At 41.0% G+C, this 264,395-nt stretch overlaps 11 protein-coding genes and 1 long non-coding RNA gene across 16 annotated transcripts in view; 8 read left to right on the plus strand and 4 right to left on the minus strand.

The window, feature by feature from the left end:
• rsrc1 (arginine/serine-rich coiled-coil 1) overlaps nucleotides 1-14,316 on the minus strand; it is a 110,787-nt gene extending 96,471 nt beyond the window's left edge. The window contains exons 1-3 of one of the 2 annotated variants that reach the window (XM_029447199.1): nucleotides 14,186-14,316; nucleotides 13,465-13,665; nucleotides 10,140-10,262 (exon numbers count right to left, since the gene is read on the minus strand). In XM_029447199.1, coding sequence (XP_029303059.1) covers nucleotides 10,140-10,262; nucleotides 13,465-13,649 — 308 coding nt within the window. In that variant the 5' untranslated portion in view covers nucleotides 13,650-13,665; nucleotides 14,186-14,316. Of the gene's footprint in view, nucleotides 1-10,139; nucleotides 10,263-13,464; nucleotides 13,666-13,773; nucleotides 13,965-14,185 lie in introns of those variants that run through there. The other variant, XM_029447200.1, reaches the window with a different exon arrangement.
• A 2,387-nt stretch (nucleotides 14,317-16,703) lies between these two features.
• On the plus strand, nucleotides 16,704-24,524 carry shox2 (shox homeobox 2). Of its 2 annotated transcripts, none has more exons than XM_029445612.1 (5): nucleotides 16,704-17,256; nucleotides 18,978-19,186; nucleotides 21,552-21,609; nucleotides 21,924-22,012; nucleotides 22,975-24,524. In XM_029445612.1, exons 1-5 carry the CDS (start codon nucleotides 17,001-17,003, stop codon nucleotides 23,230-23,232), a joined length of 870 nt encoding a protein of 289 aa, XP_029301472.1. In that variant the 5' UTR covers nucleotides 16,704-17,000; the 3' UTR covers nucleotides 23,233-24,524. The 2 variants fall into 2 exon arrangements, with proteins under 2 accessions (XP_029301472.1, XP_029301470.1); XM_029445610.1 differs by having other exon boundaries at nucleotides 16,706-17,256; nucleotides 22,939-24,524.
• Nucleotides 24,525-122,363: 97,839 nt separating this feature from the next.
• Nucleotides 122,364-164,617, plus strand: dock10 (dedicator of cytokinesis 10). Its single transcript, XM_029445732.1, is given in 57 exon segments — nucleotides 122,364-122,522; nucleotides 130,189-130,308; nucleotides 133,023-133,112; nucleotides 134,152-134,234; nucleotides 135,742-135,814; nucleotides 136,095-136,229; nucleotides 136,549-136,683; nucleotides 137,619-137,805; nucleotides 138,737-138,825; nucleotides 139,351-139,434; nucleotides 139,581-139,739; nucleotides 139,909-140,157; nucleotides 140,256-140,378; nucleotides 140,871-140,953; nucleotides 141,054-141,176; nucleotides 141,266-141,320; nucleotides 141,322-141,346; nucleotides 141,490-141,677; nucleotides 141,819-141,884; nucleotides 142,020-142,112; nucleotides 142,270-142,393; nucleotides 142,520-142,641; nucleotides 142,797-142,880; nucleotides 143,956-144,048; nucleotides 144,263-144,381; nucleotides 144,625-144,694; nucleotides 146,268-146,381; nucleotides 146,580-146,651; nucleotides 146,798-146,944; nucleotides 147,178-147,261; nucleotides 147,355-147,451; nucleotides 147,607-147,639; nucleotides 147,909-148,087; nucleotides 148,646-148,762; nucleotides 149,895-150,012; nucleotides 150,119-150,234; nucleotides 151,279-151,393; nucleotides 151,745-151,811; nucleotides 152,409-152,456; nucleotides 154,895-155,005; nucleotides 155,538-155,650; nucleotides 155,817-155,932; nucleotides 156,519-156,656; nucleotides 156,747-156,929; nucleotides 157,027-157,137; nucleotides 157,237-157,452; nucleotides 157,556-157,613; nucleotides 158,298-158,399; nucleotides 158,933-159,039; nucleotides 159,186-159,308; nucleotides 159,395-159,508; nucleotides 160,862-161,008; nucleotides 161,400-161,610; nucleotides 161,704-161,894; nucleotides 161,973-162,073; nucleotides 163,075-163,213; nucleotides 163,684-164,617. Coding segments are annotated over 57 exon segments (6,567 nt in total). The 3' UTR covers nucleotides 163,732-164,617.
• A 3,023-nt stretch (nucleotides 164,618-167,640) lies between these two features.
• LOC115017712 (uncharacterized) lies at nucleotides 167,641-170,178 on the plus strand. Its single transcript, XM_029446392.1, has 3 exons — nucleotides 167,641-168,351; nucleotides 168,898-169,120; nucleotides 169,319-170,178. The coding sequence occupies exons 1-3, from the start codon at nucleotides 168,024-168,026 to the stop codon at nucleotides 169,446-169,448; spliced, it is 681 nt and encodes a 226-aa protein (XP_029302252.1). The 5' UTR covers nucleotides 167,641-168,023; the 3' UTR covers nucleotides 169,449-170,178.
• Nucleotides 170,179-170,539: 361 nt separating this feature from the next.
• cep57 (centrosomal protein 57) lies at nucleotides 170,540-179,414 on the minus strand. Its single transcript, XM_029446391.1, has 12 exons — nucleotides 179,345-179,414; nucleotides 177,751-177,832; nucleotides 177,140-177,326; nucleotides 176,628-176,828; nucleotides 175,960-176,081; nucleotides 175,655-175,783; nucleotides 174,905-174,982; nucleotides 174,575-174,670; nucleotides 174,055-174,135; nucleotides 173,665-173,894; nucleotides 173,441-173,585; nucleotides 170,540-173,357 (listed from the first exon to the last, which is right to left on the minus strand). Exons 2-12 carry the CDS (start codon nucleotides 177,796-177,798, stop codon nucleotides 173,172-173,174), a joined length of 1,503 nt encoding a protein of 500 aa, XP_029302251.1. The 5' UTR covers nucleotides 177,799-177,832; nucleotides 179,345-179,414; the 3' UTR covers nucleotides 170,540-173,171.
• Nucleotides 178,229-184,435, plus strand: mre11a (MRE11 homolog A, double strand break repair nuclease). Of its 2 annotated transcripts, none has more exons than XM_029446389.1 (20): nucleotides 178,229-178,301; nucleotides 178,866-178,942; nucleotides 179,120-179,252; nucleotides 179,396-179,556; nucleotides 179,646-179,733; nucleotides 179,875-180,016; nucleotides 180,145-180,259; nucleotides 180,589-180,774; nucleotides 180,891-181,062; nucleotides 181,164-181,244; nucleotides 181,329-181,458; nucleotides 181,564-181,664; nucleotides 181,763-181,933; nucleotides 182,020-182,079; nucleotides 182,163-182,334; nucleotides 183,037-183,123; nucleotides 183,340-183,401; nucleotides 183,484-183,545; nucleotides 183,718-183,805; nucleotides 183,972-184,435. In XM_029446389.1, exons 2-20 carry the CDS (start codon nucleotides 178,923-178,925, stop codon nucleotides 184,008-184,010), a joined length of 2,070 nt encoding a protein of 689 aa, XP_029302249.1. In that variant the 5' UTR covers nucleotides 178,229-178,301; nucleotides 178,866-178,922; the 3' UTR covers nucleotides 184,011-184,435. The 2 variants fall into 2 exon arrangements, with proteins under 2 accessions (XP_029302249.1, XP_029302250.1); XM_029446390.1 differs by lacking the exon at nucleotides 178,229-178,301 and adding an exon at nucleotides 178,350-178,459.
• Nucleotides 184,436-185,371: 936 nt separating this feature from the next.
• On the minus strand, nucleotides 185,372-191,966 carry tmprss4a (transmembrane serine protease 4a). Of its 2 annotated transcripts, none has more exons than XM_029447035.1 (13): nucleotides 191,704-191,966; nucleotides 190,468-190,522; nucleotides 190,132-190,275; nucleotides 189,746-189,898; nucleotides 189,514-189,640; nucleotides 189,291-189,410; nucleotides 188,596-188,639; nucleotides 188,150-188,312; nucleotides 187,871-188,037; nucleotides 187,464-187,559; nucleotides 187,198-187,340; nucleotides 186,885-187,037; nucleotides 185,372-186,771 (listed from the first exon to the last, which is right to left on the minus strand). In XM_029447035.1, exons 3-13 carry the CDS (start codon nucleotides 190,241-190,243, stop codon nucleotides 186,760-186,762), a joined length of 1,290 nt encoding a protein of 429 aa, XP_029302895.1. In that variant the 5' UTR covers nucleotides 190,244-190,275; nucleotides 190,468-190,522; nucleotides 191,704-191,966; the 3' UTR covers nucleotides 185,372-186,759. The 2 variants fall into 2 exon arrangements, with proteins under 2 accessions (XP_029302895.1, XP_029302896.1); XM_029447036.1 differs by lacking the exon at nucleotides 191,704-191,966 and adding an exon at nucleotides 191,416-191,604.
• LOC115018174 (uncharacterized) lies at nucleotides 191,517-209,944 on the plus strand. The gene is made up of 4 exons (XR_003833330.1): nucleotides 191,517-191,684; nucleotides 208,213-208,316; nucleotides 209,021-209,158; nucleotides 209,482-209,944. It is a non-coding gene; the product is annotated as an uncharacterized LOC115018174 (long non-coding RNA).
• il10ra (interleukin 10 receptor, alpha) lies at nucleotides 206,695-211,001 on the minus strand. The gene is made up of 7 exons (XM_029447034.1): nucleotides 210,709-211,001; nucleotides 210,077-210,197; nucleotides 209,724-209,899; nucleotides 209,455-209,600; nucleotides 209,008-209,173; nucleotides 208,508-208,626; nucleotides 206,695-208,290 (listed from the first exon to the last, which is right to left on the minus strand). Exons 1-7 carry the CDS (start codon nucleotides 210,797-210,799, stop codon nucleotides 207,397-207,399), a joined length of 1,713 nt encoding a protein of 570 aa, XP_029302894.1. The 5' UTR covers nucleotides 210,800-211,001; the 3' UTR covers nucleotides 206,695-207,396.
• A 1,835-nt stretch (nucleotides 211,002-212,836) lies between these two features.
• tmprss13a (transmembrane serine protease 13a) lies at nucleotides 212,837-223,124 on the plus strand. The gene is made up of 14 exons (XM_029446476.1): nucleotides 212,837-212,960; nucleotides 213,120-213,157; nucleotides 216,127-216,301; nucleotides 216,426-216,536; nucleotides 217,166-217,324; nucleotides 217,852-217,978; nucleotides 218,441-218,536; nucleotides 218,773-218,816; nucleotides 219,637-219,799; nucleotides 220,084-220,259; nucleotides 220,745-220,843; nucleotides 222,490-222,632; nucleotides 222,741-222,893; nucleotides 223,023-223,124. Exons 1-14 carry the CDS (start codon nucleotides 212,837-212,839, stop codon nucleotides 223,035-223,037), a joined length of 1,623 nt encoding a protein of 540 aa, XP_029302336.1. The 3' UTR covers nucleotides 223,038-223,124.
• Nucleotides 223,125-223,933: 809 nt separating this feature from the next.
• fxyd6 (FXYD domain containing ion transport regulator 6) lies at nucleotides 223,934-234,729 on the plus strand. The gene is made up of 8 exons (XM_029447193.1): nucleotides 223,934-224,181; nucleotides 230,495-230,548; nucleotides 231,065-231,088; nucleotides 232,275-232,310; nucleotides 232,452-232,526; nucleotides 232,762-232,798; nucleotides 232,902-232,951; nucleotides 233,404-234,729. Exons 2-8 carry the CDS (start codon nucleotides 230,500-230,502, stop codon nucleotides 233,439-233,441), a joined length of 309 nt encoding a protein of 102 aa, XP_029303053.1. The 5' UTR covers nucleotides 223,934-224,181; nucleotides 230,495-230,499; the 3' UTR covers nucleotides 233,442-234,729.
• A 12,064-nt stretch (nucleotides 234,730-246,793) lies between these two features.
• dscaml1 (Down syndrome cell adhesion molecule like 1) overlaps nucleotides 246,794-264,395 on the plus strand; it is a 95,861-nt gene continuing 78,259 nt past the window's right edge. Inside the window, 2 exon segments of the mRNA XM_029446284.1 lie at nucleotides 246,794-246,950; nucleotides 257,285-257,605. Of these exon segments, the coding sequence (XP_029302144.1) occupies nucleotides 246,908-246,950; nucleotides 257,285-257,605 (364 nt within the window). The 5' untranslated portion in view covers nucleotides 246,794-246,907.

A 264,395-nucleotide genomic window follows, 5' to 3' on the forward strand; every position in this document is an offset into this window, starting at 1 on the left:
GGGAATATAAAGCCTCTCCCCTCCACTACATCTGTCGCTTCTCATGGTCTACATGTCCCATGCACAGAGACAGAAGTAGCGGATTTTACCTCCTTTTACTAATCACGTTAGGGATATTTGTGAAGCATAGCAACAGCTGACACAACGACCCGTTTTGTAAACAATAAATACAGAAACGTATAGTTCTTTTCTGCCAACCAATCTCTGAACAATGTCAGAATAAACTCTGCATGAATGAGTTACATTTCACGGGATGACGTTAAATTGGAAGCTGCATAAATCTTTTACAACATCGCAAGTTATTGCTGATGCAGGTCAAGTTCAATATAATTAAAATAATAAAATAAATAATTATAATAATAAAAAACAATTAAAATACATTTCTATTTTATATCTGTATAAACACTTTTAATCTTTAGTAGGAATGGCAACCGTTTGATTTGCTCTGCGCTGCTGTGAGCAGGATTCAAATGATGCCACATGTTCCAGTGATGGCATTAATGTCACTACACATCTGCACAAGCACACGAGAGACAGGGGGCACACTTTGTTATCCCTCTTTTTCCCGAGTGTCAATATCCCACAGAGTTTACAGAGAAATCTGGCAAAATTCCACTTTAACAAAACTGTTGACTGCATTTAAAATAATTACATTTTTCCTGCTTTGATTTCGAGCCAAATTCTCGACGTGGAGTTCTCTGTTCAACCAGTCACAGAAGTGTTCTGCTCTTTGTTCAGCCAATCATACGACAGTTGGCCACGTATCCTTTGGGCGATCCATCTATCTCCACTTCCTCCTCATGTCCTCGACTCTGCCAAAACCCGGATGGATAGACAGAACCAAAAAGGAAGACAAATTTCAAATAGAAAAACTCATGCGCATGCTGAGAAAGTGTTTCATTACTTTCAAAAAGATTGTCAAGGTTTCAGTCAAGGCGGCACATGATCCTCGTTTCATTTCTCTACCATTCTCTCTCATTTTTCTATTCTTTTTCCACAAATAAATTACTAAACGTGAGTGAAACCACATGCTTGTGTGTGTACGTCAGTGTGTGTGTGTGTTTGTGCGGTTCTTTTGCTTGTCCAAAGTGAACTGACAAGTGCAGGCAGTGGTTCCATTAGCTGGCAATTTGCTCTCAAGTTGTCCGGGAGGGAGAGGAGGAATGAAGGAGTGTTTTTTGGCAGGACAACGCACATGGCTCTGCTTAGGACGAGTTAAGAGAGGTGCTCACACACATAATCCTATAGGCCATCATTCAAACACTCTCGTAACACATACACTCTCAAACATGCAAGGTCTTACATGTGAATATGACACGGCCCAAATGGAGATCAATGCCTCAAATAATGAAAATGTAAATCTATTGTAAACATGCAAATATTTACATTGATAAGTGTGTGCTTAAAATGCAACACTAAGTATCAGTCTGAATATGACTGTGCCAGCATATAGTAAAGACCAACTATATAGTCCCAGAGAAGGATGGTGTCCATATGGTTTGAGCCTGAGCATAAGTAGAGTACAAGGTAAACACGCCTGACTGAGGTTTGTCCATGCATGCTCTCTTAGCAAGGGTCTCTACGGACTGGCTCAAAAGCTGGCCACTAAATCACACACAGCACATAAACATACCTCCCTCTCTCTCTGTGTGTGTGTGTGTGTGTGTGTGTGTGTGTGTGTGTGTGTGTGTGTGTGTGTAGCATGTCTAAGAGTGAAAAGAAGAACTGTGGACAGACGGTGGCGTTTATCTGTGCATAAATTAAGAGCAGAAGCTCTTAATTAAAAGGGGGGAAAATAAGCATAGATGAAATAAAACTTTGCTAATCGGCTACTTGGCAAGGTGACCTCCGAGTGCACCAGGCGCCATTCTAGGACCCGAAGTCCTGCTGGGCGAGTGGCACAAGGGGCAATGTGCAGGTCCGGCTATGAGCAGCAGGCAACTGGTAGAGCGCCCCTCCTCTTCACTCTCTCTCTCTTACTCTATGTATCACTGTCTCTCTATCTCTCTCTCTCTCTTCCCCTCCTTCTCCACCCAGAGCGTTATTAGACCCAGGGCTCCGCTGCGGCTCCAAACAGCTCAATGACAACACACAGGGCCTGCCAATTAGAAATAATTAGACAGTCATTTCAGTGGCAAGTCTTTTTAAGTGCATATATAACGATGCAATGATGCTTATTAGCCGGCCTGAGCCGGCGAGGACCAGGGCCTCAAACGCTTTGGTGCTGGAGAAAATAATTATGCCAGTGATCACAAAGCGAGCTGCACATCTCTGTACTTCACCTCCACGCGTTTCAAAAATCCACTTCATTAGCTCCCGTAATTAATCCTCCATTAATTGCAGGAAAAGCCCAGTTTACCTCCCTTCGTTTCTAATTATCATCTTATAAATAGTTATGGTTCTAATTAATGTGTTCATTAGGCAGGATATTTCTCTCAAAGCCTCGCTTGGAGCCAAAGGTCCGGCTCAGCTCTCTCTGAAGCCTAACCAGCCAGAAGGTGAGGCCATCCTGCCTGCATTTGCTTTTATTTTACTACATTCAACCTCCTAATTGGCATTTAAAACCCAATTTGGAAGAACTTCAAGAAGCTTAAATAGGAGAGAGAGACAGAGAGAAGGCAGGAAGGGAAGAGAGAGAGATATATTTGGTGTTCATTTTCCTATGCCAGAGCTAAAAACGTTTCTGTCTCCGTCTTTCTCTTGGTCTGGCCAGACGGATGAGGCTTTTCACTGATATAAAGTGAACACAATGAGGGCTGATTGCATGTATTAGTCTTTGGCATTATTGAGGTTTTATTTGCAAAACATTGCATGTGTGTCTCTAAAGAAATAACAGTGGGAGTGTCATACTTGTACTGAGTTTCAATCATCAAACAGACAAATTTTGTCTTTCGTACATATAAAGTAACTAGTCTGCTCTCTATGATGCTTAAATTAAATCACAAAGATTTGCGTCCATTCAAACGGCTTTCAAAAAAGAAAATTACCCAGAGCTCTCAATGATTAGAGCTGTAAACATCTTTTAAATTCCAAAATTATAATAACGTGAATAATGTATACTGTAATAATAATTTAGTTAGTTAGTTAGTTCATTTATGAAGTTATTTTGGGAACACTGAATCATACATCTTCAAATATTTATGTGCTAATTATTGAAAAATAAGGCAAATTAAATTTGCAAATTGTAATTATTTTGCAAATACACATCTCATTATCTGGTACATTCATTTTTATTTATGAGTCAGAACATTAAATACTACTTTTGCTACTTATGTCCATCTCTCTTGGGCACTACGAGTGGCCATCTGATAAAACATGTTATGAAGAACAAGAAACAAAACAAAAATGACACCACAGTTTAAGGTCCCTCTGAAAGAAAACGTGTTTCATCTTCACCTCCATACTTAAATATGACAAACAACAGAAAGGAAAGATACAAATAGCTAGAAAAGAAAAGCTGTTACCTTTCATTAAACCATATTCAGATTACCTGGGGGACTAAGAGCTTCACTATGTGCATTTAACACCTATCAATTTAACCAGTTACTTTTTCTGGATGGTAGGAAAATATGCACAGGTGACTTTGCACGCCTTTGATCTTTGCATGTATCCTGTGTAATGTAACTAAATAGTAATGAGGGTTTCCATATATTACCAGAATGACTTTTCTTTACGCCATAATAATGAGATTGATGAACTCTTGAGTGTGAATGGTCTTTCCTATTTTTCTCATTTTACCACAAATCAGTGTGCTTAAGTGATTTCTGACGCACTGATCAGGCAGCTGATGCCCGACACATTTCTCCTTCACATAATGTCTAAAAGCACAACAACTACCTTTCCAGTCAAGGCCATATAACATAACAGGCTCTTTATTTGTCATTACTCTCAGTTTGTTTAACAGATGGATAGAAAGAGAAAGGGGACAACCCTTTGATGTTAAACTAGTCTTTGTTTGGGACCATTGGACGAACTCCCTCATTTGATCGTCTATGTGAAAGGACTGGTGTGATGCCTTTTGTGAGGTGAATTTTGTGTGTGTGTGTTACACAGTGCAGATTCTACAGCTAGGTTGCTACCCAGGGGAGTGGACTAGTGTGTTGTGAGCCTGCAGGATGGAGGGGTGCGGTGGGGGGGGGGGGGGGGTTTGGCTTGGCAGAAGTGAGGGGTGAGGGGGGTGGGGGGGTTTTCCTCTGGCAGAAGAGGGGAACACTGCTTGCGGCGAGGCGCGGATGAAAGAGGCTGTCTGTGTCAGTCACTTATTCCTCCCTTTGGTAAATAAAGGTTTCTGACAACAAAGCCGAGCAGCGCTTGACTGGCCTTTACAGGAGATAAATAAAAAAAGACAACACAGAGAAAGAGAGTAAGACAGAGAGAGAAAGAGAGAGATACACAACAACAAACGCGTTCAGATCTCACGACTGGAAGCATGTTGATTTTTATGGAGTAGAGAAGACGCAGCCGAACTAAACCAGGTCATCTATCAGTTTAAATCAACACTTTGCAAGTCCGGTAATAGGGGAAGAAGGAAGAAAGGGCTGAATGTCATCCTGTGAAAGGGAGAGAAGAAAAGATGTTGAGAGTCCATGGGATAACAGACAGACGGTGGAAAAACAGCCAGGAGCCTGCTCTGAAATTCCAGTATTGTCTACTCTCGACTACCTGAGACCACTATAAAACTGTGAGAACACTAAGTGAGATGCTGCAACTTAAAGAAGAAAAAGGATTTAGGGTTTGTTCGCATTCATCCGCATCTTATTTCCTATCCATCAGCACCACCATTCGGGCCTTATGGTTCTCTCATAATGGCAAGAGCTCAGCGGTTTGTTGAGGAAACCAGATTTCACTTGTCATGTCCTCAAAACACACTCAGGGCCGTTTCCCTTATGAAGCCAGTGACACCCAAAGCCACCTGCTACATCACACAGCCTAAAAACTGTGTGAATAAATATATGTTGGACGCAAATACTCAGAACAATTTCCACCCTATCACCTGACAGGGGAATTGCTGATCCAGATGCAATGAAAAGAAAGCTGGGAGGCCACTCTGCTCACCCACAATAAAGTTCCTGATTTTCCTCCACCTCTGTGTTTTTGCACTCGACTGCCCTACCTTCGCTTTCCTCCCCCTCTAAGACCTTTCCACTCCTCCCTTCAGTTCCTCACCTCCGCCCTCCCGGTTCCCAAGTCGCCTGGATGACCTTGCGCGCGCTCTATGTCGGTGCTACGCAGGAAAAGCTATCTAGCAGATGTACGACACCTCATCTCATACAAGGGAAAATTGCTGTGTGAAATAAATACCAGGCCATCGCTCAACCCTGGCACGCACACATGCGCACACACACGAGCACGTGTACGCGCACACACACACACACACACACACACACACACACACACACACACACACCTGGAGTCCTTCTGTGATCTCCAGTGCAGAAAGCTTACCTCATGTCATGAAACTAAAACATCTAGATTACCTCGTTCTAGAAGCGGCAGGACAGGGTGGCCTAGCGGTTGTCTCATAACCAGAAGACCAAGGCAATGATACTAGCTAGCTCTGGGTGCTGCTCTTTAATCAACCCTGACCCCTGACCTCTCTGAAGGAGGACAGCAGAATGTGCCTAATAATTATTATTATTATTATTATTACATCCTATGTTTCTTGTCAGCCTTAATGCAGGAGACCAGATTTAAGACCTAATCAGAAACTCTAGGAGATAAACCTGGAGGCGCCAGGAATAATAACTATTGATTTTTACACCAATAGAAAGCGTTATGTCACAACTCCAGCTTGGACTTACAGTAACCATAGAAAGCCATATGTTTTTACTTTTAAAATGCTGCCCCTGTGGGCGCCAGGGTAGCTCACCTGGTAGAGCGGGCGCCCCATGTAAGGCCGACCCGTAGCCCTTTGCTGCAAGTTGTCCCCTCTCTCTCTCTCCCTTTCATGTCTATTTTTGGCTGCAATATCAAATGACTAAAGAAAGTCAGAAAAATAACCTTACATTTTTTTTTACAAAAATGCTGCCCAAAGTCTTGGCCCGACCCGTGTCCGACCCACAGTCCTTTCCCCTTGCTCTAACTAAGCACCAGTTCTAAACTCATCCCGGACTCTGTGGCTCCAGGGTGGCTGAGATAATCTTGACTCTGGTCTGCTATATTCAAGCATGGTGGGTGGTGCGTTTAGCTCGCTATCTATCTCCTCTAGGGGAGAGACAGATAATTAGAGGTCTCACTCTCTCTTTAGTCATGACAGCAGCTCAGTGATGAAGCCGCTCCAGTGTTAGTGGGGCTAAATCCTGACGCTAGCACTCTGCCCTGCTAACTCAACACACCCATGAAATATTAATGAGAAAACTGTAACCATTTGTGTGCGTGTGTGCCCTGCAGTATATGCTCACCTATGCGAGTGCATGCACACGTGTGACTATCCACCAATGAATGAAATGTTCAGCTTCTCTTTGATGGGTCAAGTGGTAGATTTGTCACACCTGCCATTCCACCATGTCTTCTAACCGAGCATCTACAGCGAAGCGTTAAGTGAATGAAGAACTGACAGAATGACTGACTGAGCCACACACATTTAACCCCTGCTGTGGACGGCCATAAAAGCGCAGCGCTACACCGCTCCGCCGAGCTCACCTAAAGACGTGCCTGTGATCCGACTGTGATGAGAGGCTGCGTCGGCTTTGTTGGACTTGGTACACATCAGATCACTGTACGCTGCTGCTGCCATGCTCCACTCTGCTCTCCCCCAGTGGACTAGGGGTGTGCATTCACGCAAATCTGCACATACATGCATACGCTCAATCAACCTCACACATGCTGACTGACTGACTGACTGACTCTCTCTCACACACACACACACACACACACACACACACACACACACACACACACACACACACACACACACACACACACACACACACACACACACACACACACACACACACACACACACACACACACACACACACACACACACACACACAGAGATATGCCTGCTCACATCAAAGAGAATAAACATTAATGGCAAATAGGTAATCTGCTCCTCTTGTCTGTTTTACATTTCAGGGCAAGATTGACTGCCTCTGGGGGACCTGGCCCTTCTCTGATTGAGGGCAGGAACAAAAAACAAAAAAAGGAGAAAGTGAGCGAGAGGAGAGAAGGAGGAAGCAACAATAGATGGTAAACACATGATAGAGCATTATTCTTATATCATGCATCTCTTTATTTTTTATTTATACATGAGAGATTGAAAAGAAGGTAATAATATCCCCTCCCTTCAACCCACGACGGCCTCACTATGGTCCTAATCTTCTCCCCTGCAATATTCTGATGCAGACGTTATTATTCTCATTTCTTCTGAATAATATCCCTCTCTCGGGCCTATCCGTTCTCCCTACTGATGCTCGCTTTTGTCTCTCCTGTTCATTTTCATCCTTCAGGATCTTCTCCGCTCTCTCCCTCTCCTGCACTAACAACCTATTCTCTGCACACTTTTCCATTCTCTTCTAACTTCTCGTCTCTCCAGTCGGTGCACTCGGCCTCTTCTTGCTTCTCTCTTTCATATTCTGAAGGTGGTGCCGGGTTGGCGTGGCTGGGGTGGGGGTGGCGGGCGGCACCTCATATCCTATCTGCGTATCAATCATGAGGTCCTGTCCACACAATCCTCCTCTGATCCATCAGCCAACCTCTCAGCCAGCCTCATCCAGACACACATACACCACTGACTAATGGCAGGGCACCTGTGCACACCAACCTGCTTTCATTCCACAACCACAGTGGATGCAGAATGCGCAGTGTCCCACATCTGAGCTGTACAGGATTATAATATTACAGTCGCTCCTAATAATGCAAGAAATACTCACGTGAATATGCACATGTCAAATACCCCTCTCGATTGTTTTCTCATTAATCATTTGGCCTAGAAAATGTCAGAAAAGAGCGAAAAAAAGTCCAAATGTACCTCTTGAAAAAAGCTTATTGTTACAAATAATACTCTAAAACCCAAAGAGATTCAGTTTACTCTCAAACAACAGAAAGAAAAGCACCATATCCTCACATCTGAGGAGCTGAAACTGCAAAAACTCATTTGTTTTTGCTTTTGAAACAATTATCAAAAATTGTTGCTGATAATTTGTTTGTCGTTCGACAAATTAATTAGTCAACTATTCATTTCAGCTTTAGTCCCATTAATTACATGATGCACCAAACTGTCCACTGGATTGTTTAAAGATAAAAACAAGAGCACACATGTGGCTGCCAATGGCAAAGTTTCACAGACACAAATTGCAGCTGCCATCACATAACTGCATTAATTCATCATCAATGCCATCATTCTGCACATCCCCACCTCCAACACCGCCTCCACCTCGTAAAACCCCACCACACACTCCCACCAACACCAGCCCAACCCACCTGCTCCTCGCTCACCGCTAAGCCGATTACACAACGCAACCCTCCTAATCACAGTACAGCGTTTGTAAACACCGATGTCATCGACTGTAGTTCTAAATCTCCCAAATCCCTTCCACCCTTCATCTCGCACCACACCAGTAATGCCATTTTCGACTGATGTTTTAATCACCAGAGCCTCTGTGAGTGACTGCCACTGTACCACAGAGAGAATGGAGACAATGTGTGAAAACAAATTCTCTCCATAAATGGTTTCAGTTCGCAGTGCAACACAGGAATTTGTTGCTTGTTCTAAAGCCACAAAATGTTCTGCGAGCATTAGGTTGGAGAGTTGAAGTGTGGTATCTTTTTACGGCGCCATCAACCACTCTTATGTCAAAACGTCTCTGTTGCATCATCCATTCATGCTGACACCTCAGTAATGAAGATATTAAAACTCTTTTTCCTTTGTGATTAAAATGATCTCTGCTCTCCCCCACAGCCATACACAAGTAAACAAAGGGCCTTGCTGGCGCATATATTATGACAACCTTTTCTTCAATTGCGCGTCTGTGCATGTTTTTATGTGTGTGACAATGTGTGTGTCCCTGTGTGTGTGAGGGATTTAAAAACAGCACAGTTTACTGGTTCATTAGCACCAGATTAGCTATGCTAATGACATGGAGCACCACACACAGAGACGTTTCCTTTATGTTTCTGAAAGGGATACACGATTGACTATGACTGTGTCTGTGCGTCTGTGTGTGTGTGTGTGTGTGTGTGTGTGTGTGTGTGTGTGTGTGTGTGTGTGGTGCAGGTGTGTACACATTTGTCTTGCATGAATAAGTTAGTGTAGTCCGCTCCACCAATAATAATTCAACAAAATTATGTATTAGGTAATGATGTTTTAATTGCATTAATGAGTGAAAAGAGAGCTGCTGCCAGAAGAGATTCGTGAAGGATTGAACTGGTGTTGCATTATGACCTGATGTCTCCGTTTCATTAATATACACACAGTAAGACAGATAGTCAGGGCAAACTGGGACACGAGTACATGCACACGCAGCAAACTAATCCAGACCAAAGGCACAAGTTTCCATGTGGCTCCATCTGATGACATAAGACATAAATATGAAACGATGTGTTTGTTTACACTGAAGTAAACTTCCAAAAGTCTTATTGCTTTTTTAATAAGAAAAGTCTGCAATGGCTATCCACATACTGATTGGTAATACAAACACCCAAAGAGCACTTCAAGACAAACTTTTTTTTTTTGTGACTCCTGAAGGATGTCGCCATCACTCAACACTCCTTCTCTTCAGGTATTATATACTTCGTCTTATAACATAAAACATATTGCATTATTTTTTAGCTTATTTTTAACTTCTATTTAGTTTTGTTTTACTATTTTTTAAATCATATGTGAGTATCACATACAGTATGCAAGTCTTTTAATCTTGGCCTTTGTCTTTTTTAAAGCAATTTGAATTCATTTGTTAAATACAAATAATATTGCCGTGCCTTGTTAAAAATATTGTTAAATAAATCAGGATTAATCTTAACAAGATTGCGAGTAAAATGACAAACTTTAGGTTCTATAGTCGGACTTAGCAAATGTGTGTGTGTGTGTGTGTGTGTGTGTGTGTGTGTGTGTGTGTGTGTGTGTGTGTGTGTGTGTGTGTGTGTGTGTGTGTGTGTGTGTGTGTGTGTGTGTGTGTGTGTGTGTGTGTGTGAGTGACCTCTTGTCCTGGCTGCGTGACCTGTGTGAGCGGTGGCTCCTCCCTTTGTCTCTCTCTGCGCTGCGACTCCGCCTCTTGCGAGATGAACTGTGGGACGAACTGCTGCTTGATCGTCTTCTTCTCCTGGAAGACCGAAAACATACAAATTCAATCAATTATGGGCAGAATCCTTCAACCGAAACATCAATCAGACAGCAGACAGCAGGGTTGTGGACAATTAATAATTGGGGGATTTTGTCAGCAACAGTGGATTTTAAAAGAGCACCATGTGAATTTGTTCTGAATGTCCAAATGTGGTTCATGGAGAAAAAATAAATCTCGATTTTTTATTAATAATTAGATTTTTTATTACCATGGTGATTCAGCTTCAGTGTATAGTAGGGCTGCAAAATATATTGTTTTTGTTATTGTCATCTTGCGCAATAAACACATTGCAAAAGCCTCCGAGTTACTGAGTTACATTTTAAAGTGCAGTTTTCTACTGATACTCTCTTTCAACTTACTCACAGAATGTTTTTATTTTATTTTTTTATCAGTCTTTGTGCTCAGTTCAAAGTTCAATAAAACATGTTTATAGATCAAATTTACTTTCATTTATTTTTATCTACAAAAAACTTTAGCAGTATACTGAAAGTAGCAGAAAGGCAGAACCGAATAAACTGAGATCCTTTTATTTATCGCAAGTATTATCGTTATCGCGACAAAAAGCTAAATCTAACACTTCACATGATCTCCCTCCTCACTTCATCCTGATGTTCCACCCTGCCACAACAAGCACCATTGCTTTTGTTCCGTTCACCATCATCTGAAATTATTCCTCCTCCTGCACAAGTGAATACTGTATTCCTAGTTTGTTTCGCTGTTTATTTCAAGAGCAAATATGTCCAAGTGTCCAAGACAACCTCACCTACTATGAGCAGCACTGACGGCTACTTTGCATTAATGAACAAACACGCTCGTCTACGGCCGAGAGCAGCAGAGCCATGCAGGCTGCCCTACAGTTCCTCCACAGGGGCCCTTTGGTGCTCTGCTGCTCTTTAATGTGGCTGCAACAGTGTGTGTAGCGTCTATTTTCCAAACACCACTCACACCGCGTTCCTATTGATATCATGTAGCAGGAGACATTTATGGGGAGAATGTAAATGCAGGAATCCCTCTCTTCTACTGCGCAAACAGTTTGAGCAAAATTCATTATTTAAAATCTTTTTCTTTTTTCACCAAAGCCAAAAATACCCAAATCTTTTTAGCGCACACAGAAAAAACACATACACGGTCCTATGGGAGCTCTACAAGATAGAGGAGAAGAGAAGGGAAAGGAAAGCAATTCAAATAACACAGAGTCTGAACTATCAAACTGGATTTGTACCACTTAGAGCAGTGCAGGAAAGATCCATTAGTATTCCAAAGGCTGGATCCCATGAGCGGGGCATTATGAAATAACTTCCACAGCCCTCGTACAACCACTTCACACATTACACAGAAGAAACACACAGTAGTCAGCGGAGGGGTTTTGGAAGGTGGCGTAAGCTCTTAGAAGCCTGCGCGAATGTAACGTATTAAAAACATAATGGCTCAAACACATGGGAGTGGGAAGCAGCGGTTAACAACACAGAAACCTTTCACATGAATACAACACCTAGCAAGTTGGATTTCATGTCTCTTGTTCACTCACACTTTTTCCCAGTCTTGCTCACGCTTTGCATCTCACACACACATAGCCATGGACACAGTTACTGTCTTTGCGCAGACATGTTAATTATGTGGTCATGATGTCACCAGCTAAGAGCATAAGCACTCTTCTGTTTTACCACATGTGAGGTCTCTTTACACTGTTTGTATGTATGCAGGTTAAAAGTGCCACAGAATGTGTGTCCTCTTTCATATGAGCCTATTTAAGGAACTACTTTCACACAGACGCACACACAAGGTCTTGGTTAATTGATCAAAGCATATGGCTAATAGATGAGGGACTGTGGCCCCTGGGTTTACACTGCCCACCCAGCCCCATCCCGTACAGACAGGCAATGACTTCCAATCAGCAGTAATGGACCTTGACCAAGCCTCATAAATAATTACTATCAACTGGCCTTGTCTGAACAGCCACACACAGCCAGTGGCAGCTGGGGATGGATGGAGGAGGCCAGGTCCAGCCACTTGTAAAGATATCTGATTATTGCTGAACCTCCCCCTTCCTCTGAAACAGCCAAATAACAAAGTGTAGTATTTTAGAAACATGAGGAGAAGCTTATAAAACAGGTATAAGCTAGTAACCTTCATATGTTGTTTATTTTCTGAGACTAGACGCCATTTTTAAACAGCCACGTCTAATCGAAACGTTTTGCCGTTTCATCTAATAAATGACATATAGACAAAACACAAAATTAAAAGTATTAAAAGTAATATTTGCACTTTTTAAACTAGTGATCGTTCACATTTACACAGTTGGAATTCCAACTAAAATTGGACTGTTGCATTTCATATGTGGGTCATTTTAGCAGAGTCCTAATCTGGCATCACTGTCCACAGTCTCATGTGAATCCTTACAGAGACATCCAGAAAGGTATCTTCAACTATCCAGAGCAAGGACCAAAACTAACAATATTAGACAGCCTCTGATTCTGAAAGCAGCATTTGTTTAAATTGATGGTAAATGAGGTTAACATGCCAACAACAAAGCAAACTTTTCTGGTATTTAACATTTGTTCTGTGATCTCCGTTTAAAATTAAGTTCCTGCATGTTGAGGAAAACACTGAATTATAAAAGAAATCCAAACTACTGAGTATGCGAGTTATTTCTTAGTAAAGGCATCTCTCCCTTTACCCACATGGGTTTACCATAGGAATGCACACATGTGTTTGGAAGCCATAACAACAAATTAACCATTATCTTCTCATCGAGACAGTCACATACATGCGTGTGACACAAAATGACTTTTTCATATCACAGTAGAATAAAGCACAGGTGTAAATGAAAAGAAATGATGGTTGAATTCCATTTAGCGGCTTCAGTTTGAGGATCCTGTTATTGTGCACCTGTCCCACAGTCACACTTTCACAGGCTTACTTTAATAGAACATGCCCATCGTTAATGTTATTAGTAACACCTGTGCTTCACTTCTGCAACCACAGAGAAGATGAGCCATTTAAATCAGGAGCTGGGCTGCTGGGAAACTTAGGATGTGCTAAAGCTTTGCACAAGAGCAGTGCCCCTGCAGATGAAACGCAGTCTGTCATGCTTAAAGACACTTCAGCAGGACCGTCACCTACCCAGTCCTCACCCCTTCTACCTCTAACTACAGAAGAAAAGCTTGTTATACACTCTCACCTCCTGTCTTTGTCTTTGTCTCTTGAACGAGAACGACTCTGGCGAGTGGACCTTCGACTCCGGCTGCTGACCACTTTGCTGTTGGAGGATGAAGACGAGGAGGAAGAGGAAGATGACCGGCGACGCTGTTTTCTCTTCCTCCTGCTCCGGTTGTCATCCTCACTATCAGACGAGCGCCGACCCATGCTGGCTGACTGTCAGCTGGAATAACACACACGAGTGGTGTTACTTGCTGATGAGCTATCTCTCATTTTTTAGCAAGACGTTTATTAAAATCACAACACACAGTATTGACGTGCACACACTTACAGTACATTTCTCTACACATCTTATACAACATGTTGTATTAATGTATCCACGAAGGTCTAGTAAGGGATTTGGCTGTGTAGCTAGATGCATAGATAGATGTAGCTTAGCTTATCAAAACCACGGAGGGACGTAACAGCTTTGTAATATAAACCACCGTTAGAGCTTTAACAACACTGTTGTCACACATGCCGTAAATATAAAAGTGATAGAATAAAAATATGTTTTCTGTGGAGGTTAGCTAGCAGGCTAGCTGTGCTAACTCCACTAACTGCGAGTACTTGTTTTGGTTGAAGGCTTCGAGCCGCTTAACAGTAACCATGTCTTACACTGTAGTCAGTGGACGTTACACTAAAGACAAAAGAGTAGCAAAATAAACAATAAGTTACATTGAAATGAAAATCCCGCTCCTCACCTTTAAATCGTTTGTGAAGCTCCACAACTCAGCCATGCACTGCTCAGGAGACTCTACTCGTCAAACCGGAAAGCATCGATCAAATCCAGGCAGAAGAATCAAACGCAGAGCAATCGACTGAAGGATTCTGGTATCATCATGGGTTTGAATTAGGGGGTTAAAGATTTGCTCTAAATTATATATTCAGCCTTACATGTTACTGCAGCATGGTTTGTTGTTGCTACTGTAAGTAGCCTATAGTCTAATGCAATTCACAATTAATATTAATATAAGTCAACATTAACATAGCTTGATTGTATTTATTTAACGGTGCATCTTGATTTAGGGAGCCTACAGGTAAAGACGTATATTTCCGTTATTGCATGACTGACGTAGTCTATGTGAGGGCAAATAAAAGGAATACAATGTGAATTAACATTTTTGGATGTTTGCTTATTCCAGCAGGGCCACTTTTGATACTCTTCATAAATCTAGAAATATGAGTTCAATTAATGCTTATCAGCAACATATCTCCTTCACTTTTAATCGTTATAATGTACCACTATCTGCCTTTTTTTATTAAGTCTGCAGTTAATTGAACATGTTCAAAATGAATATGGCTATAAAGTTTATTTATGTGGGCTATATCAACAGTCTTGGCTTCATGATCCGTTTTGATCTGACAATATCCACACAAGCACACAACAAATTAGAACATAAGAAAATGCATGTATGCGTTGAAGGTCTGTGAATGATCATTTGTATGAGGTCATCATCTCAGATAATAAGGTTTTACGTCAGCATATAGACAGAGAGCCGCAAGGGCAGACAGAGCACACAAATAATTTCCATTAGCCTAAAGTTGAACAATGAATTATTTCATGAAATTCAGAAAAACACATAACAGCACTGAAGGTGAAACGACCACTCTCTCACTGACACTATGAATGAATCAATAGCACAATAATATAGGAATGGCTGATAGAAACGAGTCAATGGGGTTTTCGATGCAAATAGATACAAGAGGCTGCTTATCTGCGATTAGGAATTCACCCTGCTTTCAGATGCAGCAGGAATAATAGTAATTAATGCCTAAGGTTCAAGATGAAGCATTGTTAATATTTAATTAGGGGAATTGTTAGAGCCCTTGTGTGGAAATAAAGGGCTTTGTATAGATTATCAATAAACACGCTTAATTTTGCACCAAATACATCCGGACGTTTTCAAAATCCCGCTGTATCCTGTTTCTTGTATGCCTCTCTGTTTCCTCCTCTTCTCACTTAATTGCTCTCTCTCCGCGGCGCTTCACTTACATTCACTGCAAGTCAACCATTGTTTATTTATTTTTGCAAATATAGGCAATCATTTCAGCGGGAAAAAGCGAGTTGAAAACGTTAATTAGTGAGCCCAATGGCAACGCATCGCGAGAGGCATTATAATTAAACGTTTAGCTGCTATTTAACATCCTAATGGCTTAAAAAGTCCACTGAGAATGAATATTAGGCGATATAGTCTCACTAATGATGACAATTTAAAATACATAATTGCTGTTTAGAAACATAAAGCAACGCTGTACATTAAATGATTTGTCTTACAGGGTCCACAAACTTTCATGTCAGGCTTATAATCACACATTTTAACAATCTATACTTTCATGCATGGGCAATAACATTAATACAATATGATAATAATAGTAATACTAATAATATTAATAATACATGTGGTTATTATTAATAATATTATTAATAATAATTTCGTTCATGATTATTGTTAGAATATCAAATTAGGCCTCTAACCACCTCATTTATCATATTATAACACTTTGTACATTTTTAAAATCGTATTTCAATTTTTTCCTTGGCTGTGAATTTCTGTTTTATTAAAAGCGACAACGTGGAATTATAAAAACACGTCGAAAATGTCTGGATAAATGTGCCAGGCCTAAAGCCAACTGTATGCAACTGGGGGTTGAAGCCAAATATGTTCACTTGAGCTTCCTCTAAAAGCTCCTTGTATTAAGTCGTCGTTGCTGCTCCTCTCGGCATCCCAGCTGGTCTGCTTTTTTTCCTTTATCTCTTTTCTCTCCGTGTCACCGTTGTGACTTATTTTTCCCCCAGATCACAGAGATATACTGAGGAAGGACTCCTCATCTATGTGCTTCCCCCTCTCGCTCTCTCTCTCTTGTCATTTTCAGATTTTTTTAAGCCACACCCCTGCAGAGAGAGAGAGCGAGTGAGAGAGAGAGAGCGAGAGAGAGAGAGCGCGAGAGAGAGAGAGAGAGCGAGAGAGAGAGAGAGAGAGAGAGAGAGAGATCCATGACCATCTCCCGGGTGTTTAAAAACTAACTCAGGACAATAGCAGCGAATGAGCGCTTAATTAAATTAATTAGTCCTTCTTGTCAATCTCGGATTAATGGCCAATAGCGACGGTGCTGCTTAATGTTTTTTTTTTTAACTCTTCTTCTCTGTCTCTCTCCCTCTCCCATATCAGTGAAGGGGAAGGGGGGGCTCATCCCGGCATCCTGAGGGGAGGTAATTTGCACGGATCAAGGGGGCAAGGCGCCGCAAAGTATAAATACTGTGACTTCAATAGAGGATCACCAGCAGGTTCCCAACTCCGCTACCAAAGGAGGGAGGAATTGGCTGAGAAGATATATTCTTTATATATTTTTTACCTTCTTCCAGAGTTGGCAGCATCATCTCGTAGGCTATCATTTTCAAGGGGTCGACTTTAAAACGAGCCACACCATTGATGTCTTAAGCTGTCGTGGAGCAAAGGGAGAGAGAGTGTGAGTGTGTGTGGTGATTTTTTTTTTAAAAGAGGAGTAAAGGCAGTGATGGAAGAGCTCACCGCTTTCGTGTCTAAGTCTTTCGATCAGAAAGTGAAGGAGAAGAAGGAAGTGATAACCTACAGGGAGGTGTTGGAGACCGGGTCGACGCGAGCAGGGAGCAGGGAGTCTTTAACCGCGGAGCCAGGGAGCCGAGAGGAGGCTGCAGCCGTCACCCGGAACGGTGCGCTCTCGCCGGGCAGGGAAACGGACATGCTCGGCCCGGAAAGAATCAGGGACGCCGGGAGCCCCAAACTCATAGACGGTAGGACCTCTATGGTGTACTGTAGGCTGCACAGTCTGTATCTATGGGATGTCTAGAGGATTTATAGACTTATAGAGAAGTATTCTAGTCTAGAGAGGCGAATCCAAAAGCGAACAATGATCATAACCACGTTATTATTTGATAAATACAATTCAAACATATGTTTAGAATCATGATTATGTTCCAAGCTGATTTTAGCTTAATAGCCGGTGTAAGTTACAGGATGATCGAGATCTATAAGAAGGGAAACCATTCACTGGTGCTTTCTGAAAGTATATTTTATGCTTCTTCATGTTAGTCGTTTGTTGTATGCACCATTATTGCTAATAATATATTGCATCCTAATATGATGCTTGCAGATTAATAATGTCTTGCTGTGGTACAGTTTTAAAAAGTTTCATTATTCATTATAAAAGGCCTATACCCGAACTTATATTAAACAACAAGGCCTCCTGTGGGACACTTATATTCTATTATAATATGACATGACTTAAGCCCGATGTCCTGCTTTTATTTTCACAAGTTTATGAAAGTACCATAGGTGCATTGTAGTCCTTGATTTGCCTTAAGTTTTCAAAAACGCCAACTTCAGATAGAATCCTTGTAACAATAGGTTATATTAATTAATTAATTACATAAGCGTCATTGATTGTCAGTTATGTCAGAGCTCCTTAGATATATTTTATATATAACAGCAATGTTTCAAATAAAAGAAGGCACATCAAACACCTGACATGCAGACATCACTGCACATGAAAGGTGGCAATCAAGTCCTGTCATATCTGCAGTCACTCGGTGCACAGATGTCTGTTTTCAGGTGTGAAAGCACATCAGGTGCGATAGTAGATAGCTTGAATACATATGTGATTATCGCATATTAAAAAATATTAAATAAATAGTAGGTGTAGGAATTATTTTTTGTGGTTGTCCTCAATGTTTTTTATTTATTTTATATAATTGCAAAACGAAAATAATAGCAAATAAAAAAATCGGGGATTTAAGACAGCATCAAATTCTACTTGGCAAAAACGTAATTAAATATAAAGAATTGCTTTTGTGTTAAATGCTTCCAAATCGACGAATTCCAATTGTGTTAAAATCATTTATATTTGTACATTTTTAAGAAAAAGTGAAGCAGCTGTTCACTGTGTCTTCTATGAGACCTGGACAAAATGATACAACACACAGGACAGGATATTTTAGAGTTGGGTGGCTTGTAAAAATGACATCTGTTCGTCATGGGCAGCGTGGTTAAAAGCGGAACTGCGACAAGCATGTATCAGACATCCAACAGTGGGCACAGCGTTGCATATTTATAAGTAATTAATAATTAAAGAGCTTTATGTAGCCCTACAAAACATCCGAGGTCTGATAGCTCTGTGATATTTGAGGGCTGGAAGGGCATGTCTTTCTTTCTTTCTTATCATCTAGGTTTTATTTCAATTGGTGTAGGTCGATAGTCTTCTCTGTACGCGATTTCATTTGTTCTACCCTTTTAATATGGGGTACAGTTTGCACACCCGTTATTGTGGCTCTTTATATTACTATATGAAAGACTATCAGTATATGTTATAAGTTACGTGATTTCTAAGAGAATGAAGCTTACTAAACGATTTCATAAATAATGTGAGGATGAAGGCCAATGATGAGCACACATTGGAGGTCACAGTGCAGCTCCGTGATGATGATGTCTCCCTCTCTTCTCGTCTGCACCAACACAGGCAACACGGACGTGAAAGAAAGGAAAGAGGACTCGAAACCTTTAGAGGACGAGGCACAGACTAAAATCAAACAGAGGAGAAGTCGGACTAACTTCACATTAGAGCAGCTCAACGAGCTGGAGCGGCTCTTCGACGAGACCCACTACCCGGACGCCTTCATGCGGGAGGAGCTTAGCCAGCGACTGGGACTGTCGGAGGCCCGAGTACAGGTAGGAAAAGTCCTTTTAATTATAATAATATTGAAGCACTATTAAGACGTATTTGGTTAGAAAAAGTGACACGTTGATGGGCCTTAAAATGTAAGAAAATTATCTTTTAACAAAAGGAGGAAAATTAAATATTGTTATTATCATTAACAACATAACCATAGCAGTGTGCGTATATGTGTATGCTACATGTGTCAATACAATGGTCGAATAAGTGACCATCATGCTTAAACTGAAATAATAATTTCAATAATATATAAAAAGAAAAAACTAATAATAATATTCATAAAAATAATAATAACAATGATCATAATAATAGCTTAACAATAACAACAACAGCAATAGAAGAAGAAATCAATAATAAGAAAAGCACATATTTTTCACATATTCTCTCTTTTTCCAGGAGGGATTTTAATAATATCTTCACTTTAATTTGTGTTATGGTAAGCTTGATATCACGCATAAACAGCAGAGCATGATAACATTTTGTTTTATGGAGCTTCTAAATGTAGAAGATGCACATGCACAGACAAACACTTACTACAGTAGGCCTGAATGTGTGAAACCTGCAAAGACCCCCATGGGGCTGAGTTTAACAAGATTTTAAAGAAGGAAGAAACAGAGTTCACCATCAAAATGTCATTTCCCCCCCCCCCCCCCATAATTTTCTGATTCGATTTTTTTTCACTCAGCTTGTTTTGATTATTTAATGTGTGTTAATTGTCTCAATTAGGCAGTTGTTTGTATCACGAGAGTCGTTTTAATCTTTATTGTCCAAATCCAGTGAGACAAATAAGCCTACAAATATTTGCCTTCAGTTTCTGGGTGTATGTTACCAAGACCTTGTTTGTCAGAGATGCTGTCGTTTTTCATGGGGACAGACCATCTGCGCAGAAACCCAGTAAGGCTTCAGCCAGTCATGGGGAGGGGGGGGCTCACCCATGCCTTGTGTAACGGGAGCAGGGGGACAATGAACATATAGACAACTCCTTTCATCTGATTTATCAAAACCCTATAATATCTTATTCCAGACTCTATTATCCCGTATACCCCGGCTCAGGGGAGGACTGGGCATTTGTCTCCATATTGAATATGGCGGTCGCAGTGGAAAAAATAAATCATAAAACGGGCCCAAAAGACCCCCATCCCAAACTCACCCTTCACCCCCCCCCCCCCCAAAAAAAAAGTTAAAGCCAGCTTTTTGCAGTGCTCTCCCGGCCTGAACTGGAATCTCACCAATAAGGCGTATTGTATCCCGAACAAGGAGCACAGCTCGGGGATTTGCATAAATTATGTATTATTTTCTACCCAAATCAAGAGCAGCTCTCTCCCTCTTTCTCTCGGTTAGACTATTATATCTTTCTTTTCTTTCTTTTTTTTTACCAGTTGCGTACACAGACCACACATTTATTTAGATTTGAAAAAAACATATGCCTCAATCAATACCAGCAGAGCATTTGCTTTCATCATAGCGATAAATTATAGCTGAAATGTGCACAGAAGGACTTCCGATTGACATATACTGTGGTCAATAAATGAAGCCAGCTGACATCCAAATCAATATGATATTTCAATCATGCTTTCACTGTGTGTATATGAACCTAATGTAAGGGAGATTTCAGATTGACATATTGTATTGTGGTCTAATTTAGCCAGAGTTTTGTTCAGATTCAAAGCAGATTATCATAGAAATAAAGCGTTTAATCTGTGTTCCAAGGCGTTTCTCTGAAATTGACGCTTGTGGATTTCGACAGAAGGAAACAGAGAAGTAAGCTGTCTTTGAAGCGGGTTTATTTTGTGCAAGTGTGTGTTATGGCGGTGATTAGACAAAACTGCGAGGCATTTAAGCGTTTCTCTGACATGGATTCTCTGCAGATAAGGGTAATTAATTTCAGCGGTCATTTAATGAGAGGGAGATGGAAAGAGAAAGAGGGAGATGCTCTCAGATCGCCTTGCTCTGATGTCCAAAACCGTAATAGCATGGCTGCTATTCGATATCTGAGAGTCCATTGAACTCTTCGGGGACACTAATCTATAGAAAGATGAAACCACCGCTGACAAGGCTTATTTATTATAGTCCAATAGTGCTGCACATTTCCAACAAGGGTGTTTCTATTCTCCTAATAAGGTTCTGCTGTCCCTCTTTTCGTAGGTTTACTAGTATCCATTTTCAGCTCCAACCCCCCACTCTCCCTTGTTGTAGACTAAATGTAATAATTCAAATTTGGGGTTAAGCAGTGCCATTAATATTTCAGTGCTCCTCGGGGATATTGTTTTTCTACGGTTGTTGTCACTTTGAGAAGAATTACACATGGCCTCACAAGCAGCTGCCAATCAGTAGGTCTCTAATTAATTTCTGTCCCTGCAGGTTTGGTTCCAGAATAGAAGAGCCAAATGCAGAAAGCAGGAGAACCAGTTACATAAAGGTACGCTTTTATCCTGCATGCTCACACAAAACTATATTTCTATTATTTTCTATTGTATTCTATTGTATTCTAGGGCAACTGCACACTCAAATGCATGCAGCATCTTTAATCTTTACGCACTGTTACTCTTTGGGACGTGGTTTCATATTCACTTAATTAAGCCATCAAAAGCACTGTGATTTCTTTAGTGTTTGTTTATTTTGGACGTTATTAAAGTTATTTCGACTACTGCTCGTTATTCAGTCCTACAGTTTACTTCTTTGTGGTTTTTGAATATTCTCCTTACAATTAGGCTATCATCTGTGCTTTTGCAGGAGTCCTGATTGGAGCAGCGAATCAGTTTGAAGCTTGTCGTGTAGCGCCATATGTCAACGTGGGGGCTTTACGGATGCCATTCCAACAGGCAAGTTACTTTGAAGCGTCTCGTCTTAAAACAAGACCAATCCCCGGACTGCTGTCTTGGCACAGGCTTTACCCAAGTGCTATGCAGAGACTCCAGTTCCAATGTAGGGGGTAACTAAACTCTTATTACCACACTGACAAAAAATCTGTGCCAACACAGCGTAGCCTGTACAACCATAATTGGAAAATGTCCTCTATTGTTTTAATACTCATTTTATATTCCTATTTTACTGGAGCAAGCAAATATATTAGTAGACTTAGTACTTCAGAGTGTACAATAGACCGCCACCAAGGCCAGGATTTCAGAACTTTTTTATACCTCACACAAAAGTACAATTTACATTTATAGTACATGGTTGGATTTGTTTGTTTGATTTAAAACTGTGCATATGTGTCTGTTGAACAGTATAGTGGTGAAAGTCTGGACAGATTAGAAAAATGATGTACATCATTTATATTACATTACATTTCAGTGTTATGTAACATTACAGTCCAGTCCTCACTTTGAGCACTGCTGGTCAGCTCTGGGTTTATTCTCTTGTACGCAAAGGCCCAATATTCCCAAAGGCAATAACAGTTTGATTTTATATTAGATTTCATGCTATTGATGTCCAAATAAAAAGTCAAATTTTATCTTTGATACACAAGGGTTGCAGTAGTCAATAATGTCGCTAGAACTATTTGGCATTCAGTGATATTGCTCAATGGCACTTCGGGAGAAAAGCTCGGGAGATTTAACCCTGAAGTCCAGTTGAATGATGACTTATTTAACCACTAGTTCACCCTGCCTCCTTTGAGTACTATACCGTTATTAGTTGAACCACATTTACAACAATGACACTAGTGAAATGACCCTTCTCACAACCCACTGCAAAGTTAACGCATGTTCTCCCCCTTCTCTCCCCATCCGTGCGTCTCGTCCCGTAGGATAGTCATTGCAACGTGCCGCCCTTCTCCTTTCAGGTGCAGGCGCAACTGCAGCTGGACAGCGCCGTAGCTCACGCTCAGCACCACCTGCACTCTCACCTGGCAGCGCACGCACCCTACATGATGTTCCCCGCGCCGCCGTTCGGGCTGCCCCTGGCGACGCTCGCGGCCGAGTCTGCCTCCGCAGCCTCCGTTGTGGCTGCCGCTGCCGCCGCCAAGAACACCAGCAAGAACTCCAGCATCGCCGACCTGAGACTGAAGGCCAAAAAGCACACGGCCGCACTGGGACTGTGACGCCAGGGAGACTGGTGGACACGAGGCGCTCACGCGCCATCTGCCACGTCCTCGCGACTGAGAGACACTGAATTTAAACGCTTACAAAGTGAATTAATCCAAGAACAAAGTGAGAAAAAATTATCCAAGGACGATATTTATGTTTTGTTTTTTAAATGAAGGACGGCGAGTGTAACTATAAAAATATAGGCTATTTATGAGACAAAGAAAAGACAATTAAAAAAGAGACTGTGACGTGGATAGCCTACACAGATGTGATAATTGGACGCCGAATAAAGTGGCGGATGGGATGGATAGCAAGGCTACGCAGGGCCCTTCTCTGCAGCCACATGGCTGAGGAGGGCGGCGGGACACCCCGAGGAGGAGGAGGAGGATGCAGCTGGGATGGTCGATACTTTGTCAAACAAGGCGGACCATTCTGCAGTTGTTCTGTTTTAATATTATATTATTATTGTTATGATTTCATTTTGAACCTAGAGGCTGGCCTCGTTATAAAACACTTTCTCTGTAAAAGGACAGAGCGGGGATTCTTTGACAAAACAGAGACAAAAAAATGACAATTTTCGAAGTGTTTCTCCCTCTTCTGTTTCTTGTCCAAAATTCAAAATGCCCAAGCAGTGTTTGCATGAGTTTGTCTTCACGGATGACGTGATGTGAGCCATCTCTCCTCCCTACTTTCTCTCTCTCTCTCTCTCCCTCTTTCCTCCCCACTCTGAGGAAGGGTAATTCTCACTTGAATGTTTGGCCTATATTTGACCTTGTTTGGACCTCCTCTGGTAAAGGTGAAACTATAGGCAACACACCAGAAATGTGAGATTATAATATATGTGTAGGCTATGCTGAACTTTTTGTCAGGATAACCCGATCTAGTGTCCATATAAGGTGGTGATTTGTCCCCTTTTTAAAGGAGCATTATGTCATCTTATAACACAGTGAACACACGAACAAATGACAGTTACACAAGGACTGTATGCGAATCGGTACGGGCACGTGTAAAATATGTTTATACACAAGAAACATGCATTATTTTTATTATTTAGTGGCTTTATGAATGCCTTGTGGGGAATTTGATCATTTTGTATTTTACTTTATTTCCGTGTATTAAAAAAATCATGTGCTTTCTGTATGTAATTTTGATGTTTTTATAACAGTGAAAGTGAACTTACCTGAGGCACAGGTTTCTAAAAAAAAGAATACTCATGAAATTGTTTTACTTTTTCCATCACATGTGAAACGTGAATCCACCTAAACAAAATGTTTTTCGTTCCTATAATAAATTAACTAAAGTTTCTTTAATGAGTTGACATTATTTTTACATTCTTAATTGGCCTTTAGCTAAATTATTATTATTGTTATTATTATTGCTGCCGCTAGACCTTTGAGGGCAATAGATCTTTAATAATTCATGCCTGTAGCTATAGGTCTTTTGATAACGTCACAGTTGTGACAGGCCCGTTTAGTCAGGAACATGGGTGTCTGTTGCTGCTCCTATGCCAAACTGATGCATTATTCATAATTTGGTTATGGAGCGTTTGGAGAGGAGGACTGGCAATTTCCAGTACAAGCTAGAAAAACTGGCAGATAAAGGATAAAGAGAAAGGGGCCGATCAGTGGCTGAAAGATAAAGTTTTGCAGCACTTGAAATGCACACAATTATATAAAATAACAGGGTGCTCATTTAGATTCTTGCAATAGTTAAATAAACTAACCCCAACAGCCTATTAATTATATAAAGAAAAAATGCATTTAAATGTAATTATATCCGCAGTGTGTTTGTTGTATCAGTTTGCACATAGAAGCCTAATTGTCTAAATTATATCCAAGTTTTTTTTTCACAAGCAACATTTCAGATATTGTGAGTAATACACATGCTTTTGCATAAAATAATATAGGTTAATGTTATTCGATGTAATTCCAATTGCGAATCCCCGTGATCCGTCTTGAATCTGGCCTCTTGCCCATCTTCACTGAATTAAAATGTTGCCGGTTTATGTGTCATGACCTTAAGTTTGGGATTATGCATAAAAAACACAGGCAGCTCACACAAAAAAACAAAGCCAAAGTCTTTGTAAAAATCATTTATTACCGCCTGCCTCACTTGACTTACAAATTTGCCTGATTCATTTCCTGACATCTTAACCGCCTCTTATTGAACATTTAATAAACACCTGACACGGGAGCCTATAATTATAGGAATCCGGATCGCATTACCCCTTCCGATATTTCCACACAAAACACAATGTCTTTAGCTATTAATTAATACTGATCTCACAGAGTCTGCACTACAGTCTGGAGTGTTTGTGTATCTCGCCGTTTGGGGCAGGATTTAGACGCCAAAACTATTGAATTATTGATTCTGAGCCTCGCCAGTAATGGAGGAGACGGAACTGGGAAACTGCTGAGCCGGGAGCGTGCACTGCGATGGAACAGAAACACCGGGGTCGGGGGCGCGCATGTCCTGAGACTATAGTAGTGTGTGACCGGCTGTGTTTTTACTTGTAAGTGAGGTCAAGTTCATCAGAGTGGTTATGTCACATTAATTACATATTTCAGACATTATTTACTACACAGTCAGTCATTTCATGTAGAGGAAAATTGGGCCTAAGGAATCTCATTTTGTTTCAATGCATTAAAAATCTTCCTTCGGAAAATAAAAAACGGTGATTTAAAGCTTGAAGAATTATTTTCTAATCTCATATACTATGATTATAGAAATATGAGATTAAAAAGTGCCATAAACTTCAAGTGTCACTAGTCATTACCGAGTACACCACAAGGACATTCCTGTATGAAAATAATGAAAACTACAGCAGTGATTTTATGAAGGGATAATTAATTTCCAGTAATATTTAGCATCACCTGAAGGATTTATCTACCCGCATGAGGTCTGCTTTTACTACCATTTCAATTTTACCACAACAGATAAAAATGTTCTGTACATTTCTTCTCGACTACAATCCAAAGTCTTGATTCCTGCCCTTGTGGTTTGGACCAGCAGCTATCAGCATGTCCTGAGGTGTAGTGGTGGAGTGGAGGGCCTCCGCCCTGAGGGGCCCAGGAGACAATGAGACGGGGACACACAAGTGTTCTCCTGATTAGACATGGAGACGACCAGCGCTCTCACTCTCCTCTCAACACACTCTTAAGACACACACCCCCACGCAGCCAGCCGGGAGCCGGCCATGCGGGCTCTCTCTCTCTCTCTCTCTCTCTCTCTCTCTCTCTCTCTCTCTCTCTCTCTCTCTGGCTTCTTCTCACTGTCTTTCCCTCCCGTTCACTCCATGCTCTCCCCTGGTCTCTCCCTCCCTCCTCAACTCACACACACACACACACACACACACACACACACACACACACACACTCTCTCTCTCTCTCTCTCTCTCTCTCTCTCTCTCTCTCTCTCTCTCTCTCTCTCTCTCTCTGCTGTAATGGATTATCGTACACCATGTTGGAGGAGTCAAGAGTGGGCCAATTCTATTCAAGTTCATCAAATTAATGAAAACAACACTGGACATAAATCCAAATGCATGTAAGCAAACACACACACACACACACACGCACACACACACACACACACACACACACACACACACACACACACACACACACACACACACACACGCACACACACACACACACACAGATCATCATCAGCCTGGTGAGTCACACCAGCACTCCACACCATGGAATCCTTCATATCAACTGGTGCTGTCTTGTTGCTATATTTACCCCACTACAACCCCAGAGACAAATACACTACTCTCTCATTTCCCGCACTTGGCCCTTTATCAAATTAGGGCACGTTAAATAATCACACAGGGCAGTTTTTACTGACAGCCGAGGCACTTTTTTTGCATGTGAATGGCTGTGGCTAAATGTGTTTGTATATACTGTTTGTAACCACGCTTATGTGTGTATGAATTTATGTGAGAAAGTATGTGAGAGAGTTCCCTTTCTCTTATTTTCTCTCTAAGGGCTTGCCTTTGTTACATGTTAGGAGTGCTCAAAGAGCAGGGCGCACACAGCACGGCACCAAAGACAACAGCCATCAGGAGCAACGGCAGATAAAAGACCAACTTCAAAGACATCAAATGGAGCGAAAGTGAAAAAGAAACCTGCTGAAAACTCCCTTCAATAGCACTCAGGCCAGCAATTAGGACGCCATATCGCTGCCTGTTATCACATGCGTGCACCGTATAGGCCTGGGTGGCTAACCGCAGCACTTTGTGTGGGTTGCAGTCAGAGGAGAATTATAACATTCATAGAGCTCGACTGTAACACTGTATTTCATTTCACTGTAGGATGAAAAGTGGGTGTTCGCACAGATTTGACCCCTGCTATGACCAGGGAGGCTTAGCCATGGTGATTACAGACGGAGGAAAACAACAGTCTCTATCTCCAGCTTCTTTCTATTCAGCAGCTAAGTAGAACAAAACAAAACAGAGGTCAGAACAAAACAAGAAGTCTAATTGTTTCACTGTTTCCTGTTTAGGTGCCCCAGGGCAATCTACACATTTTTATGTACTGGGTGCATTTTATTTGTTATTAATTCATTTCCAGTTGCAGCTGGTTTGCAGATTAGGGAGATAACATAATGTATAACTCCCTGCCCTGGGAAGAAGACATAACAAGGGTGTATGTGTTGAGACCTGTGGGCATTAGTAGCTCTGAGGGGATTTTATTGTTTCCATCAAAAAAAAAAGGTGACATGTGGTGCATTTTTGTGTGTGTTTGTGGTCTCAGAGAAGAAGAGAACACAATGAAATCCAAGGGGGGAGAGGGAGAGAGAGAGAGAGAGGGGGGGGGGAGAGAGAGAGAGAGAGAGAGCAGACAGAGAGAGAGAGACAGAGAGAGAGAGGGGGGGGAGAGAGGGAGAGAGAGAGAGGGGGGGGGGAGAGAGAGATAAGAATAGAGACATAGAAGATATTTTTCTTTTTTGTTTATATATATCTAATTTATTTCTTTCTCTATCTATCTCTTGTTTCATTCTCTCTCTTATATTTCTCTTTCTTCTCTCTCTCTCTCGCTCCTCCTCTGCTCCCGCTCTCTCCTTTCTCTCCGTTCTCTCTCTCCTCTCCCGTCTCCATCTCCCCTCACTATATCATATATATCTTTTATAGTAAATCGACATATAACATAATAATTTTTTTCTTTTTTTCGTTTCCTCGCGAGAATCTAGATATAACATCATATATTGTTATCGATATCTCATCCCTCTCTCCTCTCCCTCCCTCCGTTCTCTATATCTCTCTCTCTCCTCCTCTCCTATCTCTATTCTATATCTCTCTCTACTCTCTAGCACCTCTTTCCCCGCTCGCCTATTGCTCTCTATCTATCTCTCCTATCCCTAATCACCTCTTTCATCTCCCATCTATATTACTATCATCCACTCCCTCTTTCTATTATATATCTTACTATATAGGAATAGCGAGTTTAGGGGCACACAGTCCATGTTAGACATTTGGCCCATGCTGCTCTATATTTACATGTTGGTAAGATCCAATCATCTGTGTGTGAGTATAATCGAGAGTACTTGCTTTTCAATCATCAGATGTTTGTACACAGACTCTTAAATTACAATAAGCCTCTTGGAAACGCAGGCCTTACTCATCTCATATTGATTATATTCACGTTGTCTGAAGTTTACAAAATGTCATTTTATAATGTCACGAAATGACAAAAAATGCAGACAAATCACTCAATATTTGTATCAGGATGCTCATGTGTCTTTTTATTGTGGCTAAATCCGGGGAGGTCCAGGATCATTCATTCTGGGATTAAACACTTTTTTCAACATCCTGTCCAGGGAAGCATTTATGACCATTTATATATCTGTCAACTACATTCCAATGCTCTCTGAACTGGTGACAGACGTGTGTGTGGTTAAGGAAAAGTTTAGATGTGATGGAAAATAGCCCCTAGTTTTTAGTAGAAGCATCAATCACCTGTGTACTGTAAATGTTATACTCATAAAGCTGTTAGTTGTTTTCACATAACCATAAATCTGAGTATGTGCAGTACAAAAATCAATACATCTAACTGATGTTAGAAAACATACAACTCTATGATGGATACGCTGGCTGCAATTTACATACACTTTTTCATTTGGTAGTTGCATTCAAACACATCATAACTTTATGAGAAATGCATTGTGATTTCGTCAGAATGAGACCAAAGGAATCTGTAAACATTATAAATAAATGAAACAATATGTTATATTTCTTTTATGAAATTGCCCTGAACGTTTGGCAAACCTCTTAGCAAGCAAAGTTTATTATTGGGCACTTTTATCGTGATGATGTAAAGTTGATGATTTATATATATTTTTTAAACTTAAGATTTGGACTCCTATGACTCATAACTACTCTGTAGTACCCATATGTTCAAGTTAGTTTGGGATATATAGGTTAATTATTTCTTTAAGATCCGACAACTTAAAACTGTTATTGATTATTTTCAAGTACAATGTTTATGCTGTCTGAAACTAGTTATTGCTGAAAAATAAATAAATAGAAAGTGTGCACATCATCCCCCATCTGTCTCCTCCTGTTTCCTGTCCTAAAAGTATTATACTGCAAATAAAACACTCCAGTATGTAGGTATTATTAGCAAAACGTCCTTAAAGTATTAAAAGTACTCACAATGCATGCCACTGTGACTGTTATTCGATTATAATTTACATTACTGGATTATTACAACTGATGCAATAATGTGTACGTAGCATTTTACTTTTGTACTTGGTTGAGACGTAGGTAATTCTAACAGTTTTAATATACTTTGGCTAGTATGTATTTATAGTATTATATAATTAAAATGTAATATCGGGTTGTCACAGTGGCATAAGGGCTAAGATGCCTCTTTGAGTTTAGCCGGGGACCCCTCTTTATCTTGCTACATTTCCTGTTTGTTATTCAACTAAATAAATGAAAGGCAAAATGCATCAAAAACCTTATACTGTTGGATAAATGCCGTTTTTTAATTTCCACAAAAGTAGGTCTTTATAGTGTCATGTGATATTGTAGCAATCATTATAACAGAGGACTGAGTCATTATGCGATCACTTACTCTATTTAATTTATTGTTAAAGCATTATCCATGAAAATTAAAGTCCTGAGTCCTGTATATTAATAAGTCTTTGGAGCAAGAGGTCAAGTGCTTTAGCAGTAATAGAATTTTAAAGCAGGAAAGCGTCTGTCATCTAGGGCATCTTATTCAGATGTTTACATTGATCCTACCACTTGTGTCCCCTCATTGATACAGCAGTATTGACAGCTGTATTGCTATGGTAATTTACTCCTCAGGCAAGTGCATGTACGTCTCCATTCCCGGGCTGGAAGATAAAGACGTACGAGAACCACACACAAGCATGCGCACACATGTACACATGCCATATTACAGGCTAATAAGATGAGCATGAAAGGTAATGCATAATGGTGGGGGACCATGTCAAGTTCAACTGGGAGAAGTAGGTAGAGTGGGCTTTGTGTGTGTGTGTGTGTTTGGGTGAGTCACTGGTGGGAAGAATGCATCTTGTTTCAATGCAGGCTAATGTGAATTGATGTCACAAGACGAGAGAAGGGCAGACAAAACGCGAAGAGCTGACTGAGCTGCATTATGGGGCCAAGGAGGCATCGGAGGAGGCAGGAGTGGTGCGACGTTCTATTGGATTACAGTGTTGGCTCAACAATCTGCCAACGTCTAATTAAATAGGCCTGCATTAGCTTCCTCCACAGCGGGAGGTGTGAGAGAAGGACACTATCTCATTGTGAAATGGGATGTAAAAATAGATCTCGCAACTTGGCCCTCACTCGCGCTCCCTCCCTCTTGTCATATCGCTACTTCTCAGTGTGTGACAGCCTCTCCCCGTCTCTTTGAGTTTCTCATACTCTTGTTTTTTTCAGACCCTTTGTAGCATTCCTTTACATATAAACCAAACAAAGTAAGTGGCTGTAAGAATTTGTCAGTGTAACTATTGGTATTACACACAATTTAATGCATAATGGTGTTTACTCAGTGGCTTCCTCGATTACTACTTGCGAAGCAGACACTGGGCAGAATGGGAAACTTTTGCTTCGACAAAAGTGAGTCTTTAAAAAGTTTACCACTGGATTGCGGTGTGTTCAGCGAACAAAACTTTTCCTCCCTTCAAGGAAGTAACACAGGTATTGAGAATGAATATCCTATGCATCCTAAAATAGCTGACACTTGCCGTGGCAGATAACTGGTTGTGCTGTAGAGAGGAAGGAAGCAAGATGATGAAAAACAACTATATCTCTCAACCGGCAGCAACATTCATAAACTAGATTAAAGTTGTGAACTGATTCCTTTTTGAAAAGGTCGTTCAGCTGACTGACATTGAATTTGGACTTTGGAGTATGGAATGTGGAGGGGGGACAGACATGAAGTGAGTCCCACAGAAAGTTAAGAGGACAAGGGCAGTGATATGCACGAAAGAGATAGAGAGAAGAGTATGTAGGAGAAAGTAGACAGGGGTGCAAAAGACATGAGTGTGCCAAAGAGGAAGCACTTTGTTGAGCTAAAGCATGTTTGAGAGACTGCCTCTTATCTTAATGATGACAGGGACCCTTTTAAAGGGTCACATGTAACACACTGTGTGCTGGAAGGGCTCTTGTAGGACCACCTAAGAGACGCTGGGGACAGGAGCTGGTTTAAGTTAAATACATGGCAGCAAATCTTAAGCTTGAAATGGCATGACTCAGAGACCTACAAGGGTTCATGACAACTACGTCTATAAGTCATGACTCAAAAAGTCCACAACCCGGTTTTCTTTGCTATAGACAAAGTAACAGCAGCGTAATAAATATATCTCTTTATAAATCTCTCTGGAAGCTTTCAATGTTTAACTGTTGATGAGACTGCACTAGTTTGTTGTCTTGTTGTGTTATATCGTTAGATGACATTTAACAGTTTGTCCACCATTTGACATACAATGGAAGGTATAGGTCGAGGAACAGCAATACTGTGAAAGAGATAGGTCAACTTTTCGGAAAATATTCATATTTATTTTCTGGCGAAGATGAGAAGATCGATACCACTATCTACAGACACTATCACTATGTCTGTACAATAAATATAAGGCTATTTCCCCCGAAGCTGGTTAGCTTAGCTTAACTCCGGCCACATTTAATAAAAATCCACCTACTGGCACCTCAAAAGCTCAATAAAAAGAATGAGTTCACATTAAACCGTACAAAAATGGAAGCATAAAGCAACAATTCACTGGGCTCTAGGCAGTTGCCGTACACTATAGGAAGTCACTGCACCCGGCGAAGAAATAGTCAAGCACATACCTTTCCGAAAATTGTAAAATGTCCCTTTTACAGTGAGCTTTACAGGTGTTGGTAGGTGTAGTTTGTTCTCGTTTGGACTGAGCCAAGTTAGCTGCTAAACAATAAACAATATAACACTTTATTGGTCCATATGTGGTGGTAGGTTATATGGAAGAACATCAGCAATATGATATTCTGGGCCTGCAGAGCGCCGCATATACAGACCTGCACCACTGCTAATAAAAGCATTACTGTAATCTTTTTTGTGGTAACTTGATTTGAGACTTGTTTAACATGTTATATGTGCAAAATTGAAAATTCTAAATGACAAATATCATATTGAGATTGTTTTTCTGCTGAGCCTTGCATGTTCATAAAAAACACAAATGCATTCACAGAAGCCTTTTCAGTAACATCCAGCATTTTTCACTCATAGCAGCCTTTACGAGGTATAATTGTGTGCTCTGCGCTGCTGCTAACGTCAACACTTTTTCATATTAGTCACGTTTGTTTACTTTATTCCCTAAAAGCCATTTTTCTTTTGTGAGTGGGTTAGATAAATATAGCGCTGCCTCTCTGAGAGAGCTTTTAGAAGCTTGTGATGAAGCAAATGTAATGTATCTTTATAATATTTCCTTTAGGTGATACAATACAACACTCATATCACAGTGATTTCCTCTAAATACTATTAGAAATAATTTGGGGAAACAGCAACATGCTGGAGTAACTGAACTTCTCATAACTGCTCTCTCAATTGGCTCTATGACCAACATATGAAATGAAAACCTGAGTTGCGAGCCTGCAGAACGCAGAGCGATAGTGTAGTGTGGTCCGGAGGGGGTGTGTGGACACAGAAGAGATCCGAGCACTGTAAAAACACATCCCTCCGGCACCATTATATAAGCATACATATGGGACAGTAAAAATGGAAGACGACACTTTAAATGACATTATTATAAAATGCAATACTCCTGGAATGATCCCTTATTAAATTAGGCCCTATGATCCAAGATGAATTTCCCGCTTCCCTAATCCATCAAGAGGGGAATATTAAAAGATAGGCCTCAACTGGCATTAGAAGCTCACTCCGTCTTGACTTTCATTATTCTGCATTAGGGTGCTGCTGGGGGAGAGCCTCTTAATGAGAATTACAATGATTCACTGGCCCCGGCCCCACTTCTGACAAGTCAAATATTAACTCCTCAGTCACAGCTGTCGGAATTAAAATACTTTGTAGCCGTGGACGTGCTAAATTAAATTGGCCTTTTATGTTCCTTACATGGCTGACCCCCGTGGGGCTCCACCGCCTCAGTCGCCACTGAGACGGCTGTGACAGAGCAAGAGGAAGAGACTGAGTGTGTGTACACACAGTAGCGTGTTTGCTGCACACACAGGCAGGCTCACACACAAAAACAAACACGTCTGTCCCCCGTGTGTCATTCTGTCATCTTCTCTCGATATCGCTCTATTCTCCCCCTTCTCCTTCATTCTGTGTTTCTCACCAGAGGCTGTTTCCTTGGCAGACATCTTCTCTGTGCCGTTTGGTTGATAGCCAGTGTCAGCTACTGTCGACTACTGTCTGTGTTTCGCTACGCTCTCTCTCTCTCTATTTGCAGGGCCACAGACATATAAAGGCTCCTCACCTGTTGCTTGCCCTTCATGTTTAACAGCCAAAACAGATTAACATAACGGAGCAGCCTCTTCAAAGAGCAGGCAGACTTTGCTCTAATGTTATTAACGTTTATATGTAGACAACAAATCTAATTTATATTGACCTTTAAAAGTTTTATTTCAGTTAATTTGCACTCACTTAAGAAGAGGGCCAGGGCTTGCAGACCCGCACTCCACTCTGCCTTGCTAATTCCTCTGTGTATGCACCAACGCATGCTGGGCGCTTCCTCCGCCCGCTCGCTCGCTCTGGCCTCAAGGTCATGTGCACTGACGGTGAGAGTGGGGAGGTTTTCTGACTTTTGCCTGCGTCTTTCCCCAGCAGCATTTTTGCTCTGCTGAATCCTTCTCCCGCTCTGTTTGAGCTCCCTACAAACAAACGATCGATTTCATAGAGAGAGAGAGAGAGAGAGAGATAGAGAGATAGAGAAAGAGAGAGTGGGAAAATATAACTGCCAGTGACCCTGCAGTCTGCAAATGTTACACTTGAAATCACTGGATTTATTTTTTAAAAGCACATACATGCCCCGGGACATGTCACCTCTCCCCTTTCAAAAGTCAAGTGAATGAATAAAGAAATGGATGGAGCTGATAAAGAAAACAAAAAACAGCCAAATGGAAGAGAGTGGAGGATTAATTCAGTGGGCAGATGGGTCTTGGTGTCAATTTGAGCTATTCTGATCCACTGAATTGAAACCAGAGCTTCAACCAAGCCCCAAACAAGTCACCTTTGACCCTCATGACAGACATAATACTGGTATTCTATATTCATTCACTTCCTCTGCACGCTTTGTTTTGACTAAAACCACTTTTCCTTTTACTGTTCTGTCCTTATTTTAAAACTCTAACCTTAGGTCAAATGATTAGCATACAGTTGTATACAATGGGCAGTAATAGACAGCTTGCCCACTGCTGGCTATAAGGTACAGTGGATCTATAGTGGAGGAGCTTTGTACGACTTTGTAACACTTTAAATAACTTTTAACTTCTAAATTAAAAGTATCAATGCATTCTTGACCCAGGGTTACCATTAAGGTTATTAATTACCACCCAGAAAGTAATTACTTCTTGTTGAAAGCATATTTATTTTAGTATTGGGTTTCTTGGTGCCTTTGGGAAAAAAGTATCCCTTGTTATGTACGCTATTACAATTAAAAACGGTTCTGACCTTAAGATTGAATATCGAACATTTTCACAGTTCTCATTATCTAATTATAATTAGCTTCAAGTGGTAGTAGTGGCATTCGCATGTAAGCAGTGGCTTGTATTAAAATCCTCCAAATCAATGTTTCCTTAAGAGATGTGCATAAATGGCTCCATTACGGTGTTTAGAGGCTTCAGTGGGGAGTGATTTAGACGACACTCCTACAGTGGACCATCAGTCACTCTTTTAGAGTTAAATAAGCCATGTGAAGGACTGTTATCCTTACTGGCTTAAGCTCACATTAATCAGTCCACTTCACCTGTCAATACAGCCACTGGCTTCCAATCAAACAGCCATTACAGCAGAGAGCATCCCAATAAAGGAGATCTTTGTTTCTTATTGAGTTAATCACCCAGCGTACACAACACACACACACTTACACACACACACTCGTCAGACTGTATATTTCTCTCCTCGTGCGTGGAGGAGTGCAGGGGTCAGGCTCTACACACATTGTGACATGGAATGTGGAGGAGGCGTAGGATGAAATTATATTAAGAAATCACTTTGCAATTACAACCGTGTGGAGACGGATCACTGTTTGAGATTGCCCTCTGAAGGTGTAGCAGTGATCAATGCAAATTGATAGCCAAAGAAAGTAATACCTGCTCATTGTGAGTGTCGTAATCGCTAAAGTTATGATTTATGCTAACAGTGGTGAACGAGGCAGAGGTGGAGGATTGGGCCGCAGCGGCTTGATGGACTGATGTGTCATCCGCAGCCTGAGTTGGAGGATATAGCTCTGAGCAGGTGGGAGTGAACGACCCTCTGACAGCCTTTTTCAAAATGACAAAATCCATCCTTTCGTATTGATCAGTTATTCTTCTGTTTTCCGCGTGCATCTTCAGATCCTCCCTTACTCTCTTCATCCCACTCCAACCTGCCCAGCCGCTCCCTATTGATCCTCGCCGGTGATTGGTTGAGCTGTAATTTGAGATAGACATTGACGGATGAGTGCAAACTGTTTTTCTTTCCCTTTCTTCCTCTCCTCTCGAGGGTGATGAAGTCATAATGCTAGTGACAGAGCCAGACAGGGACCAATTGCAATGTAGTACTGGCCTGAATAACCTTTAGAGCCAGCCAGTGCAGGATGTCTCCCTGTCTGTCGCACATGGCCCCTGGGTGCTCCGTGGTCACAGGACTCATAAATGCTCATATACAGGCAGCCAAAGCGGAGGGAATGGATGAAGAGAAGAGAGGCTGTACATTAGCTGCACAGTAGAGAATATCTGGAGTTAAAGGGAAGCAACAGCATCTAAAACATGAGAAGTATCATCTTGCAGAATGTAAAACTATTTTATAACAATTTATATCATTTTGATGCGAATACAAAGTGTATTGCCAGACAAAAACATTTACATTCTGCAAAAACCTCGGAATACGTTCAATGAGAGATTTTTTTTTTATATCCACGCAAACATTTTTTAAAATTCTTGTTATCAACTGTATCTGAGCATTGCTATGGAATACTGTAGTTAAAGTAGTTATAATCAATATCTTTCAGAGTAACAATGTATCAAAAAAGCCTTACAGAGTTTTATAGAGAGTTTCAGCTCATTGTTTGGCTTTCCGGTTCGCAACTTTACTGTTTCGGGTCACTCTCACTGCTCTTATAGTGTTGTGTTTTTTTAGCCGCAGAAGGCAGCTGAATATCTAAAAACCCATTGTACACTACCGCTCAGCACCAAAGAGCAGACAAAGTTAGCGACTAGCTGGTGAAAATAGTGGAGCATTTAACAGCTAAAGAGACAGATGTTTCACTCAGGAGCTGGTAGAGACCAAAAGTGGGTGAATAATGGATTTACATTCGCCAGGTGGAAAGAAACATGACTCTAAATGAATGATAAGGTTGCTCGGACACTGGATGTGTGAGGTGAGGATTTGCCCAACATGGGCATAATACATAAGGAGACTCAGGCAATGATTGGACCCAAACAACCAAGACAATGGGATGTTTTGACCCAGTGTGATTTATATATATATATATATATATATATATATATATATATATATATATATATACACAAAAAACTAAATAGCACGGTTGCAAATTGCTATAATCTCCTCTAGCACTTTTTGAAAGGTACATGCCCATATGTGTTTCTGATCATTAGTCATTGGTCTTCAGTTTTGAACGTCACATTGTTTTGTACTACTGATAATATGTTTGTGTCATTTTTCAGGTAAACCTTGAGCTTGTTGTTGCTGTTGGGTCAAAATAACTATATTTTGGTACAGTAATAAAAAGATAAAGTAACACTAATACTGGGTCACCGCCAGTACTGGGTAAAGTATACCCGGAGTCTAAAGTTTAGTTGTGACCCTGTCAAGAAGATACGAGAGCCTCGACCAGCTCTCTCTTGAAAGAAAAGGTTGACTGTCAAACTATCGATTAAATAACTGACTATTATATTATTATTTACTATGAACTAACTAACCAACTAACCAACTAACTCACTATTAATTACAATTAACTTAGTAATTAGTATTCACTAATTATTATCTAATTAAGAACTTACTATTTACTATGAAACAAACTGACTATTAAATAGCTATTTACTAACTAACTGACTAGTAATTACTATTAAATAATTATTAACTAACTAACTATTGCAGACACACAGAATCATGGCAAAGGCAAGATTTCAGAGAGCAGCAGAGACACCGAGATGCAGGAATAACTTTGAGAAATGACAAAGATCAAGAAGATAAAGACAAATAACAAATGAAGCAGTCAGTATCTGCTTACCACAGTACAGCCTCTGCTTTTTAAACCTTGAAACTAATTTTAGTTTTATTGTCCTAAACTGTTTATTGCTATTTGTGAATAAAATAAGTATCCAAAATGCTTCATACATGCCATTTGAACAAATATTTTAAAGTGGCATGTCTTAAAATGGCCTTCTCTGTCTGTGATTACAGCCAGCCGTCCCGTTTCAACAGCATCCCTGTCTCTGTAATTGCATGCATATTGGATTTTAATAACGGTGTAGAATATTATCAGACAGTGAACACGCTGATAACGAGCCTTGTGCTTTGACTGTTTGACAACTCAATCTTTCACTGCCGTTTACTCTGCCTAATGCCATTACACACACGGAAGGAGGAGGAGGAGTGATAGCTACATTTAGAAAAGAAATCATTGTTTGACTGCATGTTATACCCTCTGTTTCTTCTTTCCTTCATTTTTCAGCAGCCTTTTTCATTTCATTCAACCTGCAACACCATGTGACCACATTGTAGAAGAGCAATCATTCTTCTATAAAGAATTGCTTGTGCCACTGGTTAAACAGGAGACATTTTGATTAATATTTTCCATTTGTTTAGCAAGCTTTGAGCTAAAATTAGATGGCCACCTCAACAGGACAGCAGTGACTTTGGTTTCCCCGCCAGGCCAGTCCAACACGCACACACACACACACACACACACACACACACACACACACACACACACACACACACACACACACACACACACACACACACACCAGTTCTAGGGAGGAGAAGGAGGGAGGGATGGAGCGGGAGTAATTTCAGAGGATTGTGAGCGGACAGTAGCTCCGCTGGGAGAGCTGGCAATCATGGGGGAAACAATGTTTACATCGATCAGCTGTCAGGAAGATTTATGGCCTCATTTTGCTGTAATGGAGAATTAGTGAGGAGATTATCAGCGACTCAACACCACCGCTTGTTACCCGTGTCCAGGCCTGGCAATTTGTCTCTCCCCAGGAGCAGCCCAAACACTTGTGACAGCACCAGCACTTGCCCTAATTCAATCAAGAGAAAATGTTGGAATTAATTTGTTACTAGAAAATTTAAATATGTTCCAGTTGAGCAGTGGCCTATAGCCACTTGAAAAAGCAAAGGGGAAAAGAGAGAAGGGGAGAGAAAGCATCTGATTTATTGTGCTGGGCAAGATATCGATCCAGTTCGATCCTGGCCTGCGCGCAGAGGGTTTAATGTGTAATAATTTCCAATTTAAAGCTCCTTCTCAAGATCATGGCTGTAAGGAGAGGAGAGGAGAAGGCAGGCCGGGGCTGCGCAGCCAGCCCGCTGATTAAGGAGCCTGTAGCTAAGGCTTTGTCAAAAGCTCTGTTTGAATGTAAATGTGGGGTTATCTGTCCCGGCATCTCCCATGTGCCTAACACCGACTTTATTTATCTGACATGCAGACGGGCACGAACACAGGGTGGATGCTCTGGCTGTCCGATAGGGGTCATGTAATAACACACGAGTAGGAACAATTCAAGGTGTGTCTAGTAATTTACTCGGAGGGTGATGTGCAAACTGACCAGGGATAAACAAAATATGTCTGTGTTCCATTAGTTTGCCTGTATACTATACATCATGGTGATGGTGTGAATGATGAGAATGAAATTAGAGCAGAAATGAAGAATCTGACATCCTGAGAGCAATGAGTACTGGGGTGGTTGGGGTGAGGGTCATCTGTTAAGTAAGTGTTTTGTGGGTTTTGTTCATCCTTGCTTAGGTGCTTCTGGTGTCTGCGGGTTACATGATCACCCTTAACTACCCCCCTCCCTCAACCCACCCAGTCTCTCCCTCTACCGGGCCCCTGAGGACTGCTGTCAGCACGCTGACCTATTGATCAAGCTGTCGGTACGCTGCTAAGAGTCCTCAATGTGTGCAGGCTGAGGTTAACAGAACACAGCAAGATAACCATCATATATATCAGCAGACGACACGGTGCATGTTACTCGATGCGGAATGTTGGATTTTATTTCACGAAACAATTTCGTTCTGGCCTGAGCTGTGCTTTATTGTTCCGTCCTATTCTGGATATTTTTAGCATCTACAAAGGAATGAGACAGAGAGATGTAATAGTGTATTCAAGTGTTTGATGACACTCACCAGCGTAGGTGTTTTAAATATTTGTTTATATGAAGTTTGTTAAAAGAATGCATGAAGTGGTTAATGTAAACTCTTTATTAATCTCCCTCATATACTGTATATATGCCATGTATGCATGTATATTATGCAGGTTACGTGATCCCTTGAGTTTTGTCTTGAAACCAGATAACCAGTGTTCTTTGCTGTCGAAGCGGCTAGTCCACTATTAATACAAGAGCTGTAGGAAACCTCCTGGCAAAAGAGAGTGCCGAGACAGCGGGCTCAAAACACAAACACACACACACACAGACACACACACACACACACACACACACACACACACACACACACACACACACACACACACACACACACACACACACACACACACACTTTCTCTGAACTCTACCTTGGGGGTTCCGTGCTGAACCAGCAGCCTGTTAAGAGCGAAGCAACAAATAAACGCCTCACTTCCCTTACCTCTCCCTCCATCTCACTTTCTCACTCCCTCCATCTTTCTATGAATGTGTGTGCGTGTGCGTGCGTGTAGCTTGCAGGCCATTCCAGGCCAGGGACACAGTTAAATGAAGAGGAGAAGCAAGCTCCAGTGCGGTGACCTCTGCAGGCCACATTCTCCTCCTCCTCCAGCCTTGTTTATTAACATCTCAAGGCTTTTCTCCATTCCACTCTGATTTCATATTTTTCTCTGTGTATGAGAAAATAGCCTACAAGACACTGTCTGTTCCCGACTGTTGACGTTTCTGTGAAACAGTTTTTACAAATTAGTTAACAGGCGGGCTCTTAAAAAAATTCAATGCATACACATTAGCATGAGTTAAATGATGCCTAATTAATTTCTGCTGCCATGCATAAATTTGGGCTGCCTTCCCTCGCTGCCACAGGAGACCAAGACAAGGGCGATGATTTCCAGGCATCCCATAAATAAATGAATAAACATCGAGAAGGGCCAGAGAGAGGCTGGTCTCGCAGAGTAGCCAGGTGTGCAAGGTTAAAGACCAACTATGTGGGCGTACACACACACACACACACACACACACACACACACACACACACACACACACACACACACAGCACAGCAGGAGCAGGTGCAAATACAAATGATCTTTGAAACTCACTGGAGGTGCCAGGCTAAAGCGCTAAGTGCACAGCGCAGCAACACATACACAATGTTAACAGCATCCTCTCTGAACATCACTCCTCCAGAAATACAAAATGCACGTCACTGTCACGTTTTTTTTGTTTTTTGTGTACCTCGTTATTTATTCTAACAGAGTATGCCGCTACATCCAAATCCCACAGAACTGTTGAGAAGAGCGTGCGGAGTGGATGATAGCAGTGGCCTCTCTCTCGCCTAATTTGTAGTAATTGGTAGCTCATTAGGTGAAGCAGGTCAGTGTCACAGGGAGCAGGCTGTCAGGGCATGAGGTTAATAACAGAGAGGAGACAGACAGATAGATTAAAAACTCTGCCTGCCATGCCTCTCCGCTGCTCTGCTGGCTTGTTTCTACTGTAGCTGAAGGTCCAGCTGTCCACCATATGCAGAGGTCTGAATACATCTATCCCAGCACTCAGTGGAAACTTCACTGCAAACAGTCTCATTTACGATGAGATGATAGTATTGCTTATCACATTGTTCTTTGAGAGATAGAGCTTCTTACATTTGAGTTATTCGATATCATCTTTAGTCGACTGGAAACAACAAATGGAAGTCCTGTTCAGGTAGCCACTTACAGTTTACTTTTGCGATGGGACCGTTGAAATGTTTATCTGTGACTTGGTAACAGTGGCACAAGCAGAGTCGTAGAGCAAGTTACACAGTTAAATAGTTCTGCCACATACACGTCATATCATACGGACTTTAATTCCATGTGGCTGCATGTAAAAAAACAAACATTGATGTCCTTCTGGTTGTAATTCAATGAGGTATATTGGGATCTAACGCTTGCTAAAAATAAATACTAACCTTGACAACAAACTGGTGGCAGATTTGCTGTAAAGCCATCGATGCGTTGTAGTTACACGTTAATAAAATAAAGTATCAACACATACAATACAAATGGTTTAGGAGTTATGTGCTTGTGTTGTTGTTTGTACCTGGTTCGTATCTGGAGCAGTTCATTCCTGGAGTCTCCATTGGTTGCCTGGCAACTGCTCCCGTCAAAGAAATAGTCCGGACCATAACCCCCTACAAAACAGTGACGTAATTGTTTTTACACTTTGTTTTTGTACAGATTAAAACTAATAATCATAACGTGTTTTCAGTGAGCTTTAGAGGTGCTGGTAGGTGTTTCGTTTAATTACTGTTGGACAGGAGCAGGCTAGCTGTTTTCACTCTAGCTAAGCTAAGCTAACCGGCTCCAGCTACATATTTACCATACAGACATGAGGGTGGTATCGATATTCTCATCCAATGCAAGAAAGCAAATAGGCATAATTCCAAATATGTCTAACTATTTCTTTGAAGAACTGCTTCAAATATGCAATATGATGTAAGGCAGGTCATTTAGGCCATTTACCACTTAGGCTATTTGGTGTGACTAAAAGACCAGCAAGCAGGGCGACCATCTTGGAATAATGTGCGAATGCTCCCAAGTTGAAATAATAGAATGTTTTTAATACTTTTTCTTTATTTTCTTTATTCTACCGAAAAGGTGAGAATGCTGTATTAGCTTAATATTAGCTACCATAAGCTATTGGTCATAACAGACCAAGTAAGGCTGTTGCCGCAAAAGTATTATAGTTCACTTATAAGAATGTTTCAAAAGACTTACTTTAGGTTCAGTGACAGGAAGAATGATGTCACATTGAGCCACCGCACTCATGGTGTCTGCATGCTCATGTTTGAGTCTGTGAGACATTAGGAGTGGGTTTGGGCTGCTATTTATTTCTCCAGAAATGACCACAGGATGCATTAAGATTTTAGCTATATTAGGACAAGGCAGCTTTAACCTGATAGTGAGAGGACAGTAACATATACAGACCTGAGGCTGCATTTAGCGTGTGGCATGAGAGGACAGCGAACGGCACTTTCACATCCAGGTGGTTTTAACATGAGAGTCCTGTCAGTCCTACTGCAGTGTGTGTGTATGTGTGTGTGTGTGTGTGTGTGTGTGTGTGTGTGTGTGTGTGTGTGTGTGTGTGTGTGTGGTCACTCTGTGGAGAAAACTGTTCCTAATGGATCACATTAAGAGAGTAACTGTGTAACTTAAGAGTGACGGCTAAATGAATGAAACTGAGCTTGTAAGAGCTCTTATGGTTATGTAAATCTAGCTCAAGAATCTTTTTCATTTATCCACCTTACATAGGCCTTTTCCCATCATAACTTGGAATGGATTACTGTACCTAATTTAGATTGTGTTTCATCAATTTTCTTTTGCAAAGATTCAAACCTCTGGCATGAATTGTGGGTAATTATCCGTTGCCAGTTTCCCCAGACATAATCGGGTACTTTTGACAGGTGAGTTATTAAATTGTCCTCTGTACCTGATAAACATATTAATTTATTTCAAGATAGATAATTTCATCAATGCAGGAGTCATATCATATATGGGGTAGACGGTACCCTCTCCCTTTTAATTATACAAATATCACAGTCGTCAAAATGACAGATTTCTAGACATTTAGATTCTTCAATGCCTATTCTCCTCAGTGAAGGTTTGATTAAAATACATTGCTCACACAGTAGTGTTGGTTCACAGAATCATCTTCAAGCTTTTTTGTTGTATTTGCCTGTGTATTTTATTCTAAATATCCAACAGCTATTCACAAAGAAAATTGTCCTAAATCAGATCTCAGCCAACATGATGGATGAATAATTAAGCCTTCAGCCAGCCCTCACTTCCACCAGCTCTTATACGATAATCAATAGTGCCCTCAAACATGATTCTAGTCTGCATCAATTTGACTTAAAGTTATTGTGTTCTGGTAATAAAATGACTTATGATGTTTAAAGATTCAAGCATAAGAATGTACCCACTAAAAAACACATTTATGCAAACATAAATGTCACATGCAAGAGATAATAGATGGCTGAGAAGCCTTTTTGAAGTCGTAATCCACCAACACATTTAGCGTAGCATGTTCCCTACATGAAATTATTGCTACCATTATTAACTTCCCTTCAAATAAGTTGCTAATGTTGTTGGTCTGCAGATGATTAGTGACACAAGCTCTTCTTGACACTGATATTGTATCTGTGACAGAGGTGAGAGATGTATCAATGATGGAATATATCTGGGCTCAAGCTCACGGCACAGCTTTGATATGCTTAGTTTTCTTGCTAATTGACGGGTTACAAGGTATGAAACAATTTGGACAAAGTCAAAAAATGCCTTATCAAGCTAAAGAAAGGCCCACTTTTATATCCTATTTGAAATCCACTGTAAAAGATTTTCACCTGGCAGTGAAACCCTGTGTGTGTGTGTAAAGTAGTGACAGTACAGAGTTTAGAGATGTGCGTACAGTTATCTCCATTAGGTTAGCTCTAATAGAGTATCTGTTCAGGGAGAGAAAGCACGAGCTTCAGTGAGAGAAAAGACAATTCCCTTGGAATTTAACTGAACCACATTGTAAAACAGCCAGCCCTTCACAGCAGTATGTATACGTGTGTGTTTGGTTGTGTCCTTCCAGCACAGCACACAAGCATATTAGAAACATACAGCCTTTGTACATCCAACCCACAGTGTGCATCGCTATTCTCCGCTCAGAACTCACAATCACAGATGGCCTGCTTTACATCCAGGATTTTGCATTATGCAGCATGGCAATCAGTGCTGACATACACACATTACAACATACTGCTTGCATCTCATCGAGAGAAGAACAAGACAACAGCACCCGTTCACTGAACTGTGCTTAGTTTGTACAGAACGTTGACAAAATGAGAAAAGAAGTCAATCCAAAAACAGTAGGAACATTAACATTTCCCTGGTCTGGAGCTGCTGTCTTCCTGTTGTAAAGTGTCTCTGGCGACTCTAAGCTGTGTTTTGAGTGTGATGACCCTGTATAGATGGACCTCGGTGTGTGTGTACACACAGCTGTGTAGCCTCTGTGCAGGCATTGTCCTACAAATTCAAATGTTGCTCCTGGACAAAAAGATATCTGGGATCAGCTCAGATGTTTATACAGCTCATCAGCTGTGTTAGTTTTACTAGACATCCAGGCGCGCAAACGCACATGCAGCAGTGGGTCACGTCCAAAAAGACTGTCAGCCAAATGACTGCAGGACTAGTTCGATATTTTCGGAAATAGGCTTATTTGCTTTCTGGGGGACAGTTAGATGAGAACGTTGACTCTCACATCCGTCCGTTAAGTATAAGGCTACAGCCGGCCGCTGCTTAGCGTAGCATAAAGACTGGAAATAGTGGGGCATTGCTAGCATGGCATTGTCCGAATGGTAACAAAATTGACCTACCAGCACGTCTAAAGCTGACTAATTAACACGTTATATCTAATTTGTTCAATCTGTACAAAAAACTAATAGTAAAATCAACAATTTAATGTTTTAAGATGGGTTTAGTGTGCTGGACTGTCTAATTGCTCCGAGCAATTGACCGACAAACGTCAATTTACACTTCTGTTTTTGTACGAATTCAAGTAAATTAGCATATTTCACAAAATGTCAAATTCTTCCACTACAGAGTCAGTATCACAGTAATAGTGACATATGATTTAACATGCTTAGGCCTTTAGTTAGTTCTATAATTCACTATAAACGGCAACATTTTACAGAGTAGTTGTTCGCATTTTGAAATGATTTCCTTTTTCCATTCCAGAGACGCGAGACTACAATGTGTTAATATTGTTTTGATTGTTTGATCAGATTTCAGATATTGTCGGCCAACAAACCGGTGTGTCATTTGTCTGGGGAGTATCCTTGAGCCAAGATAAATGAATAGTTTCATTGAATAATTTGTAACTTTGTCGGTTAACACAATGCAGTGCTTGGACAAATTCTTATGTTGGGTCCTCTACATCCAAAAGTGTTTCCAATTTGGAGGTCTGGGGGTTTGGGATTCCCTGCTTAAGATGACCCCAGCCGACCAGGCCTTGGCCCGGAGCAGTGTGATTGACAGGTAGGGCTGACCTCATCTGTGGAGGTGGGTCCCTGAAGACTGATCACTATCACACAACATGGGACAGATGGGATGAAACCCTTGCTAACAACACCACTGATGGGACGCGGCAACGCCTCAAGGGTTCCTCTTTCTCTCTCTTTGACTTTCTATTTCTCATCGCTCCTTTTCTTTCTCTTTGGTTTTCTAAAATTCTTTCTGGGTAACTCTTACGTTGTTTATCTTGCTCAGCCGATTGTTTCTTCTCTTCCTAATGTAATTTCCACAGGCCTTTACATGCTGATGCAAGGCAAAACACCTTTTCGTATCATACATCTGAGACCTTTACATACTGATATAAGGCGAAATACCTCACATCACACATCTAATGGCTGCATAAAAGTATTCACTGGAAGACTTCATGTCACTTTTTGCTGCAAACACGCAGAAGTTGCAGGTAATAACTTGATAATAAATTGTCAAGTTTGAAATGAAAGTAGAACATAAGGTCCGTGCTGATCATTAGGTCTCAATTAATCACTCAATTATCTTAATGGTTCAGTGTGTGCGTTGACGCAGACAGGATCTAAGACAGCAACATCAGTTAAAACAGTCTAATGAACTGAGCTGAATTCATCATGAAACACCAAATAATTAGCAACTGTGTCTTCGGGGAATACTTCAAAAGGAACCTCAAAGTGGTTCGGCTTAGTGAAGCCTTCCCTTCAAAAGCAGAACATAAATACACCGCTTAAGACTACACAGGCAGGAAAAGCTGTCCCCCATGCCTTTCATTTATAGCAATAAATAATGATTCATCACCAAAAAAGTTTAGAGAGGGAGGATTTGTTTGCATCAGAAGACGGTGACCTTTGTGGTGCTTTCTCGGAGATTAAAGTGACGCAGCAGCCAAACATGCTCAGAATCAACAAATTAACATTAACCCCCGGCCTGCTATAGCGTTGGTTGACAGGAAAGAGAGTTCAGTTTGTTGGTTTTTGTAAAGCTCTGCTGGGACGCCGGGTGCAGTAGCAGGCATGGCAGCAGAGCTAAGAGACTGAAGGATCACTGGTGGCTCCACTGCTGGGGACCACAACGTAATTAAAATGACACAAACAAAGTGAATCTAATTAGGAATCCCTCCGCTCTAGCTCGTTAGCGCCCGACACTGCTAAATTATTTTCCTCCATGGAAATAAATGAGGCCACTTGTCTTTGCAGATTTGGGGGCCGTGAGGTGCTCAGGGATGGAGCACACGCTGAAAGTAATTATTGAAGTGTAACCAGAACAGCCGAGTGCCTCCACGCAAAGTCTTATGCACTCACATATGCTGACATCTACATTGGTCAGCGTAGGCACACGTCGGTACAAGCACACACACACACACACACACCTGAAAACATGTGTTTTGCTGGCGGGTCGTCCGCTTCATGTGAGCTTGGCGAGATGGTGGCTGTGAGAATGTAAAACTTCCAGCTCTCCCATCCACCACCTGCATGTCATTACACAGAAAACACACAGCTCATCAGAAACAGTTGGACCTCCTCTGTGATTCTGTCTGTCTGTCTGTGGTCTGGCTTTCTGTCTCACACCTACACTCATTCGCACACACACACGCACGCTTTTGTTGCAGTATGCCACGTCCACACCATTCAGACCCCCCACACACACCCTGGTTGGTGTAGTGAGGTAAGTGAATCCAGTGGCTGATAGTTTTGAGGGAGCCAGGGGAGCCATTGAGAGCCCATTAGGAGGTTAAGTAGAGGAAGCTCTCCATTGTTCTGCTGTTTGATTCCTGCCCTGTGACCCACACTCTCCTGGCCAGAGCCTGGGAAACCCTGTTAGTGATGATGAGGGGGGATAAAAAGACTATCACACAAACACACACACACACACACACTTGTACCACTCATACACACAGCCGACATACACAAGACTGGAACAGTGCACAGCACTGACAGTTGGATGACTCTCTGTGGACCTCTGGCTGTCTGTAAGGGCGGAGAGGTTTCCGGCCAGGCGACAGTAGCGATGTATAAGGCCAACAAAAGGGCAAACTCACCGTTTACACAAAGGGTTTATAAGTTGTTTATTAATTGTTTAACCATTTACAAATGCTTACTAGATCAGTTATAAGCCAATAAATAAGACCAACCTTTGGGTTGGTAAGGTTGTGGACAATCTGTTTGACCAGGTGACTTTTCTCTTCCAGTACGACAGATGAGTTTTCTTTTTAGCTCCGTTAGTGCATCAGCCATGCTTAAATGCTTACATGCTTACAGTGACAGTGCTCATGTTTATCAGGTATAATGTTTACCATGTTATCCATCTTAGTTTAGCATGTTAGCAGTAAAAGGAAAGTACAGCTGAGGCTGTTTGGAATGTCAGTAGTTTTGCAGGTCATAAACCAAAGTATTGAAATATTTGACCTGGTGAACTTTGGCCCTAAATGAAAAGTTAAAGGATTACCAAAGTTATGTCAACTCATCCTCTATGGAGCTTGAATATCTTTAGCAAATATCACAGCAATTCACCCAATAGTAGTCAAAATATGAAATCAAGCAACCTCATGGTGGAGCTCGACCAAAAGTCACAGGATTATCAAAATCCTTAAAATACATCCTCTGGAAACCATGAATGTCTGACAAACTAAGAAAATACTCATGGGTTTCTTATTTTGCTTTCTAAGTCCAACAAATCTGCAGTAATAAATATTAAGGGTCTAAGTGATCTAGAGCTAGATAAAAGACAAAGCGAGTGCCATGCTGGAGTAGGAAAAACACAAGACACAGAATTCTTTCAAAAACCTGGCAAGCGTTTCTTATTAATCACTTATAACTGTTCTTTCAACCTCTCACAGTTGTGAGGTGGATCATCTTTAGGGTAAGGTAGTGGAGGTGTAGCTCAGCAGGAGGAGGTGATGTGTAGCCACAGGGTGGAGGAACACAGGAGGTGGAGGTTGTGTTTGTGAATGGGAAGAGAGAAGGCAACAGCTGAGAAAGAAGAGGACCGGAGGGTAATGTGAAAGATGGCAGCGGAGTGGGTGGAGGCGAGAGGAGGGAGGGAGAAAGGGGGAGGAGGCGAAGCTGGATGTCTTGTTTGGCTGATAGTAATCTGACAGCTATTAGAGAGGGGAGAGTTAGAGACCTGCTGGCTTGGGGTGGCGGCTGGTGGCGCTGGTGTTTCGGGGGGGGGGGGGGGGGGGGGGGGTGTAATGGTGCTGCTGGGGTGATGTGATATATGCTCCCCTTCACACTGAAACCAGCCTGAGAGTGTGTGTGTGTGTGTGTGTGTGTGTGTGTGTGTGTGTGTGTGTGTGTGTGTGTGTGTAGGTGTGTGTGTGTGTGTGTGTGTGTGTGTGTGTGTGTGTGTGTGTGTGTGTCTATATTACTTCATTCTTCTACATTCAATTCTCTCTTAGCCTCAATGGCCTCTCTCTCATCTCCCCCCCCCCCCCATCTCTCGCTCTCTCTTTCCTCCCTACATCTCCATCTCCTCCCCCAATCTTCCGTTTCCTCTGGTGTAGCGGGTGCCACTGTACATTTCAGTTTCTCGCCGCGTTACAAGGCTTGCCCTTAATTTGACAGTGTCACAGGGATCCATCTTCATTCTCTAACTCTTTTCATAATCTGATCCTCTTCCTCTAGCATGCAATTAGTGCCCCTCCCCTTTTTCCCCTCCACCCATCGCTCCGTCCTCGGTCCCCTCGCGGCCCCCGAGCAGCGTGCCGCTGCCCCCGCCGAGTGGCCTGGATGATTGCTACAGCTTTCCCTGTGCAATCCATTTAGAGCCGGGGCCCTGTAATGAATATGTACATTGAGAGGGACCTCGGCAGGGGGAGGGTCACGAGCAATCAACCTTGAATTCAATTATGCCAGTGAAGGTTAATGACTGTGCTCAGTGGTCAGAGGCACGCGCCACATCGCCCATTAAAGCAGCTCGTCAGAACTGACAACTTGGGGGCAGGGATGCACTGGCTTGGAGGGAGAGTGTGGGTGGGTAAGAGAGCTGAGAGAATGATAGAGAGGGAGGGTGGGGGGTGTGAGGAAGTAGAGAAAACAAGCGAAAGGAAGGGATGAGAAAGAGTTTGCAGGGTGGATGTGCGCTGAAGAGGTGGAGAGGCAGCGAGAGCAAGTGAGCAGGGGTGGAGTCATGTGACGCACGCAGCCCGATAGATGGACAGATAGATAAAACGGTGTCAGTCGGGGGTGCTAGATTACATTGAGTTCTCCCGGACAAATCCGATTGTAAAGTTCTTCAACCTCCACCGCCGCTGCCTCTCTCTCCCCCTCTTCCACTGTCTCCCCCGAGGTGAAGCTGAGCGCGCTGGCTGTAATATGATTAGTCTACATAAAGACGTGTCTGGAGTGTAATTCACTGCTCACTAATGAGGCCCTGTCTGAACCCAGGACAGATGAATCCCCCTGGTGGCACACGCTCACCTGCTGCCTGACTCACCCCCTCCCAACCTGTCTCAGTCAGACCCTTCAGTCTCCTGTATGCCTGCTTCCTCACCCTTACTTCTCCCAGTGTCTCACCTTCACCTCACCCACAAAATTCCACCCAAGTTACGCATTGTGTCGCACAGTGTCTCGTACATCACCTACTGCCTTTGCTCTAACTTGTGTACCGTCTCATGTGGCTATCTCTTACTGATCATCTTGTCAGAGATGTTTTGAAGTCTTTTTGGGGAAGTCCATATTAAGCTTTTACATAGCTGAGGTCCATTCAATGCATAAGCCTAATCATTGACTTGAGATGAAGAAACCTGCCTGTTGCTGTCCAATGTCGTTTTCTTTTTACTATGCATTTGGCCTACATTGCTATATGACTCAGCAACTTTTCACATCCTCATCCAGTGTACTACGAAGACTCCTTCCAAAGGCAGTTTTTTCCCACTAAAATATAATTAAATTTTTTTTCAAAATAAGTAAGCAATAGAAAAACAGAAAAGCTGCAATAAAACATAATGAAAGAGCCTATTTGGATGGATTTCATGAATAGACTTTCAGAAGTGACACAATGCCTCATGCTGATTTAAACTAGACTTAACTTATTTTTCAGAGTTCAGAAGGTCTGACAGTGAAACCCCGCTGATCTTTTGTCTTAAGCCTAGAATTGGGAGCAGCCAAGAGATCCCTGCACTAGAAGAGGTATAGCTGAGCTCTGGCTCATAAGGGGTTAAAATGTCAGAGGTAGCCAGGAGCAGGGCCTTGATAACCCTCGAAAGTTTGCATTCAAACCCTAAAATCAATTTCAAACCTGACAACCAAGTGTTAAGTTGCCAAACTGAGTGCAGCGTGGTCCCTTCACCTTCTCTTAGTGCTGGTCAAAGTCTTCCGCAGCATCTCACCCAGTCTGGAAACATGCCACGGCTTGTTGGCAACTCTGTATCTCTGACAGACAATCAAATTTCCTCAACATTTTATAGTGGGTTAAATAACTACAGTGCATACAAAAGCTCCACACAGTGTGAGCATCTGACAAATACAGTGCCAGTTGTTGGTGAAACAGTACGGTTCTGCTCTACTATTTTCCACCTTCTTCGCACTGGGCTGCTAGACTTTTATTATCAACATCTAACCAGTCACGCTTAAAGTGGCTATCATCTAATGTGCTACTACATAGATGTAATTCTCATCACACATTGTATGCGTACTATGCCCAATCATCATTCATCAGAGACAACATAAAGAAATGATGTGCACCGCATGAAGACACTGCAAACAGATTGAACATAAGATTGCTTTTTGTTTTTACAAATGCTTCACACAATCTACTGTATGTTTGGATCATTTCCTTTTAATAAGTGATTTGAAAGATGGCGCCGCCTTCAATCCAATGAGAATTGCTCATCTGGCGTAGATGCCAATAAAGTTTTCTAGCTTCCGCCTTTACTTACTGGTTTTGCAGACCACTTAATATGCGCAGTAGAGTTTCTCCCGCTTACGTAACAGATTTTCGAAGCTTTTCTCAGCTAAAAAAAGCCTTCATTGATCTAATATTCATAATAGACAGAGTCGTAATTGACCTTGTTTGCAGTTCAAGGTATCCTGTCAACAGTTTTAAAGATGTCTCTTTTACAATGGTGGTCTATGGGGAAAACGATTACTGGGCCGCAGGGGGGTTATTTTCTGCAATATTACGAGTGGCCACTGGGAAAAATTGGAAACAAGGCCGAGCAGTGGCGCCTATCCAGGTCTTATTATAGCTTGGTTTGGCTTATTTATAGCTAATAGTTGAATTTGTATTGTATTGTTTCTGTATGTTGCACTTATGTTGCTGCACTTCAAACTGGCTCATTTGAAGACAGTGTTCACTTATATGATTGTACCTATTTGAAGCTATTGTACTTACAAGATTCTTGCTGTTCGGAGTTGTATCTCCGTGATTGTTTGCACTGAACTGTAATGTAATGTAATTATACATCCATGATTTACACATCCCGCAAACACAGAGCAACATTAGCCTTCATTTGGAGTTTACAAACCTAATGTTGACTTTGCTTGTAGCTCTGTTTTGGTTCCCCCCATATCCTAAAGAAGATATCTCTTTGGCTGCTACACGCTCCACCATGTTTACCAGCTAGTTGCTAACTTTGTCCTTCCGTTGTTTAATTCTGGGCAGAGAGTGCACAGTGCGTTTATCAGAGCTTTCTCGTTAAAAAAAGCTGTATAACAAACAAATCAAAACAATGAGCTAAAAGATGCTAAAATGCTCCGTAGAGCTATATGCTCCTGTAGAGTTTAGAGATTGGATTTAGAGATTAGTGCAGCTTCAACCATGACCACAATCTTTCCAAAACTTTCCTCAAGCTATACATTTAAAGTACACACAGTAAACATCAATCTGGCCAGTAAGACATCTGTGTTATGGCCATCGACTGCAGCGCGTTTCATTTTATGCCAACGGTTAAGTAGGTCAAACAGAAAACTCAGCACTTGAGAGACAAACGGGATTTATCAGTACCATTTAATAAATACATTGGTTAGTCTTTGACAAGAGTTAGACCTGACAGCCAAAAGTAAATGATTTATGAATGGAACATCCAGGGTCGTGGATGTTGTGATAAAACTTACTCTTATCTGTGGTGTGTGTGAGTGAGTGTGTGTGTGTGTGTGTGTGTGTGTGGCCCATGCTACTCATGGCTGTCCAATATGTGAATCTCTCCTACGCTGAGCGTATCCATCACGAGACAATCACCAAAAGCAAATTTAAGGACGGGGAGGAAAAGTTTGCCACACCAGCATCCTCTTTAAATAGTTTATGTTGTTCACTGATGAAGAAAATATCAAATCCCAGATGAAAATGTATGGAAATTAGATCAATGCTATTACGGCGGCGACTTTTTAAAGCAATATATTCTTTGCAGCGACAGTCTATATGCGGATGATAAATAGAAGGTAGTCAGAGACAGTTGCGAGGGTCTTTCCTCCTGTGGAGCGGACCTACGAATCTGTTATTGCATTTCATCCTAACAGGATCAACATGCATACTAAAAAGTGCAGCTTCCCGAGAAAAACCCCCATCCCAACATTCCCGTCATTCTCTACCTCTCTTCCTCACTCTCTTTATTTGTCATGAAGAATCTAATACCATTTTCTAATACCATTGGAGTGTCAGGTTATTGTAAATAAGATGAGATTTTCCTGGAGTGTGTGTGTGTGTGTGTGTGTGTGTGTGTGTGTGTGTGTGTGTGTGTGTGTGTTCACAAAAAGGAGACAGTAAAGCTTTATAATGTTGATTTATCAGCTTGTCAGAATCAAGTATCTTTTAGACACTAATGCGTCTGTGTGTGTGTATGTGTTTGCTTGAGTGACAGCACCTCATACGCACGTCTTGTGCACTTGCTCTGATCCTGTCACAGTCCCACAACCTATACTGTGTTGATGGTTGGTTTAGTGGCATCAAACCAGCTTTATTTCTGATCATTTATTGGCTGCTCTCTCATCTGTCCGGTTAGTCGGCCTTCTGAGTGGTATTGGCTTTCCAATCAATGTGCTGATTGTTATATTTATTCATAACTGAATGCTTTGTCGGTCTTTACAACCTCCTTTAAAAGGCGCATTACATTGATTTTGTATTCCTCACAAGCAGCTGTTAAGTTTCCTCTTTCACAAACAACCAGCCGTTTAGGTAAAAACAATAATATCATCGGAAGTGAGGTCTTTATTCTACGATTGTATTACCTCTTATGGTTTGTGGGATATTGTGTACTTTTCTGTAGCTACAATGTGGAAATCATTATGTAACCCAAGTGTTGGAAAATAGATAAAGAAAGGAATATTTACAGAGATGTTAGAACTGGTGTGTGTGTGTGTGTGTGTGTGTGTGTGTGTGTGTGTGTGTGTGTGTGTGTGTGTGTGTGTGTGTGTGAGAGAACCACCTTAGGTTGATTGCACAGCTGGCTGAGAAACAGATCAGGACTTGAACCTTGCATCACAGTGTAGCTCTTTCTTTTCTGGTTCTAAATAATTCATTTAGATAACCGTAAACCTTTTAATGATGAGTTGTGCGGTGCGTTACAGTTTAACATTTAAAACTAATTTGTAATCCACCTTTCTGTCTTTCTTTCTTCTTTTTTACTAGTGTGTTAAATGATTAATGTGTCCGTTTGTTTATTGAAGCAGTTCTCTTTCTCCCTTTGTGATTTTCGTTCTTAAGAAATGGATGTGATAATTGATTTTTTCCCCAAGAAATAAGGATCTATGATAACCAACACATGTTCCATTGTTATTACCAACATCACCACAATTAACAACACGTGACAAACAACAAGGAGTTTATGTTGCATTTAAAACATAACTAGCAGATTTGTTTTAAGTATCCTTACTATATTTAAGGGTTAAGTGGTCCTTTTGTTTTATAATATACTTCTGTGGGACATTCCTGATTAAAGGGTTTCTCTTTCTTCGTAACTCTATTTTTCTCTCTTCTTCTGTCTACACAACATCTCTGTCCAACATGAAAGCTTTTTATTTAATTATTTAACAGCTTTATAATGTTTATAAAAATTCAAACAATTGTAACCAATATGAATTTAAGCTGTGTGACAAACCTACCGCACAAACATGTAACCTTAAGTGTATAAAAGCATAGTATCTACAATTGAATGACCAAACTGACGAGAATACGTCACCAGCAGTTGCCTGCCGGCTAGCTGCCCGGGACAATGAGGTCCTCAAATGAATGCAGGGAAGTGTGATAATTACTGCTATTCTGAGAAGCAGACGCAGAAGGCAGGAGAAGGAGGGAATTATTGTTCTGGAGCTAGGGAGGGGAAATACATGTTTCCTTTCCTGGACCTAAATATTTACCTTCTTCTACGGCGAGCTGACTCATGCTCAGACGACAGCGCACACAGACCCGGAAACGCCCCTCGCCGGGTCAAATTGATGCCTAAAACTCTGCCTCCTAAAACATGACTGCTATTAGTGCTCCGTTGAGTTTACCTCACACACACACATGCTTTCCCTCTCTTAGACACACACACCCAACTTCCTGATCTGATTAGTGGACTGCGGTGCCCTGTTAGCCTGATGATAGCCCATTTCCCATTTCCCCATCAGGCTACTGTCGTGCCCTCGTCCTGCATGGGACATTTGTTGCAGTAGGTGACAAAAGATTGCAGGAAGTGAGACAACGTGTGTGTGTGTGTGTGTGTGTGTGTGTGTGTGTGTGTGTGTGTGTGTGTGTGTGTGTGTGTGTGCGCCATGTGCATTATGAACTGCTTGTTTCAAATATGTAGATGAGCAACACAGCAGGAATTCTAATGCTTGTGTATTGTTTCAATTTGTATTTCTTGTCAAACAGTGAAGAGATAAAACAAACTGTTCAGGACCAGGTTTTTTCTTAGCCAACTTGTAATTCAATGCAAGTTTGAGAAAAGTTTACACATTATACACTCCTGTACAGCACCCTGCTAACCTTTCAATCAGACAATCCAGGGAACAGCTGGTCAGATATTTTCTTCACAGTGTGAAGCAACCTTATGGAGAATTTGTATTGTAATATTAGTAGGAGGTGAATGAATTAAACAATAAAAAAGGGGCTTTGTGAGCAGGCCTTCGTGCTGACCGTAGTGACCTTCTGTCACCTATACTTGGGTTTATTCATGTTGTTTTTCTTGGTTCTCTCCCCCGTGTGTGGTCAATCTGTCTTCATGACCCCAACACACACGCGCACGCACGAGAACTTGACAGGAAAAACAACATTTATGCACTAAATTAAATTAATTCAGCCTTATAATAATAATAAGTGAGTGAAAAGGAATCTTAAATATACCATATGGCTCTAGGCTCTTTGTTCACTGTGATTATAACCATTCTTAATGAAGATTCCAGATGAAAATGAGGTGTAGGCCAACATGTGTATTGGGAGTTCATGTAATGTGATTGATTCTCAGCAGTAGTAGTAACACTAACAGTATTTTGTTGTGAGTTGTGAGTGAAACCTGGATCTGAGCAATAGATGATATTTTTCACATATCTATTGTTTTATTATTTAAACGTTTTTTCACATCTGAATAAAAGGTGCAACATTATTTGTGATCTGACATACCACAAATATCACCAGCCAGAGAGAGAGAGAGAGACAGAGAGAGAGAGAGAGAGAGAGAGAGAGAGAGAGAGAGACAGAGAGACAGAGAGAGAGAGAGACAGAAAGAAAGAAAGAAAGAGAGAGAGAGAGAGAGAGAGAGAGAGAGAAAGAAAGAGAGAGAGAGAGAGAGAGAAAGACAGAGAGAGAGAGAGAGAGAGAGAGAGAGAGAGAGAGAGACAGAGACAGAGAGAGAGAGAAAGAAAGAGAGAGAGAGAGAGACAGAAAGAAAGAAAGAGAGAGACAGAGAGACAGAGAGAAAGAGAGAGAGACAAAGAGAAAGAGAGAGAGACAGAGAGAGAACGAAAGAGAGAGAGAGAGAGACACACACAAAGAAAGAAAGAAAGAAAGTTTCATCACCATTAAAGCAGAAATAAGGAAACACAAAACACTCAGGTTGTAGACACACATGTGTTTTCTTTAACCTTCTCCACCTCTGCACTTCTCCTTTTCATTCATTCATTGCATCAAACTCAGTAAAGACATAGTACAACATGATAACTGTGTCGTTGCTAAATCGGTCTAATTTTGGCTAATCTTCAATATGTGGTGGAGATGCAAACATGACTTTTTAGTTCCCAGTACAGATTCTGAGTTTTGATCTATAAAAGACTTCCAGTTTACACTGAGAGCACAGCATGTTTGTCTTGTTTGAAGTGGAGGAGAAAATCTTGGTTTGAGAAACGTGCAGCAGAGCTTCATCACCTGCTGAAAACACGTCTTCGACTAAATTCCAGTTCTCCCCTAAAGACGCTACCTCTGTTACTGTCTGTGTTGTGTATGTGAGAAAGAGAAGGAGAAATATAAAACATGTCCTGTGTATCGATCACTTTATCTTCTTCAACTGACCAGCTGAACCTCAGTGCATCAGAGCGTTTGTCTTTTTCAACAACAGTAACACCCTCACTTTAAAGAGCGTCCACTCTGAAGGTTCATGGCAGAGCTAACGCTAACTGCTTTGTTCACTGCTACAATCCAGAGTGAAAACAAAAGAGACAATAAATAATAAATGGTGCTCTTTAAGCTGTGTTCCTAACATCAAAAAGTAATGGCTCTAATATGCATCTAATATCCCACATTTTGTCCTCAGTGGAATCTAATGAATAACAGAGCTATACCAATTAGGTGCAGGAAGTTACCGTTAATTACATTTCTAAGTTCTATTATGTAGTTAGCATGCATTAATCACAATGTTATTTTTCCAAATGCTATTTGTGGTTAAAGCAGAGTCATTTGGTGTATTTGGAGTGTATTTGGAGTGTATTTGGAGTGTATTTGCGATTCAACTTCTGGATGTAAAGTTCTCAGATAAACTGCAATGGACCGTGACAGATTAGATGTTATCAGACAAGAAAAAACACATTCTGAGAGCCGCATAATTCAATAATATGCATTCAGGTTCATATTGTTACAGTTTAAATATGGAATTATTAAAGCAAAGACCAGACGAGACAAAGTCCATTATAATTAGGGAGAGAATAAAGTAGTGCGTGTATGTAAATGTACAAGATATCCAGTAGCGTAAAGCTACGCTTGCTACTCCATCAGGTTGTACTTATGAGCTAAATGCAATGCAAATTTGACCATTATGGTGTTAGCAGGTATAATGTTTACCATCTTAGTTTAGGGGAGACTTAATGTTTAAAACTAATGTTATAGTAGTCCACCCAACATTTGTTGAAATATTTCACTCAAAAACACAAAGTGTAATAACAGCCTTATTGTGGCACAAGAGGAAATATCAGGGGATCACCAAAGTCATCAAAGTCAGAGGGATTCATCTAAAGATTTCTGGGCAATCCATCCAATAGTCTACCTACCTTAGTCTGGACCAAATTGGTGGATTGACTTTTCCATCCATAGAGCCGCTGCTGGCAAGGAAAGGCAATCATGTAATACTAACTATGTAAAAACAATTACAAAATTGGCCACGCTGAGGAAAGTGACATGTGGACGAGGGCTGGATGGAGACAATAATTGTTTTCCTGAGGTCAATGAGAGAGTGTATAGAGACACACTTCCTTCTACTCAAATCCAGTACAACAGTCTGCAGTTTCCTCCTCTCTACTCTGCAGAAGAAGGAAATGCATAGCTAAACAGGAAATGTCAGATTATAAAACCAGGAAGTAAGAGTTAGATGATCAAATCTCAGAGGAAGAGAAAGTTGAAAAACTATGAGATAATCAGAATCTTTAGTCCTGCACACCCAAGTCCTGCTTAGGTTCAGATTCTAGTGTTTTTGTTTTAAACAATGCAGACTATTCATCCATCCATCCATTAACGTTCACCCCTCTCTGAAGAGCTTGTCTCAGTCTGTGTAGTTAAACTCAAACAAATGCAGGCAGAAAAAAAACAACAAACAACGTGCATTTGTCAATACAAATCATGGGAACAATAAGGAACTCGTGATGCACAATACAGTCAACATTTAGACTATTTCTAGCCAGGAAGTCCCCATAAATAGACAAAAGCATTATTAAGAGGAAGAGGTGAATTAGGAGCAGGAAACAGTGGAAGAAGAGGAGGACTGCATAAGTGCAGCCATCTCCTCTGACCCTAATCCTCTATTCAAGAACCAAGACAACCTATTGGCATCCATTAATCCTGAATTGGCTTACAATCAACGGGCTCCTCAATAACTCCTTATTCATTCATTCATCAATACCTAAAGACTACTCGTCGTCCCCACTTGTCACATGCTTGTCCGTGCTCCCCAAGTGCCACCTCTTTGTTTCCATCTTCTTTTCAGCCATATTGACAATATTGGTAGATTGCTTGGTCCAAACATAGAGCAAAATATATTAACTGGATGAATTGTAATGAGATTTTGTACAGACACACAAATACCTGCAAACTAATCACATTCACAGCCTCAGCTGAACTTTGTGTGTAGCGCTAATTAACAACTATCAGCAAGCTAACACTATATGAACAAGTGTAATATTACACCTGCTAAAGATTGGTGTGTTAGCAGTCAGTATTAGGGCCGTACAGAGCTGCTGGCTGCAGACTCTTAGTCTTGTTCAAATAAATTGGCAGTTAAGAGAATTTCATTATTTCATATTTTAAGATTTTCTGTCATTTGTGCTAAAAAAGAAACTGTGATGGCTTTGAAATCCCCCAGCTGATGCCACATTTGTGATTGTGTGCGTGTGTGTGTGTGTGTGTGTGTGTGTGTGCGTGTGTGTGTGTGTGTGTGTGCGTGTGTGCGTGTTAGACAGGAAAGGGATCCCAGCGCGTGACACTGACACTTGGTGATCACATGCGCGTGTGCATGGGCGTGTCATTGTGCACAAAGTAAATCAATTAAGCAGAGGGAATCTCAAGGGAGAGAGAGAGAGGTGCTGCTTCATGTCCTCAACTCCCCAAAGACCCTTAAAATACACATAATTTAAAATGTAATCTGTGTTTCCATCACAAAGCCCATCGCAGCCCCATAATACCGCAGAAAAATGCGCTCTGATCATATTTCATTGCTCCATCTTAAACTTCAGCATCAAACCAATGCTGCTTAATCAACTCCATCTTTAATGAAATTAGGTTATGATGAACCATAAAGTCTAATCCAGTTTCGTGGTACATCAGCTGTTTGAGTCAGATAAAAAACATGTATTTATTTAACGAGGCTGAAGATACAGGGCATGAAAGCTACTATTCCATGTTGGATTCTGGTTATATATGTACATCCCAAATTATTGTAAACAATGACAAATATTTCACTTCACGCTGAAACCACTGCATTGTAGAGGTTGAAAAGCTAAAACCCAGCACTCAAAGGTTGAATTGTCCCTGAGGGGAGTGGGGAGGGGTTATGGCGGGTGATGGGAGGGTGCATGTGGTGTGAACGGGGTGGGGCGAGCATCTAGGGTACGCTTAGCCTCTGCAAGAGGAAAACCCAAATCCTGAACCCTGGCCCTAAGAGGGAGGTCCTCAGGGACAGACTTAGGAGCTAAATTCATTCATGAATTTCTAGTCTGTGTTCAACCTGTGTGTGCATGATAAACGCATGAAAATGCAATAAATAGGTGCACTTTTAAAAGCAAGAGATTCTGATCGGTTCTTCATTTCTGGGCTACTACAATTCAGATTGATCAAAACATCCTGGAGCAGTCTACCCCTCACCCCCTCGCTCTCCCACCTCCATTCTCACCCTGAACTTTCCCCTTAACTCCCTGAGAGGCAGAGGTAGTGCAGGAGGGGGGACAAAGGCAAAGGATGAGTGCAAGTAAAAAGGAGCAGCGTTTTAATTGACACCCTTGAAGTTATCCGCGAGATAATTATGGCCAACAGCTGTAGACGGTGCAACACGCAACAATGGGACTTATTTGCATTCTGGTGGAGGTTTGTCAGCGAGTGCCAACCCACATGAATGACACTTAAACAATGTTGATATGTATATGCACACACAAATGTGTACACATTAATACACAGTGAAAATATTCACATATACAAGCATGTATTGACACACAGAAAGCCTCACGTAGCTTGTGAAAGAGTGAAGAGTTGAAAAGAAGCCGCAGCTGATGACTTTTGTTATTTTATTACATCGAGGGGTCATAGCTCTTTAAAATCCACACTCTGTACTCTGCCTCAAAGCAACAGCGGAACCCACTGAGCTTAAGAATATGTGCGGCTCATTTTAGTCCTAATGTGGGAATTAATTATGAATTAATTATCATTACACTTAGGAGCGGCTACTTTTACTTTTGTCTTTTTTTCTCTCTCTTTCTGTGTAGTCAGGAATAATAGGAGCCGGAGCTGGAGAGAGACAAAGAGGAGGGATCGAGATATGGATGCGTTGTATGTGTAAGACTATCTCCGGGTTATGAATTAGGGAATGTGTGTTTGTTTCTTCTGGCGAGCCATTAAATATTTCATGGAGGGGGATAAATACTGGGAGAATACCGCCTCCTCCCAACCTGATCCACACTGCAATTAGAGGCCCATTATCCCTCTCTCAACCCTCACACTCAGTACAAACTGGGCCTCAAAAGCAGCAATAAAGAGCCCTGTGATGAGATATGATAACAGAAATGATGAGCAGAATACTTATCTTTAGGATTTATAATGAAATTACACAGTCTTACTAACCCGTGTATTTGTATAGGTCATTTCTCGCTAAACATCATGAAAAAAAAGGAAGAGGAAACCCTCCAGCTTCACACTATTGGGTTTCATTCATTTCATTTGATTTGACATATCATGCTTCTGTGCCTTGGCAATAAGGACACAACATTGCAGCATATTGGCAAGCTCATTTGCTTTTCATAGTGAGCGTTGTGTCCAAAAAAAAGTGCCCCCTGGGATAAACACGTGTACGGGGACTGCGGGCTCGCCGCCCCAGCAGCAGGTGGCCCATTGCTGCCTAATGAACACCACAATCTGTTACTATCGCAGCGGTGCTTTTCACCAGACAATTAGGCGACTAAGCATGTCATTATTCCAGGCCAACAAGAAGAGCCTCTTCTCTAATTTCATCTTTTCATTCCTGTTTACTCACCCACACTCCCCTCATTAACGAGAGATTTTCCAGTCCATGCTAATTGGTTTCAATAACATTCATTTTAGTTGAAAGGAAACGATTCTGTTAATTGAGGAGCGCAGAGAGAGGAGAGAGGGAGCGAGGGGGGGAGGGGGGGAAGGAGGGGGGGGGGGGGGGGGGGGGGGGAAGAGGCTTCTTTTCATTTTCAAGTGCGTCCATGAGATGACGCTTTTGAAAAAGCGCTCTACAGGTTCAGAGCTAATGAAATTAAGTGATGCCGGCCGTGGTAAAAAGGAAAGCCCAAATTAAAAGCAATTTATTTTCATTGAGGCATGTGGCACTGTTCGGGCACAATTAATGGGCTGAGCATAGACACGGAGATATATAGAGAGAGAGAACAAAAAAGAGACAAAGATACAAAGAAATGACTGGTGGCACGGATGAGTCAAGAGAGAGCAAAGTCTAGACCTGGACAGATTGTAAACTGTAATGATTAACTATTATTGCATCTGTATTTCTTTTTTCTATTTCGCTAAATTTGAACAGGAAATACTGGCACTGGCTGTTTAAATATTTAAAATAATATAATCTCAAATGCTGTAGATGTTTATCTAACGTTTGGCACAGAATAACACCAGGCTATGTGTGGCTTGCCACCAGAATAACTACAATCAGGACTAATTCATTTTACAAAAGAAATTGTTTGCCTGCAGAGATAATGATATCAACTTCTTATAAAAATTTTAATTTCATGTTTGCTTGAAAAATGTTTATGCGACCAATTGCCCTTTTCCCCACTGAGTTATTTCTTTCTTGATTTATGTCAATTTCCCAGTAATGATGTCGCTATCATATGATCTTCATCAGAAGATGGATATGCACAGTTTTCCTGGAATTATAGAATTTCCATTTTTTTTTGCAATTAACGTAATCATTCATTACATTTATTGAGATTAAATTCTATATTTGACTCGTTTAATTTGATTAATTTTCAATTAATTTCTATTGTTATTGTAACACCCAAAATTCAATGACAACTGGGCAAACGCCATCTGCTGATGATGATTGTGTGATATGATTAAAAGCTGTAGAAGAGATACTAAATTGACTTTGTGGTGTGTATGTTTTGGAAACTTAAGAGTTATGTTAAACATACTAATAATTGAGTTAAAATTAAACAAAAATTAATTGAATTATAACTTCACTTTTAATGAATCAAACAAATCAAAATGCTTCATCTGCTGACGAAGTTCATGTGCAAAAGCTCCAGAACAGCTAATAGACGGGTCGTGTGGAGTTTTCTCATTTGCCAAAGTCAAGAATGAACTTCATGACTCTCTTTAATGTCAGAAACTAATATGACCAAGTTTATTAACACACAACACTGTCTATCCTTAATAAAACAAATCTTTACAACTAATATACATGAAGTTATATCTTAACACCACCACATGCTTTTCTATTCTTCTCAAACAATGTGTGTTTTGCCTGTACTTTCTGCACAGTACAAGCTACAATATCAAATGCAATTTTGTAGGCCTTCCAGGTAGTGTCACCAAAGGCTGAGAAATGAGTCTGAAATTCTTCTAACGTCACTGCCAGAGCCACAGTTAAAGCCATAACCCCTCCAACATCATTCAGATACGGTCAGTCAGCTGCCTAACCAGCCGCTGTATGGCTGTTTAGTGACGGCAGACTGAGTGTGTTAATGGCCTGTCTAAACAGTCTCAACTGGGGGCCGAAGTAAAGGGGAGGAGGGGGGGCGGGGCTGTCAGCCCTCTGGTTGCTCTGCAGGCTGGAGGTGTGGCCGGGTGTAGCCTGTAAAGGCATCTGGAGACCACAGGAAGAAGAGACAGAAGGGATGACTTAAGCAGCTATAATCACTACTGATCGACATGTTGACAAGCAGAGATAAAAGGGAGGAGGGAGCTTGAGATGGAAAACAATTAAAATAATTATTTGCAGGCTTCTATGATGTCTGTTTCCTTACTGAATCATCCGTATATCTGTCTCTGCCTGTGTTTCAGCCAATGAGAAACCAAACTAGTATAAAGTATGACTAAATGCCCTGCTCGTCTCCGAGGAGCTGAGTGCAGAGCTAGCGGGAGATCAGTGCAGTTAATTTACATAGCATTTGCATTATGTCAGGACATGAGCTACAAATAGGTATGAGTGTGTGGCTTAATTAGAAATGAGCCAGGCTTTTCAAAAACACCCTTTTGCATCATAATTGAGTCAGCTCAGCGCCGGAGTAAACGGCAGTGAGTGGGGGAAAAGATGTCTGTTTCTGAACACGCTCAGAGATGATTGGTAATTATGGTACACCTACCTGGGCTCAGAGCAACTTGTATTGTTTTTACACAAAACAATTGTGTGCTTTGAACAACAGCAGAAGAAACTGCCCTATAATATCTGGGTCAAAACAATTAAATACATGATAAATACTGTATATTAATGCTTTGTATCCAGGGGGGAGGCGGTTTGTGACTTGAAGGTTGCCAGTGTTTCTATATGTGGGTGGTTTTTGATCAAGGACATGCAGAGGTGTGTGTAAGACTTTTTTAAACCATGAAGGACCACTGCTAACAGAATAAGTGCCACAGACTACAGTGTAAATACAGTGGGATTCTTTAAGCAATGTCCACACCTTGCTTTCTGCAAATACATTTAAATACAGTGATAGATTATTACATAATACGACAAAGTTTACGCAAGGCCTTGTTCGATTTATACTGTTGAAAGGTTATTCAGGTGAAAAGGGAAGCTATACAGCTTTAGCTACATACTAAGCTTTTCTTTTTATTAAATGGAGCATATTAGTTTCTAAAAACAGTGGTGACCTTGGGGGGTTCAACCCTTGTTAGTGTTATGCTATGATTTGTTTTGGGATAGGTAATAAAAATCCAACACAAATGTATCCTCATGTCTATTTTCCCTTTTTTATTAGATTTATTTTTATAGACCTTTCAGATTGGAGGTTCCTTAATGTGAAAAGGCAAAACTATTCCGTCGCTGAGCAGACCATCACTTTACATGTGGGCCATCCTCATTTATTAAGGATAAGGCTGCTGTTGCTGTATATTTATTATTTCTTGGTTGCCAACAAATCCCATGAGTTCCTATCAATACTGTGTTTCAGACAATAATGGAGTTCTATGGCAAAAAGGATATAACTTATATCAGGCTTTAGCGAAACAAAACAATAATGTAATACTTAATTTGGGATAATATTAGGGTGTCAAGGTGATGGTTATAGGATGAAACAGAAATCTGGGTCGGCACCAAGGTTGAGAAATTACATTTCAAACTCTAGTGTCGTCAAATTACACCAGAGGATGCCATTGACACAAACTGTTCCTATTGGTCAACATTTTTTACCGACACGCCCTCGACCAAAGCCACAGAAACCCCACATGACCATCTGAAGCTCACCTGTGTCCAAGGGGTCATAACCTCTGTCCCACCTGCATATCGCCCCCACATCCATCCATCTCTTCGTGCATTTAATGGCCTCTACGACTCTCAGTAACTACGTCTTTATTGCCATACTCTTTGCTCATGCGTTGGCAGTTGTTTGTTTGCATGCACACATGCATGTCTGAACAGCCGGCTGTAATTGTGCGACGTACAATAGCTTATGTTTTGTGATTACAGTGTGTTTTAGTATTTGAACTTTCTAAGTGATGTGCCAAAAATGGGCATGTGTTGGGGAGCCGGGGTGTTCAAAGTACCTGGGGTTACCAAGGTTACCAAATTGAATCGTCCCCTCAGACATGGCTGATCTACATAATTTGGTGGTATCATTCACAGTGTCTCTCGGCCAGGGTGATGAATGGCACCCGCAGAAGATAATATTTCTGCTTGGATGTAATAAATCTTATGTAAAGTGCTCCACCGCTTATATGGCAGAGACTCCTTCTTTTTTACTCTTCCTCCATTTCCTATTTTCCATCCTCACTGTCTTTCAACTCAAGTCGCTCCCATGAACAACAGGAAGTCCAAGTTGAATCTCCAAAAATGTAGTTATTATCAGCAATATTACTCCATAATCCTGAAGGTTACACTACGAGGTTTATGCATGACAGAAATCACTCAAGTTGTTGCATGTTTCATTGTATACAATAAATGTACTTTCTGATAAGGCTGATCTCCTGAGAGACTTGTGCTTTCTGCTTCCCGCTGCTCCTGTACCTGTTGTATTGATCGCAGCCCCAGCCAGCCTCTCACAGACAGCCCGCAGTGTCCTGCTATTACTAAAACAGCCCCAGGGTCAGTGGACTTGTGACCCCCTCTCCTGCTTAGTGATGCTCAGTGAGGGGGCTTGACCCCCACAAGGGGCTAGGAGGCCTTATTCATAGCTCCACGATCGTCATGTTTTTGCATGCGTTTATCATGCATTAACACTCATTAAAAACACAATAAAAGAGTGAGAACAGCTTTGTAATAGAGATCCAGACAAAGCTTGCAGCAAAGATAAATAGATGCGGAGTGATTTGTATAGATACGGACCTCTGAGTTAAGTTTGTCAGTGTAGAAACAGGAGCATATGCAAATCAAATGCAAACTGTGTGTGTTACTTGTAGTTTAATTTGATACATGATAACACTGCTAAAAGTCAAAGTCAGAAAATGGCTATTTATTCCAAGGGTTACTAATGACAATTGTTTACTAATTAAGTTTTTCGATCTCCTTCTTCCTATTATGCCTGTTTTTAATAAGCTGAGAGTCAGGTGTACTTGACAGTAATGAATGACTGATTCTAGCAGATCGTTATTGCTGCACTCCTCTCGCTTGCGGTGCACTGTGTGTATGTGTGTGTGTGTGTGCGCAAGTGTGTTTGTGTGTAGTGTGTGTGCGCGCGCGTTCTGTTGCCGCCTAATAAAAGAGATAATTGTTCCATCTTTGCTTGTAGACACATAAAGCAGTGTGTATTGACTGCTTGACAGGCTGGGATTCCAGTCAAGCTAATGGCTTTCTCAATTCTCCTGCTCCATCCATCAGGCCCCGAGAGCACCCCGTCATGTTTTCAATTAATGAAGAGAAAATCATAAAAAGTTAAAAGGCAGCGTGACACAGTGGACGACAGCGTGTACACGCACTCAGATAAGGGCACACACACACACACACACATTTGTATTCACCGATATGAAATATAAAAAACACACTGTTGTGGTTTGAAAAAACAAACTTGAGACTTGAAAGCTCTCCCATCTTTTCTTTTACTGTGACATACACACACAGCCAGACAATCCTCTCTGTTGTTTTCTGTGGATTTGAAGCTGTGTCTCACACCCTTAGCTTGTAATCATAATGTATATGTATTCTGGTGTTTGGCCTGTTTAGTTTGGTTGCAGCGTGCTGGCTTTATGTAGGAGATAAAGGGAAACTTCCGATCTGCCTGGGTGAGCGATAGTAAAGCCCTCCAATTCAGGCAGGAAATTATGGAGTAAGTGGCTTTGTGGCTGATAGTCAAATGAAGCCAGGGCGGCTGGATGCCTGCTCTAATTAACCGGCTGGCAGGTTTCAGCGATATCAGGAATCCTACCGGCTAAAGGGTTACACACAGGCCTGAAATATGCAGGATAATGCACACACACAGACGCACAAATGATCATATCAACTTAGCTCTCACAGTATATATATACTTTGCTAAATCAAACTCACTGAAAACTATATTTCAGACCTTTGACCTTGCATTGTTTGTGCTTTAGAAAATGTAAAGACCAACACGTTCAATATTCTTCCTCATTATCTTTTTCCAAGTAAGATCATAAAACAAACTCAATATTTTTGCAGTCAGCAGAAGAAATCATTTTCCATACACTTCTCCCTGCGTTGCCTAATGACGGCTCATGTCTGTAGATCAGCAATCTAACAATCACATCATCAGACGCTTTACAGAATTAATTTTAAATGATTGACAGTCAGTTATATGCATATCACTAATCTCTGTAGTTCTCCATTACCTTATTGAACGGAAAGAGGGAAAGAAAATTGGGAAAACAATGTTAGCTGAACAATCAGCTGAGACAAATACAAAAAAAGTCAAAATAAAAAAAAAGAAAAGTGTATCTAAGGGGCCTGCAGCAATATCTAATCCTCAGACTCAGGTCAATTAACCTGCGACTGACTACAGTGTATACAGCTACAATACTGGGAAAAATGAGACTATAAAAACTGTGGGAGAAGGTGTATTTTATATTGCAAGGAAGAGATTTATGCTTCTTCTTCTTCTTCTTCTTGTGTTTCATTTGTTGGTCTAAATCACCAGTGATGTGATGTGAAAGTAAGCTAAAAAAAAAAAAATGTCACAGTGACAAGAGTGCCTGCTGGGAAATGTTCAACATGACTGCCATATTCCTGAAGTCTGCTGGCAGTGTTTACTCCACATAGACATATAAAACATTTATCTCCACTGCTGGTTTCACTGAAATTAATCAGGAGAAAATACTTACAGAGGAGACTCGGCACACTGTCAGCACATCATTGACTAAAATGAAATATTTCTAGTTTTGTCTTACACATATATGTTTGACATTCTCCTACTACCAGAGCCTGCATGTGTGTTTCCGACTTCACACCCTAGGTCAATCTGTTTCCTGACCAGTAATAAAACTAATAAGATGAACACTTAAAAGCGGGGGAAAAGCGAAGTTAACTTGAGAATGACTTCATAGAAATCACATAAGCGTCTTGTGCTGTGCCTGCACGCCTCTTCACTTTAACCAAACATTGCTGAAGGTGAGAGAGCTACTGGAGGATAGATGAAGACGGCATAATCATGCGTGGGAGTGAGATATAACCAATGCTTGTCAATCATCATCAAGCGCCCTTCTTGATGCTCGCGGTTTGACTTTCCTAATCGTTCAGGATAAGTTCCAACTCGACACACTGGAGGATTTTTGATTTTGATGTAGTTATTTTTCACTTTGCTTGTGCATGTTGAATGTGACACATAGTGTCTCACTAATATGCATTTTCACAACCACGTTTTTTTCAGCAGGGCGAGAGAAAGGAGGAATGGCAGCTGAGGATAAATGCATTTTTCCTTATTATAGATTCTCTCCACTTCTCCGCTGGCAGCGAGAGCAACCTCTGCTTAAACATCTCCTCTCTGCCCCTCGGCGCTTACCCGCGCTTGGACGCCGGCCAAGCAGAAAGTAATTTAAACATTACAGGAAATTAAATCTCACATTTCCAATTTTTACCTTAAAGTTTAAGTACAATGAAAATGTCACCCATGAATTATGGAATCAAGCTGAATTTCTCCTGCAACTTTAAACTGTGAATGTAAATGCCCTTGACAACAAGGTGGGCACTCAGAGGGTCCGCCGCTCCCTCCCCCTGATGTGGTGCTCGAGCCAATCAGAAGCAGATAAAGGAGAAGAGAGGATGATACCATTTTGCTGGGCTGCGTTTATCTGCTTGATAAATGAAAAAAGTGAGATGCAGAGATCACTATCGGTCATCATATGATTTGTATTTTTCTAGCAATGGTGAGAACCTAGTAATTTACATTGTGGTTCAACATATATTTTCAGGGCAAACTGTTGAATCTCTAGCAAAGACATCTGTTTAACATCATCTCTCACAGTATCTAATATTATATCTCATATTAAGACATTACAGCAGTCTCCAGCGTTCAGTTATCCTAAGATCCCCTGTTAAAACATGTCTTTGTGGTATTTTATTTTCTAAGCACAGTATTGCTGCAAAGATAATACATCCACTTGATATGTCTCACACCCAGACCCAATTATATTTACTGCTAAATCACATTTTTGATGGCGCTGCGTTATTAGAAAATTGCATGTTGTGCGTTTGATTTATGTCCCAGCATATCGAGAGGAAAAAAAGAAAAATCCACCCTCCCACGCTTGCAGGTGAGATGAGTTCCTGCAGATTGCCGTTAGTGTCATCCTCCGGGCTAAGTGTTGTATATTAAAGAGACATCGTAGTGGATTGTCACCCCGGCGCCCCACCACCTAGAAATGGGCCATCTTTAATTATGGTCCAACGGAGGTGAATGCATCAGAAAAGGCCTGACAGAGCGGCCAGTGTGTAGATTATTTTAATTTGCGCCCCGCCCCTAGGTGAGCGATGCGGCCGGCCTTGACCCTCCTCTGACTGCATGGATTAATGCCTGGTAATGACTGCTGAGGCTATCATTGCGGCGGGCATCATTAATTATCCTTATTGATTGTTGCTCTCAGAGATAAAGCGTTCTGCTGACTGGAAAATACCCTCCACGTGCAAGGTCAAGGTAAAAAAAAGAAAGAAGAGGAACTTAGATAATCGCATAAGGGCCACCACACCTACAATAGAAGATGAATATGGCTGCCGCAAGCAGCATCCACTACCACTAATGTGTCATTCTCTCCGTCCTGTCCTTCGCTCCTGTCCCGTCTCCTCCTCTCCCTTAATCTGTCTGTCTCACCATTTCCTGCCCTCCTGTCATTTTCTCCCAACGGGGACTGTGAGAGAGTCCAACAGGAAACCTAAGCAGTTTGTGCACATGTGTGCATCGACTAATGATATGACGGAACTGATGCAAAGCTGGTGAGAAATGAGGGAGTGTAAGTGAAGGAAGATGCTGAGAGAGAGAGAGGAAACAGTTGGAGGGTGGCAGGAAAGACACGACGGGGAGTAAAGGGAGACAGTAGTGAGGTAGGCTGGCAGGCAGCTGTAGTGCTCAGGCGGATTAAGTTTCCGCGGCTGCCATAATGGAGGAGACAGCAGAAAGTCAGGGTTTTATATTTACACTACTCTACATCACCCTGCACTCATATACATGAAAACAGGCACACACAAAAAAACTTGGGCAAGAAGCCCCAGTCAAACCGCAACTCGTCGTTTTTACACTTTGTGTACAGAATAAACAAATGGGATATAACGTGTTAATTAGTGAGCTTTTACATGTGCTGATTTATTTCACCTTTGAACAGAACTAGGGCACCTGTTTCCTCCTGTTGTTTACTCTCTGTGCAAAGCTAATGTAACTAGCTTCTGGCAGTAGCTTCACATTTACCGTACAGACATGAGAGCTGTATTGATATTCTCATCAAACTCTCAAAATAAGCAAATAAGCGTATTTCCTGACATATCTAGCTCTTCCTTTAAGGTTAGATAAAGACTATGGTTTGGGCAAACAAACTATGGTTAAGGTGAGGTTAAGGTTAGGCATCTTACATTCCTTCTTGCTACACGTAAAGCACTCTACTACCTGTAACTCCTTGAGATACTCGGCTGCATCATCACAGTATGAGAGTAGGCTCGTTTTAAGCCTACAACCTTCACGAGACTCCTGGTGCGTGTATCCGCGCGTCTGTGCCTGTGTGTGTCTCCTCTTCCCGACTCAAACAGGCTGATACGGCAGACGGGAAGTGAGTGTGACAGAAATGTATTCTCTTTTCAAACAGTGGTTGGAGAGGCTGCCGTAGCACCTCTCTTGTCCTCTCTCTTCTCTGCCTTCTCCAAGCCTGTGATTGGCATGTCTTCATATGTGGATCCTGTTCTTCCTGCGACTCGCTCCTTTGTACGACTAGCCAGTGTCAAACAACAAATAAGTGAAAATAAATCCAGCTGGGGACAGGAAGAGAGGGAGTGCCTCACTAAAGAGGTAGAATATGCATTTATAAACGTTGTTGTAGTCCTTTAAAATAACATTCAGGCTTTCATGTTCTTAAAATTGATATGGAGGGCTACATTTAGAGGCTTACTGCTGGTTTTGGTGGTCTTGATCCATAAATGCACTTTGTCTGGGTTTCATGAGGCGATAGAGACGCAGACGGTGGAGGTGGAGGTAGGGCAAGATGAAGGAGTAGTCTGTCTTTTTTTGTTAGTACCTGTTTGAAGTGTATCAGAAGGAGCTTTCCAAGGTCTGGAAATTCATTACTGGTCAGCAGCTTTGAAAAAGGTCTGTTGGATGTATTTGTGTGTGTGTGTGTGTGTGTGTGTGTGTGTGTGTGTGTGTGTGTGTGTGTGTGTGTGTGTGTGTGTGTGTGTGTGTGTGTGTGTGTGTGTGTGTTTGTGTGAGCCTGCAGCCCATTGTATTCAGAGTGGAATTGCTAAGCAGTAGCCCGAGGCCATGTTCAGGCAGCTATGGCCAGGTATGGCTAGCCATTACTGCAGGGCATCAGACTCTATCAGACTCTCTGGAGAAAAGATCACACGGGCCATACACATCCATATAGGAAGTGCGTGTCTATTTGGATGTGTGTGCATGCATTTGTGCGACAAAGACAGACAGAAGAAACACACGATCTCTGACTACATTGTAAAGCTTTTATAGGATCCGGAGCTTTTGAACTTGGATTGTGATCTTATTCAGAGTTAAAATGACGTGTTTGATCAGCATCACACGACCCTGCTTTGTGTGTGTTTATATGTGTGTGTGTGTGTGTGTGTGTGTGTGTACTCAAGCATATGACACAGAAGCGGAGAGAAAACCGAGAAAGAGAAGTAAGACTGTGTTGTTGTACAATAGTCGGCAAATCAATACACGACCACAACACTGACAGGAGAACCCAATCATTGGCCAAAGGCTGGCGGTACGGCTCCGACGCTTACAGTGCAAACACGCACGTTTACACCGAGACGCACAGCAAACTGCTGAGGTGTCGTGTTTCTTCTTCTCTTTCTCTTCTCATAACTTTGACCAAACATTCGATTACAGCTGAGGGTGCCTTTAGTTTTCATCAGGAAAGGAGATCCTTGGGGCAAACAGACAGACCCTCCTTCAGGACAAAGATCATTTAGACGAGCTCGACAGATACCCGACTCCCAGTGTGCATCAATCGTCCAGGCCGGCCTGGGAGAAAATGTCTTCATCTTTGGTATTGCTATATGCAATCTTGGTATGTGACAAGTACTAATGCTGCATTATATAGTATGTGTATGATGCTTGCTTCAGATACTGCGATGTAATATGATGTGCTCATTCTATAAGCAAAAAAACACCAAGTTTTTGATGATATGATATACACTTTTTCTTTCTTTTGTGCACTATTTAAAGCAAATTTAACTTTCAAAATGTTTTGGATTCATATATGTGTTGTGTGAGTACCCACATGTATGGAAAAAACACACACACACACACACACACACACACACACACACACACACACACACACACACACACACACACACACACACATGCAAAACAATTTGAGGGGTGCAGGCGGGGCTTGGGGTGCAGTAGCATGATGCCCATCTATCTTTCTGACATCTCCTAACCCAATCCCACTGGGGCTAACTGAATTCAATCCTCAACATTAGATAAGCACATACCCCCCTCCCCTCTACACGTGTGTGTATGTGTGTGTGTCTATGAACATATCACACACATAGCAGCAGGTTTAGATTGTTTCTACAGTCAAGTGTTAGTGTGCAGGTCACATAGCAAGAGGGGGAATGAGGCAGAAATCAAGAGAAAAAAAAGCCAACAAGCCCAGTAGACAAAGAGACAGAGGAAGAGAAAGACCCTCACCCTTTCTCCCCCCTCTTTCTCCCTCCCTCACTACCCCCTGCATTGCACACACCACCCCTCCAGTTCCCCCCTCTCAGCAGCTCTCTGCTGATTGTTTGGGCTTCTTGGTGCCCATCAGGCCCATCGCTCTATGTTTCCATCAAACACAGCATTTATCTTATCATTGCCTTGACAACTGCCTATTAGTCCAAAAGAGTCTGCAGGCTCTGTGTTCCCATGGCGATGACATGGTGACATTGCCAGGCAGCTCTGAACCGCCTGCTGAGATAGTGGACCCTCGTCCTCTTTGCCCATCGCTATGCTTCTCCTTTGCTCCACCTTTGGCAGTAAGCACCATCCCCGGAGCTTACACCTCTTTGAGGGTGTGTGCACGTGCACGAGTGTGTGAACGTGCGTGTTTATGCACGACAGATGGGAGATTCACCTGCTCAGTGTGCCTACAGGTCTGTTTGCCAGTCTGTGTGTAGTGTGTTGTCTTACTGTCACCAACAACGGGAGAATAGAGGCTGCAGAAATGTTCAACAAACACCTGGTGGGGACATCTACATCAGCGTTCAGGATGGTTTATGACCTCATTAGTGACGGTCTGGGGACTGTGAAACATCCGATTTAAACTTTCTCTACTGGAAAAGAGATTCTGCAATCATATAAAGACGAATCAAAAACGACGAGGAATGATTCATCCAAAGTAACGTCTGCTGCACGACCCTGTCCCGGAGCTGCCGGTGCTCACCACCTCTGTCGCAGCAGGTGTGTGATTGCCGGGAAACACATTAATAACAACCACAGCAGTCTCAACAGCAGACACGGCGAAAAAATACAAAAGAATACCGTTGTATTTTTAGAAAAAGAAACTATATTTAGTATTGACCTCAAGCCGCTAATCTTATCTATGTTCATGTTCACTGCTGACACAGAGATGAGACATAATAGAGTAGTGTTTAGACAGCGTTGGAACATGCATTGGGCTGACTAAACCCTTTTCCTCGCTCCTCTTTACGTCCTCTTTTCCTGTTACTGATCTCCGAAGAGTGTTATTATGAGTGTTTAACGGCAGCTTATGGGGTTAACATGCACACAGGGTCACCTTGTCTGCTGCTATTTCTGCACACTCACAAATGGTGTGTTATGAGGGGCAGTATTACAGAATTACATCATGTAATCTGCCGTTTTAATTTGTGCTTCTTAAAAGTACAGGAGCGATGAAGACGCATAGACACGGTGACGCACACGCACTTATGCAAACACTATAATTTTACCTCTTATCAGCATGCTATCGGTGATTCAGTGCATTAGCTGTGATCTGTGCTCTGCCTCTCCTGCTGGATCTGGATGAGAGAGGAAGGGGTCTCCGAGGGCAGCTCAGAGGGGCCCAGCTCTAATAATAGAGTGTAAATCTCAGTCATTACTGCTTTGACAGGACACTGTGTCATCATTGTCTGGCGCACAACTCCTCTCGAGTGGAGAGGCTTCAAGTTAACTACTGTTTTTATTGTGGGCAGCCCAGAAACCCTTGTAGTTTGGTAAATGATAGAGTGTGAGGGGAGCTATGAGTGCATCTCAGCCACCACAGGATGTTGGATTCAGGCTGCAACAACAGATATTATGATTTGATACTGAACTTTAACTTGCTGCCTATTGATCCAGACAACCACCATGAGACCAAATAACTTTTGCACTATTGAAATACTTCTTGGATACAAATGTCAAGAGGAGTTATCCCTACAAATTTAAAAACTACTGTTACTACCAGTTCTTTATAAGACCGCTTTCCGCATTTGAAACAGCACACCGGTGGGACTGACATTCCATATCCTGTTAAGCAGGAAATCATCATTGGTCTCAATAACGGCGGGCTATAAAATCACATTTCAGCATCCATCGATTTTTATTTCATAGTAAATGGCAGGTAACAAACCGCGGGGCCGCCGAGCGGTGCAGTGTAAATGCGCCTCTGATAAACAGTTAAAGAAGTTCATCCACTCTGTTGAACTGCGGCTTGGCGGCAGAAAAATCAACACTAATCTGATGAGAGGCAGCAAAACAAATTCTACTGTTGTGCTCTCAACAGGAGAGGAGAGGAGAGGAGAGGAGAAGAGCAGAGGAGAGGAGAGGAGAGGAGATGAGAGGAGAGGAGAGGAGAGGAGAGGAGAGGAGATGAGAGGAGAGGAGAGGAGAGGAGAGGAGAGGAGAGCAGAGGAGAGGAGAGGAGATGAGAGGAGAGGAGAGGAGAGCAGAGCAGAGGAGAGGAGAGGAGATGAGAGGAGAGGAGAGGAGAGGAGATGAGAGGAGAGGAGAGGAGAGGAGAGGAGAGGAGAGGAGAGGAGAGGAGAGGAGAGGAGAGGAGAGCAGAGGAGAGGAGAGGAGAGGAGAGGAGAAAAGGGGAGAAATCAAGACAAGAAAGAGGGGGAGATGAGACATATTAGGAAGAAGAGAAACAGGTGAAAAAAGACAAATAAAAAGGACAAAAGATAAAAGTCCAAAAGCAGTCTCTTGGAAACTGTTGCCTGTCAAATTTCTGAGATTTGATTCATTTTTAAACATTTTAATGCATGAATCAACCATCTTAACACGATCCATTTCGCAACATCCATGTTTAATCACAGGTTTGGACTGTTCAAGGACATACTGTACTGTAGCTCGTGAAAGAAGTGCCAACAGCCAACTCTCTAAACTTGGATATTTGAACACTTCATTACCATGTGATGATGATATCATTTTTGAAATGCCAGCATCATGTACATTTAATGTGATGGATTACCTATTTTAAGTAGATTTTAAGTTGATATTTTGACTCCACTGGCATGAAGTCAAACTAACGGCTGCCTACGAGGTCGGAAATCAATCCAAAATCTAACGGTTTACAGACTTCAGTATGCAGGTTGTGGATTTCAGTGTAAAACACCATTTTAAAGATGCAAAAAACCAAAAAAGATCTAGTGTGTTCTTTTAACCTGTTTCCTTCCTGCCTTCCCTTTCACCACTCTCTCTTCCCTCTCCCTCCGTTTTTTTCTTTTCTCTTTTAGTCTCTGTTGTTTCTTGTGCTCTTTTTGGAGGAAAATGCCAGATCAACAGAAACGTCACATCCAGGATGAGGGGCTTACTTTTGTATCTTCTAATTGAAGTGCCTTCCTACCTTAGTGTCTGACAGCTCCTTTTGACAAGTGATGTGTTTTTTGAAAGTGAATCAGCTTTCTTTGGCTCTGAGTGCTATAGACAGCAGAGATCAGTGAGGGTCAAGCTGAATGCTGGTTTCTATACCGACTTGCTGCTGCCTCCTGCCATCACAAAGCTTGTCATTCATCTCATCGTTAATCCTGCCTTCTTCTTTCAGCAGATACATTCTCTTCATGAGTTTTTTTTTCTACTGTACCAAACAAGTCAATGCAGTTCAGAGGCCCAGGCTGTTAAATGTTTAAAGCTTATCAAATATGTTATATTAACAATGAATCAAATGACCACGTGTAATGTGAGAGTAGTAGTAATAAAGTGATCTATGCAGCTCCTCTCGTTTTAGCATCTTTTAGGTTTTGGTTTCATGGTCCCCAACTTTAATATTTTGATCCACTTTCACAGCTCTCATGGTTTTCAGTAGCAGCAAGCCGATGTTTTCTGTGAAAGAAGTTCAGTAAAACGGCTTTATCTACCCAGGCGCAGTTAGCGGCTAGCTGGTTAGCATAATGTAGCATTGGGGGTGGAGACCAAAATGGGAGGAATGGGGGATTTATTTTCACAACACGACACCAAATGAATGCTGACACTGCTCTTTTCTGACATGTTCTCCACAATTATTTTATATGGTGAAGAATACATCTTATGTTGTGTTGCAGTATGTTTTGCTGCCCACAAGTGGCTTAAAAATGAATTATTACTGCTTTAAAACATAAGATGTTTGTCTGACAAACAACCTCTTGTGGTAGTGCCAACACCTCTGAGAAGCAAGGACATGATTATAGTGCTATAAAACCTCTGCAGAGGGGATTTCTGGATGAATAGTTGGGTCAATAATGCACGAGACATTGACATCAGAGGTCACAATTTGCATCGTGTCTCCTACCAACCGTAAGCTTTCTTTTAACCGAGACCACAATCTTCCCCAACCATAACCAAGTAGTTTTAGTTGCCTCAACACAAGCAAACCTTAACCACAGATCAGATAAATCAAACACCTTTGGAATAGTCATATATATCAGAACTGACTAAATGTATTTTTTTTGCCATTTAGTGCTCATTTAGGAATGGAGATTTAAAAACAGGTGGCAAGAATCATCTTTTTTCTGCCCTGTGCTGAATTTTAAAGACCCACCTTTGCATAAAATACTACTGTGAATGGTTGTGGATGGTACTTTCAGTTTTACCAGATCATGCCATGATCTTTGTGAGTTTTTATTTAGGAACATGATGTCTCAGGCATTCATACTTCTTTGGTCTATGTGTGGGTTCTGGTGGTGCAGAACAAAACTCATCCATACCCTGCAGCTTCTGTATGTATAATCTTATCTTTGCCTGTACTGTTTAGCATCGCTCCATCAACAGCCAGAGAGTGAACCTTCAATTATATCTTTGACCAACACACACAGCCAGTGCTCATCATTGGAAGCCAGCCACGTCCACATGGAATGGAAATATGGTAAAAATCAAGTCTTTTTGTCTGGAAAATTTCCTAAATTTTACTCCCTCTGCCTCTCCTTGGCGTCTTCCCACTTTCCCACTCCAGCTCTGTGTGTGTGATATTATGAAGAACAGATTTTCCAGAAAGGAAATGAAAGGGCTTGTTAGCAGAGGAGAGAGAGGGAGAGAGAGGGAGAGAAAGAGAGAGATCAGAGGGCCAGTGTTGAGGCTGACAACAACCCAGTCTCCCGGCACCATCAACCGACCCACCCAGCAGCTAGCCAGCCTTCACAGGGCCGCATAAATCCACATGCAGGTCACATTACTGCTCGCCTTCATCAATGTTTACTGGCATGTTAAAGATTGAAATAACATCGGTCAGGGCAGAGATTTTTAATTTAGATGTTTTTTTTAAGGGTTTGTAACCCAGCTGTGGCGAGGGGAGAAATAGTCAGAAAGAGACATATGCTGGCACAGAGGAAGAGAGGTGTAACCACATTTGGATTGAGATGAGAACGATGCCTGCAAGGTCACGCTCCATAAACACTCTTCAAATCAGGATGCTAGACTTTTGTTATACATACTGCGTTCAGTCAACAATTTGTGCATGTCTTCATGTTTTCAGTGGTCATTTGAGGTAAAATAATAAGAGCGGTTTGAGTCATGACAGTAAACATTCAGCTACAGCAGGAAAATAAACCACAAAAAACAACCGTGCACAGGCACAATCAGAAATTCCCCTTTCTACAATCCCAAACATTTCTCTGCCTCTCTCTCTCTCGTGCTTTAACTTCTGTGTAAAGACTTGAAGCTGAAACATGGTTTGTCAGTGTATTTTCTTTGGGTAGCGGGCCGTAGCTCTGCTTAACTTAAGATATATTGGATTTTGATCAAATACTTGAAAAGTGGCACAAGGACTCCGTGCTTATTTAAACTGTAATGATGAATACACAAATCAGACTGGGCTCTGTGATGAGGCACACACCCCCGTACACACACACACACACTTGCACATTCCCCTCTGCCCTATAGATTGTTGCTGGGCTGAAGAGTCTTGCCTTTTTCAAGGTTGTACACCCACTGTTCTGTTCCAGTGAGCTGTGTAACCATAACACTTTAATGACATGCTATTACAGGGCTATCACACTTACAGCATCATGTTAACACCACAACCACGGCTTCACAGACATGGGCTAGGATAAGATTTAGGCCATAATCCTACTCATTTGGCCCATTGTTTTGTACTTTCACACGGATTTCTTTCATCCTTTTCCTCCTTTTTCATTTGTCTTTTCTTTCTTTTCGGTTTTTAATTCCCGCTTCACAATGCTGAAAAATAACTACATGTGTACATTTGCTGAAGTACGGTACTTAAGTAGAATTCTGAGGTAGCACTATACATGAAAATTATTATTTTTTGCTATACATTATACCAAAAATAGCTTTCTCTTTTACTCTACTAACATGTATTTGACAATTTAAGTTACTTCATTTTCAGATAAATATTTAAAGTCACCATATAAATGCATTGTTTTACACTGTAACACATTAAAGTGCCCAGCAGTATATAAAAGAGTCAAAATGTATTACACCTCGATACACACTCGCTTTCACATTAATAATCCAACATGTATAATAATCCAATAATATAAAGATATAATCATATAATACTGACGGGGGCCATTTTGCATAATGAGTCCTTTTACATTTGTTACTTTTACTACAATTTGGTGATAATAATGCTGGACAAGTAAAACTACTTGTAATACTTGGAGTATTTGTACATTGTGGTATGACTACTTATACACAAGTAAAGTAACTGAATACTCTTCATCATTCAGACACAGCACATCGCCATCAAAACAGCCGAAGACGAAGTATTCCTTGTGTAGTCTGGTGTGCACAACAAACAAAGCTGGTCTGACTTGTTTATTTTGATGCGTTAAACCTGACCCTCAAAATCGGCCACAACAGCAAAGCCATGCCAACCCTTGAAGCGGAGCTAGTCACTTATGATTTATTTCATATTTCCATTTGATTGGGCGCTGTTTGGGGGTAATCAAGCTCTGACAGTGGGCCCTGTGCTGTGGCTGAGCTGTTTACATAGCTCTACTGGAGACATGTTGACACTGAGGAGGGCTGAGACGAAGAGCGGAGCGGCTCTCAAGGTCTGGACAATATTTGGATGTCAGTTGGTCTTTTGTGGGGAAGGACAGGTCAACCAGGGCGTAGAAAGGGGGTGAAACAGGTTGGACAAAAGGACAGGAAGAATGAGGAAATTAGAGTGAAGTGGAGTATAGTGTTAAAAGGAAGAATCCACCCTAATCCAATCACCCTGCTTTGTATTTCCTGGCCCATTTTGTGGTTTCTCTTCGCACTAATAAGTAGGTAGTGTTTGATTACAGAACCCAGTTTAATCATGTTAAAACATCCACAAACAGTCATGCAGGGAAAATGGCATCAAAAAGAAGTCCAAGTATCAATTTCTTCACTGACAATATACTCAAAAGATCAGAGAGCCTCACACATTTCTGACTTTGAAATGTTATCCACCAATCAACAAGCTCACTTGCTAAATGTTCTTTTGTTTTAGGCCGCTGTACCCTCATCCCTCCTCACAGATTGTTATAAAGTTATACTTGAGTGAAGCAGGAGACAAGGCAGGTTTAATGACAACAAAAGTAAGTGAAGTAAAATACGGAGCAACGAGAGCTGAACGAGGACTGAAACCAAAACGGGGAATAAACATCTTACTTTAATTAATCTCACTTGCAGGATTCATTTCTGAAATTGCAAATGATGGAGCGCCTTGATAGCCGAGCAATGTCCCGGGTTTCACTCCGGCCCTGGGACCTTTGCTGCATCTCTCTCTCTCATTTCTACACGGTCCTCTGTCAAAAAAATGCGAAAATGCTAAAAATATTAAATGAAATTATGCTAAATGTACGCTTGCAACAAGTTTCGAAAAGTTAAATGGAGAGTGCATAGAACAAACAGCTGGAGCTGTCACACAAGCTGAACAGTATCTCCTCTTTCCCTCATCAGTAACAGACCCCAGAAGAAAAAGTTAACAGCCCCCTCTGCACCTGCTCCTGCAGAAGGCCCCGGGTCATTGACGGGAGAAAAAAGGAGACAAAAAGACATGTTTGTGAACTTTTCAGCGTGAGCGAGAGAAATATTGAACTTTTCACATTGAGTTGCATCAAAAACCTGAAAAGTTTGGAGAGCCTAATCAATTTACCAAAAGGTTTTTGTTTGACTGTAGAGCAAGAGTCAAATCTTTGAAAAGCAGAGGCTGACATCCTTGAAAAAAAAGAACCAGGCATGCACTGAACCCACGCCTTTGTGTTCTTTTGGTCTTTGTTTGTAGAAGGTTCGTACATGGAGGAGGAGGTAGTTGGCTCAGAGTATCAACCTCAAGTAATATCTCACACACACACGCACACATGCACACACATGCACACACACACACACACACACACACACACACACACACACACATTTGTTCAGTCTTTAAAAGAAATGTATAATGCTGTTAGATATTATTTTAAGTCGAGGTACTGATTTAAATGCCAAATGTCAAATCAGATGTAGATGACTAGGAGGGTTTTTTATGCTAATAAGGTGGTTAATATTCTGATGATATGTCTACATGAAGCCTGAGTGTGTTTTAATATCCCAGAGAAGGTGCGTGTGTGTGTCTACCTCCACATAAAGACGGGGATGGTGCACCCAGGGGCGAGCCAACGCACTAGCTAGCCTGTGTCGGCTCGACTGGAGCGCCTTGCTGTTTTACCGCAGGAAGTAACACAAAAGAGCAGCAGGAATGTTTATGAACACCTCGAATCCCCGAGGACCTGCGGGCTGACCTGATTATCGCCTGTCTGTAATTCCACAGTCTGCAAGGTGCTGCTACTCCTGGAGGGCTTTGAAGGGTGCGAGTGTGTGTTAATGTATGTGTGTGTGTATTCCATCAGCGATAGGTATCATTAAACATCATTAGAGGGTTGGAAGAGTCTCATGCTGCTTTGGTTTTTGTGTGGAAGACTGTTTCTGTCAGACGCACTCTAGGAAGATCACTAACAGCGCAGCCCTGAAGACACACACACACACACACACACACACACACACACACTCACACACACACACACACACACACGAAAAAAAGGGTATTTATCAGTCAAGCTTGTTTTGTTATTGCATGCATTCTTTTGACATGAGCTCTGACTGTGGCCTTTGTAAAAGAGGAAATCAAATAACAGGGCCAAAAGGAGCAGAGCTACAACCCCCTCCAGCATATACAAACAGAAATAAACCTCGGCTGTCTATATCTAACAATAGGACAACAACTTTTACTTCAAGGCTATTGCGAAGTTTGAGCAGTCATTTAAAAGGTTTGTGTATATTTGTCTACTTGTGTATTCCGAGACGGCTGGCATCTTCTTATTCATTTCCCAAGACAGCTATTTGTTAAGTTATGTTTAGTATTCACTGCCAGGATGTGTCATGAGTGATTCTGTTGATCAACTGTTGAATCCTGGGCCGATCCCGGAACGCCGCGGTTAACTGGTTCAGCATGTTTAAATGTAGAGAGCAGCGGTGAGGACCAGGCCCCCAATCAGCCCAGTGACCTACACTCTGTAGCGAGTGCAGCCACGAAACATCTCTATCCATCATTGGACACAGCATATCCATGAACAGACCGGTGGACACAAAAGAGATCAGAGGAGGCCAAAGCATAGCATAGCTGGGTGCTGCCATCTTCTGGCCAGGCGCCACATAGGTGACCACAAATGTATCTAGTGAAAAGTATCATACATGTTTTATACACTAAACTCCATACTTTTTTTTGCAGCGTAAACAATCATGGATCACTAGAGGTGAAGTACGTGTTACAACACTTTCAGCCATTCGACATTTGCCATTGAAACTTATATTTGTTGCAGCTTAAAAACTCATTTAAATTTACTTTGAGACTTCTTTCCCTTCCTGCCTCAAACAGAAAACACCTTCCTAATGCGAGCAGAATGTAATTCGCACACTTTAATCTTTGCGTAGCAAGCGATCCATGATGAGCAACTTATAAAAACTTCAAAGCTTCAATAAGCTGCATTTCTTTACAGCAGAATAAGCTGTATCTCCTCAGGTGATTGTATAGTACTACAGAGCGGCTGGGAAAAGCTCTCGGCTACCTCTCTCCACCCCGGCTGAGCACGTCAAGCTAATACGTGGTGACGCGTGGTGAGTTATTGCACTGAGTACCAGGCCGCTGGTTCTGCTCACAGGCCTGGTTTGATCTTTTATTTACACTCCTTTTTGCTCAGGATTTCAGGACAATTTTCCCAGCTCTTTATAGTCAACAAACTACAAAGCAAGGCCCCTGTCTCTGGGAGGCATGTTGAATAGAGAAAAAGACCGCTGTTTTGGCTGCTTGCTTCAGAAACAAAAAACTACATCGGTTCAGCCACTTTGGACTCCGTGTTGTCCTGGCAAACAGGTTGATCTGAGCGTGACAGCTCGGGAGAGAAAGGCGGGTAGATGGATGGATGGAAGGATGGAGTTGTGAAAGAAGTTTGCATACAGACAAACGGGCCCACAGCCTGAGAGACAGACGCATACTGCAGACAGACCATTACATCAAGGTGGAGGACAAACCATTTTGACTGCGAGTACAGTTGCATATTTACTCAAGTGGCTGTCTGCATCAAAGAAATAGAGCCAGTACCTAAAACTATTATTCTGCCATTAGTTTTCTGCAGGTCACGATTGTGGCATAATGCAATAGCATTCATCTATTTCATTCATTTTAGTTCTTAGAGAGCGACACGCAATTTAATTACCCATCCTCCTCTTTGGCTGTGGGAGCGGGAGCAAGCGCCTCGCCCCCCTCCCTCCGCTCACTCACTTCTCGTAAAGGATCGAGGGTGCCGAAACAATGATGGATAGAGTCTGAAAAGTGCATTATTTCTGATGCATTTTTGATTATTTCTACCCTTTCTCTTTTTTTCAGGTAATGCAATAAGCCTGATACGGCCTGAGTTCTGTCAGAGACATGGATATTGCAACAGCTCAGGCATCGCTTTCTATCGGCAGGAAAGTCATTGTTTCTGAAACAAGGAGTTCTGTTTTTTTTTATAGCTCTTTTACTCTTTTTCTCCCTTTTTTCATTTTTTTTTTTGGTCTGTGTCTGTCTGTCTTTTTTTTCACAGCCTTTGTGAGTTTGTCTGTCTATCTGTCTCCAGCTTGGAGACATTCTCATTTGGACTGGTGCCTTGGATGCCCCAATAGACTGCCACAATAGTTCCTCATCGAAACAATTTCAAGGACCTCTTCAAAGTGAATGAATCAATAGTGCTCATATGTGGGGTTAAAGCAGAGGTTACGCTGATATTGTTCAACTCCAGACACTCCCTTAGCCCCAACATGCTAGCCAGAGCCGGTGACCTCGTGTTTGGTTAATATAATTCATTCTGTAAATAGAGAATATCAATCTCTCTAAATATAACCCCACTTTGCCCTAAACAAATAAATATATATTTAAAAAACACAAAGCACAGCGCGAACCTCAGGGCTAATACTCTTATGTCTAAACTTGGTTTATCCACAATCAAACAATGCAAATGTTTCTGATGTCTGAAATGTAGGTGCTGCCAGCCAGAATTGATCCCATTGTCCTCAGAGCTATTCTCAAACAAACCAATTGAGAGTGCAGTTCTCTTTATACAGAGTACTTTAACAATATTTTCCTCCCTACACTTTCCTCATGGTGATTCCATTATTCGTTAGGGATGGCCGATACGACACATGTTATATTTGTACTTATTCTGAATATAGTTTATAAAAACGATAGGAACTTTAGGTTTAATATTATTACAGTATTAGTTGGTATAGGTTGGTCTTTGTTTACTAAAACTGCAGACTTTAACACTTTCTTTATCTGCATAACACATGGAAAATGTGGCTTTAGTTGACCTTCTATTTGCATTTTATTTTACACAAAAAACAATGGAGGAAGTTGGTGTTTTTTAGTTTTGGGGGATTTTTTCAGTGGGGTCTGGTCATAGGACAGACATGCTCAAGTTACTGTAAGTGCAGGAGTACATTGTACGTCTTCAAGACCTTTGTAACTGCTGAAAAAAAAGCCAACTTTGCACTTGATACTTTTTAATAGCTGTTGGCTAAGTAGCATTGGAGTATCACAGTGTTGTATCAACTGCTGTATCACCAGGGTTCCACAAATTAAAAAAACTAAAATATTGTAATTCTCTAATATGACTTTGTGAGGCAAGTAGGAGAAGCACAGGTGCAAATCATAATGCAGGCTGAATTCCATTGAGCTGCTTCAGTTTCACCGTCCTGGTATCGTACAAGCATGCTCACTGTCACACTTTCATGGCTTACTGGGACACTTGGATACAGCAGAGCCATCGTTAATGTTATTAGTAACACCTGTGCTTTTCCTGCTATGACGAGTCAAAAATGTGTGCTGTGGCACATTGATACTACCAACAAAGACTCAATTTGATATGTGAGAGCACTCTGTGTTGATGATTATGCTATACGTCACTACAAGAAAGAGGGTCAGTATCGCACACAAAGCTCGCCAAAGAACCATCATTTGGCACCGTAGCGCTTCTCTCAATCTGTGAGTGTATGTCCTGCACCTCGCTAACCTTTTTCTTACACAGCAGTGTTTCACACCACTTTTCTTTGATTCAGCCAACAGCTCTTCACATACAGAGCTGCACTGCACCACTGGGTCACCAGCACAGGTGAGGCAGTCCAGGTGAGCTTGGCAGGAGAACGCAGACGGCTGTCTGTAGGACGTGAGACTCAGATGGGCTCTGAAGCCTTGTCTTGGCATCCCACTTCACACGGCAACACAATGTAACCCAGGTAAGGCGATAATATACAGTACACAGCATTGGCCAGGCTCCACCGTGCATTTGATTGGCCAGAGTCCTTTTTTATAATATACTGTGTTAAAAAATGATCAGTCATTGTTTAATTAGTGCATGTGAAGCATAATCATTCAGGGTAAGACCTGAGTCTGCAGGATGTAAATTGATTTCCTGATGAATTAATGAAAGTATATTATAGCTTTATTGTGTTGTGTGACTGTTAGTTGACAGTCTCTTAGCCAACCTATCAGCTGCTGCCCTTATTTTGAAGTGTGACGTGATGGCATTATCTTCATAGCCTCCAGGGTGATCTCAATAGACAAAGCTCAACTCTGTTGCTTTGTAATACAAAAGTTGCCAAATTACCAGCTGGTATAAGGTTAGTCTGTCATCTGTTGCTAAATGAGTTAAAGGCTCAGAGTGTAAGTGAATCACAGAACTTAACTTTCTTGCTGCAACTACACACACACACACACATACACAATCCATATGTACTCCTCTATTCATCTGCAACCAAAATCTTCTCGATCTCTCTCTCACACACACACGCGCTCACACACACTCAGACGCTTAACAGGTCCGAGGTCTCCTGACATAGCCTCTCTAGTGACATTTCGTCAGAGGGAGAGTGTGGCATCCCAGCCGTGTTGATGGGATTGGCTTTGTGCTTTGCTGTCGTAGTGACCGGGGGAAGATTGATCGTAGGTGCGTAGTGGTATGTGTGTGTGTGTGTGTGTGTGTGTGTGTGTGTGTGTGTGTGTGTGTGTGTGTGTGTGTGTGTGTGTGAGCGCAAGGGAAGGGGTGGTGGAGGGTCTTTTAGAGAGGGGACAGGCTGGAAAGGTCAGGCTCTGAGGTGAAGGCTCTGATATTGACTCTACAAAGGTTCGCTCTGATGAGCGTCTAATACCTGTGATCCCACAGCTCCACCACACACACACACACACGCGCGCACACACACACACACACACACACACACACACACACACACACACACACACACACACACACACACACACACACACACACTTTGAATTGATTACAGCAATACTTAAGTATAACAAATAGCTAAGAGGCATGAACTCATTATTTTCCTCTGGTGTGTATTCACATGCAACAAATCAAATTGCTCAAGTTACTTCATGCTTTTACACCAGAAACACTCCAGGAAGTGCTTTAACCCATTCTAACACCATGCTTATCTTTGTCACATGTGCTGTGCATATTGACACTTATCTTGCTTTTTTTATATTGATGTATTTATTTCATGCATTCATGTAGGGAGCATGATTGTTTTGCTGTGTCAGCAAGCTACATTTGAACAACTCCTGCTGATCTCTCTGAAGAAACTTAAAAAACTAAAGTCCAACTAAAGTCCAGAGGTGGAAGACGTACTGAGGTCTTTTACTTGAGTAAATGTAGCAATACCAATCAGTAAAAATACTCCTGTAGGACAGTGGTCCCAAACAACCGGTCCGTGGTCCATTTGGTACCGGGCCGCACAGAAAGATTGAATAAAACAATATTTTATTTTGAAAGAGGTTTTATTTTGAAAAATCACTGGATACAACTTAAGCCCACAAGCAACAATGAGTGGAAAACAAACGTCTTTAAAGAGCTTTTTTGGAAAAGGGAAAAGACTCAATGAGGAGACATTTAAAAGACAACATCAGGAGTCCTACTTAAAATACATGTTTATCGCTACAAGTGATTCTCATGCGCCGCTCTGCATAATATAGGTAGTGTGCAAACACGTGACAAAACTGTATGACGTATGCGTGCGACGCCATTTTGGATGAAAAACAAATCAACAATGGCGTCTAAAGCGAACAACAACAACTCCGACTTCTTCAAAGTATTGTGACTCTCTGGAGTCCTCTGCAAAGGCAAGATTCAGAGGAAAAAGTCCAAATTTGCGGACTTGACCTGTACACGCTAAAGCCGTCGGATTATATTGAGGATTTAGATTCATTACCGCCGATTGAATATCCGGATATTGTGAACTACCTTGTGCTACAAACGTCATGGGCAACCAATGCACAAATGAAGGCATACAAGAGCTTAGATGCTTATAATGTCTTTGTTTCTGGCTGGGTTGGTAGTCTTCTTACCAAACCAGTGAAAGATGACAGGGTGCTCGTCCATGCCCGTGTAAATCACTCTTAAAGAGCTCGAGATGCACCGCTCAAGCCGTGGTTTGTGAATGAGAAGAGCGGCGATGTTATCCTCGCACACTGTGATTGTATGGCTGGATTAAGCGAAGCATGTTCTCACATTGGTGCTTTGCTTTTCGCAAGTGAAGAATAAGACAAACAAAAACATGCTCAGAAGAAAAGAGCAAATGGCTGCCATCACATGTAAAGAAAGTGCCTTATTTACCAGTCAGCGATATGGAGAAGTAAGGTCTTACAGTGTTCGGGTATATCATAGGCACAAATGTTTAACGTAAACATTGAAAACATAGCTTTAGCATGAGCTCTTACCAGATATAAAGTGGACACCACACACACGGGTAAATTGTGCTTTTTCTTCTGTTAAGTCCTCACGAGTTATGTTGCTAAACCACAGTTTACGGCGTTCGGTAGACAGTAATTCATCCCTCTTTTGTGGATCGTTGTTTTTGATGATTGTAGAAAATCTAAAGAACCGTTTCTCTGGGTCACGAGTAGCGTTATTACAACAATTATACACTGCACACACCATTGGCATTTTCTTTCAATCTTAGACATTTAAATTCAAAGAAAATTACGAAGCGTTGCAGCAACTCCCACATGAACGGGCGCCGTCTTGGTTGTGTATATCATCCAACATGGTTGACTTATGGGTTGGGAAATAAGCGTGACGTCACATGCACACGATCTATACAGGCTCGCAAATGAGGCAACAGCGTTAAAAGACAAGCCCTTGGAGTTTTTTGAAAGAAAAACATGAACAATTACTGATGGTCACCACATCAATGAAACCTTTTACTATTGGTGAATAATTTATACCCCTGTATTGGACCGGCTCGTTGCAGAGACACAAGCTCAGGGCTCCCACTAATTCAGCGTAATGGTGAGTTTTTTATGCACTTTATATTTGTTTTTATGCCGGCCATATAATTTTATTCCGTCATATTTATCCCCCCCCCCCCACACACTTTGAAGGCCGGTCCCGTGAAGACAATAAACAATAAATTCAGATAGTTTATTAAAAAAAAAAAAGAAAAAAGGAACAAACTACATTGTTAGTGAATATGAACCTTTAAACTAAACAGAAAAGTAATTTGTCATTTAAGCCTCTACCATCGACTCTTTTGTGGAGTCTCTACTGTAAAATAAAGGTTCAACGCAGCTAAAGTTTTGATAGCTTCCTTAAAATTGGACTCTCATGCTCCATGCTCCCTTAAAAGGTTTCATTTGTACAAATGAATCCACTGATTTGATGAAAGATTTAAGGTTTTAGAGCTGGTATGACCTGGCCTTTAATCTGCAAAGTAACTATAGCTTTTGGATAGATGTAATTGAGTAAAAGGTAAAAATATTCTCTACTTCAAAATGATACTTAAGCATGTTTTTTACTCCTCTACCTTTCTTCCTCTTCCTCTTCCTCCAACATTCTTTCTTTTTTAACGCCTTTCTTTAGTCTTTGTCCACCGTTTCTCTCCTTTCCTCACTCCTCGTCTTTCTTTCCCTCCTTCTTTCCAGCCTTCTTTCACCACTGACCGGTGTGTTTTCTTCCAGGACATTTCCTATCATTGTTCTTCAGTTCGCAGCACCATGCCTCTATGTTTCCTGCCCCGTCTCAGTCTGTGCCCACACCCATTCGTCTTACGGCCACCTGGCAGCGCGAACTGCCTCACAGCATTTTCTCGTCTGATGCTGCTCCATGGGCCCAGGCCCTTCTAACTTGCTCAGCCCCTTTGCCCACGGAACCTGCCTGGCTAATTAAAGGAAAACAAACTCTGCGCTTTCCACCCACTCTCTGCAAAACACTGCTTATTAAGGAGTAAAAGTCAAACTTCATGATTCATTAAGAAGAGGAAGTCTGAGCAGACTGGACAGATCAATGAGACTGGAGAGATGGAGCGAAGGAGGAAATGGGGGAGGGTGTGTGTGTGTGTGTGTGTGTGTGTGTGTGTGTGTGTGTGTCTACTGCTATTTAACAGTGGTGTGGCAGAGACAGGGATCCACCTGATAATAATTCCCTGCAATACCCTGTAGTACTTGTAGATGTGGTCTGTTTAAGTATAATGTGGCTGTCATGTAATAACTTTTTGATAGCAGACATAACTTTTTCTTTCCTTTCTACTATCGCTCAGGTCTGTTATGACTTCTGTCCTCCGTCTTCAATGCGAGTCTTGTAATTTCCTCTAGCAAATGTGTTGAATGAAATATTGATGTGAGTGCTGAGAAGCTATGCACACCTGCTTGGGAGTTACAGTATAAAACAGATATAGTATCAGGCAAAGTAATGAAAGCACAAGATTGTATTGTGGAGCAAAGGTCTTTCAGATGCATTTATTTGGGCTTTTTTGTGAAAGGTTTGTGTGTTTAAGTTAAGGCATTTACCCTTTTGCTTCCGTTTGGCTCAAGAGCCCCGCAAAAATGCTCTACCATATAACAACTCGTGTTTTTTTTATTAGACGTTTTGCCTAAATGTACATGCTTTAAACATATTAAAATATGTTCAAATGTTGTCTTTGTTGATTTAATTTCTTTATTTTATCTTACAATAGATTTTATTTTAGGGTTGGGGACTTTTCATCTTTCAAGCAAAAGTGATTTGTAAAAAGGTCCATAATTTCCTCACGACTTTGTTTGCATACTAAACATATAACTTGGACATTGAACTCTCAACAGATGTAATCTAATGTGGTGTTTTTGCTGTTTTATCAACCTTCCTGATAATTGTAGCCAGTTCCTGCAAAGATGAGTGCATTGCCGACTGTGAATATGTTTTGTAGATTCTGTAAATCACAAAAGATACCACGACTGACTGCAACCTAGACGACCTCCAGAGGTCAATATGTGAACTGGCCTGGCAGTGTGAGGATGGAAAAGGGACCAATCCATCATCTTGTGATGATGCCACCGGATATCTCATCATTATCAGCTGTTTAAACATTTGTTTTGGATTGAAACTATTATAAAAACTAATATAACTATACTACTAACATCAATCTCCATAATTCAGTGTACCACTTATGTATGGTAATAAACTATTTCAAATTAATTACATATATTTCAGGACCAGCTCCTGCAGCATTGAACGAGTTAACCCAAAGACTCCATTTGTTTTGGGGTGTGTGTGTGTGTGTGTGGGGGGGGGGGGCATACAATCTCCAATATTATGATGAGGTTACAGTGTTGTATATCTATGTGTATGTAACTGCTTAAGTGTGTTTATATGTATATGTGTGCTGGCATGCATGTTTACATATGTCACCAACATTTTGGACGATGTGCCAGCTCGTGTGAGTCTTTCAGTGTGTATTGTATGTTACAGTGTATCAATGTGTGTGTGTGTGTGTGTGTGTGTGTGTGTGTGTGTGTGTGTGTGTGTGTGTGACCCATTCCTCCTTTCTCTCCGCTCCTCTCGTCTCCTCCAGCTTTCCTCAGTGTGATGTTTTCCTTTAGCTCTAATGAGTTCTAAGTGGCCAATACTTTCTTCTGCAGGAAACTCGTGTCAAACTAATTAACTTTTAATGAGAGGAAACCCACTGATTAGAGTGTTTTTCTTGGCAAACGAGCCTATTAATTCTGTTGGTTTGAGCAGCAGGGCCGAGGAGTCGGGTAAGAAGAAGGCCTCTCTTCAGCAGTCTGCACCACTCCTTCTCTCTCTCTCGCTCTCTCACACACACACACACACACACTCACACACATCCAGCTTGAACCCCTGCTCAGTCTGTTTGGCCAGCTGCTGAAGCTTTGAGTCCACACACTCTTTCACATCCTCTATCTTCCTGTCTCTCTCTCTCTCTCTCTCTCTCTCTCTCTCTCTCTCTCTCTCTCTCTCTCTCTCTCTCTCTCTCTCTCTCTCAGATACAAACACCATTGGCATATCCCCCTCTCATCGCTGCCCAATACTGCTCTCTAGTGACTGGAAAGATTCTTGAAGGTCGGTCAAATTTGTTTGTGTGCTAGACTTTGTCTAATAGCACTTTTAGGGTGTATCCCTCATAAGCGGACTCCTCCGTCTGAAGACATTAGAGAGAAATGAAAAGGAATAAAAATACTTTTAAACAACTAATTAAACAGTTAGATTTGCTTCTTTTCTTTGCCATATATGATAGTAGCATATTTTTCAACAAGCAGCATTAATTGTTATTTGTCCACATGTGTAATTTATTTATTTTAATTTTAAGGAACCTATCAGGTCAATCAATTTATTATTTCAAAATGCATTTCACAGCAGATATTCGTGGAGAACTATGTGTAACTGTGAACAAATGCAAAGATAAAGGCTACAGTAGATACAAGACTGATAACATGGCACTCAGGCTGTAATTTAAATAAAATCAATGTTTTGACACAGTTGTCAGTTACTCTCTTTGTGGGGCAGCATGTGTCTGAATTAGGCTTCCATTATAAATCTGTGTAATGTTAATATGGCAGTCACATGAGGGCCACACATTAGGGGGCAATATTTCAATGACAGACACATTTTCATGCTACTTTTTTGAGCGTGTCTGTGTGTGTGTATGTGTGTGCTTCACCAGGATCAGCACTGGGACTATTTGACTTGTATTTTCATATCAGAGTGGGTTTAACTGCCAATAGACTACATTATAAAGTACTAACATCTTATTACGGCGGCATTTAGATCCAGTGGGAGCGGAGTGCCGCTCTCTGCCATTCCCTGGAATCCCGAGTGGTAGCGTTTGATGTGCCGTTCGGAGTGGGCCTCTCAGAACCTGGAAAATGTGTCCGTTTCATCTCTCAATTACTGTCAGGGTTTGAAGTGCTGATGTTCTACCTTTATCTGTCACAATATGGCTCAAGTTTGTTGAAGTATCGAGAAAAAAAGGCAACGCCAACGAGTCCAAAAGAGAAAGAGAGAGAGACATGCAGGCCCGGCAGCTGGTGCCGTTTCAAAGCCTGCCCAAGCCCTTAAAGATGAAATCCATTTTGTTTCAAGTTCCGCAACCAGCTTGCCTGATGAGGGCTCTAGGGGTGAATAGGGAGAGAGGGGGGGGGGGGGGAAGAGAGAGAGAGAGAGAGAGAGAGAGAGAGAGAGAGAGAGAGAGAGAGGAATCTGTTTGATTTGTCAGAAGTTCTTTAATTTAATCTACAGCTGTCAGGATGCTGACGATCCAGACCTCATCACTGCCTTTTATCTGCCTGATTTCACCCCAGGCACTCTTCTCTAACACACACACGCACACGCACACGCACACACACAAAGTAAGTGAGTGAGAGAGGGAATAAGAGAGGATGAACACTATTCATTTATTAAAGAACACAAAGAAAAGTAAGAGTACAAAACAAATAGAGAAGGGCATGTCATGGAGTATATTGGACTCAAGAGTGACGCTTCACACATCTGGTTGACTTTGTAAAACTCCAGTGTGTGTGTGTGTGTGTGTGTGTGTGTGTGTGTGTGTGTGTGTGTGTGTGTGTGTAGACAGAAAAAGAAGAAATGAAAAGATAAAGAAAGAAAACCCAGAGGATGAGAGCATGCAAAACTATTTCCCTGTGGCGGATATTGAGGAGAGAATACTGAGATGCACATATTTACCAGCGCATACAGTAAGCACACACATAGGATCAATGCACTGTACATGGCATGTGTATGTCTGATCCTATATTCATCATTACAGTAGGGAAGAAACGATTTGTCGATTTATCAATTTAGTTGATTGATTGGATCTTAATTAATGGTTATTATTAAAGCATAAATGCCAAACATTGTCAAGTTCCAGCTTCTTAAATGTGAGGATGTGCTGCTTTTCTTTGTCTTATGTGATAGTAAGGGTTTTTTAACAGTAATATATTTATTGTGAAAATAAATGGCTTTTTTTTAATACAAAATTTAGCAAAATGTTTCAAAAGTTAAATACTAAGAATTACAGTCTAAATTCATCAAAATGATGATTTAAAAACAGGAACTAATCTAATAAAAGAATAAGCTAAGAGGAGTGATTATCCGACCACGCGTTCGGAAATAACTTTTGTTTTGTAACAAAACAGCATTCTATGAAAGACCAAAAGTTTGTCCGTTAGTGCGTGTGTGTGTGTGTGTGTGTGTGTGTGTGTGTGTGTGTGTGTGTGTGTGTGTGTGTGTGTGTGTGTGTGTGTGTGTGTGTGTGTGTGTGTGTGTGTGTGTAACGAGTAGATGTGCAGACTGCTTCTGTTAGCCTTCATGATTTATGAAACAAATGAGGAGATTTGGAAGGAATTCTGCACAGTACATCTCAGACAAATACATCCCCCATATCAACTTACTGCATTTGCATTTGATGACTATTTTGCAAAGCCCACATCATGATGAAAATACAAACAGTAATGAACATATTTACTGAGTTGGTGTACATGAATCAGATTCTTCTAAACCTCAAGGGTTAAGGTTGTCTGGAGCTGGACACATGTGTGAGCATTACGATTAAAGAGAGTCATTTGGATAGATAACAAAATATTAAGATTGTTGTTGATGCAGTTCCAGGCTTTTTCTCTTGAACGCATCACATAGCTTTTGTCCTCTGCTTTTACCTTTGGAAAGGGGTTGCTCAAGTTCACATTATTGACATAACTGCCTGACGTGTTTAGAATAAAAACAAGTCGAACTTCAGCTACACAGGGGATTTTCCCCTCGACATTCACGTGTCCTCTACAGTTGGAGGCCCATATGTTCAAAACCCTAAATTGTCCATATTTTATTTGCAAATGTTTTAATTTTCCTCTTCTTTTTTGTTTAAAATGAAGATCTATGTCTATGTACCTCTCTATGGTTGTATATCCACCATCAGCTTGTTCTCTACTGGCAAAAAGCTCTCATTTCCCATACTCTCTCAATCTTACACAAGTCCAGTCAAATTACTCTCCTACACATCGTATCCACATATCTCAAATAATCTCTCACACACTCAGCAGCACACAGGCAAGCGTCAGACCTACACACACCATATTTCTCTTTCCCATTGGGGGACCCTTTTGCAGATGGACACACACTCCTTTGGTGTTAGCTTGTGAAAGAGGAAATTAGAATTAGACACTGGGGCAAAGCCTGGCCTGCAGAAATGTGATCCTGCTGCTCTCCCGAAAGGTTTCAAATGGTCTTTTTTCTTTCCTCTGTCCTCAAGATAGTCTTGAACTGAGAAACCTGTGGACGCTGGAGAGTGCTATCTTGTTATTGAATCTGAGGACTTGACAAGAAAAATAGGCTGCCTAAAGCTGCACTATGTCCAACCCCTACCAGAAGAGATCCAGCATTTCACCAGCCCTCTTCACTCCCTTTTTTTTCTGTCTTAGCTGCTCTATTTTCTTCTTTCCATATCTTGCATTTCACTTTCACCTCTCAGTTAACCTTTACTGTCATCCATACAGGACTGGGATTGGGGTAGAACACGTAGTGCATTCATAACTCTCTGGCTGACCCATTATGAGATTAATTTATCATTCATGAGTACACCAGCACTTATTTCTTGACTACTTTACTTGTCTTCTTCATTTCTGCTCTTTTGCCTCTATTCCCTCTTATAAATCCACCCTTCCCCATCTGGCTGTCTCTGTCTGCAGCTCAGAGGTGAGCCTAGATGTCTGTCAGACCGCAAACGATTTTGTCATGCGTCCAAATAGTATTCCTACACTCTTTGGCCACTTTATTAGTGCAGCCTGCCTATCATTGGATGCCACACTGAGCGTGAAAAGCTAGCTTAGCCCCAGTAACCCCACACAGCACTTCAGAAGTCCCATCCTCGCAGCGAAGCTTCACAAAACCTCCCAGCTTTGAACAAAACCTACTGGATATACCATTGATTAGCTAGCCAGCTAAGAAGACATATCACGTAAGACAACTTTGGAGTTACAAGAAGGCATAATCAGCCTCTTTTGGCAGAGGCTATCCTTCTGCTCCACTCGTGAGCGTCGATGCTACATTAAGGTCAGTTTCCTCTTGTTGTTAGGGCTTAGGTTAGGTTATGGTTATGCACCACAGAGATAGATGACAGGTTCATGTCCTACAATGTGGGAGTACTGGGATTAGTAATGTTACTAAATTTGAAATGTAATTCCTTAATACTAGGGTTGCCGTGGTTGATGGTTATCATACCATTTACAATAAATGTACATTTGCTTTTCTATGGTATTTAAATCATATCACAAAGTCTGACATGATATAATTTGGAATAGATACAATTCAGGGTTCTGCAATTGATATCATGTGTCCATTTATCACTTACATTTATATAAACTCACAAAAAGCAACTAAAATATGGTTTGATTTTTTTTATTAATGGGTTCTTCCAGACATTTAAATGAGAAACAATCCATTCTCTTTTTATTTTAAAAATAAATAAAAATAGACCTCCTGCTGTTCACGATAAAGTGCCACATTTCCCATGTTTAGAAACTGTTTGAATATTTAGGAAGGAGGTACGCTTAGATGGAAATGGTGACACAGACGTACCATGGGAATTTCAAAATAAAGGCATATCTTAAAGATGACGCTATGTATCAATGTTTTCACTTTGCATTGATGATACATCGTTAAACCCAAAGTCACGATCACCTTACTTCTAAATCAGAATGACTTAAGTCATAAATAAAAGCTCCTTATGGATTAACAATTTATTTGCTAAACATGGTGATAAAAAGCATTTGTATATTATAGCCATCTTCGCCGGACAACATTAGGATTTGTGCATAACTTGTTTCAGATATCTGGACCATGGAAATACGTTTACGATCTGGCGAGGTATGTTAGGCCACTTTACTTCTGTCCCTGAAGTTGCTGCAGACTCTGCATATCAAACTGTCCTGGCCAAGATAAGACAGCAATAAAAACAGAGAGAAGACAGATAATACAAAATATGCCACAAAAATCTGAATTAAATAGAAATGTAAGAAAGTAGTTGAGTGCAAAAAGTTGATTTATAGTTCCTGGAGATGAAGTGTAGATGAAGTGTAGATCAAGCCATCTTAAGTACTTGAGTGACTTTAACCTTCAGTCCAACAGTAACTGTACCATACAATCCTGTCTGTGTAATATCTATTCAATAACACGTACTAAACTTAGATTAGATCAGTGAGTGAGCGTGTGTGTGTGTGTGTGTGTGTGTGTGTGTGTGTGTGTGTGTGTGTGTGTGTGTGTGTGTGTGTGTGTGTGTGTGTCTCATATAGATTCAGAATATATTTTTATCTATGCCAGATGGCTTCGTATGAGAAGAGTAAATTATGTGTTCCTGAAGCCTTTATTGTGAACTCAGTGGAAGATTTAATAGTTATTTTTGTATGTAAAACATCGCATATTGTCATGCATAGTTCACCAATGGTTTGTTTTTCTCAGATGCACAGGCTAAGGCCATGTCTGATGCGTTACTGCCACCCAGAGGTCAAATGTGGTACATCAATTGTATTAGTTGCACCTACCTAAACAATAACAATCCTGCAATAGGCTGAATCCCACCTTCAGGAAGGTTATAATTATTTTTTTTAAGCTGTTTTAGCGAGGAGTTGATCAACTTGATGGCCATTTTGGAGGCAGCAGTTTGTGGTGCTGTTGATTTTTATTGTGTTTTGTGTTGTGTCTATCCTGTGGGCAACATATTGAAGACACCTCTCACTATAACACAACAAAGCGTAAAAGCACCACAAACTGCAGTCTTTAAAATTACCCTCAACTTGAATCAACACCTCACTAGATGATACATATACATTATAACCTTTATGAATGTAGAATTTATTGCAGGGATGTTGTATATGACTGCATTACAATAGACTTCACAAGCTTTCAAATACATGATTATCCACTCAACACCATTATGTACATTCCTATATGTAAGATGAATGTGTGGCCCCAGGCTGTGTGAAGTGACTGTTAATCACCATTAATAACGTATATAGTTGCAGATTCAAAGGATTCAGTCCATTAGAACATCACTTTGAAGATTTCACAACAACAAAGCCACCATCATGACGCTGTGGTGGGAGCTACATATAGAACAATAGTGTCCTTTTAGGCACAAGTGCCCAAGGCCCATCCTGTGGCAGTAAAGAGGGTACTGAAAACAACATTGACCAGACAAGGGCCAGCTGTTCTTTTAGAGGAGCCAGTTAAAGGTTCAATGTGTAAGATGTGCCAGAATTTAAACTTAAAACATTAAAACAATTAAGTAACATCATCAGCAGAATGTGAAGAGGTAACAGTGTTGATGTGTTGTGTTGCAGACATATCTACTGAAATGAGCAGCCTGACAGTTCAGCTCCGTCCAGTCTTGTAACACCACTTGTTCCTCTAGAGGCGACAGTGAGTCACTGTAGCGCCACTGCCCTCAGTACAGAGGGAGAAGAAGCATAGCTGCCTGATCATAGATGTTTGTGCCGGACTCGCTTGTAAATATTACAGCCATGGTCCCTGTCAGTTTAATAGTTAGTTTTTTGGATTACATTCAAAGTGGCAGAAACAAGAAAACCAGGCTGGTTCGGCGAGTGTATAGCTGTCGGCAGCCCCGGGAAAAAAGTGTAGCTTCAGGTCGCAACTAGCTTCAGATCAACCACAGCACCGGGGAACTGACAACTCCCTGTTGCTGCCGTTACACAGGTCCACCAGCCTGCTGTGACTGCCGGCGCCTGGGCTTGTTCTGGCTGAGCTCAAGTCTCTTTGGCCGCTGACTGGAGCTCCGTCTGACGGAGGCAGCTGCCAACCTCTCTCTCCTCTCCTCTCCCGGCTGGCTGCTCTCCCGGCTGCGCTGGCAACGGGAAGATGAGACGAATATGCGGGTCGTTTTCTAGTTTCACTTCAGATTTAGTCCAATAAACAAACTAACATAACGTTACACATTTATAGATTATAAAATAGCAGTGTTTTTGACTATTTTTGGTAGTCTTGCCCACTGACTGACTGACACACAGGAGTAAATGCAATACACAATATATAGAATAAATTAGAATACGATAAATATGCCAAACTACTACAACTAAAATATGAACAATTGATAATCTATGGGCCCAGTTTAGAGGTGAAATACTGCCCCCTATTTCTTTGGAGCAGGTGGCTCAGAATTACACATTGAACCTTTGAATTTTGAAATTGACTGCTAATTTTAGCAGTGGACAGATCATCTAATACAATAAGGTATAAAGTAGGACTAAAAAAATAATAATTGTAATAACCCCCCTGTTGAAGACCTATGCACTAAACTGAATAATGTTATTCAAAGCCCTGCAGGCACTTTCCCTGCGGACTGTGACATGACATAAGGTAACATCGATTACATCAACAAGCACACAGCAAGGAGTTTAAAAACACAGACAGCCAAGCAGAAACATCTAACCGACTCACCTTATTTGTGGTTAAGTCCCATCTAACTTGATTTCTTTCATGGAGGTGAAGTAAAGTTATCCATGTCATAATATGTCCAACTGCACTTGTAGCAGCAATGGTTTATTTGCTGGTTTGTTGTCTCCTCTGTCCATCACTGCTAGCTAACTAACCGACTAAGTTAGCTTCAATTTGTTATTAGCACTGAAAAACCAACGTAAACTAGCTAATACTGGTTTCACTAATGTTAGCTTAAATTATGTTAACTTTCTTTTGTTCGTGAGACCAGAGTATGACTGGCTCTGCTTCACAGTTCACGTTAAACTTTTTTTGTCCTCAGAAAACTATACATGAATAGTTTATTTCCATGAAAGTGACCACATCTGATTGAAACACATTTTAAATCAACTTCATCTGACTTCAAGTAGACTTGCAATATCAACTTTGACCACACGGCCGGCTCTTAGATCCAGGGTGGCGCTGTTTCACACATTTGAGGAAAAGATTAAAGACGAGGAAGAGGCGGGCCGGTCAGCTGAGTTTTCTCATTTTTGTGATATTTCCAATGTTATTTTATTGTAGCACCTTAAGTCCTATTCACCTCCATCATAGTGAGGCAGTGGTGAATATATTCATGTATTTTACTTAAGTAGTAATTCTACAATATGTTAAAAGTAAAGTCCTGCATTCAAATTGTACTAAAGTAAAAGTAGGTTACGAAAGTATGAGCATTTTTTTTACTGTATATATATATATATATATATATATATATATATATATATGTATATATATTATGTATTTATTTTATTCATATACTGTTGAGTAGCTTAACCTATAGTAATACATCATAATGTATTAGTTGATTTATATTTTGTATTCATTATCAGAATCTGCAGAGTAAATAGTAACTTGAGTTATTAAACAATTGTAGTGGAGTAAAAACCACAACATTTGCCTCAAGAATGTAGAGGAGTAGAAGTATACAGTAGCAGAAATGTAAGTACTCAAGTAAAGTACAAGTATCTCAAAATTGTACTTAAGGACAATACTTAGTTACATGCCACCACTTTATTGCAGTAGAGGTTTTGACAGTGCATGCCTCAAAATCACAGCAAATAAAACAAAACTATCTTCTTTAAATTCATTAAAATGTTTTTTTTTGTGATCATTTGGGTGAACTGACCACACAACCTCAGACGTCTCAATTTATACTGCAGTACCGCTTATGTACACAAGAGGGGGGCAGAGTACTACAGTATTTAAAAAAAGCTGTCTGACTGGGGATAAAGAGTGTGTGCGTGTGTGCGTGTACGTGTGTGTGTGTGTGTGTGTGTGTGTGTACGTGCGTGCGTGTGTGTACGTGCGTGCGTGCGTGTGTGTGTTAAAGCTTTGCCTAAAAGCACTGCAGCTAAAGGCACACATTTAGTCAAGCAAGTGACTAGTTTTGTTTAATTTTAAAGGAAGTGTGAGATATACAGGAGCTACATTAGCCTGAAACAAGAGGCACTTAAGTTGCCTGATGTCCCTCCATTATCACCGTGTGTGTGTGTGTGTGTGTGTGTGTGTGTGTGTGTGTGTGTGTGTGTGTGTGCGCGCGTGTGTGTGTGAGGTAAACCAGGCTTTTATGAAGGCAATTTGATTATTAATCCTCATAGGTGTTCTCAATTAAATACCAATCCAAGCAATAACAGTAACAGTAACAGCAGCTTCACGTTACACTTCATGTCACATGTCAGTTGCAACCAGATGCTGTTAACAAACTATATTCCACTATCCCTGAGATGATGCTGTCTATTTCAACTGTCTTAACCATTTTCAAACGCCACGTGTCGCTGTTGGCATGTGTGTCTCCCACATTTTCGGACCTACTGTAAATGCTGCTCCATCCTTCCTTGGTCGTGACTGGACTGTAGATAAGTAGTTGACATTTCAGAGCTCCCCTTGAGATGCATGATGTATACAGTAAGGCTCAAATAGCCTGCTCAAATTTATTTGAGCCGTTTAGACTGCTAACTTACTGTTGATGGATGATGAATGGATCCGTAGGCTCCAGATACATGTGGGTTCACTTTTAGTGGGAAAAATACATGTAGAAACATAATAAAATTAAATAAATGTATATGGTAATTGGGCTTAATGTAAATTAAAATTCAGTTGCAGCAGTCTGGAAAAGATGTTTATTTTCACATGTGAAGTTGTCCGAAGGCGAGTAGAATAACTGTAGTGCAATTGTTGCTTTTAGCCTTCAAAATAAATGCACCACTCTCAGTCAAGCATCCATTTCGCCAAATATGTTTTATTTTGAAAGTCATAACCGGAAGTGTACTGTTTTCTAATTAAGTGTAGTTTCACACCAATCTCAGCGCACAGGCATCCACTGCACTCTGAGCGCTGCGTGTGTGTGTGTGTGTGTGTCTATGGATTTGACAGGTGTGTGTGAAAGCTTGTGTGGGTGTGTAAACACAGCTCGGTCGGCTCATGTTAGGAGCGAGGAGGGCCAGCTCGGTCTGACTGCAGCAGAGATTACCAGGCTGAATTTTGCTCCCTGACCGCTCAGATGAGGAGATGGCAGCCGAATCGACCCGGAGATTCACCAAGAACCTGCTGAAACCCGGGACCGCGGCGGAGATACGGCAGACAGCGTGCAACGCAGTCAGACACTCCGCAGTGACTGTGAGTAAGACCCGTATGAATTGTAAAAACATGGTGGTAGTGAAAAACGCATCACCACCTGTGGGCCTGAAGCTTTTTACTGTTCTGAGCTTTTGAACGCCGCCGCCACCAAAACGCTTTGCATCTGGAAGTGAATTTGGTCTCATCTGTACCAGCCTCTAACCGCACCACTGCACCGTAGCTCTGGGGAGATCTGACATTGGCATTCATGTTGCATCTTTCTTTGCAGAGGATGAGCACAGTGCAGCACCGCTGTTCAGCCCCTGCCTATTGATTCTGCAAGGGGAACAATTCAATACGTTTAAACGGATAATGCTCAGTGTTGTAGGTGCAGGAATCGACACATTTTCCCCCATTATTGAATCCGCTTATTGGCTGGTAATGTGGCTATAAAGTCGTAGAGCCTATCCCCATGTGAGTTGGAGTTTATTTCAGTGTGGCTGGCTCGAGTGAATGAAATGCAGTAAGTAGCGCCTTGGTAGTAGGATAGTGGGATGCGGCATGACACAGGCAGCGGTTTACATCTGCCCAGCGGTGCACAAAAACAGCAAGAAAGATGGAGGGAGGAACAGAAAGAGGGGAGAGAGGGAGATGAATTACACCACCGGTCTTGATTTACGACTATTTCTATTATCAGGCTATTTTAATGTCGCGAGTTGTGAAACGTATGCTCCAGTGGGTGTGTCACGCCTTATAATGAGAGGCTTTGATTGACACATAGCCTACGATAGTGGGAGGAGGGGTAGTCCAGGAAAAACCAGCCACACGCACGCACGCACAAACACACACAAGGAAAAGGATTTGTGTTTTGATGATGTCCTTTTGATTTATCTTGCAGAGGACAAATCCTCCACCTTACATTTTGCGTTTGTGTGTGTGTGTGTGTGTGTGTGTGTGTGTGTGTGTGTGTGTGTGTGTGTGTGTTTGCATGTGTGTCCATGCTGTTGGGATTATATTATAGAGAAAGGTCACTCTACTCGAGTCTCTTTGCTGCTACTCTACATCCTCTTCACTCTGGTGTTAGTGTGTCAGTGGGACACATGCGTAAAAGAGCCCAGTGAGAATTGATTGGAATAAAGAGAGAAAATCTAGCATTACTGGTGCATCAAAGAAGACGGGATTAAAATGGAAACAAATTGAATGAATGAAACCTTGCTTTTTCACAGGTCCACAGACATTTCACATGAGCACTGGGTCCGAATACAATAAAAAAGCACGAGCCTTAAGAGTAAAGGTTTACTGACAGCATGCATTTGCCATGTCGCCAAATGGAGTACAACAGAATAATGTTTATTGATTCTATTATTGGATGTAGAAATTGACTGGTGAGTCACCTTGTGTTGGTATCATTACACTGGTACATGTGTTGCACTGCAGAAATAACACACTGGTGCTTCAATGCCTTGCCTAAAGGCACTAAAGCTGAAGTCACACATTGAGTACCAACAAGTGACTACTTTTCTAAAAAAGGAAGTGAGAGATATACAGGAAATAGATTAGCCTGAAACGAGAGGCACTTGAGTCGCCTGATGTCCACCATTAACACCATGTTTTACAGTATTGTACATAAGCAGTTATGCTAATTAGGACCATAACTAGTAAAAGTCAATATGATTGTATTCTTCATTAAAGCCTCCATTCATTTCTTGTGAGTCCACATGTAATTGAGCTGTATATGCGTATTTCACGGAAGGCATTTTGACATGCCACAGTAGGAAAACAGCACAGGTTTCAACAATACAATGAATGATTGCTTAATTTAATTTATCTGCTTCAGTTTCAGGGTATTGGTCATGGTATTAGTTATACATGTGCTTTTCCTACTATGACAAGTCAAAATGTTGCTATGTAAAAGGTGCATGTAGAAATTGTTAGTAGATAAAAGAAAGAGCTCATCTAGTGTATTAATTATAAAGGTAAAGAATCATATCAAGGTAAAGTGTTGCCATATGTAATTCTCATGCAGCATTGCCCACAATAGCCTCAAAGGTATAACCTAAAGTGTAAACATTATGGGGAATTATTCTCCTACGTGTAGACTATATGTTGTCATATCGAACACCCCTATGCAGTATTTACCAGAACACAGAACTAATTAAAAAAAGGTGTGAAGTGTTTTTTTTATAAAGATGAGAACAGAAATGGAAACTACCACTTATATTTTTATCTACATCAATGCGTGCAAAGGACATCTGCTTTTTTTGTCTTAGATTAATTTCCTTCCTATATCTTAAAAAAGATATGTCTTTAAAGATGAAAACTCCATAAATAATCTCTATATAATATCTATGTACAGATATAGGATGAAGGAATGTGGAGAGAAAGGGAGTGGGATAGAAGAGTGAGCATGTGTGGAAAAATGTAGGCATAACATAACGCTTGTGACCGGCTTTAGGTTAAGTGGGTGTGTAAATGTCCATGGGCGTTTTGTTAGCATGTTAATGCATGGTCTTTGTTGGCAAAAGAAACCAGGTCAGCAGAATCAGGCCCTATGGCATAACATTCAACGAAGCGTGATCCTCTTTCTCTCTCTCGCTGACCCCATCTCTCTTTTCATAGTTGCCTGTTTCCTCATTCACTTAACATCACCCCCCCCCCCCCCCCCCCGACTTTACTCCCCATAAATTCATCCATATTTGAGTTTCTTCTGACACTGTTCCTTACCGTTCCAATGCTCTGCATGGGTCCTCATTTAGGTTAGATCAGTTTTTCTGAAGTGTGTGTGTGTGTGTGTGTGTGTGTGTGTGTGTGTGTGTGTGTGTGTGTGTGTGTGTGTGTGTGTGTGTGTGTGTGTGTGTGTGTGTGTGTGTGTGTGTGTGTGTGTATAGCATACATGATACCTGGTAAATCCCCCTGGTGCATGCTGCATTTTTTCTCTGATGAAGTGCTCTGTGAAAGCAATCATGGCTTTCTGACTACTTCACTGTTTCTCATAGTGGTCAGCCCACCCATCCCCAAATATGCATGGAGCATAGAAGGGAAGATAGATACGAGAACGAAGGATGTAATGGTGGTTGAGTTTGGGTTTTAAAAAGCTACAGTTTGTTGCTTCAGTGACCATGAGCTCTTTTCCATTACATCTTTTCTGGCCTCTGCCTTGCTCTGAGCTGCTGGTCAACAAATAACAATGAAATGTAATATACACATAGATTACCATATCTAACACATGTCAAATATATACAATAATAAAGAAGGATTTGTATAAAACACTTGAGTTGCGCTATTTAAATCACAAAATGAAGAGTATTTTAGACCCATTACTGCTGATTATTGGCACCAGAGAGTGAGAGTGTTTATTATGACTCTCAGCTAAAGTGAACAGCATAGCAGCGTAGACACAAGTGCCATTCTTGTTGTGACTCTGGCTGCCTGCTGGGATGAACCACATGTCATACCATGCCTCGAGGATGCCAGCCACACTAACCGCGCAGCCGGAGATTGGGGCCAACATACCCACCCTGGCATCCCACTGTAGCTCAGGGTTTATTTGCCCAGTAGCACAGGGTTGCTTGTATGCAGACATCCTCACTCGTTGCTTAATGCATGCTCGTGCATTTTCCACATGGTATCTTAATGTTTGTTGTTATATCATCCGTCTTCCCTTTGGCACCATATAAAGTCACCTCTTGCACTTGGCATTCTCTGCGCCCTTATGGTACTAGCTTCACGCCTGATCACGTATTGACTATTTTTGGTGCCCAATACCAGGCTCCTGGCATTTACTGGGAATTTTCTATTTCGTTACAAACCAATGTCTGCTTTCCAGTCACGGAGAGGGACCTGTAATCCAGTAATATCAAGGTATATAGTATGTGTCATCAATACACCAGTGCTTTTTTCTGATTTAGCTTATTAACTATAAATCCCTGTATGATCTGACTACCGCTGACTGGTCACTGCCATTGGCTCTTTCAAGCTAGTTTTAAGTCTCTACAGTCTTTTCTTTCATATCCTTCTCGCTATGGCTGCAACAACTAACAATTATCTTCGTTATAGATTAATCATCCATCAATTATTATGTGTATTAATGTCAGAAAATTCCCAGTGCAAATCCTCCCATTTGTGAACGAGTGAATCTGTTACTTTTGCTTGATAAATTGCTTTAGACAATAAATAAATCATCAAAAATATTGTTGATTAATCTTGTGTCAATCAAATAAATGATGGCTTATTATTGAATGAATTATTTTAGCACAATAATGAAATGAGGCCCCAGAAAAGAGTAACTGAGATCATAGAGGTTCTTCCTGTAAACATGTTCCTACCTTTACACCAAAGACAAGAGAAATTAAGTAGCATTTAGATATTTCTGTCAGTAATGTCTCTTCTGCTTTAAAAACTGCTCGGAGTGGAAGGTATGAAATCACTCCAAAAACCCATACAGCGCTTTTGAAACTGGCTGACAGTGATGTAAAATATATGTGACTTAGAGTTAATGGGCTTAAACATACAAAAGTCTTTGGAATGGCGATCCTTTACCAATGTGGTTCACCTCCATGTGCATGTTCTCTGCACCAGAGAGCAGCGTGTGTTCTTTGGCCTTAACACTAAAAAGTGAACACTCACACTGCAACATATAGAACGAAGGTTCAAGTTCAAGTGCTTGTCTCTCCTGTATTTTTCCACGTTCTATATATGACCCAACGCTTTCAAATATTAGGAAAGATGGTCATATTTTACTGACCTACTTTTAGCTTGTCTTTTTTTATTATTCACTCGCTTGCATATTTTATTCCATTTGTTATGTAACTCATCTGAATTTACCATCGGGGAATAAAGGAAGGAAGATGGGATATTTCAGTAGGTTTGTTAAAGATCTCCTCTCTCTGTGAATGGGACTGTTTTTGGCTTGTCTCATCACATTAGTTAATTTTTCTCTGCTTTCTGTTAATGTGTATGTACATCAGCCTTAATGTGTCGCCTTCTGGGCTTATACTAGTCCTGTTCTGTTTGTATGTTCTGTTCTTCTTCTAGTAAAACACCACTGGGCATGTCTGTCTGGAGCTAAGATGTGTGTGAGACAGCGTGGAGCAGTCCTTTGTTGGTGGGGGGGCGCGTCTACACAGCGATGTGTTGCGGGTGTACGTGGTCGTTTGTGGGGACATGCTGTCAGTCTGACTCCGCTCTCTCCTCATGACGCATCATGTCGACTGCCTGGGATGCATTGTGCATGATTGCTGACCTGTCTTCTTTGTTCAGCATACATGTGTTGTAGCCTAATATATGTGTGTGTGTGTGTGTGTGTGTGTGTGTTCCTGTGTGGTGCTTGTGGTTGTTCTGTAAATGTATTTAGGCTGCGCAAAAAATCTTGTAGCGTGCATGTGGGTTTTCTGCTTTAGATCTGTATCAACGTGGTTTTAAGAAGAGAGTTGTCAGTGTCACGTAAATAAACCGCCGACAGCATGCAACACCTACTAATATGGACGTCTCATGCAAAACTGATAACGCTGGAAATCAATTGTCCCAGTGGAGAGAAGCCAGTTAGATTACCAGTAATTAGCCTACTCTCCCACAGCCGTGCCTCTGTTACCACAGCAACAGAGAAAGGTCAATTAGGATGGAATTCTAACAGGAAGCGCCCGCCGCATATCTCTACTCTTTGCCTTCTGGTATATCTTATTTCATCTCATCTAATGCTCCTCTGTTCCCACGCTCCCAAGTATTTCACAAATTAATTTAGCTGCTCATATTACCATCATTATTTTAATTGTCTGTGTAACCCGCCTTCTTCAACGGCTTTCCGAACATCCACTGCATCTTTTATCACCTCCTGTGCTTTTCTTGTATTATTGTTTTTAATTGATCTAGTTTTGCTCCTCTCTTGTGAGGTTACTGCTTGCACAATGGCAAGTCTGATCAGGAGATCTGCACTTATTCTGACATGTCTGTCACATTCCTCTTCCTACATCTGGACAGAGCAAGGTAGGACAGGGACAGGATTGGAGGTGGAGCTTAATCAAGCTTATAATTGGGTCAGGCATCACCGGTCTCATCATTTTAGAGAGCCAGATTGTAAAGAGGAGGAAAATCAAGAAGAAAATGAGGGAGGAAGGGTGGTGGAGGAAAAGAGAGATTTGGTAGATCTGTCTCGTCTCTCCGAGGAGTTTGCACTGAGGCTCTGCTACAGATGACTAGTCCTGCTTTAAACACTCTGCCCTGTGTGTGTGTGTGCGTGTGTGTGTGTGTGTGTGTGTGTGTGTGTAATCGCATGTTTAGCAGGCTATTCCGGTAGCGTCGCTATGTGCTTGCTTTAATGCACAGTATTTGCACATGTCAGGGTGTCTCGTTAGCATTAGCAGTCTTATGATTGAGTGTACATGAGATTGTGAGCATCTTTGTGCTATATTCATAAGTTAATACGCGAGCAACTTTTCAGGTCCCTGTGGATATTCATGTAAGTGTTCCAGTTCTTGAAGAAAGTTGGTTTCTCAACACTCCAGGGCAGAAAATGCAAATGATGTGCTGTTGTCTTTATTTCCATAGAGTCGCACATGAAGCTGCTTAACAAATCAACAGAGGCAACTTTTCCCTACCTGCCAATACAGTTATTCACTTACATAAGTTGGGGTTTTGGAAATCAAACCACAGCCTGAATGTATAACCATATAAATAAAACTGAACAAAAGAGACTCTCCCGCCAAGAAAAATGTAGAAAGGAGCTTTTTGGCCTTTAAACATTGCAATGGAACTATTAACGGATCTCTTTACCGAATGATTGTCAGGGATTATAGTGGACCACTTTAGATAATGTCACGATATATCAAATTATATGTAAATCATTTTTTTTTATGAAATGCAACTCAGCTAAAAAGAGAAGAGCTGCTAATGTGTGGATACTGTTTAGGCTGTAATCATCTCGAAAAATGAATCACAAAACAAGACAGATGATGATCCCCTCTGCTAAACATTTTCCTCTGGGAAATTCTCATTATATTGTAGCTGAATTAGCACTGATACATGGCACTGTATGACATTGATCAAGCTCATCCAACACACACCACGAAAAGCAAAGTACTGAAGTAGTAAGAAAGCTGTTGGAGTGGTGTACATTCAGAATTCTTCTGAATTCTTCATCTTAAATTTGTATTTGCATTTGTGTCACCTCTTGGGTCGACTGCTTCATGATCTCTAGCATGTAGCTGATGCATGTGATGAGTCACGCACCTCGCATCTGTGTTGTTTCCTCTTTCCGGCTCGTGTTTGGATGTATTTCACATCTTGTACTCTATATGTGTCAGACTAAGTTGTGAAGTGTCACCATGTAGATTGTGTTTCTGAACAACTCAGCATGCAGCTTTTCTGAGAAACCATGCTGTGCAGATCTTCAGGATGCCTTCGTCTTGCGGTGCAACCTAAATGTGTGTTCGTATCACTTTAGAGATTTCATCAGCAGGGAGATACTTGCTTATTCTCTTCCTCTCGGCAAACCTCGGCAAACCTCCCCTCACCCCGTCTCCCCTCTATTCTTTCCTTCACTTTATCCCTCTTATATTTCACTTCTTCCTTCTGCCTCCCTCTCTGCCTTTTCCATCACTGCACAAAATCCCTAATTCTCTTCACTTCCTTTCTACTCCCTCGTTCGTTCTTAAAATCAACTGGATTACATTCACCAGGCTCTTCAGTTCTCACTCCTTGTCATGTTGAGTGAATGCTTCTATTGTCACTGGTGTGTGTGTGTGTGTGTATACACACGCAGACAGGAGAATAGAGAAAGGGATTAGAGGAGATGAATAGCTCTTTGACATTTGTTATGACTGAACTGCAGACGAATCAGCCGTGTTTGCCCGATAACAGTAGGACCGTGCACTGCCAGGCCTTGGTGTGTGTTTGTCCCCATCTTCTCAATGACTCATTCAGAAAGGGCCGAGAACTAAAAGCAAAGAGAAGAGAGCACAGGGGGAAAAAATCTGAGCCTGCTACTGTCACTAGTGACACTGTCTCTTGCTGAATTCCCCCACTGTTTGAACTCTGCGTGAGGCTGTGCAGTGATCTCACTAGTGTGTGCGCCGGGTGTGAGCAAAAGAAATTAGTTTTTTTCACTACATGTAACCTTGTACTGTCGCACTGCCAGCAGTTCAATTGTATTCGAAGACAAAAAGTCTGTTTAGTCTAGGTAGGAGAAGTGGATAGAGAGAAAGTTTCTGTCTGTCTTTTTATTCCAGTGTTTGTCAGAGGTCACATGAGAGAAGGAGAGAGAAAGAGGTCCCCGGGGCGCCATGCATTGTGCCAATGTACGTTTACAATAGGCTCTTTGGAGAGGCTTCACAGCCAGTGAACTGCTCCATTCAGACTTAGCTGACCGGGCTTTGCCTCACTGGAGCTTAACTTTTATCTTCTCTCTCTTTCTCTAAAGCTCTCCGTCCAGCTTCACCATCCTGCCCCGTACCTTAATAGATACCACGTCAACTCATCCAACCAGACTCTTTTCGCGATCCCTAGGGAAGGGGTAATGGAGGGGAGGAAGGGGGGTGGGGGGGGGGGGTCCACTTCACATACTGGACTAAGAATAGTTCAGTGACTCTCTGCGAGTGAATTGCAGTGTTGTGTCTCTCCCTCACTCTGCATTCCAGAGTAGGAGGCCTGAATATGCTACTGCCATTACCGTCCGACCCCCATGCCCTGCTGCCCTTGCCCTGTTGTATCCGCACACACACACATACACATGCTCATACACACTGAGTGGCAGTCATACATGATGCGGACTTTCCCTCATTAACTGTCTTCACTGGCTGGATAGGGTGAGACGGGAAGTACAGGATCTAATTAAGCAAGGAAATGTGTCATTTGTACAAGCCATCCTCAGAGTCTGTAAGTCTTAAAACAGAACCACGTTTTTGTTACATGGTCCAATCCACTTAAGATCTGTGTGTCCCTTTCTCCTCTGCCTGTCTAACTGTTCCCTGCTGGCTTTGATCACCCCGGCTGACTCGCCAATAATCCCGTCTGACCGTGTCTGTCCTCCTGGCCCTGGTGTCAGAAAGTAAAACTGAAAGAGACAGAAACAAGCAGCCATCATTAATATTTCACCACCAGCACCCACTCCAGTTACCCACATCCATCCATATAGAGAGATAAAAGTACACACATGCATGCAGACATATTATGTCTGCAGAGCCTGGGCCCTTTTCAGAAATAGAACAGATGGTTTTCACTTACAGATAATGTGTTGTCTTGAGTAGCTGCGTACAAGAAGACATAGCTGGAATAACTTGTCACAGCACAAGATAACTGGCTGACAAAAGCCTATAGTCTCGAGATATGGCTGTTATCATGAGATGCAAAAGGAATCCGTTACCAACCTAAACCTAAACCTCGGATCACGATTTCGTAGTAAATGTATGCTAACTGCTGGTCGCAAAAAAACAATGGTATCTAACCAAAGGACGGACCTAAAGGATCAGTTTGATTTGTTGGAGAAAAACAAGGGGAATATTTGCTTTCTTGCTGATTTGAAGGATACCACAACGCCACGCTTAATATTAAGCTACAGCAGTCTGTTAGCTTAGCTTAGAGTCACGACTGGAAACTGGAGACCTGGCTCTTTGAAAAGGAAACTAAATCTCCCTACCAGCACCTCAAAACTCACTACTTAACATTATAACGTTATATCTTGTTATTGTAATCCGTACAAAAACTGTATTGTAAAACCACAAATTGCAGTACGTTGTGGTTTTACGAGGCTGTACTATTTCTTGGCCGGTGGGCGGTGAGTCTTTTTAGGTCCAGACTAGGGATAAAACTATTCCTTGATAAATTCAAGTAACTCAATTACTTTATTATTAATTAGAATTGTGTGTTTTTATGGAAATAACCACTATAGATGGCAATAACAAAGTAGAAGGATACATTTTCTTCATCATCCATCCATCCATCGTCTACCGCTTATCCGGGGTCGGGTCGCGGGGGCAGCAGCTCCAGTAAGGAACCCCAATCTTCCCTTCTCCGGGCCACATCCTCCAGCTCCGACTGGGGGATCCCGAGGCGTTCCCAGGCCAGTGAGGAGATATAATGTCTCCACCGAGTCCTGGGTCTTCCCCGGGGTCTCCTCCCAGCTGGACGTGCCTGGAACACCTCCCTAGGGAGGCGCCCAGGTGGCATCCTTACTAGATGCCTGAACCACCTCAACTGGTTCCTTTCAACGCAAAGGAGCAGCGGCTCTACTCCGAGTCTCTCACGGATGGCTGAGCTTCTCACCCTATCTCTAAGGGAGACGCCAGCCACCCGTCTGAGAAAATCCATTTTGGCCGCTTGTACCCGTGATCTCGTTCTTTCGGTCATGACCCAGCCTTCATGACCATAGATGAGGGTAGGAACGAAGATCGACCGATAGATTGAGAGCTTTGCCTTCTGGTCACAACGGTGCGGTAAAGCGACTGCAGTACCACCGCCGCTGCTCCGATTCTCCGGCCAATCTCTCGCTCCATCGTCGCCTCAGTCGCGAACAAGACCCCGAGGTACTTGAACTCCTTAATAAAGCAAAAGTATCTTTTATCCAGTTAGTCTATTTAAATTAATTTATAAGTCAATGGAATAATCGGTAGAGTACTCGATTACTAAAATAATCGAAAGCTGCGGCCCCATTTGATCTCTTTCTGAGTTATTAGGACCCTTCAGGGTGTATGGTCAGTGTATGCTCACACAGTTCTTTCTGTTGAGTGGAGATATATTTGACTCAAAGATGCCAGTTCCACTTATTGCTCTTCCCCCTGACTGACACAGAGAGGGACATATGTCCCACAGGAAACATAGCCCCGAGCCAAAGCGCTCAATAAGTGAAGAGAGTCAAGGTGAAGATGCTCAGATCCATGATTGTGAGTCATGCTAGTAGATGCTGATATTAAGAGTGTGTAGGATTTCTGTTTTTGATTGAAAGCCTTTCTATGGATCTGCGCTGGCTCACTGTATGCGTCTGTCTGACTTTGTATGTTTCTGTGTGCGTACATCAACTGTGAGTGCCTTTAAATGTCAGCCAACGAGCTGAAAGGGGATCTGCAAAAGAAATACGAGAGGGGAAAAAAGCACTGGGCAGAGAGGGAGACAGAGGAGGGCTTTTTTGAGTCTGGTTTTGAGAGGTAAGGAAGCATAATAGATATGAAAGCGCATGAGGAGAAGTCTTCAGAACAGCTGCGTCCTCGGTCTAAACTGGGACCTCAGGGAGAAGGAGCTGTGCTGAGTGGGCGTCTGGTAGATAGTTAGCGCTGGTGTTGAGGTTACACAGAGGTTACATGTAGGCTTTGTGTAGGTGTCATGTGTAGGCGTCACGACTGAATGATTTATTGCAAACTAGACATTCTAGTGGGCTTTTTCTTCACTGTGAGGGTGTAGATTGGGGTTGGCATAAAGTCTTATGATTTATTTTTCACTGGAATGATGTGACTGTTCATAAACATAGTAGCTTATAACCATAGCATCCATTGTGTTGGTATGTGTTTCTGGCATGTCTGCATAAAAGTAAATATTGGCTTGGGCCTGATTTTAGCATGAATCTGGCAGGTTCAGAGTGAGGACACATTTTTCAAGCTGAAAGAGTTACAGGAAACAGAAATCATTAGGGGTAATTGCCCGAGGAGTAGTTATGGTTTCCGAGTGTCAGAGGCTCTGACAGGCTATGGAAGTAGAGCAGAGTTTTGAGTATTTCAGAGTTTGATTTGGCCAGCATGAAGGAGTCTGTGAACTGTCTTATTGGTTGGAGACTCTCTTACCTGGACAGGAAGCAGGATAGGCCTAACAGCTGTGTAAATGGCCCCGATAAGATCACAGAGAAACAACGGATACATGGCAGTGCTGAGAGAGAAATTATGACTACTGTACTGGAGTGGTATTTATTATGTTGCTGCAGTACTCTTTCCAGTAAGATCAGGTTTTGATGAACAGATTAGTACGGGCAAAAGGCAACTTTTCTGTTTCTAATTAATGTTCTCTCTCTTGGACGGAAAAAAATCAGGATTTAAGGAAAAGCTCTTTAGCTCTGCTTCCTGCTTTTACCTTAAACTTTTGCTGTAGTGTGAGCTGACTGTGTCTGCGTTTCTAATTCAATACACATAACAACGTAACAGCACTGTATCCAAAAAAAAAAAAAAAGTATGCCTCTGTTACCACATAAATCAAAAAAAGCTTTACCACCTCATGAAGGATGGGTATTATTGCAAATTTGTTTTGCAGAGCGTATAAGAAGTGGGTGACCTCAGACGGCTATGCTTGACTGCTGAGGCCCAACACGGGATGGGAGGGGGGGGGTGAGGAAACAGCAGGGAGATATGGAGAGATGCCACGTGGGAAAATGAATTAATGAGGCACCAGCTCTGTGACAGTACAGTAGCTCTGTGTGTTTCTACTGTTTATGCTGCTGAATGGATGCTAAATATTCTATATCCAATATCCAGTCTGCTTTTCACTTCCTACATGCCAGATTCGTTATGAATGTGTGAGTCGGTGAATGGATGTTAAAAAGAAACAGGCAGGTACAGCCTGTAGTGTTATTATTGTTACCGCCATTAAGTCCGAGCTAAAAGGAGTGTTTCGCATTAAGGAACAAGTACTTGCAACATCACAATGTAGTCACAAGTCTAGCTTGTTCCCAAAGGGTTTCCCACAGTGTTTATATTGGATGTGGTTCACCTCGCCTTAAACAAGGACCACCTACACAAATATGATAAAAAAAACTCATCTACCTTTTATAAAATAAAACATAACTTTTTACGGGAAATGAGCCAATGGCATGCATTTAATGAGTGTGACTGATTCCTAATCTACTCATTAAATTGACCACAAAACGAGATGTAATAACAGCTGGCTGACTATCACCTCAACGAAACGCTTCCTGAAGCGGATCCCTTAATGTGCAACGTAAACCCATCTTTGGCATGTGCAGTGTTCCACTTATATACATGAGTCCTTAAATTATGCAATAAACAAACAGTAAATTGTTCTTTATTAACGTTTAACTTCCAATTACTCTCCCTTTGAGTACTTACCATTTAAAGCTGCTGTTGTCTGATATAATGAAGATGTGCACAGATATACTTTCCCCATGAGCCAAGGTGTGTGAGGTGTGTGAGGTGTGTGTGTGTGTGTGTGTGTGTGTGCATTTTGTTGTTTTTATCTCCACTGAATTGTTTATAAGGGTAAGCAGGACAGGAAAAAAAAAGGTTTGGCTGATTGTTGTTTGGGATAGATGGGTACATTTTAGGCGGGATGTGAGTCTAAGGAGAATGAATGGAAATGTTAACAATGCCCCCCCCCCTTCCCGGCATTTCTACTCAACAACTTCCCCTCTCCGACATTCTCCACCTCATCTCCCCTCTCTTGTTCCTGCCCCCAACATCCCTCCTGCCTCGAGACTTCAGTTCTCAGTTAAAAGACATTTTAATAGCTTCCTTTTCTAAATAAACCAGAGGACCAGATAGTATCTCCGGCACAGAGCGCCTCCTGGAGGTCATTCATTAAAGATCTTGCAGTAAGGCATGGAGGGTGTCATCCTCCAGGCAGCCTGCTGTGTCCAGCTCTCGGCACTAGATGGCATTGGCAGTGTGCTGCGGCTCTGAACTCTGTTCTTCCTGTTAACTCCTCCAGGGAAAGAGATCAATTCAGAGCCATATATTACACAGTTTTCAGGTTCACAACATGATCTTGTTACAGTAAGGTTATTACAAATAAATCATGGTTTTCATATTTGCATTTGCACTCTTACATAAAAATATTTCTGCAGTGTTTGCATTAGTTGGGCGATCCGGTCCTTAATACCAAGGGCGTTTAATTTCCTCCATTAGGTCGCTTCAACGAATGACAAGACGACTGTGCATCACGTGACAGGCAGGCACTTGCAGAGGAGGCAGAAACAAAAACCAAACATACATGTGCAAGAGAAAGAGAGACGAGTGACGCAGTGAAAGCAAAAGCTCTGTAGGAGCTACAACATCAAGACCAGAATCAAGAAAACCCCTCCAGTTCAAACAACAGTACGGAACAAGTCTTACATCTGCTCTGTAAAACTTTTCAGATACAAGAAACGACAGCTGACACTTTCCAAGCACTATTTTTCCACAGCTGCACCACAGCAGGGTCATAAATGTATACAGCCACCTGAAACAACATCACAAAATACAATATGATGAAGCATTTAGGGCCATGAACATAAGCTGAAGAAATATGTGACCACAGAAACATCTGAGACTTTACAGGTACAGGTCAGGATTAGTACATAGGGAATTTTATTGAAATGTTTTCTCTTATCAATTCCTAGAAGTACCTGAAGCTCACTTTACACCTTAGTCTGTCTTCCTGTTTGTGCGAGTGACAGTGTTCTGTGGTGTTGCATCTGAGGTTTTACTGAGAACAGCACATCTGGATGAGTTTGAGACAATATTAACAACACCCAAGAGTTAGAAACAGTCAGAGACTTCTTGAGCAGCAAACTCAAGTCTTCTGAGCAATCATAGAAACATACAGGTCATTTGACCCAACAAATCCGATCAATACGTAAAAAACTATTTCCTACTTTAGTTGCAGTTAAACTTGCTAAGAAAATGACCCAGGATTAACTTTCTCTGAATGTTTGCAGTCTTCAGATTTCTCCTCCTCCTTCTTCTGCTCAGTTCTTTTTCCTTCTTTTTTTTTTAGTCCAGTCAGTGAACGTTCTCCGTCTCTGCAGCCCATCAGCCTGTATGTGTGCGTGCTATGTGAGGATAGGGGGGTGGTGCAGCCAGAAAGAGCTTGACCCTGTGTCCCTCTTGTTGCTCTCTGAGTGCCAGGGGCCAAACCGTAGTTTGCTGAGAACCCAGCACCCTTGAGTGACAGCATCCTTCCTGTTGTGGTCACCATGGGAACGGGAGAGTGTTTTCCCAAGTAAACTTAGTGAAGCTCTGCACCACATCAAACACCGCTGCCATGAGTCAGCCTGCAGCACTACGGGGAAGCTAACTATAGCAGAGCTAACTGCTTACAAGGCAGTGTGGAGGAGTTTTAATGGACTGTGGTTTCCTACTTGGCCTAGTTGGCTGAGGCATTTGAAGTCAGTAAAACAGCTTATGTTTGTCTTTTGTCTAAATAGTTAACCTACATATGTATGCAGCATGCACACACACACATCAAACTCCTGCAAATCTAGTGTACATAACCACCACTTTGTCCCTGTCAGTGTTGTTCAGCAGAGCAACAGAAGGATTATAGAGACTGAGGCCGTACAGCTGGAAAACATTAACTCAACAAATGATGGCAGCACACTGCCCTATACACCCCAATGATGTCATCCTTTACAGAGGTTCAGACTTACACACAGCTTAACCCCGGTCACACAAGGAAGCACAGACCAAGGTAGGTAGGTGTCACAGACTTTATACTCGAGGTCCAAACAAAAGCAAAGGTGCACACAATTGAATACTAATGCTTAATTGCGCTTTATTTTACGTTTCTTAATAATAGTATTAAATAAATGATCTGATATCTAACAGTTTTTTTTGTAAATGACTAAGGGAGCTTTGACTCATCCAGCTCACAATAAAATGCTGCTTACATGTCATTTACTAGTAGGAATAACAACTCATTTAGATGAAGATAAACTTGAAATGTAGTATTTTTATATTGTGATATTACTACTTTTACATAAACTAAGTAAATGATTAAAATACTTCTTCGACCTGTCGTCCTGGAAGTTACCGTTAAGAACACAATTTAATAATACTATACTTTCAATCATTAAACTATAACCTATTTATTTATGTTTTTAAATTATTAAAAAGTTATTTTTCAGAAATATCTTAAATTTACAGCAGCTTAAAAACTCAACTGGTCTTTTTTATTACCTATCTTATTACTATATCATTTCCTTGTTCTTTCTCCTGAAGTCACAGTCCAATATAGTGTACCAATTGAGCAGGTTCTCTATTTCCTCAAACAAATAGCACCATTTTACATTTTAGAAATTACACTTGCATATCAGTTGCTTTATAGGAAATTATTTGGAAAATAAATGACCCATTAAATAAAGCGTTAACGAAGATGTGGTTGATTTATTCTGCATCCAAGGTAGTTCAGAAATTGGATATTTGAGTTACAGATGATGAATTGAGAAGAAGTAGAGAGTGATGGAAGAATACAAAAAGGGAGGCAGAAAAGGAATAAGAGCAGATTATCCCGTCTCATCGTCTGCACGGTGGTACGGGTGTGTGTGGTCGTGTCTGGGCATGCGACACTATCCTTGTAGAGGTTTGTTCTCCCATTCCCTTGTTTGATTTATTTATTCTCCTAACCGACTCTAAACTAAAGGACATGTGTTCTGGGAGCTGAGATGCTTTACACCGTAGCATCTTCGTGTCTGTGTCTGCAACCACAGAAGGCGTGTCGGTTTCCTCGCTACCTTCTATAAACGTGCGAGGTCTTCATCACTTATTCAACACTCACCACCTCCACGCTGAAAGCTGCCTTGCTCCTTCTACTTCTATTTAAAAAAAGAGGTGGAGTGAAATAATTACAAAATGCAGAGAATATTGTAACTATAGTGGCTTTCCTCAATCAACCCCCTGACTCGATTTGATTTAATTAGTACATACAGTTATATCATCAACGGTGAAATAATTACTGCATGAATTTGGTGTGATCAGGCCTCATCCTAGCATGATGACATAATGTACTAATAACAAACATGTAGTACCGGTATGTACCATTACTCTTATATGCAGATTTTGCATTTGTGCATAAAAATCATGTGAAAGAAAAACAACTAAATGTTGCTTACACCTGTTGAACACACAGTAACAGAACCTCCTCCTGCTTTCTCGTCTTGTTTTATTCATGACAGTGTAGATACGCCATCAACATATTTCTGCCATCCACTGTTACATACCAGATAGCCCGCCAATAAATCTTTAAGGAATTAAAATGCCTCATAATGTATTCTGACAGATAAATTCATTAAAAAAAACAATAACATAAATGCCGTATCAGCTTCTTAAATTATCTTTTCTTGTCATAATCTCTTGTTAATGCTTGCATGTCACCAGTTTAAACCTTGACGAACACTTGGATGGAAACGTCCTCGCAGCAGCCAGCGTGGTGATCTATGTAATGTCTGAAATCAGTGTGAAAGTAGGCAGAGTGAATGAGAGCACAACACCAAGCGAGCTGTGCAACATGGGGACTGTGCCGCTGACTACAGTGCATGTTTGTGTGGGCATATTTGCATGACAGGACCATTGTGGAGGCCTGGCATACCAACAAAGCCCATCTCTGTGTTGTCTGTGTGTTTTAGCTGCTGCTATCAGGCATGTTGCACTGAAGAGCCTTTAGTGAGAAGTAATGGTCTTTAGGAGGCGTTGGGGAGGGATGATGATGATGATGGTGGTGAGGGTGGGCGCGGTTAATGTTACTTCACTTTGAACGCTGCACTGGACATGTGCACTGTCATCTCCTACTGAGTGGGGCACACTAACATTTGTACACTGAGTGGGAGAGAAGTTGCAATTCCATATGTGTGCATGCTTAAATGTGTCTTCATGTGTGTGTTGTTTTATATTTAGCTATGTTAAGCATTATAATAATAAGCATTTATGTGGGTGGTGGGTGGGATTGTCTGCCACGTTGACATTGACACTAATGAACTTAATCGTGACATAACAACAATCCCCATGGTTACTCTCTGCAGGGAGCTGAGAGCATGCAAATGTCATTGTCTATACATTATGTGTCACTTTACTACAGATCTACCGACAGCCTTTGAAAACAATGAATATATATATAAGTTATAATGTAGGCTATTATACTGTAGATAGAATATGTAAACATTCCCCTCAAATGACCCTTGTTGTGGGTAACTAGCTGTTTCTCTTTCAGTGATGCTTTGAGATAAGCATTTACGTCGCTGTCATGTGAAAACCATGTATCTCCAAAACATTAATTTATCGTAAGCTAAGAAAAGAAAAAAGCCCTGTTTTCATCATTGTGCGTTTTTCTGCCAATCCAATTGTACAATTGTCTTAATACTTTCAATTTAGAAGATTATGTTATGTTATATGCCTGCAATAAGTTTAAAAAAAGACAGAAGCGTGGACATGCATTAAGGTGCAGTCTCCTTTTTATAGTTTTTGGATGCTGGTTCCATGAAAACTAACTACGTTGAAGTCAATGGAAAACTCTTCTTTAATCTCTCTTTAATGCAGTCGATGAATTGTTAAATTATTTATTTAATTCAGGTTTTTCCCTTCTTCTAATGTGTGTGGTGATGTTGACAGCCATTGTCCCATTGAGGAAATATTAAGACTTATAAGAGAAGTATGCTTTAGCCAGTGTTTGATTGACTGACAGTTGTCTCAGCTGGTCCCGTCTTGCTCCACATCTTCCCCATTAACAAATTCAATTAAATTCCAGTGACTGACAAAGATGGCATAAAGGGTACACCAAAAATCAAGGCTTCAAAGCATCCCTTCAGAAACGTTTTGGGTGCTACATCCACATCCACCTTTGGCTCTGCAAGTACGACTGGCAAGGAAGAAAAAGGGGAATTCTATAATTAGAAGAATTTCAAATTACTGCAAAACATATGAAAACCATTTTGTTCTCGGAATGCGTTTTTCTTTCTTTCTTTCTTTCTATTTAGCCACACACAGTGAAAATGGAACATAAAGAGTAAATCAAGACCAGATGTTACTGTGACATGAGAACAATTACAGTGGTGAAAGTGATTGTCGCTGGCACTCAAGGACTTCAGAACTGATGTAATGGAATTTTATGATTTAAGTACTTGTTTTAGATTTAACCAAAAGCCCAGTCAGTGTCCTGTCGCCCGTCTACGAGCTGAACCAAAGTCGTGGGAATTTCACATGATAGCTCTACAGTCCTAAAACTCTACATGCACGCTTCATCTGTAAATCCGCCCACTCCCCACTTTCCATCCACTTTCTGTTCAATAGCGTCTCTCACCACTCCCCACTCCCCAACACTCTCCCTGGAGCTGCACACACACTCTGCCAACCTCCACTCTGGAACATTAAGCTGAATTTACCTTAGCAAACATGCATATGCATAAACACGCACATTTATATATATATATATATATATATATATATATTTTTTTTTTTAAAGCAATTTATTTTTACCAAATCAGATTGTGGGGCAGCGTGTCTGCACTTTACGTACTGTCTTCAATGCACAAACCGCAAATGCAACAAAGAAAAAACAGCCAGCAGAAGTGCTACATAAAAGCACTGGTGTGATTGGGAGAAAAATGGTGAAGAAGAGTGCTGCATAATGAAAATCAGAAAAATTATTGTATGTGTGTGTGCGTGCATGTAGCAGCTGGTTCTGGTCAGCTGACGGCTATTGCAGAACGTGATTGGTTGGTTGAGCTGGGCTGGGCTGAACCGTGCACAGCTGCTGTCAGTGTGCATGAGTGTGAGTGAGTGTGTGTTAGAGGAAGAGTGAGAGAGAGAGAGAGAGAGAGAGAGAGAGAGAGAGAGAGAGAGAGAGAGAGAGAGAGAGAGAGAGAGAGAGGGAAAGAGAGAGAGAGTCATGTAAGGCTGCCAGTGTGTAAGCTCAGCAACAGCAACATTGGGAGCTGGAGACGGGAGTAGAGTAGTGCAGGAAAGAAACAGAAAGCTTGCAAAGCAGGACTAGTTGAAGTTAAATAGGAGAGGAGGGCAGTAGGATGGAGTCTCAGTTATCCTACTGGGCTTGAACAGAGTACAGCACCACTGGCTGGACCAGGGGCTGACTGGATTGAACTGGACTGTCATCAGGACAGACACTTGAGTTTAGGTCGACTGGGATAAACAAGGAGCGTTAGTTCAGGTGAAGCCTACACTGCTGGACGGCACCAGGCTGGACTACGTAGGAGTCAACAGCAGTGGATTATGGGTTGTTCGGCCAGTGTGGTCCTGCTCCTTCGCTCAGTGGGCGGCGCAGACTGCGGACACATGTGTTCACGACAGGACCAGATGTCATTGGATGCTGCAACTCCCACCCTAGAGGGTTACACCACTACCACCTCACCTCTGACCATCATTGTAATGGTAACCAGCACTACTGCACCTCCAACCTTCCTTTGCCTTTCTACCTAATGCATGCGTGGGCAGGTAGAGGGGACGGCAGTATGTGGGTGTGAAGTAATTGTGGGCACAAAGGCATCATACTTGGACGTGCATGAGTGTATATGTTTGTGCATTTTAATAGCATTGATGGATGTCTTGAGACAAAAGATAAAACAAAGTTTTACCATGTGTATAAACTTTCTTTCTTAATTTTGGCATTCTGTTTGGTTTGCTCTACATATCTGCCTTTTCTTTCTCCTTTTTACTGCCTTTTTTATTTTTCTCTGTTGGTGAGGTTGTTGTATGATCAATGATTGGGGTCTGGTCATTTCCCTTCACAGCTGAGAGGCAGAAAGACGGAAATGGAAGGCGGAGAATAGAGGGGGATGGTGGGGGTCAGACATGAGGAATCTAGTTTCTGTGGGAAAAATCTGCTTGCTCTGCATATGGCCAACAGAGAAGATGATAAAAATAGCTATTTAAACTGAACCAATAAAATGGTGGATGAGAGTTATTTGACTGAGTGAATGAATGATGAAGATATTGATGAATGAATTACTTAGAAGAACATGTGTGCTTCTCCTAAGTGACTGTTCTTTTCAGTACAGTCAGCACATCTGTTTGGTATCTGTATCCGCTAATGTTGGCCAGATTTTTTTATTCCCAGAAAGGTTTTTGTAAGCCCAATGGAAAAAGTGTTTGAGTTTTGGCAGAGTGGGCTCTTTACATTTGCCCCTTCTGTTTCCCCTTTCTTTCTTTCCCTCTATAAACCCTTTCTTCTCTTCTGGTGCCTGTTTTTCTGGTCTCTCTGGCAAACTGCGAGTCATAATAGTTTACACTGCAAAGTCATGCTTGCCTGCTGATTCTTGTTCTGCAAGTACGATATCATGTGCTGATGTATTCAGGCTGCACTAGAAACTAGTGCACTAACTCAGCCTCTTTCCTCTTTTTTAAAGGATATTTCCATATCAGAGTAGGAGATTCATCAGTGCTGAAAAAATGCCAGGGTTTCTATTATTTTCCAGGCTTACGTGGCTTAAAAGACTTCATTCCAAAATGCAGTCATGTTGGTAATAGTTTTCTGCTCACCTTTTTAAAAAGATGGCACTGCCTGCCACTTCCTGCTGCACAGTTTCATGACTAAAGTCACATTTCAAAACGTTTTGATACATTTAATTGCCTTAGACGATCATGTAGGTAGTCATGTTGCTGGATATTGGGAGAATCAAGTGAAACAAGTACAGCTGTGTGTCATCTGCATAAAAATGAATATAAAAAAAAATGTATAATACAACCAAGCGGCAGTATGCAGACAGAATAGCAAATACCAAAGTATTGAACCATAGGAATATCCAAAGGTCAAAAGCAGGTTCTATATAAAGAATCTACCCATTGTTTAAATTGTTCAATCTCCTAACTCCATCTCCTAACTATGGTTCAGCAAAGTTCTTGAAAAGTTGATTTTGTGGTCAAGTAACTACCGTAATTTTCGGACTATAAGACGCACCTGAATATAAGCTGCAGAAGCTAAATTGACTGATTTGTACATATATAAGCCGCACTGGACTATAAGCCGCAGGTTTTTAATATTTAATTACCATATGTAAGGGTTCCTGCACAGAGGGGATTCATTAATTCTCATCTTCGTCTTCTTCCTGCGTACAAAACCACCAAAGTCCTCATCTTCAGTGTCGGAAACGAACAGGCTCAGGGTGGCTTCGTCAGCCACTCTCCTCTCTCTTTCGATGTCGCTCTCAAAACCAACAAACTCCTCTTCGTCACTGTCGGAATCGAACAGCCTCTGAAAGGCCTCAGCTGTGGCGGCGTCCTCCTCTTCATCACGCAGCATTCCAGCCTTTCGGAACCCGTTGGTGATCGTGGATGTTTTAACACTCCTCCACGCTGTCAGGATCCACTCGCAAACTTGAGCGAAAGTTGCTTTTCGCATGCAACCAGTTTTGGTGAATGATTTATCGCCACTAGTCATCCACGCCTCCCACTGAACAAACTGTCTCAATCTCGTAATGTCCGTCTGTCTCTCGTACCACTCGCGGTTCCACTTTTACTTTTGCACGCTCTTTTCCGGCATCCGGCATCCGGTGGACTATAACCTGTAAAATCCATAGATTTAGGAATTCCCCTAGTGGCCGTTAGCTGTAAAAATCCATAGATTAGCCGCACCGTTATATAAGCCGCAGGGTCGAAAAATGGGGAAAAAGTCGCGGTTTATAGTCCGGAAATTACGGTTATGAAAATCATCTACAAGTTCATACAGTAGAAATGTTTGGACTTTGGTCTTCAGTTCTTCAACACTGTTTGATCAATAGAGGGTTTCTTTAAAAGTGTTCAATATATTCAGTTTCAAACTGATCGAGAATAGTAGCACTGATCTGTGTATTATCCAGAACTGTCAGGATAAGAGGTGAAACTGTTAAAAAATACTTTATAAAGAAATTCAGCTGAGAGAATGTCAAAAGAGGCTTATCACAACCAACGCTTGTATCGAGGGGGGAAAAGCAATGGCAAGGGCCTTATAAATACTACACAAGATGTGTGGTTTGGGGAATTATTTGTTCATTCACCGCGGAACAAGGGCTGCTTATGGTTTGTGGAAAAGACCTTTACACAGCTGAATGGCCAGACTGAAATATACTTGTTAAGTAGACAGCCACCACAAAAACAGTTTGGAACAAGACAAGAAAGTTAGAAAAAGGTTAATCGGCTTTTCACTACTGTTCAACACATCAAATTGGCCTGGTTTTTCATCAGAGAAGCGACTTCTCTTAGAAGTATGAATCCCCATTAGTCCCACCGTGTCTCTCCCCAGACCTTGCATTGCTCTAATGATGTAAAGCAGATGACTTCTGTCTGGTTGCTTCTCCTCTCTGCTGTCCCAGTTGTCCCCCTATCTCCCCCCTTTCTGTCTCTCTCTAACACTCCCTATCAATCTTTCACACTCTTTCTCTTCTTCCAAACTCCCCCTCTATCTGTTTTCGTCACACTTCCCTCACATCTCTCCTTTAACAGGATGATAAGCCCTTAAATATGTGCTTGACAATGACACAGACCAGCTTGTGCGCATAACGTGCAAAGAGTTGAACCCTGTGAAATCTCTCCGTCTTCGTCTTAATAATTTCCCAACTTCGATTTACTCTGCTCTTCTTTTTTTCTTCTGAAAAATTAATTGCCCCCCTCCCCCCTCCCCACCAGGGTCACCTCTGTCTCACTCTTTTGTTAACAGTAATGCTGGAGGTGAGCCATGCTGTGAACCACCAGTCTAGTTCTTTGTCTGTGCTCTCCACACAGCTGTAGCTTACCAACATCAACACCCACTCTATCTCACCCCTTCTAAAGGAGAGGGAGGGAGAGAAAAAGAGGAGCCGGGGAACTGAAGGTGTTATGTTAAAAGGGATGTTTAATAGGATGAGTACAAGGGATCAGGGAAGAATCAAAGGAAGAAGAAATAAAGGAGTGTGCTGCTGACGATGTTTGATGAAATGAGGAGGCGAGAGAGGAGGGATGGAGGGATGGAGGCAGCTGCAGAACAGACGACGGATGGAGGGAGGGAAGGAAAAAGTGAAAGAAGAGGAGGGAGGTTGAGCTGCGGACGTTAAATGGGTTTGAAGATGTGCAGTGCAAAGAGCATAATTATGATCCACTGTCTCAGATGCAAAACATCAAAGAGTTATTCATGCTTATTAAGTTAGAAAAACTGAGTAGATTAAGATGAATGCTTTACTTAGAAAAGTCTTATCCTGGTAGACTTGCAGGTTGTTGTTGTTTCACCCTCTCAGTAACATCAGAGTTGTTGTTGTTGTTGAGACACACTGTAGTGTCACCTCCAGTAAAGTCTCATAAATATCAAGATGTTAGTTCACAGCAAAACCGATGACAAACCTTTGCATTTCACACATTTTGTATTAGACCTTTCATTTCCATTACACCTGTAACTGTTTTGTCACTTTAACCTCAGACCTTCCTGTCATTACACATCACCTGACCAAAACCAACTGCCACCAACTGACGTGAGCTCCACATACTATACAAATAGCACAAACTACTACATTTAACAGCAATGACAAGTCTCAGATTTGTAGGTTAAAAAAGATTGACCAATTCTACATGTACACGTCTAATTAATCACAAATGCTTCAGAGGCTAATAACAAATAACAAAAAAAAACTACTTTCTACCGAAGAAATAGGCCCTGTGATAAAAACAGCTGACATCGTATTCTGTAGATTACCCAGAGTCAAACGAGGACACTGTTTCTAGAAATAGACTTTACAACTGTTATTTTTCAATGCCGTGAGCACCACAAATGAAATACCATTCACCTCTATTGCATTGGGGCGGAGGCATACAATTCAGACCCCTCACTGCAACATGTGAGCAAACTATCTGCATGTCTTAACCACTAGAGATACAGTAGGTGATACAATATGTATTTTTTATTTTTGGAATAAGGCTGAATTGACCCTTTTAAAGTGGGATAATGCAGTACATTGATTTCTCTGCGTCGTTTAATCCATTAGCGCTCCCAAAAAGCCTTATGACGGCCCCTTGTGTAATGTGTTAACAGCAGGTATACCAGTTTGCCGTATCATCAGGAGTTGTTTCCCCTTGTACAGATCTCTGTTCTGCTATGAGGTTTGATCTGGAGGAAGTGAGTGTCTGTCAAGCCAAATATAGATATACATGTTATGGTGCATTTATGTTGTGTTGTGTGCATTAATTTAAATGGGAACATGCATCAGTTAATACATCTGTATGTTTTCATTTTCTATAAGTCTTTGTATATATACATTGTCTGGCAGTCAGTGTCGTGTACAGGAGGAGGACAGGCTAGCTTTAGAACAGGAAGTTGATGTTTTGCATGCTGGTTCATACGTGTGTGACAGTGTGCTATTGATGCATCTGGACAGAGGAAGATAAGTTTAGAGTTTGAATTTTAGTGTTTGAGAGTACATGCTATTGTTTAACTGTGGAAAGGGGTTTTCTGTCTGTATGGTTAGTAATATGGAGCATAAAAAGAATATATTTGCTATAAGCTGTTGCCCTTAATTTGTTCAGGAAGATAATAGTGTCTTGCTGAATTGTCAGAAAGTGAAAGACATTGAGAGCATGATGTGTAGACACTAGAGCGTCTAGTTGATTGGTTAGTTTCTTGTATGCCGGGGATTTTCAGTGTGGTTGCACGGTGTGCTGAAGTGTGTGTGTTGGACATCAAACATCAACTTCCTCTACATCCACGTGCACTGACAGAAACTCACAAACCCTCAGTGTTAGTTCTGCTTCTGACAGAACACATGCCTGCAATGTGCGCTTTGTTTAGTTCACTTTTAATTTAGCTTTGACCGTTTTCTCTCTCTAGATAGTGATAGTTTCTGTGTGTACTATTGTACACACACTTACATTTATGCAGCTCGCAATGAGCTTCAGGAGCAAAATCACCTTCAGGAGGAAAATAAAGAGCAAAAGAGTGCGATCGGATTTCAGCCGGCTGAGTATTGTATGTATTTGTATGTCTTTTTATCACATGGCTACAGTTTACTATCAGTGACTTACATATGTTTATAGGCTGTCATTCACAGTCATAATTGTGATTTATAAAGCTTTAAGTGTTATAGACCCCCTTCAGTGGCCATTATACTGTAATATAATGTATTTTATGATATTTGTGCGCTTCATTTTAAAGATTTGTTTATTACTCGACATTGAGCCAGGCTCTGTTACAGGAAGAGTCAGATAGAAGAACCCTCTGAAGCTGACAGATTAAATGACGTGTGTATTAATGATGCACACCTCGCTGAGCTAATGCTACATTACTGTATCTAACAGAACTCAGCTGGTGAGGGGAAAGCCTAAAACTTTCCCATGAATCATTAGCACTGACGTCACATGGGTCAGAGCAGAATCACAATCTACATATGAAAACCTCAAGCTTAACTTACTCGCCCGTCTATTGCTTTCCTCTGTCATTTCTTTGTTTGAATTTCATTTAGCTAATTATTGGTGTGCTGAAAAAGCCATTTTTGGTATATCCAAGTTATAAGGACAACGACTAATGATTATTTCCATTTTCAATTAATCTGTTGAGTATTTTTTATAATTCATTGATTCATTTTCCATATAAGAATTCAGAAAGCAGTGAAAAAAGCCCATCAAGACTTGTCAGAGCTTAATTAATTATTATCCATAATTAAAACATTTTTTATTTTACATTGATATGAAATTTGAGAAGCTAAATGCTGCACATATTATGCACTCGTTTAATTGATAAATCAATCATTATGTTGTTAACTATCATCAATAATCGATGAACTTATTATTGAAAAGGTTTGACAAGGAACAAAAAACAAAGACATGACGCTCTAAATGAACTGCGGTGTATGAATCATGCTAACAGTGTATGTCTGCGTGCTAGTTTTTAATATTGCATGGGGGTAAATATTACCAGTTCATACAGTATTGGTGGTAAGGGCAGTGCTTAGACAGATGGCTTTCCTAAAACATGGATCACCTTGGGTTTAGTTACATTTTGGCTTCTTTCCTCTGCGCTCTCTCTATCTGTGCGCCGAGAGGCCTGTTCTGACTGTCTGAAGGTTTGCTGTGGTGGGTAAAAGCCCCGGTCTGCACTGTGTGCGTGTGAACCAAACCAAAGATCATTACTTCCTCCGCTTTCATCACCGCAGCCTGCTGCAGCTCTCGCTTTGCTGCTGTTGCTGCTCTGTTGCTATTCTCTGAATGACAGACGTAACTAACCATAGCCCTCGATCTATAAAACACATGTTGTGACCTGTTACATAATCTTTCAACATAGTTTTAAATCTCATTGAGAGAAGACAAAATGTTAGTGTGTAGTGGATTGTTTTGTCTGAGGTGCATCATTTTACAAGTTCTAGTTTGGTGATTTATATACTGAGCGTGTAAAAGTGGGGTTGTGCAAACAGGCCTTCACATATACAAGCATCTGTTGATGAGTGGATAAAGTTTATGTCAATGTCCACCTGTAACATGTTGTGTGTCCGGTGAAAGCTGCTATCTCATACTTCTCTTTTTAATCTCCGTTAATTTAAAACAACTCCACACACTGTACAGTATTTTTAGGTGTGGCGTTTCGCAGCCTCACTTCAGCAGTGGTGCTACTTCCTCTACCATTCTTATAGGTCATGGCTTTACCTGCCATGGATACTGCTTTTAGTATTTGGGCTGTATGAATAATGTGGTTCATGAACAATACTGAGTCTTTTTTCTGCTTTCACAATATCTGGTAATAGATATGAGGTATTAATTAGAAGCATTGTCTATAATTAGAACATTTTCAACATCGGTCCTATTGCCTGAAATACAGTGCAGATGCCAAAACACTTTCTTTGGGGGAATGTAAACATGTTTTATTGAACACATTTAACAAAATATGACAAACTGCTCCCTGAATAAGTGCTAAAGATGTTCTCCTGAATAGAATATAGTCTAAAGTTAGAAAATGGGAAATCAATTTGACTAAGCGTTCGATGCCAGCTTTCAATACTAGACACTCTTCAATCTTCAAAGTCGTATATTATTTATTGCATCTCCTGGTTTTAATGAGGTTTGACACCCAACAAAAAGATCTGATCAAATGTCTCTGTGTTTTCATTTGCAGCAGGAGAAGCCAAAGCTGATTGATCCTCTTGACTATGAGACGGTCATCTCTGAACTGGGGGACGAGCTGAAGGAAGACCCTCTCAGAGACCTGCTCCTATTCCCCGACCATGATTTCTCGGTAAGCGTCTGTGTGTGTGTGTGTGTGTCTGATACGTGGTGACCTGATGGTTCAGCGGTTAATACGCTCAGAACAAGAAGCTTCTCGGTTAAATTTGAATGCATCTCTCTTTGGTTGAGCGGCGTTGACTTGCCCCACAGTATTATTTGCAGCTATGTATTGCATTGTGGTATTGTTAGCAGAAAGTAGTGCGTTGCCATTGTAAGGCTCTATAACGTGAATAAACTATAAACTCAGAATTCTGACACTTGGCAGACATTAAATAGAATACGCTACATAGTAGATGGGGAGGGATTTCGGACACGGTACAAGTCGTCAGTTTGTAATTTGACAATTATGCATTGTTGTTTCAATGTGACATATTTTCTCCACTCCAGCAGGGCACACTTACTACTCCCTCTAATCGTGCATGTTGTTAAGCATCTTTTCATTACAGTCAACAATTTATTCTCTCCGGCCCCCTTTACCTCTTTGTTCATTAGTACTTTCATCACCGTGCTAATATGTTTCTGCAGACGCAGATCCACTGCACATTAACATGACCTAATTGGCTGCTTGTGGTAAAGGGAAGCGCTTGCTTGCGGAGTTGTAGCTTTAATGTCTGACTCTGCTGGTTCCAAGCTCTGACTACAACCCAATCTGCTCTGATTTTCTTTGTCTCTGCAGCCTAAAGTCAATTTCCATAATTGTAAATGAAAGTGGCTTTGACCGAGTATTGCTAATGCACAAAAGGCATTTACTAGATCTGCTTCTTTACCAGTTGCTTCGTGAGCTCAGCGCTCCCGCCAGCTGATCGGCTTGTATTATTCAAAGTCTGTCTCTGTTCACGCGCAAAGATCTTGAGTGCTGACTTGTTTTCATTCCCATTCTGCAAAATCACATGGAAGAATATTTCTCTTTGAATATGCATATAAATGTTGATTTTCTGTTTCATGGGTCATAAAATAACCTTTACATAATTAAACATGATTCATAGGTTAGGGTATTAGCTGTAGGTCTAACCACTGCTGAGAAAGGGAATACATATTAAGAGATTTGACTTGAATTATTCATCTCCACTGCAAGAAAGCTGGCCAGAAACAATTTCTAGAAGAAGGAATTAATGAATATTACATCAATATGCTTGATAAGTATTACAATGTCCTCTCAAATCAAATCATCTCTCATGAGGTGTACGTTATGAAGCATGACGAGGAGTCCTGATAAGTAAGAGTCTTGCTATCCCAAAGAGTGCGGGCTAGACCTGCTCTTTATCAAGTGTCATGAGATAACTTCTGTTGTGATGTGCCGCCATGTAAATACAATTGACTTGACTAGTGGCTTAGTGAGGGTGTACGTACTTATATAAACGCTAACATGTTCACAATGACAGTGTTAGTATGCTGATGTTAAGCGGGTATAATGTGCACCATGTTCAACCTATCCTATTTATAAAAATGTGCTCATTAGAAATAAACAAATAAAGCACAGCTGAGGCTGATGGGAGGTTATTGATCTTGCGGGTGTTTAGTCATAAATAGAAGTTTTGGACAAAGGGAAATGTTGACCTGCTGGTGGCACTAGAGGCACAATTAAAATATCATAACAGTGATTAGGAGCCTCTGAGTGAGGACAATGGATGTGTGTACACAATGTTGTGGCATTTCATGTGATAGTGTTTTTTGTTGGGATATTTCAATCTTAAAAAAGTGGTAAACTAATTAAGAGACCATAGCCATCCCTAGAGCCATGTAGCTATTATGACTAACAATGGACGAGGTGGAGTATTTAAGTTTTCTTTGTTTTCAGTTGTGTTAGTTACCAGTTACGGTTAAGTGACAATGTGGTGAGAAGCATAAGTATTGTGATTGTCTGCAGTTTGATATTCAGTTGGGTGACAAATTAAAGGAGCAACAACAACATAAAGCGTATGAGTTGTGTGTTGGGGCCACCCTGAGCCTCCAGAGCAGCTTCAAAACTCCTTGTCGTAGATTCTTGGGATGAAAACCAATTATCCAAAATGAATTCCATCATTTGGTGTTTGGTGTTTTGATGATAGCGCAGAGCTCTGTCGTGTCTAATGTCAGTCAGTTTGCATTTCTGTCTGTCCGTCCTGCAAGAAGGATCCCTCCTCTGTTGCTCCTCCTGAGGTTTCTTTCAAATATTCCCACCTATTTCTATTTAGGGTGAGTTTTCTCTATCTGAATCAAAGGTCTGAGGATAGAGGGTGTTGTATGCTGTGCAGATTGTGAAGCCCCTTGAGGCAAATTTGCGATAAATAATATGGGGCTTTAACAGTAAAATGAACTTGATTTGACTGTTGGGGTTGAGATCTGGTGTCTGTGAAGGCCACAGCATGTGATTGACTTCTATTTGGTAGACATTAAAGCGTTACCATTTTGTATTTCTCCACTCCACTTAACTCATCATCAATTTGTATAATGCATATCGATTTAAAACAATGGTGTAATTACTGAACGATGTCTGTGTATACAGAGAAATATCTCTGGGAGCCATGAGTGTCTTAGAGAGTAGATGTATGGATAGATGGAAGATCACAACACATCTTGTCCTGTTACTTACTAAATATGGCTGCTCTTTTCCCCCTGGTGGTTAATGTTTGATCCCTTAATATTGTTTTTCATGTTATTGGAGTTATTTTTTTATTTCAGCCCCGGTGGATCCCTACATATCTTTTGTGTAACGATTCCTTCTCGATCCTTTTAACCCTCCAGGTATCCACTGTGCCTCAGGAGAGACGGACTCTCAAGTCGACTGTTCCTGAAGGGGCAGAACTACAGGCTGAATGTCTGCTGGTCAGACAGGTAAGGAGTGTGTGTGTGTGTGTGTGTGTGTGTGTGTGTGTGCTTGTGTGTTTTCACATACTGTATATCCTCGTGTGTACAGGACTTAACTGTAGCCGCTGTGGTGTGGAAGGTTCCGGTTGGCGGTGGTTACGTTTGTCAGTTTAGGCTGTTAATATAGGACATCCTGATAACGGTGGAGCAATTTTACCGTGACTCTAAAATAAACCAGATGTGTGTGCATATCTTGATGTGTTTTTGTGTGTGTGTGTGTGTGTGTGTGTGTGTGTGTGTGTGTGTGTGTGCGTGTGCGTGTGTGTAGGCTCGGGCTTTCAGATATTATTTCTCCACTGAGCCCCTGAGATTATGGCTGGTCGATCTGAAATGAGCCCTGAGTAGACGGAAACTCCCCAGACAGTACTGTCACAGTCCACTGGAGACTCGTCTGACTTTTCTTTGTGTTGTGTGTGTGAGTGCTCTCTTGTCTGAGGTTGATATTGTAGCTGATAATATGTTTGGTCTGTTTATAATTTGTGACAAAAGATCAAGATCTTCCTAAACAAATGGATGAAGGAAAACAGCGACACAGCGTTCAACAAGCAGACACGAGAGTGTGTGTGTGTGTGTGTGTGTGTGTGTGTGTGTGTGTGTGTGTGTGTGTGTGTGTGTGTGTGTGTGTGTGTGTGTGTGTGTGTGTGTGTGTGTGTGCGTGTGTGTGAGAGAGACAGACAGTGAGAGCACCCTCGGCAGAGTACTATTTCAACCCTTGAGACAGACAAGAAATCTATTAAGATGTAATGATATCTTTATTTGCAGATTCCTTGGGGACAGAGTCCGAATTCATTTCCTTTTTAAAATGTAGATACTCTAATGATGAATCCCAGAATGCACATCAGTAACTAGGCCTCAGGAGAGCTGATATCAGGCTGTATTTTCACTGTGGTGTAGCTTTCTTCATTGTCTGCAGTCGTTCCAGCTGCCCCAGGTCTCCCAGAGAGGCCATCATTATAGAAAGTTAATATTTAATCATATTGAACTTAATCTCCTTCCTCTCCTCCAGGCCTGCAAGTATTACAACTCTGAGCTAAATGTGGTCCAGTTCAAGTATGACGAGTACGCTGGAGACTACCGCCTGCTGCCCAGGTAATACACATTACTTAGCAACCTTATCTACTGTGCCTGCTGTATAGGATTCGAAGGAATAGTTAATCATTTTGGGAAATATACTTACTTTGGGAGAGTAGAAGAAGAAAATTGATACCACTCGAATCCCTCTATATGAAGTCACAGCCAGGATATGGTCAGCTTAGCTTAGCATAAAGACTGGAAGCAGGGGGAAAAAGCTAGCCTAAGCTCTTGATTTGAATATTAGACAATTGTATGTAGGCATGGTTTGTGTTTGCATTTATTTAGCATATTTTCTAATGTACAGTTTTAATCTTAAACATTATTTTGCAATGTATGATTGTATGTAAGTTTAAACAAATGCAGCTTGAGATTTGTTTGACTTTCTGACTTGATTAAAGTCATGCTGGATTTCTTTCCTTTATGTACAACCAGACCCAGAAGTAGTCCCTAACATCAAGGATAACCACAATGTGTTACACTGAGGCGGGAGGTTAACAAGAACAAGATGTTGGCAGGTGTTGAGAGAAAAAGAAAGTCAGAGTGGAAGACTAAGGAAATTCCACTCAAATGTTAACGTTCAGTGCTCCCTCGATCCCTTTTCTAAATGTCAGTCATCCTGTCGGACACCCTTTTAGTCAAGCAGTCATTTATTTAAATCAGTCTGTCAGTCAGTCAACTGGAGTCGTGTCAGTCCCAGTGGGACCGACCCAGAGCAGCCCTGCAGTTACTGCTCTCGACCACAGGAATGTTCCTCTTCTGTCCCCTGGGTTGCCACTGTATTCTTTCCGTCAGTTCACATGACCTCTGACCTCTGAACTGACATCCAGGGTGAACTATAACGTGAAATGCAGCTTAAACCCAAGCACAATCGTACCAACTTTAGTTGTCTCTTTGCAACTGTTGAATTAGCATAACAGCACTACTGGTACATTGTTTGTTTATAAGGCTGACAAGCTAACCAACCATAAACTGTAGGGTTATAAGTTACAGGTTGAAGTGTAATACACCAGGGAAACCATAGTACAATGGGAATCTGCAGCTACTGTATATGTGTGGTTGTCACCGCTGTGATTGAGTGGAGCGTTTTTCATCTGTGTTGGCCAATATTAGCATTCCTCTGTCAGTGGCCAGCCCACGATCACCAGAAATCTTCTAAACATAGTACCCTTTTAGGAGAGCAGCTTTTACGACTGTGTGACTTTTAGCGAAGGGTGGTTCCAGTGTTACCCTCTGAAGACTGCAGCCTGGCTGTCTGCAGCTCACAGCACACACACAAAGGCATTTTATCCCATGGCTCACACACAAAGACAGGTCGACATGTGAAATCAGTGGAGCGGGATTGAGTGAGGACTACCTATTGTCGACTCCTGACAGAGAACGATGGAGCAGAGTCAGCCACCCACACTCATTTGCGCCACTCAAATAGAGTGGACTAATTAAATTCCTGAAATCATTTTCTCTTTCCATCAATACATTTCATTATCAGAGTTCCACATTTTTCTTTTTCCCCTTTCCTTTATAGGAAACTGTACAAAGCAGAGAAGCTGCCGTCCCATTCTTTTGAGATCGACCACGAGGACATTGACAAGGATGAGGTCAGTAATGACCATCTTCTGACAAATGCTTTTAGAATGAATGCATTACACACTGGATACATCCTGTTTAAATTAGTTTAACACGGCCTTAAAGCTGTTAAAATATACTTTGTGAGAGCAGTTAGCTCAGTGGGACATTGTTTGTGTACACAATTTGACTGGCAAATGGCCACCCTGAGTCTTGGAAAGTCTCCTTTTCTCTATTGATCCTCTGCTCCTCTGTCAGAGGGATGAATGGAAAGCTAATGTAATTACAACTGACCATATTTATGTTTTACAGGATACCACCTCCCTGTCCTCGTCCAAAGGAGGAGGGGGTGGTGGTGGCGGTGGAGGAGGGATCGGTGTGTTTCGGTCAGGCTGGCTCTACAAAGGGAACTTTAACAGCACTGTCAACAATAGCATCACTGTTCGGGTGAGGAAACGTCTGATGCTCTCCCTTTTCGTGCCTTTTCTGTCGAGCTCTTTCACCCTGACCCTCAGATGTCCCCCTCTTTTTAGCTGAAATGTTTCACCTTGCTCTCTGATCTGGTACACTTAGTTTAATTGTAGCTCCTATTGATGACATATTTGTGAATGATCAACATATGACAATAATTACTGTTTTGTAGTTTAAGGAATAATAATCTTACTATGTTTTTGGGTCATTTTAGTGCACAGCCTAAATACTGAGTTGCCTTTGACTTTTTCCTTTAAACAAGGTTAATGTGTTTGCACTTATTCTATCTGTGCAGTCGTTCAAGAGGAGATATTTTCAGCTCACCCAGTTGACGGACAACTCCTACATCATGAACTTCTACAAAGACGAAAAGATCTCCAAGGAGCCCAAAGGGTGCATCTTCCTTGACTCGTGCACTGGTGTGGTCCAGGTGGGTTTTAAAACATTCATATTAGTAAGAGCGCAACACGATATACACTCTATTATACATACAGTATATATACTTGTATATTAAGAGTAATATAATAATATCCCTTCAAAACTACTGCACAAAACAACAATGTGCTGGATGTGAAAAGCATAACATCTAAACTTTAATCCATTGCATCAAATATTTAATCTCCTGGGTTCACAAAGACCTTCATTAGAGCAACCCCAAAACTAAAGGATAAAGAGAAAATAGTTATTATCTTTTACGAGGAGACGTTGTGTTTCCTTTTGTAAAGCAGAGAGTGCCACTGAGTGCAAGCTTCTCAATAAACTTAAACTTGAACTTGAACATAGTTGTAAACTGTGACTTGTAGCATGATCATGTTAATGGCATCACACGCCCAAGTCAATATACTATTGTGTCACTTCTAAGGGAGTGTTTAGTTTTGGGGGAATTTAACCTTCTTAATTTACAGTATTTGCTGCATTTACTGGATGTGTATTTTGGGAGTTGCAGCTTCCTCTTTGTTACAAGGACAAAATGGAAATGAGCTTTTCCATTTATTGTGTTTTTATACTGTACGTGTATGCAGTTTTGTATTATTTTTATTATTATTATTATTATTATTATTGTGAAATGATCCATCCATCTATCTAAAGCTACAGTTGTTATGATTGAATGTGTCTTGTTAAAAAACAGTGAAGAGAAATTATTACCTGTATGCTTTCTGATGTATTAGGTATTTTTAGAGAGAGTTTCTTTATTGATTCGACATCCAGAAACCAAGCCAAGGAAGGCTAAGTTTATAATTCACATACAGTACATTAGAAAACTGCATCTGGAAGAAGAGTCAAGTTTTCCAAAAACCAAACCAAGCTCTGGTTTCAGTGTGTAACCACATTATCCTATCCATCCTTCCATTCATCCCCCTGTAGAATAACCGTCTGAGGAAACACGCCTTTGAGCTAAAGATGAACGAGGTTACGTACTTCGTGCTGGCCGCGGAGAGCGAGCAGGACATGGAAGAGTGGATCAGCACGTTGAACCGCATCTTACAGATCAGTCCCCACGACGGTCCCGCTCCTGACCGCAAGAGTCTGGACCTCACCGACCATCGGCAGGGTGAGACCGGCTCTGTTATTGTATTTAGGAATACACAAAGTCTACTTACGAGGGATGTCGAGAGAGGGAACTGAAGACTAGTTGGAAAGAGCAAAGGGGATGTAAGCACAAATGGTAATTTAGTGGCGAAAGGGGTATTTAAGGAGAGGAAATTTAAGCAGGATTCCAAAACATGTATAAATCATGGTGCCCTCAAGAGAGGAAGATTTCATACTCGATGTCAGCAAAAATGGAACCTTCTCCTCTCTCTCTCTGACTTGCTCTAACTACATTATATCTGCCATCTTGCTATGACCTTTGTGGGGTAGTTCAGCTAGTTTGGGGCTCAATCAATAACATCACGAACAGGAAATGAAGCCTGACGCCAACCAGTGACTCCACCTTTGTTTAATACATCAACCTTTTTGTTAAAAGAAACTTTACATGGGAGCATAATTCATTAAACTGGACCTTATGTGCCAGCTCTGGGAGAGTTTCGGCATAGGATTACAGTCTGTAACATAACACACACCGACAGAGCATTGAGACTTGGCCCAGTGAAAAGCGGTGGAATGATGTAATAGCCTTAGCCGTCATGGCTCCGTGGTGCCTCTAAATTAGGCTGCAAGCGTGTGGTGACCTACCACTAATGAGCCATTTTGTTCAGCATGGCCTTTGAGAAGAATTGCTCTGGGCACTGAAGAAGCCTGCCTGCCTTATTGCTCGTAAATACCACAAATGGAGTCATATTTCACTCTGAGATGGATATGTGTCCGCTGACTCCGTTGGTGTGTATTTAGTGTACTGCTGAACCTATTTTAGAAAATGTGAAAATGGCCTTTAACCTTTTGGGAAATGGACCGCTTAGATAAACTTTCCCATCCACTCGGTGTCATCGCTCATAAACCGAAGTCACTCTCAGGAGTCCTGATTGTGTTTGTTCTCTCTCCAGATGTGTTCGACCTGTCGCTGAGTGACTGCTGTTTACAGGAGAATGAGGACACTACTACAGAGAACGGCATCAATCCAGAGCTAGCAAAGGTAGGCTCAAACTCTTTTCTTTCAAACAATGATACACCTCTGCTGCTACTGCCTGCAGTTATCACTTGTACTATTAACTGTGCATGCATGCACACAACTGTCTATTTAAAAGTACCCTTTGGATTTTGTTTTTTACAATAACGTGTACATGAGGCTGCAAATGTACACACACAAGCGAAACAATAAATTCCAATTCCTGATTTTTTTTTTCCATTGATCAACAGTAATGGTAGAAACTGTAGCAATGTGTCAGAAAAAGACAGGAAACAATAAGACTGTGCCAATATCCTAATATTCAAAAAGATGGCTTTGTAAATATTTTATAAGGAGGGAATTTGTCATGTTTTTATAGGCCTCAAGAATACCCACAATGCATTTCTGTGAGAAGCCCTGAACGTAAACATAACTGTCCTGGTTCACAAGAAAAACCTTGTTGTTTTTGCTGATATCATAATTCATGATGAGCTATTCATTATGTGCCTCAAGTTGTTCTTTGACTGTCTCTTTCTGTCTCTTCTCTGACAGTATATCTCTGAGACAGATGAGGGAATTCGCTGTGCCAGGAGAGAAGAGAGGTTGAACCTGTTCTCGCTGGACCCTGATACTCCTGTATGTATAAAGAAGAATTCATTGTTTTACCTTCATGCATGTTCTTCCTTTATGGCATTAATCTAATGTATTGTTTGTCATGTTGCTGCAGTTTTTAACCAGATCTCATCAGTAAAATTCTGTCAACTGTGTTTCACCAACCACAGGTTCTGAGGAGCCCGCGGACCGAGCATTCGTCAGTTGAGAACGCACCAGTGCGTCCGTTTGAGGAGAAACTAGGCAGGAGGTTTATGATCACCTGCCGATCCCTCAACCTCATGCTACAGGGCTGCATCAACGAGAGTGAAACAGGACCGGTCACTAATGTGAGAATTAGAAAACACGTGCCTTTTACATTTTCAGACAGTTACCCACACGTGCTTCAATACTGATTTCTGCATTAGCACGTCTCTGTGAAAATATGATAAAGCATGTCGAAACGGGCTAAGTGTAGCGACGACAATGAGAGTGACTGAGCTGAATCTGCTCCACCAGATTGAGCCCCTCTTCGTGTCTCTGGCTCTGCTGGATGTACGAGAAGGGAGAAAGGTGTCCGCAGACTTCCACGTCGACCTCAACCACGAGGCTGTGCGTCAGATGATCGGAGGCTGCTGTAACGGGACAGGTGGTCCGGAGACGGGGGTTGGAGGTCAGGAGAATGGCCTGAGCTCTCCCACTGAGAAGAAGCCAGGAGATTGTTGCCTCGGCCTGGACCTGGAGCACTGGCTATGCTTTCCCAAACAGGTACTAGAATGTTACTCCTGCAGTATGTCACATAGGTATAGATCCCTTACTCTGCATTTAACATGTAGAATAACTCCTTTCCTATGCTCTCCATGCAGGCCATCTTCTCAGTCACTAACCCCCACACAGACATAGTGATGGTGGCAAGAGTGGAAAAGGTGCTGATGGGAAATATTGCTTGTGGGACAGAACCTTATATCAAGCATACAGACTCCAGCAAGGTCAGAAAGTCACTTTTTTCATCGCTTTGGTCATTTACACTTTAATTTAATTTATGTTGTATGATTGACCAACAACACAGAGGTTAACCTTTTATATTGTCTTATCTCTCAAAGCAAGCTGGGAACAATGTCTCATGAAACATGCTGTTAGGGCCTTTATTGTACGAGAAATGGCTTCATCCACTCAAACACAAAATGGTTTATCTTCGTCACTGAATGTTAGTCAGATAGTTTAGATATGAGGTTTTTCCAACATCCTATCCAAGACATTTCCTGGCTTCCCCGCTAGTAGTTCTCCATGAGCTCCTTGTTTAAAGTAAATCATCAGACGTTCAACCTGCTGCCTGTATTGGACAACCTCTGATTTAGTCTGTCACTCTGTAGGACAATTAGAATTTTAAGGCTAATCAATTCTCATTGTATTTAAAAAATAAAATCAGCTGTGGTGTCTCGCTAACATTCCCCTCTGTCCTTCTTTCTCTGCTTGTACAGAGTGTTCAGAAGATTTTGAAATCCAACAAACAGTTCTGTAGTAAACTGGGAAAGTACCGCATGCCATTTGCCTGGTCTGTCAGGTCAGTGCTCCTGTTTGGAGGCTCAGTTGTCTAAACATTTCAAAGATTGACCTGCCATGTTCCTTCCACAAGAGCTAACGTCTCTTTCTCTCTATTGTAGGTCAGTGTTTAAGGACAACCACGGGGCACTAGACAGGGAGTCTCGTTTCTCTCCTCTCTTCAAACAGGAGAGCAACAAGATTTCCACAGATGACTTGATTAAGCTGGTATCTGAGTACAAGAGGTAATGCAGTCTGTTGGTCACTTAGGCTCTTTCAAGGCAAGATAAACAGTTCTTACGCTATTTAATTTGAATTTGAATTGTGTGTGCAGGGCTGAGAAGACCAGCAAACTGCAGACTGTTCCTGGGTTGCTGGAAATCGCAGTCGGACTATGTTCCATTGGAGCATCCTAGTATGTTTTTCTTTTAGGCAATACTTCCCCTCTGTCTGCGTTCATTCATGTTCCCATTCTGCTGTCTCTCTGTCTCCTCCTCTCCTTCTATTTCTCTACTCTTCCATGTGTTTGAAAATCGTTTTTTTCTCCTGTGCTTTCAGACTGTGTGACATCCTCCTGTGTGCCGGTGAAGCCCTTTGAGGAGCTGAGCAAACACCCGCCAACTGTGGAGGTGGAGGAGTTTGTCCAGGACAGCACCAAGTTCACGCAGCCGCACCGGGTGTACAGAAACCACATCTACGTCTACCCTAAACACCTCAAATATGACAGCCAGAAGAGCTTCGCTAAGGTGTATATTCATTAGCCTTAGATCCCGAATCACCAACAACATGCCTCTTGGTTTTTTTACATACTTCATATGCTTTTATTATTTACTGTTTCTTTTATATGTGAGCAATTATTAATGTTACAATGGTCCTCTTGTTTGCAGGCTCGTAACCTTTCAGTCTATGTGGAGTTCCGCAGCTCGGACGAAGAAGTTGCCAAACCTTTAAAGGTAAAAATGCTCTCCTCAAACATGCTGATGGGACATTTATTGTCTTTTATACGACTCCAGTTAAACTCTGTCTTTCGTGAGAAACTGGCTGAGTCTGACTTTCTTTTGTAACTTTTTCTGTTGCTGTTTTTGCAGTGCATCTATGGCAAGCCGGGAGAGCCAGTCCTCACCACAGCAGCCTGCTCCACAGTCCTGCATCACTCCCAGAATCCCGACTTCTACGATGAGGTAAAGGAATCATCACATAGATATCATTAGAGCCTAGAAGAGGATTTTATTTTTTCCCTAGTCAGTAGGTCTGTAGGCAGGTTTACAGAAAACTTAACAATCTGCTGCATCCCTTGCAGCCCATGATATAACCCGCTACATGCTGTTGTGTCCCCAGGTGAAGATTGAACTTCCTACTCAACTTCATGAAAAGCACCACCTTCTTTTCTCCTTTTACCACGTCACCTGTGACATCAACGCCAAGACGAATGCTAAGAGGAAAGAAACCCTGGAGACTCCAGGTGAGTTCTTGGTCGATCTGAAGCTGTAATTTAATTGAACTTGTATTTATGTATTCATAGCGGGTTGTTTTGTGCTTGGTCTTGTCCACCTTGCAGTACTTTTGTATTTGTCTGTGCCTTTTTTAGTCGGCTATTCTTGGCTGCCTCTCCTCAAAGAAGGCCGTCTTTCATCCCAGGACTTCAGCGTCCCTGTCTCCTGTAACCTGCCGTCTGGATATCTGGCCATCAAGGAAGCCAGCAACACCAAGGTGAGAGGGAGGAAGGCACAGGGTGTATAAATATTACAAATACTGCTGAATAATAAACAGGTTAATTTGGGAGAAGAGGATTATATGAAGAATTACAGCATATGATGAATTGAGTTGGTGTGAGACTCGAGATGTCTTTTCTTTTTCTTATACAGAATGGAGCAGATGTGAAATGGGTCGATGGAGGAAAAGCTATCTTCAAACTGTCAACCAATGTTGTCTCCACAGTATACACTCAGGTAACACCATCATCTAGGTGTCTGCGGTCTCCCCTCGCTTTCTTTGTTTTTACTGACTTACTGATACTGTGATGGACTGGCAGTGTGTCCGAGGTATGCTCTGTGAAGGCCGTCACAAGAACCTGAACAAGATAAGCCGTATAGAAAATGGATAGATGTCTGGTTTTCTACCCATTGTTTCAGCCACTACATCCTTATTAAAATAAGCCAGAATCAGGACATGCACTGTCCAGGTCTCAGCCTTAAAGGAACACTTAACCCCAAAATGAGGTAATCGGCCATTTTCTGTTTTCTGAGCTGTTCCATCTCAGCTTTCTCCTGTAGAATTCAAATGAATGGGGTCCGCTTGTGTGGAACAGTAAATGGACATAAAATGACAATTTAGAAGTCCCTAAGCAAATTAAAGGATTAGTGGAAAGTATAAGTGGCAACTTCTTCTCATGTGGTGTGGGACATGAAACGGAAATGGACCATTCCCACATTGCCAGGAGAGGATGTTTGCAGTGCTACACAGCAATCTCTTGATTGGCTGGTGGCTTGTAAATCGGATCAGCTAATGTCCATTGTTTCACTTGCAATACTTTATAAAAGACAATTTTTTAATTTTTAAAGGACATTTTGAATTGCTTTTAAAGACAAATTAGAAATAGAATAAATACATTTAAAACAGTAAGTTGTCATAATTACAACTCAAAAAGTTAAAGAGAAAACAGCTCTTAAGATGATTTTCAAAATGATCAATGGATATTTAATAGATATACATCTCTCCTTGATACCACTGCAAAGTACTGCACGGAACAACCAAACTTACTATATAGTGTTATTATTTAGTGTATTGGCCTCCACAGAACAGTCATCAGCCATAATACACTTATTTTATTTGATGTTCTTTTTGAAACTATTTAAAATACTTGAATTGTTTGTGACTATGCTGAGCCGATGACATTTTGACTAACATAGTGATGTGGTGAAGTTCACATTTTAGGATTAAATGTTTCTTAAAAGGAAACCAGTCCAGTAAGTATTATTACAGATGCTTAGTGCTGATATTCATGGCTTCTTCCCTCTGTGCCAGGACCCCCACCTGAACCGATTCTTCCAGCAGTGCCAGAAGAGAGAGCTGGACCTCTCGCTACCTCCTACCTCCAACTTCCTCAACTGCTTGAAGGTCAGAGAAAAGACACTATAAAACCAAGACAAAAACCAAAGCCTTGCAAAACTACTGATCACTGCTACATGTCTAATCAGTGCAAACATTACTGTATGCCAAACATAATTTAGTTTTTTGCCTTTTTGTGGTTTATGTTTCTTATTTATTTCCACCCTTCTTTAACTTCTCCACCTTTTTTCTCCTTCTACGCCTCTTTTCCATCCTTCTCCAGGGTCTTCTCAGTATGGAGAGGATCCCAGTGATCATCCGATTTCTGCCAGTGCTCTTTAACCAGCTGTTTAAGGTTCTGACTCAGAATGACAACGATGAGGTCACTACTGCCACCACCAGGTAGGCAGTGGTACTACAATGTCCATAACAGCTGGACTCAAATGAGGGTGGGGGCTCAGTGAATGTGGTAAAGCACACAGTGAGGGTAGTGTTTAATATTCCTGTTTAAAACACCCTATCCCATTCGTATATATATAATTTATTTTTTGTGTTGATAAATCCAATATATTAAGAATTGATAGAGTTACATTGTTTCATGATAAAAGCTGTAATAGATAAAACTCTTTGTTTCTGTGTCTGCAGAGTGCTGGTCCACATTGTTGCAAAGTGCCATGAAGAAAACCTGGATCACTACCTGCACTCCTACATCAAGGTATAATAACGTACCGTATATACCAACAACAAGATGGTGTGCTAGTAGCAATCCTTGGAATAAAGTGTGTTTGTATGCGTGTGCTCAGGATGATCATATGATGATCATTATGAAGGCTGTTGTCTTCTATGAAGGCGTGGAATCTTTGCACAGACTATTTCATTTCTGAGGCTTTATGTGTTTGTATGTGTGTATGTTTATTTAAGTGTGTGTGTGTGTGTGTGTGTGTGTGTGTGTGTGTGTGTGTGTGTGTGTGTGTGTGTGTGTGTGTGTGTGTGTGTGTGTTTGTGTGCGTGTGTTTGGGCCAGCAGGAGTGTGGCTAAGGCCACGTGCCCAGAAAACTGTGCAAACACAAACAGAGAAGTTAGGGAGAGAAGAATAAGAAGAAAGGGTGATTGAGTAGGAGGCAAACAAGGACATTCAGCTCGCTCAATCAGAAACACAAGGCGTGTTTGTTTAGGGGGGGAAAATCAGAAAGAGAATTAGAGAAGAGAGCAGGAGAAACCACAAGACCTGTTTCATGTTGGCCACATTGAAGGAAAACTGCAGCGCCTGAAGAGGCAGTGGCAGAGACGAATGGTGGGAGGGGAAGGACGAGCACAGCTAATGGAACCAGTGTTGCCATAGTAACAGATTGGCATGATGTTCAGTAGTAGAGGTGCCCAATTTAAACTGCTGAGTGTGTGTGTGTGTGTGTGTGTGTGTGTGTGTGCATGCATGCTCACTGACATGGGAGGAAAGAGGGGGTTCAAATCACTGCAGCATGAATTGAGTTGTACGCGTGAATATAATGTGAATCAAACCTTTTATATGCTGCAGTTTTTAAATGTAATTAGCCGTTTTGTCCACTACCACTGTGTGTATAAGTACATATTAGAGCTGGAACAATTCATTGACTTGTTGGTAATGGAAATAGAAATTAATAGAAAATCAGACAAGTATTTTAAAAATCCATTAATTGTTTTTAAGACTTTGTTCCCTACAACACTTCCAAGTTCCAGCTCCCCAATTGTGTGGATTTTCTTTCTATTTTATGTCATTATAAACTGAATATATTTGGGTTTTGGTTTGTTGGTTGCACAAACAAGACATGTTAAGACATCATCTTGGGCTGAAGGAAATTATGGAAGTAGGATGCTTTTTTATTTTTTATTTTTTAATAGCATTTTATAGACCAATGATTAATAGATTATTCAAGACAATAATCAGCAGATTGGGGCACCCTAGTGACCTAGGGGTTAGGACTAGAGCTGCAACTAACCAATTCTCTCAACAGAGAGCCAGAAAATATCAATACTTGGGATTTTCTTTTTTTAAATTAATTATCCAAATAATTGAATTTCTTTCAATCAACCTCTCAATTATTCGACCAATCGCTGCAGCTCTAGTTAGGACCATGAACTGCAACACATCTGCCGTTTCCCTACCCTCATTTCTTGTTATCGTTCTACTGTTTCTTTCCAGTAAAGGAAAAAAATATGCTCAAAACATCATTCAAAAAACAAATCGATAATAAAAAGAACTGTTGGTATGCACCTTTAACTGACTCCTTTTCCCTTGTCCCTGTGTGTAGTATGTGTTCAAGTCAGAGGCCTACGGCTTCAGGACAGTTCACGAGGAGCTGGCTAAGGGGATGACCTTTGACCTGAAGAGCAATGAGCAGGCAGCAGTCAGGAATGTCCTAAAGGTCTGTCTTTCTCGCCATTCAGTTAATTTATTCTAAAATGGAAAAACTTTATTTTTTATTATGGAAATGGTTGTTTGTGCCACTAAGGTCCTAGAAAAATAAGTAACTCAGTGCAAATCTCTCAAACAAAACCATGTGATTAGAAGGATACCTATTGGAGCTTGAGATTGACTTGACTTTGACCTCTCCTGGTTTCAGTTCTCCTGGTTCTTCTTTGAGCTAATTGTCAAGTCCATGGCCCAAAACTTGGTCGACTCTGACAAGCTTAAGGTAAAATGGCGTACTCTACTTTTGGCGTCTGGTGTCTCCCGTTGTCAAAAAACATCAAATTGAACAGTACAGTTCCTTTGCATTTGTTTAATATGCTCGTGGACACAGCGAAATGATTATATTATGCTGACCCCGTGTCCCTACAGCTTCCGAGGCCCCAGCGTTTCCCCTCATCCTACCTGAGCCGCGTGGAGACCCTGGTGGAGACGGTGTCCGAACACATCTTCTGGAAAAACAAAGACCTGGCAGAAGAGACACGCAGCGCCAACTTAGCTGTGGCAGCTTTTGTCAAGGTGGGAGCAAAATGTGTTGTTTCATCATGGATTGAAACGATAATGTTAAATGGAAACCAGTAAAGTGTCTGAACATACTGTGAGCACTGTATACTGCTCTGGGAGGGATCAATGCAAACTGTATAAACAGTCTGCAAATTGTTTCCATTTACAATTGTTGCCTATTGATTCCTCCATTTGTGATACATGATCTGTCTCCCACTATCTCATTAGCTGATTCTTTCTCTTTGCAGCGTTGCTTTACTCTCATGGACCGAGGCTTCACATTCAAACTGATTAGCCACTACATAAACATGATCACAGCCACTGACAGCAAGGTAAAAACGACTTTATTATAAATCGATAGATATGATGTGCAACTAGACAAATATAAACAATGCAATAATATGTATTCTTTTTGTGCCGGACAGGTCTTGTGTGAGCGGAAATTTGAATTCTTGAGAGAGGTGTGTAACCACGAACACTACATTCCTCTCAGCCTGCCGCTACCCTCCACTCGCATCTCAGGTAAGTGTCCGAGTCATACCCTGTAGTTCAGTGCCACCGGTGTTAATGTGGTAACTATCATACATCAATTAGCTCTCACTCTCATTTGTCTATTAACACTCTGTCGTTCTCTCTTTCTCTTCCTGTCACTTTCTCTGACTATTTGTCCATCTCAGACCATTCATCCCCAGAGCCACAAAATACTCATGGTAAATATGTCCACTCATTCCTCTGTAATGTTGTGTGTGTTGATGCTATGGTGTGTGTGTGTGTGTGCTACAGTGATATGATGATAATGAAATTCATGGAAGATTTGCTTGTCACATTATTTACTCACTGTAACCAGATTTATTTATTTAGAAACGGATTAATTAACTCCCCGATGGAAAGCAAATATTGACACAAGCATTATTTAAATCATGTGCAGCTAAGTTAATTTCCATTTAAAATGTGACTCTTTTATGCCGTCTCTCCTCAGTGTCAGTGCCCGAGTACAACCTGACTGGAGAGTTCTGCAGGAAGCACTTCCTGACTGGACTGTTGCTACGGGAACTGGGGCTGGCGCTCCAGGACGAGCAGGACCTGAGACACCTAGCCTTGGCCACCCTGAAGACTCTCATGGCCAAACACTCTCTGGACGCACGCTATGCCACCAAGGTAGCCAGCACACATGTTTACACGGGAGGAACTTACTAAAAGGCATGAACAATGAGTCATGAGCTCAAAGTAGAAATTCTTCCTGCGTGACTCACACATACACACTGACATGTGATTGTTTGTGTCAGCTGCGAGCGGCAGAGACGGTGTCCTAATGAATGATGGGAAGTTTCCAGATCAGATCTAGTCAGTAATCTGCCCTCTGTTAAACAGAGCCAAATACCACCAACCACAACACAACAGCAGGGCTGTAGTCAAGGCCGTCAACTGTGTGCCAAATAAAGGGAAAATCATGTTTCGCAAAAGGCCACAACATTTTCTTGGCAGGACATATTAAATATTATGTAATTGCTCTGACATTTTCTACAGACTACCCAAAGACTGTAGAGATATACATGTTGTATTTCTTGCCAGGGTCGGCTGACTTTGGAAACATATTAAATATATTTTTAAATCAAAGAGAATGTTGATTTCTTGTGGTGTAACAAGATAATGTCACTGGATATAGAATATGCATCCTTTAAATGCCATGCCTCCTTTCATTGGCTGCCCTTCCAGGAGAAGCAGGCAAGGATTGCATCTCTCTACCTGCCTCTGTACGGCCTGATCCTGGACAACATGCCTCGATTCTTCCTCAGGGACCTCTTCCCCATCTACTTCACTTCTAGTGACCAAGTAAGAGTCGAGATGAAAGATGAGATGATTGATTGAATTGTATTGTATTGGTTGATTGTGTGCATGTCATACATATTCCTCCAGTGTTTGAAGGTAAATAGTTTTGGCTCTTTCAGTTATGAGAACATGCTAATGCATTCCAGGCATGTGGATTCTACTAAACACAGCTTGACACTATTATACTTTAGGGCAAGCAACATAAGTCTTAACCCTGTCAACAAAGTCTCATTCCTCAATTACACCGTGTACTTTAATATACATGAATGTATTTTCTGTATTACTCCCCCATTAACTGTATTACTAACACGTTTTTGTACCTTGCGTTGTAGCACAGGCGCTCGTCCTTAGATGTTATAGGTTTGCAGTGACTGCATGAATACTGCCTAAACCATAAAGTCTTGCTGAACGGCGTACATGTGGTCTTTATGTCGCTATCTGTCCCGTGTGATTTACACCACACTGTAAACAAAAATTAGCGTGCTCAGGAATTCTGTATATCAGGGGTGTCAAACTTGCGGCCCGGGGGCCAAAACCAGCCCGCCAGAGAGTCCAATCCGGCCCGCGGGATGACTTTGCAAAGTGTAAAGATTAGTTGTTTTGATCATAAAATAAAATACTGTTCCTAAAATTCCCTCGGGATCTATCTTTCTATCTACTGTAGATACCTGTGACAAAATGTGTTGTGTCTTTGTAGATACACTGTGACCTGTGTAAATTATAAACTGATAATATTGTTTAAATTGCACCTTTCTTCTTAAGAAATGTCAGGTTGCTCATAATGTTTTGTAAAAACATAGTTCATTAAATGTGAACATTTTCAGAATGTATTTGTACTTTTTGCACTTAAACGAAGGGAAAGATTTGGAGTTGTGGTTATTTATAGGTTATTATGCTGTGATTTTACTGGTCCGGCCCACTTGAGATCAAATTGGCCTTTATGTGGCCCCTGGACTAAAATGAGTTTGACACGCCTGCATCGATGGATGATTCGAGTTGAATGTTTGCTTTCATTGGGAAACGAACCAGAACAGTAATAATTAGATATTTTCAGTTAAATATTTTTTTATGTTGCTTGCCTTGCTGTTGTTTTCCTTTTTAAATAAGTCCTCTCCCTCCTCTGCACCCCCACCAGGGCTCTCGAGATGACCTCAGTGTTGGAGGGGTAGTCGCGGGAGGTGTGATCCCCGTTACTCGCCATGGCAACTCTGTAGATGCCTCCTTTTCCAGAGAAGTACTAAACTCCATCACAGGTAACGGTGTGTGAGGTGCTTGCGTGTAGTTGTCTATCTATTCAAACGGTGTGAATGAGGACATTGTTGTTGACACCACCCCCACTCCCTCACCCCCACCCACCAGCCTTCTCATCCTTGGCAGTTGCCACGGGTAACCAGGCAGACTCTCGGGGCTCTCTGATCAGCGTGGACTCCAACCCGAGTGACAGGAACAGTGAGAAGATGGACGGTTGTGAGAAGGTGAGCAACGCGAAGAGTTAAAGAGCCATCGCCTCCTGTGTTAAGTCTCCATATGATCCTCTGTGACAGAGGAGCAGCTGGCACATGTGCAACTTAAATGGTTTAGATACATTGTGTGTGTTTGATACACTGTGCATCTTCCTCGCTGGGAGTCATTCATAATACATTCTACATTATATATGATTTATGTATGAAGAAAAAAGCCTTCTATTTTAGACCACTGATGGTGGACAGATGGACTCACTCAATGCTTTAATACCAGCTAAAGAAACACTGAACGTGGGACGTCCTGCTGGTCTCGGACTAATCATGGAATTGCAATGTTTAAGTCAAGCCGGGGAACATTGTTGCATGTCATCCGCCATCTCTCTCGCTCTCTCTCTCCTCACTTCCTGTCACCTCTTTATATACTACGTAATAAAGGCGAAGAAATAACACTTAAAAAGAGGAAATACTGCATCCCCTTTCCTCCACCCTTAGATCATTTTAGCTAGACACCAACAAAAAAGATCTCCTGATTAAAAGATAACAACATATATTTAAATTATTAAGTTGTGTGTTCATATCTTCTGTACATTTAGTTTCCCAACATGAAGGTATATTTGATGCTTCTCCACATTTCCTTGAATAACATTTGGGCACAGAATTGCTGAAACCTTAATTCATATATTATTTGTCAGCCTAAAAGTAGTAAAACTGAAACAGAAAATTGTATATCAGCTATATAACTTATATTATATATATATTATACCATTATATCTTAGGTTTCCCTCCAGGTTGCTAAAACCTACATATCACATAAACAAAATACTGAAGACCATAACTAAAGGCCCTGTCACACAGTGTCACGCTGAGGCCGTGAAACGCTTTTTTGAGCATGTTCAACAACGTTTCACGGCCTCAGCGTTCAACAACGTACACCAGCGATATTCCATATGCACCAGCATACGTTTCTACCATACGGCACCGTGTGACAGGGCCTTTAGCTACAACCTCAATACTAACTCTGACCATATTTCTGTATGGTTGTTTCTCTCTTCTAAGTTTGCACGGCCGCAGTCCCTCATAGGCTACGGTTCCCGTTGTGACAAGCTGGACCAGGCGGAGACCCGCAGTCTCCTCATGTGCTTTTTGCACATCATGAAAACCATATCTGAAGGTAAGAAATTACATTTTACAAACATTTATAGCAAAGATTCACACAGTCTAGTCCAGTGCCTTGTCAAATTGTGTTTGTAAATGCTATTTATGGAATATTATATGTACTGTTACACTTCATGTGATAAACAGAGGACCAGGAGATTTAGAGAATAGCTTTTTCTGTATCATATATCTGCACTTTCAGGTTAAAACACTAATTACTGGTAACTTTTTGAAACGTGCCCGTTTCACTCCAATACAATTTTAGTATAAAAATACTGACTCTATAAACATTTTCATTGGCACTTGGCTTACCCTCAAGACATCTGCCATGGTATGTAACATGATGTCTTTTGATTCCTTTTTCCAGATGTGCTGGTGTCCTACTGGCACCGGGCCATTCACCAGGAGATCTCAGACTTCTTTAACATCCTGGAGTAAGTGCTCTTCTTTTTTAATTGCGCAGAATTACCACAGGTCCTTTTAGGCTGAATAGTAATACTGTGCAGAGAGAGAGAGAGAGAGAGAGAGAGAGAAGAGAGAGAGAGAGAGAGAGAGAGAGAGAGAGAGAGAGAGAGAGAGAGAGAAGAGAGGAGAGAGAGAGAGAGAGAGAGAGAGAGAGAGAGAGAGAGAGAAGAAGAGAGAGAGGAGAGAGATAGGAGAGAGAGAAGAGAGAGAGAGAGAGAGGAGAGAGATAAGAGAGAAGAAAAAACATTGAGACAAACAGGGATGGGGGCAGTAGAATGAGAGGAGAATAATTGAGAAGACTGTAGCCAGAAGGGAACAGATGAAAGTAATGACACAGCAAGAGAAAGAGAGAGAAAAACAGACTGTTATTCCAATGAGAGCTCCCTCTCCACTGAACAGTGCAGTTAATTAACTGCCTGTTTCCTGTTTGTGTCAGCATCTAGACTGTGCTGTTGCAACTCAGTTTGATCACATGCGCTTAATTTGTCCTGTGTTCTTAACTTACAAAACACTTAAAATCGAGCAAACCTTCACCAAAGATATTGTTGCATTTTCCCTTTCTCCAGGCTGTGTCTTCAGCACTTCAGGTTCCTCGGAAAACGCCACATCGCCAGGTGAGTCTGTGCCCCTCACCTGCTTTCTCCGACAACTGCTTTCTGCATTTATTATAATGATGCATATACGGGACAAACAGCTTTATAACTCGCCATACATACTGCAGCCAAAGGTTGTAACACCCCCACCTACATAATTCATATAATCATGCGCACACGCGAATGTGCAAAGGTAACCGCACGCACACATGTGCAAACACACAAAAATAAATGAAGTCCGACACAGTCAGGCAGAAATACTAATATGTGTTCTGTATGCATGTGCACACTCAGGGACGAGCTTCAAGAGGGGAAGAGGTAAAGGGGGGAAGAAAAGGAAGATAGGGGGAGGGGGAACTCCTGGATCTTGCTGTTGAGAGAAAAGCACTGCTGGATATTGTACTGTAGTAGTTGGCAAGCACAGGATGGGGGTTGTTAGCTAGTGTGCGTGCGTGTGCGTGCGTGCGTGTGTGTGTGTGTGTGTGTGCGTGCGTGTACGTGTGTGTGTGTGCTCGTGCTCTTACTGGAGCTGAGCCATTGGCACTGCTAGACTCCTCCATCTTCTGGTTCCTCCCAGCTAATTAAATTAGCTCTCTTTTTCCTTTCAGCAATAAGATGCTGAGATGTTAGCCAACAAAAGACTAGGAGAACACACTGCTTTACTGTGTGTGGAGGCATTAAAAGAAAAAAGATAGCTGGAAGCCTAGCTAGCGCTCTCAGACGCAGTTGAGCCCATCTAGGGCTGCTAGCTACTTAACATTCGTCTGTAATACCAAGCCATGGGGGATTCACAGTCTTACGCCTGTGTCTGTCTCAGTGTCTCTCTCTGTTAGCTCTTTGATGCCTGGCTGAGTCAGTGTTGGCACCCATTGAAGTTCAGGAGAGATGAATTACACTAGCAGTGCGTAGCCAGCCAGCAAGCTCAGAGGACAATCAGTCAGCCAGCCTATCAGACAACAGTCATTAAAGGCCCTGCTGAAAACATTGGTTTCAAATTTTTTATATTTCTCTATAATATTAAATGATGATTAGAGCAGTTGTAAAAGTCAGAAACAGCCTTCGGTATTTTCAAATGTGATTGACAGGAGCCAACATAAGCATAAGTTATCAGTTTGATTCAAATCCTGATTGTTGGCATGGATGTACATGACATGACCGTTTTACAGAAACCTATAATAACAAAAACTATTCCAAATTTGGAAGAAGGTTGTGTGTTCTTGTATGGTTCCAACACTCACGAGAAGCTGATTGAGAAAATAAGTTGTCTTTAAGTTAGCCTGTGGAGTTTGATCCCAGACATTCTTCTAATGTATCCTGTTTCAGTGTGTGTTGGTGCAGGGAGCCTCACTTCCTTAACTTAAGCCATATTTGAGACTTTCCCTGCAAAGCAGTCACACTCATGCAATATGCACTACATGACACAAACAAATAACAATGAATTGTAATGTATTTTCCATGTTCGACCTTGCAGTTGTAGTCTCCACCACAGTGCATGCTTCATGCCCTCCCCCTCCGTGCATGCTGTAGCTGTTAATGGATTGTCAGTGTGACTGACTGCACAGCTATTGATGTTCTGTTGCATGAAGAAACCCTTTTTGTACTACGCTGTGTTATTTATGCTGGTGCTGTATGTTTTGTTCCCACTTTACATCCTGTAACACATTTTCCTCATTGATGTTGCATGTCGACCTTGTAGCCCTCTGTCTCCACGCCCTGCCTCACGACTGGCTCGACTCCACCTGCTGCTTAATGAGCTCTGAGGCGGTGGCGTTGATTGGCTTACACATTAGCTGTGTTCTCTTCCTTTTGACTGGCCAAGGCAACAAGTGCTTTGTGTAGATTGGTCGTCATTTTATGATCGAGCTCCAATTAAGTATCATGAGAATATGAAATGTTGAACATCTGCTTGTCACTAAGCTGATTTGCGGCGCAGCTTAACTGTCATCACATCTATACATCCTAATCTCCTCGCTGTCCACTGTTAACGCTGATCTCAAGCCTCTACTCTCCACTAACATTCTACCACGAGTTGATATAATATTTCACAATAGTCTGCTAATGGCAAACTAAAATCATTGACTCTGCCACGCCACTAACCTTTCCATCTGGCTGACCTCCCTCTCTGTATGAGTTGTTTGATCTTTCTCTCTGACTTTAGCCGACTCTCATCAAGCCAAGGTCAAATTGGAGATCCTGTATGCTTTTAGCATTTCACTTAGCCTTACAGAAATACAATGTGACCCAGCTACTTCAAATAAGCAACAAGGTCACAATAGTGCAAACATAGTGCTGTATTGCAATTTGAATAGTTACACTAAGGTCACATTTAATTGATTGCAGGCATGTTCAACTATTAGGATGCCACACATAGTCACACCGAACCTATGATGGACACTAAACAATGCTGGTCTCAACTAAGTTAACTCATTTTAGCTTTGATGTGATTGGCTCGTGAACAGGAAGCTAGCAGCGGCAGTAAAGCTGGCCCAGTCCACCCAGGCCAATGGCACCCTGAAGGGCTCTAACCACCCATCCCAGTCCTCTCATCCCTCAAGTCTCTTCCCACAATGGTAATCACCCTCCACCAGGAAAACACCTCTGCCACGATGACAGAGTTAAACTTTTTAAAGAGTCTTTGGTTACTGAAATTGTTCTTAATGCTAATGATGTCTGGTGATTGGCTCAAAATGTAAATATTTTCTTTGTTAGCAAGAAGCTCCAGACTATTTGAACCTACTAAAACACTTGGATTTAGATAAATACATTCTTCTCCTGTGTATATTCATTCATTGATGTGACCACTGTTTGTTATAGAATGTAACTGTGTTGTCAGCATGCCCCTCCTCATACCTGTGTGTTGTGTGATTTGCTCTGTCTCTGTCTCTGTACTACCATGTGTTACTAGACTCCCAATAACAGCACGTCCTTGGGACATGGTGCCGTTTATATATTACTGCCTGCTAAAATGTGAAAAATCTCGAGGGATGGTTGGCCTACAGTTTAGCAGTGCATTTACTTCAGTGCAATTTTAACAAGGATTACAATAAACGTGTGATTGAACCGTGATTGACACCAACTGCTGATCCCTGCTGTTGCCTCCAGGATGGCGTCATCTGGAGGGGAAGGTCACCGGCATGCTCGCTCCCAAACCATGCCTATCATCAGGGGCAAGAATGCTCTCACCAACCCCAAGCTGCTGCATATGATGGAGACAGGTAACACACACACACACACACACACACACACACACACACACACACACACACACACACACACACACACACACACACACACACACACACACACACACACATGTTGACTGACATGAATATAAAGTTACTGAGATGGATTTAAGTTAGTCATATCTGATTCTGTTTCCAGATGGGAATATTCAGGATGGGGACACACTGAGTCCTACAGATATTGAGGCAAACATGTCCACCGAGGTGGCCCTCACTGTGCTGGATGTACTGGAGCTTTTTGTCCACCATCACAAGGTCTGTGGTCCTTTCATAGTTTACATCTGAAACAACAATTCACACCGCACACTTAATATATATTTTTTTAATTTATATTAATATTATTATGTTTAATCTGAGCTCTAGGCTTAGTTTTAGATTTTGTAATAACATGAAAATGCGTACACATGTGTTTGAATGGGAGGCTTTCGCACCATTTTAAAGGTTGTATATCACACAAGAAATCTTTTGATATTCCTCTTGCTCTACTCTATCTTTTGATATTAATAATAAAGTTACATTTACTATATAATTGAACAGGGAGTTTTCAAATCACATTCTTGTTTCTGTTTCTTGATCAAAACATAACCCAAAAAAAAGGAAATTCCACATCTGCCGCCAGCAGCAACAAAAATAAATCTACAAACGTTTTTTTGTCCATTTTGAATTTTCGTAGATGTGTAGGCTCTAAATCATGCACATTTTTCATGCACATTGTACAGCCATGCCAATGCTACTCTACTGCCACCTGGTGGCTAGAAGAATCTCAGTCTGTGCGTGAAAGTTACTTGTTGAAACTTTGATGGTGAAATGTTTTTTTCACTTTTCACATCCATCCATACAGAAGCAGCTGTTGCTGGATGAAGGACAAAACGTACTGATGAAGAAGGTGCTGGACACCTACTTGCTCTTCTTTCAGATCAACCAATCAACCGCCACTCTACGGCATATCTTTGCTGGACTCAGGCTCTTTGTACAAAAGGTCCAGGAAGCTTCATGTCATCGCACAACATTTATGTTAAGATTCAAATTGTTTTGCTTATTTCATTGTCTTCTCTTTCTGTTCGTATAGTTTCCCAGTGCATTCTTCCAGGGTAAGGCAGACCTGTGTGGCTGTCTGTGCTATGAGATCCTCAAGTGCTGTAACCATCGTTCCAGCTCCACCCAGACGGAGGCAGCTGCACTACTGTATTTTTTTATGAGAAAAAACTTTGAGTTTACCAAGGGCAAGTCTATAGTCCGCTCACATTTGCAGGTCAGTGAGACCAAATATCATTTCAGCATTGTGTGTTTTGTGAATCATGGTTTCAGCGTGACATCGTCCTCACTCCACACTCTGTTTTCCACATCAGGTCATCAAGGCAGTGAGTCAGCTGATAGCAGATGCTGGCATTGGAGGCTCCAGATTTCAGCAGTCCCTGGCTATCATCAATAACTTTGCCAATGGAGATGCACCACTCAAGGTATAGCAGGATATATAAGAGATTTATTATCATTGAATATGATTTGCAGTGGTATTTCATTCTACTTTCTTGTTTAAACATTTTCTTCTTCTTCGGCAGAACACTCCATTCCCTGCTGAGGTTAAGGACCTGACCAAACGGATCAGGACGGTTCTGATGGCCACAGCACAAATGAAGGAGCATGAAAAGGATCCAGAGATGCTGGTAGATCTTCAGTACAGTCTGGCTAACTCCTACGCCAGCACCCCCGAGCTTCGATGCACCTGGCTGGAGAGCATGGCTAAGGTTCACGTCCGCAACGGCGATCTCTCAGAGGTTATAAACGTTTTATGAAACTCATACTTCAGAAACTTCACAACTGCCTTTTATTTGATTGAATGAATACAATTTGATGGTAATATTTCCGACTTTCCTTCAGGCTGCCATGTGCTACATCCACATCTCAGCCCTGATCGCTGAGTCTCTGAAGAGGAGAGGTTAGTGCACACATGCTGCTGCTTTGACGTATTGCAGCATGGTTTGCGTGTGTACATTTATTTGAAATTGCTGCTCGTGTGCGTCTTTGCGGACATGGTCACTTCTAACCAGAAAGTCTGATCACATCCATCTTCTGTCAATCAACAAACTTCTCTTTCTCTCTGCTAACATAGTCATCGCAGCTCTCTGCAAATAACTTTCAGGCATCAGTCCTTCATGTCATCATGGGGGTGGATGTGTATGCCTGAAAGTGAGCACGCTGTTAATTTGAGTGTGTGTTTGTGTGGTGGAGATTATGAGGAACTCATCGGGAATGAAGATGGATTCCCATGCTGCCAACTAGTTGTATAGATCTGTCTTTGCATCCAACTACCATTCCCATTCACGACGTCTTGTAGAAATAGAGACTGACACACATTTTGCTGTACTGCGTGTTCCTCTATCTGCAAATCTGTTTCTTCTTGCATGTGCTTCTTAATCTAGACTACAGCATGTGTCTATCTTTTGTTGTACGTGTCCAACATCTTTTCGCATGCACTTTACGCACCACGCCTGTGTGCTAATAGCTAGCATAGCATGCCAGCAGCTCGGCCGATTCGTGCTCCTTGTCCTCGAGCATTAAAGGCAAAAGCAAGTGGACTTTGTAAACCTCGTCCTCCTCCTCCTCCCCTCCTACCAAACAGGCTACTGGAGAGCTGACAAGGCCAGGATGTCCAGTGTGTCCCCTGAAGAAAGCCCTGTCTATAACTGTAGCTCCTTACTAACTACCTCCCGAGATCAAGACAGTGAGTGTGTGCGCCGGGGGCCAGCTGGGTGGTGGGGCTGGGAGTTCAAAGAATAAGGACGGAGGGACAAGGGATTGTGGGAGGTAGTGGGTGTGCACCTTCATGTTTGAACCACTTGGTGGAAGGTGTTGATATTGACAGGTGGACATGGTTTGGATGGAAGCGACATCGTGTCAGGTGCCAGTTCAAATCTTAACAACTTGAGGTTTTCTACGCTGTGCAGTTGAATATTTTGATGACCACTGTTTCTTGCCTTAATGATATGAGATTGCGTCAGGTTGTCACTATCTACTGTCACTGTTTGACCCGCACTGATCACTCAAGTCTCACTGGATAAGATGTTCAGTGTCACTGAGCACACTCACGTTGGATGGTATGACTTATGGTGAATGCTTGACCATAAAACAGTAATACATCTTGTGTCGAACAATGTTTGTGTTTCTGTACGTTAACAAGCTGAACATAACTGGAGGGTAAGTTGATATCACTTGCTAACCTGCCTTGATGTCACCTTCACTTCTTTGAAACCCCAGCGTCGTTCTCCATGGGCTGGGCAGCGTTCATGTGCATCAGCCCCAACGTCGAGGAGGAGGGTGCCATGAAGGAAGACACTGGTACACAAGACACGCCCTATACTGAGGTCAGTGTGTGGTGAACAAAACCTTTAACTTCACAAATAACCAAAGTCCCTTTTTGCTCTTTTAAGTAGCTTGACATGATCATAACCATTACTGCAATTGTGAGTTACATTCTTCTCTCTAACATGCTTCCTGCTGTGCCGTGTAGGACACTCTGGTAGAGCAGCTGGAGCTGTGTGTGGACTACCTGTGGAAATCAGAGAGATACGAGCTCATCGCTGACATCAACAAACCTGTGATTGCTGTCTTTGAAAAGAGAAGGGATTTTAAGGTAACTGTTCCCCTCTGTGTGTGTTTGTGCGTGTGTGCATATTGAGCTAAGTTTATCCTTACATGTGTGTTGGTGTGTGACCACAGAGGCTGTCAGAGCTGTACTATGACATCCATCGCTCCTACCTGAAGGTGACTGAGGTGGTGAACTCAGAAAAGCGGCTCTTTGGTCGCTACTACCGCGTAGCTTTCTATGGACAGGTGAGCGACACTTCATTACGGCAGACGGCACACACTTATCTGTGCGCACACATTGCTTGTGCCTCAGCAGAATGACGGGAACTAAAACGACAGCCATCAGATTTGATCAATGTCTCTGTATGTGTAACACTTTGCCATACAAATAAATGTATTGGTTCAGTATTAAGAGCAACATGAAGGTGCTACTAGTAAAATACTGTATGCCCTAGGAAACTACGACATGTCCTACTCCACAACCTACAATGGCTTTTTTTTTTTTTTTTTTACTACTGCATCAAGTAGGACACAGTTTTTGCTATTTATATAATATATTTTCTTTTTGAGTCTCAAACCAAGGCAGAAGAAGTCTCAGGGAAAATAAATATATATATTTGCATAACTAGATGTCATCAGAGATGAGTGGGTAAAATATGTTTCTTGTAATTTGTGTGAACTTATTCTTTATAAACGGTGAAAGCATATTTGATACAGCAGGTGAATTATCTTTGAATCCCTGGCTTTATCGGAGAAGAAGCACCGTGCGGTTTAAGAACATGGATCCTTGACACAGTTTCCTATTCTTAGCCAGGGGATAATATTTCCATACAGGGATTTCAGAGCTTTAAAGTGAAGAAAGAATTAAAAAGCCGATAATGAGAATATAAAATCTTCTCACTATTAGAAAATAGGAGGAGAGAGATACAACATCTCGTCAGTGAGACGTGGAGATGGAAAGATAACGAGAAATATCTTCTCAGTCAGCGTCCTTAATTTCTCTGTCTGCTCTTTTCTTCCTTTTTTTATTATATTCTATATCAAGATTGCGGTAAGTTTTGTACGTCTTTGATTTTCCATTTTCCTCGGTGCTAACCACTTTTACCTCTCTTCTCCTTCTACCACTATTAACACCTGCTGCTCTGACCCTTTTGAAGGGTTTGTGTAAAGCTTGCTGTGGTCCATTTTACTTCCCATAATCTCCAATGATGAAGTTGTTTCCCCCCCCCCCCCCCCCCCCCCCCCCCCCCCCCCCCCCTAAACATGAAGAAGAGCTACAGCCACAGTGGACAGGAAGATAACTGTTTAATAAACCTCATTCACCTTTGACATTTGCCTCCAATGCTGCTTTGAATATGACCTCTGAACTCTCCCATCCAGAACTTAACACTGGCACCTTGTTAGGGCTGAGTTGTTCTAACATGTGTTACAGCCTGTGTGTACAACCAGTCACTCAAGAAACCACTAGGGGGCTACATAAAATCCCGCTGACATGAATACAGCTAAATAATAAACTTGCACACAAACACCCACTCATACATGTAACATGCTTTGCTCATGTGTGTGTACATGTGTGTGTGTGTGTGTGTGTTCCTGTAGGGTTTCTTTGAGGAGGAGGAGAGCAAAGAGTTCATCTATAAAGAGCCGAAGCTGACAGGGCTGTCAGAAATCTCCCAGAGGTTACTCAAACTCTACTCAGACAAGTTTGGAGCTGATAATGTCAAGATGATCCAGGACTCCAACAAGGTAGGTGACCAGAATCTGGCCTGTTTATGTTATTTGTTAACGCGTTAAAAAAGAAACCGGAAGAATTTACAATAACGATACTAATGTGATAGCTATAGAATTACATATAAATAAAAATAATAATGAGATACAAATACGAGTGTAGGGAGGTGGAGAGAAGGACAATTACACTAATGGATAGTTAAAGGCAACCAGATGAACTCATAGACAAAATATCCACAAGGCCTAACATCTGCCAACACAACATTATCATATGTGTTATCATTATATCAATATTTATTTATTTTTAATATTAGGGTTATCGCCAATACAGGTTTATCGCAACACTCGCAGTTATTTGTGAGTTTGTAGAAATATTGACTTTTGCTTTCTTAACATTCTTTAAAAACAGGTCAATCCTAAAGACCTGGACCCCAAGTTTGCCTACATTCAGGTGACCTACGTGGTGCCCTACTTTGACGAGAAAGAACAACAGGACAAAAGGACGGATTTTGAGAGACATCACAACATCAACCGCTTTGTGTTTGAGACGCCGTTCACTCTGTCGGGGAAGAAACACGGAGACGTGGAGGAGCAGTGCAAGAGACGCACCATATTGACCAGTACGTATTTGTTTACCGCTCTTCCCCCTGCGGACAAAGGGAAACTACAGAGTAGAGTCAGTCTGACCTGTGGGTTATTATTTCTGTCTTCAGCGAGTTCCAGCTTCCCTTACCTAAAGAAGCGTATCCAGGTGGTGGAGCAGCAGAGCACAGAAATGAACCCGATTGAGGTAGCCATCGATGAGATGTCACGTAAAGTCTCTGAGCTCAACCAGCTCTGCAACATGGAGGAGGTGGACATGATCCGGCTGCAGCTGAAACTGCAGGGCAGCGTCAGTGTCAAGGTGGGGATTCTTCCAAAATACAGATTTATGGGTGATTTTGGTGCTTTGTTTTGTCTCACCTGATATTTCCCTTCCCAGGTGAATGCAGGGCCCATGGCCTATGCCAGGGCGTTTTTAGAGGAGAAGAATGCCAAGAAATATCCAGACAACCAGGTTAAACTGCTGAAGGAGATCTTCAGGTAGGATTAAATGTTGTGGATTTTGTTCCTAGCATTACAAAGTAGTTTATTACAGTTACAGTTCATGAAGGTTGGACCTATGTCTATGAACTAGAAGCCCTGCATGCTTTGGTGCACTGTAACATTTGGTAATAAAGCTGAGAACTCTATCAGGGCACAAGCAAAGCCAACGTCTAATAATAAAACTAAATGGAGATATGTTATTACCGGGCGGCCATGCAAGTGCACATGGAAAATGTCCAAGATCCAGTTGCATTGGAAACCTGGCTGATACAACATATTATTTTTTTAAACATAACAGTGTGAACAGAGTGTGAAAACAAATAAATGAAAAAAAAAAGGAATTGAAAATTGAAAAGATATAAGTAATAATAAATAAATAAATATAAGAATTAAAAGGAAAGCAAATATCAGAGTAAACCCTTGGAGTGTAAAAGGCAACATTATGCACATGTTTGATTGCCCAAACCTATTTTTCATATTACATAATTCAAGTTAATATAGTTTATATAGAGTTGAATGCTTGTTTTAGAGTTGAATCCATTTTAATAGCGAATCAACACCAAATAATTGTTACAGCCGAATACATTTTGACAATGTTAGACCATTTTTAAGACCCAGAAGAATAAAGGTCAAGCTGAGGGTATAATTCACAGCATTAATATTGACTATCTTACAGTAAAGCAAACTTTGTCAAATGTATGTGCATATACAAAACAAAGGGAAGGAAACATTGCAAATGAAAACCTCAGGAAGTGCAGTTCCTATTTGATTTTTGTTCATATTGCAAATTAGGATTTATAAATGCAACAATCCTCTACGAAATGTACACTCTTACCGTGTAAAAAGAGCCCATCAGGCAAACCTGTTCATGTTTATTCAGAGCCTTAAAGTTTTTGACAGTGTTCCTATTTTAAAAAACATCCGTAGCCATATACCAAAGAAAGGTCAGGTTCAACGGCATGACTAATAATCAGTACAACTGTGTTTGCCCCCTGCAGGCAGTTTGCAGAAGCCTGTGGTCAGGCTTTGGATGTGAACGAGCGACTGATCAAGGAGGACCAGCTAGAGTACCAGGAGGAGATGAGAGCTCACTACCGCGACATGCTGATTGAGCTGTCTGGCATCATGAATGAACAGGTCTCACTTTTGCAATGACCAATGAGTGTCCGCACTTATGTTATTACAACATTGTTGTTGGCCTTTTTTTGTTGTTGTCTTATTCATTTGCAGGCATTGTGAGAATCATCTCTTCCTATGCATTATTTCATAAGACATTTTCATGTGTATCAGCTTCTGTTTTTATTTCATAGTTTCCTCTACTTCTTTTCCAACTTTCCCTCTCATTACAGCTACAACAAAGTGTTGAAGCTGCCAGTACTTCCTCTCTCTCTAACAGCTCTCTGTCCACTCTTTCTAAGACTGGTATGTCATGTCATCAAATTCCTTCATAAAAGACATCGTCACCTTTCTACTTGCTTACCCCACTTTATCTTTTTCCCATATCTCAGCCAATCTATCCAAGAGCAACAGTGCTAGTCTCAATACTGAAACCTTCCTTCTGAAATGTCCTGTTCCAATGCAAGCTTTTTATTCTTGCCCTTGTGCAGATTCCTCACACAAGACAACCAGGAACGGAGCGGCACAGCGCCTACTGAATGGCCAATAGACTCTCAAGAAATCCTTTGTGCCAGGGAGGACATTTGATTCCCATAAATGGCTTTGGAGTGCCAGTTTCAGCCTCAAAAGTGGCTTATTTGCTTGTTTCTGACTGTAGTTGTTTCCTGCTGCGAGGAGCAGCAGGCTAGTGGAACTGTGACTGATAGCGAGTGTAGAGAAAACAAGGGAAGAAGTGTGTGTAGACTGTGGTCGTGATAGTAGTCCTGTTGTTGAACGTTGACTATCTACAGTAGAGGCCAGGCTGCTGGACTGTTAGCTACTGTTTGTTTTGGTTTTAGAGACTCGATCCATGCGTCACATGGATTCCCCTGCCCTGCCAACTGATTCATCAGCTTACATACTGACAGACACACTCACATCACAAACAAATACATACAGTGCATATGTTCACACACACATGCACACAACATGCGCCTTCTCTCCACAACCCCGTCCCCTTTTGAGAACAGTGACCTTACTGAGCTCGAGGTGCGTTCAGCTATATATGTCACATGTATATGTTCTCTGGTGCGTTTTGATGACAGTTTTTAAAGAGATTCTGTGGAATATCATTGTACTTCACACTATCTTGTAAGATCTTGTAAGATTACTAATGTGAAGGAAAGAAATTGGATTACAGGTTTTTTAAACTGACGAAGCACCTGAAGAGTTGAGCGCACCTCCAGCTCCTGTTTGAATGTAGAGCAGCTCCACATTGCTACTTTGTAAACTTGCTAACGTTCTGGAAACATCACCTTCCCGATTTTCAAATGGAAACAAAAAAAAATTATGTTTTGTAACATTTTTATGATTAAAATTGCATTGTTACTGTTATTATTTCCTGTACTGTTTTGAATTGTAAATAAGAAATATTAATATTTAAAACGTTTGAAATGTTTCTTTTTTTTTTATAAAATATACAATATATAAATATTTGTTTAGCTGAATAAAAATAAAAAAAGGAACAAAAACTAAAGTTTTATGTATAACATTTAAATAAAATTTGTTAATGTCCAAAATTCATGATTATACGTAACTCATTTTCCATTTAATACGCTGTCCTGATGTCAGGGTTGCTGCAATCATGTGTCTTTTATTCTTTCATAGGACATCGCACCTTACCTTTAGGCTTTGTCACCCTTTCTCCCGCTGGAGCTCATGTTGCTGCTGCTCAGTATGTTAATCACGTAAATCCAGGTTTGAATGGGTTAAAATAGCTTTCTCAAAAGAAATTGCACCTTGGCTGCAGCTGGTCCTTCACCTGCACAACAGATGGAAATTTGTGAAATAAAAATGTGTAATGAGTAAACTCAACATGGAAAAGAAAAGAAAAATACCTTTTGCCTTGGTCGATGGTGCACAAGATAATGGAGTCCTGGATCATCAGCTCCTAATACCTGATATTGTTTACTATTTTAACACATAGAGGTTGAAACACCATTTGTCATGTGTGAAGCTATGCAGCTAAATGTTCACCTTTCATATCTTCATGCTTCAGTTGTGCTTTGTATTGTCTGCTTTCACACTTTCCCTAAGGTGTAGATGTCACTAAAAACAACTTCATATATGCAGCGGTGCTTAGATGAAAGAGCCTGTGCAAACGATGAAAGGACTCCGCTGCATCAAAGCATCCAGATAAAAGAGGCCAGACTTGTGTTTTTTGACCAGAAGAAAAGGCAGTTGGCCTCTCCCGCCACTCTCAATATCAAACCAGTGCTGCAATGTTAACACCTAAAAATGTGAGGCATATTTAATATCTGGATAAGTGCATGCAGTGAGTAAAGTTGTAGATGGCTAAAATGTGTTTTCTTTGCATATCAAATGTACTGTAGAAACCACTCAGACAGGCAGGGTTACTGCTGTACACATTCCTGCCTGAAATGAACGGACAGACTCCAGAAGCAACCATCCTTTGTTTTGGATCATTGATTTTTTTTTTTCACAGTCAGAGGGGTCAGAACAAAGTCGGTAGCCAAATTAATCCAAATGTGAGCAGTTTGTTTTGATCCGATGGAGGCTGGAGGCTCTCCTCATCGCTGCTATGTATCGCTGTCTGTTGTTTTTGCCTCTCTGTTTCAGACCGACTCCGTTGTGTTTACCCTGGAGCTCTGATTTCCTTTGTGCTTCGATCTTCATTGTCGACTACATTTCCCTATAACCATAAGTGACACCCCAACCAGACTATTTTACTTTGTGGGCAGCTAAGATGCCATCTGGAAATAGGAGTTGGTAAAGAGAATGTTTTTGATTTTAATTTCTAGCAGGGAGACAATTATTTAATCGTCTGTGCTTCTTTTCATTCACTTAATTAACTCATTTGCTGTATGATACATATTTCCCCTCTGGTAGACTTTGTTGTTAGTATGATTTAACATGCAGTTTTAATATGACATATTTCAATTCAGATGTTTTCTTCACAAACTAGCCACATTTTTGACACTATCATACAGAGTATTGTGTTTTTTGAACTGCTATCCTTTAGCAGTACACCAAGGTAACATTTTAGCTAGTCTTTTTCTGCAATGTTACTGTTCATGGTCTGTTCTTTAGCTGCAGGGTAACATCTGTAGGTCCAGGCTAAAGAAAGTGGTTATAGGGATATCCATACATCCCTCAATACTTACTCTACAATTCATACTTGTGGTTGAGGTTTCATTGAAAGTTTTCCAGTGGATCTGGTGACCGTTTTTTACAATAGTTGGGTATAATTACTGACCATGCGGCGCGCGATCAGCAGAGTGGTTGTTTATTTATTGATGCTAAGCCTGAGGACGGGGCACTGTGCATAAAAAGAAGTTAAGTGGCCCTGAACATACAGCTGGTGGTAAAAGACAGCATACGGCCCTCTGTTTCTCTCGCTTGTCTGTTTTTATCTCCGCCTGACATGACAGCTGACACATTTATATGTCTGTCTCTTCACTCTCCCTCTGTGGTCACACACACCTGAGGTGGAGTAGATTGAGTTTCACTGACCTCCTACCTCTTCTTCATAAACTCCTGTCCCTCCAGTATTTCTCCCCTCTGTCTCATCTCATTCCCCTCCCGCCCTTTCTGTAGCCTATTTTGTGAACCCGAAAGAGGGGGCTGATTGGGTTTCTCTCCTCTACAGACGGGCTTATGTACGCCCGTCTGTCTCCCAGTGGCCTTCACTCTGGCGGGGTCAGGTTGCTCAGAGCCAGCGACATTCAGTCCAGGTCACAAACAACAAAATGTCTCAAACCTGCTACCCAGCTCTTCTGATAATATTTCATATTTTATTTTTATATGATTTTAAAGTATGTTGGCAGTGTTGGAGTCAGACCAGCTAAGCTACAGGTGTGCTCAGACTGTCTGGCCACATGAGCTCCACTGCAGCTCCTGACCATACAATCCCCCGCTGAGTGTAATTATCTGTAATATCTCCAGAGTGTGCAGCCTGCCTGTATTTGATGTCTGGTGCAGTGATTCCTTCTTTTATTATTTATCAAACAGCCCTTTTGTTTTCAGGTGTTTTCTTTCCAAGACTGTCCTTCATCATTGGTTTGACCCCCTGACCTCAGCCTTTGTCAAACAACATGTATTGTATATTCACAAGACAGAGGGCAACATATTTAATAAGCTTAAATTAGAGGCGTGTCTCCATCCCTGTCTTCTGGGTAATATGAAAGAAACCTCTCTCTTCATTGGCTCTCAATTGTATAAGTGTGCTTTTAAAAGACAGAAATCCATTCTACATTTGATAATGATTGCTCAATTTGATCTTCCTTATAAATAAATAAATTATCTTCTGCATTACAATCAAAACCGAAGAAAATGCTGATACTTTCTCAGTTTCTTTCCTAGATTTATCTTTGTTGACAGGTTTCATCAATATTTCAGAGGAAGGATATTGTAATCCCAACAGAGACATGGGCATTACAAGAGGAAGAGTGAGGTGCCCAGAAAAATCTGATCTTCCCATCTTCTCTTGGGCTATAACATGAAGTTGCTAAACATGTTGTATGACCAACAGGTAGTCATAAACACTAACTATTTTAGAGATCCTGCAGGTTTAGTAGGTCTCCCGCCACTCAAGATCCAGAGCAGTGCACATTTCATTTCCGACCCCTGCTTAGTCTTCCTGAAACTGGACGCCGGGGCTGATAAATAAAACATCCTTTGTGTGCTGCTGGATGATCACCGGAGCCCTTTCAGCTGTATAAATGGTGAAAGGCGACATAATCTCCCCACAACAAGATCTGGACTGAGATTCAGGTGCAAACAACAGAGAAAGGCACACAGCGGGAGGACCACAACAGCATTTGGGAGCAAAATGTTAAAACCCCAGCTGCACGGCGAGCTTCTGCACGACTGCCCGCCGGTTTTTGGGAAGCCGTGGTACTGGCAGCGCAGCAGCAGCGCCATGGAGAGCACCCGCAGCCTGGCGCAGGTCATCATGGAGATGCGCGATGACATCAAGAAGCTGGAGGCGGAGAACCGAGAGCTGCGGGGAGACTACGGTCCGCGGTCATTTAGGGCCATGCCAGGGGACGCCAGCCCGGTGTCTTCAGCAGCAGTGCAGCGGGCGGGAATGGACGAAAACCCGTATGTGAACCTGAGACGAAATGCGTCTGCGCCAGTCCTGGAGGGACAATACAAAGGTAAGAAAAGGGCCTGTTACTGCACGGGTGGTTGTTTTTAAACTGTTATCAGAACAGCACCAAGACGCCTATAATAATTAACATTTTAATTTACCACAACCAATGAATAAAGGAATGGGGGGGGGGGGAAGAGCATTATAAAGAGATAACATCAGACTTTCATTCAATTTGAGGTCTCAAGAGACAGATTATAAAATGATATATATATAATAATAATAAGGCTCAAAATCTAAGGAGCATAGCCGACATATCCTGATGAAAGTCAAGCAACAACATTGGATCCTACAATTACCAATATGCAACTCAATAGCCTCTTTATTGAATGTATTTAACAGAAATGCATGCACAGCAACATGTGAGAATGAATATAAGAGTATGTATTTTTAAGACCTAAAAAGTTATTTAAAAAATTAAAATTGGCAAAGAAAGATAACATGACAATTAAATGAGACATCAGCACAAGCCCTTAGGGTTTTCTTTCCATAGCTATCTCTGCACTGTGGAAATGAATCCATTCTAAGGCACCATGTTCACGTTATTTCACAGAGAACACTGTCATGACTGTCCGAAGGTACTCTATAAGCTCCAACCTATCTGGTGTGACCATGACCGAGGGAAGGACTGACAGGGCACAGGCCAGTGACTCTGGATGGGGAAGACTACAGGAAGATATCCAGCATGCTAATGGCATCTTTGGTAACTCGGCCAGAGGAGAAGTGGGAAAAGTGACCATCAGGCACTCTCTGCACGAATATGTACACAAAAACAGGTACAGACAGGCATGTCATGCTCTTTCCAATCCAGAAATGTTGCTTTTAAGCAATATCCTTGATTAACATGTGGATAACAATGGAGGCTTTTAAAGCTTTTTCCCATTAATGGTTAGTTTTAGATTGAAGCTATGTTGTCTCTACCTAAGTTGCAGCTTTGTAGACACATAACTCTTGTGATTTCTTTGACCTTTCAGTGCCAAGGTAAAAACTGTCACATTCCTTCTACCTGTGGATGACATTTACACGAACCGGCCAGTTCTGACCAAACACCAGGAGGAGCCTAAAATCACTGAGCTGGCTTCCATAACTGAGACAGATTCCTGAGAGAAGCAGAACTGTTTGGGAGTTTGGATGTGGCAATGGGACAAAAATGCACACATGAACTGAGCTTCAAAACAGGATGACCTCTTCATTTAGGTCAGTGTGGATTGGGCTCTTAATGAGTGAGCCAGCAGACCGATTTTATCACACCTGACCACACAAACAGAAGACTCTGGTTACAGGTGTTGTTTTCATCCGGCCATCGCTATCCAGGCCCGGTTAACAGTGATGAGACACGGGGCCCTCTGCAGCGAGGATCAGATGTCTGGACTCCTCTCCCGACCTAGGGCGACGTTTCAGAGTGACACACCTGCAGGTGATGACCCTTTTACGGACAGTTGCGGTCCCTGACTCAGGCCTCGTGAGCAACATCAGACTCATTAATTATTCATCTTTGTTTCTTTTCACGATGTAAACTGAAATGGGTAGTCAAGGGGCCACATGTGTGTTCAAACATGTGACCTGTTTCTTCACAGTGATCAAAAAAAGAGTGTGTGTTGTTAGTACACATCACACACTGTAGTCATGTATGGAAAGTTCCTTGTAAATATACCAGTGTATGGCATACTCACATGAACATTTAAGTCAGTCACCTTTAACAGTCATTATACGGTAAGCTATTACATGTGATATATGCAGTGTTATGAATTATATAGGCACATTTCAAATTTCTCATTTATTATTAACATTACATTTAAAAATAAAACCGTCATATCAAGTATTTCTAACCAGATATACAGCTGCTTTTTGTGTTTGTATTTTAACGAGCGGTAAAGCGGTTCACAAAAGTAAAAAAACTCCCACACATTGAGAGAGGCTTTAGACAAAATGTTTGTTGTGACTTGTTTTTCACAATGAGTACAGTTTACCTCTAGTTGGAGATACTGCAGATCTAGTTGGTTTGGAAATTAAAAGTAACTTATCCCTGACAGAGAAAATGCATTTATTAGTATGTCAGACAGATACGAGGGCTACAAGCAGAGCATATACTGCCTACTATATTGTAATATTTGATCTGCTACAGCCAAAATATCAAACTTTTACTCAATGAACTTGACAATGCAGAGAATGGAAATTGAGGATTTTGAACCATCTTTTAATCGTCACACATGAACACCGCACACACAGTGACATTTAGACTCTGCATTTAACCCATCCCAGCATTACGATGCAGTGGGAAGCTACTATATAGTGCCCGAGGGGAGCGGTGTGGGGGTCCGGTGCCTTGATCAAGGGCACCTCGGCAGTGCCCACGAGGTGAACTGGCTCCTCACCAGTCCACGCTCCGCACGTGGTCCGTTCAAGGACTTGAACCGCCGACCCAAGCCAAGACCCTATGGACTAAGCTATTGCCGCCTGAATCTAGCTAGCTGATGTAATCAATAGTGAGAATGACACCAACTACACAAAAGCTATTTTGTCAATGGATAGTGTTCAATAGCAATGGCGTGGGCTGCACCTTGGTTGATGAATCATTTATAGTCCATCAGCTCACAGGACCACACAGAACCTGGCTCTGCCTGTTTGCTTTGATTGTTGGTTTCCACGCACGGCAGCCGTAATCAGCTGTCGTTCCTCTGTGACCACATGTCGCTGTCATACATATTATTTTGAACTTCTGTTAGACCAAATTGATCTGTATCCTTTAACCTCTCTAGAGCTCCATCTTCTGATTGATCATCAGTGTGCAGGCTTCCGTAGTCCTTATCCTCCACAGTTTATATGCAGATTTCAAAATGAATATGTTTTTAGTGTTTTTCAGAGCTTGCAACACATATCATTAATCTAACCTCTTTAATCCAGATGATGATCGAAGGCTGGAGGGACTGGATTGCTGGTAAATGTCCAGTCTTACTGTTGACTTTGTTGGTACGAGCAGCAACAGCGGGCCACTGTGTCACCAGGAAAACCACATGCGTCTTTTATACATATTCTAAAGGAAGTGTTTTTTTTATTCTTTATTACTAGGAACAATGTGGCAGTGTCCCCTGTGGTCTGCATAATAGTGGAGGAGCATGGAACCATCAGGGTTTCTCTCCACCCGAAATGATGGTGCAAGAATCAAACACTGAATTATAAATTAGTTTTTTCCTCCATAAAATAAGAAAAAAAAGAGAAAACAATCACATGAATACGCACGGGGGCAACCTTGTAGGAGAGGGCAAAGTAGCTATGAAGTGCATCCAAATTCTTAGTGAATTCAAATAGATTTCCTCAGACTCAGATGTGATCATATGCCGAGCATTTGCGAAAAAAGAAAAGACAACCTTTGGCTTTACTTCTGCCAAACAAATACCCTAAACAAAACAAAAGCTTTTGCATTTAAAGCTGATCTAATATGTATATACTGTATAAGTGGTACCAAATCGATCTAAATGAATTCACTTATTTGTATAAATTTCATTATTGTAAAATCAAACTGTTCTTCTTTTTTTAAACAAGATCATACATGTTTTGGGGTCAACAGTGTTTAGAATAAATATGTCACAAAAACAACTATACTACATATTTATAATTCATTGAATGTTAGGATGAATTATGGAAATCTTCTCATGTCAATGTTATTCCTTTGTCTCACACTGAATTAGTTTGTTTGAAGGTATAACGCTTAGTTTAGTCTTAAATGCTGTATTAAAGCATAAAGCCCTAAGATGTGGTAAAAACAGTTGCTGATCATTTGTTTTATGGTCCTTATGATTTTATTCTGGTCTGATATCTACTGAAGTCATGACGCCAGTAACAGCATCAAAGGTAGATAAGACAAGTATGTCAAAGAGGAGGGTACAGGTACAAGGGCATACTGGATCATTGGAATACCTTCAACAATAAAAAGTAGTGTCAAGGCTGGTTGACAAAACAAAGCCAAAAACAAAACGGTACTGTAGTCATATGCAAACATAAATACTTCATAACTCTTCAACACACAACACATGCGTGCATATACACACCATACACAAACATATTGAGCGTCTGCAATATGACGCATCAAGGGGTTCAGTCATTTTAACCCAACACAGCAGCGTCTTTTAGGTCCTTCAGCACATTAGGCTAATTAAATTGCACAAATATGTATCAAACTATTTCATCACTGCCGTTTCTTTACACCACTAATGGGCCGCTACATCCACTTTATGAATATTTATGAAATGTGATCATCTGTATCAAGCAACCTAGTAATATTTTAGCACCAGGTGATTTTGGATTTCTTAATTTAAAAAAATAAAACTCTTAACATTTCTTTTTCTGGAACTCATTTAAGTCCAGGTTTGTCCATTAATGTAAAATATGTTTCCATGGCCAGAAAACTACATGGAAAACTATATATATATAAAATATATTTACCAGGACTCATTGGATCTTCAGTTATAGTATGCTACAGCCATGATTATGAACGTTCATGCCCTCTGCTGGTACAAGAAAAAATAAATCCTGATCCAGGCAGATATTTGACTTCAACATGCTCCATGAACAAAACCTGTTTTATGGTGTTTATAAAGAGTAAGTCAATTATCATTTGAACAACTCTCTTCTTTTTAAATAAGACATATTAGGCCACTAATTGTCGGTTTAAAACAGTATTTTTAGATGTATTACATGTTTTCCTAATACAGTCGAAAAGATATATTTTCCTCCACTATAGGTCATTATTTGTAGTGATTAGTGGGTAGATGGCACCGACTAGAAGATGAACCTAATGTGTTGGATGTGTTCATGTCCTGGTGACTTTCAGGTCCACAATGAGGTCTGAAGAGTCCTCATGTCCCTCAGCAGCCTCAGGTTCCTCTTGCTCCTCTCTCCTGGTCTAACTTTGACAGCTGCAGAAGAGCGACCTCTAGTGGACACTGTGGTAGTCACTCTCACCTCATTCCCACTGTTCTGCATGGAATTAGCTTCCTTTCTTAACTGCTTTATCTAGCGGAGAGACGAGAAAAGTTAAAGAGGGGAAGAAAATACTTTTGCAACTCTATTTCGTGCGAACTTGTGTGAAAACCTACCTGAGTTTTGTGTTTGTAGAGTTTACCAATCTGCTCTCCTTTCCTCTCCATTTTCAGCAGCAGCCTCTCCTGCTCCCTCTGAAGTTCTTTTCTTTCCTGGTCAGAAACACCGGCCTCCACCTGCACCGTCAACTCGTCCTGCTCCCTGAAGCATAAACGGAGATTAAAATGTAACACTGTTCTAAGCACTTCAGTCCTTAGAGGTCATATGCGACTACACTCACAAGCTCATGAGTCGCAGCTCCTCTTGTAGCGCTTGCAGCAGCTCTGAGAGTTCTTCACCACTGGCAGAGGAGGAAGACGAGGAGCTGTCTGAATGCCTGTGACTACCCGTCTCATAGCCGTTTGCGTTGTTAGAGAGGACGCGGCTGTTGCAGAGGTGTGGCTGGTGTCTCTTCAGGAGAGACAAAACTGACTGGACGTTTGCTCGGACCGAGTGGCTGCAGCCCACTGACTGAAAGTCGGGTATGAGAGGAGAAAGAGAGTCAAAGAGAGAGACAGTGTAAAGGAAGTGCAGCATTGAATAAATACCATTTTATTCCACAATAAATCCATGCATGTTTAAAAAATAAAATAAAATAAAAGGCATAAAAAGACATATGTGCCCAAGCTACCGTTCCAGCAACAAAAGGGACGTCTCTGAGGCTCAGCCTGTAGTGTGGCTCCGTGTAGGACGACTGCTGTGGTGAAGATTTCTGGAGAGAAATAAAAACATAAATATAGTAGAATCCACAGGAAAAGGTACAATTGGAAATATGAAGTAGGCCTGCAAATTAAGAATCGTTATTATCGGTGAATCTATCAAATTAATTGATTCAAATCATCAAAATCTTCAACTGAGTTTTTACAAAATATAAAAAATATAAATGTTATAATTACACCAAGCAGTAAAAAAAAAGAAAAAGTAAAGCAAAAAAAATACTATTTTAAGAATTTATCAGGATATCCTCACAAATGCACTTAACTTCTTCCTCCTTGACTCAATGTGACATGTGACACCCCTGTGTGAAGCACTCCACTTCACCCGTCTTGTCCCATTTGTTGAAACATCTCATTTTAAAGAGGGAAAGAAACATTCCCAGCGCACACAGATAGAAGTAAAACCTTAAACCACCTTAAAGTTTTCTACCTTACCTTAGAATTGGACTTTTTCTCTTTGGACTGACTTGTGGACAGGTGAGGGGACACTGAATGCAGCAGTATACGATTGGTCTCCAAACCTGTCTGTAGCTGAGGCACACGCACACACACACACACACACACACACACACACACACACACACACACACACACACACACACACACACACACACACACACACACACACACACACACACACACACACACACACACACACAGTATGTAAATAAATAGATCAGGCTTCCTTTCAGGTGTAAGGAACAATACAAGCTGTCACTAGTGGTAATGGTAGCTAAAGAGAAATTCAAACCAAAACCTTGTTACCTGATTGGCCTTATCCTGGACCAGCTTTCTCTGGTGCTCCTCTTCCTGTAGTTTCATCTCCAACTGCTGGATTTTCATCTGACATAAACAGACACACACAATCATCATTATTATTGTGGTGGTGGTAATAACAATAAGAGAATTTAAGGTTTTTCTCCTCTTGCCACTTCCCACTTTAACATCAGTCTGGCTAAGTGAGACCCTAACCCTGGAAATAGTCTGCAACGACACCCAGACTTCTGAACTGATCTGAGGAACCTGAACTAGATCAGTAGTTTTCAACCAACAGGATTTGTTCTGTGACTCTTTAGAAATAATGAATGTCTTTTGAAATCTGAGCAGTTTGAGCAAAGAGTGACTTTTCCCTCTGAAATTAGGGATTGAAGAGGTTAAATTGTTCAGCATTTTCAAAACAAAAATAATTTGTAATGTGTTAAATTAGAACATTTATTTTTATTTATTTTGTTTTCTTACCACTTTAATTCATTTGACTCCCTCAGATGTATATGGGAACACATGAGGCGGGCCTGACCCCCCAGATTGGGAACCACAGCCTTACATTTTTGGATAATGCATGTCTTTTGGCCAAAGCTTCACTAATCAATGCTTTACTTGTTTTGTTTGAAGAGCAAACTTGAAGAATTAATGTAATTTGGTCTCCGTAGAAATGTACATATTTGAACCAGGGCACCTAAGAAGTGAAAGTCAGTAACTAATCAAACTAACATTTCACTTTTATCTTCTCTGTACCTCAGCGTTGTTTTGTGTGCGTGTCAGCCTAAAATACTCCTGCTCCAGTCGCTCCAGCTTCTCCAACTGGGCATGCTCAGACGGTGGGTCAGACTGTTGATCAGCTGACTTAGCTGTCTCCATGGAAACCTAAAAGCATAGAGAACAATTAATACAGTCCTACAAATGTAGTCACTCACACATGAGAGGCTTTTACTCAAAAACATTGCATCAAAGCATGAATGTATTTTGTGTATTTATTTATTTTTCATTAATTTTGAAGTGAAGAGTCTTATATCACAGCCTATAAGGAACACTGGGTTAACCTGCTGTTTGAGCAGGCTGGTCCTGTCTGCCTTGGCGCTGCGCAACATCCTCCTCATGTAATCCAGCTGTCGCTCCAGCTTCACACAGCGAGACTCTGCAGCAGCCAGGTGGGTGATCAACACTGTGGGGAACAATGTTACACCATAACATATAAGGAATAGGAGGGAAAATAAACAAGTTTAGGGCAATATGGCCAAAATCTTCTATCCCGATATACAGTAGGTCATTTCATATCTCGATAATGATATATATCACAATATAGCATGTGTTCTGGTAAATCATAAATAGTCTATATGAAATGATCACATGGTAAAGCCTATGTTTGTATACTCATGTGTGAATACAATACTTAACTAATGAAAGAGAAATTGTAGAATTATTTCCAGCAATGCACTGACTATGTTTACATGCATCCACACAAATACAGAGTAATTAGTTTAATTCCCATGAGCAGAATGCTTATGCATGCAGGAGTAGAACAATAAAGCTGAATGAATGAAGAAAGTCCTGCACACTGCTGTTGGAAAACACTTAAAAACACTGTTGGAGAACCCAGTCCTGCTTGTTATTATCAATTTAGAGGACGTTATTATGTATCACAATCTATATTTTCATTACGATATGATTCCATTAAAATGATAAATTATAATGTTATTCATACACCCACCTTGATTGCAGTTGGACTGTCCACTTATCTCTCTTTCTGTGTCCGTGTGATCCTTTGAGAGTCTCTGTGTGACTTTATCACTCTGCAGACGTTTGCATGATGAATCTTTCCCCATAGTGTGCAGACTAAACTCTGCATGTCCTTTCTCCAACTCCAACCTCCTGATCTTCTCCTGGAGGTTCCTCAAGGCAGATAAGATCTCTACACGTGCACAGACACATGGATTGTGCGTGAGAGAGATTACATACAAGAATGTGATGGATATGGAGATATACTGAACATATTTAGAGCATGATTATAGTAGTTGTGGTGTAATAAGATATGATTTTTAGAGGGAGGGAGGGCAATGTGAAAGAATGAATAGATGTCAGTGCAACTGAGACATTCAAGTAGTGCGGCATCATGTTGCACATGCTGTAACCATGGAGCTCTGAAACACCACAATACCTGAATGGAAACTCTTTAAATGAGAAAACAACATGCACACATACGCACACACAAATTAAAGTTACCTGCACTACTGGTCTCTGGGAATGCCTTGCTGGGTGATGATGGGCGATATGACTTATGTGTGTGTGTTTGGGGTGTTTGATGCACAAGTGTGTGGATGAAAGGACGGTGAGCAGGATATTCTCTATACGATGTGAGTGACAGGTTGTCAGATACTACTCCACTGGGTGCTGGTGGTGGACGGAGCTCCTGCAGAAAAACAGGACTAAATGTTGAGCAGTATCCATGATATCTAGCGAATGTTGTAGAAATGTAGAGTTTATGTTCAATAAGTAATGGGTAGGCTATATATTGCAGTGACAGTAGCCATCTCACCATGATTATAACCAGCAAATTAAGTACAAAAAGCGAAGTAAAAATGAACTAAAGCTTACATGTCATGCTTTATCTGACCTTAGAATTACAACATGTTTTTGTCCTGCACAAGTCAAATATATAACACATTAAAACTTCGCCTACTTCTAGGTCTGCAACATCAGCTGGACTGAGTTGTAGCAACTGCTGCTAGGTAGCTTTCCGTATAGTCCAGCTAACACACTATAAACAGTGTCGTAACAACTTTAACTCTTCCTTTTAAATGATATTAGGCTAAACGTAGTAACGTTAAAGCTACCTTCTCCCGCGTAGCATCAGCACCGAGTGTTTTTGACAGCGTCTCCATCGAAATGCAGCCAATCCAGTCTGCGTCGTTTCTGCTAAACCAGGAAGTAAAGTATGCAAAATATGTTATTGTTATTAAATTACAGCTAAACCTTTTTAAAAAAATTTTTATTACGATGCCTGCTAGCTAAGCGCTGTTTCTAGGATTGTCAGTGCTCATATGTGTTGTAAAAAGAAAACATCACTTGACAAGCCACACAATCTAGGGTTTCTGACGGGTTTGAATGATAATTATACCAGGTTGGCCCGTCAGGCGCTGCACAAATAAACGTTAACGTTATGTTTGAGAGACAGCCATACCGGCGTAACGTTAGTAATAAAACAAGCGCACACCATTTCCTTATAACCCGGAAGTGTAGTTTTCTTCCGCGGATATTCTGCTGTTTAGAACTGTTATGTTTCAGAATAAAACTACAATAACTATGAGCCATCTGTTAGAGGCGGAGAGAGAGTTTGCCAGACTTGCCGGGAATTCTGGCATGTTGGCAAGACTCAAGAGAGGAGGTGGGTTGTAAATAGTGTTTCTCCCACATTGTAGTTTATACCATACACACATAATTATCTAACGTTCAATAGACATGTAATTCAGGTTAAAACTATCCGAAATTTAAACACAAGCTTAGTTCGTCTTAAGCTATCGCATTGAGGACTTGCACGCCAAGGTTTTCTTTAAGAAATGTGAAAGCTAACGTTAACCGTAGTAACTTGCATGTCGCTGTTAGCTTCGACTTTACTAACGAATAATTAGCTAGCTAACTATCAGATAGCTAACAATATCAACACAATGATGTTTATAGTGTACCGTAAAGTTAAATGTTCGGTGACCCAGATAATGTATACATGGCTTCATTTCAGGAACTCTTGACAAATAAATATCATATTTATTCTGTGATATTTCTCTGTTATGAACACTAATTTAGATAGATATAATTAAATCTTAAATGTCAACATACAATTGGTGTAAATGAGTACTTTTATAATTTGCCTATTGTTTCACTAATGTTTTTGTAGTATCTCAGAATATTTTTTTTTTATCAAGATTTTCAAGGCTGAATGTATTTTCTGCAGGCGGAGCCTTTTGCTGAACATCTTTCAGAAGTGAGATCTCCTTTCCCGTCCATCACCATGTCCTCAGAAAACAACTTGTGAGTTTCTTTTAAGCTTTACTCCATATATAAACCACATATATAGTGATTGTGCTGGTTGGTTATTGACACGTCTCCCAATGCCTGATGGATCATTTACAGTTATATCTGTGTACAAAACAATGTAATGTATGAGCTGTGTTTTTTCATGATCATATCATGTGCTATTTTTTCTAGGGATGATGAGGATACTTTCAAGATCCTGATTGCTACAGATATTCACCTCGGTTACCTCGAGAAGGATGCTATCCGTGGCAATGACTCTTTTAACACACTTGATGAAATCCTGAAATGTGCCAAGACAAATCAGGTACATGCAAGTTGATAGATGTGTATATGACTCAACAGTAAATCAGATTAATGTATATCTCCGTCTGCTTGAATGGAAATAACAAAGCCTACCTGTTCTAAAAGCCCACTGTTTCTTCATAATTGCTCATTTGTTTCTTGCAGGTAGATTTCATCCTGCTGGGTGGTGATTTGTTCCATGATAACAAGCCGTCACGTCGATGCCTCCACAGCTGCATCACTATGCTGAGACGATACTGCATGGGAGACACGCCCATTAACTTCAACATTCTGAGTGACCAGACTGTCAACTTCAACACCACCCAGTCAGTTCTGCTGTGTTTGTGTGGCCTTTTATCAAAACATTGTATTCTTGTTACATTAATGTTGTGATCTGCGTGTCGACGTGTTGTAGGTTCCCCTGGGTCAACTATCAGGATGAAAACCTGAACATCTCTATTCCCACATTCAGCATTCACGGTAACCATGATGATCCAACCGGGGTGAGTTGTGAGTCCAGAAGAAAATAGCTTATTTGACACAACACAAGATCTTAATGCAAGTCTGTGCATTTGTGTTTCAGTTTTGTTCTCAAATTAATTAATTAGTTTTTCATGTCCCGGTTGTACTTTATTTTCCTCAAGGCTGAAGGTTTGTGTGCGTTGGATCTGCTAAGTGCTTCTGGTCTTGTCAATCACTTTGGTCACTCCCACTCAGTGGAGAAGATAGAGATCAGTCCCATCCTTATGCAGAAAGGCATCACCAAGCTAGCCTTATTTGGTCTTGGTAAGTGTTTGTTTTGTGTGGACGACTGGTAATATCCATTCCCAAAAATAACCTTTGTCTGTGTTCTGCCAAGATTAATAAAAGTATTCATGTTTTGGTCTAACTTCTGAACAAATGTATGTGTGCAGGCTCTATCCCTGATGAGCGCTTGTACAGGATGTTTGTCAACAACCAGGTAACGATGCTTCGCCCCAAAGAAGACCAAGATGAATGGTTTAACCTCTTCACCATCCACCAGAACAGGTGAGCGCATGTTTATGTTGTCAAAGTCTAAACCAGAGCGAAAAGCTTAGATTTTAGAATAACCATAAGAAATGTCAAAGTATTAGAGACACATGTTGTTCACTGTAAATACTGCATGCTCTAAATCTACAACGTGTCTGTCTGGCCATGCTTTGATCATAGCTTGGCATGGTCTTGATGCATTGAAGTTTACTTTGACTGCATTATCTCTCAAGTCAACCCCGGTCAGTGGTGTTAGTATTTAAACGGCTATATGTTTCCAATATTACTCTACATCTTTTGTTTTTGTTTTGAATTGTTGTCTTTTCTGTCTTGTGTATTTTTTCTAGGAGTAAGCACGGACCCACTAACTACATCCCTGAGCAGTTCCTAGATGACTTTCTCGACTTGGTGGTGTGGGGTCACGAACACGAGTGTTTGATTACTCCAACCAGAAATGAACAGCAACTCTTCTATGTGACACAGCCTGGCAGCTCTGTAGCCACCTCCCTGTCTCCTGGAGAGGCAACCAAGAAGTACAAATAAACACACACAGACACACACACACACACACAAAGGATAGTAATCTCTATATTCTCAATGTGCTGCAAAGTGAAGAAGTAGCCATTACACTCTGTTTGTATGGTTCCAGACACTTAGGGCTGCTGCGGGTGAAAGGTCGTAAGATGAACCTGCAAAAGATCCCCCTAAAGACGGTGCGTCAGTTCTTCATCCAAGATGTGGTGCTAGCTGACTACCAAGACCTCTTCACACCTGACACTCCCCAGGTCACAAAGAAGGTGGAGGACTTGTGCTATGCAAAGGTAACAGGAGCAAACAACATACAGAGTCTCGGTCATCTTACTCTTCTTGCCCCTCATCTGTCTTCTAATATCTGTCTCTTTTTCCTCCCATCATTCTGCAGGTCACAGAGATGTTAGAAGAAGCTGAAAGAGAAAGACTTGGATGTCCGCTCACACCAGAGAAACCTCTTATTCGCCTGAGGGTAAGATAGACACACCTACAGCGTGAGCGCACACCTTCCTATTCGCGATACACTCAAATTCGTCCCCTTCATTACCTTCCCTAGGTGGACTACAGTGGAGGCTTCGAGGCGTTCAGCACTTCTCGCTTCAGTCAGAGGTTTGTGGACCGCGTAGCCAACCCAAAAGACATCATTCACTTTCTCAGGCGCCGTGAGCAGAAGGAGGACACCAAAGGTATCACACAGGCTGCATACACAACTATGGATCTACCGTATACACCGTTCATCAATTTAGTACAGTTTTGTCATTTTGACATGTTTCAATCTTTGTGTTTTTTAGATGAGGTCAATGTTGACTACGGCAAACTGTTAAAAACCACAGCAGTTGAGGGGCTGAGAGTGGAGGACCTGGTTAAACAGTACTTTGAAGCAACCGAACAGGTACTGCACACACACAGACTTTCATTCACTAATTACAGCGTGCCATAACACTTCTTGTCTTCTGTTTCTACTGTGTAAGTGTGTGCATATCTTCTCAGACAGTGCAGCTGTCCCTTCTGACCGAGCAGGGCATGGGGAAGGCCATTCAGGAGTTTGTAGACAAAGATGAGAAAGACGCCATTGAGGAGCTGATCACTTACCAGTTAGAGAAGACGCAGCGCCACCTCCAAGCCAGAGGAGTAAATACGGAGCAGGATATAGACACTGAGGTAAGGGAGGGGGCTCGCATGGCAAGTAGGGAAGACGGAGTTGATGTTGTACGTCACTATAAGAATGCATGTTTTTACATTTTCAGATCCAGCGATTCAGAGACTCCAAAAAAAACACAACCGAGGAAGAGAATGAAATCAAAGAAGTAAGTATTGTTTGCACACAAACCTGAAATGTTGTGATGTCTGTTGTTTTTAACTATGTGTGCTCTATCTATCTATTTCTCAGGCTATCAACAGAGCGAAAGCTCACCGTTTAGAGCGCGGCGAGGAGCCTGTAGACCCGAATATATCCGGTGAGCTTGCTCTGGACTCTGACGAAGGCTCAGCCCCATCAGCTCCCCCCACCCGAGGCAGAGGGCGAGGAAGCAGGGGGCGGGGTGGCCGGGGAAGGGGGAGAGGTGAGTAATCATATTATCTGTCACAAATAAAGACGCAGAGAGAGATACACAGTAGTAAATTGATGTTCTAAATGTTTAATGAAGAATGTAAGCTTGGTACGAGGCAGTCACTCAGAGAGCAACCACTGCGTGCCTGAGGAGGACACAGCAGACATACACAGACATAAAATAACTGCCTACCAGACTAAATGTGTAAAGGTGATGCATAAATATGTCCAATAACCAATGCTAATGCAGTGTGTACACTATAGGTAATTGGAAAGAAACTAAGAGACATCAGTTAATCCGAATGTACATTTATGATAAACAACGTCGGCTGACATTGAATAGGTTAGACCTACAATATGAAAGGTTATATGAAATATAAAGGTACAGATATTTTGTATACCAAGAATGGTATCATTACAATGTGGAATTTAACTCAGACTATAAATAATTTCTATAGATTTATGTTACATTTGATAGAATCTCTCCAGCTAACTATTAAAACTATTGAGACCGTGTTACACACTTTCTCTAATGAACTTTTGGCTTTATGTTAACAAGGGGAAAAGGTTCTATTGGCAGATCAGTAAATTGTTATTTGAATAGGGTTCAATTCTTCAATGACATTTAATGCAGCAAAACAAAAGACTATATATATGGTGATATTGTGCATTGCTTCATAAATAATTGTTCTGAACTGTTCATCTGTCCATCCAGGTGCAACTGCCTCCGAACCAAAGCCAGCCGGTCGGGGCCGTTCCCAGAAATCCTCACCAGCAACGCAAAGCAGAAGCATTATGCAAGGTAGGGGAGTGTGAGATTATGTGTATGAGTGTGATGATCTAAAGTCAAACAAGTTATGTTCCATCTACAACACTAATATGCCAGAGAAAGCACAGAAATCTTAATTTATTTTGTCGGTGTATGCATCTGTATTCCACCTTTTCCTGCTCCTCATCTTTCAATTCCTTCCTTGACTTCCACGTGTCTCTTCCCTCTTCTTTATACCTCATTCTTTAGCATTTCAAGCTCCATCCAAGAAATCATCTCTGACTGCACCCAGCAGATCTTATGCAGATGAAGTAAGTCAAATGACGACACGCACGCACAGTAAGTAAACTGCTTCATCCTCCAACCTTGCTTCTCATCTTTATCCCTCTCCAGATGACCATTGACGACTCAGATGAAGATGTTCCTGTAATGATAGCTACCCGACGCCCTCAAAAGTATGTTTGTGTTCGGTCTACAATGTGGTAGTGCAGTATATTAAGAAACCTGCACAGACACACAGTTCATTATACTGCATTCAACCTCCATGTCCCTAACTTCATATTTTAAATTTGCGATGTGTTTTTGGATCATGTGTTTTACCCTGGCTACTTCTCTTGCTTACCACAGATCATCATCGTCGTCATCATCCTTCCAGAGCAAGAGCCAGGCATCTAAAGGAGTTGCATTTGATGACAGTGATGATGATGATGATGAGGTACAAAGAAAATAATTTAGCATGTGTCTGTATACCCCGACACTTAATCGCTCATAATCCATTTTGTATTTACGTGGCAAAAATGAACGTAACTATATTTGATTATCTTAACTTGGCAAATGTTTTAATCTTTTTTTCATCTCCATTTCTTTTTTTCTTGATACAGTATGACCCATTCAAAGGCGCCAGTCGTTCACGGAGATAACCAGTGCATCTATTATGTAACATTTGTTCATCTGTAAATGTTAATTACCAAGTGAGCTGCTGCAGTGTTGTTCTGAAGGATTTCAAAGGGCATGTTTCAATTTTCTCAGCACAGTCTTCTTACTGTTGACGATAAATAATTAAATTGATCAGCTACTGCTCGGATAAAACCGTCCAATCAATCTGTTCTGATGGAAGGGCTCGGCTAAAGGATATGGGGCTCAAGGTGTTGATGGCTTTAAGAACAGACTTGCTGTGCGTATACTGCGGTTTTCCCAACCTTGTTCGTCAGCCACCAGGTGCAGCACATACTTACTATTCATCAACAATGATCAGTTGGGTTTTGTCATTAGTCTTTGTAGTAATCTGACTTTCAAGAAATTATAAATGTTTTTTTCATACATAAACTGTCTCCTTGTTTATTAATTATGGTCTGTGTGTCGTGGCTGCAAATTCATAGAAAAATCCGTCTGAAAGGTATTTTACATTGGTTCTGCAGCAGTTCAGGTTAAAACCTTAAGTGTAATGTCTGTGGTCTCCACCATGGGGGGGCGCTATAACAAAGTCAAAGGTATAGGGCAGGGGTCGGGAACCTTTTTGGCTGGGAGAGCCATAAAAGCCAAATATTTTTAAATGTATTTCCTTGAGAGCCATATATTTAATAAAATTGAGTTTTAAGTATATCACGTCTCCGAGTACTAAAAGCGATATCAGTGTTTCCCCTACCATTGTCTGTGCCCCCCTCTGATTTTAATGTATTTAATAATCACAACTCACTTTTCACATTGAACAGATGCTCTTTTATTAAATAAACTAAACGTTTATATTATTTATCTAATTTATGTGCACGTTTCTGTGTCTACTGCACTGGTGTCAAACTCAAGGCCACAATTATATCCGGCCCGCGAGAAAATATAATTTCTCTATCATAACTGGCCCGCTGGTTTTGGTAATTAAATCAATGCATGGCACAACCACGGGACATTACATATTTGAGGAAGTATCTAAATGTGTGAATGAAATGAAACTGCCCCGGGACAAACTGACGGGACTGACGGAGGCTGCGATGTGATGAAAAGAGCGGATTAGGTATAGGGTAATGGTGGAAGAATCAAACTTACTTGCTCAATACCTTGTGGTTTTTAAGGTATGTTCCAGAAATTTGAGACGAAGTGTCATTTGCATCCTCTTTTGTTCAGAATGTATATGATGATTTACATACATTCTGTTCCCTATTGCGCCTTTTGTTAACTTTGGGTCAGAGGGCGACACTGAATAGAACAAGGAAGTATCCGGTTTCACTTGCAAAGAATATCAAAACATTGTGTGTGACAAAACAATCTTTACAATTGCCAGGTTGACGAAGAAAGTCTTTATTATATTTACAACATATTTACAGGTATATAATAATCAACACAATGTACCATCTATATACAGTCATCACACACTGTGGCGTTCAGCAACTCTTGAAATGCTATTCCTGTCCAACTATTGCATAATATAATACAGTATAATACAATATGTTAACTATTGTTTTTAAAGTCAGAAGTGCCAATTTATACTAATTTTGTGTAGGTCTCAGACAAGACAATGATACAAAAATAAAGGTAATGTATTTTACTTTGCAACAAATGGAATGATTCATTTAAAATGAAACTGATACACTTCACCTGAGTGCACACATTTTACAAATGTACATTCTATAATCTCTGTTGCTCACTTTTATATTTTAGGAATTTACATTTATATCCTAAAAACTCAATGGCCACCATCGAATATTCTGGCCATGGTGTGAGATTTCTGAAGGCACGCTTGATATCTGATTGCACTTTAAAACTCAGTCTGGAGGCACTACAAACTATAAACACAAAACAGTGGTTTGAGTTAGTCTTCAGGGCATTGTTAGACTAGTAACTTGAATCATTTGTACATACATTAAGGTCAAGTAATTCTCAGTTTCCACTTAAAGTGCTCATGTATCTCAATCTGTGGTAGGAAACAAGCACAATATCTGTGCTGTAAAGGTTGCATTTTCCCTTTATTAGCAAGAGACATCAGATCAACTGGATCAGCACCATAAATGCATATATTGAGGATATTAACCTGAAGCTTCACACTGACTTCTGCTGGCATTGGCATAGCACAGGTTTCCCCTTTATACCACCTTTCTTTACGTAGCGTTTACCGTATGAACCCTCATAACACACAGCGCACCGAAAACCATAGTAATCAAGTACATTATGTCTGAGGTCTGCCAGTCTGGTAAGGTCCAATCTTTTCACAGTTAAAAACAGTTTGTACAGTTAAGTCCTTATGACAAAACCAGTGATAAAATCTATTTTCATTTGATATTATTCTTGTTTTATAAAAGTAGGAATTAGTTAATTGGGTCTGTCAAATGCCAACATTGTAAAAGCTAAAAACATCCAGACTGTCCAGCGACACATAAAAACATAAATATACTTGTCCCCTGAGATAAGAACCTGAAATGGCACAAACACCTGAAATAAGTTTAGTATGAAACAGTGCGTGTGTGTGTGTGTGCGTGTGTGTGTGTGTGCGGTGCTTTTGCATTTGGCTGAGTTCTTTTGTTTTGCTGCTGAGATTGATCTTCAACTTCCCCTTTCTGTCCTTCTGTCTCCCATCTTCAGTCAACCACATTGAAACAAAAGCTTTGTTTTAGTTTCACAGGCTGTCTAAGGCAGACTGGACTGGAGTCTTGAGGCGGCTGCTCGACACGATGGAGGACCTCAGGGGTTTTTCTAGTGGGATAAAGTTATAATCGTCAGGGCTTTGTATGTATTGCATTTCTTATACATGTTAACATGTGAACCGTACCAACACAGAAACTAAGCATCCTTTCTGTATTGTATACCTCAACAGCTGTATGAATCCAGTTTAGCATCTCTTCCATGTTGGTGTAGACACCTGGCTTTTTCTCCCGGGCACAGCCAATGCCCCAGCTTACCACTCCAACCAGATGCCAATGAGAGGAGGTGTAGTACACCAAAGGACCCCCACTGTCCCCCTGGGAGACATAACGGCACAATAAAAATGAATATCATCTCTGAATATTGGACCATTCTACAATCTACAACTGATACCGAATTGCAGGCCTATAGAAGTATATTTGTTTTACAGTCTTAATCAATGTTAATTGTAATTGGAACTAGTGGTTCGTTCGTTACCTGGCAGGCATCCACTTTCCCCCCCAGGAAACCAGCACAGATCATTCTTTGGGTTATGGCTGTCCCGTACACTGTGTGGCTGGAACACTTGGCCCGCGGTATCAGAGGGATGAAGGCCTCCTGAAGTGAAGGCGAAACCTTACCTGAAAGAATAACAAGGATGCAACGTTTGTGTTATAGTGGTAACTTTAAAGAAGTTCTTCGTCACAAGGTGGCAGTTCATGATGATGATGATGATAATGAGAGGTAGTGTGCAGGTTTCTCACCGTTTTCCTGCATGTATCCCCAGCCACTCACAGCCATGGTGGCAGTGGCTGGAAGGCCTAAGGATTTAGGAGGTAGACAAACCGGCCTGCGGCTATCTGAAAGACAGGAGCAGTGCGTTCGAATTTAAGCATTTAGGATATTTATTATTTGCTTGTCGTGACTTTGGAAAATTAAAAAGGTACAGTTAAAGTGTTGATTACTCTGGCTGAATTTGATCTACTGTAGAGAAGAGAGCATGCGGTTTGACATTTACATCTTTAGAGGGCCCTAGTGTAAAGCCTTACTTGTCCTTATCAAAATTTCTACAATTTCTGTCTAATAAACACAGACTGTACAAGCTCAGTTAACCAATATACTAATACATCTAGCAAACAGAGTTTTTCTGAGTATAACATTAAACTCTCACCTCCCACTGTGATCGGGCTGCTGAGTCTCATCAGTGCAATGTCGTAGTCGTTTTTTGCTGAATCGTAGTCTCCATGCAATACAATCCTGTCCACATAGGAACCTCCCAGTGTGCACATTTTTGTCCAGCCTGACACCACTCTCCAGCGACTCAGCTCCTTTTTACTGCTGCAAGGCCCAAAAGAAGAGAGCAAGGAGAAAGTGTGAGTACGAGTTTATGTATTAGATGTTAACCACAAAGGAAATTCAAAGGAAATGATAAATGTGTATTTATACAGACCCAGCAAAGCAATGGGCAGCAGTGACAACCCATTGTGGTGACATCAGTGAGCCTCCACATACATGGTTGCCTCCCTGCTGCAGGCTAACCTGCCAGGGCCAGTCCTTAATCGAAGCAGCTGTACCCCCGACAATACGGCCGTCAGAGCCCGCCTCTCCACAGTCTGATAAACAGTCATTTTAAGATTATTTTCTTCACTAGTCCATTCCAACCTAACTTTTATTGTATGTCTTTGTTGTTTTATCCATCTAGAGATCCTTCTATTCAAACAGTAAAGGTCAGGTTAGACTAGTTTCTTCTCCTCCACAAACACCTTTTCTGACTTGTAGTAAAGAATGTCATATGTTGCTAAGAAAGAGTTTTGCAGCTAGACGTGTGTGGGCCTGTTCGTGTGCAAACTAAACAATGTTGGTGACGGTGGTTGCTTTACTAAAAAAATAACTCACCTGAACAGGTCAAAGATACCACAGATCCAGATCTGCATACACTGCTGTTGGGGGAAAAAGGCATTCATTAAATATTTAGTTTTACACATGTACCACAAATGGCTACACAATTAGTCAAACAGACAAAATACACAGTCTAATGTTGACCTAATTTCACCCCCATGCTGAACTTTGTCTTTCTTTTGCTTCACTCTGTCTTTTTTTGTTTACTTTCATAGGGGATGAGACAGAGAGGTGAGAAAGGGGAATTTCTTTGTCTTTTAGGAAACGAAACAGACACCAACTCATGTGTACAAGAGACAAGAGGGGAGAGAGCAAAAGTTAAAAGCTAAAAGAGCGAAAATAAGAAGAAGTGAACATGTTTCTAGCAAACACAGACAGGAAAGAAACAGATCGGAAAATAAAGAGGGGGAAGAGAGAAGTGCATAATGTGCTTTCATTTTCAAGGCAACGGCTTGTTCATATGGGAATCAGCTCTCTGGCAACAACAGCGATATCTTTGTCATAAAGGTAATGTTAAAAGCAACAGCACTAATGTTACTTCAGGTGCCTCTGAGCAAGGTACTTAACCCTGAGTTGAGAGAGACTGTCCCTGTAGTTAGTTCACTGTAAGTCACTCTGGATAAGAGCGTCTGCTAAATGACCTGTGATGTAAAAAGGTCAAAGTCATGTTTATTGACAGACGCCGTCCTCACCGTTCTATGGTCGCCTGGTGTATGGGTGTGTTCGAAGTCCCGGGCCAGACAGCTGTGAATGGTCCGGTTTTCAGGATAGGTATCAAAGTGTCCACTCGGACACTTGTGCTATGAGGTTCACTGTGAAGACAAAGGGGGGGAGGCAATGTAAGACTTTTTATTCAGGTCAAATAACACAGCCATTTAATTTGCAACACAAACATGTAATCACATGTAAACTCACTTTGTGTAGCCCAGTTGTTTGCATGCGGTCTGTGTGTGCTTCTGGTTCCAGTCGTCGCTACACACACTGAGCCAACCTGGACCACGACTGTACACCTGCAGGATATGCTTATCTGTCAAGAGCCGCACTGGAGGGAGGAATCGCACAAAGAGTAAGATACGAGGATTCATTTTTTTCCCAGATTAGTTTTTGTGTCCGTCTGTGATGACAAAAGTGAGGTGTTTATTTTTACCTGGAAAGGTAGTGTTGGCCGTAAAGCTTGACACGCATGTAATTTCATCCTCTCCTCCAGCACAGTCATGATTGCCGTCACAGGCTTTGTCTATTGGGATGAACTTCACTGAACGCTTGCAGAAGAAATATTTGCTGTCAATTAGCTGCTTAACTATAGGGAAAAAGAGAGGCACGTTGGAAGAGAGGGCAGGAAACAAGTTAAATAACATTTTGCTTGGATGATTTGAAATACAATGAATGACACTGAATCCTGTCATGAATTTTAAGCCTTTGCAAAACATGTTTCTCTGGAATCCAAGTAGTGACAGTTGATGGAAATATAAATATATCTGTTTGGTATGCCACCCTGTGGTATTAAAACTACGTCCAAGGTTTGTGACTCACTGAAGTATGCTGCAGTGACCAGTATTCCCAGTAAAACTACAACTACCACGACAGTCAGGACCACTTTCTTCCTTTTAGACGCCTTGTCTTTCTGAGTCTTTGGAGCCGTCATGGGCTTTCTGTGGCGGCCAGGCCGTGGAATCACTGGGAAGACAAAATACATAGTAATGGAGAGCGAAACATTAGGGAGGCAATGATAGAAAAAAGGGGGATGAAAATGAAAATTAGTCAAAAAGGAAAAAATAAATTCAGTCAAACTATACATTACATGACAGTTTCCAGTATTTAACATGGTATTCATAAACCAACATATATAAACATGAAACCAACACCAACCGGTCTTCCTGGGATTCAATGGCCTCGTACTGTCCTCGGGCACCTGGATGATCGTCTGAGGAAAGAATAACAAGGATACATAAGACAAGGTGAGCACAGCTGTCGAAACAACAGTGTGCATTGCATGGCTTGAGACAAAATAGTGTCTGTGTCTAGGTTTAGGTTTGTGATTGTGTCATTTTGTTTCCATGTAATCATCTAAGCTTTCACGATCTGATTGCATGGGACTTTTTGTGTTTATTTCCAGGTGATCGTTATTAAATATATGCGAGAATACATTTCAGCCATCTGTCCAAAACACTAAAAGATAGAAGACGTGAGCCATGTGTAAAACAGATGTCTAATACAATGCGTATCTAGGGTTGGAGCCACAAAAGGATTATGGATCATGCACACTTGTGCCACTATGAGTTGTCATAATCCATTATCGGACAGACTCCTCGACCGCACTATAACAAAGTAGACAAAGGAGACTTTGAATGTACAGTATTGTGAGGTGTAGTATGGCAGGGTCTATTGGGACCTGGTGAGTCTCCCATTCAAATGCAACTGATATTGTGGAGACAGAGCACATTGAAATGTTGCAGAGTGTTAAAGTGAAGCTTCCCTTCAACCACAGGAGAGGTTAAAGCCACATATAACTCAAGTATCCTGCAGGAAGATGCATCCTAGTTGCACAATTGCATACAGTACATCGTGTGCTTGTAAAAACAAAACGAATGACAGTTGTTATGTCCCAATACAAGTAGTAGGATCAGTATCCTTCAAAGCTGTAGTTCCCACCCTTTCAAACAAATCTGACATATTTGTGAGCCATGGAGTGATTTTCCCTTCTCAGATTAATTTCACTTGAAAAAATTAACAAGGGGCCTGAAGAGTTTTTATTTTTTATTATCCAATAATTAAGTGAAACTAAATGGTCTTCTGTTTAATAGTAATGTTACTTACCAGTCACTGATGACCACTAAATTAAATAAGGTAAAGATTCATTCATAAAAGGTGTGCTTGAATCCCAGTTTGCTTAACCCTAACTCATGACAGTACTTCAGTAACGTTAACATGTAGCGTTAAGAGATTATGCTACAATTGTACTATTGGCCGTTACATTTGCTAGTTAAGACTACAAATCTCAGTAAACCTCCATGCAGCTTCCCGGAGTCAATTCGGTATAATTTGGGTAATTTAGGGCTCGGCTTGTTGTAAAGATGCCACTCCCGGTAAGTAGTTACTACTCACGCTGTTCAGAGTTGGAGGTTGTGTGAAATCCGCGGCTTCACGGCTGCTTCCTTGCAGTTAACGGGGCTAATGCTAAACTAGCTGTTGGTGGTTATGCTAGTAAATACCTCCAAAACATGTGCGGCAAACAAATGCACATGTGAATTGTGGGTATTTTTGTTTTGGAGTGATGAAACGTGTCCACGTGGGGGCAAGCGGAAAGTTGTGAATTAACATTGACACAAGTTATGGATCAACATTATCAGTCATTTGAAGTCGTGTTTCTGTCCACCTGGCGAATGTCACTGTCTTTAATCTAAATGTGTAATTTAACCAGTTTAATGCTCCACTATGTTCACCAGCTGACTTTAGTGGCCAATTTAGTCTGTCAGCCGTTTGCTGCTGAGCGGCTACAAGTATTTTCTTTTAGCTTTGTTATTGAAAACAAGCTCCCTGTTGCCAAAAACGATGCTATGAATTGTTATTTGTATGTTTTACAATTGAACAGTTACTTTTTCAGTGAGTTATTTCCTCACTCTAATTGTTGGATAAGGTGAATGCACCCTTTCACAAATAAGGAGGGCACAATGGATTATGGGATATTGAGTATAACTATGATAAACTAGTTGTGTCTTCTACATTCAGGCTAAAGAGGGCTTTTTCATTCATTGTTTGAACTACAGACAAATTCACAGTATATACACAGTATGTTTGTTTGTTTGCGATATCCAATGCTTAAACTTCTATGTCTTAATAAGGAATTGCCAAAACCATATATCTAAACAAAACAGTTTACACTGTTCTATACTGTTCTCTAGTTTTCACTTCTGGTTTTAAAGAAAATTATTTCCGTTTCTTTCCGTCCTCGCTCCCCCATACACACAATATCCAATATTAGTGTAATTGTTCCTTTTGTATGCTTTTGTACTGTTGTGGTTACAGACTCTCTCTCCGCCTCCCAACACTTGTATATTAAGTGTAATTCATTTGCCAAAATAAAGACAAAATGCACAATAAACAAAGTTAAAGATAAATTTCACTGATGGCATAATTATTATTTTCAATATCCTTATTGTGAATTATTTTGGCCACAATAATTGTGTAGTGAAAAATCTGATACCATGACAGCACTAGTTACTTTACTTAAAATAAGTGCTTTAAAATCAACTTTGGGGCAAGAGAGGCTTTTAAAGCTCACCTCTGTGAAAATGACACACACAGTCAGTCAAATGCAAGAAACAAATGATAGACTCTATAAAGAGAGGGGGGCAAAGAATGTTGTTAGGCAGGTTTCTTTTTAGAGGGGAGCGCACTTTATTCTGCTGTGATCAGCTGTACTGCTGAGAAACTCCCTGAGACACACATAAGAGATAATTTCAAGTGATACCATCCAACTTAAAGTATAAAAGCTGCATAGGTCAAGTCCCAGACACTTTGTCCTTTACTCAACACATTTTCTTTACATTGAAACAAGTAAATGTTTCATTTGTGTGCATTAAGCCTTAAGCATTAAGTTGGACTCATTTATTTAGTTTATAGCCATATACTGTACATTTCACTTTATGTAACAGGATGTAAGGTGATTTTGAGATACCCCCTCTTTTCAATTTCCCCAAAAGATTTAAGACTCACCCTTAAGTGGTCGGAGAAACTAGGTCATCATCATCTGATAGTGTGCAGTATTAATTTAAGATGAATGACTCATCACAAAAAAGGTGGGAAGTGCTGGTAAACCAGAAAGATAGCTAAAGAAAGTCATGTTGCCAAAAGTGGACAAACGCATAATTGAAAATACAAGTTCTGTTTTGTCATTACATGACATGTAATGATGTTTCCTTCTGGGAAACATAAATGTCGTCATTTGTTCCATGACTTACACAAACCATTTTATGATCCAGAGCAATATCTCAAAACGATCAGATAACAAACCATATCTTACGTCTTTTACTTCTGCAGAAACAACTAATATGTTAAATCTGATTTTTGTTTCTTTTTTGAGTCAGACTGACACATATGGTGGACTCCAGCCAGTAAACCAAATCTGCTGGGTAACCGGACGTATAACTGGGTCAGCCCTGACAGATAAGAGCCTTAACACGGTAAACATTTTGTTAAAATGAGGTGTTCCCCTTGCTGCTTTGTTAGATTATGTTCCTCTAAGCTTTTGAGAAACTATGTGTGACATGTTGAACTAGCTTTAATCAAAGTCAGTGATCTAGACCAGTGCACATGTTTAGATATTTTATAGGCAGAAGTGCACACTATAGTTAGTGTTGAGTAGGCTTCACTCTCTAACACATAAGCATGTCCACACACATATACTCATTCGTATAATGAAGTGGGCGGTGCACACATATGTTTTGAAAAGATTTTGCTATCTAAAAAACCCTCAAAATCGGATAAATACATAATGAGCTGTATCAATATGAATCACCATGTTCCTACCTGCACCAGAAGCTACCGCTGACCACACACCTGTGATGAGATACCGTGTATAAAGTACGAGGTTACATATGCTTATCATATCAACTACAGCCAACTGTAAGTGCTGATCTTGCTTCCGTTTAGTTGCAGATAGTATCTCCGATCTGCAGAAACATTGCTGCTGTTATGAGCCAGTACTACAGAAACTGGTTGAGCAGAAGTAAGCAAATATTTTAGTATGGCAGTATGATAACAAACTCGCTACCAGGATGTGCAGTGGAGATCATATTCAAATGACCAGTGACCTGATGTGGCCTTTACAAGGAACATGTTGATTCTACATTCAGTTGCACTCACCTGCATGATGTAGTAATCTTTTTTGGTAAGGCCCAGATGCACCTCATCCAACGGACACAGAGTAAACACTGCCCTCCCTCCCTGGAGGTGGGACTCCCCAGTAACTCACTGTCCCTCGGATGTCCTTCGTCTTCTTCCTCTCAACCTCCTGCTCCTCTGGCTTAAACTACAAAACCTGGTTTGATTCGGTATCTCTCTCTCTCTCTCTCTCTCTCTCTCTCTCTCTCTCTCTCTCTCTCTCTCTCTCTCTCTCTCTCTCTCTCTCTCTCTCTCCCTCTCTCTCCCCTTTTCTTTCTACAGCAGTGTAACTAAATCTGGCTTGAATGGTGCCTGACTTGACCCTTTTTGAAACCTCAAGGCAGTAATAAAAATGCTGGCGTACAGCGTAGTTTTTCGAAGCTACAAAGATTCTGAGAGAGCTGTATTTGACCAAGCCCTGCTGACAAAACAAAACTAAAGTATTTCAGGTAACTTGAAACTTGAACCCTCCTCTCTCTGTCACTGTCCCTCCTCCCTCTACAAACGTTTTAAGCCTGCTGGATATATAGCACACCTTCTTATTCCCCCCCTTTTTTGTCATTTACTCCTTAGCTCTCATCCAGTGTCTCTTTGCCTCTCAAATTCTACCTAAACAAACACCCATGCATGCAAAACAACACAAACGTGGTACAGTGCCTCATGTATGAACACACACACACACACACACAAACCCAGGCACAACATAATGTTAAAAGTGGTGTGGTGTGTGTGCAGTAATATGTCCTGAGGCGGAGGTGTGTATCTCTTTTTACCTGTTGTTTTGACAGACTAATGAGAAGTCAGTTGGTATCAGTCAGGAGTTCATGACATCACATTGTGACTCATGCAATGCCACATCTAATAACATGAACAGAACAGGAATATGACAAATACAGTCAATGTCCTACAAGAGCCATGGTTACGGCTTTGAGGCTATACTAAGGCACAACTGTGCTTGGAGCTAAATGCTAGTTTCAGCCTGCAAACATGCTCACAATGACAATGGTAACGTACTGAATAGTTAGCAGATATGTTGTTACCATGTTTGCCATCTTAGTTTAGTGTGTTTGCGTGCTGCTATTTGCTAATTAGCACTAAACACAAATCACAGCTGAGGATGATGTACATTTTGCAGGTATTTGGTCATGAACCAACTACATTGAAAGTCAGCTGTACTTCATTTCACGGGCAATTTGTCCAATAGCTGTGGCTACACAAGTCAGGGAATCACCAAAGATATAGCAATCATCCTCTGGGAACCATGAATGACAATTTTATGTCAATCTGTCAATAGTTGTTAAAATATTTCAGTCTGGACCAAGCAGACCAACAGATGGCCGAGTGGAATACAATTGTAATATCTTAAAAATGTATTTGAATATGCCTTATATCTACACAGAATGCTGCAGTGGTAAGGACACCTACAACTTCTGTCTTAAATGTATGTTGTGGTGAATTACCTTTATTTTAAGAATGCATCCAATGACCACTGAGGTCACGAGTGCAGTGCTTCTAGAAATTAAGCCACTGTGAATGTTATGGGACACTGAGCATAGACAACTGAGGGGAAAAGATCTTGATGAGTGTGGGGAAAAAGACTGAGGTTGACTGAAGAGAAAGAGCCCTTGTTAAAAACAGCAGCTGATTGTGTCGCTTGACCAGCACTTTGAACCTAAAGCTGACTTCCAGCCTTTCCTCACTCAAGCAATTAGGTCTTTGGACTCTAGACTACAATATAATATAGATAATATACTAGTATATAACATATGCAGACATATGGTGGATAGATGTATAAGGTGGTAGGGAGGGAAATCTAGAGATACATAGATGGAGCTTTCTGAGAGGATCACTTTGAAGCCAATGACCTCTGAAACTTCTCCACACAAGGTCTCTTTCAACCAATAACCTCAAATAACCTTGTTAATGTTCAGGTTGCCATAAAGTTGCCAAGACATTAAGAGGCTCCACCCTGGTATTGCATCTGGTGCATGCCCTCCTTCTGTCTGTTTGCTTGACTTGAGCTTAGTTAAAGTTAATAAAGTGTCATTTACATACCAGTTTGTTAAACAAAAAATATCTGTTTTATACAGTAATATGCCCATTTTCCATTCCCTCTAATATAGCACATTCCTCACAGAGATAAACTGTAAATCACATGAATATTGTGCAGTCACAACGTTTATCCTGTTTGGTAGTCCGACACAGTTGAACAAGATATTTGCAAACACTCTAAAGGACAAGTTGAAAGCCATTCAGAGATCTAATAAATCTATTGTACGCCCTTGTTTGGTTTTTTTTGTTCTACAGAGTTAAGCTGCTTCATTGTGTTCATAATGCCATCAGCTCTAACAGCATGACAGCCAAACTCACAGTCCAGGTCAAACTGATGAAAGTCATTCATTCATTATTCTTCCTTTGTTTCTCAATGAAACCACCAGTTAGTTGCTAAAATCTGGGTTTTTTTCTTTCTAAACTTTGTGCATATAAAGCTCAGGGAGAAGTAAATACACGGCTGACTTGCTGAACAGTTTATAGTCCAGATGGGTTACATATTAACCCATCTGGATCTATCGTGGGCCTTTGCTATGATTTTTGTATTCACAATGGTATCAAGAAGTGGAGCGAAAAGCATTCCATTGTATTACTTATTCTCAGCATCTATCTATCTTTAATTTAATTACAAGACCAATTTTGAACAAAGCAAAATCATCATTAACATACAAAACAACTGTAGTCCAATTACAATACAAATACGATCTCTTAAAGCAAAGCAAGTTGTTAAGTGGCACTTAGTTTATTTTAAAGGATCTATATATGAGATTTTAAACATTGGCAATAGCAGAGAATACCTATATGCTATGTAAAGATATGGAGTAATGGCGTCCTGAGCAGAGAGTCACACCTCCTCTGTGTGTTGTAATCTTAGCTTCTCTGTTCTTTGTTTTGGTAGCCGTGCCGGCCGGCCGTGCTTGTGAGTCCCTCTATTTGAAACTGTTGGTCCCCCCCCCCACGTTTATAAGGAGACTAAGGTTGGAGATAATTGCTTATATCGCAGGATATGCAAGTCAAACGCATAGTTGAAAGCACGTATATCTCCGGCCTAAGTGAGTTACCTCAGCATTGTAAAAGTGAGACGTGCAGTTTGAAGCGCTCAGCTGAAGGCGAACTTCCAGGTTTTCCTCCACTGAAGAACACAAGTTCTGTTTACAAGCCTGCCAAACATTCAATTTATCATATGTAGAACCTTTTAATTTAATATATAGACAGCATTTGAGGCTGTCAAAAGCTTTTTTAAATTCTACTTAAGAACTTTAGATCATATTATTTAACACATTTCAGGACCATAGGGCGCCCCCACTGTGCTGGATAACACTGATTTAAAATCGGGAACTTTCCTTTAAAGGGTTATGCATTTTATTAGACAAGCTGATAAAGGACAGCTAACGTATAATAAGACACTTGTTTAGAGATGGATAAAAGTTATTTTTTGAGTTTTAAAACTACTATTACTCATACAGCTACACAATTAATTGTTTTTGCTGAGGAAATGCAATACAAACACATTAGTTATAATGTTGATGCTATGACGGTTAAGGAAAAAAAAAAAAGGCAGAACTAATTAAAAAATATTACTTCACACACATTGACATAGTTCCCCACACCACTGTACTCTTCCTCACCTGTAAAGTAGCTGTCACTCTGAAAACATCTGGTTAGTGTTGAAGAAAAGTATTCCTGGTGTTTGAAAATTCATTTTTCTCTGAAGAGTTTCTCGACCGACCTTTTATTGTTTCAACAGGGAACAGCCTTCTGAGTTCCTTCATCCCACCTCTCTCTCTACTTCCATGGAAAACAACTAGTCTCACTCTCTCTCTCTCTTACTCGCTCGCTCTCTCTCACACACACATACACACGCACATCACCTCAATTTTACCCTCAAAGCCAAAACATCCCCATCAGTCAAGGCACGCAAGCCCTCCTTTGTCCACACAGGTGTGCATTTTGTGTAACTTGATATTAAGCTTGAGAAACTTTAGGGGAAGTGTGGCTTGTAAAATACCTGGTTAATAATTTACACCTTCCCATTGTATGTTTCCTGGAACCTGAAGAATGTCTGTTGTCCCAGTCTAACCTGGGAAGCCCAAGTTTTCTGCATGTTTTTAACAAAACTGGTTGTGTTAAGAAAAGATTAATGACATTTCCTTTTTATATAGGACATAAGAAAGAGAAGGAAAATCAAACATTAATAGAGTGAATACAATCAAAGAGACATGCCAGCTTCATGTACAACAGTATACATTTACTTATTATTACCAATTACCAATATCTAAAGGCCCTGTCACACATATCCGTATGACAGAAACGTATGCTGGCGCATACGAAAATTTGTCAGAGTCCAAATACGTCCAACTTTTCATCGGATCGGAAAAGTGAACGTATACAGATACACATGTCTAACTTGTTGATAGCGCATCACTTCCTAATACAAAATGTATCAGACGAATGTCCAATGAATGCATAAGATATGCAAAAATATGGCGTACAAAAAATATCGGCAACGTGCTGGTGTACGTTGCTATAAGGTAAGGTATAAGTAGTATTTGTTAAGAGCTCACTGTGTTACGCTGGGGTGCGTTGTTGAACGCTGATGTTTGAGCATGTTCAAAATTACCGGACGTACCCGACGTGTGCTTCATAAGATATGCAGACGTTACGTTACGTTAGACATACGTGAATACGGAATACGTACGTGAATACCTACCTACGTAAATATAGTACGTGAATACCTACTTGAATACTTACCTACGTGACTACGTTAGAGGTACATTAGATATAGGCTACGTCGGCTGACGCTGAATCCTACAGCCAATTTATTGATAACGAGTGGATAACCTATTCCTACCCTATGTTAAGATGATGCCTGACGACGGAGTAACTTATTAAACGTGTTTCTACAGTACAGCTAGCGTTCAGCATTCTAGTCGTTCTCCAGCATCAGCATGACGTGAACCAGATGGCACGTTTCCAGCTCCGTTGGCCAGACACTGATACGTTTTAAATAAGTAAGTGATACGCTATCAATGTTTGACATGCGTATGATAATTTGTTATGTATTCGTTATGTATGCGTCAGCTACAACACAGCTGTGGAAAAGTTGGACGTATTTGGACTCTGACACATTTTTAGCTAATTTTCATATACACCGGTATGTTTCTGCTATATGGAACTGTGTATGTCTGGCGTGTTCGGCGTAACGTCTGCGTCCTTTAAACGATCACAACTCACCCTTAATTTATATCAACCTATTGCCGATATTTCGTATGCGTATACGTTTCTGTCATACGGATATGTGTGACAGGGCCATTAGGCATTCAAATTGTATCACATGGTTTAATTGTGTGGATATTCCAGGAATAATCAACACAAATCCCATGATCCTGCATCACTGTCCTTTGGGAACACAACACACCTTTTTAAATAGGGTCATTGTGTCACCTCAGCTGCCACCCACTTAACCGACAATATTAAAGAATGGATTTACAGTATGAGGAAGTACTTGTCTGCTGAGAAATATGAAATACATCGCTGGTTATACAACTTAAGTAGGCTGCGTGTATCCGCAGCAATCCATTACTCATGACATTGGGATAGAGGATATCAGCGTAGATAGAGGCCTTTGCAACCTGATAATCTATTATTGCCTTGAGCACCGTAAAGAGGATCAGTGACACCTCTCTTTGTGATATGATGGTAAAATTAAATTGTATCCTGAAAATTTGCTGCCATATTGCCAAAAAAAATCCTGTAACATTTCCTGAAAATATTTTTTGTCTCTGCTTCTTGTTACCGCTCACCACATAAACACACATGTATAGACTACATTTATGAAAATGGATATGTTGACCCAGTATTAAAGGTTTGCTTATTTCATCTATACTTCTAGAGATTTTGGCTTGGTGTATTGACGAAATTGTTCTTCTTTTGAGCATTTTATATCTTTATGTGATAATGGAGAGAGAGGAAATGTTGGGTAAGAAAGTAGGAGATTGAAATGTAGCGAACGTGATTGCGTGCGCGTGCATGGCGCGGGGAGATTGTGTGCGCGTGCGTGGCGCGGTTTCTATTTAGTTCTCCCCTCTCCTTTCTTCCGCTCTCTAGGTGTGTGCGCATGTGTGTGTGTCAGCTGCGAGGCCCCGCCCTTCGTAAAACGTAGTACAAACTGAAACGTGCACATACATTTGATCAATAGCATAAGCGTTTAGTTTATTTAATAAAAGAGCACCTTGTGAGTGTGAAAAGTGAGTTGTGAATAATGAAATATATATAAAAAAAATTATTTGAAAAAAGAAAAAAAAACACCTTGAATTTCAGGCAGACAATGGTAGGGGAAACACTGTATGACATTGTTCAAGATGCAAGTATCAGTCATTTAAAATTCAACAGCTTTTGAATACTATCAAGCTTCCATTGCTTAACGTAGGATATGAGTGTGAATCCTTTTTAGCGGTACCGTTCTGTGACATACAGAAGAGAAATGTTACCATCTCCAAAGAGGATTCACACTCAAATCCTACATTTTCGAAGATTTAAAGATTATGGATTCCCATGTGCAACCTCCCTAAAGACTGCTCATTCCTCCTCCAAAAACTAGCAAGTGGACCTTTTGAGTTTAGATTATTTTATTGCATATTTCCAAGTTTAAGAGATAAAATAACTATGTGCTAACATGCTCACAATGACAACTTGTGTTGTTCAGCAGGTATAACATTTCCCTTGTTCACTATCTTAGTTTGGTGTGTTAGCATTTTAACATTTGCTAATTAGCACTAAATACAAAGTACAGCTGAGGCTCATGGGAATGTCATTAGTTTTGCAGGTGTTTGGTCACGATCCAAAGTATTGGACAAATTAAAATTGTGGCGCTAGAGGATATGCACCACATTCTATGGCAATCCATTCAACAGTTGTTGAGATATTTCAGTCTGGACCACAGTAGTGAACCGAAAGACCGACATTACCATCTGCAGACTGGCTCAACTGACTTTCAGGAGAGGGGATGAGAGAGAGAAACAATAAAGGGCTGGGGAAATCAGGATGGATTTGTAAACAAAAGTCACAGTATGGATGGATAGATGGATAAGATACGCAGTCACCTATCCAAATAGTAGGCATACATGTAAGGCAGCTAACCCTCTGTGTGACCTTGACACATTTTGTGGTTCATGATCTGCGATTAGACTCATAACTAATGTCAGTGTGGTGAATCTCCCAAACAGAAACTTTCCACCACTCAGAACTGATAAGGTCTTTACGATTTGTACAGCATTTCAAGCTGATGTACCACCAGCTGAGTTAGGCTTTGTAATGATTATTAATTATTATATTAACTGTCATGACAACCACACTCCCTATCTGTTCTCGTTTCCTCGAATATTGTTTTCTTCTCTCTTAAAAGGTGCAACATGAGAATGTGTTACACCAGCTGCCAGGTTACGCTCATTATATTCATCCAACAAAATTTAAAACAAATCTGAGAAAGGGAGCAAAAGTGAATGCAGGTCTTTTACTTTAGCACTAAACTTAGCGAGTGACCACGGTACTTTCCACTGATATATTGTTTTTAATGATGCAGAATTATGTGAGTGGGAGACAAAAAAAACCTCTACCCTACAAATGCAACGGTAAGATAGTATCTGCTTATTGCACATAATTCGAACCTTTTAAAATTCAATTAATCTTTGTGGAACTTTGTGAGTCAGTTTACCTTTTTGAGTCAGATGTCTCTGTACTCTTTCCAGCTCATGTTACATTTGTGTTTATACTCATATAGTGTGTGCACTATATTATTTTCACCAATGATGTTGAATAGGTGTAGTAACACAATCATCCAACAGGAGTCCCCATGCACCACTTGATTCAGGTGGTGCATGGGGACTCCTTAGTATTACCTAGCTGTCTGTTAATGATTTGTTTAGGAAGGGAATAAAGGAGAGGGAACTATGGGAACCTGAGGGACAAAAGAAAGGCATTTCATCATGTAGCTAACCTGTGGTTTCAAAATAGTTGTCCTGAAGATTAACAAAACCATAATGTTGCAGAGTTTCTGGTTATGTTTGAGTTTCCTGTTGGATCTCAGTGAGTCGTACAAAAGGGTGAATGTTATGAGAAAATTCTATACACTGCAAGGTATTAAAGTACACCAGAGGGAAATTTTAAAGCAAGGGTTACTGAGTAACACTCAGACAGGCCGTCTGATCCACATTGTTCTAAGATTTTCTGATAAAGAAAAGGTTCGAAGGCGGGCGGGACAAAGAAAGAAGATGGACCGGTTTAAAAGAATGACTGGTATTTTGACACAGGCCGACATAGGCAAAGGACGAAGAAGAGAGAGAACTCTGTGTTGCTTCTTCACAGTTGAGACAAATCATTAAATGAAGACTGATGTCGAGGAAAGTGAGTAACAGAGCTCAACACCAAACGGACAGGAAGTAAAAGAGAAGACAAGAAATACCACCGGTCATCCTGGCTGGTCAGCTATGGGGAATGAAGGTAAGAGTGTTTCAGCTGTGATGCTTCATGTCAATTCTGTGTACAGTAACTGTGACTCACACAAACAACTTTAAACAAACAGCTCTGCGTCCTGATTCAGATACATTTTTCTACTCAAGTATTTTAGTTTTATGACATTACAGTTCCTGATTTCCAACTAAATGTACTCAGTGTCTTTTAATGTTTTGTTAGATTGCTTGTTGCACATTTCACTCTGTCATTGAGCTCTGATTGTTTCCTGTACTTTCCAAGCTCTTCTCATTGTGCTAGTTGGCAACTTATATATCACTGCATGGCCAGTCACTATTGTCACTACTGTGTGTGCATATACAGTGTAGCTGTCGCTTCAAAGGTGCTAAGGTAAAACAGTGAATACAATTTAGAAGGTTTAGTAGTACATAGTTATCCTTTTGCTGTTGCTGGTACTAATGCAGTTAGGAGAGAAAACGACTTTTGTCTTTTCACTTTCTTTTCAAAGGCTGCTAATGAACGCACAGGCAGGGCCGGCATTTTCCCAGAGATTGATTTGCCAATTAAATTTGATTAGAGTGAATATTCATTCATAATGAACTGATATTGATCCAATTAAGCCCAGGCAGCCAGACAGACGACTATTTCAGTCGGTAATCATTTATGTCAGGAATACAATAGCATGTAAAATTCCAAACGGTCCTTTTCATCATTCATTTGGCTTGTTTATTGTTCTTTGAATGCTTGTAATGTGATCTGTGTTGATCTACGGCTATAATCTTATTACTGCTCTGCATTTGTATTTGCAGGGAGCCAGGTGAACTCGGCGGCAGTCGGGATCGTCGTGGGCTTTGGTATCCTGGTGATCCTCTTCAGCATTGCCATTGTGCAATTCTGCTGCAAGTACAAATGCAAAAACTGCTGCAAGAAAAAGGGTAAGTGTGAGCTTCAATAACTCAGTTCACCACAAAAAAACGTTCCAATCTTGTGGTATTGAGTGATGCAGATAGGTTTGGTTTTATCTGCACAGGTTTCAAAATATGTCATCGGTTTAATACTCTAAATAATCCAAAGACCTCTGTGAACACATCATAGAGTAGGAACTACTTTCTAGCTATGAAATAGGTGTTGACTGTGAGGTCTAAGTTAAAACACTGATAATAAATCCAGAGTTGCTGAAAAAATGTCTATTCTATGTGCATCACAATTCACCAAAACTATCTGGATGTTGTTTTGGTAAACCAGCCTTTAAAAATGCTTTCCCCTTGTAAAACTGGCATGCATATGCTTACATGGTTGGCATAAGATGATGAATTTGTTCTGCTTGTTATACATCCACTCTCTATCTCCTCTTATTTCTCTATAGATCTGTCACTGAAAGACAAAGTGCTTAAGTAAGTGGATTTTTCCTCACAGGCTTTTCAAATACTTTCAATTAAAAATACTAAAAGTTTTATTTATCGTCTTTTCATGGTTGTATGGGTAAGCTTGGTGTGCTTGATCTCTCTATCTACAGCAAAGTCGGCTTAAAGAAGTCTCCTCCTCCCTTCTCCATCAGCAACGTCATAAAATGACGGCCGACTTGGTGGCAGTTGTTTCTGGCAACCTCCATGAGAGAAGACACCCCCTCATCTGTCACTTTCCTACGCATCACTTATCTTGTTTTCAGTATGTTATCTGTTCCTGCATTTAATGATATCATTTAGGTTGATGCTTTAACATGAATACTGTGGAGGGATTTTCTTTCATGTCATATTTACATTACTTTGTGTAATGTCATATAAATATACAGCATATTTCCTTGTGAAAAGAGTCTTGGTTTGATATGTTGTGGCTTCTCGGGATAGAAACTTGCAGGCACACACACCACAGAAACTAATGCATACATTCTGCTACATATGAGAAGCACTTTTGAGGGGGAGGAACGATATCAACAGCTTAACCTCTGCAACCAGGCTCAGGCTCAGATCAGTTTTCTTGTAAACTGCAGGTGGCTTCCCTTCAAAGTCACATATCTACTACCTTCTTCATACTTTCTATAGTTGGCGGAACCATGTCTCATAGTTCTCGTATAATGAAACTACTGTAAAACGTGTTTCTCTGTATCTGATGTTTTTCTGATATGAGCTAAGGTGAAGAAAGGTCAACTTTTCAACAACAGGAGTTAAAAGTTTGTGAATATAATGATTTTAGGTGACTTCAGGCTGCCTTCTCTGCACATAAACACTTATGGCAGATGATCCACTCATGGGGCTGCAATGTTTAAAAGCTCTGCGTTTTATCCATAACTAATAAAACATTAAACAATTTAAAACATTGAGTCTGTTGTCACGGTGCCTTGGTCATGTAAAGGCAAATTCAGGCCAGTCAAAGGTAAAAAATGCCACTTTTGTTTGCCTGGGTAGGCTAAAACATAACACTTCCTGTAAAAGTTGTAATTCTCCACAAAACTTCCATCAACTTCTTTTAATACTCTGGGTATAACGTATTTCTTCAATCTGGTTCCCAAAATACATATCATGCCATTCAAAAGGTTCAGTCTAGCTTTTTATTCACTCCATTTAATCCAGTTTTGGTTAACTATCTGCAGCTGTGCTGATTTGCACTCCCATGTCACGTGACTATGCACACAATCTGCATTAAATCATGCAGAGCTCCTGGCAGTTACTGATCATTGATATGCACAGACAGAAATAAGACAGGTGACAATGCACAGTTGAACGTGTTTTTGTTTATTGGGATCTTTGATCCTTAAAATCGCAATTTGTCTGGAGTCAGTCTAATTTCATTACAAGATTTTGTTAATATCACTTCCTAATTTGACAACATATTTATGCAATAGAGTCATTTTCCAACACAAACTGTTTTGGTAATCAATTGCACATTTGTTGTGGACCTCTAAAATCAACCTAAATTGTTCCTGGCTACTTGGCTCATTTTGTGACCTCGTCTTGTAGAGGTCGCTGCCTCAAAATCATTTTTTCTTTAGTATTAGTGTGTTGAATCTAATTACCACAAAGTAGCAGATTATTCCAGCATTAGCGTACTGGTAGCACTGGACATAATGGGAGGATCAGTAGGGCATCAGCAGAAGATGTTTATCCCAAGGCCTCCCAACAAGTTAATCCTGCCAAACATGACAAGGTTGAACTATGATCTACATTAGTGGACACATACTTCAAAACCAGTACCATGTGATACTTTGCATTTCTAAGAAGGATTTTAAATGTTGGCTCACTTCCCTTGTACTTAATGCTGTACATGGAGAAGTACGTCACATCATTTTTCCACCACTGCCAGGGTTCTACGTCATCCCAATAAAGAGTAAGATGTATCTGACAGCTGATGTGAGGATATTATTTTACTTAAATACTTGTTTGGTATCTGAAACTTCAGCCGTGTTGACAATATTTTCTCTCTTTGCTATCAATGTGAAACGGGACTTTTTTAAACTGAGTGGAGTCTGAAAGAGGAAGTGTTTGTTTTTTATTTTAGACGCTTCGAAACCACCGCTCTGGTTCCTGTAGAGAATTTGAATAGGGGGATCCCATGGACACCAATGTGCTATGCAATGTTTGTTTTAAGGTCTCTATCACCGTTTTGTATCAGGGCTTTCCTTGTGTTTCTTTGAGTCATGGTTTCTGAAATCAACATTGCTTGGGTTTTTTGTGAATATATGACGGTAACAGAATATTGTAGGAAGACAGTTTCTTTTAATGACACGTACAAGAGCAGAGTCAAATATATTTACAGTAATACACGATGAATAAATAGTTATTTTCATATCTAATAAATAATTTAAACGAGGAAGTAGGTAAAAGACGGGCTGTATAAGGCATATGAATGCTTGCTTCATATCTGTGACCAAATGTCCTGCACATCACTGGAAGATTAAGAAAGGTATAATTTGCTCCTTTGTTTGACACCACTTGACATTGCACTACTGGCTCACAAGTATTTTATTTTGTCTATTATTTAAATAGCGGAAAGAAAAAGAAATTTCAGAAACTTTACGTGTTGGTTACCATCATATAGGTGTTACTGTTGAAGAGATGAGAGCCAGGGAGAAGAAGAAGTGGCAAAACGTCCAAAAGTATGTAACTGTCAAAACGTTTCTCTGCATTGCTCCCCACACCAGTTTCACTTCCGGCATACAGCATTTTAGTCAGTTGTAAATATACCCAGTGAAACAGGGTTGAATAAGGTCTTTGACATAATGTTATCCGTCTCTAGAAGCCCTCGAGACTCCAACCAACAGCTACTAGCAAGCAGCTGTGTGGTCTAACCTCTATTTCCTTTAATGATTCAAAAAGTGTGTTATGTAGGAAAAGGGAGTGCATTGCTCCAGCATAGCACTAAGACAGGTTATGTCATGATGATTTTATAAACGGCGTATCACTCAGTGTTCAGTATGTCACAGAGAGAGAGGGACACATTGTTCATATTGAAGTCCTGTCCTTCCTCCACTAAGGACAGCGGTGATAGAGCTGTTAGCAGAGGAAAAGTCTCCCCCAGTTGTATAAAAGTTGTTTCTAAGTCATCCACCATGACACTGTGCGTTTGTGTTTTTTTGGAATAACTTGAAAATGTAAGCCCCACTTTGTACGAGTCCACAAAATCACATTTGCCGCTCAGTTGTCCATTTTCAATACACACAGTTCTGTATTGTTTGATGACTTCAGTTCCATAATGGCCTTGTTCATGGCACCAAGTGCACTGACCTGCTCCTGAGCAGATGCACAATTGAGGTCCAGCCCTGTAGCCTGTGACCATTTCGGCCAAAACCGAGTCAGGAAGCATCTGTTTAAACACCTCCTGCTCATCATAGACCTGAATCTGCACAGTGGAAGGGCTCTGGCTGCGATAACTACCCCCAGCAACCTTTAGAAACCCACTGTCCTGGCCATCCAGATTCATGGAAGACGAATCGAGCTGGCAGCACAGCCCCACCCCACTATCCCCCCTCTCATCCTGCAGGGGGTAATCTGTCTGAAAGCTCGTAGAGCACTCTGGTCCTAACAAGCTCCCACAGCCACTGTCCTCTTGTCTCATTGGAGGAATTCCTCCGCTGTTTGTAGCAGAGTTGGACTCCATGCTGACCCCGCTGTCCATGCTGGTCCTCCTGTCCTCCTCTCCGTCATCCTCTGTTACCGTAACATGTGACACTGGTTCTTTGACACAGGTTTTCTCTTCTGTTCTGTGACCGGACAGGAACCATCCTTTGTCCGTAACAACTTCCACAACTCCTTCTCCAATGGAGAGTGGACGCCAGCCACTTACAGGGGATTTCTGGGGTGAGAAGAGAAAAGACCGAGGTTGTTATATTATTCATTGTTTTGTTAAGCCATGTTTAGGAACAAAGGTTTAATCAACTGAACCATCTCAGCAAGGCTAATATCAATGTGATGCAAGAAAAAAAACGATTTTTGGTTCTGTTTTCCGAATAGTTACCAGAACAAGTTTAAATAACTAATTGTTCCAGTGTTCTGTAATTGAATGTACTTACCAATGCAGCAGGTGTTTTCTCTGAATGTCTCAGGTAACACAGGAGGATGGTTATTATGATAGCAATGATGGCCATTACACCCAGAGTAGATAGGGATGATACAGCAATTATGAACCATTCTACAATCAACAAAAAAAGGGAAACGTTTAGTTAGTAGGAGCAGGGCGTTCTTTAGTTTCTTTAGATTAGTTCAACATTTTGGAAAAAATGCTTATTCGCTTTCTTGTCAAGAGCAAATATGAAGCTAGCATCTGAATGAATGTGTCCCATGTTTATTTTATTGTTAGCACAAATACACATTTTAGTTGATGTTGTTCTATTTCTTTTCATAGTGACATGTATTTGAAAGGCCATTTGTTTTTAACTATCTCTACAACTTAATTCTTTTTTTTATTCCTTTGATGTTTATTTTATTTTACTTGGGCAAATAAATCAACTGAATTATAACAATCTGATTGCTCTTCAAATCTCTTAGCTCATATTTCTAATGTTTTTCTTACCTTGCTCTGGTAGCAGCAGACACTGTTTAGGGGACACACTGCTGGTGGACAGAGTTCCAATGCCCTCGACCTTGATGCTGACACAATACTCTCTCCCCCAGCGGAGAGAACTGAAAGACTTTGTCTTATCCTCCCCCACGTCGTCTTCCAGGTATGCTGTGGTATTCTGTAAAAATTAAAATACCAAGAAGGTCAAGGCATTATACAGTAAAGAATATGTTGTAAAATATAGCCTGAGATTAATAAGGTTCAGATTTAGGCACTTTTTTAATATCATTAATTAATAAAAAATGTACATAATCAAAAAACATAAACAAATTAGATTTAAATGTCGTCAAGTGAGTTTGTCTGTACTTTAACAGCCCTGCCTATCGGTTTAAGAGTGTTACAATTAGTCCCAAGCTTGTGTTTTGAATATTAGTGATAGGGTTGATTAACGTATTGTACCTTTTTATCTTTTCCTTTCTCCTCCAGGTAGATGATGTAGGTGAGCCCATAAGGAAAGAGTTTTTTCAGAATGGGTTTTTGGTGAACATAAACTGTCAGAGTGCTGGAAGTAGCCCACAATGTGATGGAGGGAGGCTGCAATACACCTGCAGGAACAAAGAGGTGTAAGAAAACAATCTTATAGCGTGCCTAAATAACTTAACCAGCCTAAATACAATGTTTTAACTTTGGTACACTGTTGTACGAACCAAACTGACAATTATGCTTACTTTCATTTGGGAGAAATTTCTTCCTGGTCCACACAGAGACATCATCTCCTGCAACCAGCTGAACTCTGACCTTGTAGGCTGTGCGATAGTCATATACAAGACTGCTAAGGTCACAGTAGGTCTTATTGATCCCTGTGCAGCTGGCCACTATGGCCCATTCATCATTACCTAAGTACCTAAGGACAGAAAACATAATATGATAAAGGAATGAGTGATTGATAAAACATTTAAATTAAATAAAGCATTTCAACAAAAAATTAATTCTCCCTGGTTAATGATATGAATCAAGGAAAACAAATGTAAGCAGTTTAAAGGTAAAGTAATAGAGAATGAAGTGAAAGAGTTAAACATACTTTGCCATTTGTACATTGTACTCAGGGTTTGAGGGAGCATCCACAGGATGTTTCCAAAGCACTATTACCTCCCCGTCCAAAATTTTGACCATCAAATTGTCAGGCTGAGGGACGTACAGTCCTGCCAAAAAAAGAAATACATTGGGAAATTATGATTTACATTCAGGACTCATTATTACAAGATATTTGAATTTCTTATTACATAATCGAGAGAGGAAACATTTGTACTGTTTGGATTTCCGATTGTAAAATCATGAACCTTGTCTAAGCAATTGCTCAAATGCTATCTTTAGAAGGAAGTGTGGTTGACGAAAAGACGCGCCAATCTTGCAAATCATTTATGGGATCTCTGGTGATATGACATTGTGGGTTTGTCGTAAAGGGAACAGAGTTAAACCCTTATTCCACTCTAACCGTAGGATTCATTTAAGTGAAATAGGAAAATGTGCGATACATGTTCTATGTAATCTTGCTTTTCCACCTCCGCCTTCAGAATGTCTGTATTTCCCATGACTTTAACAATTCCATCATCCGTCATTGTCAGGAAAATCACAGTAAAAGAATTACAATACTAGATGAAATAAAACAGATAAAACAATCAGATATACTGTGTAATAAAAGTATTTAATTACCTGACACAAAGTTTAGGTAGATGATCAGGAAGACAAGAATTGTTATGTTATTGCTCATATCCATGTCTGGTATCTGGAGAGATATTTTCATTCAGTCATAATCCACACAGTAGCAGCCAAAAACATCTCCTTTTCCAATCATCAGTAAAGCATATCAGACTGAAGAAACATCTTCCCTCCTCAACAAGTCTGTGTGACGGTTCAGTTAACACAAGAGTGTTGATTAATGTAGGCGGAGGGAAACAGCTCTTCTCTCGCTGTATGTTCATTCGTTGAAGAAATTAAAAGATGCCTAATATTGACATAGTTCTCCCCAAATATCTTCCTCTCTTGCTTAACACCCTCCCTCTTGGATGATGCGTTTCCTGTTGTGACTACATTAGTGACGCTGCTGCATCGCTCTATTTAAATGGTTTCCTTCCTCTTTTGATTTTTCTTTTCCCCTTTCCATACTCTCAGCAGTCTCATGGTGCACAGAGAAACGCTATTTCGGGATCTTTTTTTAAATTTAAATAACCCACTGGAGTTTAGGGATTCCCCTTTCACTTTTTGTAGGCAGTAGTTCTGGTGCTTTTCAAATTATTAATTGTTTTCCATAATGAGAAATATACAATCCACACCTCTGTTTAGTTTGCGTGTTTGTGCCTTTTTGACTAGAGCACATGTATTTGTATCTTTTCCTGTCATGTGATGTTGGTGATAGACATACATTTGTATGCATCAATATAGATTAGGAGGCTGGAATTAAGATTTTTCTTCTATGTAGTGTTTTAAACTGAACCATATCTCCACACCTCATCTCACTTAAAAAGGTTTTTCTGTTTGGTTACTAAACACTATGTTTACATCCATGAAACTGCATTTATAAGTTGTGAGCATACACATAATACTGCCTTTTTAATTAATCCTTAATTTTGTTTAAACTCTTATCAATTAGTCAATACTCACATTTAAATAATATGCTTTCAATTCTCAGAAAGCACTTTTCTCTTAACTACAGCCACTAAATCCCCACAGTTTCTCTCTCTGTTTCTCATCTCCTTTTCACATGTGACTGTCCAAGTGTTAGTTCCTGGTTTCTGAATACACACTGAACCATGAACCTTTATGTTGTCAAATTTTGGTTTCGGTCTGACAGACGGACAGAGAACTGCTGAAGGTGGACTTCTCTCACAAGAGGATCGGCTACATGCACATAGCAAGAGTGTATATATCACCCTCTAGTTGTGTTACAGTGTAAACACATCCTCTCATTAAATATCTTGTAGTGCTTCTTTGTCTGATCATCAAAGGTATTACAATCCAGATCTGTATTTCAACACTGATATTATGTATTGCTGTGCTCTATCTGCTTAACATTTATGGTTATTCAGAGAGATTGAAGGGGATGACAGTGTCAGTGTCAGGGTGAACGATGTAGGAAGAACATACTGTAAACTGTGGGAACCTTAGAAAGGATCTACAGACCCTGACAAGTATTGGTCAACCAGACATTATGCGAATAGGCAGGGAACAGAAGACAATAGCAACTTGAAAAAAAGGGGAATGTGCGAAACTGGAGAAAGATTAGGGGTTGAGGGGAGATAGTGATCATTTGGAAAGTGAATATAAAAGTGAACACAGGGGGAAATAAGAAATCAGAGGTAGTAAGGTAACTTCAAAAGTTTTCAAAGCAACATCTGAAATATTTGTGCAAAAGGGGATTGCTGTGGGAACAGTTAAGATGTTGTGTAGAGGCCTGACATTCACATGAAACAGATAATTAAAACCCTCCGCTCATATGATTGCCACATTTACAAATGTGCACAGTGATTAATAATTACCCTAAATTCCCGGATTCAGTGACAGCTGTTTTTGTCTCCAGCATTTCCTTATACTCCCTATAATCATAGTGTGGTGAGACATTCATAGATAGGACATCCTGCTTTAAACGGAAATAATGTAGAATTTAATTGTATGTGAAAACAATTCAATGTCATCCTCCTGTCGTTCTCTGTGGAGGAGAGCACATTTTGGTTCAGGGCCCTGACAGCTCAGCTGGTGTCATTTGAACCACAATGGAGCTTGATGCTGTGAAACAAGCTTTGACAGTCTCTGGCTGCCACAAAACAGGTCTGGCAGGTGGTAAATGGATGAACTGAGCACGCCCGTCTGTAAGCAGAAGAATGAAGGCTTAGAGAAGGACGGACGCTGGAAGTGGGAGGTGTCAGGCAGGGAGGGAGTGGGATGGCAGCCCTACCTGTTGGATGAAGGTCAGTGACAAACACACAGTAGTTTAGAAAGGAGAGGAGAAGAAAAGAAAGGAGCGTAGAGGTGTCTGATGTGGCACTAGCATGTTCTAACCACTGTTTTGTGTGTATATGCCTGGATGTGAAAAGCTCCACCCACCTGCACTCACCTCCACTCTTCAGTCTTTGCTGACCTGAGTCCAATGGCAAAGCGTGACCCGGTAGGTTCTTTCTTTTGTCTTTCTCTTATAACAAAAACTCCCTCTTTTTGCTCCAGCGTGTTTTGGCTTTTCTTCTAGACTTCAGCCTTCCTCTAATCAATAGCCAAACGTCCTCCTTGATAATTACTTACCTGTCACTCTGAATGGTGGCTCTTGTTCTGTTTATCTGCTTCTCTGTTTACTCTGAGTTTCAGTGTGTGTATTCGTCTGTAAATCTGTGCGTACCTGTACCTGTACCTGTACCTCCATAAGATTGAAGAGTGTGATTCATTGAAGATGTTAAGCTGACATCAGAGGTTTTATTTGTTTCAATGTACCTGCTAGACAGCAGGTAAGAAAGGAGTTTGAATATACTGTAGGTTTTATCTTAACCAACAGTTAAACATGGTTTCTATCTTTAGTTTCTATCGTGTACCTTTACAGTTGCTTGAAGCTCTGAAGATTATAACACTTTTATTTAGCTAATATTGTAATTCTGTTTTTTCAAAGTGAACCATAATATCAACTTTTCATGTGCCACAGAAATCCATGTTTTAAGATTTGTGACAATACCTTTTTTTTAGATAATGGTCTTAAAAGTAAAATGACTTCGATTAGGTGCACTTAATTCTTTGGTTTTATTGATATTTCTCCAAATTTCTATATCTATATCTATCTATACTTACGTCACCTGATTTGTATCTGCCTTGATTTCTTTTAGGCCCTACAGACAAACATGAAGGAACACTTTAGTGTCCAATTTCATGTCGGGCAGCTTTGTAACTTTATATTGTCATAGTTATTGTTTGAGTCAAATATTGACCTTTGAAATGTCCTGTGAAGCCCCCTCATTTTTTCAGTATTCTTCCATGATAATGGCGCACAGGCAAACTATGCAAGATGACCTACTGGGAAATATGATGAACCTGCTCATCCACTTATTTTAGCTCGGCCATTTTCAATTAAGTGGAGTGTATGCTGCCTATAGGCGTATTTTGAAACTTGATCAGCATGCAATAGAAATGGTCTTATGGAACACCTTTTGTAACGAGTTCACCCATAGCCTGTGCTACCTCGATAGATTAATCCCTATTTGTTTTCTGACAAAGGACCCCCACCTCTTGTTTATAAAGGTGTGACCACAGTGATGAATGGTCACATCAGCTATGGAATGTCATCATTGGTTGTTGGGAACTAAATCTCTTTCTCTACATTAAGAGGGTTTTGGCGAGATTACTGGTCAAGGCTGCACAAATCAAGACTAATTTGACTATTGAAAACACAGTAACAGATCATGTCAAACCTTTGCTATGCCGTGGAGCTTCTGATTGTATTAACTCATACCCATAACAAAACAGGCTTTCAAAAAAGCTCTTCCTCTTAAAGGACTAAAACTAAAATCTGCCCTGTTGTATATAACATTGTTCAGTTTTTCTTTTGATTTGTAACGATAACAGAAGAGATACTAATGACTTTTCACAAACATCCCTTTCCGCAAACATGTATTCAGGCCACATAGAGACAGAATGCAACACGTCATACTCATGCTTGCTGCACATGGAAGGATGTCATGACTCCACAGTTTTCCTCTCGTCTTATTGCCTGTATCCACTTTTGTCTCAGTTTTTTTTTGTTGCAGCTCATACATTTTTTTTTCTGGGTTCTTTACCCTGTTGGACGTGAATCCCACCACACAGCAGCTTTTAGGCATTTTTCTGTTGTTTGCAGCAGATGGAATTAACAAGGAGGCACTACTTTCACACAATACAAGTCAATGGAGAGCAATGAATTGCTTTCCCCTCAGACGTAGGACATACTGTTATTGTTGTCTATCTCTAATCTGCTCAAACAAGATTAGCCACATATTCTTTCCAAATTGCATTCCACATACCACAAGGCAGTATATCACTATAATAAGTGGGCATGTTAGTGGACAAACAACAAAACAAACAAGATATAGTGTGTAAATCTTTAAAGGTGGCTTTATGCAGGTATTGTTAACTTGAGCCAGGCTAGGCTAACCGGCCGCTTACTCTAGCTATAGTTAGCATAAAGACACAAGAGTGGTATCAACCTTCACATCTTACTTTTAGTAATAAATTAAAGTTCATTTCCCAACATGTTGAATTATTTCTTTAACATAATTGTAATATTTCCATGTATAGTACAAGTAAAAACATCCATAATCCATCATGACATCCAGAAGGAAGTAAAATATAGTTTGAACCATGAAAGAAAGCTTTGCATGTATTTGTGTAAATACAAAGATATAAGGCAGAGGTAAGATCACTGGCAGTCTTAGAGGCCATTGTTTAACCAGTGAGAGAGTCTGACTAACCTTTGAATCTGTTTATCCTGAGTCATTCACAGTGAGCTCAAGTAGATCTTTAGCCAATTGGGTAAAAGCACCGTTGCCACAAAACCTCAGTTTCAGTCGGGGTCCTTTTCCCTATTACTTTTAATTTGTGGGCAGATGTGAACCTACCTGGCCCAAAAACTCACATATTGATTAAATCCTTGGGCTGAAGTACTTGATATTGCTACAGGGAGCTATGAATCAAAAAGGGCATAGGAGATGATGATGATGATGATGATGATGCATGAATGAGGAAATTACCTGTTTTAAAAAACACATATTTTAGACACTGTTGCCAGGAAACATCACGTGTCTCTTTGTGGGTGACGTTGTTTCCCAGGTGTGGACTTAAACATATGATTGTTAATAGATTGCATGGAGAACAATAGGCTACGTGCTCAGGCTTGGCAACCAAAAACATGCAAGTCATTTGCCTTTCTAGTCTTTTTCCTATCTATTGTCTGTCTTTCTACTGATATTATTATAAATATTAAATATAGCATGCTGTCTTTGTTTCCAAGGGTAATAGACAAAGACTTCACATTGTGTGTTTTATATTAAGGGATGTTGACTATATCATGACCTCTTGCTAGTTATTTACTTTCCCTTATTTTTGTCTGTCTTATCCTCACAGAACGAGGCCCCTCCTCCTTACTACTCTGTTGCTGTGCACACCCAGCCCCCCCTCAAGTCCTATGAGGAGGTGGTGTATGGCGTGGGTCCAGGCCTGACACCCCCCGCCTATCCACATTACATCCCCCAGTATGCACCACCTGTGGTTGTTCCCCAAGTGACACGGTCAAGCATACGTGAGTGATATCCGCAGCTTCCATATTTTCCTGAGAATACAATGGATGGTGTAGGAGCAAAACAAATGGAGCCAGAGTCACCTCGAGGATTGTTAATGTGAGCTTGTGTACTGTCTGTGTCCAGCCCCCAGCAGTAAGAGGAGGAGATGCTGCAAGAGTAATGCACAGTGTTACGGAGGGTCGGGGGGAACCTTTGTGATGCTTGGTCTGCTGGGACTGGCCATCTGGCTTGGAGGTAAACTGTGTTGCTTCATACAGATCCCTGGACATTGCAATTGATATTACATGTGCTAATTTATTCAGGACTCTTGGACTATTCAGTAACTGCGTATTAAGTATAAGTTAGTCAAAATGTTTCCTGTGCCCTTGTGGTACTAGTGACAGTAGATTTGTTTTTTGTGAGTGAGGTATACTTTTGAAAAGGATTGCTTGAAATTTGAAAGTTATTTATTTTAAATTGGTTGCAGTATCCTCCTCTAGCATCCATTTAATTTTTTAACATTTAGCCCTTTTATAAAGTTTAAGATCATACGATAAAGCTGTTTTTTCCCATTTCCTTTGTTAGCATTCACACAATGTTGGTAGTTTTAAATGTAGCATGTTTTCAAGGTTTGGGCTGTAGCATATGTTCAGTGTTAAATAGACAAACTCATTTAGTGGAATTGGTTCACCATGGGATGTATTAATGACATAAAAGCAGTTTTAGATGTTTATAAGATTATATGAGAGAGACATCGGTGATGTATTCATTTAAGTTGTAGTTTACTGTTCTTATTTCATGCCTACATTTAGCTTTAGTTAATTCTAACAATAATGGCACACTTTACTTCTACTTACCCACACTCATTATTACCCCAACGGCAGTTCGTTATGGCACCCGGTTGGCAACAGCAGCAATCTTCTACAATGAGTACGATGATTATACAGATACAAATCCACAAAACGATGACATCTGCCCCAACAACACTGTCCAATGTGATGCAATAAAAGACTGCCAACTGGGCTCTGACGAAACCAACTGTGGTGAGTTGGCACACACACACACAAGCACACACACAAGCACACACACAAGCACACACACAAGCACACACAGAGACTTAAACCAGAGTAATACAAGGACAGACGGTAAAGAGGGATGGGCAGACACTGTGTTGAGTTCTAATGCATAGGTTTGGTAATGGGGGGTAATATTCTACGGCAGGCTCATGTATTTAGTGTCAGTATTGAAACTTAAATCTATACTAATAATATTATCAGTAATCTGATTTATGTAATACTTTTTAAAGTACATTCCAGATCATATAACTTTATGAACATTTTATTTTTGAGAATTATGTAATGTGATATGAAACAGCACACAGCAGCTTGCTTGCATTTGTTAAATCTTGCTAAGTGAAGCTAATTTCTTTCACATTAGCTTTTTGCTTTTACTGTAATTGTTTGTAGTTGCAACAGCAGCAGCGCACAGGCCAAAGACTGTCACATTATGTTAAGCATAACCTACTGAAGAGACACAATCTAAGTTGTCATCTTTCTTTTGTCTTCCCCAGTGAGGTTTGGCAAGGACAACGGTCTGCAGGTCAGGGAACCTCAAGATGGCCGCTTCCTACCAGTGTGCTTCAAAGACTGGAACAACGACCTCGCTGACCAGACCTGCGCTCAGCTAGGACTCAGAGAGTAAAAAATCATCACCTGAACTCAATTGTAATTTTGTCAAACATGACCTAAAGTGTGCTAAACGACACATGTAAAATAGTCTCGGAGCGGTAGCAACAGCAGCAGCACTCCGACATAAAAATATTTAAACCATTCCTCATCATCATTCGGAGCCAACTCAGGCTTCATGATGGAGTGATTTAGCCTGTCATTTTGACAAACCCAATTTCAACAGCAGCTAGGGAACATGAGGGCTTCTATCAAACCTGTAATTTACCCACTGAGATCCATCTCATTTCTCCTCACCTGCTGCTATGTGTTTAGGGTTGAATTGATTCTCCACAGGGTCTCCCTGGGGTCTCTCAGTGTGACAGAAGCAGAATGAGTTTCCAGACTCAATCATGCATTGCTTCGACAAAATGATCTTTGTATGTGCAAGTTTGTCTCTTCAGCTTTCTGAACTGCCTTTCTCTCTATCTCCAGGTCCTATGTCACCAAAGCAATTGAATCCCAGGAGTCCATCGCGTTATCATTGACCAACAGCTCATCTTCGCTTCTCCAGGGTCAGGTTAGAGTCAGGTAAAAAATATCTGTTTCATACACGTCTCAGGCTTAATCTATGATTCTTCCAAAACCTCTTTATTATGAAATATATATATATATATATCATGTGAAATGTATCAATATTTGGGAAAGCAGTTAAAAAAAGATTACACCTACAGACTTATTTTCTGCTTTTGTTTTTATAATACTATAAAAAACAGCAGTAAAATGCAAATGTATTTATTGCATGTACTCATTGTGGCATTACACAGTTCTTCCTGTCCAGACCAGAAGACTGTCTCCCTGCAGTGTGTGGGTAAGAAGCCTCCATCTGTTCCTAAAGTCATGTGTCACGCAGTCTCTCTCTCTCTCTCTCTCTCTCTCTCTCTCTCTCTCTCTCTCTCTCTCTCTCTCTCTCTCTCTCTCTCTCTCTCTCTCTCTCTTTCTCTGTCGCTGTCTCTCTCACATACACAATTCAAAGAAATCCACCTGACTGTAGTATGTTTTGATCGTTCATATTTTTTTATGAAATCAGTACATGACTTGAATCTTATTGAAACTCAGAAACATCAGATTTTGGGTGACACGGTTGAATTTGAAAGAAAACCAACAATGAGACACTGTATGTCACAACATTAAGTTTAGCATGCAAGCTAGTTAAGGCAGTCAACTCCTGTCCTAGAGTCTGCTGCTACACTTACTGTTGTACATGACATATTCCTGGCACTGCAACATACTGTATATTCACCGTGTATCCTAAGCAATCTGGTGCTTAGCTCTTTTGCTAGCATACCGCTTACCTAATACTATGCTGACACTTTCTACGACTGCTGCTGCTTTTAATCTACTGTTGCATTTTAATAAGCCCCAGCTGCCATCTGTAGGCACTGAGTCTACATTTCCGTATGGGGGGGAGTCATTATCATCATTCCCCACTACCTGCTGCGTTGAGCTTGGTGTTTCTCTGTGGGGAGTGATGAAGTCAGAGCCTAGATGGCAAAGATTGACGCAGTACATATTTGATATTTGCATAATAAGCTATCTTAGTTGGCAGACTCGCCAAACAATAATATTGAATTATTATGGATAATTTAACTATTTCTTTGGTAGTGTCTCACATTGTCTCCCATTTCCAGACTGCGGCCGTCAGATGTCTACCTCCCGGATTATTGGAGGCACCGCAGCTAAGGCAGGCCAGTGGCCTTGGCAGGCGTCACTGCACTTCAGAGGATCCCACGTCTGCGGAGGAACCCTGATCTCTCATGATTTTGTGCTGACCGCTGCCCATTGCTTCCCAAGGTGACTGACTGACAGAAAAAAGTCTGTCCATTTTAGCATAATTCCCACTCTTATGGATTCATGTTTTTTCTGCATCGATGTTCTTCACTGCAAAAAACGCGTTTATATGTGTATATACTGTCATACTGTACATTGTAATTACATAAATGCATATTGTTGAACTGATTAATATCAAAGTTCAAATGAAATATTCAAAGTCTTTTATTCTGAAAATATAAGCACCAGTTCTATATTGACATGAGCCCATTGCTTTCCACTGAAAAGTCTTTTTTTCTGTGTTGCAGCGACAACAATGCTGTCTCAACAAAAAGGTGGAAAGTGTATCTGGGAGTGATGTCTCTGGATTCACTACCTCAGCCCTACATGGTAAAGAGGATCATACTCAACAAGAACTACAACAGCAAAACTAATGACCAAGACGTCGCTCTGCTCCAACTTACATCTCCAGTTCTTTTCACTGGTCAGTCACATCTTCACTTCAAATCATTGAGGCTGCCATTGAGAATTGTGTCCTTACATCGGCACCCTGGTTTGCTGTCATGGTGGAAATCTGACCTCCATGAAGCAAGATATGAGTCAGGAAATGAAATGAGAGCGATCATACGCAGTATGTAAAGGCCCTGTCACACATATCCGTATGACAGAATATTTGCCTTAATGTAGTATGTCCTGGTGGGTGACTAAAAAGCGTAAAAGTCTGTGTTCACGAGACTGTGTCAATAAACATTCCCTCAGCAGCTGAAATGTCCTTCAACATGTTATAATCTAATCTATTGTTTGAATCACACATTTACTTTTTACATTAAGAGTGATATCTGATATCTGAAAATGACCATTTATACATGGGTCATCATATAGTGACACTCTATATATTCATAAATGATTTCTTTATGATACATGTGCGTGTTTTTGCAAAAGTTAAATATGTCTTTTTGTGTTATCCAGACAAAGTCCAGCCAGCCTGTCTGCCAGCTTCTGATCAGCGATTTAACCCTGGAACCAAATGCTGGACCTCCGGTTTTGGCACCACTGAGGCAGGATCAAGTAAGCTGGAATATGGAGCCACTGAGTTTACAAAAGATGTAACAACTTACATAATTAGATGTATACTTTATTTAATTGGATCCCCATTATCTTTCACTGTAGCATAAAGACATTTATATCTAGTCATGTGGTCTGCTTTATGTACATCTGCATTAATGTGTAAGCACTTTGATGCGTTGATTTTTCTAGAACTGTTAGACAACTGTTTCTGTTGTACAGACGCCCTGTAGATAACTGTAGGTTTTAAAAGGTTGTTCTTGGATCTCGGGATAACTAATTGCATAAGCACAAGTAAAATTAGACCAGATCCGAGCACACATGCATGATTTAGTTTCTCTGTTCATTCAAAGACTGTGTCTTCCTGTGTGGAAACTACTGTATGTTTCAAGCAACCCTGGATCAATATAATACATTTAATTGCCATTTAACTACATGATACAATAATGAATAAATTATTGCATGTAACACTGGATCACAGATCTGGCATCCAAATTGGTCTTTACTAGGTCAAAAGGCAGGATTACAATTGGCAATAAGAATGCAGTCAGACCAGACAAACAACTCCAGAGAGCTAGGGTGGTCAGGCGGGAGACAAAAAGCAAGCAGATAGTCATCAGAAAAAGTAGGCAGAATAAAGTCTGGACCCCCTAAGGCAGGTGTCTGCAACCCACGGCTCAGGAACCACATGCGGCTCTTTAACCTCTCTGCAGTGGCTCCCTGTAGCTTTGACAAAAAACAAAACATGGAACTAAATATACATTTTTTTGTATTTTTTGTTGCACAGTGGACAATCTTTCAAAGGGAACACCTCTTATTTTGGAGTTTGAGGTGATATTGTGACAATATTTTTTAAATATTTCTTTCTCTAAAAACATTTTACTGCGTCTACGGGCGCGGCGCCTTTCCCTGCAGGTGGCTTATCTTGAGTTTCAGACCCCCGACTAACTCGGTATGCTAACCATGGATATTTCAAAGTGGGCTCCTTTTTTTTTATATTGTATTTTCTATTTTTATATTATATTCATTTAATTTTTATTTGATTCAACAAATATGGGGAGAACTCAAATATACCTGCATAGTTCTGTGTTCAATTTATTTCAAAGTAGGCCTGAACATGCCAGTGCATTTTTTCCTTCTCTTCAAAAGAGTTTGATGTTTTCCTTTGTTAAAACAGGTGAACATAGCAATACAATCTCAACAGTTTCCTCATAAGCTGTGTTATCAAATATGTTTTGTGGCTCCAGACAAATCTTATTTGGTGGAAGAGGGGGCAAAATGGCTCTTTTGATAGTAAAGGTTGCCGACCCCTGCCCTAAGGAAACAAGAAAATGACTAATGTCTGTATACTGAGGACTGATAGCGAATGAAAAAGATGGGCGTAAAACTCAATAGTAATGGCTGATGTGCAGGTGCAGAACAACAGGGGAAATAACAATGCACAACACCACGATTAATCAGATCAACTGGAGACAAAAGAAGGAAAGAAATGACAGTGGACTACCTGTTGCCATGGCAGTGGATATATTTAAATAATCTTAATCTTAAACACAGTGTTAAACTTTGCATTTATTTTGCCAGTATTTTAGCACATTTTAATTAGAGCTTAGTTAGAAAAATGATTGATAATATTTTTTTCTACAATAAAGAAACTGTCTCCAGGGATCTGATGGAAGTGACTGTGGACATCATTAGTACACAAGCGTGTAACAGCCGCAGTGTGTACTCAGGCTTAGTGACCAAACACATGACCTGTGCCGGAGACCTGGCCGGTGGCAAAGACTCCTGTCAGGTGAGCGGTCAACATCAAGGGACAGGTTTACAGTAATCACATGAGTATGCATTGTGTCTTTAACATCCCGTAAACTTATGTGAACTAAATATGAACTATCTTTTCCAGGGTGACAGTGGTGGACCTCTGGTGTGTCAGGGACAGAGCCGTTGGTACCTGGAGGGAATCACCAGCTGGGGAGTTGACTGTGGGAAAAGAAACAAGCCTGGAGTTTACACCAAAGTCCGAAGTGTTCTGCCCTGGATATACAGCAAAATGCAGGTAAGAATGGATCGAGCAAAAACTTAATAAACAATGTAAGAGGGTGTGTTTGACATTCAAATAATTAAGATGCATTTAAATTCAGGCTACAGGTTTTCACCATCATAACTCTTCCTGTTCCCCCTACAGCAAGAGAGACCATGATGTCTTTTTCTCCTGCTGGCTATCTACTTCCCGCCCTTCCACAATGAACCCTGCACTATAAAAACAAGAGGTGGACACATGTACAGCTATAAGAATGAACTGATGAGGAGATACTTTAGACAGAAAGACACACAGTTGAAAGGTTGCTTCCATGATAAAATATACATCTTCCGCAGAGGATTATCGTCATGGCGTTCTACATCTTCCATACTCATCCTCTGTCTTACAGCTGTTATGTGTATTACCTGAACTTGATTATTTATACTCACCGATTGATGCATTGACTTCAGTATTGCATTCTTGATTGTGTTCTTTTGTCTCTTGGTGTCTCAGTCATACAGTATACTTGTGTTTACGTACATGTTAAGCAAACTTTAAAGATGGCTGGCCCTTCTCTTATGTGTTCTGTGCCAATGAAGCACAGTCCACTTTACTGTGAACTCTTTAATTAATTTGGGAATGAAACTCTTTAAAAATGATTTTTGATTGTATGGAGGTATGTTTTTTCCTCAGTGACACATCTCGGGCTTTTCAATGCTGACTATTGTATACCTCTCTTATATCACACTCAAGTTTTGAAAAATGATTCTCCTGACATTTTATGTCGATGTGTGTGTGTGTCATATTTATGTGCATTGGCCATGTTGTTTAACAGAATTGTTTATGTGTATAATGTGGGGGATCAATGAGCATCATACACTGAGAATACATAAAATAAAGATGAAGGAAAATCCTTATTGTGGAGTTTATCCATCAGGAGCTGTCAACCACACATGAGGCTGGCATAATGCTGGGGGTCTGTGATGCGTGGGCTAGGGAGAGAGAGGGAGAGAGAGAGGGAGAGAGAGAGAGAGGGAGAGAGAGAGGGAGAGAGAGAGAGAGAGAGAGAGAGAGAGAGAGAGAGAGAGAGAGAGAGAGAGAGAGAGAGAGAGCGCACATTCAACACACTGAACAAGCAGTCACCCCAGGAATCACATTGTTATCCATCACACCTATTTTTTTCCAGGACAAGTAGATGTGAGCAGTGTGCACATATTGACAGATGAGAGTAGCCTAAATAAAAAAAAGCCTTGTGAGACAAGCTGCTTGATTTTCGAGGGTGGATATCAGCTTGTTGGCCAACGGTCCGCTGGAGAAACAAGTGGTAAGTTGATAAGCGCACATCTTTGATATCTGAGATGGTGATATTGTTATTTCTTCGGGGAAATAACAGTCAGGAGGGGTCATGACAGCAATGAAAGATGTGTCGGAAGGAAACGCAAATTGTATCGTAATTTATTTCTATTAGATTATTTTGAGTTTACTGTCCAATGTAAATGCATCGTGTCATTAGTAGGATTTTCAGTGAATGCGCGCACATTTCTAAGTCAAATTATTTTACGCTAACATGTACAGTCTTTAGGATGGACGTGGTCTCATTAACGAGCAGATATACCATTTACATCGCTGCTTGTTGTTTATCACTGCTATATAACGAGGGTGTGTCTGCTGGCACTGATCACTATAACCTTCACTGGTTGCACATACAAAGACAATTAAATCCTTGAGACGAGCGTGACCAATTAATTTTTCCGACTGATATCGTTAGCCTTGCAACTAACAGTTGATAACCAAATATTGGATGTCGTGCGTGATGTCACTGCTGTTATTACAAACACTGAAAGGGAAAATTACAAGGCGCATGATGGCTCGTTTTTCTGCTACATCAGATGATCCACAGGTTGAGAGACGCTCAAGTGGATCAATGCGCAGACGTCACGCATCGGGGTGTTGAAATATTGTTATCAGTTCGTTATTAAGGGCGGTCTTTGTTGTCTGAGCGCAACTTACACAGGTAACAGACGCAGCCAGTTTCACAATCACGACCCCCTGTATCTGATTTAATGTATAACTGGATGTGCAGTTATTCGTTACAGAAATGATAGACTTAAAGCTGCGAACCACACCCCTTGCTCCTGTTTATGTGTGTTTTCACACGAGCCCGTCATTTTAACACATTTTTCGTTCGGCGCCAGAATATTTTCAGATAGAGACAGTTACCATGGAGATAATGGACACTATGGAACGACGCACATTGTTATCATGGTGATGTAACATCATTATGATGCCGATATAGGGGGCCAAATAGTTTTTTCACAAAGGTTATGGAGACCTGTGTTAAGTGCCTTTTTAATTGCCACAGGGACTTTTTTTATTTAATTTGTTTGAACACGTAGAAGCATCAGGGTCTTTGGTCACCAAATGGATGTCCTGCAGACAAGCATATTGTAATGGGGAGATTTGTCACAGTGATGACCCTTGCTATTAAAACCTTGCATTTAAACAGACTCACACACATAAATACACACACATATCTAACTTAATATGTACATATTCTCTAAGAGACGCACATAGATTTAGAAAAGGCAGTATTTCACATGAAGTTGCACTTCCCAGAGTTACAGCGATTAGACAATAAAACACAGCCAGAAAGACCTCTGTGACGGGATATAATTTCCAATACCATTTTGTGTCATTGTGCACAAGATATGATCCGTGTCAAGTGGGGTGTGGTCTCGCGTAAAACACATACAATGGACAAAGTAGGCATACTCATTAGAATATAGTTTTTCTTTTATGGCCTTGTTCACTTCTTCCATAGTTGATCGGCCTAACTTTCATTTTAGATGTTTGTGTTATAAACGTCTTTGTGTCACACTGATCTAAAGCTTGTCTGAGACTCACACTTTTGCCAAATAGTATGATGTCAAAGGTTAGATCAATATTTTTTTGTCATGCCTCAGAGAGTGCCCTTGTCGACTTTATAGTCTCACTGCTCCCATTGCATCTGGTTATGTTTTTCTCTTTGATCACCCTCCTGTTTCTTCCTCTCCCATGTCACATTTGCCTCACCAAATCTCCTGACCTTTCTTTTTAATGCTCTGGAAATGTATTTTTGTACTGGAAATGTCACTATCGTACAACAGACCTGCCCCCTCCTCAAACAGTATATCCTCTACATGCCCTTCACCTGCGCTCTGCTGCTAGATAATGTCTGTCCCTGTCTCTTCGTTGCCCATTCTCAGCCTGCCCTTTCCTTGTCTCCACATGACAGAAAACAGCCTCCCTGCCTACTATTTCCTTGTCCTTTCCAAACAGATAAAGTCACTCTGCCCGCCCCTTTATTGTTCTCTCCTCCCAGACAAAAGGGAAGTCTGGCTCTGGAAGTTGATATTGCTGAACAATACTGCAGTCAGATAAGGTATGGAGAGGCAACTACCCAGGTGACATGTATGATACTTTGGAAGAGAAAGGCTGGCATTGAATAGCTGCTTGATACATTACATTTGGCAGTGCTATGCTGCTAAACACCTCAAAGGATTTACATGTGACACTGACCCACCAACCCACTCAAAAGATGTATACACATGTATTGCAAAAGAGATTCATATTGCACCCGAACAAAAGTGATGTTGTTTACTGTGATATCATCATGTTCTTTATTATGTAAAGGTCGAAAATATGGGTCAGAAAAATGTTTTGAACTATGAAATAAAATACAGCCAGATAATGATAAATCAGTTGTATTGGTACCGGTGTATAGAGAGAAATTGCATGACATAATTGATAAAGATATGTCTAAAGGCATTTCGCAACAGTGTCACCATTACATAGTTTGTCAGCCAGAGAACATTGACAACTTTTCGTCTGTAAAATGTTCCCGTTTGGTCACAATTCTCAAGCTTTTTTTGTCCTTCAAAAGAGGAGGACAGGTGTTGTGGTGTGAATGGACATCTGGTACTTTGAGTCTGACTCATTTCTTAGTCTTTAACCCCAGACTATCTTTGGTTTCTTTCAGAGTCAGTAGAGGTCGTCCACCGGGCCACTTCACCCAGAACACTTGCTGTCCTATCTATGCCATTAACACGTGTCTTAGTGTGAAGAGACACTCTGTGGCATCAGTTATTCTGCCTTTCCACTAGTCTCCCAATGACAGACCTATCTTTACGCTGCCAGTACAGGAGAGCATTCAGCTGAACACACATTATTCCATATTTTCTACTGCTAAATAAAGAGACAGGGGGTTGGAGAATGTTATTTAGGAACATTTTACATATGGCTAGGTAGCTACAATATCTAAATATCTTTTCCAAAATAGGTTTTAATACTAATAACACACATCTCCTAGGGTGATAGTTAGCAAATGGAAAGAGGGCCACAGTTAGAAGTTAGACTGCGTTTCCATCGGTCCATCCACTTTTTCCATTCATCCCATATCCTCTCAGGTATATTTAGTTTAACTGATGTGATGATTGAAAAATGAAGGAATCAGTCGGCCCGTGCACATTTTGGCTTGAAAAACTCTAATGCAATACAGATTCTTCTGAATTGTGAACAAAAAACAAGTGATGTTACGTTTATTCAATTAAGCGTACTGTGAACATAGAATGAACATAGACGACCTGCTTGTTGAGTGTTTGCTCTAACTGTACTGAATGCTTTGTGAAAAACTAATTGTAGTGTGTTTACATGTTTTCTACTTTAACACCACACCCTGGACAGGTCCCCAGTTTATCACAGGGCTGACACAGACAAACACTCACATTCAAGTTTCAAGTTTTATTTATCAAATGTAGGTTAACACAGGGTCAACGGTACAATAAACTGTGTTAGAGAGAGACAGCATGTCAGCTCAGCAGTCAAATAAAAAATATATAATATAAAAAAGATAAAAAAGTTAAAACATTAATAAAAACAATATAGTGAATGTACATATATGAGAAAGTACAGGCAACTTTAAGTTACTTGTGAACGTTGACGTTGGTTTTGTGATATAACAAGATATAGTGATATGTTGTTAGAACAAGAAAAGTTTCTCGTAAAAATGTAATAATTTGATATCTAGTAACGTGAAAATTATATAATTACATGAAAAAATATTTTTAAACGTGAGAAATGTGTCGTTATAAAAAGAGCAAAGTATCTTCTGTAAGGATGGAAGCCATACGCTGCTGCATGAAGCTGCTGCCTTAGCTTTAATAATTTCCCGCCTGCTGTATTTGAGCTGGATCTGGTTTATTAACGTTTCTGAAGTGATGTGCAGTTTGGGGTCAACCATCAATCATCACCACTGATGTGAGAAAAATATGTCTCTTTTAAGATGTGCAGATGTGAAAGACATGCCCTCAAAGATTATACTGTCATATCTGATGATTGATATCTGGGTTTGGTTTTATCTAGACTGTGAAAGTGCCCATCTGAATGCACTATATTTTTCACAACACGTACACCGTAATGGTTAAAAAGGCCTTGAGCAAAAACTTCAAAGGTTTCAGTCTTGACTGTTTAGTCACAACTGATCCTGACTGGAAGAAATTCTCTTTTGTCTCTAGTATTCATAAATGTAAAATGACTATAGTATTTTAGTATATATACAGTACATATAAGGAGAAGAGTACTGCAAACCTAGAAACAAAATAGCTTTTTCTTCTTCAAAATGTGTCAGTGTAAAAACAAAAGAAAAGGAAAAAATCAATGCACATCCATAGCCATTAAAACATATCAAAACCTTTACATTAAAAAATAAATCCCAGAATACTACTCTGTCCGAGGTCACATAGGGTTGATTCCATTAGTATAATGGATGCCAAAGGCCTTCAATTCCATATCATCTTGCGTCACATCATTTTATAAATGTCCTTGTTACCAGTGTGTTGCTCAGACCTGTATGAGGACTCACAAATCAAATATACGATGCCCTAACATACAAACAGCAACTGGGCAAGAATGCTGCAGTCGGTATCTCTGCTAATGACCATAATGGACTCTGCGCATTTAAGATGTCCTCTTCCACTAATACAGATGAATAGAAACAAACAGACAAATGGGCAGATGGACCAAGTCGGTCAGTCAGATGGATGGAAATAAATAAAGCCAGTTGATACTTTCAAACCAGAGTGATAAAGTCTGAGATAAATACAACTATTGGACTCTTCAAGGCTTGATGCATAAAAGTAGATGTTTAATACAACATTTAGTTTGCACTGCAGAATCTTGTGGGGAATGAGACCACTCATACATATTGATTTATGACTTGTTGTTGCCACCAGGTCTGCATGTGTGCAATTGTAAGTTCAGAATGAGAAAGCAGTAGATAACCTGACAACCTGACAAAAGACCTGACACAGTCTTTTGGGAGTTATATAAATGTGAGTAGACATTCACACATTCACCTTTGATTTGCAAAAACATAATCATAAACAACCTCAGAAAATCACATTTAGAAGTAGAAATGATGGGGGGGGGGGGGGAAATAAGGGATTATGTGTTGACTGTGAACATTTAGTAAACAAAAAGGGTTTTCCTACAGCTCTTTTTCGCGAAGGGCGGGGCTTCGCTCCCGACACAAACACACGTGCGCACAGTAAGAGACAGAGCGGAGGAAAGAAGAGGAGTGAACAATAAAAAATATCCCCCCCCCTGTTGCACGGACCTCGTACAGTATGGCTCACAAGGAAATACATTTACAAATATTTGGCTTTTATGGCTTCCCCAGTCAAAAAGGTTCCCGACCTCTGATCTAAACTCTGAAGCCAGAACTTGTTCACAATGACAACGGGCTGATGTTTGGAAGTAGTAATGTTTTCCATTTTCAGCATCTTAACATGTTAGCATACTAACATTCTAAAATAGCAACACAAAGTACAGCAGACGCTGATGGGTAATGTCATTAGTTTTATAGATTTTTTACAAACCAAAGTATTAACCAAAATAAAAAAATTATCCAATGATGCCATTCACCAAAGTCATTTGGTTGCAAAGATATATGTTCCAATTTCATGGCAATTCATCCAAATATTGTCAAGACATGTCAGCAAAAACCAAAAATATCAGAGGATCACTGAAGTCTTTAGTGTTTATCCTCTGGGGACCGTCCCTATATGCAAAACGTTTCAGACAATCCATGTAGAAGTTGGCTAAAAGGTTATCTGGGTGACATTACAGTTCCTCCTAAATCTAGTTGCCAATGCAAATAGTTGAACATGAACACATTATTGTAGGAGACACTGTTGGCATGTGTGCGTTGGATAGCCTACGTGAAAATAGGCCAAGGTTGTGTGATGTCCACTGGGAGGAAAGAGTAATCTCTGCCAGGAAAAGAGAACATGTATGCAGGCTCTGAACATGGATCCTTATGCAAGATATCCGTAGGCCTTTTACATCAGTTAAACTCCAGGGGTTTGGATAGATCCAGTTCTGTGTGATGTGATTCCCATTTTGCACATCATTTACTGAGCTGTGTGTGTGTGTGTGTGTGTGTGTGCGTGTGCGCCCGTGTGTTCATTGTTGCAGGGGCATCTACTATATGTGCTGGAGTAGTGTATCTCACTAAAACTAAGACCTCTCTCACTGACTTGTTTTATTTGTCTTTCATTCTCTCTCACCCCCACCCCCTCTTTATTACTATATGTCAACAGTTACCATGGAAACTATTCTGCTCTTCCTCTCTTCACTCCTGGTGTGTGTGGCTGGTAAGTCCCCCCCACCTACTCACGAAACACACACACACACACACACACACATAAATGCATGCCTACAAACACACATGCGTGCACACACCAATTGTCCATAGGGAGGCAGTGTCAGGGCAGGGAGGGATGTTACACCAAAAGACACTTGCTGGGTGTGGGTTCATAGTAAAACATCAATTACTGCTTCAAGTCTTTGTGTGTGTGTGTTTCACAGACTGGCTGTGTCACTGACTGTGTGTGTGAGGTCTGTTTATAGTGTATGATAAAATGTTAGACACGTAAACACATGCTCACACATTACAGTACAAATAGATGATGTGTTGCTGTGAACTGCTTTTTGTGACACTTAGAGCTTGTGTAAGACATAACATAGATAGATTAATAGACAGAGAGATGGATGATAGTGTTGAAGTATTTTTCACTCATGGTCTGTTACCAAATTTCCTATGTCTGTTCTCTCAAATTTTTTCTTTCACCCTCTGACTCAAACCACTTCCCCTCTTCGCTGGCTCTCAGCTGTGGCAGACCCGAGTGCACAGGGTGAGTACATTTGATGTAATCTCTAATGGGGTCACACTCCTCACAGTCCTCACAGCCACAGAGGTGGATCTATTGGTTTAATGATCAAATCAGACCCTTAAGGTTTGTTCCACTACAGCGAACACTGGCAGATGTATGGATTAAGTTTAAGAATGACCAGACACCACTGTGTGTTGATTGGAAAAAGAGAGACGAATCAATGAGGAAGTGATGAGAGTAGTCATTTGGTTTGAAAGAGAGGTAATAATGAATATAAGAATACATGACAAAATATATTGTAATGCATAGTGTTTACAATACCATTACTTTTTCAAACCCTGTAGCCACACAAGAATGTCAGTATTTGACTGATCAGCAACTACGGATTGGTTAAGGTGAGGGAAATATGACAATAAAATAAACTATGGTTAAAATTAGGCAACAAAAACACCTGGTTAAGTTTAGGGAAACTTCGTAGTTCAGGAGAATTGGAAGTCAGTGATGGGAGGTGCCATGGACGCAAATTGTAAGGTGCAGAATCGTCCAAAATGGACTGCTTGAGTTTCTTTGTTAAGGTTCGGTTAGCTCTTTAAACCAACTTTGTTTTTGACATTGCCGCCCCCTAGTGGTCATACACAAAACACAGACAGCAATGCATACTGCCTTCCCTGTATAGTGGGCTTTAAAGTTACAATGACACAGAACTTAGAGTGTCTTTAGCTTCCATATTGTGAAACAAATTGTTCAGATGTGAAGCGAAGAAAACATAATACAGAGCTGTTCCCCTAAACATCCCTCATCCACGTCGCTAGATAAAGAAGACGAGGGTTAGAGTTCAATTAACAAATTAGACCTCAGCCACATTCTTTGGGAATGTAAATACCATATTACTCTTCTAGCTACCAACACAAGCTTACAGTCAAGTGTGATTTTATATGATGTTAGCTGATCACCCTGAATCACATTTGATTGGATACAATTCAAGTTCAAGATGAGCCATTTAAAATAATATTACCTTTTACTGTTATAGAAATACTTATAAAAACAAATATATTTTTTGACACATATTTTGCAAGTAAAAGGAGATAAATGAACAATTGATAACAAAGGATTAGAACTCAGAAATGTATTTTTCATCTAACTGTGTCTTTAATTGTATTTTGAACACCTTCGTTCTAAATGTGTGCTGACTTTTACATTTTTACAGATGGCAAGGAGACAGTTGAAAACCCATTTAATTATGGTAAGTTTAGCAAGAGCTGTGTTTTCTGTAAGCAGAGGCCAACATGTATAAATATATAACAATATATAATTTATATAAAAAACAATAAACAGCACATTTATAACATATCTTCCTCTTGCTGTTTGTCCACTTATTCTGTAGATTATGAGAGTCTGAGGATTGGGGGATTGGCATTGGCCGTGGTGCTGTTCACACTGGGCATTCTTCTCATCCTTAGTAAGTTAACCTCTGTGTGTGTCTATCATTTTATTATGTGTTCATACACTCACTTTGTGCATCAACTTAAATATAATTAATAATGATTGTTTTTCCATACTATGTTGATACGCAATCTTGTTTTCACAGTTGATTTTTTTATTAATCAATTATATCATAATATATTATTTACAACTTATTATAACATTGATGACACAGAACATCCAACTAATTACACCTCTTCTTATATTTCTAGGTCGACGATGCCGCTGCAGTATCAACCAGAAGCCCAGGTATGTCAGCGTCCTCCTCTGTTGAAAAGCAAACCGAAACCAAAAGAAATGTTTTGTCACACATGATTTGGTGACCATGATAATCTGTGGATACTTTCTTCAGGGCCCCCGGAGACGAGGAGGCAAAGGATGAGAACCTGATTGTCTCCAAGGGTAAGATGCACATTTAACTCTCTGTCAGCTCCTCTCACCTCTGGCTAACCCTATGACACACATCCATAATTGAGTTTCCCTGTGTGAGGGTGGGCGATTCGCTCTGTGTGCATGTGTTAGAACATGTTGAACAGTACTGTATTTGTGTGTGTGTGTGTGTGTGTGTGTGTGTGTGTGTGAGAGCATACAAGTTATATACACTTTAAATTACTGCTGACCTTTCTCCAAGACATATCATAAGTTTGATTTCATACCTCCCAAGTTGTTTTAAGGTTTCAATTCACTTCAATAAAGTATAGAAATCAACAGGCAAAGACTTGTTAAGAACATTTCACGTATACATTTCTGTCAAAATGAGGTTGTTGTAATAAATAACTGGAGTTTCAAGCATGGACAGTTTAATGTTCTGCACTCGTGCTCCAACTAAGTCACTCGTCATTGACCTGTTTCAGCTGCAGAGCCTGTCAAAGAGACTCCAGCAGAGAACTGAGGGAACTCCACCGGACCGAGCTGCCTTCTGATGTGATGATCAGTTTTATTTGATATGAACCCACCATAACAGTGAAGAAATGGATAAATATTATGAATGGTTATATGACAGGGTAAGAGGGTATACGTGTAGAGGTGTGATATGTACATAATTCTTGTTCCCTAAAGACAAACCTTTAGCCCACTGTGCTCCGTTGTGACCGTGCTTGTCCATCAGTGCTCTTGTCCGTTTCTGTGCCTTTCTGTGACAGTCTCTTACTCCAGTTCTATGTCTTAGCCAGTAGCACCTTTGACACAAGATTGTCTTTTAAGCTCTAGAAGATGTTTAAATGTTGTGTGCTCTGCTGTTCTCTGTTTTATACTTCTATTTATTGCCTTTAGGTTTTAGGATTTGTCAATTTGTTGTTTATTTTGTCAATTGTCCTGGATAATGTTTGTTAAATTTGGATTATAACATATATGCCTATATACTGTATACATGTATAAGTATATATATATATATATATCTATATATATAAACAGATAGTTTACAGATAAGATATACAGTTAAATATCCTTAATTTAGGTCTACGTTTGAATGGTTGGGTGTGTTTGCATGCACATATGTGTGTGCATATCCTGTATATATATGATTGTGTATATCACAAGTGCATGTGTATATATACATGTAAATGTGATGAGCCTTATATAAGACAATCTCAACTGCCACAGCTCTCTGACCGAGCACAGGAATGGTTCGCAGGGATCAGCATGAGCTCCTTCACCGCAACATTTTACCATCTATAGTGGAGGGAGCTCCTGCATCAGCTGTCTCACTGCCTTCTTCTCCACACATCCACCCCACTGCTCCGTCACTGGCTCCACCAGGATTAGCTAGTCTCCAACAGACTATGATTAGTTTCCCCATAAACACTCACTACTGCCGCAAAGCTATGAAGCCTGGGTCTCTTTGTTGTTTGTTTATTAAATTGCTTGCTCAGGCTCTCTGATGCCGTGATGCTTTAAATGGCCATACATGTAGTACATTTCTGTGGGTGCTGAGATTGAGAGAAGTGAAAATTTAAAAAGACTACATTAATAGTAGCCTAAGTAAAATCATAGCGAGGGAACAAATGAACAACCCTTGTTGTAAATCTCCAGTCAGGTCAGGCTTTCACCAATCTTAAGTGTTTTAAAGACGAAGGTTGTACAAGTAAATGCTTGTTTAATTTGACGTGTGAGGCCTTGTTGTGTAGCCACCTGTTGTGCTTTTGACATAAATAAATAAAAGAATGTCTGAACACACGTAATAATGTGGTTTTCTTTGTGTTGATTTAGATGAAAAACAGATTTTTAGTGTAGATCTTAATCCTTTTCTTTTCAGAATTCTCGTCAGGGTCTTTATGCTTGAGCTTTTCAGCCTAGAAGATATGATTTCACAAGCAGCTCTCTACTTGAAATCACTTTGATTCCAAAGGTTGGCAGATAGACGCTTTATTGGCACCAAAGTACAAACTTTATGAGACAGTAGCGGCGAGACTGAAGTATAGATGTGGGCGTGGAGAAGTGGTTTGTGAGTACGTATGTGTGTGTTAGAGGGTGGATCTGTGGGGTGGAATTTTGGTCTGCACCTACCCCTAAGCACAGAAGGGGCCACACACACACACACACACCTGGACAGAGGTAATACAGAGCCTACAGCAGCTCAGGTGAGTTATAACTTCTTTTTTCTGAACAAATGTTAAATGAAATGTGCAGGTCATAAAACTAAATCTAGTGTGTGCACTATTGTGTGGTATAAACTGTTACTGTAGGATCATGGGACCAAGCTCCTCTCGAGTACAATGTTAATCCATGTTTTGGAGGTGACCTACAATGTGTATTTTTCTGTAAAATAAAATTATTGGCATGCTTGCTATTAACCAAGCTGCTCCATTATTTAATGAGGCAAAAATATACAAGGTGCAATTAATATGCTGTAGAAGTGGGTTTAGAGGACAGACAGTTTTCTGTTGTCAGTGTTCTTGTTAATTGTAGCCAATTGAAGAAATCTAATAACAGTGAAGCATTGCTGCACTAGGGGTGGTGTGGTCATCTTCCAAAATCATTGCGTATCAATTCTGCATTATTAGTCAGGCGTCAACACAGCTACTCCTCATTGCCCCATCTATAACCTCTATCAAACTGTGCAAGGTTGAAGGTTAATGAATGTCGGAGCTGTAATATATTAATGAATAACAGTCCCATGTCCTTATGCTCAGCGGTGCATTGAAAAGGCCCAGACACATAATAAATGAAAGCACTGAAGTCCACAATTCACAGTAGCACACTTGAACAAAAGGGAGACAGGAATGGACATTTTTAGTCTGTTAATCTGTGTAAGTTAATGATTATAGGTCAGGAGATGTAGATCAAACGAGACGCTTGTGTGTGTGTCTTTGTGCGTGTAAAGGATGCAGAGAGAAAGGGGTGGGGGAAGAGGATCAATATCGCCATTAGCCTCTTAAAGTTCCCAGTGAAGAGTAAGGCAATCTCTTTGTTCATAAGTCTGTAGTAGGAAAAACCAATTTGTCAAGACATATAGAGTTTCCAAGCTTTCAACTCCCGCTCATCTAAAGTGAATAAGCTCATTTAAATGAGCCTCTACAAGTCTCCAATCTAATTAAAATGGAGAGAAACTAAATCCATACAAATCTTCCTCTCTGCAAACAACAGTTTTCAGATAGCAGACTTGATGATGAATACTTTTTTTGTCATTACATAAAATCAAATGTTCCAGGTTAAATAATTAAAAACAGCAGACGGGGATAGATTGCCAGCTGCCGGCTGCTACATTACCGGCTTTTTGTTAACTGTTTGCATTATGTCCCTCCAGTTTTGTCAACCGAACACACAAACAGACCAGGCATCATGTCTTCCAAAGGTAAGTTACACAGCGCCTGAACTGCTTATTATCCACAAACAGGACTATGAGAGAGAGCCACTTTAACATGACACTATTTGAGTGACACAATATTTTGCGAGATCCCAGCCAGTCAGAACCACTAAAAACAACAGCAACATGTAAATCATGTACCTGGGTAAAGAAAGGTTGACTTATTAACGGCGTATAGTGACATAAGCATGCTGGGCTGGGCAATGGATTACAACAATTTAAAGTGTCCCCTGATAGCTCGAGTCCAGCAGGCTCACCTTCTCATTTCCGCATTCTGCCACAGCTAATCATGTTCACAAAATCCGCACTAATAGTGCTCGTGGTACTGCACATGTGGCTGTTTGGTAATAAGGTGACCTTGTAAGTTAGAAGACTACCTAGAAGTTGGAAGGCAATGAATACAGTTGCCACTGTAGCGGGATTAAAAAATAAATACAATGTTAGGTGTTAATAACTTATTGTCATTATTTGTAGGAGTATGTGTTGTTCTAAATCTAATGTCCAGCCTATATCTCAAACTGCTCCCAAATAGCATGCTTTCTGAGAAAAGCAGCTTCAGGGAATGGACCAATGCTGATTTTGAACTATTTTCGTAACTTTCACAGAGTTAGAGACATTCAGTCATTAGTTTGAATTACTTCAATATTACTACAAGTTATTGAGATCAATGAAATGCAATTAATAAAGTGTAAAAACACACTTTTAGAATATTTCTCTGCAGCAGCCATGTTTCTACTTAGTTTTTACGCATGTCTATTCTCTGTCTATCCCCAGGTGCAGACATCGACCTTGATGCAGACTTTGTATACGGTAAGTGATTTCTGCCAGCACATGTAGACGTTAGATGGGCAAATAAAGTGACAGATAGAGGAAAGAATAGGAGGTATAACAGGAGCTAGATTGTGGAGAGTGAAAGGCAAAGACAGACAGAGGTTGAAAAGGTGTGAAGGAAATGGAAGATGAGGTAAAACGAGAGAGAAATGGGGAGGTACAGTGATAGTTGTCATATGTGACAGATGGTGTGGTAACATTGTTCTTTGTGAATTTGTAGACTACCATACACTACGTGTTGGAGGTCTGGTCTTCGCAGGGATCATTGTGTTCCTTTCCATCCTTCTGTTGGCAGGTAAGTCAACAGCAACAGCTCATCCTGTATGTGTGTGTGTGTGTGTGTGTGTGTGTGTGTGTGTGTGTGTGTGTGTGTGTGTGTGTGTGTGTGTGTGTGTGTGTGTGTGTCTACTTCCATGTCAATTTGAAGAGACTGATACATGAAGTGCAAACAAGACAAAACAGTGTGAAACAGAAGAAGAGCCAAGGTGTGTGTGTGTGTTTGTGAATGGGGTTGATATTCTATCACACAGCATGTTGGTGGACAGACCGCCTGAATACAAACAAAAGCCTCTAAAGACATTTTCATTATGAGTAATGCGGGATGAAGGGTGTCTCTTGCTCCCATCCTAAAGCTCTGTTTCTGTCAGGGTTGTTATCAGACCAGCTTCGTGCAATAGTTCTTTGGAAACAACTAATCACTCAATCTATTTTTCTCTAAAGGCAACAAGATCACCAGCTGTGGCAAATCAAAGGTAAGGGGAACAGTGTCAAAGAGCTGGAAATAAAATATGGCTTTATAGGGACATCTGCTGGTCATACAAATATTTAAATATATATATGTTTTTTAAAATTATTTTTAAAGGCCAATGTTGTATCTTCTGCATACTTTCAGGTTAAATGTGACATACTATTCTTACCAGCTGATGTTAACATGAGGAAAAATGTAATATTTATTTTTCGGCAAACCCCAAAATGAAAATGACAACTGTTGCTTTATTGTCTCCAGCCAAAACATGTTGAAGACGCCTAAACTGAACAGAACCGGACAGGAGCCCAGGAGAGGGCTACAATGTGCTACAATGCTGTTATGTGTGTAATATTATAAGGCTTTTGTACTAATAAAGTGTGCGTAACCTTGCTGTGTTTATATTTTATTTGACATCGCTGCTATTCTGGACTACTGGATTTTCAATTATTTTGCAAATCAAAACAAATAAATCAGTAAATAAGTGTTGCAGGCCCTCTTTCTGCAGTATATACAGTATTAAAGATAACACATGACATTTCTTTCTGTTATATTTAAGATTCTAAAGAGCTTTATTTTGTCATAAAATAAAAATACAAGTAAAAGTACCACAAATATATGATGCCCCCTCAGGTGCAATCGCTCAAACTTAATGAGAGTTCATGCTTCTCTTTATTCCTTCTTTTGATTTAAGCCACGTGTTGAGTGCGTGCTGGACTTCCTCATTTGATTTGCACGTGAATAACGTTCTTGTCTATTTGCAGGGCTTTTCACTACACATGAATATCAACACATCAACCAACAAATCTAAGAAAAATATAAGTGCTCTGCAATGCAAGCTCGGAATCATTTTTCGTCTGTCGCTCACAACCAATTATTAATAATAAATACACTATTAAATACTGATTAGGATTTATAAAAAACATGTTTTCATACTTGTTTCTCCCCAAAAAGGATACAAAACTTATGAAAAGCGGATGTGGATATGATTCCTTTGACTTGTGGTAACCATAATGAGCACAAGGTGGCGTCATAAGACCAGCGTGACAACAGGAAAAAGAACCACAACTTTCCACGACAGGCCGAGAAGAAGTAAAAGCTGCTGACTAAAGCGAGGGAAACCAAATAACCCCAAATACTGTGGGAAAGAACAAGTAGGTGGAAAAAATAGCTTTGATAGTCAAAGTTTGAAGGATAGTCGCAGATATGATCACGAGCTATAAATTACACAATAGTCTGAGACATGACAAAGCTGAAGATTACATCAGTAATAAAATAAAACAGGGCCACTATAAATGAACAGTTGCACCAAACAGAGATACATAAGCCAATTCCTGAAACGTATCAGATGGGCAGTAGCAGACCACCCTGCGTGGAAAAATAAGTTGCAGTTTTAACTGTTTTTGGTTGCAGAAAGGGCCTACAGCAAGTTACATTCACTGCGCACGTCCTGTTTAAAGCACGTCTACTTTAAACAGGACGTCAAGTTTTGCCGTTGCAGAGCCAGCCAAAGCCCAGCACTCGCATAATAAGTTGCTGTATTTTCATCGCAGCAGCACAGCTGACAAAGCGCATTAATCATAGCGCCAGAAAACTGCGCATGATTAATTACCCCTCCCTGAATAAATAAGTCGTTACAGCTAGAGACAGGAGCTGTCAACTGGGTGAGTCCCAAGGACCCCCTGCTCTCTCTCCCTCTCTCTTCCCACTCATCTGCCTGAATTTGTGGATGAAAAAATGAAGGACCGACCTGTAAAAGTTAACACAGTCTACAGCCGAGCGCTGAAGCAGGCGGTTTTACCGGTTGGATCCCTCAGGGCTCAGGTCATCTGCTTTCCATAAGGGCTACAGTTGAGGTAAGCATGAGAAGCCATTTATCACACAGTTCACTCGAGCTGATAACATCTCAGCACCAGGAGGAGGTTTGGAGAACAACACAGAAACAAATGCACACTATGCTGGACAGGTGTGAGAGCACTGATCAGTTATTGTTCCCATATGCATTTAAAATAGCCACTGGTATCTGCTGCAACTGAGGGAAACAGATAGTAGATAGTGCAGGATAAATATTTTTTAAGGGCTTTGATGTTGACAAAGTAATCTACACACTTCATGACAAGCGACTAACACTAAAGATGCACACAGTTTCTCTGCTGCTTTTGGCTGTGTTTAGTTTTAACGGGCTTATCCCTTCACAAATGAAATAATTTTGCAAATTTTAATTACGTGTTAGTTTGGGTTGAGATGATTTCTGGAATTCTACGTTATCTCATGTTGCTCTCAAGGTACAGACGACCGAACTGTGTCATAGATGACAAAATGCTGCTTCAACCAGATATAACTAATTTTTTACTAAACATAAATTTTTTAAATTTGGCTTTATCCTTTATCTCTGAAGTCTAAGGTAAACTTTATTCATACAGAACCTTTCAAAACAAAGTTACAACGGGAAAAAAATCATTTCAGGTCTGCAACAAATCAGACAATTACATAACTACAAATTCAAAATAATATAAAAAATAATAATAAAGTAATTTTTTAAAGTTTGAGTTAAATGATGATGTAGATAACTATATATATATATATATTATCTACATTTTTGTTATTTTAACAACTTTTGTTTTTAACAAATCTCATGAAAATCTTCAACCTCTTTAGGACCAACTGAGTTTGAGTCTCTCTCTCGCTTTTAAACTGCCCTAAACTGTCTGACTTGCAACCCAAAACTCCTTAGTTCCTCCTGAAGCTATACATCAGGGGTGTGAAACTCATTTGAATTCAGGGACCACATAAAGGCCAATTTGATCTCAAGTGGGCCGGACCAGTAAAATCAGAGCATAATAACCTGTAAATAACGACAACTCCAAATCTTTCCCTAAGTTTTAGTGCAAAAAAGTACAAATACACTCTGAAAATGTTCAAATTTAATGAACTATCTTTTTACAAAACATTATGAACAAAGTCCTCCCGTGGGCCGGATTGGATCCTCTGGAGGGCCGGTTTTGGCCCACGGGCCGCATATTAGACACCCCTGCTATACATCTTTAAAAACAGGTCAGGAATGTATAATTAATTTTTTCATCTGGGCACGGTCATTTTAACAAACACTATTCAAACAAGAGTTTATTTTGTATTCATTGTGGATTATCTTCCACCGAGGACTCGTCTGGATTGATTTCAGATGACTCGTACACGAGATACTCAAAATAAACTGCAGTTTACTTCATGGTAATGAAGGAATATACCAGCAAGTTCACTATTGTGGCTCATTGATGGGTTATTACAAGTTTTGGCAGAGAGGAAGCTACAGTGTAAGGCTTTGGTTGCACAGGTAGAGTAGTACATGTATATATATATATATATATATATATATATATATATATATATATATATATATATATAATAGGATCAGTTTCTTTGTTTGTTTTGGTCTTTTTATCGGATTTGTAAGGAATAAGAAAGATATAGAGTATGGCGAATGTTGTCCTTCAAATTAATTCAAATAAATGTCAGTGTGGTCCCTTATAAACTGCCATTGGTCACTGTATAGCTTAACAAATCAAAATGGTGATGCATCTTTTAGGATCAGTTTGATATTATTACGAAATCCCCCCAAAAAAGAAAAGATATATATATATAGTTTTCTTTTAAATTGTTTTTTTATTTAAGTCATGTTTTTTTTATTTAAGCCATATGTATATACACTATATATATATATATATATATATATATATATATATATATGGCTTAAATAAGCTTTTCTCTGTTGTGCAGCAACTGCAACAACATTTTGATGTTTATGTCAAAATGTTGTTGTTGTTGTGAGTGTGTTTTGTGTGTGTGGGCTTTATACATGTCCGTTTGTGGAACAGGTTAAGCAGTAAGACAGAGGCACAGGAGTGTTAAAGCGTGGGAAAGTGATAAGATCAAAGCACAGAGGGTCAAGATGGAAAGTGTGCCTTTAGCTAAACTCAACAACGTCCTCTCACACCTGCCAACTCTTTTTCTTTCTTTCTTTCTTACTTTCTTTCTTTCTTTCTTTTCTGTCTGTCTGTCTCTCTCTTACGCGTCATTATTGTTGACCTAAACTGATGTAACGGACCAGAACTGTAAAGATTTGAGTGTAAACACTAGTTAACTTCTGTTTGTTCATCCCTTATTTATACATGTTGCTCTTCTAAATGACAGTTTACATGTCCCGTGGTTACTAAACTACTTTCAATGACTGGATAAAACCTTTCCGTAACCCTCTTTGCTGCTCCGTTGTGTGTATTGAATGAACACACCTGTTGATGCTGTGGTACATTTGAGATATGAGTATAGAATATGGTATTAATGTTGCTATAACATGTTTTTTTATGCAACAGCATAGAACCATGGCTGGACTATCCTGTTAGAGGACCCCAAGGCAACATTTTGTCGTTGGGTCCCCATTGAGCCCCCACTCTCTATCAGCTACACTCTCAGCTGTGCATTGTGTATGTACACTGTTACTTTTAAGTTTCCATTATGAACAGTGCACACAACAGACTACACATGACAGCTTCATTATTTGTCTAGAAACCCACCAGTAATCCTGCCCTGGAATAATACCACCTGACCCCATGTTAAATGTTTGTCAGTTAGTTGGGGTGATTTGACTAAGCATGACTTTTGAGGAGCATGTGAGCACCATGAAGACAAACTATAACAGAATATGTAATATATATTGCAGGACCCTCCTGTGCTGATATTGTACTTTAGTTGTGCACATTCCCTTTACACATATACAATTAGTCAGTGGAGTTTTGGGGCCTTTGGCAAGTCGCACACTTTGTTTGGTTGGTAATCCAGCCTGGTCAAAAATATAGCTGAGGAACTGATTACAAGTCAAATATGTTTATATTGTTTACTGTGACAGTGGTTTTAAGTTTGCCTGATACGGGGCAGTTTGTCAGACAAACATTTATTTGAGTTTAAAACTCTTTTTCTTATTGAAAGAGAGAATTAATTGATCAGCAGGCCAGACTTTTGGCATTACTGATCTATGAATCAACACCTTGAGTTGCCCCACTGAAAACATAGCAAAGATCAACCTACATAGGGGATTCAGCACTTTATGATCTTCTACTGATAACATCTTTAATTGTGACCACTGGGTGTCACTAGATATCTCTGATCAATATCTCTATACAAGCCACGACCATATTTATCTGACTCAGTCTTTAATATATTCAAATTCAAATGTTAATCCTTTACTGAGCTGTTTGAATTTCATTCTCCTCGTTATGCTTGAGGAACACAGTCGAAGTCAGAAAGTGTGTTTGTGTGTCACCCACTGCGGAGCGAGAGCAGCGGGTCTCTAGGTTGGTCCCACAGAGGACGCCTCCAGCGGCAGCCATCTTGGAAGTGGTGGTATCGCCCTGGCACGGTTTGTTTTTGTCTGCGGGCGTTCTGTCTGCCTCAGAATCGCACCGTTCCCCATCCCCAATTGTCCTTCTTTCTCTTTTTTTCAATCTCATCGTCTTTTCTTCACTATTTCCCTTGCCTCCCTCGTTCTCAGCCATGCAAATAGTCTCATTTGCAAATGTGAAAAAACAAGTGGGGAGGAAAAAAGAGAGAAATGGAGAGATGAACCTCCAGCCGAAGAAGGTGCCCCCCTACACACACCACCTCCGCCCCTCACCCTATCCTCTCGTTATCCTCCCCAGCTCATTTGAATAAATTAACACCCCTTGATGTCTCATGTGCACGTACTATCATGCAAAAACACACATACGCAAGCGCATACACACTCGAGCAAACATGCACTCCCAACTACATGTGTATGCACGCCTGACTGTAGGGTAGGAGAGCAGCCAGAAATATATGTCCTGCGTTGTGCCGCCATGTAGACACATGCTCACACACGCACACATCCTCTGATGTGCTGATACACTCTCACACATCTGCCACAACAATCACGCATGCTTGGTTTAAAGGCAAACACACTCCATTGGTCGGCGCCTTCCTGTTAATGTACTGCGGCACGGTGGTGTGTGATTCATATTAGCCTAATGCAGTGGCTCGTTCATTCACAGCGGAATGCAGAGCTAGCTAGGCGGCCCCACTGAGGAAAAGGAGTTCTGCAGCACGATGCTTTGCTTTGACCGTGTTTAGGACTGACACTTAACTCGAACTGCAGTTTTTTGGGTTTTTGAAGTCCGTTTTCACTGCCATGATAACTCCTCCATTTGAGCCATCATGGAGAGGTTTTGCCTCTTCCAGCTCCTCCAACCACAATCCACCAACATCGCCCCTATTCCTGCAGCTCTCTCCCCATTCTCATTCCAATCCCTGTGACCTTGCAGAGAGCTAAGCAGTAGTACCACGTGCCCTCTTTCTCTCCTAATTGTGACCTTGCTATGTTTTCATTGGGCTGCGGGGCTGTGCATTAATACTGGATACATTAGCGCTAATATGATCCTAGCATGTAGTCGTGCCTGAGGGGGAGCTTTAATTGTCTGAGCATTAACATTAACATCCACATTAACTTATCCGCCTCAATCACTCTCTCTGTTTGCCCCTCACCCCTCCCTCTGCATTCTGTTTCTCTGCTACCTTGCTCACCCGTTTTCTTCCTCAGTCAACAAACTCTCTCACTCCCCTCATTTCCTACCTCCAGGCAACGACGGAGCGGAGTGATGGAGATGAGTCACGTGGTGCTGCTTTTTAGTGGTATGGTGGCAGCCTGTCCTGGGTCCTGTCCTCAGTGACAGTCGCTCGAGCTGTCTGGGAGCTGCTTGCCTTTTCCCTGGCCTGGCTGGCCCAGCTCAGCCTGTCAGCCTCCATGATGATCACTGGCTGACATACAGTACAACCTGCTTGGTGCTGTCAGGCCGACTCACATCAGCCCCTTAACCAGCTTGCCACACTGCCTTTTGAAGTCCTGACGGAGTCCTTCATGTGTTACCCTACAGGGCTGCAGGGTGGAGCCTCTGTGTATGAGGAGCTTGGTTTGAGTGTCAAGGTGTTGGGTGCTGTTATATGACCAGTTTGTCATTGGGAGAGGAGAGGAGAAATACTTGATACTAAAACAGATTATATTCCCTGAGGGTTTTCCAAACAAGAGTTTCACTCACCGTACACTACAGGCTGCACTTTTAAACCTGGACTATATGGTTAGTGGCTGGGGGATGTGCATAAAGCTGAACATGTTCATCTAAAAAAATAATTACACATGTGGATTGTGTTTGTAGGTCTGTTTGAAAGAGAGCAAGACATACGAGGGTGCGTGGGTGTGTGTGTTTCCACCTGTTACGTAATGAGAGAGTGGAGGCAGAGTGTGCTGCCTTGCCTGCCACACTACTCTTCAGTGGGAGTGAGAGAGGCCACAGCTTGCCTCAGCTCCATTCCACAACCAGGACGACGTTTGGTTACGACACTCAAAACGGCACATTACATTACTGAGCGAGACACAGAAAGAGTGATGGTGGAGGTTATGTCAAGTAGAGGTGTTTGATGTCATATAAGTAGTGTGACTGAGTGGACAACGAGTAGAGTTTATGCGGGAGGTCTGAATCGGATGAACAGCTATCACCTGTGCTTTGGTGTTTATGTTATTGTGGGTTGATTATTCTGGGGTTGAACTGAATGACAGTAAAGAGGAAAGGATTGAATGAGGCAGTGTTGAAATATCCGCGGCCAAGTGGGTCATTGATTGCTTTTCTCTAGTAATTGATTTAGGGTGAAATATGACGCTGCAAAACTTGTTTCAGAAGAAGATGATTTTATAGATCAGTCAGTAAAGTGGTACTACTGACACTGCATCAGGTGGGGCTGATGCGAATATGCTAAGCTGCAGTGTAAACACATCATGTAAATCAGGCTTGTGTGACTGCAGAACAGGTTGTTTGGAAACATCCTTCTTCTTCACTCCTGTTGTTTATTTAAAGTAGTGTGTAGTCTGTTCAACCCACAGTATTCTTAAATGTTGTATTATTTATTAGGCCATATGCATGTGAATATTTTTTATGTTTTTTAGTATAACTAAATGGTTAAGATAGATATACAGTAAGTACAATACGTTTTGTTTTTGTCTGTGAGTGCACACTTTCTCTCTCTCCCTCTGTGTGTGTGTGTGTGTGTGTGTGTGTGTGTGTGTGTGTGTGTGTGTGTGTGTGTGTGTGTGTGTGTGTGTCAAAGATCGAATTTTATTTATTTATTGAAAACATGATCACAGTATACACGCCCTTTTTAATGAGGTTGGTTGTAGATCATTTGTTGCGTTTTAATATCAAAACTATTTTGTCTGTTAAGAAGAAAAGTGATTTGAGCGCCACGCAGAACACATTCACACTTTCCCCTTGAATGAAACAGGCTTAATCTTTTCTGCGCTCCTTCTCCTCCTCCTCACCTGGACTCCGCACTCCTAAATGCCCACGTTCTTTTCTAACTTTACAATAACACATTCTGTCGCTTTTACATTCACTCTCTGAGCTCACTTCTGCAGCAATGACAACTGATTTATGGAAATTATTGAGTTGATTTGCATGAGAAATACGCGCAGGCATTTGCCCAAACGGCTGTTTTTTTTCTTCGTCTTTTCATAGACGTAGAACATAGACTTGTATGACAGGACATTTTGAACTTTGACATTGGAACTCCACCAAGCTGTCGGATAAAAGCGCGCTTCATCCAGAACTCCCAGTAGTTTCCGTTTGGTTCCCCATTAGTGCGTATAGCTCACCTCTCCATCACGGTGCATCATTAGGATACCGGGGGTGGGGCGACAGCAGCCTGTCCCGGTAAGGGGAGGAGAGAACAGGGAGCAGAGGCGGTACTTTCTCCGCGGCTCGTTTCTCGGCGCCGGAGAGTGTGGGACCAGGGCTGGAGAGACCGCCGGGGAGCATCAGCAGAACCAGTCCAGCACGGAGCCTCGCCTGGCCGACCGCTGCGCCGTGCACTCTTCTTGGGGGACTGCACAACATTCCTGTGAAATATAACTGCTTTTAATGGCATGTGGCTTGTAACTTTACTTCTGCTGTATTCTTTGCAAGAAGGTAGGTTGAGAGCGTGTCTCTTCAAGTGTTTCTTATCTGCATGCTGTCTCCTCTCCAGTGCAATGCTGAAGTTGGTTGTGCGTGTTTATTAGCATGTCAGGTTGATAAATGATGTTTGATTGAATTGATTGAATTCACAAAGGAGGGGCAGAGATATCAAATCAAACTCTAAATCACCTTTTGAGGAAGACCGGTAACTTTTTCGAAATGTTTTGAAATTATGTTGTCCTGATCTGCCTTCTTTTTCCTCCTGAACGAGTGCTCGGATTTCTCTTGCGTTCTCAGTGCCTCATAATGATCAGCTGATAATATGATTAAAAACGATCACAAAAAGGCTCATGGGCATAAAATCAATATGCACTTAATTTGGACACACAGCTAGAAAACCACATAGATTTCAAAAGTGAACACTGTGTTCGTCAAGAGGAAAAAGACAACGGCATTTGCATTTTGCATGATGAATATGTGGAGGTGTCGTGAATATGGAGGCTGTTGAATAGGAGAGGCTGATAAGGATCTGCAGGCGCGCGCACGGGTAGACTGGCGACCTCGAGCGCTGATGTTGGCCAAAGCTGTAGGCTGTTTACTCGCAAAAGTCCAAGAGGGCAGAGGAGTTTAATGTATTTGCTGACTTTTCTGCCCTGTCCCAACACAAATTAGATGTTAGTGTGTGGGTGTGCACGCGCACGTGGGGGGGGAGGGAGGGAGAGGAGGGGGAGTCCCTAGGGGTTAACACATCCTTTCTATCAGCTAATTTTTTGTAAAGAGCACTAAAATAGTGCATTAACAGTTTGTGTGCGCCCGTGTGGTGCGTGTGGCAACAAGGGTCAATACATTTTATGAGAGACGTGTGAACTGATACTGGGGGTATTGAGCGCTGGCCTTTAATTTGTAGATAATGTGCCCCAGTTGGATATTTAATAGACGAGGCCATATATTCCAGTTTGTTTTCTTTGATAAGATGTAGGAGTGTCAGTGTATGCAGACTCAGTTGTTATCATCCCTGGTCTAATTATTCATCCACCATTTTCTGTGGCACCACATTCTACTGATTGGCTTCGCTCTAAATACTGCAGATGGAAGATAATGATTCAGTTTGCTTTTTAAATATACAATGATATTTTATTTGTGTTATTTATGAATCCCTATTGTTATAACTAACAACCACGCAATAGAGGAAAATTATTAGATTTTTCACTTGATTTTCATCCGTTTTCTTTACGCACGGATCTATAACTAAAGATGCCTGATTATAAACCTTATTAGTTGACACATTTGAAATAATCTTATTCATTTGTTTATAATTGTGGTCAGTACGCGTGTTTCTTGGTCCTGGTCTCATTGGCCTTGGCAGTGCCCTCTGCCAGGCTGCAGCTGCGGCGAGGACTTATGTGTTGTTTTTGTTGTATGTAATTGGATTACAGGGTCTATTTCGATTATACACACTGTACATCGCCCTGTCCCGTGACTGAACGAGATGTACTGTGTGTGTGTGTGTGTGTGTGTGTGTGTGTGTGTGTGTGTGTGTGTGTGCGTGTGTGCGCGCGCGTGTGTGTGTGAGGGGAGGAGGGTTGTAGGCTGCAAACAGCCACTGGAGCGGAAAGAGTGCTTGAGATGGGAGAGATGTAGATAACGCAGTGGAAAACAAACTTCCATTTTCCGTTGTTTGTCAACGCCATGTTCCGCTCATTTTGCACGAATCGACTGTGACATATTGCCTGATGTGGCTCTTGTGTATTTTAGATATGTATATTTTTTAATTAACTTTATTTTGAGGGGTAAATGTAGGTCTATTATCATACATGCATATGCATTAGTACTGCGTATTTTCCTGGCTCGGCCGCGCCTCCTAGAATGGCACACAAGTCTCTGCTTATTTTTATACATTAGTATGAAAATATATTTCAGATCTCATCACTACATCATTTTCAAAGAATTTAGTCTTTTTCTTTTTCTTTCTTTCTGTCATTAATTTGACATCATTAGGTTATTACTGGCCGTTTGTTGCTTTGGTTTGGCTGCATATCAGCACACCTGCACCCATGAGTGCGGAGAGGAGGGGTAGAGGGATGGATAGATAGAAGGAGAGGATGGGGGAGGACACACTCATTCTTCTTTGTCATGATTTGGGAGGTTGCTTGTCATTTTATGGAAATAAAATTGAGACAAACTAAGCTGAGGGCTGTGTGGGAATGTACTCTCAGGCCTGATAGGCCAGAAGAGGGCCTGAGAAATTGGAAAAGGCTTAAATAATTATTACAATTAATGTATGTCTAAATCAGTCAGAAAAACGACAGTCGCTTTGGTGTGGAATTTGAAGAGATTCAAACAGTAATTGTACAGATTTCAAGGAAAAAAGCAATGGAGTGATCGTGATGAAGTGAGAGCTCTTGCTATAATTATTTCATCAATTAATGTGATTCCGGTTTTATCCAGTTTTGGTCGACAGGCCTCCTGCAACACGCACTCCACATTCAACTGAACATTAACTGTTACAGTGTTCCTGCAGAGATGTAAAGCACTTTGGCCCATATTTTGTCTGCACTTAATACATTTTTTTTTTTTTTAATCAATTGTTTAGACCTGTAATGTGTGTCTGTCTTGTCTATCTGTAAGCATCTGACAAGATGAAATGTTGTCATTCACGCACATTTCTATTTCTTATTTTCAGTAAATAAGACAACATTTCAATATCACTTAACAAGGGACTCCTGTATATTCTTGAGACCGGCCTGAGCCGCTAATTTGCAGCGTTGCAGACCGCGGGCTGTGTGTACATATAGAATCAAAACAGATTCCAACTAGAGGAGAAGTGCTTGGAGGGGGAGCCGAGTAATTGCGCGATGAGTCAGACTGGTGGCTATAGGCTACACCCGCACAGAGATGTTGCATCTGGATTGGACAACTGAGGTTGTAGTAGCTGATGGAAGTAGTGTGACAACAACTTCGGAGTTTTCTTCCCATCTCCCTGCCTCTATCTCTAAATATCACGGTGTAAAATCCGGGTGGATTTGTTTTTATTTGGGAACTTGGAGGTTTGCTGCGTGACGTATAGTACATATACGTTTGCCTGTTTTTGTCTATTTGACGGAAAGACAAAGTGATACAGATAAATGTGCAGAACTTGGAAGGGAGAGAGTATATGTGTAGGAGTTCTTGTTGTTTTTCTAGTTCCAAGTATTCAATAACGTGCTTTAGCAACATTTTTACTACATAATCGTGCCAGCAACAGACCTAAAGAGTTGTGTGTAAAGTTCACACAGTCACACCGAACTGAGATCAATACACTTCCAAAAAGTCACACTAGCTCAAAACATGAATAGGGACCCACTATAGGCCTATGTCTATTTTCTCCGGCTCTGTGTCGCGCTGTGTCTGCACCATCTGTCAGTTTTCTTGAATAGAGAGACAGCTCCACAATATCTACATGTCACTCGCAGGTTAACTCGCCTCCCTCGTTGTGCTCCGGCGAGCAAAGCCTCTTTTCATTGTCAAGTGTTAGCGCTCTGCGTTTGGCAGTTGACCCGTGCAGCACCATCGGCATAATATTCAGTCTGAACATTTATTTCTTCGTCCTGAATCACACGAAAACGTAAGCCAATTGGTGTGAGATGATCATTTCAGTTGCGGTTGTCCTGACAAAAAAGCAAACTGGAAATTCTCCTAACAAATTGATTTGGATATTTTTTGTTATTTTCGCATGAGGAAAATAGGATTTTGAAAGCGAACAATAGCGCCCGGAATGACTTGATAAGAGGGATAATCGTGCTTTTAGCCTATTTAGTTGTCACGCACCACTTTGAAAAAACAATCCCAACATTCCCAAATGTCTGACTGTTTATCATCACACAGCTGTAGATCTTAAAGCCCATAGCAACAACATCGTTATTGCACTAAGCTGTCACACAGACAAGTGGATTTTGACCGCTCACTCAACAGGTTTTACGCACAACAGTAGTGTCCGGTAGCCCGGTGCCCTCTCCATTACGCACGGAGAAAGATTGATGTCTTGAATGACAAAAGAATCCAACAACCACTCGAGAATCTCACAATCGATTCTGTCTTTCCCTCTCTTATCTCTCTCTCTCTCTCTCTCTCTCTCTCTCTCTCTCTCTCTCTCTCTCTCTCTCTCTCTCTCTCTCTCTCTCTCTCTCTCCTGTTCTGCCGAGGGAGAGAAAAAAAAACACATCTCTACAAATCTGACACTCACTTCAACAACGGAAATCATCCTTTTGAAGTAGGAGATATGAATTTCCAAATGCTGAAATGGCTGCCTAATGTTTTACTGACAGTGCATAAACTGTGTGTAGGGGTTGTTTACCCCCCCCCCAGTATGTGTGTGCATGCATAGTGTATTCAAATCCCTGATATCATGCCATGCAGTTTTTCTTTCTTGACTACACTGTTTCCTCCAGTGAAATGACACTATGTTAGAAATGATTTCCTTTCTGAATACATATAAAGGCAGAGAGGCGCATTGTCATGTAACCCTAATGCATATCTCAATCTGGAGTCATTGTATAGTAAATGAGCAGCACCCGCTATCAAATATGATCATATCTTTCCCTTTTATGTTCTGCCATTTTCCTGAAGCATCACTGCAAAGACTGTTTTGCCACTGACTTCCATGCTTCAGTTGTTATTTGGCCTGAATGTGTTTTGTGTGCTGTTATCTGTAATGCTACATGGTTCACCACATAGAAAATCTACTTGCTATTATGAACATATATATGCAATCTGAAATGTTTTTTTATGACTGTGTGTGTGTGTGTGTGTGTGTGTGTGTGTGTGTGTGTGTGTGTGTGTGTGTGTGTGTGTGTGTGTGTGTGAGAGAAAGAGGGAGAAGGAGAGGGATTTATAGCTCTGTTTTTCTATGCACGTGATGGTATGAATCTCAGTGTGTGTGTGTCTGAATGAATGTAGATGAGACAGAAAAAGCTGCATTATGCATAGCGGTTCACCATAGGCAATATCCTTGCTTCTCCAGCATACATATTCATACTCCATTTTCATATCCACTGCAAAAACAGGAGGAAAAAGTGCACATGTATTTGAGTGTACAGCAAAGAAAGATTTGAGTCAAAAGGAAACTCTGGCAAAAAGAAAAGTGAAGGTTAAATAAACAGTAAAAAACGAACAAAGATAGAAAAAGATTACAAGGGGTTCAGCACACAGGAAAGATGTTTCTGGGGGTTTCACCCTAAATTACTTTGACCTTCTTTATTGTAATCAACGCATCCGCGCTTGAAGAAGGAAATAAGCATACAGGTTATGATCGGATGAGTGCTGCTCCTTTGCTCCTCCTTTCTGGAAAGGGAGCCCGGGGCTATGAAAGGTCTCTGATAACCATCTGAGGTTACATGTTGCCCAAATAAAGAGGAACAACTAGGTTATAGTGCTTCATGCTGTTTGCATGAGATGTTTACAGTTGATGATTGATAACATTGTTTCTTTAGTTTCCCTGTCATCATTTATACAATTTATTTAAATTTCATGGAGGATTCTGGGTAGGATAATTTGTTTGTGTCCTTAATCATGCAACTTGATGCAGCCTACCATATTTTGAAAATAATGCTTATGATTGCTGTCCCATTGGCACTCCTTAACTGTCAGATATCCTGAAGAGGTCAAGGCTCCAGGGAAGAAAAAATAATAATTCCACTATTGACCAACAACAAATTACAGCTCACTCATGTGTATGACCTGTTGTGCCAAGGAACAACATTTGGATCGTTTTTGAGGGAGATTAAGTTTCTTAACCATTCTTTCACACGCTCATCCTTCCTCATTCCATTTTGATGTTTTGAAATCAAAGAGTAAACCATTACTTGTGGTTGGCATCGTCGGCTCACTTTGCTTTCGTGTGTGCGTGCGTGTGTGTGTATATATGTGTGTGTGTGTGTATGTGTGTATATGTGTGAATATGCGTGTATGGGAATTCAGTGACCTGAATTCATACCACAGGACAAAGCGATTAGCCATCGCATCATAAGCTGCTGCTTTTTAGAGGTTTTCCCTCTGAGTTTGAGTTGTTGCATCCAAGCTGTTTTGAATTAGTTGATGCCATTTTTAATACCATATGATGCTTTTAAGGTTTGTTTATTTTTGAAAAGATTATCCAGTTTTGGGGCATATTGGGAATGAGCAATGATTTTCAACTTGGGGATCAGGACCCCTCTTCAGGCTTAGAAATTATTTGGATAAAACAAGAAAAACACGTCTCCTTTATTAAATTGGTCACAAGCGGTTGCAGAGGGCTAGTAATTGCTTTATTTTAAAGGGGGAAAAGCCACAAGTTTGGAAACCAAAAGCAGCAGTACTTTTATCCTATAGGGGTACTTCTGCAGTTACCAGATAGTACCTGCATTCCTCAATGCCAAGTTTTGCATGAAAATAGTTAGAAAGTAAGCATAAAAGTCAAAAATAGATGGTTGACACATGCAGCTGCTTCCTTAGCAAGTAGTAGTAGTAGTAGTAGTAGTAGTAGTAGTAGTAGTAGTAGTAGTAGTAGTATGAATGAATGCAAACTTGACCAAAATAAATAAGTAAAAAGGAAACAAAACCTAATCATTTCAGGATCATGTGCAGCCATTGATCCACCACATCTATAGTTTTGTCTGTGCTGAAATACTATTAAACAATTCCATGAAGGCAATCACATCCATCAAAGGTGTACAATTAAAGGGATACTTGAGCCCATTTGGTCGTGCTTTTGGGGCTGCATTGGACAAAAAAGGTTGCGAACCACTAGTCTGACTGAACTTATTATGCGATGTGAAAGGATGATATTATTCTAAACACAAATTCCTATACAATGATAGTTTATTTCATGAGGGCTTTTAAAGCTAGAGTAAATTGTTTTTGTCATGAAAATATTCTGCTTCTAAAAATAGCATTTGTTGAGAGAAGCAGGTCACTGTCACTGGTATCATCTGCTAATAGCTTCCTCCTTATTTGCGCGGTATGGAAACACTTCCATGTGTTCCTCACCCAGCAGCACATTGTGGGGCTCTCCGTGGTGCTGAAAGTGCAGATCAGTCAGCCTAGCTGCCTGTGAGAGTGATTGACATGGATTCGAACGGTAGCATGGATTCAACTTGACCTGAATTCCGATTTCTGAACACAGAGGATCTGCTCCAATTTTAGCTGGTAGGCATGAGAACAACGACTCTCTAGCTCCTCAGCATCTCTGCCGTGCCTCAAGCAGCGATCACATTTTTCTTCCTGCACACCTCAGCCTCGGCTGTTGGCTGAGTTTGACATCAAGAATAAGCAGTCATTTAACATTAACCTCTCTATCCCTTTGACCTTACCGCACACAGACACAGACACACACACACACATACACACACATGCTTGGTTGCATCCGAACACCTTTGCACCTGAGCACCTTTCCCCCAGACCAGCCACCCTTGTCCTGTCTACAATATTGCGCTCCCGTCTGGTTCCCCGATCTCTCCTTCCGCTGCACACCCACACATACATGAGAAGCAGGGAAGCCGGACACGGCCTCCCACGGCAGTGCGATTACAGAGTGGATAGACTGTGTGTGTTAAATGTGAAAGGAGATTATGTGGGTTTAACTCTCTGCGTCTGGCATACAAATTCCAATCACATAACATTGCCTGTCTCTAGTGTGGCAGGAAAAGACGAGAGGAAGTGTCTTGAAGGGGTTATGGGTGAAAGAATGATGGGAGATGGGAAACGAAAAGAAAAAGAAGCGTATCTCAGAAGATAGAAGGATGCAGACAGATTCATGTGTCAGAGAACAGACAATGGAGGAGAGAGTAAAAATCACCTTATGTCAGGTTGGATTTTTATCCCTTATCCCTGCATTTTACTCTTGAGCCTTTTTCTCATGTGATTCATCCCATTCATGTCGTGTTATTACCGTCATGTCATTGCATGTTACATTAATACTGAACAGAACAGATAGGAAAATGGTCTTTTGTATCTGCCATTCATCCTTGTTCTTGCCATGAATTAAGAGCTTAGAAAGATAGCCAGTGGGCTTCTGTCTCTCATTTTATAGCTATTACGTCCATTGATGTAGAAATTAAAGCCTAAATGACATCTGATAGTGTCTTTATATCTCCACTGTATGTGTCTTAGACAACACCCTATTTTCTCCGAGCGCAGAGAGAATTAAAGAGATAGGGTTAATCCGGGCATTGTTGACACAATCCAGGAAAAGGGATTAATTAAGTATCATTGTCTGAGAAGAAACTTCTCTGGCTCGGGGCACAGCGTCTTCCCCTGGCCGCTAGCCAAGCTGAGCTCAGCACTTCTTTACACTCCTTTACACCCCCACCCCCCCTGGTCACAGCAAACGCATACACAGAAACACACAGATCTGAAAAGATGCCTAGCTACCCCACTCTACACTGGAAGAGGGCATTTTAGAGAGAGGATATATGATGGTCTATCTCCCCAAGGACAATTTATCTGGCTATAGCTCTTCATCTGTGCCACAATATCATTGTTTTACAGCAAACATCTGTGGTATCCAGCTCCTCGGGCTTGTCTGGCTACAGATAGAGAAGTACATACAGTGACAGACTTGAGCAAGCCTCTGAAGTGCAGCAGTTTGCTATCACGCCAGTGTGAATACTTTGTTTTGACGACCTGAATGATATAAAAGGATGTCAACAGAAAAGATGTGTTTGGTGGGGGAGTCGAGTTATGTGACCCATTTTTCCCTTCTATGAAGAGGCAGATTTCCAAAGGTCTCTCTGGACACACATATTAGATTAAAGATATTAGGATAATGCATTTGGGATGAGGTGGATGGCTGCAGTTTGGCACACAGGGAGGAAGTTGTTTGGGTTGAGGTGACCTGAATGCCTGTAGAGCAGCTTGTGTACTGTATGTGGGTGTCTGTAATTTTTTTTGTTAGATCAGGTAGCATTCTTTAGTAATATTGCAAAGTGAGTCATGCTCTATTTAAAATATTAATATTCCTATTCCAGTGAATTGACTCATGGAAATTATTTTAACTTCATCTCTCGAACTTACTGTCCCTAAAAAACAAAACAATACTGAACAGGGACAAATCAAATATAGAACATAAACATTTATTTTCTCTATTTTTCAAATGGTATGGTACACTATTATCAAGACATTTTATAAAATAATATTGAATCAAGTAATAATTTTGAACACATTATTTTTAAATTTGGGGGGAGTTCGACAAGGTATGTTTTATTTGCTAAAAAGTGTTGGCAATTAAATATATATTCTGAGGATATCCTGATACCTATCTTACAACTTAACCTCTTTAGTCAGCCAGTTTAGATCAAATCAAATCAAATCAAATTTATTTGTATAGCCCAATATCACAAACTGTCTCAGTGTGACACCCTCTGTCCTTAGACCCTCGCATCGCACAAGGAAAAACGTCCTAAAAAAAACCCATAATTAAAGGGGGAACAATGGAAGAAACCTCAGGGAGAACAACTGAGGAGGGATCCCTCTCCCAGGACGGACAGACGTGCAATAGATGTTGTATGTACAGGATAAACAACATAGTACAAATACAACATTTGACAGAAATTATGTTGTGTTGAAAAAGAGAAAGTTTGGATGAATCCAGGAAAATGTCAAAAAGGCTTCCCGGTGTCCAGCAGGACCAGGGCAGCAGGCGCAGCCACGATTCCTGATCCTGACTTTATCAGTGGCAACCTGCCACATGAGACACAGAAACTCCGGGGATGATACCCTGGATGATGAGTTAGTAACATACATTTACATAAATGCATACAGATAGAGAGGGAGAAGAAGAGAGAGGGAGGGGAGGAGAGAGGAAGAGAAGGAAGAGAGCAGGGAGGTGTCCTCCGGCAGTCTAAGCCTATAGCAGCATAACTAGGGGCTGATCCAGGGCAAACCTGAGCCAGCCCTAACTATAAGCTTTATCAAAAAGGAAAGTCTTTAGCCTACTCTTAAATGTGGAGAGTGTGTCTGCCTCCCGAACACAAACTGGAAGCTGGTTCCACTGGAGAGGAGCTTGATAGCTGAAGGCTCTGGCTCCCACTGGCTTAACAACTCAACATTGTTGTGCCATACATTTGTCAATCACTTGTTTTCGTAAATAATTTATGCATTTGTGCACAGACTGTGTTAACACGTTGTTCTTATATTGTTCATCCTTGTAAATTGTGGCAGGTTATGTCTTATTATTTTCCAACTTTATTTTTATACTGGAAAATAATTAAGCGTTCCATTATCAGTTTTAAGTGTACATGCTCCCTCTCTTCATACCCGTTTGATATGTGAATGTTGCCTATATGTCTAACACCAACTAACTAACTCTGTCTCCCTGTCTCTCATCCCAACAGTCAACAGTGAGGATGTTGTCTCTACGCGGCTGTACTTTGTGAACGCCTCCCTGCAGCGGGTGACCTTCTCCAGCTCGGTGGGGGTGTCCCTGCCCTGCCCTGCGGGCGGCGCCCCCCATGCCGTCCTGCGCTGGTACCTGGCTGCCGGAGACGACATTTACGACGTGCCCCATATCCGCCACGTGCATGCCAACGGCACCCTCCAGCTCTACTCATTCTCCCCCTCCGCCTATAACAGCATCATCCACGACAACGAGTACTTCTGCACTGCTGAAAACCAAGCAGGAAAGATTCGTAGCCCCAGCATCCACATCAAAGCAGGTGAGGGTTGGACACACTAAATGCAAACTAAGCCAAGAGTTTAGGTCTCTGCATGCATTTTTAAGGTATTTTGAATTTTGACATTACCCTAATTTAGCTTTTTTATGTCTCTTGAATCAAGTTCCATCAAACTGCACCCAGAGACATGAACTGTGAACTATCTGTTAATGACTTTCTGCCTGTCCCCACTGCCTATATATTTGGAAATCAACCAAAGTGAGGTGGGGAATGCCTAAGGCGCAGCTCTATGCTAACCTGGCTCAGTAGCCCCTCCATTTGGCTTGCTAACATTATTAAGAGTGACACGGAGAGCCTCCACGAGTTGGGGGTTTAAACATTTTTTGCACACTTAAATCAGACTGCCATGAAATTGTCCTTATGGCATCATTAAATGGGGTGGAGTCAGCTTGTAGAAGTGGGTATAACTTTATACTATATCTTTCTTTACTCTACTGTAACTTTCAACTCCAGAGATCAGCATCTACAGTTTTTAATCATCTCTATCTGACAACATTTTGATTATTTTTAGCCAAGCTGACGGCTCCTGCTGGATACAAACTGGAGATGCTGTGGTTCACCACAACATGTATACTATTGATAGAATTCTTCATATAAAATGTATATGTTATGTGTTGAGTCACACGGCAGTACTTTTTCTGGATTCCACACTTTTTGCTCCAATGATTAATTAATTCTTAGACTGGTCAAATCTTTAGACGTACTCCAGAACTTTACGATTGGACCTTAATTAAGACGGGGTACTCACAAGAGACAGATTCAAAATATGAAGTTTTGCTATCTTGACTTCCATTCGCTCGTATGGGTCAGGTTTCAAAAAGCGCAGGATCCTACATTTCCCATAATGCAACTGAATATAGTCTTATATTAAATCCTCCCTACCTGGTAAACGCCCACATCTTTCAAACTCCACAGCTCCAGTTTGTAACACAGACTTTCTGTTTAACAATGTAAGTCTCAAGCCCAGTCTGAGATAACACTGAACCCCTTTGAGATTGCTGAAGTTATACTTAAAATTATCTTTCTTGTCATTCCCAAGTATATCACTTTGGTACATCTTTATAAAAATGTATCTGAACACCAAGCTGAGAGCAGTTTACTTTGTCACACATTGCAGAACACCTAGCTACGTCCCTGTATCTGTAAATATGTCCAACTAAACGGCGGTCATATTAGCTTCCGAAACCAACAACTTCTCTCAGGGGGGACAAATTGTCTCAAAGTGCAGCATCTTAACCCTTTTTGTATTAAAAATCCACGAGAAGACAGACACACAGCCACATAGACAGTTGGTTTGGTGACCTGTCCGCACTCCCTGCCAAGGTCAAAGCTGGAAAGAGGTGCTGAACACACTGCGGGAAGGTGTTGCTGCTCTTTCTCACATTCATCACGCACACAAATACACATTATAAACACATGCATATGACCTAATGTGATACACATGTATACAACAGACGTGCATGCATGTATGTTCACATGCATTATGCACATGCATGCACCCACTCAAACACACACACTTACATGCACACCAGCCTGTGTGTAGCTCATGCCAGCAAGCCTCCTGTCTCCCAGTCTCTCCATCTGTCCATGGACTGGAAAGTCCCCTAACTACACACACACACACGCACACGCACACAGACAGCCATTTTCGTCAAGCTGGCTCTTAGTGTTTAGTTGCCAGCTCTTTGTCAGGGTGTTTGGCAGGAAGGATTTTGGAGAGTCAGCTACATACATGGAAAGATGTGAACAGAACCATGAAAAAAAGTGGATTTTCAGGTCATGGTAATAGCCAGGCAGACATTTTGACTGTGTTGATCAATCCTGCATGAAGAGACAGTCAGCACTTCCCTACCCCACACATGGATACGAACAAAATTATTCTCCAAAATTCTGCTGGATTGTCTCCCTCCCCACCACACACACACACACACACACACACACACACACTTATAAACACACCCATATGGCCTGTGTGGTCCCTAGAGGAGGACAGTCCCTCCAGCGTGAGAGTGACCTTCTAGCCAGCCTCAGTGCTAGGATGACCTTCCCGCCCAAATAATTACAACAATTAATCAATTAAATGCTGAGGCAATCACAACTCCACAGCTCCATAACCAGGGCTCACGTGCATGTGTGTGCACCTCATTACCTCCAGAGTCCTACACAACACACACACATGCTCACTTACACGCTCGCACACATACGCAACCCTGCAGTTGCCATGGGCGACAGAGGCGTGAGCGCTAGGGTGTGGCATGCCCTGTCTCAGGTGGTGCAGGAGAATGATGGCAGCTGACAGCTCACAGTGTGACACCCCCCAAAAAATCTGCCCCACCCCACCCCCACTCCCCCACTCCCCCTCGCCATCCGTCTCGTCCTCCCTCTCTCCCTTCTCTTCACATCTTCAAGTCTCTCTCTATCCCTCCCCCTCTTTCTCACCCTTTCCCATGCATGCTGATTGTGGGCCAATAATAGCACTAGCACCTGTCTAGATAGCTCTACATTTATGAACATCACTATGTGGGCTGCTTGTTTTCCTGTACTGTATATGTTTTTATTTGGCTCTCTCATTGGGGCTTGTTTTCTGGCAGTTTTCCGTATTTATTTTTACTCTAGCTCCTTTCATAGCGTCTTTTCAAAATACCAATGTATTGCATACATTTAATATTTGGTTAAGTATTGTTTGATAGATTTCAGGATGAGTTTTGAGAGACCTCTTTACATATTAGATAATTTTAGGAGAACAAATAGTTACAGAAAGTATCACCATATACTAAAGTGTGTATGGTCGTTATCCCAGACTTTTTCCTTCTCATACCATACCCGTGTTTTTGCAGGTTTTTAGCTCCTTTACTTCAAATGAGTACTTACTGCTGATTATTTGCAAATGCATGTTGTATTTTCTTACTTTTTAGGCAGCCATTGGTTTCCATTAATTCTTTCCCAACTACTGTTATATAGTGATGCAGTTTGAAGTCCAGATGTGTCACAATAATTCGATAACAATTAGAAAAGCAGAATAAACTAAATAAAAGCAGACTTGACGTTCAACTCAAGAGTCTGCCATTCAATTGTCATACCATTATGGAAAATAATTACAGCCAATGGATGCTTGGAAGGAAAAAGGCTTTACGATTTAAGGTAAATTGGCCAAACATGCAAAATCTTGTTTTTAAAAGCGATATCTTTTGATAACAAACAAAAATATAAACACATAAATACAGTAGAAACTGTATTTTCTCGTTCTATTATTTCGAAAACATAATTTTTTCTATTTAATATCTTCTTTAATATTCCAGTTACTTGGTTGGCTGAACTTTGATCACACATTAATGTTTTACGTATACTAATGAATTCCATGTAATGATAAACAGAATGATTTTTGATATTTGTATTTGTTGTTAATTTTACCCATATGTAAATGTTCTCATCCGTGGAGGCTGGAACTTCTAGCTGTTTCAGTTTTGAAAAGTTAACACATCACCTTCACCTATTCTTCCCCCTCAAAAGGATAAGAAGGACTATTGGTTTAGTTTCCAAAAAAGATTTTAGTTGTTAAACTTAGTATGATCAAAGAAAAGTCGATTTCACGTTAAAAATATCAGTATTAAGCCATTTTTGTGAATTGGATCATAACCCTTTAAAGCTGTGTGTGTGTGTGTGTGTGTGTGTGTGTGTGTGTGTGTGTGTGTGTGTGTGTGTGTGTGTGTGTGTGAGTGTGCGTGTGCATGTGTGTGTGTGTGTGTGTGTGTGTGTGTGTGTGTGTGTGAGTGTGAGTGTGTGTGTGTGTGGGTGTTTGCGTGTATATGTGTGTGTGTGTGTGTGTGTGTGTGTGTGTGTGTGTGTGTGTGTGTGTGTGTGTGTGTGTGTGTGTGTGTATCTAGCGGTTTGGCAGCATCTATAGCCTCAGGAACAACGCCTTACTGTATTTTAAGGATCTCCTCTCACATCTGAGCATCTCTTCCCAATGCATTTCTTCACTTTCTCTTCTTTCCACCCTTGGTATCAAGGTAAGGGCCCCAATCACAGACGTGTGAGTTAACTCTAAGCACAACTTTTGCACATACAGTTAGTCATTACAGTTGTTTGTGCTAGAAAAACATTCTGCCTGAGTCCGAGGGTTTCATTGTTTTGTGCACCCACAATCTCTTTACACAAAGTTAACAAAATGAAATGAGGACACCTGTTTGATGAGCTCACCTCAGCTCCCCTTTGTCCCCAGTAAAACATACAAACCTATGTAGGCCCGGGCCAAGACAGCAGGTGTTTAGATCTCTTTCCTCCATCTGCCCTCCTCCTCTTTTCTCTGGCTGACATTTCCTTACTAATACAATAAGTAGGGTCCCTGAACCTGATACACAAGGACTGCTGTTCTTATACTATCCATTCAATAATGAGACCTGCATCCATTCATTTCTCCTGTATGTCATTATCTTTCTCTTTCTCCTTCTCTGTGTTTTTGCTGCTCGCTTTATGAATAAGTAAATGCAGTATTTGGTTTCCCCGTCGTTAATTATTGAAGCGACAGTGATACAAGACTTGCCTCCCAGTGCGCCCAGTGCACCAGACCCATGTTTTAGCTCGTTCCTAGGCAACCAGGCTGCATATAGTCAGGCATCAGTAACATCCTAATGATTCTGCTGCGCATGCGATGAGGGGGAGTGCAATTTACACACAAATCAGTTGGGCTACCATTTGCATCCTGTGACAAGCCTTAAGATAATGAATATGTAATGTTTTTCTTTCCTCTATGTCTTTCATATCTTGGAAGAGGAACGTGTGTTAAATGGCAATGCTATCATAACCGTTGCATCTTAGTGGAGCTGGTTACATGGTTGTGTTGATGTTGCCATACAGGGCTTATTTGACAGATTTGAATGGGGAGACGAGTGGTTGGACAACACTCTCTTAGAGGTTAACAAGTGTAGGACAAGCTGGGGTCAAAGCTCAAAGTACAAACCTGAGGTGACCGTGACTGGATTTGAACTCTCATTAAATTGACATATGATGTCTGTCATCGTTGCAACAAACCTTTACAAGCTGTTTCAAACACGTGGGCATTGGGGGTTTTCTCTGCTATTGAAGAGAGGCAGCAGGGTCAATCACAGAGTAAATAAATGATTGAAAGAATTGGCTCGACCACAATAGCCGAGGCTACTCAGTCGATCCTGGCTATTGATCTGTAGGTATATCGCATCAATGAGAAGAAAGGGCTGTTTCAGTGAATAACTGAAATGAAGACTTGATTGGAATTATTTGTCCCTTTAGCTTTGACTTCTTTACAAATGAGGCTTCAGATCACATTAGCGTCTTGTGTGTCAGGTGGACATAGTGAAAAGTGATATGCTCTCCAGAGGATATCTTACTGCAACCATTCATTTAGCTGAAATACAAAGTAGCATCAGTAACACCACAATTGATTTTCTAAAGACTCAAAATCCAATGTTATAACCCTCGTCTATGTTTGGCATGGTTACACACAATATATGATGCAAGGTTACATTTCACACAATGCAGAAAGAATAGTTCCTGCTCGACTCCAGTCTACTCTTAGCCCGCCACAAGTCAGGGAAGAAGAAAGAAAGGGTCCAAGGTTCAGCCAATTATGAAAAAGTAAAACAGTGTAAAAGCAATGGACGGAATCAGACAAAGACTTGGGAGATTAAACCTCGGACTTTAAGGTGAAAGACTCCCCACCATTTGGACAAGGACATCGGCTTTGGTTCCACTGGGTTCCAGTGACAGTGGCGGCTGGCATAAAGCATTATTAATGACCAAGGAAACTGGCCTTCAGGCTAGGCGTTAATTATATCACTGGAGAGCTGGGGGAGAGAGCGAAAACACGGGAGGGCGGGGCTACTCCCTGTGTAGTGTGTGTGTATGTGTGTTTTACATTGTTAAGCCATTACTGTCCTCATTTCTAAGGGAAGCCTTGTTGAATAACAGTGATAGCCAGAAATACTCCCCAACATCAGCCTTTCTGAGACCCCATTGGATTTCTGTACTCTTTCTTTCATCGTACTCATATCAGATGATTTTTGTATTTGTCAAAGTAATTGGAGAAAAATGTGGCAATGCTCCTATAAGCGCAAAGCACACCTCCGGCAGCCAACCACCCAAACCAAACCAAAATCCAGTCGAACACGTGGACCCACTATTAAACAAATAGGTAATACAGTTCACCTCAGAAAGCACTGGCCAGTGTTCATTCAGTCAAGCTAGCATGCCCTTGACCTGTCTCTCCTCCTCACCAAAATAATCCATTAATTTAATTTCCCTTTACTTAATTTATTTAATGAAAATGTATTCTCTGATTCAGCATTTCACATTTCTCACTAATCTTAATGTGACGGAGTTAACTGGAGAGATAATTTGGTTAGCTACAGGCTAATGTTTTCATCATTAAGCCCACCCTAATCACCACCATGCTTTCTGTACACTGACACAGATTCACAGCCTAGTGCTCTGCATGCCATGTGCAGAGGGTGCTTTTTTGATGCCTTGTGCCTGCATGTGACGGGTCCATCGGCCGTGAGCAACCCTCCACTCCTCGCCGTCGCATAGCATCTGTGGCGTTGTTCTTTAAAAGGCCAAGGGCCACTCACTGTGTATCCCCTTCAAAGCAGCTCTGTGTCAACCCTCCTTACAATCATAGAGTGACTTCAAATCTGGGGCTAGAGAGGGAAATGCTCGCTTAATGAGGTTGAAGAAGACACCAGACAAGTTTGTTTACAAGACCTGCCCTGGCTTTTACTATGGGTTAAACCGGACA

This window comes from Cottoperca gobio, chromosome 13, assembly GCF_900634415.1.
Source record: "Cottoperca gobio chromosome 13, fCotGob3.1, whole genome shotgun sequence".
Lineage (NCBI taxonomy): Eukaryota > Metazoa > Chordata > Actinopteri > Perciformes > Bovichtidae > Cottoperca > Cottoperca gobio.

Bases quoted from the DNA above. Each gene is read 5' to 3' on its own strand.
- il10ra (XM_029447034.1), bottom strand. From the start codon at position 210,799: ATGAAAATATCTCTCCAGATACCAGACATGGATATGAGCAATAACATA. The intron at 209,601-209,723 runs GTAAGCATAATT...TTGTTCCTGCAG, and splicing joins GAAATTTCTCCCAAATGAAA to GTGTATTGCAGCCTCCCTCC. The intron at 208,627-209,007 runs GTAAGAAAAACA...TGTTGATTGTAG, and splicing joins TCTGCTGCTACCAGAGCAAG to AATGGTTCATAATTGCTGTA.
- fxyd6 (XM_029447193.1), top strand. From the start codon at position 230,500: ATGGAAACTATTCTGCTCTTCCTCTCTTCACTCCTGGTGTGTGTGGCT. The intron at 232,527-232,761 runs GTAAGTTAACCT...TTATATTTCTAG, and splicing joins GGGCATTCTTCTCATCCTTA to GTCGACGATGCCGCTGCAGT. The intron at 232,952-233,403 runs GTAAGATGCACA...GACCTGTTTCAG, and splicing joins GAACCTGATTGTCTCCAAGG to CTGCAGAGCCTGTCAAAGAG.
- shox2 (XM_029445610.1), top strand. From the start codon at position 17,001: ATGGAAGAGCTCACCGCTTTCGTGTCTAAGTCTTTCGATCAGAAAGTG. The intron at 19,187-21,551 runs GTAGGAAAAGTC...CTGTCCCTGCAG, and splicing joins TGTCGGAGGCCCGAGTACAG to GTTTGGTTCCAGAATAGAAG. The intron at 21,610-21,923 runs GTACGCTTTTAT...GTGCTTTTGCAG, and splicing joins GGAGAACCAGTTACATAAAG to GAGTCCTGATTGGAGCAGCG.
- mre11a (XM_029446389.1), top strand. From the start codon at position 178,923: ATGTCCTCAGAAAACAACTT. The intron at 179,557-179,645 runs GTCAGTTCTGCT...GACGTGTTGTAG, and splicing joins GTCAACTTCAACACCACCCA to GTTCCCCTGGGTCAACTATC. The intron at 179,734-179,874 runs GTGAGTTGTGAG...ATTTTCCTCAAG, and splicing joins ACCATGATGATCCAACCGGG to GCTGAAGGTTTGTGTGCGTT.
- tmprss4a (XM_029447035.1), bottom strand. From the start codon at position 190,243: ATGACGGCTCCAAAGACTCAGAAAGACAAGGCGTCTAAAAGGAAGAAA. The intron at 189,641-189,745 runs GTAAAAATAAAC...TCCTCCCTCCAG, and splicing joins GGCCAACACTACCTTTCCAG to TGCGGCTCTTGACAGATAAG. The intron at 187,341-187,463 runs GTGAGAAACCTG...TTATTCTTTCAG, and splicing joins GGGATACATGCAGGAAAACG to GTAAGGTTTCGCCTTCACTT.
- LOC115017712 (XM_029446392.1), top strand. From the start codon at position 168,024: ATGTTAAAACCCCAGCTGCACGGCGAGCTTCTGCACGACTGCCCGCCG. The intron at 168,352-168,897 runs GTAAGAAAAGGG...GTTATTTCACAG, and splicing joins CCTGGAGGGACAATACAAAG to AGAACACTGTCATGACTGTC. The intron at 169,121-169,318 runs GTACAGACAGGC...TTGACCTTTCAG, and splicing joins GAATATGTACACAAAAACAG to TGCCAAGGTAAAAACTGTCA.
- cep57 (XM_029446391.1), bottom strand. From the start codon at position 177,798: ATGGAGACGCTGTCAAAAACACTCGGTGCTGATGCTACGCGGGAGAAG. The intron at 173,895-174,054 runs GTAGCTTGGGCA...CCCGACTTTCAG, and splicing joins TCCCTTTTGTTGCTGGAACG to TCAGTGGGCTGCAGCCACTC. The intron at 173,586-173,664 runs GTGAGTGTAGTC...TTTATGCTTCAG, and splicing joins GAGCTGCGACTCATGAGCTT to GGAGCAGGACGAGTTGACGG.
- tmprss13a (XM_029446476.1), top strand. From the start codon at position 212,837: ATGGATGAACTGAGCACGCCCGTCTGTAAGCAGAAGAATGAAGGCTTA. The intron at 218,537-218,772 runs GTAAAAAATATC...GGCATTACACAG, and splicing joins CAGGGTCAGGTTAGAGTCAG to TTCTTCCTGTCCAGACCAGA. The intron at 219,800-220,083 runs GTGACTGACTGA...TCTGTGTTGCAG, and splicing joins GCTGCCCATTGCTTCCCAAG to CGACAACAATGCTGTCTCAA.